The sequence below is a fragment of the Pteronotus mesoamericanus genome, unplaced genomic scaffold (genome assembly GCF_021234165.1).
Source record: "Pteronotus mesoamericanus isolate MK-2021 breed Mesoamerican mustached bat unplaced genomic scaffold, CSHL_Meso_final contig_101, whole genome shotgun sequence".
Lineage (NCBI taxonomy): Eukaryota > Metazoa > Chordata > Mammalia > Chiroptera > Mormoopidae > Pteronotus > Pteronotus mesoamericanus.
In genome coordinates this window covers 12623654-12912011 of record NW_026555001.1, presented here as the reverse complement: position 1 = coordinate 12912011, position 288358 = coordinate 12623654, and the positions used below count along the sequence as shown (strand labels likewise).

At 42.2% G+C, this 288358-nt stretch overlaps 1 protein-coding gene and 1 pseudogene across 3 annotated transcripts; one reads left to right on the top strand and one right to left on the bottom strand.

The window, feature by feature from the left end:
* The first annotated feature begins 78829 nt into the window (after nucleotides 1-78829).
* Nucleotides 78830-231222, top strand: LCLAT1 (lysocardiolipin acyltransferase 1). 3 transcript variants are annotated; one of them, XM_054568255.1, is made up of 6 exons: nucleotides 78830-78983; nucleotides 135219-135387; nucleotides 145405-145603; nucleotides 166620-166766; nucleotides 171862-171978; nucleotides 227367-231222. In XM_054568255.1, the coding sequence occupies exons 2-6, from the start codon at nucleotides 135223-135225 to the stop codon at nucleotides 227867-227869; spliced, it is 1131 nt and encodes a 376-aa protein (XP_054424230.1). In that variant the 5' UTR covers nucleotides 78830-78983; nucleotides 135219-135222; the 3' UTR covers nucleotides 227870-231222. The 3 variants fall into 3 exon arrangements, with proteins under 3 accessions (XP_054424230.1, XP_054424240.1, XP_054424248.1); XM_054568265.1 differs by lacking the exon at nucleotides 78830-78983 and adding an exon at nucleotides 79054-79181; XM_054568273.1 differs by lacking the exon at nucleotides 78830-78983 and adding an exon at nucleotides 127186-127227.
* LOC129064521 (60S ribosomal protein L39-like) lies at nucleotides 100503-100720 on the bottom strand (annotated as a pseudogene).
* Nucleotides 231223-288358: the final 57136 nt, after the last annotated feature.

Sequence of the window (288358 nt, the reverse complement as noted above, 5' to 3'; positions counted from 1 at the left end):
AAAGTGATATCATACTGAACTTGAATCCCAGCACCACTACTTACTAGCTGTGGGTCTTGGGCAAAATTAGTAAGCCTCCCTGAGCCTATCACGCAGGGTGGCTGAAAGGCTTAAATAAGAATGTTCATCAGGAGCCAATAATCAAGAAGAGGGATAAATTGTTATCCTCCTTCCCTCTCTCTTTCTTAGCTTCCAGCATAGGGCTGGGTCTGGGAGGCCAGGGTGCTGTGGTCCTAACCCACAGTCTACATACAAGGAGGGATCTTAGAGCCCAAATATAGGTCTTGCTGACTCACAAAGGATTTATTTTACCATACGAGCAAAATCATGTGTAGGCTTTAATGTGATTCAGCGGCAGAAACATTTATTCAGGAACACAAAGGTGAATACGATGAGACTTACACCCTCACAGTAGCTGCACATGACGCACACACGTTCTATGGCAGTTGGCAGAGCCCACGCCCAGGACAACGAAATGTGGCAATGCCAGCACTGGGGCTTCACTGGCCAACGAGGACCCCTTGTCCAGGGTCAGAAAGGACTGTGTCACCTGACTTCTGCCAGACTGTGCTGTGCTGCCCCTCGTGGGCCACGAGCACAGCTGACTGTAATCTCTGGAGGGGGGCCATAGTCTCTCAGCCCTTCTGATGCCCTGAAAGAAAGGTTCACTAGAATGTACTAGAGAAGAGAAGGCATGTGAAGACCCATAAAACAGATACTAGTGCCATCGGGCTGGGAGGAAAGAGGTGTGAGGGAAGCACACAGCAATGCAAGTAAAGGAGGGGGCTGGCGAAGAGGCGGTGCCAGCCTACAGAGGGGTAGGCTGGAATCGCAGACCTTTATCATTAATGACGACTGGTGTATATTTTGCTCTGTCATGGTCTAGGTCTTAGCACTCTATGCTTTCTTTGCACAGTCTTATTTAATCCTCAGACAATCCTATGGTGCAGATAATATTATCTAAACTATACAGATGAGAGAACTAATGCTGAGTGGTGGGGCGAGGTTCCTAACCCAGGTCTCTATGAGTCTAGAGCCCCAGAGTCTCCATTTCTACACAGCTAATATTAAAGCAGAGTTAAAAGCCTTAGATACATGCTCTGGACTTAACATGTGGTTGTTGAACCAGTAGCATCGACATCACCTGGGAGCTTGTAAGAAGTGCAGAGTCTCGGGCCCGCCCCAGATCTGCTGAATTAGAATCTGCATTTTAACAAGAGCCCGTGGTATTTTGTATGCACCTTCACGTCTGAGAAGCCCAGCTCTGAATTAGACCATCCCTTCTTGTGCGTGTTTCTCCAATCAGCGGTGCTCCAGCACGTTAATAGGAATTAACAGTTTTCATCAAATGGGTTTAAGAAAAAGTGAGTTGGACAAAGCCAAACTGGCTTCTTTGTTACTGGATCTCTCAACACCTTTAACAAGCTGATATATATATTACGACGTGCTAATTGGGGGTGGAGTTTACAGCATTCCTCAAACTTATCTGACCTTAGAGAACTTTTTTTTTCCTTTTTCTTTTAGAAGCAGCTTGCAAAACTAGTGTACCAAATAATTAGCTTTGGGGAACAGTTGATTTAGACCAGCTGCCTCATAGCACAACTGTGTAAATGAGGTTGAGAGCAGTCCTCATGTTGCCCAAGGTGGCACTCAGCTGGTGGCTGTGCGGGACTGCACGTCAGGCTTGCAGACTTTGTATGGCATGCGCCTTCCAAGGTCTGGGGCCAGGAGGCCCAGTTACTTAACTTTGATCCTGACCCATCACGTCCTCAGCTTTTTCTCCAGTTATGAGGAAGTAACCATGCCCTGTTATCAGGCTCGACAGGAGGAGGTTGGAGTCAAGCAGGTTAATGAGCTCTCATCCAGAGGCAAAAGCCCAGGCCTGAGATCACAGAGCTAACAGGTGACCAAGCAAAGGAGGGAACACAGGCGTGTCTGGTCCCAGGGCTTGGGCTCCCTCCCCGGAGGCAGAGATCCTTCTAGCTGGGCAGCCACACCAGCCAGAGCTGAGCCCAGAGAAGATATGAAGGTTGAGTCCTGAAGAAGGAGCCAGACCTCCTCCTGGCCAAGCCCGCAACCACAGAATCACAAAAATCAGTGAGTCACAGTCCAACCCTTGGGAGATATAAAGGCCAGTGTATGTGTGCACGCGTGCGTGTGTATGTGTGTTGGGGGGGTGGCATCAGAAGAGCTTTGCTGGACTTCTGAAAGCAGACAGGAATTGAGAAGGTGCCTACCAACTGAGGCCCCAACACGTGAAGGGCCTTCTCTGGGTCTCAACAAGGCAGCTCTTCCAGTTTATGCCAGAGGTTGGGTGGTTGGGCAGGGCAAGGCAATTTCCCTGTGGCAAAACAAGCCCTGCCTTGGGACATCCCAGGGAGGGGGCGGTGAGGACCAGTGAGGTCATAGAGGCAGCACCCCCAGCAACCAAAAAAACCCCACAAATAGTTCACGGCCTCTGCGTGTTGTCTGCCTGCCTTCCCTCTGGTCTTTCTCCTGGTTTCCCTTTATTTGGACATCCAAGACTCTTCAGTGCGATCCCTGACCCCAAACCTTGTAGGTACAGAGGGAGCTTCCTTGGAGGGAGAAGGAGAGGAGACAGGGATGTGTCCTCCGAGTGCCAGGCACCGAGCTCGGTGCTTCGCTCATGCTACCTCACCCTCCCAAGAGAAAAACAGGCAGGTGTTTTTTTTCTTCTCATTTTATAGGTTAGGAAACAGAGGCACGGAGAGGGTAAGTAGTGCGCCTGAGGTCAGCAAGTGAAAGAACTGAGGTGTGAACCACCAGGTTCTGCACTCTGCTATGGTCTTAGAAAAATGTTTAGTCTGAGGAAGCAGACCTAGGGAGCAGAAATAACCTGGGAGTTAGCAACCCTCATACTTCCGCGAGGGGCAGTCCAGCTCCGGCCCTCCCACCCTTGGGCCCCTCGGACCCACCACAGAACCATAGAAGGCAAGACACTCAGACCACATCTTGACCTATTAAATCTGAATCCCCAGGTGGACCCAATGCATCAGTTTGTTAAAAGTTGTCCAGTGATTCCAATGCAGTCAAGGTTGAGAACCAACCTCTTGGCTTTATAGAAGGAGACACTGAGCCGAGGGAGGTGGAGCAACTTTCCAAGGGTGTGAAAACCATTACCACCAGTAAGGACTTCAGTCAAGGGTCTAATTCTCCATCAGCCAGGGCTGGCTTTTAGGGCCACCTTTCCTGCTGACTAACTGTGTAGCCTTGTATGAGTCATTTAACCTCATGATGAAAGATTGAAATGTATTTAAATTCTTTCAATGTATAAGTGTTCAAGAAACATGTCATCTCCCTTCACATCCCCCATTCCAAATTCAGCCCATTTTCCAAATACTACGTACTGATGGACGGAATAGATTGTGAACAAGGCTGCGATTGAGAATCTGACTATCCTTGAGCCTTAAGGACAAGGCAGGACTTGGGGCACCTGGGCATATTGCCTGTCCAGAGGGGTCCTGGGGAAGGACCCAGATGCCATCCAGTGACTAGAGCGAGGTGGCTGGGGGAGGGAGTGGGGAAGGAGGACACAGGGATGAGATTGCTGCTATTGACTAGAAGCACAGCCCAGAACTGGGCAAGTCCATTCTACCAGGAAATGCAAGTAGAGCCATCATGCAGACAGTGCTGCTTCGTCTTAAAGAACGCTGACAAGGTGCCCTCCAGATAGGGACGCTAAAAAGCAAGCTAAAGCACATGCCTCTCCTCCCGCACATGCCTTTGCTATATAAATAAACGATTGATTAAAACCCTCGTATAAATATCCTAAACCGTTAACAGTGTTTATTTCCAGCACAGTGGAATTACAGGGGGGATTTTCACTTTCTTGGTCATCTGTTTCTTTGATATTTAGCTTTTTCCTAACAACCATTGTACTACTTCTGTCATAAGAAATAATGAATTTTAAAATGCTAGTATAAATATTTGCAGAATACCATTTATCTATGCTTTCAAATGGGATTTCAGGGAAAATCAGTCATTGGGAGGAAGACTTTCAGATTATTGCAGCCGAGGCACAATCTGGTGCACTCTCTCTTAGCCGCTTTAAATGACAGCTTCCTTGATCCTGGGGTTAACCTTCGCCCTCCCAACAGGAAGAAATTTAGGCCTGATCAGCTCTTCTGCCCCTTCTGTTGCTTTGCCATCAAAAGCAGCGCTGCCTTCCGCCCCATGCCGTGCCCTGGTGCTCTCAGCCCCAGTCACACCAGAGAGTCTCGCCCCTCGGTCCCCAAGAGCAAGAAGATCACTTACCCCTCAGCAAATGGCAACTCCCAATGCAGGAGAAGGTATAGGGAAGGAGAAGGTAGATGGAAGAGGCTCTAGAAGATGATTGTGCTAAAGAAACGTCATTGTTTTGTACTGAAGAGCAGCCCCAAGACTGACTGTGCCCAGATGTCATGTAATGAGGTGACAGCAGCAAGCACATTTCAACATGAGAAATTCTGAACGACAATGCGGAGGTGGCCTGGCGCACAGGATACGCCCCTGCGGGTGGTGTTCACTGTGATCCCGCTGCTTTACCCAGCCTGACACACCTGGGCACAGAAATGCTTAGCAAAACACGGGCAATGACATCTCGTTAGCTTAGGGACAACTGTGGGAGCAGCAGTCCTGCCATCCAGTGGGTGAGCAGGAGCCGGAAGATGTGGGTCTGCCTGAGTCATGGGTGAGTTTGAATCTAGTGCTTAAAGTACACACTTTTCATACAACATGATCCCTCAGTGTAAGACAGACGCCTCACTGCATGCTCACCCAAAGTCATAGCATCTGTTCCTATGCTGGTGGGAACACCAGCTGGTGAGACTTAATGAGAGACAGTTTGTTACTTTCCAACATAGTACCTTCTCAAGGAAGAGTCAAGGTGACTTGGACCATGCACGCTTTTTCCTTGTGCACTGGTTTTGGAGAATAACCTTGGATCAGATGTCACTTCCGTAAGCATGGGATCCCAGCTCCTGCTTCATTGGCTGCCGCCTTTCCTTTGTTCTCTTCCCATCCAGCTCCAGACTTTTGTCCCTAGCTTTTGACACCGCCCAGGCCTTTGCCTGGGATGGAAAGCCAAGTGCTCCTTCACATGGGATACCTGGAGTATCTGAGTGAGACAGGGGCCACCAGAATTGGAAACGATTCTCCTAATTCTGTAATTGCCAAAAGGATTGAGGGCCTGGTATGTAGTGAAAAAGGCATCAGCTTTCTCATGGAACTCAGCTGGGAGGACCCATGCTCGAGGATGCCAGCCCCTTCCTAGTTAGAGGAATCTGAGCTATGAAGACCCTGGACAGGAGACAAGGCCCTGGGCTCCGAGACAGAGAAGTGTTTCTCTGGAAAGGAATCTTGGCCACTTGCAGACCTGGGAAGTGCCAGGGCTTAGCTCCTGAGCGAAGATGGCTGGTGCCGACAGCTGGGGTCAGGGCTCTGGCAGCTCTGCGCAGGCCAGTGGTCCTGGCGTGGGGGGAGCGCTTCCAACGGTGGGGCTCTGGTTCTGCAGATACCCCCAGGCTGGCCCCTCGGAGGCTCCTGTGGTGTCAGAGCCATTTCACAAGCACTTGCCTCAGTTATCAGCTCGGGCTGAGTGTTTCTGGAGTGTGGAGAGAGGGCGGAGGGAGAGAAGCAGCTGTGGGCTTCCTCCCAGGCATCCCGGCGGCCCAGAGGAGCTTGGAGAGTCATGGGACACTGTCATCACAGAGCTGTCTCTGGCCTGCTGGTTCAGAGCACACACTTGGGGTCTGGAAGGCTGAGATGCCAATCCCATTCCTGCCAGATATGGGCTGAGTGCTGTGGACAACTCCCACTTGACTTCTCTGAGCCTCAGTCTTCTCACCTGTCAAGTAGAGATAATAAGACCATTGTCACGAGGCTGTGGCAAGGCTACATGAGAAAAGGGACAAAAGGTACAAAAGCCTGTCGTAGAGAGTGAGCCTGCTGGGAAAGGCTGAGCCACTTGGTGGTGGGGGCAGAGATGGACACGAGAGGATCCCAGACAAGGAAAAGTCTCTTTGCATCCCCAAGGATGTCTTCTGTTTGCTTTGTTTTTAATGAAGGCTTTGAGGAGAGGAGAGGAGCTCCCTGGGAGGAGAGGAAGGGGTCTAGGACTCAGGGTGCTAGTGCAGGGAGGGAAGCCAGATTTAGCAGCGAACCCTCCTCTTGGGTGGCCATGGGGTCTGCCTACAAATTTTTGGATGTCTCACATATCAGGCAAAGGCTCCTATTAACTAAAATGAACTGTTTCCCTATTTACAAAATGAAGAGATTGGATGGGCTGAGCCTCAAGCTCAGTCCAACTGCAATTTGGTGTCTCTTGATATACTGAGAAACCATCCTACACATGCACACTTACATGTTCACATGCATGTCTGCACTCATAGGGAGTCACCATTGCTCACACTGATGTACATTCTGGTCCCTGGGGTCAAGTTGAATAAGCTGGCCTTTGTGGAAACCCATGGGCTTGAGCTCCGGGCTTGGGCACACCTGTGCTGCTACTGTTAGGCCTTCCCCCAAGTGAGAGGAGAACCAAGACCGGGGGCCACTCTCCAGTCTGGTCTCTCCATATTATCCCAGCGGCAGTGGGGAGGGGGACAATCAGGCCAAGGACAATGCAATAAAGGAGGATGGGGATCCACCAAGGCAAGCCAGAAGGCAGCAGTGCAGGGACTTGGCTTTCCCACACTCCCTGATGTCCCTTAGAGAGGGCAGAATGCCAGGCTTAGCCCAGGAAGGCTCTAGAAGACCAACCAGTGCACAGTTCACACCTTCATGCTTGGAGTAAAAGAGGGGGACTCAGGGGTGACATTTACAGTCATCGTTCACAGCTCTCCTGATGCAGGACAAAGCAGGGTGGCTCCTGAGGTAGCAGCAATGAATCATTAAGTGATTCAGCCATTCACCTAATGCCTTTCTGAAGCAGATCTAGATCCTGCTTTGGAGGAACTCAGAGCTCTATCCCCTGGTGTTTGCTGCACTGCTGATTTCCCAGAAAGATAAAGGATGCCTTCTCCCGGCCTTTGAGCATGATGTGAGTAGGCCTCTGTAGCCATGTCCAGTGGAGGGCTGAGGGTACAGCCTCTGGGTTTTGAGTCTCCTTCCAAGCCTTGGAGTGGAGAAGACCTCCTTCGCCCTTTGCGCCCTGCACCTTGTCTCCACTCTGTGCCTTCTCAGGCTGATGCCAGGCTAGATCCCAACACTCCAGCCTGGAGTGTCAGCACACTTCCCAGCATACATTGCATAGGTCGGAACCAGACAGAAGCTTCGGCACAGGTGTTAAGGAACAGCCCCACTGAAGAAACACGGAAGGAAGAGGTACTTGTGGCTTGGGGAAGCAAGGAAAGCTCCATAGGAAGGAAAAAGGACTAGCCCTGAGAGAAGGCTAGAATATTGACAGAAGCCTGAGGGAATGTTACCAGCAAAGACTTGGAGGCGAGAACAAATGAGGGCAGAATACTTTTGGTAGAGACCTCAAATGGCTCCCTGGCTCAGGGGCTATCACTTATGGGTTTGGGAATCTATAAGAGCTGATCACATACTAAATATGTGAACTTAGGGAAAGCATTTAAACTCTTTTAGCATTGATTTTCTCTTCTGAAAAATGGGGATATTGCTACCTCCATTAGCCATCTCACAGGGTTGTTGGAGCTTCAAATGTATTATCATATAAAGCAACTCATCTGTGCCTACGCAGCACAAAAGTGATGTCTTCTCCCTTTTCACCTTCCCTGCAATGCCAGGAAGGTGCTCTGTCCCCACCTCAACACCACCCTTCTCAGGAGACTGGTGGATCACTGAGATAGCCCCCTTCCGCAGAAGCAAGCAGCATGGAGGGGGAGACCTGGCCTTGGGTTAGGTGGGGATCAAATGAACACAGGATTTCTCCAATAAAAGCCTTCAAACTACATCAGGAGCTGCAGCTGCCGTGGAGAGCTAAGGGTAGAGCTAGGAACCAGCAGGGAGAGGGAGGAAAGGGAGAGAAGAGGGAGGGTCAATTTGTTTTTCATTTGCGCAACTTCCAGCTCTTTAATTGCTATTGGCATAACAAAGCCAAACATCTTGGCTTGGGCTTGATTTTTTTTCCATTCTTTTTTTAAATCCAAAATTGAAGAATGTATCTCCTTTAGAACTGTGTCTGTCAACCCATTTCTTTCTGTTCATGAGGGTCTAGCTGGAGCTAGTCCCATTTGCCAAGGTCAAGGGCTGCGTACATTGGCTCCGGCAGTGCAGCCTTAGGGCAAGGCAGTGGGATGCTGCAGAAAGCCAGGCCAGGAGCGTTTCTTCTGGTGGAAAGCAAACCTTCTAGATGCTTTTTCTTTCACTCTCTTACCCTCCTTTGCGCTCCTGTGTATGTACGTGCCTGCTGCGTGTCCGCTGAAGGGCCGCATTCTTAATGGAGAAGCATTTCTACGTCCGTCTAAAGCTAGCACTGCAAGAATCAAGTAAAATGGAGATAGATATTAGGCAATTATTCTAGTTCTTCAAGTTTTAAACTACTTCTACCTAAAATAACCAGATAAGTGAGGTTGGAGTAGGTGGCCCATTCTGCTTGAATTACCCATATAATTACCTTGATTTTCCCATTCACTTTGTGTGTATAAGACAATATATATTATTAATATCACCCAGATCAAAGAACAAGAAGTATTAAATAAGTCTTGCAAATAAAGATAGAAGTTCCCAGCCCATTCTCATCACAGGTGGCATGTTTAGTCATTTATTCAACAACTATTTTTGACAACAAATATTCATTTTGGCAGACACTGTGCTAGGTGTTGGAGATACAATGATGAGTAAGCCCAGATAAAGCATATATTTTGGTAAAAATATTAAAAACTGATTATTGAAAATTATAGTAAAGGTCAGAAAGAGTAAAAACTTTTCTGTGCTTATTGTAAACAATTTTTGGTAACTGTCCACAAAAATAATGAACACACGCGTGTGAAGTCAGATTGCCTGTGATCATACCAGGTTATTTGTCTAGTCACCACCACTAGGCTCTTCCAAGGTCAAGGGCTCACCTCAAGGCTGTTAAATTAACAGGTTTGCAGGGGAAACCATTGGCTCTGGCCTGAGAAGCCCCGAGCCCGCAGTCTCTAACGGATAGATGAATGACCTTGAACAAGTCACTTTAGTTTCTCTTTTCTAATCCATAAAGTGGGCATCACATCTACGCTACCAAACCACAGCGTTCTTGTGAGGACCAAGAAAGTGCTCGGCAAACCTAAAACTCTAGATAAAAGAAGCAGTGTTGGTAAAGTTTCTCCAACACAGAAGTTTAGTAAATCCAAGAAGGAAGGGAAGGGGAAAAGAAGGCAGAGGGAAGAGGAGGGATGGAGAAGAGGGAAAAGGGAAGGGAGGCGTGATGATGATTGTACTATCGTTGTCATGTTTAACCCCCAGAACAACTCTATAGAGATATCTGCAGATGAGTAAACTGAGGCACAGAGAGCTTGAGGAAGCCATATTGCTAATCTGTTGGGAGCTGGGGTTTGATCTGCCCACTTCCAAAGCTCTACTCTACCATAAAGTCATAGCTAGGCCAGTGGAGAGAAGATACCAGTCTCTCCCTCTCTCTCTCGCTCTCTCTCTCCCCCCCCCCCCCCGTCCTTTTACACTTTGAGAACCAAATTGGGCTTGCTGGAGAAATGCCACAGGTGATTCTTTTCAAAGGAAGAATGTGACAAAAAAAACATAACTTCAGGGAATCATGGAGATTACTGACCAACCCTGTTTTTATGGATTGAAAAGAAAAGGCTCTACAAAGGGTAGGTGGCTTGTCTAAAGCCGCCACATAACTGATTAGTAACAGTATCAAAGTCGAAAGAAAAGATAGACTGATTGTTTTTCAAACTGTGGATGCTTCTCACTAGTGGGTCATTAAATTCATTAGTGAGTTATAACCAGGAGTTTTTAAAAATGAAATAAAATAGGCTAGAAAATAGAATACCTATAAAAGAAAGCACTGCTTCCCGATACTCTTCAGTTCTGCGCGTACAGAGCCTGAAAGCAAAATCCCTGTGGGTCATAGTCAGAACCTCTGAACGTCCCAGACAGGAGGGTGAGCACGAAGGAGGAGGAGACCCATGGGACTGACAGGGCACTTGAGCCAAATCCAAGATCTGCTCCTCCGATTCAAGCAAAACAGCTCTAAAATAACCACAGGGCCTATTTTTAGCACCTTCCAAAATTACCTTTCCTTCATCTCGGCAGTGACCAGGAGGGCTCCTCCACAGCACACTGCTCCTAGGGAGGTGACGGCCCAGAAACGCCGCCATGCAGGAAGGAGGCCAGGGGCCAGGCTTTTATGTAAACCCCAAGCTGTTTCCCCTGCCTTACTTCCTCCGCCTGCCTGGGGATTAGAGCAGGGCCTCGGAAACGGGGAACAGCATCCTTCACAACAGGATGTAGCAGGGGGACCACACACTGCTCTCTGAGTCAGGCCACCAGTGAGCCGGGCTCTGGCCCCGCTTAGTCATTGCAGGACACCTTAACCCTTCAGAGAACAGGAGCAGACACAGCTGAGGGTGTGAAGGAAGGAAGCAGGGGACCCTTCTGACCTGTGATCCTGGGGAAAGGCCTTCCACAGCCTTGGGGCCCACATTCCTGCTCCTGCACCTGGAGCCCACCCAGCACCCAAAGCTTGAGGGTAGAGAATAGATGGTGTATCAAGGATTCCTCCCATGTCAAAAGGCACGCTCGGGCATGTGTGCATGTGTGCATGTGTGCACGTGTAGTGGGGGGTAGGTGTGGGTGCAGAAGAAACTAGAGTAACCAGGAACCTCACCCCTGGACCACGGGAGGCGTTGGTGGGGGCCTCCACTGTTGGTGAGCAGAAGGGCCAACCTCTATCTTTTCATATGGGTGGGGATCAGTGTGTATGTGGGTGTGAGGAGAGGAAGTACAGTGAGAATAAAACTATTCATGACACCAAGGACAATTTCAACCCTGATAATGGATTTTCACTAAAGAGCCAACCAAGTAAGAATAGAAAAAGTAAAAATTGAACACTACAGTCAATTTCATGAGCCGTTCAACATTTAGGTCTAATTTCCATATAGATCAGTAGTGATTATGCTTGTCATTAAATCTCACGTGAGACTGACTTTGTTGCAGGTTTGTCTGATTACATTAAGCTCTGCTCGTGGGTGGTCAACCTTCATTGAGTGTTGCACCTGAGATAGGACTGCTGGGCTCCCAACTTAGAGCATTCCAAAGGGAATCCTGAGAGCCAGTTCCAATTATTGCCCAGAACGAGGCTTCTTGGGAGAAAGTGCCTGCTTGGAGAACGTGGCCAGTGAGAGGTAAAGCCAAGGGCCTGAGTGTTCTGACGCCCAACCCCTAATCTGCAAGGCTGGGCTGCTCACAGTCCCCCTGTCTATAACCCAGATTCTGGTGCGAAGAGCTCATAGGAAAGAGGTTCCTGGGAGAGCCATGCGGGGCGGCTCTGTAGCATGGCTAGGACTGCCTTGCAGCTGGACATACACAGAACCTCCCTTCAAGGCCACAGCACCCAATGAGTGAGGCGCACCTGGCTTCTAACCCCAGCTTCTTTTTTTAAAAGCTGTGTCACCTTGGCCACGTCACTTAATCCTTCTGAGCTTCATTTTTCTCATCTGTAAGAAGGAGATAATAGTACCTGTCTACTGAACTTTGAGGCTTCATTGAGAACAGTTAGCAAAAGCTCCCAGTCTGAGGCTAGCAGTAATCTCAACACTGGTTGAGGTTGGCATTGATTTAGAGCTGATCCTCAGGGCAGAGAGGCCCAGAGTTCTCAGTGTGCAGGGTGGTCTCCTGGCAGCTCGTGCTCCTAACTCATTGAGGCCTAAGACTTCTCTTCCTTCTAGCACAGCCCAGGAGGAGCTCACAGGCCCCCACAGGCAGAGAGCCGCTGCCATGGCTCCAAAGCAGTTGTGGCTTGGAAAGAATCTCTGGCATGTGTCATGTGTCCTCCACAAGCCATGATCCATGGTGTGTTGGAGAAGTGCTTTGTTCCGGGGGCCAAGAGGTCAGTTCGTGGGAGGGTCGCCCATAAGTCTGCATGCTAGGCAGCTCCCCGCCCCAGGGCCATCTGCTATGGGTCACAGACCCAGCCAGGGAGGCTGGGTGGCTTGGGCCTGAGCTCACAGAGGGCTGCTCATGAGCCGCGGCTGGGAGGGCAAGGCTGGGGGCTGGAGAGGAGGAGCCATGCAGTGATGCGCCCACCTGGGCGGACCAGTTAAGGACAAGAGCTGGTTTGGAGCAGGGTGGTGGGAAAAGCTCAAGAACCAACTACATTGAGACCCCATGCGAGTCATGTCCTTTCCTTGGGCCCCAGTTTCCTTACTGGTGAAATGAGGGGGTTAGACAGTCTCAAAGTTCTCGTCTAGCTTTGGCATATTTAGGCCATAGTTTTCTGGGTTTCTTAAAAGACCCACAGTTCTCCTGTGAGCAGGGGCCACAGTTCAGTGAGTTGAAGTGGACGGGATGGGGTGCAGTGTGGGAAAGCGGGCATTGAAGGTGAGAAGTATATGCAGAGAGTGTGAATTTCCCGGTTGGATGACTGGTATGTACAGTGTCATTTTCTTTATTTTTTCAGAAATTGAATTTATTTTGTATTTCAAGCCCTTCTGTTGGCTGATACAGAAAAACTAGTGTAGTTGCTTTCAGGTAAATGAGTCACTTAAGTCATTTTCTCAATCATTTTAGTACTCGGCTCTGCTAAACTCAGGATTTTCATGCTCGTTGCCCTCCCTGGAGCCGATGCTAACTGCAGGATCCGCCGCTTCCGTGGGGAGAGGGGGGCCGTGCCTCTGTTCAATCTGCCTCGAGTTCTCCTTTGAGAGGTTATGTGTCCCTGTCTGGTCTTCATACATGCCCACCACGCTCTGGCCTGCCCAGTGCTCCATGCTGCCACGGGCTCTCTGCACCGTGCCCTTGTTCCTACCCAGGCCCCTTTGCAGGCCTGCAGCTACCCCATGGTCACCCTCTCTAGTCTCATTTCCTCTCCCCCGGGAAGAGCCATGAGAAACTTGGGGTGGCGTGGGAGGGGCCCAGGGAGAGGTGTTCTTTGCCTAGACATGCCACCTGCCACTTCTAGTCTGTAGCACACCGTGGTGGCCAGGGGGACACCCTGAGGCTTACCCAAGGTTCCCATGCCCGTCCTCGTAGCAGCGTGCTGTCATCTCCCCCACCCAGGACCCAGGAGGACACAGGGTCCAGGGCTCCATAAAGCCCTGAAGGTGCATCTAACTCTCCAAAACGTCCTCTTCTTTTCCAGCTCAGTGTGTTAGGGATGGAGGAGAGTGTTAAAAAAAAATGATTTACATATCTCATCTTTTCTTCATCTTTCCTGCCTCACTCCTGGATGGAGTCCTCGGGCCTCAAAAGCCAAGCACTTAGTGTCTTTGCTCTGTTGTTCTTTTAAGAACTACACCAGCCCTGCCCTCACAGAGCTTGAAAAGAGGTACAGGCAATGAACCAAGGAACAGTGAAGTGCGATGGATATCGTGACCCACCCAGGAAGCATGTGGGTGTCTAGGGGCACTTGGTGAGGCAGGGGCTGTTAGCGTTGGTCAGGGAAGACTTCCTGGGAAAGGTGACAGTTAAGCGGAAAGTGGTGTTTTAAGCCAAGAAAACAGCAGATATGAATAAGTCACCAGAGAGAAGATATCACCTGCTAGGAACTGAGAGATGTTGAAGTCTGGAGCACCAACAGGATAGAGGAAGATGAGGCATGAGAGGTAAGAGGGTACAATAGGTGAATGAGTGCACCTGGTTTGATGGCGTTGACTAAGTACTTCCTCCCTCCCTCCCTCTGATCTTTTTCATGGCTTCTGTAGTATCTAGCATAGGGCTGTGCATACAGTAAGTGCTCAATTAATACTTGTGGAGTAGTTAACCCAAGATAGGGGTAAAAGAAAAGCTAGGGACCTAGTTCTACATACAGACCCTTAGAAAAATTTTGCATCCACTTCCAACCACATGATCTGTAAGTTTATGGCCCTGTAGTTGCGATTTTAAAACCAAAACAAAATACTCGTTAAAAACTAATAGGAATGTGTAAAATCAGCACTGGCAAGTCTCAATTGGCAGGCAGGAAAACCTGGCTTCTTGAAGGCTGCCTGGCTCCATTGTTGAAACATGCCTCGGGGGGAGATCCAGAGGTGAAAAGTCATCTGCTTCTGCGAGCAAGAAACTAACTCAAACCCAAAGTAGCAGATTTCCGCTCTCTAGGTACAGATTGCCAGCTCACAGACACATCCACTGCGATGGGCATTCAGAAGAAGCAGCCAGTCCTAGCTGGAGTCTCTGCGGGGAAGGTGTAGGATACCAGCTTGTGTTGTGGCTGGACCTTGGCCAGGTCAGAGGAGCCCAGGACCTCCCGACTCTGTCCCTTGGAAGCCCACTGGCCTCCCAAGTCTTGTCCCTTGCAGCTACCCTCTCCTGCCTGGGCCCCACCAGCCATCTGTCTATGCCTTCTCAGCCTGCCTTTGCTCTTGCACAGGCCACCTCCAAGCCAAACACTCGCTCCCATACCAAACACCTTGGACAGCTGATTTCTCAACAATCTAGAAATGCTAAATGCGGAAAGTCTTGTTTCCTGGTTAGACAACATCCTCAGATATTTTCTTTTCTCGCCCCAGGTCTCCACTCCAGGCCTCTCTCCTCTGCCCTCAGGCCCTCCATTGTTTGATTTAGGAGTTGAATGAGTTTTCTAGAAACACACCATAGAAATAAATTCCTCAGAGGCAATATAGTAAATTATCTGAGATATGCATGAGTGATGGAGGCCTTTGGTAGGAGACACTAAAGAATGCTAATGGGGAAAAACAAAATCCAAGGGGCCACATTTGGCAGGGAGCAATTAGTAGTAAGTGAGAACATGTCAGAGGAACTGGGGCCTTGGAAACTGGCTGCCACTGCCTCCTTTTGTAAGTTGGGTTTGCTAAGTGGAACATAATGATACGGCACCAAAACACTGGAAGACTGTTTCTTTGCTAAGGAGACCCAGCCAACAAACACAGTGGAAAAATAGGAGAGATACCTTTCACTTGGGGAGTCTCTTTATTTTTCAATCTTCCCCAGGCATTAGAGGACAGAACCTAGAGCCTTGAAAACTACTGGTCAAAAGAATCAGTGGGAAAAGTTCTTTGACTCTCCTGAGCTGGGTGCAGATAAAAATACCACTTTTAAAGAAAGACAAACCTTAATTGTTTGGTTAGATGATTGTCTTTGCGAACCTTCTGTCCCGTGTTAAGAAAGGGATTTTTCTTTTTAAATAAAAATCTGTGTTGTCATCTAAATGATTGGCTGGTTCGTGCCCTCATGGGGAGTCTAAAGAGAAAACTATTTGGGGTTACAAAATGGGAAAAATTAGTCACCAGTGATTCACAGAGACTATAAATATGTGGCTATATTGTTCTCTTATTTACGATCCAGCTGGGATGAGCTGTTTGGGAGGAAGCAGGAAGATGCACCAGCAGTGCCAAAAGGGAGCGAACGCCCTGCTCCAGGTTCCTTGGAGTGAGCTCACCTCCCACCCCTGCCCCGACCCTCGGAGCCTCACTCTCAGAACTCAGTCCTGGTTGCAGAGCACCAGCCCCTCAAAGGAACTCCTGAAACTTCTGCAGGAAAAGAGAACGGATGAGCACCATCCCGCTTGCCCTTGACCGTGCTGCCACAAGGTTAATGAGCCTGTTCTGGGGGGTATTATGGGCTTTGCCATTTCCTGTGCTAGGGACAAAAGGAAGGATTAAGGGAGCTTTCAGCTGGTGGAGTTCTACTGCCTTTCTCTCAGAATTCCAGAAATTTTGCTTACATACATACACTTCATTCATCCATCCATCCATCCACTCACCCATTCATCCATCCATCTTCCTAAGTGTGCTGAGCCTCAGTGTGTGAAGTGTTGGGAAATGGTGGTGAGAAAGACAACCCAAGTCCTGCCCTGGTGGAGCTTTCAGGCCATTGGAGAGAAGAAGGTTGCCTCAGCTTTGGGGGCTCTTGGTCCCGGTGTTGCTCTGATCTGGACCCACTGTCTGTCGGATTCATGTTGCCTCTCTAGGCGAGGGCTCAGGATCCCAGGAGCAATCTCAGGGTTGGCAAATGGTAACGATGACCTGGATGATTCTGTTGAGTTGATCTCCTAGTCTCAGTCCTACCTTACGGACTCATCCCCCCTGCCAGCCACCATCTGGATCTGCTTGAGTTCCTGTGTGCCTGTCTTCCTGCGCCAGCCCATCTTGGTATCAGCTGAGTGCTAAATAAAGATTTCCTGAGGCCTTCAAGACTGCCAAAGAGTGAAAAGGTTGAGAAAAAACACATCTAGAAGATAGAAGATAGAAGATGAGTGCATAGTTTGTATATTTACTTCTCCATTCTTCAGAGGGTTCCCTGAGGAGCCCTTGGGAAGATTACTATTGATATCTTGTTTTTATCATATTGGGGCAATTCTCCCTTCCTTTCTGAGCATTTCTGGACCGATTCATACCCTAGAACTTCAAAGAGATGAAGCAACACTTTCTGCATCTGTTTTACCTGCTGTCTAAACCTGCTTTCTCTGTACCTTTAAGTTTGCCCTGCCTCACCCGATCTTAGCTTTCCCGCACATGGGTCAGCTTAAACTTCCCTTGCTCTGGGAAACCTTTCCTGACCTGTAACAGGATTGGGTGCACCTACTATGTGTTTCTACGTCAGCAGACTTTCCCATCTTCACTCTTGTCATTCTCCATCATGAGCACTGGGCAAATACCCTTCTTCTCCACTAGGCTGAAAGTGAGGCTCTAGCCTACACTTGCTAATAGAATTAAGACTTGAATTCAACATTTGACTATTTATGCTATAAGGCTAAAGACAAAAAGAACTGTATACAGATATTGTACTCTAACTAGTACATGAGTTGTATTTATTTCTCACAAAGGTACGGGATAGCAATTCTGAAACTACCCTGTAGGTATACTAGAGGTGAGGAAATGTAAGCGCATTGCAGGTAATAAGAAATAGGTCCTTCCCTGTTTGAGAAAAGAGTTACAAATAGAAAAAGGGGAAGGTTTTACACACACACACACACACACACACACACACACATCAGATTTTGTTTGTTCATCTGTCGAATGATACTTGGGTTGTTCCTACCTTTTGACTGTTGTCAATAATGATGCTATGAACATTGGTGTACAAATACCTGAAAATAGAAATCTTGTCATCAATGACTTCCCAAGGTGAGGAACAGTATAGGTGCATAATAGGTGCTCAACTAAATATTTGCTTTGTGCATCTTTACCTATGTACATGCCATTCCCTTTGCCTAGCAACCCTCCTCCTTATTTTTAAGCTTCTGGGCACACATTTCACCTTCCCCTGAAGCCTTTTCTGACAGCCCTTTACCGTACACAGGACACCACGCATAGACCACATACCATACACACTACACACAGAGTTAGTCACCCTCTTCCCAGTGCTCTCACTATGGTCCATAGAAGCTTCTGAAAAAGGTCTTAATTGCGGCTATGCACTGCTGTCATTCATTTGATTATATTTCTGTCTTCTCTGTTAGGCTGTGCATCACTTGAGGGTAGGAATGATATCCTGGTCATCTCTGTGGCACTCAAGCCTAGAACAGTGCCTGGAACAGGGCAGATAGTGTTTGATGAATGAGTGAGTAAATGAATAAGTGAATTAATCTCTTACAACTTCCATAGTCTTTGTTAGATATCCAATCGCACTAGTTAACACTTTAGCTACACTTCTCCTCAGTTGTTTTAATCCCTCTGGAGCTTGTTACCATGAACATGAAAGGGAGAAGATTTATGGGCCCAGATCAGACAGATATCCAGAGAGATGGCATGACTATATACTCTATGTGCTTGGACAGTGCCTGTTTATACCTGTTGTCCCAGCATCCATTTTAATAGTGTCCCCTTTCACTGTAGAAGTGTCCTGGTTTGAATAATAAATTACATGGCCACCATACAGAGAGGACAAACTTAACTCTCCTGGGCCCACAGGCTGGGAAATGATACCCTCAACCCAGGGGTAGCAGGGCCCACCCTCTGGCCTTACCAGGTCAGCGTGCTCCTCCAGGTTGCCTGCTGCCAGGAGCTGCCTCTGTTTACTTGAGGAGTTTTTCAAAAGCCACAGAAAGCTGTTCTGGTTGAGTTGCACCGTACTGGTAATGTCGAAGACCCACGTCTCCCAGAGGCAGCCCTCAACCAGGAACTGAAGGGGAACCGTGTGTAATGCAGCCCAGCACCCTCACCCCTACAGTGGGGGAGAGCCCAGGCTTTACACCATTTCCCAGGATTTCCCCACAGAACTCTGCTCTGGTCACCCACAGCAGTGGCTGCTTAATATCAGCCCTTTATTAGCTGCCACGTCCCCGCTCCCACCTCCTCGCTCCCCTGCCAGCATTCCCTGCACTTGCCATATAAACTGCTTGCCCTCAAGCCCTGGCCTTGGGGTTTCCTTCTGGGGAAACCCAAGCTGAGACACTAAGCTACAGTTTTTTCCTCCTCCAGGTCTAACATGCCTTGCTGTTTATGAACTTCCTTTGCACCTCTTTCCACGTACCACATACTCAGCCAATCCTGTTCCCACAAACCTCAGCCCTTCACCTGCCTACACAGTTCTTCTGGCCAGAGCCCTCCCTTCCTCCCCAGCAGAGCCCGGGCAGGACTGCGTCACCAGTCGTCTGGAGTGGACCTGGGTCCAGGGGGCTGAGACTTCCTGTTGGTCATGCCCTCACCCTTTGCCAATCAGGTGCTGCTTTGTCCAGTTCCAAAAGCAATTCAGGCACCCAGGTGACCCGGGCCTGGATCTGACACACCTTCGTCCATTCCCCAAGGAACAGAGCCCACAGGACAGTCAGGGCTGGCAGAGGAAGAGCGCCGCCATATCTGGGACAGCCAATTAGTATGTTCTAGGCTCTAGGTAGGTGTGGCCTTACATCAATCATTAGCAAGTAAATGAGATTTTCATCAGATTTTTAAAACTAAACATTTTATCCACAATAAAAGAAATAATCTTGATAGAAATTTCAGAAAAGATGGAAAAAAAGAAAGAAAAACATCCCCCATGTTTGTACCACCCAGAAACCACCTTTGATATAAGTTTTCCTTCTCCTGGCCCTTTATCCTTGGTGTCCAGGAATCACACTGGCTTCCTTTTTCACTCAGTATTATAATGGGGATATTTCTCCCATGTTACTTCACACTCTGCAAACATTAGGACAGAACGCTGGTCTCTTGTTTGTTCTATCTGGCGGAGAAAGAACACCCGCTCCTTCCCTGAGGGACGGGCGCTTTGGGGAAGGATTCTCCCAGCACTGCTGATGGGTGAAATAAAGGAAAGAGGCAGAGTGGGATCTTGTCTCTTTCTGTTCTCTTTTTTTCTGAGTTTTAAAATCATGAAGTAACAATAAAATTATATTATTTAGATAAATATTTTTAAAAAATAACAAAATAATTAGCTAACAGAGTTGAAAGCAATTGCCTCTGGAAAGGGAACTGAGAATGAATGGGGGAACTGTCGCTATTCCTAGCAAGTCTTTATCGACTCAATCCTTGTGTAACTTTGATGGAAATGCAACAACTTCAGTGAGGGAGATGAGGCATGATTTATTGACCTAAGAGTAAAAACAGATTTTGTTATAAATGTAAACATCTTTTTCCCCCCATCTTTTTGTTTTATTCCATTTGCTCCAAGAGCAAAATCAATAATAACAGAGATCACAACTATTATTTTGATTGGCTCACAAGCCTGACCAGTAAAACCAGAAAAACGGAACATGTTACACAAGTTGCAAAGAAGGCACTCCTGGAGTTCCCGGACATGAGAGCAAGTGGAAATAATGTAAGTGCAACAGGTGTTAGCATTTAGAACAGCATTTGTAACCTGCTCCTTTCTAGACAATTCTGACACCCTGCGGCAAACCCTTCGTGTATCACTGCCGATTTCCTTTGACAGGAACTAGGATGTTACACAACTCTTCCTAGGCCTCACTCTTGCTGCATTTGAGTGGTTCTTGTTCCTGAGGCGCAAATGTACGCTGTCAGGGCCTCCGCTCTCTGTTTAGTTTCTAGAGTCATCTGGGCTTCCTTCAGCCGCCCTGTGCCGCCCATCTGGACCCCCCTTTCCGCTGATTGACAGACTTTGCTGCCAGCTCCAGATCACCACGCTCAATGCAATAGGAGGCCTATGACAGTCATTTAAATGCGTTCATATCCTCAGGGCAGAGCTCCCTGGTGGCTGCAGTTGCTGAGGCAGAAACAGGAGCAGGGACTGCAAGTAGGAGAGGGGAGTATTCGTATAAGCTAGTTCTGTTTCCTCAGTCATTGCTACCCTTCGGGCCAGTTTTTGGACTGCATAACCTCAAATTTACACATACACACAAAAGCTTTACACACACAGTTGCTCACCATAATAGGATCTAAATACAGTTTGGAAGCAAATCACATGTACAATAATGGGGAAATAGATAAATAAATTTTAGTATAGCCACACAATGAGATAATATGGAGCCGTTAAAAGTGATATTTATGCAGTGCCCCTCCCCCAACACAAGATTAGGGGATGCCCCTACTTGGCTGGTTCCTGGCCTAGAGTGATAAGGCTGGGGACAGTTGGCTCCACTTCTGAGAGCTCCATATAGGAGGTAGTTGGCAGGTTGGGGCGCTGGATTGGTTGGTTTATCTATGAAAGGCACACTCGCAGTGGATCATTTGCTACCACTAGGCATTAGCCAGCCCTGGGTGGTCCCTCTCCGGGATCAGCAGGGCCCCATAAGCCAGAACATCAAGAATAGAGAAAATAAGAAAACATAGTTAATATGCTCATGTACTAAACTGAACTGCCTTGTGCCTCTTTTCCTGGCTGGAATGATTACCTTTATCATCAGAACCATCAGAACCATAAGAACAATGTTCCATTTTGTCCAAGTGTTAAGTCCATGAGGGCAGGGACTCCGTAGCACCCAGCACACAGTAGCCCTCAGGGAAGATTAGTGGAATGAGGGAATGAGGGAATGGTCTCAGGCCTGCTGGGCCTAGAGTTTCATCCATTGTGAAGGACACACCGGTGTAGGTGCTCAATAAATACATCATTTTCTTCAGGTAAGCAAGAGGGAAGGAAGCCCGTAGCAACCCTAGCAGCCAGGATCCAGAACTGTGCTTGTGAAGAGCATTTCTTAGAGGAACCTATGTAGTTTTCAGAGTTTCTCAGTGAAGCTCTCATGAATGTCACTAGGACTCCTGATTTTGTCTTCAGAAAATACATGCCGACTCCTTACCCGATGAGTAATCTGATTTTAATCCTCTCTCTCCAGGCCCAAATGCTTGCCTTATTCAGGCTGTCAGTCACCTGAAGAACGCAATCAGGACATTCTGGCTATTTTTCATCCTCACATTGCTGCCCTCAGCACCAAAGTCATCCCAAGCATCTTTAGTCATTTACATTTATGTATACACTTAAGAGTGTTTATTGTGCACAATGATTTGGATCGGTCTAGTTCATAGTCTACAACTGTCTTCCAGGAGAACCTGTACAAAAGAGGAGAGGCCTATTTAATACATTTCAAACGTGTGTCAGAATTCGGGATTCTGGCAGCTGACAGGTGGAGAGCTGAACACAGCCTTTGGGTAGGCATTCGGGGCCCTGGGAATACCTGTGCTGCTGTATCGCACAAGCTACACTGACCTAGAGTGTAGAGTGCTCTGGGGTTGTGTGGGGGCCTAAAGAAAGGACTGTCTGCCTCCAAGGAGTTTACAAAGACTAAAAAGCAATAGAGACAAAAAGATCCACAGCATTAAATATTGCCAACATGAAGTGACCAATGTATTTTCACTGACAAAGGAAACAGGCAAACAGCAAAGTAATAGAGCAAACGTTAGATGCTGAGCTACTCTGTTCTCTAGAAGTTCCCAAGGCTCACTCAAGCAGCTTGGCCTCCCATCCTCTCTCCTCATGCCAGTGGATGTCCGACCCTACTCTCTAGCTCCTCCCCCAGTCAGGCCCATAGCAAAGATACTAACTCTAGAAGATATGTTTTCAGAGAAAACAAGAATCAATGTCTATGCAAAATTAGATGGGCCAGAAAGTAGGAGAGAGAGAGGAGGCTTCAACTCGGGGGAGGAGCAGAAAGGCTCACCCCTTATCCAGAGGCTGTCATGTCAACTTTCTTTACCAGCCCCAGTCCAAAGCCATCTCTCTACAGTTATTCAGGGATGCCTGTTGCCATGGCTACCGGGTGACAGATGCTTTTTGAATATGGTATGTGAAGAGCTCTTCCAATTTGGAATTCGACCTGGAACAGGTGGCTATTTTTAGCCACATGCTGCTAATACATGCTTTTGAAAAGTCAGTTCTTTGCCTTGTACTTAAACATGACCTTTTCCCACACTCCCCCATTTCACTGCCCAAGTGGTTTGATCATTGACAGGGATTTTTACTTACTGTTACTACAATGCAAAAGATACAGCCAAGACCCCAAGATTTGGGCTATACATTCTCTGTTTCAGACTCGAGACACTCATCAGGAAGCCGACGCTAGTCCTGGGCAGCCTGGGGGTGCAGCTTTCGCTCAGAGGCGAAGCGCTCCTCTCTCCAGGGCAGCTGTGAGTGTCCATGCCCAGCTGGTGCTCAGAGGGCTGCCCCCGACTTGTCCAAGGACTCTTGTGCTTGCCTCATCCTCCATTTGGTCAAGTTCTCCATTTCACATGCCCAAATCTGTGTTATTATTTGCAAAATGATACTTCAGATTTTGTGTTTACCTCATGCATGTGTGAAGGCAGCCTGGACCAAGGATATGAGATACAGACTTCCCCCACCTCCAAAATAGTTTGGCACTGAAGTCTTTACATGATATGGCCTGAAGTTACCTTTCTAAACTTCTCAAATCTTACAGACCCCAAGCATGAAATCCCCAGGATGTTCTCTAAACATGATTTTCAGTGCCTGTATTAAACCCCTTGTGCCCAAGAATTTCTACCTCTACCATTTCTTCTTACCTCCTAGCAAAAAGCATTCAAGCATTCTTTCCTTCCTCTAGGCCCTCATATTTCATGAGTAAGTGTTTTAGAGCTTCAATCATTGCACATAGCATCTGCTACTGTTATTTGACCCTTTCCTAATTTCCTCTTAACCACTGCAAACTTCATGAAACGAGAGAGGCTTTTCTCCATCGTGTATCTCTAAAGGCTGATTCAGTGCTTTGCTGATAGTAGAGACTCAAGAAGTATTAGCAGAATTGAATTGCTCTGTAAACATCTTCAGAACATGTTTCTAGTATCACCTTTGTCACTGACCTTGAACATAACTTTTCCAGATCTCAGTTCCTGTATCTGTAAAAAATAAGTGAATATACATATTCATATATTCATAATATATAATTTCACTTCTCTCACAACCTCATCCTTAGAGCCAAACTAGCATTGCCTTGTAAATGGTACCTTCTATGATAAAAACACATGTCCACCAGAAATAACCCCCTAAAAGTGGGGAAATAGTATAGGAATACTAGAGCTTCTCAAACTGGATGCTAGAGCTTTAGGAAACCTCAGAGCAATTCAATCTGGTTACCCAAGAAGAAAAATAAAGAAAAGTGGGGTTAAAGTGAAGGACAAGGAAAAGGATGAGGTGGGAAGGGAAGCAGGAGATCGATTCCAGAGGGTAATGTGGTCACAAACCATAGACAGTTCAGTGGGGGGAGGGGGGCGCAGAAGGCAGCAGAACAGAAATGGTCACTGATAGGAATGCGGTGTGGGGTCTTGGAAAGGAAGAGCTCAGACCTACTTTCTCAGTGCTGGCCAGGGCTTTGCTAGAGACAGAGGCTTCCCAGTCCAGAAGAAGGGCCCCAGGTCAAAGCAGAAGAGTCAATCAGAAATGGAACCCAGAAATCTAAATGTTAGTGATGACCACAGAGGATTTTGATTTAGATAGATTCCGGGCCATTTTTTTTGAGAAACACTAAGCCAGATAAGACAGATTAACAGTAAGAAGCATATTGGTTAACTATTGCTTGAACAAAAGACCTAGAAGTAGGAAGTGGCAATAGAACTAAAACATCATAGGAAGCCTGATAAGTAAGAAAGAAACAAACAGTACAATAAAAGAGAAAACAAAGAGACCTGAGGGAGAAAACATATTAACACAATATTAGTAAAGCAAGATGGAAAACAGATACACGTGGAACAAATAGCATAAATATGCAGAAAGGTAAAAAAAGGATGCGGGTTGATTTTTGCTTTCCAAACCTGAGGGTGAACCGAGAAATTCACTGTTTTTCAAGGAGCTGTGTTTACTCCTGGACTCAAGGTTAGCAAGCATGTAGGGAAAAGTTTTTATGGAGCTTATGTGGAACTCTGGACCCATAGACACTGCTGATCCTGAGACCTGTTGAAATGATAATCAAGAAGAGATATAGAAACAACACAAGACAGAATAATCGGTGAGATTCAAAAGAATAAAAATTGTAATAGTGGCCAAGTAATGAACAAGTCCAATGGGCAAGAGTCCTGGGGGTCAGTGTGGGCTCAGGACAAGTGATCTCAGCACCATGGAGAGCTCTGTGCCTGCTCCATGTCTGGGATACGTGGGGCCTATTAACACAGTGATACCTTCAGTGGTAGTATTGCATGGGTCCCATTTTGGATATGGTCTAAGTCTTTAGATCTGGGGAATAGTTGTTATCTATCTGGTGGCCTTGATAACTCTATTCAGAGGTGGAATTGGATGGTAGAAAGAAAGTACTGGACTCGGAGTCAAGAGACTTAGGTTTCACTCCTAGCATTGCCACTTGCTAAATGTGTGATTCAGTGAAGTCAAACTTGGTGAAGCTCAGTTTTCTCTTCTGTAAAATGGGTTTCATAAGGTTTTCTTCTACTTTCTGTAAAGACCTACTGGCAAAGTCAAATAAGATTATGCATGTGAAAGCAACTTAAACTGTAAAACCCTATGAAGAATGTGCAGTTGTTGGAATCAGGCTCCTACAGAATGAAGAAAGGGGTTCCATAGAAACTCTGCAGGGTCAGGACACAGTGGTGACAGGCCAAAGATGTGTTGGAGCCCAGCATCTCCAAAAGTAGAAGTAGGGCACTGAGAGGAATCTGGATTTTCAAAAGCTATGGAAAGGTGAGTGAATGTGAAAGAGAAAGGAAAAGAATAAAAGGAAAAGGGAAAATAAAAGAACAGACTTGCAGATGTTAATGACTTCCCTCCAAAAAAAGGGAAGGAAAGGTTATCTTATGCCAATTTATGGATAATATCTGAAACAAGTTAGAATATCAAATAGGTGAAATAAATTTCTGAGAAATTCAAACCCATTTCAATAATATCAAACTTCTTTGGCAAAATTGGATTTCCTTTTTATTATTTTTTAAAGCCTTAGTTTTAATCTTATCACAAAAGTAATATATGATCATTATAGAAAAAATCAGAAGAAATAAAAAAGCCAAAAAGATAATGTTTAAAAATATTCTTAACACTATGAACCCAAAGATAATTTTCAACTATTCCTCAAACTCTTTTGAGCATGTGGAAGGAACTGGGTTCACTCACCTTTTTAAAAAATAGATATGGGATCATCATAATACCATTTTGCAATATGTCTTTTTACATAACTTATATGTCAGGAATATTTTGTCATATAGGTAACAATAAATACATTTGGGTAATACAGTTTTAATGGTTAGATGTAACATTCTGTATAGATGTGTCATATTTATTCAACCATTCCTTTATTGTGGGATAGTTATCTCTAATAGTTCTTTATTGCATACTGTGCTATAGAAGTTTGTGTAGTAAACTTATATGAACCAGTGACAATCTAACTTCAGTTCCCAGATTTCCTGCATTTTGACTGTATATCTTTGGGAAGTTAATCTCTTTAGGGTTCAGTTTTTTCATTTATGGAATGAGTGTAAATATTATCAATACCAAAACCCATTGTTAGAATTCAGTAAAATAATACATTTAAAACACTTTATGCAATGCTTGGCACATCATAGGTCCTTAGTAATAATGTTCATAATTAAGAACCCTTATAGCTAATTTAGGTACTCATCCTTAACTGTTTCTGTAACATAAATTTCCAGAATGAGAATTTTTTAATCAAAGGAAAGACATACACAATTTAGCACAATGCCGTATTTTCAATGTAGAGGGAAGGATTCAGTTGTCATGAAGAGAAAGGGTAGAGCTAAATGTTAAAAATAATAAGTAGCATATGGGCACAAAGATGTAGGGCTCATTGCTATCCAACTAAGAATGAGCATATCCTAGAAACAATAATTCTATCTCTAAGAAAATACAGGGTCTGGCAGAAGTAAGGCCTGCTTGAGTGTGGTTGGTAGGGTAATAATATGAGTATAATAATTTATAGTTTTAATTTGGATGTTTCACCTAAAATGTTATATGGTGTGCTTGAGTGTGACATTGTTATGTTATAGAATTACATGCTTATGATTTTGTAATGAAAGATTTTGTAATAAAAAGGGGTACTGTTTGTGCCAGACCCTGTATATTAAATAAAATTTGCATGAATACATATATACACACACACAAACACATTCATTGCAGTATTATTTATGATAGCAAAAAAATAAAAGTAACCTAATCATCTCATTGATATGAAAATGATTAGATATATTATGGTACATCCATACAGTTGAATATTATGCAGCCATTAAAAAGAATAACTAAAGTTACACATGTTAATTTTGCAATGAGTTCCTGATGTAATATTATGGGGGAAAGTGAAGTGACAGAAAGCAAGCTTGATCATACATTGATGTATCAATTTTTAAGGATGCTGGATTCATGGCTTATTAGTTACATGTGCTAGCAATAGAACAAAGCTAGATGTTGCATATGAAAGTTACCTGAAAACTGTAAAGTGCTATACAAACTTCATTATCTCAATCATCTGACAAAACTTACTGAAAAAAAAGTGAGAGAGAAATAGGCTAATAAAAAGAACAGGATGTGCATGAAATAAAGGTTAGTACAAAATAAAAGCCAACTTTTCTGATCTTATAAGTCCAGGTGTTAAAGCACTAAAGATGCTGAGAAATTGTCTCATCTATCACTTTGCCTTTTGGTGAGGTATGTTTATCCTTGTGAGTGAAAGAAGAGAGATGCACAGAGTGATTGGCCTAAAGTCACATGGCTCATAAAAATGTAATGAGTAATGGTGGAGATTCTCGCACCTGATCAAAATGGAATTCTCAAAATCCTAGAAACCTGAAAAGATCAAATAGAGAATATGCAAATTTCTATTGGATATGAAGAAATTAGAACTATAAAAGTGATCATTAAGGAGAGAGAAGACACTTTTTTCAAGATGCCACAAAGAAGTAGGACATGTTAAAAATACACACACACAAATGCTCAAGGGAGACAGCAAATCAAGGTCTTTAAATAACAGAATAGCTCTCCCTTTGCTCAGGAATGATCAATGCAGAGTATTTTTTTTTTCCTCCTGTAAAGGTGAAGAAAATGGAGCAGAAATAGCAAAAATTGAAGAACAAGTGAGGGAAGTGTTCATAACCAAGGTCTTGGAGAAGAGTGAAGATAGAGGAGGTTAATCAAGGCAAAGGACAATACCTATAGGTATCTCAGGGGACAGGGAGAAGGATGGAGCATGGCACATAGGAAGAAGAGGTCCAGAATGTAGTCTGCCTCCCAAGAGCCACTCACCAGACAGCCCTGCAAAAGGTCACACAGACGTCACTGCTCAAGGAAGTAGCACCATCAGGCTGATGACAGGGATGTGCTCCTGAGTATGTAACCTCATTGCTGAAGACCACACGATTTCCTACAAATGTAGCAAGGTGTAGAGAAATGGTAAAATGACCTCCAGGTGCACTGAGGTGGTGTTAATTTAAAATGATGTAGGACAGGAAATGGTGTTTGGAAAGAAATCAATGGTTCAAGGAGGGAGAGTTGGTCAAAACTGGAGATGGACGCAGAATCTCTGCAGTCTTTCTATCCTTTGAATTTCCATTTCTCTGCTCCACCTCACTGGCTTCTCCCTCCTTCTTTACCTGGGAGGGTCGGGAGCAGCACTGTGACTGTCTTTAGAACATGGTTTTTTCTCTTTGTGAAGAGAGACACAATTGATATTTTTCAAATGGGACCTACAAATAAGACCAAGAATATTTGGGAAAATATTCCCCAAGTACTCAAAAATACAGTAATTATCAAAATAGATCCCTAAGGCTTGGATTGGTGTGGCTTCCACAGCTTAATGAGTATGCAATAGCCTAGTGTCATCCACAACTCAACTCAACTTCATCTGGTCCAATTTTTCTGAACTACGTTCAGGAGTTGGTCGGTCCCATGATTGCTCTGCTGGTCCATTGTTCTACATTTGTTTCTCGGGCCTGTTCTCACAAAGGGTAACACTGGCCATCTTCCAAGGAGAATGTTGTCCTCAAATTAACTCCTGCAGGAGAGACAAACTTCTCGTCTTCTAAAACCAACAGATTCTGGTTGAATAGAATGTTCCTAATCCCAAAATCACCTAAATTCTTCACTGCTCAAATAGTCAACTCCTTGTCCACCCCTAAGTGCTTCAAGGGAGACTGTTCTTAGGACATAGTTATTAACTTTTAAAAAATTATAATATCCCTGCTCTTATGCAATGAGTATAATCAATTGCAAAATAAAAGTTCAGGAGATTGGTTGCACGAACCTGTGACTATAATTAACACTACTGAATTAAGGAGGGGGGTGGGGAGGAGGTAACTCCACAACACCTATCTTTGTGCCTCTAATTGTCCTCAGGTCATGAAAGAATTTAAAGACAGTTGGTTAATCTAACGCAAGAGGAGGAGAAGGTAAAGGGGCAGCCCTGGGTTAAAAAAACAAACCTTTTTCTGAAGGTAAGTGGGAAAGGAAACAAAGGATTACAATCTTGGAGATGTAGGTTGGAAAGCAGAATCACAAAACAAAAACAAAAACAAAAACAAAAGCAAAACACCCCTGTAATTATGGTGTTAAGGGAACTGGCCAGAGGAGTAAAGCCTGCTTTAAAAAAGACGGAAAAAAAGGTCAAAGGAATTTTTTCTTTTTGCATGCGCTGCATTTATAAGGAAGTGATAGACGATGTTTGTAGGAAAATATGTGAGTTGGATAGGAAAAATTATAAACACATTTAACATTTTGCTAATTTTTAAACAATTTTAAATGCTAGGGGATCCAAAGAGATAATGCATGGGAAATGCTTAAATTATAGAGTGTTATACAAAAGTAGAGTGGTGCTTATTCTTATATGAGTGTACTTAGAGTAAAAGGAGAAAGAAAAGCCAGGCCAATGGGCTGAACTGATGCTCTCCTGGGCTCTGCAGTGGCTCTCCCTGCTCAGGTCTTGCCCCGAGGCTCCTCTTTATCTTTTTGAATTACAGCTCCTCTCCAGCTTTGGGACTGAGTGCTGATGTGGGGCAGCTGTTCAACAGCTGGCCCACGTTTACCCCAGGTGGTGGTATTTGAGGAATCAGTTGAGCAATTGCTCTGCTATGTGTTGTTTGGGATCTGCAAAATCCCAACACAATACTGAAACACTAAGTCATCTCTGAGGACTCCTCGAAGTTACCACCCTGTGTTGGAGAAGTGGGTTCCACAAGCGGAGGAGGAGACGAGAGGATACCTGGGGCCTAGGCTGGAGGAGCGGCCCTACAGCTGCAGGGAATGCACCCTCTCCTTCGCTGAGGGGTTTCTAAAAGATTCAATATGCTGGGTGGCCTTACTGTTTTTCAGGTATCACTGGTCATACGCTTTTTTGTTCTCTTTCCTCATCTCTTTTTCCCTCTTTTCCTTTCCTTCCTTCACATTCTCCTTTGCTTTTCATTATCCCCGTTCTTACTCTGCTTCTCTGTTTCTCTTCTTTCTCTTTTCCTTTGGCCAATTGCCATTTTCAGAGTAGAAACGTGGGGCTGAGAGATGGGCTAAGATGTGGGATTTTTCGAAAGATGAACTCCCCTCGTGTCAGACGCCACCCAAAGACAGCTGCTCCTGCCACCTTGAGGGTCAGGCAGTGGATCGGGGGCCAGGGTTGCAGAAGGGTATTTGCAGGGGCCTTTCAGTGATCGCTGCCTTAAAACAAAAGCCATTGGTCTCCCTCCAGGAGAGCCTTCTGGGAGCCCCGCATGGGGAGTTTCAGCATTGTACTGTTTCCTGCTCAGTCTAACCTAATGTCTTCAAACGGCTCCCTCCTGGTTCCAGGATCCACTCTATTCTTAGAGAGGTGAATCCTTCTGGGGACTGAATGTTTAAAGGAGTGATTCCCAATATTTTTGCCTCCAAGTGCCTCTCTCTAAACATTTGCTTTGGAAAGCTTTGGTCTCCAAGCAATCAAAAGATTTTTTTATTAATGATCCATTAAGATGACTTTGTTTCTCCATGTTCTAATTAATCATGGACGAGTGTGTTTGCCAGTCAGGCTCCTGGTGAGCACAAGGCACTCAGCGTCCCCACATGAGCAGGTACAATTGAGCCTGGTACAATGCCAGTTGACATTTCTGTTGACCTTTGAGGTCCGATGGCAGATAAATGTGCTTCTCCCTTGGCTTCCCAGAACGTTTGAACACCCTTGGAGACCCCAGACATCCAATCTACCTTCCTGGGGAACATTGCTTTGAGGTGCAGAAGAGGACAATTAAAGTGACTGATGAAGGGGACACTCAGAACCAAGGAACCTGGCATTTAAAGGGGCACTTAAGAAAGAACAGATAGCCTCAGGGAAAGGGGGAAGAGCAGTCATGCCTGTCAGAGAGAGAGAGGGAGATATTCTGGAGAGGGCGGGAGCAGGTTTGGTAAGTCTTGAAGCTTATGCCATTTGGGGGGTCCTCTCTAAGGGGAAGGTCACAAAATTCAAATGCAAAATCAGGTACAAGGCCTTGAGGGGTCCGGCAGCTTTAGGTTCAACTAGACAATCTGCTCTGGCTGTGTCATCTTCTCCTTTTGAGGGGGCCCAGGGCAAAAGCCTCCAAGCCTCCAAAGTGTCAACCTGTGGCCATAGCAGAGGAACCAATGACTTGAAAACCACTTTTTGTGAATCCCAGCCTATGCCATAGCTTCCCTCTGAGGGGTTTCCCAAGAGGGAGAGAAATTCAGAACTTAAGTTCAGAAACTTTTCTAGAACAGCTCCCATGTTACGCTTTGCTCTCTGAGGCAACTAAGGCAGGAGAAGAGCTACGAGCAGAAGGACTCTAGACTCATACTGACTTGCACTAACACCTCCAGCTCTGCCACTCACTGGCCGGGTGACTTTGAACTCAGTTACTTCATCTGATTCTCCCCTACAGGAAGGATCTAGTGAAGGTTACATAATAAAATCCATGTCCAGGGCTGGGCTAATGAATGAATATAGATCCCCTTTTCCCCTAATCCTGAGTGCAGCAGATGTGGCACTGGTCCCCACAAACACACCTGGAGTGGATTTTATGAAGGGCAATTTAGTATGTTTGAGTTGGACTTTTGTAGAATTTTTGAAATCACCATTGCCCAAGTATCTACTCTCTCGAAGCACTGCTTGTATTTAGAGATTACTTGTGATAACTCTGAATATGATTTATTAATACAAGATTTTGCTTTTGTTTAAAATAAAATGCGTTTATACAGTCTTTAAAACATGGATTATTGGACAATACTGCTAAATCTCCCCACCCTGGCACTGCTTTGGACTGTATAAGCGGGGAATATTTGGATGAGCATCCATGCAGGTCCTGACAATGAAACAGTTTAGAACATGGCCAGTCCAGACACTAGAGTTAAGGACATCATGGCAAATCCTGACTATCTTGAAGCCATTCTTAATTTAGCAGATATTAAGGCTGCATACTAATTATAGTTTTTAAGCATATAGTGAAAATATGCTACATATTAAGCCATTTGCTAGTTGTAATTTTTTAAGAAAAAAAGTATGAATGTAACTTTAAAAAAACCATCGAATCATGCACTTTAAATGAGTGAATTGTATGGTGTATGGAAAATAGCTCAGCAAAATTGTGATTTTAAAAAAGAAAGATTATTTGTGGAGGCCAGTTTTCCACAACCAAATTACTTGGCGGCAAGGAACCAATGAGGATGACATGTAATTACAGATTGACATATCAATCTTTGTGCTTTTCTCTTCTACATTTTCTCAGTCTTAATTCTCCTTAAGACAGCCATGTCATTTTGGGGATAATAAGGGTTGTTCAAACAGGAATGCAAAGGGGAAGAAAAGGCAATGTTTACTTTTTTTTACTTCCAAATTTTAAAATGCTGAAAACTAATTTTTAAAAATTGATACAAGGAGGGTTTTATTGAAAGAAGAAAAGGCTCATGACATCAACAGGGGCAGCTCTGAAAACACAAGATAGAGAGCTCTGGGCGGGGAGCTCAGTTGGTTAGAGTGCTGTCTCTATACGCCATGGTTGCAGGTGGAAAAACAAATCAATGTTTCTCTCTCTCCTCCTCCCTTCTCTCTCTCTAAAATCAATAAATAAAAAATCGCTTTAAAAAACATTGACTGGGAAGAGCATGGGGAGACCAGATCACCCCACTTTAGACCCTTCTCCCAGAGAACCCAGAGAAGGTCCCCTGCTTTGAGAGCTGGGTGGAGGCAGGATGGAGCAGGATCCTGGAAAGATCAGTGAACTGGAGGGAAATGGTATGGGGGTAAAGAGGTGGTCCAGGGAGAAAGTGAAGTCAGCAGAGACTCTGTGAGTCTTCTCCATTGACCTGGGCTACACGCTCCCGAAGACCATGCTTGCAGGCTCCTGTCACCACTCGAGTGCCTACAGCCTGTGGGATGTGCTGAAGAATAGTATGGACGGAAGTCACTGTCCTATGAGGGCCTTTTCTCCCTAGTTGCATGCTTGACACTGGTTGATGTGATAAGTGACATTTGTCCATACCCTAAGATTTTGCTGAGCCCAATCCCAGCTGCCCCAGTAGCCCAATGTCATCACTCTCTTTCTCAGTGGCCCTACCACAGAGAGGGGAGTTTTGTAAACTCTGAGCCCATCATGTAGGCAGAGAGCCCTGCCCTGCCTGGCTTCCAGCAGCAACTAAAGATCCACAGCCTTGCATGGGTCTCCACTGAGTGCTTTTCCTAAGTACTTTTGTATAGGGGTACTTAGCTATGGTTGGGTTCTTTTTATCTTTTTGCTCAGCTCCTGCTGCGTCCAATTCTTGCATCAGCCACTGCTCTGCTCCCTGGCACTAAATGTGAAGCACGAAGAACCCATTCAGCTCACTTTCTGAATCATTTGATGTTTTCCAGATTCTCTAGCCTAAGGGTAGCCAAGAGGAGGAGGAGACATGGGAATGTGACCCATATATGATTTGTCACCTATGACTTGACTTTGTCAGGAAAGTTTCCAGCTCAAAGAGTGGGAGAGTTGAAAGGGAGGACAGGGAAGGATAAGATTCTTGTCCAAAAAGAAGAAAGCAGAATGCCTGGGGGCAGGAAAGATGAAGTCACTCAGCCTCTCCAGAAGTCCCTGTGCTGAGGAGTGCCCTCTCCCAAAAAGCCTTCACAAGAGGGTGTTAAGATTAAGATCAGGGGAAGATAAACAACTCAGCAGGATCCAGGCTGAGCTGAGTTGGGCTGGCATTGATGTCCAAGTCCAAGTTAGACCCTGGCTTACTGAGCCCAGCCAAACTTTGAATTTTAAAATTATGGTGAGGCTTTGTTGTGATTATTTCCAGAGGAAGAGAAAGATGAAGAGAGGCAAGATTGTTTTAAGTGTTCTTTTTTCATCTCAGAAAATGTCCCCTGAAGTTGGAAAGGGACAGAACTAAAAGCAAACTCTTGAATATACAACACCTCAACTGAGAAAGGATGAGGACCATATGCCTTAATGACAATTCAGGTGCAGAAGTTCTAACGGTCTACCTGACTGCCCAGCAGCTGTGTTGAAGCTTCAGAAGGTCATGTGCATTCAGGCTAGGGCTTTCATTAAAGGACAGGACCAGGAATATGGAGATCGTCCCTTTATGTCCCTCACTGGTTGGACCATGTCTGAAGTGCTGGGCTGACCTTTGACAGAGAGGAGGTCTTCCAGGTGGCAGACACCCTCAACTCATTGCTCTTCCCATTGCTCAGCCCCAGGCCTGGTGTCCCTAAATCCAGAGCTAATCTGAAGTAAGCCAGAGTGGTGGACACTTCCCATCCACGCTTCCCCAGAATCTCAGTTCCCTCCCTCCTCCTCTGCCTTTCATGATTAGGGGTCCACTTCTGAGCTCTGGAAATATGTACATGACCCAATTCTGGGACTTATTATTAGGATTCTTAGGAAACATAAGCTCATTTTTCAGCTGAATATGAAGCTGGGAGGAAGTGAACCAAAGCTCCTAGAAACTTCCCCTTGGAAATATTTGCCTGAGAGGAACATCAGCGTAGTCACTTGGGACCAACAGTTCCTGAAGCAGGAGCCGCCCTCAGCCCCAGTACCTAGGAGTTATATGAGCCAATGAATTTCCTTCGGGCAGGTTGGGCATCTGCCCTTCAAGGCAGAGGAATCCTGAAAATACAGACAAGGGGATAGGTCAACATTCTGTTGAAGCTTAGAATCAAATAACAATTTTTTTCAAATTTTGGATCTATTTTTATTTTATGTTTACAGTAGTATTTTTATATTGACCTCAACTGTCAAAAACATTCAAAATAAAAGAGCATAAGTGGGGGAAAGGGCACGAGTCCTCAGAACAGCTGAGACTGGGATTATAATATTCAGGTTTTCATTCAGTGAGAGCCTCGGGCCCACGGCAGCCCATGGTCACTGTGTTTATCCCAGTTCACTTTTCCTTCACTAAGATTTTATTTTATTTTTTTACTGATGTGCAGCTGACATACAGTACCCTGTTTGTTTCAGGTGCACAAATCTAGTGATTTGCCATTTACATACATCACAAAACAATCCCCCAAATAATTCTTGACTTAGACTGCTTCTCCAGCCTCTTCCCTGAGCCTCCTCCTCGTCACTCTTATTATCCAGGACCCATACCCCAAAGCATGAGGCTTAGGAATTTGAGTTGCCTTCCATTACAATGGCCTCTCCCTCCTGACCCAGTCAACATCTCTGTACTTGGTCTGAGATTCTGACTCTGTGGCCTAGCCCCCCAGATTGCAATGGATTCTGGTCTGGAGCTCTGTCTGGCTACCCCTGAAGTGCGTCCCTTCATCCTGGGAACAAGGGTCTCAAGCCAGGCAGTCTGAGATCTACCACTAAAGATGCTTCTAAACTCCAGGGTGATTCAGGCACACCCAAATGGGAACCTCAAAGGGGACCAACCAGGATGACAAGGAGCCTGGAAACCATGTCCTTAAAGTCAGACTCAATGGAGTAGGGTAGCATTTGGCATGGAAAAAAAAAAAGGAGGTTAAAGAATGGACATGATGTCTTTCTGTAAATATTTATAGGACTATCATATAGGACTAGAGTCAATGGGTCCATGCCCCAGGGGCATGAATTGGGTCAATAGAAAAAGGAACTACTTTGGGTTGTTTTCATGCACTTGAGAATTGCCCTTGACTTTAGCTGGAACATCTCTAACATCCTTGTCTGCTCTCAAACGCCTCTCCCTGGTCAGGCTGGCAAATTCTTGTGGGTGGATTCCTGGGAATGGCCCCTGGGAGGAGCCTGAGGAGACTGGAATGAGCTTGGAGTGACTTCCATGGAGAACACCCACAGCCCAGAGCTGGAGCAAACTGCTGTACTTCAGGAATCTGGGGGTAAGAATCATTGCCCATAAGCCAAGCTCAGTGTGAGAGACAAAAAGAGAGCCCCCTGTGCTCAATCGAGAGGCAGCCATTTTTATAGGGCTGGTGGGAAATGGGGGCCCAAGTTTAATAATGTTAAATCTATCAAAACCAAACGGACATAGCTCACATCCTGTGGGCAATAAACATCCACAGGTGAAATTTTATGAGGTTTTAAAGAGAACTTTATGAGTTTTGAGGGAACCTTTGTATAAACTGAAACCAGCCGTGGAAAAAACAATATAATGTGAACTGTGGAAAGCAATATCTGAAAATTCTGTCACTGTTACCAAACCAAAGAAACTGTTCAGGAGAAGAAGAAAGATATGCTAGACTTTATGTCTCCCCCATGATTTCTGGCGAGGTAGACTGTTCTACCAGCAACATTTTTAGCTCTTTGAGAGCAAAGGCTATTAAAGGTCTCCTGTTTCCCACACAGCTACTCATACAATGGAGGTGCATATGTGGGCGTAGAAATGCATGAAATATGTCGAAAAGATGCAGAATATTTGTGAGCACTTCCACGGGGAGTCCCCACTATTCTGGGGCTTTTCCTATCACAGGTAGGAAACTGGAATCTGAATGCTAAGAAGTTTTCCCAAGGTCACATAGTTAATAATAGCTGAATCCTAATCTGAACCCCCATCTGTCTGTTCCCAGAGTCCATGCACTTTTAACCACATCTATGGCTACCAGACTTTTGAATTTCATCAACCAATACAATTTCAAAAACACTTGAGAGGACCCTGATTAGGTTGCCAACATTGTATTGAAAGGACATTGTTCAAAATTGAGAAAGTTGTGCTAACAACAGCCCAGAAAGACAGGACATGATCTCAGAATAAAGAAAATAAATTTATGAAATACTCCATTCCTCAATGCACATGTGTGTACCTGTAAAACTATTGTCATTGACAGGCACCAGGCTAGCTCTCAGAACGGCTGCTCTCTGCCACACTTATCCCCGATCCCTTGTAGCACCTAACACAACGCCCTGCACAAAGTAGATGCTTAAGGCTTGAATGACTAATGTTATTTGCTCTCTCCGTTTGATCCTCTAAAAGGACCTCAATGATGCATGGTCTCAGTCATGTCACAGACCTAGATGACTTGCTCGTCTTGCCGAACTTCGTATTTATGGCTTAGTGAAAGCTGAACTTTGGCACCACGTCTTCCCCCTCTTGGCAGACTCTATCCATACAGCTTCATTGCGGCCCCTCTGACCTGGAATCTCACCCCCAGAGGTTCTACAAGGAATGAGCTACAAGGGGGGCTGTGCAACCCTAAGAGGTGGGTGGGCACCTTGGCCTAGGGGTTCTGTGGTTCAGGAGTCCCATTCTCTTGTCCCACCTCTTCTACAGGGGGACCTTAGGAAATTTTCTCTTCTTTTTGGATCTCAGGGTTTTTTTTAATTTATGTACAAAATGAGGAAGATTAGGCCAAAACATCTGAAAGGGTCCTCCTAGTCTTAGTGACTTCCATGTCTCTCCCATCTAGCTGCTTGCAGTTCCTTCCACATCAGGGCTCCTTTTGTTTGAGAAAATCTGGAATTCGGGGATGGAATCCATGACAAGTTGGCTCTTGAGGAAGATTCTGTAATATGACTGTGCAGCTGTTTAGTGATTCTACATGAGTGTAAGATCGCTTCAGGGTGGAACGTCAAAGTTTACCAGACATTCTCTTGGGCCAATTCTCCTTTTTCCATGAGACCAAGTCATTGTCCTCAAAAGCATTACTAATTGGGCACATCCGTGAGATGCTGGAAGGCCCCGGCTGGGAAGCAGAGGACCCACGCTGGGGGGCATCCACCTTGCTCGGGTTTCTCTTTGGCTGCACTTACCCTGGAGGGCCTGGCAAGTAGCCAGACTTTGCCCTGGAATAAATGACTTGTCAAACAACCAGCCCCAGGAGGTGCTCTCACACTCACTTGGCCTTTCATTCATCTTAAAGCAAGGAAACTAGGATAGCAGATAGGCTACCCTAGAAAGCCTACCTCACTGAGAGGGGAAGGTTACACTACAGGGCCCATGTTTCAAAACACTTTTTTGAAAAGATGTCGTTGCTCTTTAATTTTAGAATAGTTACTCTCTGGCACCCACCCGAAGAGGGCTATTTGGATGTTATCTAGAAACAGAGGATAAAGAGAGAGCTAGTCGACTGGGCTGCCTGAAGGATTGATTTTGGTTACTCTTTCACATACAGATCAAAAGCCTCCTGAGCAGTTAACCCTCAGTCAGGGAGCGACTCCTACAAATAGAGAGGATCTAGCAGAAGCGAGAGAGCACTGCGTGCAAATGCATCACATTAATCAGTGCCGGAGCTTTCCCGTCACCTCTGTAAAAATATCCTGAAGATGAGTTTTGGCTCCACTCTGCCAACAGCCCTGGGGTCTATTAGTTTTCTTAACCTGCAGAGACTAAGTTTCCACAGACCCTTGGAGTGTGCATGATGACCCTTTCTTAAACAAGATAGCTGGGGAGAGCAGAGTTGGGGTGGGGTGTCCAGGTGTGAAAAAATCTTTGTCCTTGGTGATACCTTTCCATGTTATCTCTGGCCATTAGTATAAGAATTCGAGTAAAAGTAGAAAATTAGAGTCTTGGAGAAGGAGCGAGGCCAAGAAGGCAGAGATACAAAGAGTCATGTGCTCAAGCAAGAACTATTAGGAATGAGTAGATTCAGCAAAGGCCTTCAGAGAGTGGCCACAAGAAGAGTCTGGAGAGCAAGCAGGAGCAGAGAGAGGCCCCGAGAAACGGACTTGGGGCAGGGAGGCCCCAGACTAGCAACATACCTCTGAGGAAATACCTGTGAGTGGGAGGCTGGGGAAGAACGCTGCTCGGGTGGCATGGGGACGTTCTGAAGTCAGGTCACACCTGACCTCTAATGAGGGCCCAGAGAACCTGGAAGAAGGGCTCCCAATCACTCTGCAGCCAGGGAAGGTTGGGTGGGGGGTGGCACAATCTACGGAAAGAAGAGGAAAGAGGGGAGGAGATCTGAGAAGGAGGCATTAGGTGGAATTTAATGGGGCTCTAACCACTAAAGTGGAGTCCAGGCACCCTAAGAAAAAGCACTCTGACTCGTTAAAAGGGTTATGGAGAAAGAGTCAGCAGACTGAAAGGGCAGAGGGAAGCCTTCTCTTCAGGGTATACTGGGACCATCCCGCCACCAACCTGAGGGGCCACAGAGGTTGTTCTTCTCTTTCTGTTGAGAGATCCCCTCTACAGCTCTGAGTACAAAAGTGTGTTGTGTCAGCTTCACAGAATTAGAGACCCAACCTGCCTCCTTATTTTACCAGAGAAGATACTGCAGGTCACCTCAAGAGCTGAGGGCAGAGCCCCAGTGGGAGCTCTCCTCCTGCCCTGGTCCCAAGTCTCCCCTCTCCTCCATCGACTTCTGGCCTCAGAGAGTATGCGAGTCTCTGGCCCCAGTTTTGGAATCTGAGAGTCTCCCGTGGTGTCTGCCCATCTCTCTGCCCTAAAGGTCTCAGCCTCTCGCCTACCTGGCTTGTGTCTTCTCCTGCGGTACGTAGCATATCTGGGTCCCCTGGGCTCACAGTGTGCGTCGGCCTCTGCTGGCTAGTGCGGGCCAGCCTGTGGCCATCTTTCACTCGGGAGCCTCTCCTGGCCCCCTCAGGGGTGTACGCTTTTGGTCTCAGGCCCACATATTCCTCTTCTCATTTCAGGACAGGCATGTGTGCAATTCTGAGGAAAAGCGGGGGGTGTGCGGATGCACAGGGAGCAGGAGAGCATGTGGGCAGCTGCTCTGACCCATCTCCAGCCTCCTCGAGCACTTCCAGACACACAGATGGGAGAGATGATCGCATGTGGGTCTATGGGTAACACATGTGTGAGTGCAGCTTACGTTCTATTCTAGTCCTACAATGAACAATGAAACTCTTTTGGAACTGAGAAATGTGAATTTCCTAGGCGTCTGATTATGGTTTTACTGATTAAGCCCCCCAAAATCTGTCATTTTACTTGAGAACCAGATAAAGGTTAAGAGGATCTGTTCAACCGAAAGTCAAATAGGTCATTTAAAACAGGTTCCGTTAAACAAAGACCCCATACAAATCCAGGCAGAAAAATAGAAATGAGAATTAGAAATGAGAAGAAAGGCTTCACAGGAGGAGCTGGTTTCTGTCGGGGGGGCGGGGGGATGAACTGTCAACTCCTTTGCTCTGAAGAATCACGGGCCCCCAAGTGGCCTTGAGCTGGGATGGACTCAAGGCTGAAGGACAGGCTATAAGAAATGATCTTTCTCAAGGCCTAGCATGTGGGCTTTGCCCAAATCTCTAGATACCAGAAGCCCCACCCTTTGTTCTTTCAAAGATAAATGACCCTAGTTCTCCCATTGAGACCTTGTAGGTGCTATCTATTTCTTTTAAACAAAATCAAACAAACAAACAAACAAACAAAAAATCTCACTAAATACCTATTCTGAGCCAGGCACCATGGTTGGGGCTCATGGGGATGCAAAGGTAAGCTGAACAGGGTCCTTGGCCTCCCAGAACTTAGAGCAAGGTCAAAAGAAGTTAAACGTTCTCTGCTTTGGGAAGTGTTAAAGTATTTCCCAAAGTGCTTCCCCTACATTGCTGAGAAGTCTACTCCCCAGCAAGTCTGATTGCAGGTGGCATTAGACCTACTCTCCGATGGAAGCAGGTGGCTATTCAACCATCTGTCTGAGCCTCTTTCACTTTTCTTCCTGCAGTCAATCCCTGAGCGGCTACCAGAGCCAGGTGCAGAGCTGAGGCGGGCCCCCGGCCCTGGGGGCATTGCTGGCCTGGGGGGCTGGCGCTCCGGGCCTCTTTTGGTGAGTTCGAGTGGGGACCTGTCTGTGCCTCAGCACATCCTTAGCATCCCCTGGGGAGGCCCAGGATGCATCGCTCCATTTCTGTCTACAGCTTCCCTTAAGGTCTATGGATAGGGGTATTGAATGGACCCCCAGGGAGGGTTTAAAAATTGAAAGCCAATCCTGACCCAGGCCCCCACCGGATGGTGAGAGAGGATGGGAGGAAACAAAAGTGCTTGTGTTAACAGAATGTCATTTCCCAACATGATTCAGGCCCCGACGCTCAGGCAGGAAAAAGAGAACGAATGCCTTGCCATTCATCACCTCGGACACAGTTATTTTTAGAACGCACACCAGCCCAACGCTGGGCTCCAGGGCTCTGCCGTGGAAGGAAACGAGGCTGGGCCGATAGAGTCAGTCAAGAGGGGAGATCTTGCGGGCATGTGAGTGTATGTGAAAAAGGGGAGGAGGGGGCAGTGGCCTTCCTCCCAACTGCAGGCACTGAACCTGGCACCCTATGTGAGCAAGAGGAGGGAGACTGAGCACGGGGTGGTCACTGGGGGTGATCATCAGGGGGATTCTTCAGGGAGAAAAGAGGGCCTGGAATTCTAGTGGGTCCAGGCTCAGGAAGCACTCCCTGCCGTCACCATGGAGGCCTGACCTGCCTTTCCAGGTGCACACAGGAAGTCCTCCTGGGTTGAGGTTAACGCGGCCTCTGTCCTAAATATGGTAGGATGTCCCATCACAGCCTTGAAAACATGTGGCTAATACAAAGGGCTCCGTGGCCAGATGAAAACAGACCGACCATCTGGACCTCCTGAGCTGTCGTCAGGAAATAACTTCTGTCCCAATCACACCCAAACACCCATTTTTATAAAAGACAAAGTCTTACCTGGGCATGAGAAGAGACCCCCTTTTTGCAACACAGAGGTTTCCCTTCATTTTCACCTGTGGATGGCTCCCTCCGCTCTCTAGTGACTGAAGGGAGAGGGAGGCAGGCGGTGGAACTCATCCCTGTGGCAAGATCGGGCCCAGGGTTGGCCCCAGTCACTTTCTCTCCTTTCATCTCAAATATGCTACCCTCCTGATGTCTATGCCCAGGGGTCTCTGGGCCCTGAAAAAAGATGGGTAAACCACCATCCAGATCCCACCTCTAGTAAACAGCCCAGGAAGAGGCTAACTCTCGCTTCCTCCTTTTCCACAAGGCTTTCTAGATGTGCTACAAGGTCTATGGCAATGTTTTCTCTACTGCATGGGGTTTCCAGGGCCTCAGACTGATTTACTTTCTGTTAATAGCCCAGCTGTCCCTGAGGTTCTGGCCAATGTTGAACATGCTCATTGGCAGAGAGGGGTTAAATGACCCTACCCAGCCATGGGAGAGCCTCCCACAGACAGAGCCTCTCACAGCGCTAAGTCCATGCTACTGCCTCTGCCCAGGCAGCAGGCAAAGCTCACACAGAAGCTTGAGAGCTCCACCAGCACACTGCGAGCGGAAGTCTCTCTGCGGCCTCCGTTAGCACCCAAGAGATGGCTTATCTGCTTTGCGCCATGATAGGGGTGGTAAAAAGAGAGGAGAGGAATAAGGAGGGAAGACCTCCAGTCCATTTACATTATCTGTATCTTTTCTTCAGAAGAGTCATCACTAAGAAGTGCCATCACTAAGAAGTGCCATCACTAAGAAGTGCCACCCAGCTGTCAATCTGGCAGCAAAAATGCATTTGACTATGTTCAAGGAATAATATCAAGATCGTCGCACACAGGCAGCAGGTGATGGGGGCTGCCTAGGAAGCCAGCGTCCCCGTCTCCTCTCTGCCACCAGTTTACATCCTTCGTGACCTTGAATCTATCGTTCCCCTATCTGGACTGAAAAAGGAATAGCTTCGACTAAATATTCTTGGTACCTTTCCAAAATACCTCAGAACAAATATAACTAGGGAGGTGGGACTTCTAGAAAATACACTCCCTGGAGAAGTGAGTCCTCATGCTGCTGGTGGGAGCTAAGAGATAGTAAAAAAATTATGGCTAAAAGTTCATTGACCTACCAAATGCCAGGTACCATACACATGTCTCCGCCCATCCTTACATCCAAACTCTGCATGGCAGGTACTGTTCTCTATTGTATAGACCAAAAAGCCCCCCTGAGAATCAAAGATGTTAAAGCGATTGCTCAAGACACCAAGTGGCAAAGACAGGACATCTTTCTGATGCCAAACCCATGTGCTTTCTCTCACACCACATGTCTCTTGATGGATCAAGGAGAACAACGTTCGTTCATTTGTTTTTCTTATATTGAATATCTTTTTAATGTCTGTCCCTTCTCTGTACTTCATTTTTTTTTCTGTCCATAAAATTACTTATTGTAAAAGAATGCAATTCTATCCATCTCAAGCTGTGCTGAGAAAAGTAAAAAATAATGTGGATAAAGCTTCTGGCCCCCTGTGCTGCCAAATTAGAGTCTTTTACCGGTGACGGTCAGACAACCCCATCTGCAAGCTTCTGTAAGTGCTGGGCGCTTGGAGCAGAGGAGGGTGAGTCAGATGCCAGCCCACTTCTTTTCCGAGGACCTGAAACCAGTGGACTTCCTGCTTTTCTTTCCTTTGAAACTCCGCGTTGGTCATGCTTGAATGTCCCTGGGAGGATTAGGCTATTTGTCCTGATCCATCACAGGCATGGGACAGTCAGCACAGGTGTCCCTGTGTGCCACGTTCTCTCTGTGAGACCTTCTCTGCTTTTCTTTTTGGCTCACCCTGTTACTTTCAAAATGCACCACCTGCCTCTCTGTTAGTGTCGTCTCAGTCTTTCTTTTCTCCTCTCCAGTCGCTCTTCTTCTCCCTCTGACCTCTGCGCCATTCTTTCTTCTCCTTGACAATCGGGTGGCTGACAACTGGAGAGACACACAGCATTATACATACAAAGCAGGTTGAAACCACCTTTCTACGGACTGCAGCAATCTTCATGGTACTGCAGATCCAGTGTGGGGGGCCTGGGGGCGGGGGGACAAAGGAGATGTTCCACTTGACACTCAGTATGGTCAGAGCTGAAAGAAATTGACTCACAACAGGAGAGGTCTTGGAGAAGAGCCCTCAGCCTGCAGGAGGCGATGGTGGGAGTTCACATTTCTGCTCTTTCTCTCTCTTCCTCATGATACCTGAGTTAACCAGGGAGGTTTTTGGCCATAAGAGCCACGAAGGAGTCCCAGAGACACAGGCCGTTGGCAACATTCTGGAATAACTTGGCGCTCTTCTCTTTCTTCCATTCACAGCAAGGTTTACTTTCAGAGGAAATTTACAAATAAACTCAAGCTTTAAAGACTGGTACCAATTTCCTCTGAGCCCGCGAATCTCTTCAGGTTGAAAAACCAGTGAAATTGGCCTGCTCCACTTAATGCTCAGCCCAAACAACTCCTTGTTCTTGGTAGGAGAGTGAAAGGCAAGCAGAAAGGATTGTGGAACTAAGTAGAGGCCAGCCGTATCTAGATACATTGATCTGTGTTCCACCTCTGACTCTCTCTGTGACCCTAAACATTGTTTTCTTTTTCTGTGTCTTGGTTTCCATATTTATAGATAGGCTTGTACCAAGAAGAAAACGATACATAATTAGAGAAAAGAAAATGCTATGTAAATAATATTAGAGATTCCCCTGCTGTTTGCTTGACAGCAGTTCACTTAGAAGATTCAAGATCCTTTTGATCTGAGATGAGAGGGACCAGCTGCTGAGGGATGGAGTCTGATTTAATCCAGCGTTAACCTTCCAGAAAATCTTTGTGGGTAATTTGTGATGCTTCTTTGTAGTCTAAATCCAGGACAAAGGTGGAGAATATGATTTGTGGAACTGGTAATAACCATAAGCTGTAATTTCCGATCAAACCAATTTTTTGTATTTGTCTCATTTACATTTCTCACATAGGTCTTTCTATGCAGACTCAAGGAGCCGGTCCCCCTGGACAGGTACTCCTGGCCTCATGAAAACCATTTAACCTGTATATTTAAGTACAAGTAAGAAATGATACCCCACCTATCAGGAACTATACAAAATTTAGAAGGAAAAGTACTTCCAGCAATTTTCACTTCCTACTTGGAGGGGGCGCTTGATAATGTGGCTCCCTATTGCCAATATGGAGAGGGGCTAGTTCTCCATATTGGCGGGGGTGGTGGGGCGGGGGTCACACAACGTACTTACTGGACTACATACAACTGTCTCCCAGCAATCCTCCCTCACGTCTCCAGGGCCAGATTGGAGCAGCCTGTGGAAAAAATTCCTGTCTATTTTCAGAAACAGATAAAAGCATTCAGATTATGCAGTGCAACTCTCAGCCTGAAAGCAGCTGGAAAAATCTGTTCCTTGCCACTGTCACTGACCCCCTGACCTCTCCAAGTAATGACATTCAGGCCGGCTTCCCCTCCTCTGTCCTCACTCCTACCAGTACAGACTGACCCTCCACTGCACATCTGGTCCTTGTCTGCGCTGTCAGAGTGTTCATTCCTTGGAGAACTGGAGACAATGGAATAGAAGTTGATTTAAAAAATTATCAACTGGTTCAAGGAGAAGTCAGTGTTAAATCCATGTTTCTTTTTATGTGGATTTTTGGGCAGCAGATTTACAATGCTGCCCGTTCCTCAACTCCCTACCCAGGGGTCACAGGGCAGCAGACCCCGACGCCAGCAGGCGCACAGACCGCATTTGCCAACGGGACCCGCCCTGGTGCGGACAAATCTATCCTGAGCAGAGAGCTGCTGCCTGAGACCAGATGTCTGTCTCCCTGTCCTGATCTCCCCTAAGCAGATGAGGTTCGGGAACACTGAATATTTCATCAGACTGGATCTCTGGGGCAGGGGATTATTCCTGGCTTTAGGGAAAAGCCTGTTCAGAGACGCCTCCACTGTCCAGTGCGCTCATGTTTGCAATAGATCAGTCATGCTCTGAAGATACGAAAATGTAAACACAATAAACCAGGCTTATGCTTCGTGCATCAGGGAGCAAATATCAGTCAAACACACTCTGGAGGACCACTCTGTTAGCTTTATCCTCTGGGAGGCACTGGGGGGCTCCGCGCTCTGTGCTGAAAACGCCATGTCTTCCAGAATGCTGTGTACTTAGCACTCCTCACTGAATAATTCATTAAGCAGAAAACTCCTCCTAGAAGAGCACTTGTTTTAAGCGCCTGTTTTTCTCCCTCCACTGGAGGCAATGGGTTCACAATCCAAATAGAAGCCCAACAAAACAAGCTGCCCAAGGAGCCGGACTGGATGACTCTTCCTGGGGAAAAAGGATGAGCCTCTCATTCCCGCCTCCCTGTGGGAGGGCAGGGCTAGAGTGAAGGGGCCACCGTCGAGCAAGAGGCTGTTGAAGAGGGAAGCAGGGTCTGTCCATCTGGCAGATAGAACCGGTCGTTGCTACAAAGATGGGTTCCCAGGTAGGAGAAACAGGGCAGGGGCAGAGCTGCGGGCCCAAGAGGGTCCAGGCGCTCCCACAGCCCCAGGCACGATGTGGACAGAACAAGGGAACCTGGGCAACCTCGCTAAACCCCACCAAGGCTCAAGACCCGCGTTTCTGTTTCTTTCCTTTTAGATCAAAAGCCCGTTGTCTATGAGGTGAGGACCAAGGAGCAAAGTGGAAATGGTTGTGATAGTTAATGCAAAGCCGTGGCAGAACACTAGAGAGAAACCATAGCTCGGATCCTACCCCAAGGTATATCTCTGAATGCTTTGTACGTCTCCAGGCCTTTGCTCAAGTTGGTCCCTCTGTCTGTAGTGCATGCTCTTCTCCACTCCTCAAACTCCTACTCATCCTTACAATCTCTTTTACAATGTTTCCTCTTCTAGAAGGCTCTCCAACACTCCTTCCCTCAGAATAAACCACCCCTGCTCTTTGTACTGCAGCAGAACCATCTCTCACTATTGTGAGGCTTACTCTCTTCTGGAATGTGTTCCAGTTAGTGAAATATGTGTCTGTATCCTCCAAAAAAGTGGGCAGCCTAAAGACAGAGCCTGTGTTTTATTTCCAGCCCATTCCCAGAACCTAGCACCAAAAAGTTCTTGTCAAATTGAATCATATCACTTATGGGTCACAGTGGAGTCCCAAATGCCAGCTCAACTGTAGTACAGTGATGTGTCTAGGACCCTTCTCATTCTTTTTTTTTTTTTTTTTGAGAGAAAATTCATGACTTTAATCATTTTAAAGCGTAAAGTTTGGTGGTTTTTAGTATGAGTATATTCACAATGCTGTGCAACTATCACCAATAATTCTAAATATTTTATCTCCCCATAAAGAGATTCTATACTTATTAAATAGTCATTCCACATTATCTCCTCCCCCAGCCCTAGGGAACTACTAATCTTCTGTCTGTCTCTCTGAATTTGCCTATTCTGGACATTTCCTATAAATGGAATTATACAATATGTGACCTTTTGTATCTGGCTTCTTTTATAACAATGCTTTCAAGTTTCATCTTCATTGCAGCATGTGTCAGTGCTATTTCATTGTATGGATAGACCACATTTTGTTCATTCATTCATTCATCCATTGCTGTCATGAATATTTGTTTATATGTTTTTATGTGGACATATATTTTTAATTCTCTTGCATGTATATTCATAGGAATAGAATTGGTGGATCCTATGGTAACTATACTTATTTAACATTTTAAGGAACTAACAGACTTTTCCAAAGCAGCTGCACCATTTTTGCATTCCCTCAAGCACCATATGAGGACCTCAATTTCTTCATGTTCTTGCCTATACTTGTTATTTTGTTCTTTTGTTGTTTTGCTTTTGTTTTTTATGATAGCTATCCTAATGGATATGGAGTAGTATCTCACTGTATTTTTGAGTTTCATTTTCTCTAATGACTAATGAGAGTGAGCATTTTTTCACATGCTTATTAGTTATTTGTGTATCTTCTTTAACAAAATATCTATTCAAGTCCTTTGCCCATTCTTAAATTGAGTTGTTTGCCTTTTTGTTATTGAGTTGTAAGAGTTCTTTATATATTCTGTACATTAGACTCTTATTTGCTCCCATTTTGTGGATTGTCTTTTCACTTTCTTAGAAGTGACCACCAATGAACAAAAGCTATTGATTTTGATGAAGTCCAATTTATCTATTTTTCCATTTGTTACTTGAACTCTTGGTGTCATATGTAAGAAACCATTGCCTAATTTAGGGTCCTGAAGATTTATACCTATGTTTCCTTCTAAAAGTTTACAGTTTTAGCTCTTATATTTAGGCATTTGATTTAGTTTGAGCTAATTATTTATGAGGTATAAGGTTGCATGTGTTCCAGCACCATTCATTGAAAAGGCTATTCTTTCCCCATGGTCTTCACACACTTCTTGGAAATCAATTCCTCACCCATATTTTATACTGTTACTTTTTTTTAAATTCATCCCTGGAAATAAGGTCATTAGGATATGAAAAGCTTGATAATACCAACGTTTTTTAAATATAGCGATTCATAACCTGACTTCCTCTACATGCCTCAAAATCCATTGCGGGAAAAGTTAACAATGTCCAACGCTGCACATTTCCACAAATGGAAATTGCTTGGACTTTTAACCTGCAGTGTAAAACAAAGATAGTCAGAAGGTTCGTTCCTGGGTTGTTTTTGGTAAGAAGAGCATGTGAACAGATGCGAGAAACAGAGGTGGGTCCTTTAGCAGAGCCCTCCACGAATGGGTGCATTTCGTTAGAATGTGTCTTAAGCAAAAATGAGAGTCGTTCCTTGGCTGTTGAGGCTCTTGGCACTGACAATGGGAACAGCTTCACAAAGAATTCTTTACCCTCCCTATCCCTGCCCCCACCCAGGTACAGACGAGAGGCTGAAGAGTGGTGGGAAAGCTGTGGGAAGGTTAAATGCGCGGTTAGGGAGGACGGAGGTAGCAAAGGCCAGCACTCAGGGAGAAGTGAGAAGAGCAATGACAGAAGTGCTAGACAACAGGAGTGGAAAAACGGACCAAGAACTGGGGTCTCCCAGTGTGACGTTTGAGGGAGGGCCTTCCCTAGTATAACTGGATGATTAAAAGGAATGGATCCTGGACACTAAAATAACCAAATAACTAAAATAATCAGGGAGCTGAAAGGTCATTCTTATCCCCGCTGTCTTGCTGTCTTTCAGGCTGGTGTTGGCTGATAGCCCCTCTGTCTCAGGCACCTTCCATCTCATTGTCCCCCAATCTGCTGGCTCCCCGCTCAGCCTTCTTTCTCTAGCTAACCCCCAACTGGGCCATCTCTGAACTTCCAGCACCCTCTCTGTGTTTCCCAGAGCGTGCTGCCAGATGTCAGATTTAAAACATCACATTTATACAGGGAGAAGTTTTTGGTTTGGCGTCCCTTTTCCCACTGGACAGCGAGCTCCTTGAGGCCAGGGACCATGTCTTTGAAAGCCATGGGCTTGGCACGGTATACGGCGCTAAAAAAGGGTGAACTGAATTACAGGTGAAAGTAGGGTCAACCTGCAGAAAAGAACAGTGATTCCAGGGTTGGCCCTAAGAAGGGAGTTAGAAAATAAAAGGGGAGAAGAATGAAGGGGAGGACAGAATTCCCTCTGATATTCTCTTTCAGTCTGTTCCAAGCTAATTGCGTATGCTCAGACTGTGTACTTGTAATCAGCAAGTCTGATCTTTCTTCTCACCATAGAGCAACGGCAGAGCTCATGACAAGGAGTGGATGTGTGCACTGTTCTCAGTGGGCACTGTGGGGCCAAGAGGGATGCTGTGCTCGAATAAAAAGGGGAAACCTGGGAGCTGTGAAAAACATCCTTCCTTGTCTTCTGCTGCAATAGTGGTGGCACAGAAAGCGAAATCAGAAAGCCATCAGGGAGCCAAGTATTTGCAGTTTGCCCTGTAGTAGAGTCAGGGATAGACAATGGGGGAATCTGTCCACAAGCCACTGATTATAGTAGAAGTTGCAAGAGCTAAGGTAGTTCAAATTAGCATGGGAGGTTTTCCCTTCTTTTTAATATTTCTATCCACATCAATAATCAATATAACAAAATTAAGATTTTTTTTATTTAGGAAATCACCATCTTAATAGTCTAGTACCAATATTTTCATACTTTCCCATCCTTTCTTCTTCATTATAATTGTTATCTTGATACAATATTGAATAGTATGTTCTCGTTTTTGTTATTTCATCATAAACATTTTCTATATATAAATCCTTTAGCCCTGGCTGTTGTGGCTCAGTGGATTGAGTGCTGGCCTGTGAACCAAAGGGTGGCCAGGTCAATTCCCAGTCAGGGCACCTGCCTGGGTTGCAATCCAGGTCCCCAGTAGGGGGAACGCAAGAGACAACCACTCATTGGTGTTTCCCTTTCTCTCTTTCTCCCTCCCTTCTCCTCTGCCTAAAAATAAATAAATGAAAAATCCTTTAAAAAAAAAGAAGATGAAAAATGTGTTAAAAGGTCCTTTAGTATAATTATTTTAATTGTTTCATGAACATAATATTTCTCTGTACTGTGTCCTTTTTGTTGAGCATTTAATTTATTATCAGTTTTTTATTATTATACAAAACAGAAACTTTAGTCATATACCTTTTTTGTACTGATTTCTTTCTTTAGGATAAACTGCTAGAAGAGCAATATCTAGCTCAAAGGGTGTGAATATTTTCATGGGTTCTGATATGCATTGTCATATCACTTCCCAAATGGTCTATAGCAATTCAGATTGCCACCAGCGATGTATGAATTTCCAGTGTCACCCACAACCTGACCACAACTAGATGCCACATTTTATTTTAACTTCTGAACTAACCATGTAAATGGGTACTTCAACGTAGCTTTGATCTACATTTATTATAAAGATGAACTTTATCCATTGAGGCTATAGGCAGTCAGTCTATTGTTCCTCTTTTGTAAGTTACTTTTCTTCTTGCTTTTTCATTCACATATTAAGATCTTAATGTTTCATTTATGTTTTTAATGAAGAACTTATGAAGTATCAGTATATACTCTTTGCTATGCTTGACAAAAATATTTCCCCAGCTTTCTGTTGACCTATAATAATAGTAACCATTATTCATTAGTTTAAAAGTTTAAAATATTTCTTCGTGCCTGTCAGTCTGGATGATTTCTTTTATTGCTTCAAAATTGAGAAAGCTATTTCTCCACTGATCTGGAAATGACTTTATGCTGATTTTTAGTTTTGTCTTATAATATATCTATTTATATATAACTCTTAGTCAAACTGGGGTTTCCTTTATGATATGCTATACAGTAGCAATCAAAATCAATCATTTTCTAAATGTATGACTACATAAATCTTACTCTCTTATCACCTATTAAATAGTGAGATTAAGTTCTGGATTTCTTTTCTGCTGTATTGATCCATTTTCTTTATTTTGTGATAAAAATCACCATTTTAATTATTTCTATTTTTTTTCCTTGGTATCTTTGGTGTCAACTAGATTGATTTACATGCAGTATGTGTTCAATTAATCTTTACTGACTTGTATTAAATTGACGGTACATACTAACAGCCTCCTAAGTTTCAATCGAGAGTATTTTTTTAATTAAAAAAATCAACTTTTATTTCCTGGCTGACTGAGTCATACCTAGGAGTCTTTTTCTCTATTATCTCCAGAGTATCTCAATTCCTTCCCTTCTTTATTTCTTGCCTCCCTTTTTTGAGAGGTGCTAGAAGTTGAAATAATGGAAAAGGAGAGTAGGGATGTTTCCACGCTGCCTTCACACGTGCACGATCCCTTTTGGTCCTCGCAGCACCCCCGTGAGGCAGGTGTTCTCTTCACCTGGGGAAAGAGGAAGCTCAGAGTTTCACCCACTAGCCCAGGGTCACACAGCCTGGAACTGTGGCTCAAATCTAGACCACCGGGTTCTAAGTCTGGTATTGTTCCACACCCCTGATTTTCTAGATCCTAAAGTTTTGTGCCTTAGTTATCTAGGTCATCCAGCTTGTGAGCCAGCCCATATTTCCAGCCCAAAGGCTGACATGATGGAACGTTTAGAAGGAGGATTCTGGCATATCACCCACAATATGATTTGTGAGACACAGCACAACTCCCCACCCAGAACTAATTCTAACCACAACACACGCTGTGGGTAGGATGCATAGCAGGGTTGAGGGAACCTAACCCCTAATCTGATACATGGCATACGAAGGGGGTGGGAAGGGCACCCGGGTGCACTCACTGAGTTTCAGGTCGCGGGCTGCTGAAGGAAAGCCACAGTCGTGGGCTTGCACTTGGGCATAGAACACCTCTTTTTAAACACAAACTTTAAGCTTGACCACAAAGCTCACAGGCAGAATGGCACTCAGAGATGGGACTATAAATAATAGCAGCTGCGGCTGGAAGGCAAAAGACAGGCCTGACCAGTGCAGAGTATAGAAAGGACCTCAGGCAAAGCATCAGTCTTGCTCGGGTGCTCCCGCCCACTGCATCGAGCACCCCTCCCAGAGCCAGCAACTTCCCCTCGGGCAGACAGAGACTGCACAGTGTCAGAGGGAGAGCGGCAAGCCTGAAGAGATTTCTCCATTGCAGTCTCGGGAGTTAAAACAACATGGCAAGTCAGCCTCGGATTTAGGGACAATGCTCCTCTGGGCCTGTCTCCCAGGGCCAGGAGCTGATCCTTTATTTATGCTGGGTTGTCTGTCTTTGTTCAGTTCTGTCTGCTTTGCCAGATTGGAAATGGTTTGCTGGAAAAAATTATGGTGCTGTCTAACATGATGTAACAAGATGTCATCTTCTAACTCCAATGCATAAAATGGATTTACAGGAAGGAGGAGGGGGAAAAAAAACAAAGCCCCAGGGAGCACTTGACTCAGATAAAAACCACTGGGTTTTGTTTGTGAATGTCAAAAAGCTGCATGTTATTTTACTTAAAAGAACATGAGAACAGACTGGCATTTCAGGGGAAAGCACAAGATATATGCTCCACAGCCCAAAGGAAAAGTTTGCTGAGAAAACTTAAACTAATATTCATTTCATATTGCACACATGCAAACATGCCGTAAACTCTATGCACAAATCACAAACACAAAACGTGCCGCAAATACTGCACACACACAAAACATGCCACAATTACCACGCGCGTGCACACACACACAATCGACTGCCCCATCTAAACCTCACCCAGACACAACACATGTTCGCCACCCACACACATCAGCACATACCTTCCACATCATCCCAACAATGTTGCCACAAAGGCAAACACACATCCTTTGTCATTAAGCATTCTGTAATTCCTACAGCACTGAGCCACGGGACTGAGCATTTACACGGGGCCTAACGCTTCGTGATGAACGTCTGCAAGTCTACCATGAGCTTTACACAGCTCTCATTTATGAGGAAGCGTAATGGAAAAGACAAAGTAGGAAAGGGGTCAAAGGCATTGTGGTTCTTTTTAAATATACACTACTCCTTGAAAGGCACATTCCAACCCAGTTCTGATATGGTGCAAGGAGGTAACATGCATAGGAAAGGGTATGATAGGGTTCCTTGGTCATCTGTGTTTCCTAGAACACCATCGCCTTATTTCTGCATTCGAAGCTAGTGCTGGTGTGGCCTCTGGAGATGTCCAGTGTCCCCTTCCACCTCCACATACATTGACCTAGAAGGAAAGAGACCCATAGTGAACCCCATAGTGTTGTTTTTTCCTTTTAGTCCTTCCATACTCAACAGTAAGCTGAAGGTAAAATGTCATGTATCAAGAAATGAAATTTTTTAAAAAAGAAATGAAATGAAAATAATTGGCCCTGGCTGGTGTGGTTCAGTGGGTTGAGCACCAGACTGTGAACCAAAAGGTCGCCGTTTTGATTCCTGGTCAGGGTACATGCATGGGTTGCAGGTCAGGTCCTCGCTTGGGGGTATGTGAGAGGCAACCGATCAACGTTTCTCTCACACATTGATGTTTCTCTCCCTCTTTCTCCCTCCCTTCTCCTCTAATAAAATTTTTAAAAAAGAAATAAAAATAATTGAATTGGTTTTATGCAACATTTCCACTATCCTAGAAAAGCTAAGTAGGTATGTAAGTAGGAGCTATGAAATACTCATTATGTAATTTCATGATTGAGAGAAATGTTATATTTAAAACTGGCCTTGTAAAATATAAAGATGAATGGTAAAATTCATGCTGATTATTTTTAAACTATAATTTTTCTTAGAATGACATTAAATAGTAAATTGAAAATGACATGACAAGTTCAGAGGGGGACTACAGGAAAAAAGGAAAAACTTTATATTTTAGTACCCTTAACTACACTTCTTCCCGACTATTTGAGTGAGAGGCCCACACCCCTGTTTCGCACTGGGCCTCTCAAATTATGTAGACAGAGCTGATTGTCTGTCTCCTGGCTGGAATGTAAGCTCTCCCTGGGCAGAATTTTATCTGTTTCAATCACTGATGTCCTAAGCTCTCATACAGTGCCTGAAACATAGTTGACTTTTAAGAAGCATTTGTTGAATAAATAAATGAATAAGTGAATGTAAGCCCAAGATGCTGCACCTAGTCATCTGGAAGCAGAATTAGCTAGAATGCCTGGCACCTACAATGCATTTCATTCTAGAACCAAACTACTTATTCAACCTCATCTCCAATGATGTCCTCATTCATTTGTTTATTCAACGCACACTTATTGAGCATGTTTTATTTGCCAGGCAATGACAGATAAGCCATAGTCCTCAGCTTTAAGATCAGTCTCCAGCAATGTGGAACACAGATATAAAGGTATAAAAGCAACGAAGTATCAGAGCAGCTTGAGTGAAGCTTGTGCGGAGCACATTGGCAGCGCTGCTCAGCAACACTTCGAGGGCTCTGGGAAGATGCGGGAAGGAAGTAACCCTGGCTTCCCCAACAGGAGCCCTTGGCTCCGCTAACCATTCTTCTTACTGGCCAGGCTGTGTCACAGAGGTTTAACCTCCCTCCCTCTCCTCATCCTCACTGCCACCTCCATGTCTTTGTACCTGTTGTCATTGCAGGAAGGGCCTCTGCCTTCTCTAAATTTCCTTCATCCTGCAAGAACTTTTCAGTCCAAATCGAACTCTTCTATTTCAGAATGACTGTAGAGGAATTTAGCCCTTCATCCTACATTGGCTTGAATTCTTCCATCATCACTTTGTGTTGATAAATTGTCCCACTGTCCGCCCAGCATCACACACACACACACCAGCCCGGGGGGGAAGCCCCTGAAGAGCAGCACCTGTATTACATCTGTGTCTCATGCAGGGCGTGCCTGGATGAAATCATCTGAGCCAGAGCAAGGGACACATGTGGGCCTCCACGCCCCAAAATCGTAGGCTATAAAAGCCTGTAGTCTGAAGCCCGCTCCTTTAGGGAAGAATAAGTCAGCCCTTGAGTCAGCCAAAACAGATGGGAGATTCTCTTCTTCTAAATAAAGGTCCCAGCCAGACAGGATTGGACCTGAGCTAAGAGGCCCAATGACCTGAAGCACTACCTATGAAATGTGAAGGAGTGAATCCAGGCTCCCAGGCCCCTGTGTTCAAGCCAATGAGCTAAAACAGAACCATCTGATGCAGATGAAAAGCTATTAATTAGCTAACCAAAAGCTGTTTCCTTTCTGACTTGCCTGGGCAGATGTTCCTTCTGGATTCAGCTTTTCCACAACAATCACTAAGAGTGCCAAGACACCAAGTCAAGCTGGCAGCCTGCTAGCATCTGAGCTTTAGCATCTGCCCTCCCGCTTTGGGTAAAGTACTTAATTGCCACTAATGAGAATTTACCTTTTGCTTCTTCCCTCACTGGGTCACAGTGGGCCAGGGCTTAAGGCTTGAAAAGTGTTACCTCATACAACACAAGGTTGGCCAGCTGATTGAAGGACATGAACCAATGGAAGAAGGGTCCACAACAACACCCTGAAAATCAGGATCCATGCAGTCAGTGGTTCGTAATGCAACTATGAACACCATTGAGCTCAGGGCTCATTGTTTCAATTAAATTGACCATTCATTTAGCGTCCACTATATGCCTAGCCCAAACCTGTAGGGGAATTCATAACAGGTTTTTTTTTTTTGGCTAGGAAAGATTTCAAGATGATAAATAAAAGAAGGTTATGAGAAGGAGTGTAGCCTAACGGATAAGGTGCAGGCCAGAACTGCCACTCGCCTGATGCTTTGCATTGGGCAAACTAAACCTCAGTTTCCTCATCTGTACAATGGGAACAATAATAGTGTTTTCTTTATTGTATCAAGATGATGATTGTGTGATGTGTTAAATATAAAGCTCTTAGCCCAGTGGAGCTGCAGGTGCTCAATATCCGTTGAGATGATGATGATGATGGTGGTATTTGTGATAAAAGGAGGAGATCCTTGATTTTCTGTGGAACATGGAAGGAATATCTGCTTGCAAGTATATCCCTTTCCCAAACTTATTTTTTTTTTCCTATCTCAAGGTGCAGACAGGAAGGCCTTGTACCTTGTGGTCACCCAGTAAATACTCATTGGTGATGGAGATGCTGAATTGATGATCGTGGGATGGGACACCAATGGCCAAGAGCAGAATCTGGAAAGCGGGATTGGAAACATGGGGTCCGGGGCCCGTGGAGGGCAGTTGTGACCACTGTCTAGCCAGAGGCTCCGCGAAGACCTGAACAAAGAGAAGACGATGATCAGACAAGGCGGGTGTATACAGAGCTCAAGTCTGCACGAAATCTCACATGTTCAATTTCCAGAGATTAAATAGCCAACTTTTAATTTGTTCTGCAGAGATTGATCAACCAATTCCTCAGTGTCCTCACATGAGAACTGCAAAGCGTAGGGACCTCAGAAGCTGCAGTCCTCTGGTGCATTCAGCAGGGCTGCCACTGGGTCCTCTGGTCCACCTCTGGCCTCTGCGGCCCTGCGTGTATTCACAGATGCAGCAGTCAAGGGCAATAGGGTTCTTTTCTGGGAAAGGACCCACACCCCCGAATGCTTTCAATTTTCCAAGTCTCACGAAACGTTCTTGTTCCTTGACCAAACTCCCCATTCTAACCCCTGTCTTTCCTCACTCCGCTGTGTGTGACTGGGTTTCCGATTTGGTTCACACACTGTCTCCTTACCCCAGTCACAGTGGTCTCCACCATTGCCTTGCATTGCACCGCCTCTGCCTTTGCCAACCCTAATAGCTACATAAAATAAATCTTTATTTTCCAATTTGATTGTTTTGTCCTTGATTATTACTTTGTCTTTTTGCTACTGCATGGTCAAAAAACTTAGATATGACACTTTGGCTGTCAGCATCCTAAAGTAATAAAATGCTCCCCTAACTCTTTTTGGCAGTTCGTCACCATTTCTTCCTACCTTGAAATGTTTAGTTTTATTCCTCCTCTTTGTTTCCTGCCCTTAGGCCAGTCCATGTTCTGCTGGTGCCAGTTTTCCTTTTGCCCTTCAGACCTGACCTTAGAGGCCATTGTCATCTCAGACCCTGATATGTGAGTCACATGGTTATTGCTTTACTGAGTCCTGTCTGCATTCTGGCAGAAACCCCCAATGAACGGCAATATTTTGCTTGCAATTTCCCCCCTGTCCCCGCCAGCGTTTATCTTGATGGCCAAGCCCAGGCAATAACTACTCTGTCTTCTTTATCTAGATCCAGAGCTATCTCTCTTATGACGTGAACACTCCTACACATGCTATCTGAGTCCTCTATCTCTTCATCACTCGTAGAATTGCTTTTATGTTCAGTGCCCTGTTTCGTGTTCAAATTCTCTCTGGTAGGATTTTTTGGTTTTATTTTTGTATGCTTCAAAGTCTGACTAATCAGGAAAGAGTTCTTTGGTTTTTCTACTTATCAGTGGATATGACGAGAAAGGATGGAGAAATTCCATAGCTTGCCGTCACTCACCTCGTCTCCCTGATTTGATTTTCAGAAGCAATGCTTAATGCTTTTGTTTTTATACCTGAAATCTGTGAGAGTCTCAGCCTACCTCTTGCTATGTACTCTTTTTAATCTGAAGCCATCTCTTAGGTCTCAAGGACTAACCACCAGACAGTATCTGCAAAGTAATTGTATCATGTCAGAACTCGAAGTTCCAGTTCTGTCTTCCTGTCCCCATAAAGGTGTTCTGACACAGATTGGAACTTTCCACTTCCCTAAATCCAACTGAAGTAATGGTAAATTTTGGCAGCCCCCAAACACGCTGTTACCTTCCTGGATTTCTGTGTTGTTGGGGCACGGGGTGTACTTCCTGTGTACCAGTAACCTTGAGGAGCAATATTGTGCTCACATGTTTAAACCTACTCCATGGAGAACTCGTTCTCAATATGAAGAGTTTGTTTCCAGGGCTCCCTGGAGGTTAATCTCCTTGTCTTCTTTGGAGAAGTCACCCTGGAGTGCAGGAGGTGATTCATGGAGGTCAAATGAAACCAGGAAATGATTTTCAGGGTTATGTATTTTGGAAGGCTTTGGAAGGCAGAATGACGACCTCTGAAATTGCACATAGACTTCATCAGCAAGGAGAAAGATTTGCTCTACAAGCTCTCTCCCTATCCCAATCGAAAATAGTGTTATTGATTTTGATGTCGCCAAAGCAAACAAGAAAGAAAAGAAACCACAACCCAGCATCGCAGGTCCCCAGCGAAGAGCCCCCTTTGCAGGCAATGCAGGCAAGGCAGGGCTAGGGGCCGGTCTAGAGGTTCTTTTAAAGCTTTTTTTCTCCTCTCAATCCTTGTATTCCTTCCACCAGTTATCTCATCTAAGAAAATCTGGCCCTGGCTGGTGCGGCTCAGTGGATTGAGCACTGGCCTGCAAATCGAAAGGTCGCTGGTTCAGTTCCCGGTCAGAGCACATCCCTTGGTTGTGGGCCAGGTCCCAGGTTGGGGAGGTGCTAGAGGCAACTGATCCATGTATCTCTTGCACATTGATGTTTCTCTCCCTCTCTTTCTCCCTCCTTTCCCCTCTCTCTAAAAGTAAATAAATAAAATCTAAAAAATATATTTAAAAAAAAGAAAATCTGGAGCAAGCCAGAGGGATGCATATATTGGGTGAGATTCTACCCTAATAAAGTTTAACTTTGAGTGATTACAATGAGACTAATACACATGGAGTCTGGTCTTAAAATTATAAAATCATGTAAAGTGAGTCTAGGTCTACCAATTGCTAGCTGTGTGATTTGGAGAAAGACATTTAACCTCTCTAATTCTCAGTTTGTCTAACCCTGAATGGAAATTATAAAAGTACAAGGTTGGTAGGGTTTTATAAGATTTCAATTAAATAATCTATAGTCCTTGGTACATGGCGTAAGTTTTTACAAAAAGCTATCTTTTGATACAACTACATTACAAAAATATTAGAAAATAAAGAAAACACTCCCAACAGAATACAACACTGAGTCAGTGCTCTGCAATATCTCCTGCCATAAATCTCCCATACGCCCCTATATTTTTTATATAATCATATAATTTGGTACCCTACATTTTTCCATTTAACATTGTATGGTACAAATTTTTCAAGTTGCTACATAAAATTAGTAACGTATAGTTGGATTGTGGGACACAAGCCGACTAAACACAGACCATTTTAACCCTACAATGCTTCCCCATCAGCCCATGAGGCAAGGGCACCTGTCTGACCCCACAGCTGGAGGCAGATTAACAGCACCCCGGGCAGCTGCACAGCTCAGCCCCATCTCCTCCCAGAAGAGCAGCCTTGACCTTGCCGTGTGTCCATCCACTCTAACATTTACAGAGTAGGGTGTTAGACGCTAAGCATTAAAAAACAAACAAACAGATGCCACCCTTGCCCTCAGGGAGCATATGATCTCCTTGAAAAGGAAACAAAAGGTGAAATCCAGGATGTCTGGCACTCTACCAGGAATGCTCACAGGAGGCTGTGAACCCAGGTAGAGGCTCACCTAGCTCAGAGTGGAGAAAATTGGGCAAGTTTCTTGGAGGAACAACACTTCTGACTTCGTATTCATCTCTTAGGCACCTAAATCCCTTCCTTGTTATCTTTTGACTGTTCTTTCATTGTTCTTCACTTCATTCCATCCCTTTGACCTCTGGCCCTGCGCTCCGCATGCTTTCCCTGACTCTGGTTTCCAGTGTTGTCTCTCCATCATTCCCCCTCCTTAGTTGGTCAGGCCCCATCAGGTACAGGCTTGGCAGGAGATCACCTGGACACGTGAGCAGCCAATCCATTTTATTCAGCTAATGTTTTCTGAGTTCTTCTAAAGTCAAGACTCTGTGCAAAGAGCTCACAGATGTGGAGGGATACAGAGATCATGGGATGAAATGGTTTCCTGCTTGGGAGGGTCATTTGCTTCTTGGGGGGTGGGGATGGGAAGTTGCATAGATGCAGCTGAAAACTGTTTAGCAGCCAGCCAGACTGTGACCACGTTTTGGTGGATATATAAACAAGAGGTAATGGGAACACAAAACAGAAACTAATTAACGAGCCTGGTTGGGGTAGGATAGGTGGACAGTAAGTTTACAAAGGAGAGAGGGAGGAGAGTGTTATGTATCTGGGCCTTGGAGAAGGAGTAGGATTTTGTAGAGTGAAGAGAGGGAAAGCATTCCAGAAATGCATGGAAACACCTGGAAGTGGGTGATGTCAGGGAAGAGTCCATTGACATGACTGGAATATAAAACACATCTGGAAATGATGGGAGATGGGATGCCTGTCAGCGCCAGATGTTCACCTCCAGGCTCTATCTGAAAGAATCCTCTTCAGACCTAGAGAACAGCCCCAGAAAAACCCACAAATTGATCACTGGGCATCGCACGGCATTAGTGACATGACTGGCTCCTTGCCCCATCAAAAAAAGGCAATCTCTCCACTCCTTAACCCCGACCATCCCTTGGAGTGTCCAATAGCTTTTTACTGCCTCCCTCATAAATATGGGCAGATAAATATGGTGATTGAACCAACAATCATCTGACATTTGAAGAAAGCACCAACATAAAAAAAAAAAGACCAACTAAACACACAGAAAAAGGGACTCAGAAGAAAAGGAGGTAACTCATGGAATAGAGGGAAAAAACTCTAAAAGGAGATATGAAAAGATAGTTTATCTATAAAACAAGAATAAGAGTCAATTAAATGAGATCACAGAACAAGAAACAATTCTTGAAATTCAAAAGATGCAGAAGAAAATTTCATAGAAAGTTGGGAAACAAAGTTAATGAAATCTTCAGAAAGTTGAAAAAATAGTTAAGAAGAAAATGACATATGAGTGGAAAAAAAATGAGCTTCATCCCAGAAGGTCTGATAAGAAGAATCTCATATTAGCAATTGATAATAAGAATTTCAGTAAATAAATGGACCAAACTTAGCGCATAAAAATACAGAATTCCCATTTATTTGAAAATTTCAAAATTTTAGATAAAAAATTATCTAGGGTAAGTATATCCAATTATTGCATGGAACATATTTATACTGAAGAATATTACACAGCATATATTTATAATGAAAATGTATTTGTTGATTATCTGAAATTCAAATTTAACTGTGAATCCTGTATTTTATCTGACAGCTCTACTGGTAAAGATAGAACAAATAAAGTTTTTAAAAAGAAGTTATTAACCAAATAATTCAATAAGTTTTTTTCAGAACTGAATAACATAAATGCCCAGATTTTAAAATCCCATCAAGTATGAAGAAAAATGAATTTTAAAGGATCCACAGAATGACATTGGATTTCTCAAGAGCAGCTGGGGAAATTAGAATACAATAGATAAATTTTATAAAATTTGGCAAGAAAAAATTGTTTTCACCCTAGAATTCTATAACTACGCAATCTACTATTCAAGTGTTAGGGCAGAATCAAGATAGATTCAGAAGTGCAAAACTTCAGAAGACATGCCCTTGGTGGAAAGTTACTATAGATGTGCTTCAATTAATGTGCTTCAGCTTAATGGATAAACCAAGAAAAAGTAGAACACAAGATCCAGGCAATATCCAGTCCCCTTCAGAAGAACAGCCCGGAGGAAAGGCAGGGTGATAGAGAATTGGTGGGGAGTAGAAGCAAGTGACATGTTTTCCCGTATAGGTCTTTCAGTTCTGTTTGATTTTTAAATAATGTGCAGATAATATTTGTTTTTCATAACTATTAGAAGAGAACATTTTAAACAAGAAAGTATAATGTTAGGTTATAAAATTCACGCTGGTGGCATTTTGGTGACTGGACCGTGGAGAATGGCATCAGGAAACAAGGGAGCTCAGCTCAGAGGCTGCTGTGATAACCTAGCTGAGGATGAAACTAGAGGCTATCTGAACGTAATCTCCCCGTGTTTTTGAGGTGCGACGCAAGCGATCCCTCCAGGCTTCTCTCTCCCTCCGAGCCCTGTCACTCCGCAGCGAGCCCCCCCACCCCGTGCCGTCCCCTCTGCCAGCCATCAGGCGCCCCACTCTGCGGCACAGCGTTTGTAGCGATCATGAGGTGACCTGAGGTGTTCATATGTGGGCGCTTGGCAGAGGAGCCTTGTAAGATCAGGGACCAGTCCCCAAGGCGGGGAAGGGCCGGGTAGGGCCTCCCCCAGAGGCTGTTAGCCAGTTACATCAGGGCCAGAATGCGGCCTGGGTTCATTCTTTACACAAACATGTGCTACATGGCTGCTACCCTACCCACTTCAGGGAAGGCCGGTGCCTGCAACCCAATTTCAGGACACCGATGCGGGAAGCCAGAGCCTGCTGGTCATTTTCGTAGTTTTTGCCAGTTACCCATAGTCTCTCTTAATCATATTCTTGCCTTCTTTTGAATTCCTACATTCCTTTCTTGCCTGTGCTGTTGACTCTGGCTATGGCAATGGAATTTTCCAGTTTCATAGAAACTGTAGCAGTTTTAAGGCTATGGCTGCTTAGTGAACTTTGCTTCTATTCCAGCCTTAGCCCTGGAGCTCTTGATGAAACAAACATTTTTATAGGATGTAGGATTTCTCCCTGGGCAGATGCCACTGGTCAAAGCACAGATTACCAGTCCATCTGTTAGCTAGTAAAGCTCTCCATTGCAGAGTGACATGGGCTGTTCTGACTAATGTTGCTCATTGTGTAAAGAACTGTAAGCAACTAATGACAACAGAAGCAGACACTTGAGCGTGGGGATAATAATAGGGCAAGATGACCGTTCAAGGGAGCGAGGCATTGTCAAGTGAACAAAGCAGGTTATGAATTACCGCGTACAAGTTGGCCCCATTTTTCTAAACTTACATCTATGCGTGTGTGCCCGTGCATGGGCATGCATGCACAAAACTAGGAACATTAGACAGGGATTCTCTGAGACTGGGGGGTTTATGACAGATTTATACTTTTTATTTTTGCTTGCTTGATTTTTCCAATTATTTTCAAGTTAACATGTGTTATTTTGTAATAATAAGAAAAATAAGTTATTTAAAAACATAAATAAAAACAGCAAGATGCTAGGCAAAAACACCATATGTTTTTGAATTCCAAATACCCTACATGAAAGGCCAAGGGCTGCCTGGCTGGTGGGGGGCCCAAATAACTGTGGGTGGTAGAGAGGGAATATTTCCCAGGTGGGTGCAGGGGACATCCAAACGGAGGAGCCAGCAGTCCACAACCATCGATGGGTGGCCAGAGCGCTGACAAAACAAAAGAGACAAAGGCGTAGATTAAAGTTGCTCCAGGGCCAGGCACATGCATTCGTTCATCCACTGAGCGCCCACTTTGGGCCAGCGCTGTGCTGGAAACTAGGGCCGTGCGAGTCAAGGGCAAGCAGGGTGGCCCTGGGCAGGGCCCACTGTTCAGTTTTGCCGACAGAGCAAGAATGCATGTCAGCCTGCATGGCTTCAACATCCCCAGGAAGAGGCGCCATGCTGGGCTCTACCCAGATGGAAGAGGGACAGTACTGTGGCATTGGGACCCCCCAATAGAACCCCCCATCCAAACTACACAAAGCAATTCCCTCACTAATCCATGTTTCCAGCTTTGTTAGAAAAACCAGGTGGCTAGGATGACTGTTATATTTCTAAAAATTTCTTAAAACTATAATGTACCAATAGGCAAAGCACTTTTACATACATTATCTTCACAATAATGTGAATGGAATAAAGCATATACTGTTATCACAAGAGAGTAAGTGGAGGCTCAGAGAAAATAATTGCCCATGTTTGGATAGTGGTTGGATCAGGGCTGGTCTGATATGTTTTTTTCAACACCTCAATTCTCGTACACCTGGAGATAGCACCCGATCCCACAGATCTCACAAGGCTTCCCGCATTTTAGATGTCGATCATCAATGGCAAGTCCAGGGTGCTACCTTTACTTCTGACCTACTGGCTATAAATCGAAGGTTCCCACGACCCACCCCTTCCTTGGATTCGATTAATTTGCTGGAGTTGTTCACAGACCTCAGACAAACATTCTACTTTCTAGATTATTATAAAAGTGTGTAATTCTGCAATAGCCAGATGGAAAAGAAGGATAGGGCAAGATGCTTGGGAAGGAGCCTGAAACTTCCGTGGCCTCAGTGTGTGCTGTTCTTCCCACATCTCTGCGTCCTCATCAGTGGGGAAGCACTCTGGACCCTGTCCTTTAGTGTCTTCATGGAGGCTCCATTACATGGGCGTACTTGATTCAATCATTGGCATTTGGTAATTGAGGTCAATCCTAACTTCTCTTCCTTCCTCTAAGGGGCAGGACTAAAGATTCCAACCCTCTATTCACAGGGTATTTCCTCTGGCCACCAGCCCTCATCCTTAGGTTTCCTAGGGGCTTTCCAAGAGACCACCTCATGAATATAAAAAAAGATTCCAAGGGTTTTAGGAGCTGTGTATCAGGTACAAGAAGACTAAATATACATTTCTTATTATAAATCAAAATATCACAGTTGAGAACATGATTTTCAGGCCTTTAGTCCAATACTCTTTCCACTGTACTGTCTCATACTTGTTTTTTTCATTCATCCATTTATTTCCTGGACAAACATTTACTGAGTACCTACTACATGGGAGGTACCATGCTAAGTACCAGGGATTCAGACACACTTTCAACTCTCCTGTGTTCAGATAATCAATTATGAGTCCTGATAGCTACATTCTAGTCTCTGACCTAGGTCGATGATTCTCAATCTTGCAGGCACTTAGAATTGCTTGGGGAGTTTTCAAAAACATCAGTGCCTAGACCCCGTCCCAAACCAATACAGTTAGGATCTCTGTTATTTTAAAAGCTCCTCAGGCTACTGTAATGGGTAGCCAAAGTTTAGAACCAAGGTTCTTGAGAGTAAGCACAAAGCATGACTGTTTTAGCTGCTTCAGTGAAGCAGCAGAAGCTGAAAATATCTGTGAACCACTTAATTCTAATAAGACTGTTCTGAACACCAGTTTTGCCATAAGATACTCTCTGAGTGGTGGAAATTGAGTTGAGAGTGGTGGTTGATGACTTTGAAATAGGAGAGTCCAGGAATGAGAGTGTTCTGGGCCGCAGCCAGAGGCCCTGATCTATGCCTCAGCCTCACGCTAGAGAGACCCTGCTCTAGGTATAAGGGCTTCCTTGGCCCTCCATTGCCATTACTATTTTCTGAGTTTTTATGATGCAAGTAGAGATATTTGGGTAGAAGAAGGAAGTGAGAAGAACTAGGGGAGACTTAAAGAGGATCTTATGCTTTTACTAGCTAGGAAATTGAATCCCAGAGAGAGGAAATGACTTGAAACAATTAGAGAACAGTGCAAAACAGGACATGATTCAGTGCCAAAATATGGCTGCAGGCCAAAGCGGCCCCAGTCTTAGTGCTTTGGAGGACTAATGGTTCGCTACGGGTCATAGGGTAGTAGCACTTTCCTTCTAGGTTGATTGACATTCACATTTTCATCTCCCCAGGGGCATTTAGCTGGCGCAAATTCATAAGCTAAATTAGATAAAGGTGGACAGGAGAGGAAGAAGGGAGGAGAAAGCAATTTCCATCTGCTAAGCATTTACCAAATGCAGTGCCTAACGGCAACTCCGCAGGCAGAAATTCTTTATTACTCTCATTTTACAGATGAGAAAACTGAGGCTCAGAGAAGTTAAACTAATTTGCTTCAAATCAGAGTTGATGAGTAGCAATGGAACTCAAATGTGTCTGTCTCTTTCTGCTGTATTTACCATGGAGGAAACCATGGCCATAAGTCTTAAATTCACTTTATATTGGTAGCTCACCTGCCGGTCTGTGAACTAGAGAGTATTTTACGGTGACAAACTGAGGATTGCAGCATCTGCTGTTCTTTCCCATCATACTTTTGATTGATTTATTTCTATTTCCCTAATTTGATTGATGTGACCTACATAAACTGGATGAGATCACCTAACGTGATTGGCCTGGGGCCGAAAAGGTAGACAGAGAGATCAAGAAATGGAAGTTAATCCGAGGTGAACTCGACAGCCCGGGTCAGGAGCCTGAGGCCATCGGGGTGGGGCCACCCCAGGTGACAGTGTCCCATACAGAAAATGGGAACGTGGGCATTTTCTTAAGACATTTTCAATTTATCTAGGAACAGAAGATACTATCTTTTAAATACATAAACACATAAATGATGGCAAAATGGGTGCCTTTCCTTCTCTTGAGGAAACCCTGGAAAAAGGTTTGGGCCTCTTGGACAGGTGCATTGTTGTGCTTTAGTTTGCCAATATGAGCCAAGCCTGGTACCTCATCAGTCAAAAGGGCTTTGTGACCTCGGGTACAACAATCAATGTTTATATCGTTGTTTGTAATAATGGGAAAGCTTCCCCACGCTTGTCTCTTTTCTTTTCTTTCTTTCTTTTTTTTTTTTTTTTTTTGCCTTTTTTTGTTATCTGGCCTTTATTTGCTTGCCTATTCTTATTGGTTCATGGGCATCATCTCTCAACACCAGTCAAAAGAATGAACCAGCTTGGATTTCTGAGAAACCTGAATAACCCACTTATGTCTGACCCTGCATTTTGGTTTGTATTTTAGAGATTGGGACACTTATGGCTGAGATTCCTTGAAGACGAGGCCTATTTACTAGCTTGTTGGCTCCATTTGGCATTTTTCTCAGATGTCTCTTTCTTCTTCCCTGGTGAAGAAAGTGGTGATTTTCAGGTTCTATAAAACAGAATATACTCTGGGATACTCAGAAACCTTGGCTTGTCAGGAAGCCTAAAAGGGGGCAAGGCAAGGAAGTGACCATTTATTGAGCATCTAACCATACGCTCCCAGCCCTAAGGGACAAGTGTTATCATCCCAAATATAGAGAAGAGAGGGTAAAGGAAACGGCACTTTATCACAGACACAGCTTTCAGCATCAGATGAACTGACCTGGGTGTGCACCTTGGCTGCCCAGTCTCTGAGTATCAGGGTTTCTTCTAATTTAACTTAACAGCTTTATTAAGGGATAACCATATAACATATGAATGCATCGCCGCTTATTTAAAGCATGCACTTTGATACTTTTTGATGTATGTGTCTACCCATGAAACCATCACCCAGTCAAGATCCTCACAATCATCACCCCCAAAGTTTTCTCCTGCTCCTTGGCAGGCCCTCCCTTTACTCCTCTTCACCAGTGTCCCCAGCAACACGGAGTGGCTCTCTGCTTGCCTGCAGTAGACAGAAATAATAGGGCCCCCAAAGATGTCCATGTCCTAATTCCCAGAACCTGTGAGTGTTACCTTATATGAAAGAACAGACTTTGCAGATGAGGTTTTCCTGGGCTCCTGTATTCACAAGGGTGCCTCTAGGGAGGAGAGAGGGAGGCAGGATGGTCAGGGTCAGAGGAAATGTGCTGCTGGCTGCAGCGGCCGGGCCGGAGTCACTGAGGGGTTTGCAGACGAAGGAAGGAGCAGAGGCCGTGAATTCAGGGGGTCTTTAGGAACTGGAAGAGGCAAGGGGGTGTGCTCGTCCTCTCAGGAGCACGCCCAGCCTTTCCCTCTCCCCTCTTCTTCTTCCTAAGCTGTGGCCTTTGATTCTCTCTCCCCTAAGCTCCAAGGGCTCCACCTCAGCCCTGTAACTTGCTTCCTGAGCCTGCGCAGTCCAGCTGGCTCACTGCTACTATCTCTGCAATGTTCTAAATGAACTTTCTCTTGTAATTAGGAAAAAAAAAAAAAAGGAAGAAACAGGAAGAGGCAGAGGAATGAATTGTCCCCCAGAACTTCCAGAGGAATGCAGGCTTTGCAGCTTGCGGAGGTGCTGATCCCATGAGTTCAGCTCAGTGAAACCCCGTGCGATAGGCCGAATCATGGTCCTCAAAAGCACCCTGGTCCTCATTCCTGTAACCTTTCACTGTTACCTTACATGGAAAAAAGGCACTTTTCGGTTATAACTAAATGAGGAATTTTGGGATGGGAAGGTTATTCTGGATTACTTGGGTGGGCCTTAAATGTAATCACAAATGTCCTTATCAGAGGGAAGTGGAGGGAGATTTTACTAGGGTAAAGGAGGTAATGAGATGTTGGAAGCAGAGATTAGAGTGGTGTATTTAAAGACAGAGAAAAGGGTTGTATACCAAGTAATTGGGGTGGCCACTAGAAGCAAAAAAGGCAAGAAAGTGGATTCTTCCCTCATAGCTTCCAGAAGGGACCAGCGCAGCCAACACTGTGACCCTAGCCCAGCAAAGCTGATTCTGGATTTCTGATCTCTAGACCTCTAAGAGAATGAATTTGTTGTTTTGTTTTTGTTTTTTTTTTAAAGATTTGATTTATTTATTTTGAGAGAGGAGAAAGGAGGGAGAAAGAGAGGGAGAGGAACATCCATATGTGGGAGATATATTGATCTGTTGCCTGTCATATGCCCCCAGTTTGGGACCTGGCCTGCAACCCAGGCATGTACCCTGACTAGGAAACGAACCAGTGGCCTTTCGATTTGCAGGACAGCACTCAATCCACTGAGCCACACAAGCCAGGGCTAATTTCTATTCTTTTAAGTCACAAAGCTTGTGGTAATTTGTTACAGCAGTAGGGAACTCATACATTGAGCCTCCGTTTTACATCTGTAAAATTAGAACAATAAATCATGTTTAGGGTTATAGTAAAATTAAATAATTTAGTTTGTAGCAGATAGAGTTCTTTTCCTAGAATGTCCCTTATTTTCCTTTCTCTTCAACCCTGAAGTGTGTGGTCTTTGTCATAACTTAAGTCCTACTAACAGAGGTGGGCAATATGAGCAGGGAGATTTGCTTGTTTTGTAGGAACTCTGGGGACATATGAGCTCATTCTAGGGAGGGACAGTAAGACCTGACCAATTGTAGTCCAGGACCTACAACAGTACAGAGCTGGCCCCTGGCTAGAGAGGGCAAAAAGAGAAAACCACCAAAGTAAGTAGGTTACGGAGAAGAGTTTGGTTTTACAATATAAGTTTTATTATTGTTCAGGCAAGGTGAGGCCAGCAGATTAGAAGATTGCTGTCGAAAAGGTAGCATGTTGCAGTTCCCGAGAGGAAGAAGCACCCTCCTGAAGGCTGGGGAGCCCCCAGGGGAATCCCAGGGTCAGTCAAGAGGCAGGGGACTGCGAAAGCCTTTATTGTGGTGTCCAGGGAAAGGACCAGATGAGCCAGAGTAAGCAGATTTAGGATTGGTTGGTGTGGATAATTTCAGCAGGCTCAGTGTGTAGCAGCTGTCTCCAGTTATCAGGTACCTGGCCTTGGGGTGATTCGGCAGGGAAAATTGGCCTGCGGTACAAAAAGCCAGATAGGAGAGTGTGTGTGCATGCCTGAGTGTCTCTCCATGTCTGTGTGTCTCTGTGTGTCTCTGTGTGTGGTGAGCTCTGGATAGGTTAGTCTGCATAAGAAAGGCACATTCCCAGGCAATTGTTTGCTGTCTCTTGGGAATGAGAACCCCGGTGTCACAGAATCAGTAATACAGAAAATAAGAAAATATAGTTAATGCATTTTTCTGGATGGTGGCCATCCCAGACAGATTATGTGGATATCAGGGCTGATCCAGTAGTGGTCATAAATAGATACTGAATTGAGCCTTAAAGTTCATTTATATTCAGAATAACAACAGGGAAGAGGTAACAGACATTTTTTTTAATGGAGTAATATCTTTATTTATTTTATTTATTTTCTCCTTTTCTTTTGTCTTAATTTATTGGAGGGAGAGAGAGAGAGAGAAAGAAGCGACAGAGAGAAAGAGAGCGAGAAAGAGAGACATTGATTTGTTGTTCCACTTAATGATACATTCATTGGTTGATTCTTGTATGTGACCTGACTGGGGATCGAACCTACAGCTTTGGCATATCTAGATGATGCTCTAACCAAATAGGCTACCTGGCCAGGGCTATTTTTTCCTTTTCATATTTTTTATTTTTTATTGAATGTATTGCTCAGACATTGGTTAATACGTTTATATAAGTTTCACGTGTATAATTCTATCATATACCATCTGCATATTGTATTGTGTGTTCACCTCAATCAAGTCTCCTTCCATCACCATTTATCCCCTCTTTACCCTTTCCAACCTCCCCTGCCCCCCTTTCCCTCTGATAATCACCACACAGTTTTCTACGAGTTTTTTTCTTAATACCGTCACCTTTTTCACCCAGCCCCCTAACCCCCTCCTCTCTGACAGCTGGCAGTCTAACAGACATTTGTTATTGGAAGACAGCATAAATAACGTCTCCAAGAGAGACAATTGGCCCAAGGGTGCACCTGCATTATAGGATGTGAGAGACACGGTTGGTTACTCAATTTCTATTTCTATTCCTTATTAATATTATTATTATTATTATTATTATTATTATTATTATTTTTGCCACCTCCACCTATAGAGTCTAGAAATTCTAGATGCTTGCTTTCTCATACTCCTTACAAATAAAGATGACCATGTGACTATGTTCTAGCCAATGGGACAATGAGGGACATTTGTTGGGGGAATTTCTGGGAAAAATTTTTCTTCCTGGAAAAAACAATAAAACCTCAAAAGGAGAATAGCTTTTCCTCAGTTTACTGTTTTCTGCCTTTGGATAAAACTGTGATACCTGGAGTTGTGGCAATGAGCTTGTGGCTGTGAAGCAACAAACATGAATATTTGAAGTCAATATGCTACAGAAGGCAGAGTAGAAGGATGGAAAGAGCCTGTATCATCCCTGTATCATCCTTGAGTTATAGAAAAAATTCTGATGCTACCTACCTCTGTACTTTGAGTTTGTAATAATAAACATCCTTGTGGTTTAAGCCATGGGAAGCTGAGTTTGTTGTTTCTTTTAGCTGAAAGTATTCCATACTGACGGAGAGGTTTTGTGTTAGCTAGGATTAGGAGAAATGTATATGTTGATGTTGGATGAGTTGCTCGTCACCAGAGCTCTAAATTTACTTTCTGGCATTTTTGTCTTTTTGGCCTGAGTGAAATTTGGGTCCATCAATGTATCAGTCAGGGTTTTGGCAAGAAACAAATGGAACATTCAGAAATGATGACTAAATGGGCTATTACAGTGGGGTAGGCAGGGTTAAGGGAAGTTAACAGAGGCTGATGAAGCACTCCAGGGCTAGATGTAATAAATTAGGCTACCGCAGGGTGGGCCCTGCTCGGAGGGACAAGGGGAGGGAGTGGGTCCTAGTGCTCAGTGTGAGCTGAGCAGTGGGAGAGCAGCAGTGGCCTCAGGTGAAGCAGAAAGCCACCCTACAGCCCTGGGGGTAGGGAGGAACAGCAGGGTAACAAAAACCTTGTCCCTTTCTCAGACCACTCTGCAGACTCCTGCTTGTGCCCCACATTGACTGAGCCCTGCCAAAGTGTCAGGGAGCCAGGAGATGGGAGCCGGACAGGTCAGAAGAGAGAGAGAGAGACAGAGAGACAGAGAGAGAGAGAGAGAGAGAGTGTGTGTGTGTGTGTGTGTGTGTGTGTGTGTGTGTAGGGGTGGGGATGTGTGATGGGGGACGAGGGGCCAAAGAGAATATCAGAATTAGATGCCACCACCGGTTCTTGTTAACATAAATTTGTCACATCTTCTAAGCCGCTCATTCTAGCACTAAGACCCTCATTCTAGCGCTAAGACGCCTGAACTACTGAAGGCAAGACTGCCTCTCAGGAAAGCAAAACCTTTTATTTCAAATGCCTTTTGGATTCCAGAATATCTCTGGGTAACTAAGAGTATGCTGTCTCAGTCACAGGAATTTTCGCAAACAGGGAAAATGGGGGCGGTAAGAACAGTGCCCTGGGCCTCCGCTTCGATGTCTGGTGAGGTGTCCGAGGCCTCTGCCAGCGCTGGGCTGCGTGCTCCTTCCACTCGTTGCCATTCAAGAGAGTTGTTCCGATTGTTTTGGCAGCGCTTCCTTGGCTCTTTTCTGAGATCTGTCATTAAGGACATATTTTACCTTATTACTATCACATTGTGAAGAGGAGGAAGTGAGGACATGGGCAGAGAAAGTATTCCAGTAATTAGAAAAGTACAATAAGAACAAGGACTTGGGGTTTCCTGTTTGTCACCGCGTCTCCCTGAGCACTGCAGAGAGTGCCCTATTAAATGTGACTATTAAATCAATGGGTCATGAAGTGGAACAATTCGTGGGAGTCTGGAGGTTCAGAATCGTGTAGGGAATTACCCTCCTGGGCAGCAGAGCAGGTTAACACCATATCTGAAGCTCATTGGCATATCAAAGAAGCTTTTAATTTTTTTCTCCCCCAAATTAAAACAGTAATACCTACATCGGGTGAAAATTTGGACAGTACAGAAGGAAATACATTCATGTGGCAGTTTACTGTTGTCCAATTTTTCTTCCCAAAAGCAGCTACTGCGATGGTTTCCATGCTGCATAGTCTTCACAGGTGTTCTAGGCATGTGCAATCATAGTCCTAGTCTTTGAAAAAATGAAGATTTACTAGCACTTATACTGTGTCTGGAGTAGATGCTGTTGGTGCCCCTCCCAGGTCGGGGCCCATCCCTCTGATGCTGTAGCATTTGTAGTTAATGGTGCAGAGCTCCCTCCCCAACTCATTCTCCAAGGATCCCCCTCAGCCAAACAGGAGCTGCTTTGGCCCACTCATTATGCATGCCTACTCTCAGGCAGCCTGCAGCCAACAACTGACTGATTAGGAGGAATGCAAGAGGCTGGCTCCCTTGTCCCAAGTGGTATAATTCACATTTCAGAGCTTCCCGCGAGATCAGGCTGAAGTTAACTTCCAGCTGACACCATATCCTAATCTAATTTCTCTCTCCTGCCACGCATCCTGCTTCTATCACTCCTCTCCTTTTGAGAGCACTTCCTCAAAAAATTCACCTGCACCAGAGTCCCTGCTTCTGTTGCTGCTTCTGGGAAACAGGCTCCAAAGGTGGCATTCTGAAGGAAAATCATTTGATGGCAGGAGGGCCATGAGGATCCATCCCACTGCCAGTAAGGAGGAACATTGATTGCTCCTGATATGCTGTGGCAGATCACTCCTGGTGAGCTAGGAATGGATGCAGATCAAAGAGGATGCACTCGCTGGTGCAGCCTCTGGTGTTTGAGAGGTATGGGGGAAATCAGTATTTATAAAGATTGTGGAATTGGGTGACATGCTAAGGAAGCCATGAGTGAGAGTCAGAAGGCTTCTTTGGCAGCATTTAAAGAGATTCTCACCTGCAGGCAGAGGGCAGCCAGAGCTGAAGACCAGACCTAGAGCTCAGCTATAAGAGTGGCGGAACCTCAGAGAAAGCCAAACTCTCAGGCTGGGTAAATCTCCCATCCCAGAGTCATGGCCTTGATAGGGAAGAACTAGGATTCTGAGAAGACAAGAGATAGCAAGTTTTGGTGAGGCTGTGAAGAAAAAGAACTCTCGTGTTCTGTTGGTAGGAATGTTATTTTTGTTTTGTTTTTGTTTTATTTATTTACTTTTTTTTTGGTGGAAATGGGAATTGGTACAGCCACTATGGAAACTAGTATTGAGGCTTCTCAAAAAATTAAAGTGAGAACTACCATATAATCCAGCAATCCCACTTCTAGTTACGTTTCCAAAGGAAATGAGAACACTGCCTTGAAGATATATCTGTACTCCCATGTTTACTGTAGCATTATTTACAATCGCCAAGACATGTAAACAACCCAAGTGTCTATTGATGGATAAATGGGTTTAAAAATGTGGTATATGCACATTTGCACATAACATGTGGAGTGTTATTCAGGGAAATCCTGCCGTTTGTGACAATGTGGATGATCCTTGAGGGCATTATGCTAAGTAAACTATGTCAGAGGAAGAAAAAGACAAATTCTGCATGATCTAACTTATACATGGAATCTAAGAAACTGAAATCACAGAAACAGGGAGTAGACTGGTGGTTGCCAAGGGCCGAAGGAGGGGTGGAGGTGGAAGAAATAGATGAAGGTAGTGAAATGGCATGAACTTCCAGTTATAAGATAAATAAGTTCTGGAGATCTGATGTATAGTATGGTGACTACAGTTACAATACTATACTGTATACATGGAAGTTGATAAGAGAGTAAATCTTTAAAGTTTTCTCTGCACATATACACATAGCTATGTGAGATGATGGATGTTTTAAGTAACCTTATTGTGATAATCATTTCACAACATAGCCATATATCAAATCATCATTCCACAATAAATTGTTATATCAAATCATCACTTCGTACACCTTAAACTTTCACAGTGTTACATGTCAATTATATCTCAATAAAACTAGGAGTGGAAGAAACTTGAGGCTTGGGTTGGGATGTCTGAGTAGATGGACTTGAGCACTTTGAACCCTCGGATTCCCCTGGACTATCTGGGCCTGCAGAAGTGGGCCCCTCTGCCCGTTGGAAGACACAGGCTCAAGACAAAGACATGCATGGACACTGTCAGTAGCAAATGGCTGAGATGGCTGCTGAGGGGTCTGGAAGGAGCAAGCTTAAAAGACTGGATGCAAGAAAGCTTGGGGCAGAGGCCTAAGGGAGTGAGCAGAAATTGGGAGGATTTTTGTATTACATGCTAATAATCCCCGAATAGTATTCAATACAGCCTGAGAGAAGTGTGATGAATAAGGGCTTTGGCGTTGGAGACACCTGCATTCAAATATCTGACTCCGCCCTTCACTGGCTGTGAGACTCTGGGCGCAGGTGCTCGACCTTCCTAAGTGTCATCATCCCCACCCATGAAAAGGAAGTTTTGAGAATTCAATGATGTACACGAAGGACTACATGGTACTTGACACACTGTCAGTACTCGGTAAATGGTAGGTAGTCGTTATTTCATTCAATATGCTCAACAGTCCTAAGAGGTAGGCACAAATAGCCGAGAGTTTCGAATAAGAAACTGAGGCCCAAGAGAATTAAGTGACTTAACCATATTTTCAGTTTATCAAGTTTCAGAAATGGGATTCAAGTTAAGATGTGTTTGGCTTCCAAGTCCATGTATGGCTTTAACACTCTGCCTCAGAATAATTGCATAGAAGTGAGGTAAAGACCGGGGCTTGCTACATAGGGTCAATTCTCTTCCCTTCACAATTCTGAAGGGTTGAAGGAAAAGAAGGTCTATGATCTGACAAGCTCAGTGATTGAAAGTGACCTGACAGCCTGATCTGATTACAGATTCCTAATAGGGCAGGTTAAGATCACAGATTCTTAGTAAGGCAGGTTAAGGCAAGTAGTCAGCCCCAGGCCTATAACTCCCCGGACAGGGTTTTCCTTTGCCTCAACTAAGCCCTATCTATTGTAGGTTAACACACCTTTGAAATGCCAGAGTAATCCTCTTCTTTTAGATTCCTAGCAAGGCTTAACCACCATCAAGGGAGCACATAATCAATTCCAAAGGTGTGAAAGGCAATGCAAAACTCTTCATTCATTCTCTGGAGCATTTGAGATTTCTCTTCCTCCTCAAAGAAACTCATAAAAATCCACTCCAGGTTTGGACGCTCTTATATCATGATACAAAGGAAAGATTGTTCTCCCATTTTATAGATGAAAGAACTTGAGTATCAGAGCTATTACAAGGCCTGTCTAAAGCCTTGTTGAAAAAGGTGGGATCTGAGCTACTTTCTCTGTGCTACTTAAATGTCCTTTTACTAGGAGCAGGACTGGTAATGGGATTCATTTTAGGAAAATTCTATAGGGGAAAAATCCTAAGAAACTATCATTCCATTGTTGACATGAGAACATCTAAACCTGTACAGAATTTTAATGAGTTTATTTGAGCCAAAACTGATGATCACAAGTCCTCCAGAGAATGACAGTTTTGCAGTTTATTTTATGCATTTGATATCAGGGAGGGCATGTAAGGAAGATTACATGAAGGTGGAAGAAGGTGAGGTGGAAACTGGATCACAGGATAGTTGACAATGTAATGTGCTCTCTTGAAGCTTATTTCAAAGGTACGTTAACCTAGATGTCCAAAAACAATAGACAGGGCTTGCTTAAAGCAAAGATAAACATTTTACTACAAAAACTATATGCCTGGGGTGTGACTATCCACCATGACCTGCCAAGTTAGGGATTTATGATCAGATCACCCTTTGAGGTGACTTTCCATAGCACCCCCTTTTCATCCACACCATCAGGGACAGGAGGTTGAGAACAGTTTTAGCCTCCTTAATGCAAAGGACCTTCTTTACCAACCATCAGAAGTTATCTATAGAGTTATAGCCTGGCATGGGACAAATGTGTTTTCTATACAATTTGAACTCTTTTGCTTCCTTGGTATTTACCTAACTTGTCAAGTTTATGATCAGAGAGGTCCATGACCCAACTGTATTATAAATTAATGTATTACTATTATTATTACTTTAATCTTCATCCTAGGATATGTTTACTGATTTAAGAGAGAGAAGAAGGGAGAGAGAGAGAGAGAGAGAGAGAGAAACATCGATCAGTTGCTTCCCATACTTACCCTGACGGGCAATGAAACCTGCAACCTAGGTATGTGCCCTGAGTGGGAATTGAACCCATAAGTTTTTGGTATATGAGAAGGACACTCCAACCAACTGGGAAATCCGGCCATGTCATAAGTTCATAGTAGGTTAAGCACACAGTACAAGTGGCCAACGTGGGAAATCCCAGCAGATACACATTATAGGAAATGTTCAGAAGGTCAGTTGTGCACTGTGGGAGTGCACTTTTTTTTTTATAGGGGACTACCCCCCACCCCCCGAATCTTCTGGATGACTTTAGCATAAATTTATCTAAATTACAGCAAGATGGTTTGGGCCTCTAATTTGTCATACCCTTAATGGGACCTAGCTGGGGTGCTTTAATCTTTAAAGCCATATTCCTTGGACTTGTCCTGCAGTTTTTCCCCGTGTACCCTCTGTAATATTGTGATATAATAAGAGAGATATATTTGGTCTTTGTCCCCATTCCTAGCACAGAGCTTCTGGAAACCTTGCATTTTGTTGAGGGATGAGGGATCTGCTGTTTTTCATAACAAGCCCTTTTTAACTTGAATTTATGCTAATAACTCTTTGAGGGTAGATGCTGCTTGCCTGAGGAACCAAAATCTATGATTAGAGGGTTTAAACTTTTAACCTCACAGTTAGACTTGCAGAGGACTCAAGGTTGAGTTCATCAATAATGGCCAATGATATAATGAAATTCCCAGGAAAAAACCCTAACCAATGGATTTTGAGAGCTTCTGGGTTGCTGAACACATTGAGGTTCTGGGAGGGTGGCACACTGGGAGCGGTATGGAGCTCCTCATTCCCTCCCACCCACCATACCTCACCCTCTGCATCTCTTCCATTTTGCTGTTCCAAAATCATATTCTTAAAAAAAAAATCATATTTTTTATAATAGCAATAAAAGTAAGTAAAGTGTTTTCCTGAGTTCAGTGAGTTGTTCTAGCAAATTAGAAACCATGCAGGGTGTCTTGGGAATCGCCAATTTATAGTGAATTGGTCAGAAGTATTAGAGGCCTGGACTTTGGATTAGTGTCTGAAGTGGTGGGCACGACTGAGTCTTAACCTGTGGGGTCTGAATTATTTGAGTAGTCAGTGGCAGAATTGAATTGCATTGTAGGATGCCCAGTTGGTGTCCTTAGAGAACTGGAGAATTGCTTGGTATAGAAAACTCACACATGTGGTGGATGTCAGTAGTATTTGGGATACAAAAAAGAGCTAATATCCTTGGACTCCATGGTCTTCATCCTTTCCTTTGGGTTCCACCACTTCACCCAAAGAAAGACGGAAGGCTAAAAGGTGAAGTGAAGAAATTAGGATAATTCATTCAAATCAGTTAACCTTTATTCGACATCTACTATATTCAAATGCGTAGAGTTCTTTTTCTCAGTTGGCAGGTCTGTTCAGTTACAGAGATGCAGAGATAAGCTATTACATGATTTCTGATTTCAAAACCTATCTCCAGTCAGTTACAGAGATGCAGAGATTAGCTATTACATGATACCTGATTTCAAAACCTATCTCCAGTGCCTTCAGGGTTTTTCCCCTGGCCTCTTACATTAAGAAACATAAAGCTTGTAGGAGTGGGGGAAGGAAAATTTAGAGACCTTTTATGCCTACAGTCTCACTTTAAAGATAAAAATGTGGTTTAAGTTCACAGAGGTAATCAATTGGCTTTTGTATTGGCATTTCCCTCTGTTAATGTTTATCTTTTTTCTAATGCAATTTTAGGACATCTGAAATATTTCAATATTTCTGAACAAAATTGTAGAATTTATGAAGCTGACTTAGGAGAGAAGCACAGGAACTTGCTTCACAGAGGATTTGGGGATGTAATTTAGCTATGTTGAAGCTATGCATCCCTAACCTAGATATTCATTATTGTTACCTCATAAATTGTTAGGACAGAAACGTTGTACTTAAAACAACAACAACAACAACAACAAACCCTCGCCCTGCGACTTGTTCAACAATAAACGAAACATAACATGAATGACTGAGAGGCTATGTGTGTGATGTGTGGCTATGATTCACTAGTTTTAAGATTTTAATTCAGCGAATCTTTGTTGAAGGTCAGCCAAAGGAAGACTTTGTGTTGGAAATGAAGAGGTTTAACCAGTTTCCACCATTACGAAGATTTAAAGCCTAGCAGGTTAGGGACCAACATGCCACGGTAGAAAGTGATGACTACCCTTTAGCAGGGGTCTGCTCAAAGGGCTATAGGTGCTCCGAGAAGGGAACTTTCCCAGCCCTGGGAAATACTGCATGTGCTAGGGAGAGCTTGGCGCTGCGTATTGGCAATCTGTGTTCTAGAACTGGTTCTCCCTCTGATTTGCCCCGTGACTCGGTGCTAGTAAATCAGGCTTGTAAATTAAACCTCCCGGATTTGTTTTCCAATCTAATACTCTAGGAGTTAGACGAGCCGTCAGTTCTCTGGGACAACGGCCTCTGTGAAATTTCCTCTATCGTTTCTCGCCCCTACAAGCCTCGCTCACTCAGTCCCTCCTGGCCCGGAGGCCAGACGAGGAAATGAGCGCGGACCCTTTAAGGACGCCCTCCACGACGGGAGACCCGGGTGCCCCGCGCCCGGGAGCAGGGGCGGGGCACTGGGGACCTGGGCTTCCCACGCAGCCGGGGACGCCGTCGCGTCACCGCGCTCGCAGCCAATCAGTCTGAAGCCTGTTGGGACGCATTACTACGGCGACGGGCCGGACGCCTCCAGCTTCTGGATGAATTAGCGGCGGGTTCTGCCCGGAGGTTGTGACCCCCGACGGATTCCCCAGCACGCGCACGTGCCCCCACGGTGTCGCACGTGGTCCCCTGATGGTCACAGGTGGGAGACTGGAATTGTCAGGTGGGGGTTACGGCGTGGGGAAAATGGCGGCGGCGGCCGAGGGATCCCCGAGTTGGAGGGGGAGCGGCACTACGGGCTCTTCCCCCTGAGCTGCGGGCCTCTCGGGCTGCTGCCCGGGTAACGGGCACTTGACCGGGAATTGGGATCGCGACACAGCTGGCGGTGTCGCTGGCTCAGGTAAGAGGAGGCACGGGGAAGGGATTCCCGGAGACAGGCGGAGGCGTTGAGGGCCGGGGGGCCGCGCGGGCCGGGTCGCGAGGGCGAGGTGGCCGTGGGATGTGGAGGACCTGGTGTCGCGTCTCTGTTTGCAGATAAGCATCTACACTTTACTGCGCCAGACCTGGGTGGGTCTGGGAGCCGCACCACCGCGAACACAGCCTGAGCGCTACGGTTGTTAAATCACATGTGCAGAGCATCCCAAGAGGCCGCCAGGTGCAAGTCTAGGACGCGAGCTGTCCAGGGCAGGGCTGGAGCTGCCTTATCTGTATATTCTACAGGTATCAGACATCTACCTGTAGGTGCCAGAGTAGCAGTGGCAGAAAAGGAAGGCCTTACTCAGGGGCTGATGGCAAGTGTGATCATTAAGGTGTATCCAAACTTCTGCTTGCCCATTTGAAGAAGGAAAAAGGTGTCGTTTTCGTGGTGTTTGCTTCCTTGTATTTACCTGGTTCCGGTGGATTCATCAGGAGCATTGCATCTGCCTTTGAAACTCATTAACCACCTTGCACATGCACGTGGCAGTAATTAAGACTGAGGCTTGGGATTCAGATTAAGCCCAGGAAAGTGTTGAAAATTAGTTACTGGTAAAGGGTTAATGGAGATGAAATACTGTCTTTACATGTCAGCCACTTATTTGGGCAAAGATATTTTGGGTTAGTTTTCAAAATACTTGAAAACTTGCCTTGGAAGTCCTTTTTGCAAAACATATTTTTGAGGGTAAAAGAAGATAACTCATTAAAAACCTTTTTCCTTTTTTAAGTTTATATGGCCACATTGTACTTCGATGTGACAGATAAGCATAACATTAAGGGCCTTGTCTTTTTGGTAGCAGGCTTGATTCTGTGGAGTGCCTCGTTCTGTTGTTGAGAAAGCACAGTGGCACTTTGTGTTTCGGTCATCAGTAGCTGTTGTCTTTGGAGTGCCTGCTCTGTGTCAGAGGCTTCTCCTTACCGTCTACTCTGAGCAAATGGGGTAGTTCATCAGTTGCCACCAAGTTTTTAGGATGGCTATTGCTGACAAACAAGAGGAAACAGTGTGGAAAACCCAAAAGGATCTTTCTTCCAAACTGGATTGGTGGAGGTTTGCTCAGCTTGGCCAGGGGTTAGGTATCGTTTCCAGTTCAAACTCTGCCACTTAAAATAGCTTAGGAAAATAAGCCTCTCTGTTAGCACCTTACCTCTGAAATGGGCATAGCATGTTTGTCCAATCTCATTATACTGTTGTGAGAAAAAGGAAAAAAGGCTGTATGTGAACAGTTGACATCTATCATGGCACATTTACTCTGCCAGGGACTGTTCCGAGGGCTTCGTATTTGCTAACTTGGTCACCCAGAAACATTGTGAAGTGGGCACTTTTATCATCCTTGTTTTACAGGTAGGGAAACTGAGGCACATTAAAATTTAGGTTATTGGTCTGAAGTCACACAATTAGCATTGTGATTCCAGCTTATGTTCTCAACCACCATGCAGCTGTGTTACTTGTTAAGGGGATATATATGAACAAATTTTCAGTGATTTTGTTTGTGATCTTTTAGTTGTATAAATAACTATGATTCATTCTATTGGCATCCAATAGGGATTTATAGGGTGATGACTACAGTTACTTTAGTTAAGTGGTATTATTCATTCTGTCTTTGATATCCATTATTTTAAAAGGTATTTTAAAACAAAGAGCTGTGACTAATTTCTAACAGGAAGCACCCATCAATAATTAAGGGAGATTTTAGTTTCTGTTACACTCTTTAAAATAATAATTTGCTGGGTGACTTTTAAAAGAGAAGTTAGGTGTATTGCTTTGACATAGCTTTACTAATCTTTTTAGTTTCTACTTACAGAAAAAAAGATGGCATGAATCAAAGTGGCTGGGGCATTCATTTTTTTTTTTTCATTGAACCTTTATGGAATTATCCTACCAAGTCCCTGGAATGTAAAGATTAAATCTTGACCTTGTCCTTGAGGCGTCCAGGGAGGTGCCCTGGGCCTAGAAGCCTGTAAACTAGTGAATGAGATGAACAAATAAATGATCGATGCAGTGTGATGTAGTTGTGGCAGGTGCAGAAGGCTGTGGGACACACACAAGGAAATAGTTGCTTTTGCTGGGGTGGCTCTGCCCAGGAAAGTAAGGGAGCTGACTGCAGATGGGGTAATTCTGCCGTCAGCTCCCTTACTTTCTCCATAAATGGAGAGAGGGCTCCTGGCAAAGGTGGAGGCAATGCAGAGTCAGGGCAAGTGAGAGTGCACGGGTGTCTAGGGGTCAAACTAGAGTTTTGCAGGAGTTGCTGGGAAAGAATCCAGGAAAGGTTAGGGCCAGGCTGGGAATTCTCAGCTAAGAGAAGGACTTTATCCCATAGGCAGTGGGACCTACAGAAGAATCTTAGTCAGATAAATCACTTGGTCAACTTCATGTTCTGGAGAGGTGACTTGGGTAGAAGACAATGTAAGGAAACCACTTAAGGAGGACGGTTTTTGTACTTCAGGCAAGAGATGATAAGGGGGTGAACCAGGGTGTTGGCAGTGTTCAGAGTCCACCACACACATTTTGAATGGATGATTGAGTGGAGAATAATAAGGTGGAGGAGGGGACACCTGCTGACAGTAAAAAGGAATAAAGTGAGTGTTTTGTTTTTTGATATCTATATGGTTAGAGGTTGGTGATATTAACTCATTTAGGAAAAAGGATAGAGCAGGCAGTTCTTTATTACTGGGTTTTGGGAGAATTATAAACCCTTTAAGGTTGTTGGGTCAAATAATATGTAACAAAACCAGGCTTTTAACTTCCTCTAGTTCTCTGATTTCTGAGACTGTAGAAAACTTAACTATATCATCAAAAGTCAACAGTGTCTAGTGTAAAGTTGGCTTCATTCGAGATTGGAGGAAAGCCACACAAAAGGGGTAGGAAGAATTAACTGTCATGGTTGGAGTAAAATGCAAGAATAATGGGTATTAGAGTTTTTCCTTTTTTACATTAAGTTTTTAATACATTTATGCAGAGGCCATTATCATATAGAACTAGCCACAAATGAATTCCCTAGTTATAAAGCTGATGTCCACTGAAACACTCATACCACTGGAGTCGTTGAACACCCCACAATATAAAATGAATGCATTCCCAACCGACTGCCAGGTGGAATGGCACACCTTGCAGAGGAGCAGGATTTCATGAATTCAGAGCAAGATGGAGAACTGCTCAGAAAAAAAGCACTATATGATTCCATTTAATTGAAGTTCAAAAACAGAGCAGCGGTTCCCGTCGGCGGTGGTGGTGGTGATGACTAGGAAGGAGTCCTCTGAGGTGTTGGAAATGTTCTGTATCTCGAGATGAGTGGTGGTTACAGGGGTGTATGCTCATGTGAGAACTCAAGTTGCACACCTAAGGTTTGTGTACTTTACTGTTGTAAAGAGGCCCTAGGGAGAGTTTGGCAATGTTAGGCCAGTTACCTTTTTGATGAGGAAAACCAGCAGGGTGATGATTAGAGAAGTGCTCTTAACATTTTTTTTTTAGAAGTTGTATGAGAGACTCCAGGGGAATAAATTATGAAAGGTACCTCTTTTTTCAAAAGTGACTCTTATTCTATTTTTATTTTTTAATTTTACAAGTTTTATTTTTGTTTACAGAAGCAGAGTCTACTACATTGTTGTGGGTAAAAAATGACATATAATTGTCTTGCAAAAGGCAAATGTGAAGTCAAGTTTGTCATATTATGCTGTTTTACAGTTTGTTCACAAAATTATGTCCCAAGTTCTACCGGTTGATTTGTCTTTTTAGTTTCTTGTCCTAAGAATTTGTGCATAGTTGCAAGTGTAATCTAAACTTTGGTAAATACAAGATGCATCATGAAAATAAATTAAAATTTGTTTCTTTTTTTTGGGAGAACTAATCAGATCTCTTTCTCATCATTATGAAATGGGGTCCCTGTTTAAGAGAAGTCACTGTGTGGCCTTTTCCCCTACTATACCGGTTGCTTTTGGGTAATGAGGACTCGCTATAATTTCTTTGACCGCAAGGTTTCAGATGGTACAATAGAGCTAAGAAAAGCGGTTGGTGGGTTCCCTGTAGCGATGAGATAAAGCTCAAAGCAGGCCTGGGCGGGCTTCAGTCTGATGTGACAGAAAGTGTCCGTCGCATCTCTCTCCCTGGTCCCTGCCATCTGGCGTAGGGTGTCTCCCGGCGATCCTGGGGAGGCAGAGGGAAGGGGACAACCCTGAGTGCGATGATAACCCGCAGTCCTCGGCCGAGGCTTCTGAAAACGTTCATCATTCACTTTCTCCGAGGAAGGAGATTGCTGTTGTAGGGACGATGAGGGGGAGATTTAGGCCACCCTTAGTCTTCCATCTCAAATTGGAGACTGTCCCCATTTTATGTTTATTCAGTATATAGTTAGCCCCCTTGGGAGAACTTGCAGAGCAGGGAGGTAGCGTGTTGGTGAGCTGGTATCCAGTGGTGTCACAAAGCCAATGATGGAGAAAAGATGGGGATAAGGGAATAACGAGGGAAGGGCAGTGAGTGGTGGCGCCCATTCTTACGGCTGTGTGGCTCGACTGTGGAGCGAAAGGGTGGTTTTTAGCCCTGACAGTGACTCTTCCCCCACAGGAATGATTAGGTGTCTTGGGGAAGGTGCCTTTTTCTGTGGCCCCTACTGTTTCTGCTGTCCTCTTGTTGTAATATGAATACTTTCTTAGAATTATTTTTTCTTTATATCATACAGCCTTTAAATAAAAATTTGCCTGTTTGGCCTTAGGAAGGAAAGTGATGGTAAGCAGGAGGGGCTTAACGTTTTTAAGTGTTTATTTCCTTAACGCAAACATTTTGGACACTTATGATGAACTTGGTATTTACAACAGAGTTGAATAAGACATGGTTCCTGACGTTGAGCTTACTACTGTCTGGGAGTAGGGGGGAGGGATATAAACGAGCAATGCCTTTAATACAGAGATCACTGAAATTTTGTCACCTCTCGGTTTTCTATGACGGAAGGTAAGCATGGCAGTTGTGAAATTATTATGAGGTCCGTATGTAGTAACAGTGACCCTCTATTTTAATAGATAATAATAATAAAAGCAGCCAGAATTTATTGAGCATCTACTAGATACCAGATTCAGTTCTAAGTGCCTTAAGTTTTTAACCCTTTAACCTTTATAACTTCTCCCATGAGGTAAATCTTTATCTGTGAGGAAACAGAGGCCCAGAGAGGTTAGGTTATGTGGATTTGAACCTAGGTATTTTAGTTCCAGAGTCTGTACTATAATGCTTTTTTGAATCCGCTTTAAATTTAAAATATACTGTACTGATGTGGCTTTAAGTGTAAGAGATTAATTATTTGAATAGAGTATGCTTTGTATTACAAGTTATGTCCAAAATTTCTGAATATCCGTGTTGAATGTAATTTCCTATAGCTGCTTAGGGTGAGTCTGTCTATAATGGAGTTTTAAATGAGACATCCTTTTTGCCCTTTTCAACTTTAATGTGTTACATGGTTGTTTTGGCACTATTTTAATACTCTTGCATGTCCTGTTATAACATTCTGAAATTCATTAAAAGTATGTTTCTGGGTTTTCAGTGTTTCTGTTATGAACATATATATACTGATATTGCATGATGTATTCAAACTGGAGAGTTTGTGAATTAATGGAATAATGTTAATGTGAAGAACTACATGTTGAAACTTAAGTTGTATTTTTAGCAGGTCTGTTCATTACCAATTAATTAAAGGAAGAATTATGTTTGCTTTGATCTCTGTAAGAATGGGAGAGAGTATAGAAGCTGATTGAAATAGAGTGGTCTAGAGAGTGCTAATGAGTTTACTTGTGGTAGTAATGAAACCAGCATGGTTTAGACTTTGTTTTCTGCAGGTGAGAAATGCATTAGAAGTCAGGGTTAATCAAGATGGAGTCTTTGCTAGAGCTGCTGTCTATTGAGTTGGCTAATCTTTGGTGAACTGAGTCTATGTTGGATATGATTGTTGCCAAAGTCATATTTTTTTTCTCTTTCTATCCAGATTTCTTTGACCCTCCAATCTTAGGGGTGCTGTATATTCTTATTTTGAATTGAGAACTCTAAAATTGTATCTGGTTTTCTTTTTTGCATTGTACTTGAGACATCTCATGGGGCTTTCCATGCATATTTGTTAGCTATTTACAGCATTTCAGGAGATGGGTAAGAGTTTGTATTAGTTTCTTGTGGCTGCTGTAACAAACTACCACCCTCTTGGTGGCTTACTATACCAGAAATGAAATTTTTCACAGTTCTGGATGCCAGAAGTCTAAAATCAGGATCAGTGGGCAGAGATCAAAGTGTAGGTGGGTGGTTCCACATTCAGAGGGTCTAGCAGGGAGTCTGCTCCTTGCCTCTTATAGCTTCTGGTGGTTACCTGCATTCCTTGGTTTGTGGTAAATCGCTCCGGTCCCTGCCTCTGTGGTCACTGTGTCTTCTCTTTATCTGTGGTCAAATTTCCCTTCAGCTCCTCCTTAAAAGGATATATATAATATTTATATAACCTAAATATAATATATCATATTTATAATATAATTATATATTATATAAATATATTATAATGTTTATATGTTACATACATATAATGTACCATATTATAATACTTATATATTATATAAATATAATATATATTATTTATATTTAGGGCCCACACTGATAATCCAGGTTAACCTCCCATTTCAAAACAATTTAGTCATATCTACAAAGGTGTCCCTCCCCTGCTGCTCCCCCGCACATGAAGTAACAGTTACAGGTTTCAGGGTATCTTTTGAGAAGGTCATTATTCATCTGTGATATTTGTTAAGCTATGTTTTACAGGTGAAGAGATTAGATTAATTATTTAAAGATAAGAAGTTATAATCAATCTCCCGTTCTCTCCCTTGGTATCTGTGTTTTCCTGCTAGCTACCTCCTTTTGGAAAAAAGTATTGGGTTGGCCAAAAAGCTCATTTTGTCTTTTCCGTACAGTGGCTCTAGTAGGGCTTAGTTGTCTTTAACTTCATTTGTAACAATTTTGTCAGATTGTGTTGTGACAGCTGTTATATCAGCATGCACTTAAGAAAAACTTACCAAAATTAGTAAATTTTTGTTTCATCATTTTAATATTAAAGATGAAAGAAAATAAGTAACAATTTTGGATATAATGCTTTATTATTTCAAGAAAGGTAAAAACACAATTGAAATGCAAAACAAGATTAGTGCAGTGTGGAGAAGGTGCTGTGACTGACTAAATATGTCAAAAGTGGTTTGCGAAGTTTTGTACTAGAGATTTCTCGCTGGATGGTGCTCCACAGTCAGTAGACCAGTTGCAGTTCATAACTATCCAATTGAAACATTAATTAAGAACAGTCACTGTGGTACCACACAGGAGATAGCCGACATACTCAAAATATCCAAATCAATAAAGTTACTGGTGAAAGTGAAAAATGTGTCTCTTATTTTATGGAAAAAACCATACAGACTTTTTAGCCAACCCAGTAATAGTCTATGTTTATGTAGATTTGTTATACAGCAGGGTTTAGGGATTCCTTTTTAAAAAAATTACTCTGTTTTGAGATAATTCTATAGTCACACGCAGTTCTAAGAAATAACAGAGATCCCATGTACTCTTTACCCAGTTTTCCCCAGTGGTAACATTTTGCCAAACTATAGTACAGTATTACAACCAGAATATTGACAGTGATACTGAAGATACATATCAGTTTCAACATAAGGATTTCTTCTATAGCCTTTTCACAGCCACACACTCCCTTCCCTGACCTCTGACAACCGTTTCTATAATTCTGTCATTGCAAGAATGTTATATAAATGAATTATACAGTGTGTAACCTTTGGGGATTGTCTTTTTTCATTTATCATAAAATTCCCCTGACAGTCATCAAAGTTGTTGCATGTGTCCATAGTTTGTTTCTTTTTTCTGCTCTTTACTGTCCTTAGTATTCTTTGGTATGGATGTACCCACTGAAGGACATCTTGGGTTATCTATGAAGGACATCTAGTTTTTGGCTATAATAAATAAAGCTGCTATGAACATTCATGAACAGGTTTTTATGTGAACATTTCACTGGGATAAATGCCCAGGAGTCCAGCTGCTGGGTCAAGTGGTAGTTGTATAGGCCAGCGATTTTCAGCTAGTCTGCTGCAAGAATTTTTAAAATATGCAATACCTGACTATTTAGTCAGGGGCACTGATCTCTTTTTCCCTTAGATTGTATGAATGAATCAAAATTATACCTATTCTTTGTCGGAACAGCAAAATACATTCTTTGGGGTGCCAGAATTTTAGTAGTTTATGTGTGCCGTGAGATGAAAAAGGTTGGAAATCGCTGGTATAGGCACATGGGTTTATTTTTGAATTATCAGTTCTACTCCACTGAGCTGTATGCCTGTCCTTAGGCGAGTACCCTTCTGTCTTAATTGCTGTTGCTTCGTGGTAAGTTCTGAAAAGAGGAAGTATGAGCCTTCCTACTTTGTTCTTTTTCAAGATTGTGTTGTCTATTTTGGGTTCCTTGCGAGTCCATATGAATTTTAGAATCAGCTTGTCAGTTTCAACAAAGAAGTCAACCGTGGATCTCAGTGATTTTTAAAATATTCATTGAGTATACAAGCATCACCACAATTAATTGTAGAACATTTTCATTTACTTAAAAAGAAGTTTTGTATCCATTCGTAGTGATACCTCATTCTCTTTCCCCTCTCTTCCTTTGCCCTAGGCAACTACTTTACTACTCTACTCTCTGTCTCTATAGATTTGCCTATTCTGGGCGTTTCATATAAGTGGAGTCAAATAATACATGGTCTTTTGTTTCTGGCTTCTTTCACCTAGCATAATGTTTCCAAGGTTACATGTGGTAGCATATAACAGTACTTAATACCTTTTTATGGTTGTATAACATTCCATTGTATGGATAGGCCACTTTTTTAAAATTTATTTTTATTGATTTATTTTTAGAGAGGGTAAGGGAGTTAGAAAGAGATGGAGGGAAACATTGATGTGAGAGAGAAACATTGATCGGTCACTTGTTGTACACACCCTGATAGTAGGCCAAACCTGCAACCCAGGCTTGTGCCCTGACCGGGAATTGAACTGACTACCTTTTGCTTTGCAGGATGATACCCAGCCAACTGAGAGCTACACTGGTCAGGGAAGCTAGGCCACATTTTATTTATCTACTCATCAACTGATGGACATTCGGGTTGTTCCCACTTCTTGGTTTTAATGTATAATGCTGCTATCAACATTCGTGTACAAGTTTTTTGTAAATGTATGTTTTCATTTTTCTTTGATATATACCTAGTAGTTGAATTTCTGGGTCATATGATAACTATATGTTTAACTTCTGAGGAACTGCCAGACTGTTTTCCAGGTTATATCAGCAAGGAACTGAGGGTTTCCATTTTTCCACACCCTCACCAACACTTGTTATCTGTCTTTTTGATTATACCACCCTAGAGAAGTTGTATTGGGTTGGCCAAAGAGTCTGTTTAGTTTTTTCAGTGGAATAAAAGACACATTTTTTATTTTTACCAATAACTTGATTGATTTGGATATTTTGAGTATGTTAGCTATCTCCTGCTGTTGGTGTCTAGTGGGTAGAGGCCAGGGCTGCTACTAACCATCTCCCAATGCATAAGACAGCTCACAGCAAAGAATTATTAGCCAAAACATTAATAGTACCAAGAAACTTCACAAACGACTTTTGACACATTCGATCAATCACAGCACCTTCACCATACACTGCACAAACTGTTTTTTGCGTTTCAGTTGTGTTTTTACCTTTTTTGAAATAGTAGAGCATAATACGCCAAAAATATTGCTTGTTTTCTTCCATCTTCAATATTAAAATAGCTGCACAAAAATGCATCAATTTTGATTTTTTAAAAAATTTTATTTTTTTATTTTTTAGAGAGAGGGGAAAGGAGGGAGAAAGAGCAGGAGAGAAGCATAAACGTGTGGTTGGCCCTTACACACTGCCTGCTGGGGACCTGTCCCACAACCCAGGTGTGTGCCCTGACTGGGAATCCAACCAGCAACCCCTTGCTTTGCAGGCCAGCACTCAATCCACTGAGCCACACCAGCCAGGGCTAATTTTGATGTTTTCTTAGGAATGTACGCTGATATGACAGCTGTCACAATGCAGTCTAACAAAATTGTTTCAAAAGACGTTAAAGACAGCTAAGCACTGCTAGAGCCGCCTTACGGAAAGATGAAATGAACTTTTTGGTCAACCCAATATCATAACATCCTGTTGGGTGTGAAGTTGTATCTCATTGTGGTTTTTAATTTGTATTTCTCTGATGGCAAATGATGTCAAGCATCTTTTTCTGTGCTTATTGGGCATTTGTTTACTTTCTTTGGAGAAATCTATTCAGGTCTCTTGCCCATTTTTTAATTGGGTTATTTGCCTTTTCTTGTTTTATTAAATTTATTGGGGTGACAGTGGTAAATAAGATTATATAGGTTTCAAGGGTACAATTCTGTGATATAACATCTGTAAATTGCATCGTATGCCCACCACCCAAAATCAAATTTCCTTCCGTCATTACATAGTTGGTCCCTTTTACCTGTTACTATGTCCACCCCCTCCCCTCTGATCACCACTATACTGTTGTCTGTGTTTATGAGTGTTTTTCTAATTTGTTCATTTGTTGCTTTCGATTTTATGTTCCATCAATGAGTGAAATCATATGGTTTTTAACTTTTCCCGTCTGACTTCTCTTAGCATGACATTCTCAAGATCTATCCATGTTGTTGCAAATGGCAATATTTAATCTTTTCTTATGGCTGAACTGTGTTCCATTTTTATATATGTACCACATCTTTATTATCCAGTTATCTATTGAAGGACACTTGGATTGTTTCCATGTCTTGGCCACCGTGAATAATGCTGCAGTGAACATCGGGGGGCATATGTCTCTGCGAATAAATGTTTGCAAACTTTTTGGATGGATACCCAGAGGAGGGGTTGCTGGGTCATATGGTAACTCTCTTCTTAATTTTTTGAGGAGCCTCCCTACTGGTTTCCATCCTGGCTGTACTATTTTGCATTCCCACCAGCAGTGAATGAGGGTTCCTTTTTCTCCACAGCCTCTTCAGCACTTGTGATTGTCTTGTTGATGATAGCCATTCTGACAGGTGTGAGGTGGTATCTCATGGTAGTTTTGACTTGCATTTCTCTAATAGCTAGTGAATTTGAGCATCTTTTCATATATCTGTTGGTCATTTGTATGTTTTATTACTGAGTTGTAGACGTTCTTTATGTATTGTAGATGCAGATCACTTACTATATATATGATTTGCAGAAGTTTCCTCTTATTCTGTAAGATGTCTTTTCACTTGGTACAGGGTTGCTTTTTTTTCTTCTTCATGTTTTATCTGCAACTTTGCTGAACTCACTTATTATTTAGTTCTAGGGGGTTTGGGGGTAGGGATCATGGGATTTTCTATGTAAATGGTCATGTCATCTGAAAATAGGAACAGTTTTTTCCCCTTTTCTATATGGATTTTATTTCCTTTCTTGCCTTTTTGCATCACTGGAACTTTCAGTACTATGTTGAATGAGAATACAAATAGTACGAGTGGCCACCCTTGTCTGTTCCTCATAACAGGGGCTGTGCATTATGCATTTTGTCTTGTACCATGGTGTGCAATAATAGTCACTCTAGTTTTTTTTTGTAGATATTCTTTATCTAATCGAGGAAGTTCCCCTTTATTCCTATTTTTCTTTTTTCCTGAGAGTTTTTCTCAGGAACAGATTTTGAGTTTTACCAGATAGTTTTTCTGTATAGATGCATATGTTCACATAAATACTTTTTCAGTTTGTTAATATCGTGGATTATATTGATTTCTTGAATATTGATAAACTTGCATCCCTGGATTAAATTCAGATTTTTGTATATTGCTGAATTATGTTTGCTATTATGTTAAGGAGTGTGGTGTCTATATGTATTGGGCTGTAGTTTTCTTTTTTGGTACTCCCTTTCTCTTGATTTTTGCATCAGGGTAATGCTAGCTTCATAAAGTGAATTGAGAAGTGCTCCTTATTATTGTGTTATCTGGAGGAGATTGTGTTAATTCTTTAAACAGTTGGTAGAATTCTCTAATGAAACAATGTGGGCCAGGCGATTTCTTTTCTAGGAAGTTTTTAATTACAAGTTCAGTTTCCTTAATTGTTACGGGGCTATTCAGATTATGTATTTCCATTTTGAGTACGTTGTGAGTTTTCAAGGAATTGGCCCATTGACACACAGAGTGGGACTCCTCGTGGCTGCTAGGCCAGGGCGGAAGTCTCAGCTCCATGCTCGTCCTCGTCTGACACTACCTCGCTGCCGCGCTGCCCTCCACTCGGCATCTGCTGACACCACTGGGAGGTGGCGAAAGTCCTGACTCTACTAGGCCTTGTCTCACCCCACCCCCATGGGGCTAAGAAGGGTTTCCTGGTTACCTTCCAGGGGTGCGGTTCTGCCTTTCCAGGTGGTCTCCGTAGACACTGTGTGGCAGGGGAAGTGGGCCTTAACTACCTACCACCTGGCCGGGAAGAAGCTCTGGCCTTTGATACTACCCCTGCAGGGGGCGGGGTTTGGGGTGGGTCCTGTTGAGGCACAACTTTACAGCCTGGTGAGAATGAAAGTTTAGGATCCCTCCTTGGCCTTTGCTGTCATGGGTGGGGGCAGACCGCAGCTCTTTCTCTTGTGTGTTTTTCTTTTTTCCCCCGGAAGTGCAGTGGTTATTATACAGACGTTTTCTGTTTTGCTGTGCTGCTCCTTTCTTGGTTCTTTGAAAGAGCAGGGGCTTTTTTTCTTACTGGCCCCTTTTCGCATTTCTGTGTGACTGGCTTCTTCAGCTCCGTGTCCATGTGGTATATGATGCGAAGGAATCCCCAGGGAATTCACCCAAGACCCTGAGCTTGTTTGCCTTCTCTCCGCCTTGACAGTCTTCTTTTGTTTGTTTTGTACATAAAATGACCAAGATTTTGGGTTGCACCTAGGTGGAGTGGGTAGGGAAAAATACATTTACTTGATTTTTTTGGAGGTGTAAATTAGATTGGTATTTCTTTTGTTGACCTTAAACAAATAATCAGCCATATATTCCTTCAGTAAAATGGATTCATTTGGGAACAACAAAGAATTGCAATCTGGAATATGCAACTGTGGCGGGCTGTTTGTAAGTCTGCTAAAATAAAGCAGAGGAAATTCTTTTATAGAGGGGAAAAGGAACCTGGGAGGGCTGTTCAGAGAGTGCATCCTGTTGTTGTTTACTATCGAGGTAGGGCGAGAGCTCCCGCTTTTGGTGTCTCTTTCATTTTAAATGCGGTTTTTGCTCACTAATTCTTCACACTTTCTTATGGAAGAAAACAGTGGAGATTAAGATGCATACATTGGCCATTAAGACACTAACAAAGTTAATTTGGGGGTCAGTTAACTATGTCTTTGTTTCTCCAGAGAGTAATTCTGTGGGTACATTGTAAAACCAAACACTTATTTGTTTTAAGACTCTTAGGAAGCTTGACTATCCAATGAATTAATTTATTTCTAAATTCATTTACAAATTCATAGAAAGCCTAAATTTCTGGCTTAGTGTGTGATAAGAGAAAAATTTAACTTAGTGAAAGATCAGTTTTATGGAGGGGACTAACTGTTTTTCTTGTGATTGTCAGAGATCTTGAAGCTTGGTAATCTTTTCTAAACAAAGGAATAGGCATTGTGCATAGTGATTAAGAGCTATCCAAGGAGAGTTTATGAAAATCTGTGAAATGTACTAAAAGGATTCCTGGGTGTCTTCTCTGGAAACTAGATGATGATGTCTAGAGCGCTTTTCCTGGAGGTCTGATCAATAGTGTCTGTGGCTTTTACTGTTTCTAAATTTTCTTTTTCAATTTTATAAGTGGTGAATAACTGACAGTATTGCAAATGATTCTTATACTTAGGCATGCAAATGAATTTTGTTAGTTGGAGATACACTTGATTTCCTCTTTTATGGAAGAAGCTCATTTTGGATCTATTAAATAAGCAAACCCATATCATCATTCCCTATTGCTTCTATATTTGTCCTTTTTGGATTAACTTTTGAACAAGATGGAACATCTTATTTGTTTTATAATTAATTAATCAGTTAGGTGTTCATTTTATATTTGTATGGGAGACTCGCTGTTACCTTTTTGCTTGTTTAAATTATTCTTTAAGAACTTGAATTCTGAACTTAGCCAGATGGGCTTGAATCCCAGTGTAGCAGGGATTGTGATGTGGAGCAGGGAATTTTATTTTTTAACCTAAGTCTGTTTACCTGCTATGAAAAGGGGGTCGCAGTGCCGGTTTTCTGCTGCGGTTGCTGTGAGGATTAAAAGAGATATTGCAAGTAACACACTTCTCACAGGACCTCAGACATCTTAAGAACTCTGTTGTTGTTGTGAGCAACTCATTTTATCTTCTGCATCTTAACTTCTTCATCTGTGTGTGTGGGGGGGGGGGGGGGAAGGTGAGGGAACTTTTTACTTAGTTGTTAGGTTGTAGTTTCCCTGACAATACTCCGAAACGGAATAGCCTGTGGAGGATAGATGGTTTTTAACCTGCAAGTGACCTTGCTGTTCTGGGAAAGGGAAACGTAGAGCGAGATCTGGTGAGCAATTAGTTAGAACAGCAGCCTGCGAATCAGTTCAGTACACGCTGATTGAGAAGACCCTGCCCCGCCTTCCTTTGTACTAGGGAGAAGCTTTAGGGCTGGAAATGTGGCTCAACAGGGTAACAGAATTACCTTTTTGCCTTAAAAAAAATTCGGAGGGTGGGTCCTGTTAGATGCCAGGCCTTAAAGAGCTGAGCACCTTGATGGTTGTGGGCCTGCTCACCAGGGATGTGGACTGGACAGGGCTGGTTTTGCTTAACCTAGATGAGGCAGGAGATAGTCGGGAAGCAGGAACCTCCAGAGGTGCCCCAGGGCCAAGATAAAGAACATGGATAAGGGGCGGAGACCCTGTTCTAGGACTGGTAGTTTCTGCATCTGGAAAAGCATTAAATCCTAGTTAATCAGGAATGCACCCGCCAGAAGATGCTACCTGACCCCTGCTTCATTATAATATCGTTATAATAAATTAGCATTGTGGGGGGATCCATGCTAGAGGAATAAAAGTCCTCTAGCCCCTGAGTTTGGGGCTGCTTGCTGCTGCTGTTAGGTTCTTCTGCTCCACTCTGCTCAGAGTTGGTCTGCTCCCATGTTCTGTGTGGCTTACTAAATCTGCTTTTTCTCATTTTCTATAAACTCTGTGTGTTCGGTTCAGTTTTTTGTCTGTGATCACCAAGAACCTGGTTACGTGTGCCCACCTGTGACATAGGGATAACCATTGGGAGTTTCGAGGACAGTTTTTAGGGGAGTAGGGATGTGGGGTGATTGAAGAAGAGTGAGGAACAGGAAAAATGACTCAAGGGTACCTTACTTAAATCGATCATTCCCTGACTCTTAGTATTTACAAATGTTTTTACTCAAGGGTTTTTTGGAGGGTTTGAGGTTGAGAGTGGACATGCTACAGAACCCCGCCAACGCTGTTCCGGAACAGCCATGGGGTCCGACTGCCTGCCAAGGAGAATAACTCCCAGTGTAAAAGCTTGGCGAAAAAGGAAAGGGATTGTTTATTTAAAGGCTGTACAGATTTAGAGTAATGGCAGATTCCTGCCATTAGGTCCCATTCCCTGTAAAACACCACAAAACTCATAATCCTGCCTCCCTTTGCCAAACCAGGCCAGATTCAGAATACGCCAGTCAGAGGTACCACCTTTCAGGAAAGCAGGAGGGCAGCTCAGCATGCCCGGTCGCAGGTCAGCTCCAAGCGGCCCTCGCCAGTGCGCTCGCGGCTTGGCGGACCCCCACACATCTCCATCAGCTCTGCGCCGCCTTCCCCAGGCCGGCTTCCCAGGGGCCTCCTCTTTCTTACTCCAGACCTCATGGTGTGCTCTTACTCCAAACCATGTGGCTTCCCTGTTACACACCAGATCTCCCGGCGGACTCCCTTCTCATTCAGCCCTTCCTCCTTTAAAAGCTCTCCGGGAACAACTTCTGTGACCTCATATCATCCCCTCCTATGATATGTTAGTGTCTGCCACTTTTGCCAGTTCCACTGTATCTTTTATCTTCTTTTGGCTGCCATTTTTGGTTGGGGCAAAAGTTCGCAGCGAGGCAGGAACGTTCTGGGTGGGCATCTGCCTCCCCTGACTATGTCAAGAGTCACTGGTGCTCTTCTCCTCACGTACCCCTTTCGCCCTGGGCAGCAGTCCTCTTCCCTTCAGGAAATGGCTATTAACTTGCCATTGTTATGCAAAGTATCTTAAACACCTTGTCATCACTTCCCCTTTCCCCCAGTCACTGGTTGTGGGGGCTGAGCTGCTATTTTCAGGGCACCCCTGCTCTGCACTCTGTTACAGACAGAGCAGGGTAGAATTGGTGAATTGGTTGAGTTAGAAGAGGGAATCCTCAGAGGCTGAGAGAATTTAAGCTCCTCAGGAATTAGCAGTGATTTGGGGGCAGACGTTGGCCTTCTGTGGGTTATGTCTTAATTGGAACAGGTTGGGGGATGGTTCAATCCAAGGGCATCCTCAGCTACTGTCAGTTCAGGATACTGAAAATAAGCGTCAATGGGAAATGTCTGCTTGGTAAACACAAGGAGTTTATACATAAGTAGATAATCTATGGTTATAACTGATCAAACTAAGTACTACTATAAACAAAAGCAGCAGTTTGCCTAATGCAAACATACTTGAAAGTTTTATGGAAAATAAAATGGGCCTTGTCATTTGGCTTTAGAATCAGAGTACATTAGAATCATGGCTGCTTTCTTTAGTTAGGAATGTCTTTGAGCTCCTGTGGGCCATCTTTGGAACTGGACTACCCCGGGTGTTGCGGAGCGTGGTGAGGGGAGCTGCCCTTACTCCTTTTCTTCTGGAGAGTGGCATCTCTGCTCGGATTTTGCCCTCGCTGCCCATAATCTGGTGGGGGTATTGCTGTGAGGGCAAAGCTGAAGCTCCAGGGACCTGGCCAGTTTTAACATTGCTGGCTCCTGCTCACCCTGGAGTGATGGGGAAGGGGAGGGAGATGGGAATCGGGGGTGGGGGGGATGGACGGGGTGCATACCGGGCTCTCACTGCACTCTTCCCGCCTTCCCTGCCTAAGCATTTCCTTCTGGCTTCCTGAGTTAATAAGCCTATTCATTAATCCAGTCAGTACTTGAATGTCTCAGTCATTTCCATGGGCCCATGACAGCCTTTTTACACTGTGAATCATCTGACTAGTCCAGTATGCTATCCCCAAACTCTGCTTTCCCTTTCTCTCCCATTTGTCACCTTCACTGGCTGAAAGACAGGGTTGGGACCCTTCCTGGGAATCTGGCAACAAAAGGATGAGACAATGTGTGCATTGAGGGGAAAAATGAATTGTGATGCTTCTGAACCATGGACAATTAACAAGGCAGTTTCTGGTTATTGAATATACTTTCTAAGAGCTTTGACAAAGTCTTTGTGCTGGTTCCTATGCCTCAAGTGTTTATTCTGCTTCATAACTGAGTAGGAAGCTTCCGGGAATTGATCATCCACGGTCCTGTTTACATTGTTGTGTTGTTAAAATGTTCTATGGTTGTTTCGTAAACTTTGAAAAATAAACATTTCTGTTAGAGAGATGCAGTGTAAGTTTCCTGTTGATAAAAAATAAAGTGGTACATTTCTGGCAAAGAACAAAACCTGGCATTTCTGTTTGGCATCCGATCCTGTGATTCTTTTTTGAACCTTGATGTTAAAAATAAGGTACCATTTTGTTTAGACTCCAAAATATTAAATGGAGCATGTTCTAGAGTTCAGCTCTTACATTTGATGTTGCGTATGGCACCTTGTTTTTACTTAACTCAGATGGGTGCTTGTGCGACACTATTAGCTGGTGTCTTCTGAGCAGTGAGGGCTTTTGTGCGGGGAGTGGGGCACCTTAACTCTGCAGGTAACTCTGACAACTGATTCTGGCCATGTCTTCTCCCATCTCTAGGTTCATCTTCTCCATGTCTGTCCAGTGTCTGAAATCCCAGGTCATTGCCTTTGGTCTCAGCTGGGCTAGCACTAAATTCATTCTCAATCCCATTTTCATTTTCTGCCTGGATATATCTGTTTCTGTCAGTTAGTTATCAAGATATTCAGTAAGACCACTGTTCCGTTTTTTTCCCTACAGCTTCTTCTTTCATGATACTTTCCTCAGCGTTATGCTCGTGTTATTTTGATAGCTTACTGCTTGTTTTCTAAAATAACAGCTTCCATTTACTGTGTATGTGATATTATAAAAAATGTATCTGGTCATTGACCCTGTCTCCAGATACAGAGCTTCAAAACCCTTTGGCATATCCTGAGTGGGAGGAGTATCCTTTGTTACTCATAATGAGACCTTTTAAACCATACCTGAACTTATGCTACTAACATGACTTGGGATGGGCTCTACAGTAGTTTCCGGGTTGGGGGCTAGTCACACCAGAAAGACTTAGCTCTCCACTAGCACGTTGGAATTTGACTGCCCTCATATCCCTGGGCTGGGAGAGGGACTTGAGATTGAGTTTGCTCATGTGGCTAGTGATTTAACTAATCATGCCTATGTAATAAAACCCCTATGTAAACTCTGGGACAATGGAGTTTCGGGTTGGTCAATTCATCCATCGATCTGCTGGGAGGGTGACACCTAAATTTCTCGGAGCGGTCCCCTCATCCTCTGCTCCTAGACCTTGCTCTACACGTCTTTCACTTGGCTGTTATTGAGTTGTGTCCTTTGTAATAAAACTGCAATTATTGATGTATAGTGTTTTCGATGAGTCCTATGAATCATTCTAGCAAGTTACTGCAATTGAAGGAGGGTTGTGGGAAGGCCAAATTTATAGCCAATTTGGATAGAAATTCTGATAGTTTGTGGACCTCTGAAGCCAGGGCAGTCTTGTTAGGTACTTTGTCCTTTAATTTGTGGGATCTGATGTTAATCCAGGTAGTGTCTGTCAGAGCTGGATTGTAGGACACCCAGTTGGTGTCAGAATGCACTGTGCTTACCCTTTGTCAGGCATTGAGGGCTTTTAAAAAAATGTAGTACTCAGCACAGCGAGGTAGGTAGGTTCTGGGTTTATCATCTTTGTTTTAAGATAAAGAAAATGAAGTTCTTAAGAAGACATGTAACTCAGAGGCACAGAGCTAGAAGTGGTGGGGAACCCAGTGCTTTCTGACTTTACAGCCCTCACTTAACCCTGTACGCTGGGCCCACTGCCCTCCTTGCTCTGCGTGTTACTCCCACCGCCCACTGGCAGCTGCGGACCAAGGGCTGCTTTTTCCGAAACATGCTTAGTTTTTCCTCACATCATTTTTGAACTCAAGAACTTTCAGTTCTCCATCACTACAGGATAAAACCCATACTTCTTAGGCAGCCATTCAAGGCTTGCCATAGTCCATCGGGTCCAAACTAATAATACTGTTCCAGTCCTTATACTGAAGAAAACAAATATCTGTTGTGTTTTCTTGAGTGAACGATTCAATGTGTATCTCCAGTGAAGTGCATTGGAGACGGAAGGTATATCTTCCAGTTCATTGTAAGCTGTAATTGGAAAGTCAGAATATATTAAAAGGACGTCAGCATGGAAATAGCACATGCTAACCTAGTGAGCTGTACAGAAATCAAAATGCTTCTGAAGTTCAAAAGAAGAACGGCTTCACGGAGCAGGTGTATTTTGGGCCAGGTCTTGAGGAAATGGTAGGATTGCATAACTGTCATGGCTGGGGAGAGGGCCGCTCTAGGCAGGAAGCCCCTGAGTAAAACGGAATGGAGGGGGTTGCTGGGCAGGAGTTGAAAGGTGGCGTTGTAAACAGAATCAAGTATTACCTTTTTAATGTGTCACCCAAGCTGACCAAAGGACATTTCAAACTTTAAAATTTTTGCCAACTTACGGGAACTAGTCTCAACTTTGAGAACAGAAGAAATTTTTCGGTGGCAGTGATTTTTTGCACTTAGTGCTTACATGGTCAAGAACATACAGAAAGCCTTTATGGGGAAGGGGAAAATGGAGGCAAGACCTTCAGGCCTCTCCGAAGACTTGCAGCTGATGGCCGTATCTACTGCCAAGGCTTCGCTTTTTGTTATTGGCTTGTGAAAAGAAAAAGTCCGCTCAGATTGTGCCCTTTTAAAATTTAATACATTTTCATGTTTTAGTTTCTTTCTTGATTTGAAAGAAGTGTTCATAAAGTCATTTTCTTTTTCTGAGGCCTACACAGGAGGAAAGGGTCATGGACCAATGGCTGCATTGCAAGTTGCTCAGAAAAATGGAAACCTGGTTTCTTTTCTTGCAAAAAGGGAAGTGCCCCTAGAGTCAGAATGCATACTGTTCTTACAGCTGGTAAACTGTCTTATTATTTGTCTTCTTTATGAGCAGTATAATGATAGTCAGATAGGTTTTATATAAAATATTTTTGATCAGCCAGGTCTTAGAAATATTTTTTGCTGAGAGGCAGGCTACTGTGTCCTTTCATACTCATTTCTGATATTTTTAGCTTTCCTAAATATTTTTTGGGGAAAAAAACACAAAGCCCTATTAGAATAAATTTGCTTCTTTAAGTCTTGCCAGCCTTCTCTCCACTCCCATCTTGTAATGGAATCTTTTGTGTCCTATTTAGCTAATGCATTAAAGGGGAGTTTTAAGTCACAGAGATGAGAAGAGATTAGCTGTGGATCGCTGTGTTGCCTAAAACTGTTTTTGTATTAAACAAAATATAATTATGCCTCTCTCAACATTCTCTCTGGAGTTTAAAAAAACTGTGAAATGATTTCTTATATCCGAATATAGTTGTTATTTGTGTGCGGTATATCCATGGCCTCACCAGTCAGTGGAGAACAGGTGTTTTCTCTTGGAAAATAGTTTGCCTGGCTCTATCTATCTATCTATCTATCTATCTATCTATCTATCTATCTATCTATCGTGTGTGTGTACACATACATATTTTATGACCCTTTTTATTTTACTTAATGTCTTTGGGATAAAAGAGCGGTATATGGAGAAGAAGCTGGGGGACTTAAAAGCCACCCAGTTCTGATTTGGGTCACTTGTTCCTGGAACATCTTTGACTTTGTTATCAATATGTTTCTCATCCCTTTACATAAATTATTCTTTTTTTTTAAAAATGGCCTCACATTTATTAATGAACCAACCTACTACTGCAGAAAAAAAATCAACAGAGAAAAATCATTTTTCCAGTAATTTCCCAATTAAAACGCCAAACTGTCCAGATGGTAGTGATCTTTTCAGTGATTTCAAGAGGCAGACAACCTGGATAGAGCCGAGATAAGCGAGCCGTCTCTGATGTGCCCTGCCTTGTAGACCGGTTTGGTTCTTCTCCAGTGTCTCCGCCTGGAGTTGTGCCTGATTTTATTACCAGTTTTCATCTGAATCCAGTGCGGAATGGGCCGATTCTGCTTTAGTTTCTTGGCCAGGAACCCCTCAGTCCTGTAAGAGTCTTGTGAGAGGACATGGCGAAGAAGAATCAACCTCCCGGACCACAGTGGCGGAGAAAGAGACCTTCACATAAATTATTCTCGATAATTCATGAAACTAAACAAAGACTTTTGTGTTGATTTCTTCTGAAGTGACGCGAAAACTTACCTCCTTTTAGGGATGGGTAGAGGAATGTGGACACATTGAAAGTGCTGGCAGACTTCGAAAACCTTCAGCAGGCTGCCGAACTTAGTTGTCTTCTCACATGAATTCTGCTTCTGGATTGACCAGTGTACTTAGTTGTTCGAATTTTTTCAAAGGGATCATTAAGCCGATAGTGGAGGCGAATGGGCCATGCCTTGGGGTTGCTGTTCCTTGGCTTCACCGTTAATCCAGTCTGCACTCAGCCTCACCGGTCCTGAAACCTGACTCCTGAGCTTCATCCGTGCTCACGACTTCATTCATGCCCAGGAAATTCAGAGGGCTTGGTATTTACAGAAGCCAGAGGTCTGTTTATTAATTTATGTGAAGAGATGGACCTTCCCAGTTCAATTCTTATTCACTGTTTGGAGTCTCTTTTTGTGTTGATCATCTAAGCACAGCGATGTCTCACCAATAGTAAGAAAGTTGATGAGTGTGCCAAGAGATAATATAATGGCATACAGATATAAAGATAAACATGCTTTAAGGATTTTATTTAATTCATAATTGATGAGGGAATCAGGCAAATGTTCTAAGTGGTTCAGAGGAAACGTTAAAAAAATCCCTCCACAAATTCATATGAAGTAAAGGAATGTTGAAATGGATTGCAAATGGAGGCGGAAGCGGTGTGTGGGCCGGGAAGCCAGGGAGCAGCGAGAGAAGTTGATTGAAACCTCTGCTAACAGCCTAGGATCTGCCTGTCTGTTTCCTACACTAGAGAGCGGCATAGTCTCACGAAGAATCGCAATGTGATATGGTGAAAGGGTGCGCTACACGCAGTGCCTAGTTTTCCATGTTTTTCCTGTGCATGCCAGCGTGAGTTACGAGCGTAGTTAGGGGACATTTGAGGACCGTTTGTGTGGACCCTCTTGGAGCCTGATGGACCTTTACAGTTGTACCATCGCTTTGTTAAGAGTGCAGACATTTTAACATAATTTGGTTTTAACTAGGTAATTTAAATAATTGGTTATACACAGATCCAGGTTTGGATTTTCTTATGTAACTTGATAATTCTGTTTTTGCCACTGGGTGTTTTTAGGAAAAGCTGGTGGTGACTTGTGGTATACTGTAAGGGGCAATGATAAATGTAATCTGGTTTTTTATGCTTTGCTTTTATAAATATGTAATTATTAGAGTTGCTTAAAATTATTGGGAGGCCTTAATGTAGGGTTGGAAAGAGCTTGATGATAGTCTGAATCACCTTATATACAAGAACATGTAAGTAATTACGATTTTATAACCTAATCTACTTTTAATTCTTTCTGAACATTTTAATGTATGTTTAAACAGAATAATTTTTAAATTAACATACATGTTTTATACAACTGGATGCAATATTTCTGTTAGCCAGAATAAATGTTAAACGATTCTTTCCTTTTCCTGATTCATTCTGATAGATGGTTTTTCCTAATATTGCGATGCCCTCTAGTGAATTCAGCCTTCAGATAAGACGTTGATGAGAGGCAGTGATCAGTATAAGATCATCAAAAGGAACATCTAAGTAATTAGAACTGTTCCTATATGCATTGTAGGGATGGCGACTCTCTGTCCCTGGAAATAATCTCTCATGAGTCTTATTATTGAATTAAGTGTAATTGTTCCAGAGGACTTCTAAAATTTCTTTCAGCTTCAACGTTCTAGATTCATATGAGCCAATAGTAATCAGTCTGAGGGCCTTGAAGATTTCAAAGGTAGTGTTGAGTCATGGATGTGACTTTAAGTAACTTGTGTTCATCAGTAGCTAACCTTTATCAGCAGCTGCTCAAAACAGTTTACCTTTATGTCATTTAATCCTCCCAAAATCATGAAGTAGGTACCATCTTTAATTCTATCTTACCAGCAGTTGAGACCCAGAGAGGTTAAACAGTTTGCCCCAGGTCATATAGTGAGAGGCAGAACCAGGACCAGCTTCTATCAAATAGTGGAGAGGTTAAGGTCATTTTTAATTGTTGGCAGCTCTGATAGGACATTTAGTTGTCTGTATCAAGCTGTAATAATTACTTTTGGGTACATTATCTTTACATTGCTGCAGTGTGTATTTCTTGTGAGCTTCAATCACAGCTGTGGTAGTTTTTTTAATACTTTGTACCTAATTCTTTTAGTTTGTGTAAGATTTTCGGCCCAAAAGGTACTTCAAAGACTTACTTGACAGACAGAATGCTAACAGTCCTACCTTCCTAGTTTACTTTCTGGAAAACATCCATTCTTTAAAGTTTAGAGAATCTACTGCTCATTTCTGTGTTAGCGACTTCTTTTGAGGGCATTTATGACTTCGGTTTCTTTTAGCTTTCAGAGTCATTTATTATCTTCATTAGATGTTAAGGCTAGGTTTTCATTACCTAGACTAGGTAGAAATTGATTTCTCCATTTGTTGGTAAGTTAAGTTTATCAGACCAGGAGCTGGTTTTTTGATACCTTGAAGTTCTCCCTATTTGTACTCAGGTCAGTGTTAGTTGTACAGAGACAATAAAGGATACATCTTCAGTCGATTTATTAGAAAGATAAAGTAAGCTACAAGCACAAAGGAATGTTATATTGAGAGATATAAGGTAGGTTTTTTTTTTTAAAATTTCTGGAAACTTGTCTGGCGTTAATTTATGAAACCATTTCTTTGTTCCAAAGCATTTTTATATAGTTCCTAATTTGCATATAGTAAGTTACCTATTAATTGGTAACCTTAATGGCCTGATTACTCCTTAGGCTTCATCTCTCCCTTATTTCAGTTCGGTGTGTGCCCAAAGGCTTTATGTTATCAACGTGCCCATTTATCTTTCCATTTAGGGTCCAAATGAGAAATGAGAAAGGATGTGAAATGGAATGAAATAGCAAACTTTCCTAGTGGGAGAGGAGATAACTTGGAAGTACCTAGCGTAGGATTTTGAAAAAGCATAGAAGAATGTTTCAATGAAAGTAGGAGCTTAGAAAAATTCCATCTGACTTCTTGTGTCTTTTGATAAAAACAATACTTTTTAGGATTTCTTGAGATTTTTGTGATTTTTTTTTTGTCCATATTTCTTTTTGTCTTTCTCTTTGTTTTTCTTATTTCTCTTTGTCCTCCCAAAGGTTTTCTAGCAGTGAAAATCTCAAAGGATTATTTAAGGGATGGAATTATGGGATAAGTTGTGGTCTGAATTCTGTGGCCCAGAATCTGGGAACATAAAATGAAGGGTATTGGTGAGAGATGAAAATATAGGCGTAAGCTGGTTACAGTGTATTTGGAAGAAAAGACAAGGACATTGGAATGGGGTCTCCCGCAGTTTATGAGAGTTAATATAAGAGATTGGGGTATTAAGACATAGTTTATAAGTCATTATTTCTAGTTAGGTTTTTATACATAGTGGTTAAGGCTATGTTGTTATTAGTAGTGCAATTTTCAGGTACATTTGGTGAAGTTGACTTTTGTAGGCTTATCTGAAAACCTTATCCCTATATATCATATAATTCCTATGAGAAAATGCCTCTGAATTCCAAACAGCTAACTTTAATGCAAAATTTTGGAATGCTACCTGCTTATAATTTGGGACTGTTGTTTCTGTTCATATTTTGATAGAATTTCCAATGTGGGACATTTCTAATTTGGGAAGCAAATTTCTGTTTGACAGTAAACTATTCCTTTATGGAATAATGATATGTATGAAAATCAATGATCTCTATCCCAAACATTGTATTCTCATTGAATGATATAAGTAAGGGAAAATTACATTTATTTTAAAAGCTTTTTAATGAAGTAACTGTGGTAATCAGAAAGTACAATGTATTTGGCATAGTATTTGTAACTGAAAACTTGCTTTTGCATTATGCAAGCATTAAAAAAAAATCTTTAAGGTTTAGATGGACTTCTGACTGCTGTTTCACATAGTAATGGGAAAATGTGGTGTTCTGGGATCTAGTTGGGTTGCCTAATTGCTGTGTTGGTTTGACTAAGTCATTTCTCCTTTCTGGTTCTTAGCTTCTTTATCTACAAAGTACAAATATGTGTAACAACATTATTCATATTAGCTAAAACCTGAAATGCTCAAATGTCTAACAGCAGAATAAGTAAATTTTGGTACGTTTATATATAATGAAATACTATACAGCAATGAAAAAGAACGGGCCATTGCCATGCTTATTATTATGGATGAGTCTTCTGAACACAATTTTGAATTAAAGAAACCAGAAACAGAAAAGTATATACTTGTCCATCCCATTTAAATAAAGTTAAAAAACAGGTAACTGTGGTCTCAGGAGTCAGATTAGTGGTCACCATTTGGGGTAGTTGATGATTGGGAGGCAGCATGAATGAAGGAGGCTTCTGGGTTGGAAGTAATGTTCTATCTTGATCTGGGTATAATAACTTTGTAAAAATTCGTCAAGCTACACATGTAAGATTTGTACACTTTATTCTATCCTTTAGTTTTAAAAAGGCTGAAAATACGCACCTAAACAAAACACAAAATAGAAGAAGTAAAAGAAACAAGGCTGACTGGATTGGGATCCAGAAGAACTGGGTTCAAGCCTCATCTATACCTCTAAAAAACTATTTTAGGCAATTCATTGTCCTCTGTGAACCTCAGTGGTTGCATCTGTAAAATGGTAATAGTGCCTGCCTTCAGCATTGCAGTTGAGGTAAACACGTGAAGCACACCGTAGATTAGAAAATGCTCTCTGAAGCATTATTTTTATTATACTACTCTTATATTTGTTGCATTGTTACTCTCACATAGAATGGACCCCATGTAAATCTAAATGTGGTAAAAGGATCAATAATCAAAAGACATTTTGATAAACTGAAACATTTTTGTTTATACCTGCTTTTGAATTCTTGAAAAAATATAAAGTGGTAGAGCAATTTAGTTGACCTTTCTCCTTTTGAATAGTAAACCATTCAACAAGTAGTAATCAAGTTCTTTCCAAGTGTGCTGGGACTTAAATTGAGGTTCTGCTAGTGACCAATACCAGCATGGCCCCTACAGCTGTAGAGCTATGGAACTAAGCTTCTAGAGGGAGTGACAGGCCAAAAACAAGAAAACAGGCAAACAATAAAGTGACTGCAAGTTGTAATGAGAGCCATAAAGGAAGCAATCACTTAATGTGTCTGAGGAGGCTAAAAACCCATTCAATAAGCTTGGGGGTTTGCATCATCCTTAAATGGCTGCAGGAAGTTGGCGCTGGCCTTTGTGTCCAAATGTGTTTTCTTTAGTTAGCATTTGGTTGTTAATTTAAAATGGTTCTGAGTTTCATAGGTGAGTTGTCATTTAGAGTAAAATCTAATGTTCAGTCTGTGTTAACTTGTGAAGTTAGTATTATATTAAGTTGAAACGTGGAGTGTTTACCTTTTCAGGAAAGTAATTACAAGCCTTGAAAATCATGCAAGGACTGTTTCATTTTGAAACACTTAAAAATTCATTTTGGTTTTTTGTAATTACAGTGTTTCAGTGAGAGAGACATCTAAACAGGGGTTACATTTGGCAGCTATGTGCATGTTCTTGTTCTAAACTAAGCACTGTTTCTGTGGTTTAGATTTTTCCTTTATAAATAGAATTTTAATCAGTGTAGGTTAAACTTTTTCCCAGGCATGTTATAATTAGCACTGGCTACAACTTAATCCTAAAATATGTATAATAAATTTAATATTTTATAGGCACTCCTGTCACTAAATGAAAGCAAATAGGAATTATTTGGATATTTAAAAAATTCTCTAGTTTGTTTTTCCATAAGAGTGTGGGAAGGATGGCTACTTAAAGAGAATTTAATACATTGCCTGTTTGGTCCTGTCTCTGGGAATGATGTCACTTATACTTTGGAGTCACATGGCCTTAATATACCATGACAGCTCATTCATATGTTCTTTTGAGTATACTGTGTATTAATGCAGTTACTGGGAAGGAAAGTATTACTGAAGGGTCTGCTTTCCAAATGTGATTAGGCTGTCAATTCAGGAGACCTACCTTTCAGTCCTTAGTTTGGCTCTAAAGAGTTAGGTAATTTGGGACAATTTCTTTCACCTCTTAGAAACTTAGTTTTCTCATTGGCAAAATGAGAATTGGATTGAATAATATTTTGTTGTAAAGTTGATTTACATTGACATCCAACTGAGAGATGTGCTGGGAGCAGTCTCTTTGGGAGGTTTTCCCTTTCCAGGGTTGCCTCACAAGAAAATTGTCATTGCCTATGTTTACATCTCATTTTTGACCAAGTTATATCACTCTGCTTGCTGATCCGTCATATTCTCACAGAGCACTGCCCGTGTGACTTTTTAATTGCTTCTAAATTCAAATTCGCTTTCCAAGTTTAAGGTTCATTACCATTCACAGAGGGTAATTAATAGAATGTGCTTGCTAAAAGTTCTGGAGGGGTTTTCCAAAGGAATTTTAAAATATTACAAACATTGACAGCATTGTTGGAGTAAATATTGTAGCCTCCCAAGTCAGTCTTCTTGAAGCCTACAGGCCTCACTTGGAAATAATGACTTCTGGTATTTTTTTCTTTTAAGTTGATTTAATTTATAGGACTCTCCATTGTACTGTGACCTAGAATTGAGACTCTTATTTTAAAGTTGTAGTATTTTCTCAGTATCATGTAACTCATAGCTTTGCCATTAGCCAATATTATTTTATTGTAATTTTAAGATAATAGCACTAGAAGGGCAGATCTCGTTTCTGTTTCTTTGTCCAGAACTTAGGGAAAAGCTAAAGCTTGTCCATACGTTTAATAAATCTTAGCCACCCATTTTAATATGATTAAAACTGGTAGGATCAGAGTGTTTAATATGTACGTTTGCCTAAGGCTGTAACGTTTAGTAACATATTTGCCAGACATTTTAAAAGAAGTGGCTCATTTTTAAATAATTAAATTGAATTATTCATCAGATACTGTTTCACTTTTCAAATGTGTGGTAAATTGGATTTCAGTGAACTGAAATTCTATTTGTTGGAATAACTTCGCAGATTTTTTACCGTGGTAATAGCATGCTGTGTGTTAAAATTTTATAAAGCAGTAACTCTCAGTTAAGCAGAAAGTCCTTTAGAGCCCAACTAATTGCATTATCTAAACATTAGCAGACTGCTATGTGGTAGTAGTTTTTGATAATAATTCCATTTAACTTAGGCTGATCTCTCACCAAGGAATACTTGCGTATTTTCCATGGAAAGCACTGTGACAGGAGATGTATGCTACTATTGAAAATTATTAACTTTAGAAACTATCAGCAGGTAAGTTTTCCTTGCATGGTTGCTTTCCTTTGGTGCGGTCGTCCCATAGCTGAATAAGCCTAAGCTGCCTGGGAAGATGCGTGGCTACCCTTCACATGAATGTTTGGAGCTTACTAAGCCTATGCCAGGTTTCCAATAAATGGAGTGTGTACCATTTAAATGTCTCTGACAGCTCTTTCTCTCTCCCCATTTTTAAGGAGGTATGCTGTGCACCGTCTTCTTTTTCAACCCTTGCCATTAGAAGTCTATAGGGGAAGAGGTAGAGAAAGTCATTTTTATAAAGCCTTGTTTGGTGTTAGTAGAGGCTAGGAATTAGCTTTCTGTCTTTAATAAGCACATATTTCCATTGGTCATCATAGTTTCTAACTGTTCACTTCTTTAGTGTTTAAATTTAACACTTCTTTATTCCAAATAAAATTCTTATTTTTATTTCAGAGTTGAATGGTGACATTTGAATTTTTCTAGTAAAAACATTTTACTTTATTGCTATTTTCAGTGGTAATTAACATTCCCTCCATCTGTGTTAAATAATTGGAATAAAATATTATACCATTTTTAGATTAAAAGTAGTTATTCAGAAAAAATTTGGGGTTAATGCAATAGCAGATTGTTTTTTAGTTTGCTATTTTTTTCTTAAATTCCTCTTTTGAGTTTAATACTTCTTATGTATGTTACATGTTTTATCTAAGGGTTTGAACTTTGGTACAAAAGAGCTGGGTTTCTTTTTTTTTCAATCTTTTGGGCATGTATTTTGAGCATAGTGTACATTTGTTAAACTTCCTGCTCAATTTCATGTAACTCCTGTTTCTTATATTTTAACCCTGATGACTGTTTAGGACTGTTAAGTCTGTTCTAGTTTCCAAAGCAATACAAATATGTCAGAAAATGTTAAAGCATTAAGAATATACCAAAAAAATCTGGAAAGTGAAAGTAAACCCCCACTGCTTACAGCACAAAGACTGAGTCTGTTATATTAAGGAAAGGGCATTTATTTTAGAACCGCCCACAGCCTTAACTGCCATGTTTAAAAACATTTTCTATTGTAAAAATTGAATTATAAAATTCTAATTTTATGATATCACATTGTAAGTTACAGAAAATTGAATTATAAGTATAAAATAATAAAATTAATTTAGCATTCTTAACAAGTTATCAACTTGTATTTGTTTTTCTCACTTCATTATAGACTGATAGAAACTCTGACATCCATTGGGATTGGTTTTTCGTTTATCCTGGGGGAACCGTTGACCTAACCAACTTCATCTTCTCTCACTACTCTTCAGAATATTGCCAGAATAAGCAGATCTAAGAATTCTGCTTAGTTTTGACTTGCTTGTTTTCATTCACGTGGTCCTCTCCCTCCTGGTTACATTCTACCCATCCTTCCTGGTACATTTCAAATCCCCCTGGTGGCAGAGACTACGAGCTGCCCACCAAAAGTTGTTCTCTTCTTCCTGAACCCGGAGGTAGCTCTTGTTTCCCATGTGACAGAGTTCTAGCCCCTGCAACGCAGGTGGAAGTGGCAGGTTGTGCTGGTCTGTGTTGTTTTCTCTTCTGGTGGCTGGGCGGGCACCACAGTGTGGAACATGGGGGATGCGGAGTCACAATGAAGCAACCCAGATTCCCGAAGAACTATGTTGACGAGAGTTGTCCACCGACCTGGAGCTTCCTCCCTTCCCCTCTACCATTACACATGCAAGACAGAAACCATTGTGTTAAGTAGGGTTCTGAAATTTGTTACCTCAGTTTACCTACTTTAATAATACTATTCAATACTTCTAGGAGGCAGTTTCTAACTATTCCGGTTCACTTAGATTATTATTTTTCCTCCAAAATTCTATTAGGTATTTGGTAAAATTCTATTAGGTACTTATTAGGTATTTGCTATTCACATTTAAAAAAAAAATCAAAAACAAAAACAGGGAAAAAAAAAAGGCAGCACACATTTAGTTTGTGCATGTCTTGAGTGACTTTGGTATGTCTTTTGTATTCTCTTTGGTACACTGTTTAGGCACTCAGCAAAGACCATAGGAATAAAACGGGAACAAATCTTTAAAATAAGCCATCGACCCTGGTGTCTACAGTGGTGTTAAATTTGGTTAACTTCATTTATTTTAGTTTTCTCTGGGTAGGTTTTCTAGAGGAGAAACATGTTATAGAAAACCCATATTTTAATAAATGAGAACAAAGATCTTACATACTAGTGAAATTTGTAGCAGTGAAGCCAATTCCTTGTCTCAGTTCTCTCTCTCCCTTTTTTCCCTTCTTACAAACATTTAACTTTTACAACATGTCATGTTCTAGGCCCTGGGGGTGCAGCAGTAAATAAAACAGACAAAAATTGCCCTCTTGGAATTTACAGACAATGAGCAAGTAAAACATTTGGAATGCTAAATGTGATCGGTATCTGGAAAAAATAAAGTGGGGGATTGAGGGGGGCAGGCAGTTGGCTGACACTTGGAGTGTGTGCTTACCTGGGGTGGGTGTGACTGCTTGAAACTGGGTGGTCAGAGAAGGCCTCTCTGAGCGAGTGGGTGACTGGGCTAAACCTGAATCAGGCAAATAGAAATATGTGGCTTACTGGAAAAAGCTATTAAATAGAGGAGACCGCAAGTGCTCTTCAGCCAGAGGTGAGAGTGATAAAAATGGACTAAAACCGATTGTGGTGATTGTTGTGCTGCTCTGTGAATATGCTAAAAACCACTGAAATGTAAACTTTAAATGCATGAAGTTTATGGTTTGTGAATTGTATCTCAGCGAAATTGATACAAACAAAACCATCAAAAGCTTTAAAGGTCTGCAGCATCAACCTAGGAAAAACCTTTTTTCCCTAATGCTCTCCTTAGAAGTGTTTGGTGGTGTAGTCATAATTTTTACAGCAAATCAAATTACTTATGTCCAGTTAGACTCAGATACGGTGAAGCGCAACAATCACCGTGAATATTAGTAAATTTATATCCGATTACTTTGGCTGAAAGTAAAAATGCCAACACTAAAATCTGATCATGTATATGCAGTTTTCATCTCTTGCTGCTTAAGTAATACTATTACCCACTTATAACTTGGGGGAAAAAGGTGGTGTTGGCTTCACGTTCGATACACACACAGTCTCAGCCCCCAAGACTGCAGCTGCGTGGCTTAACAACATGGCGGTTGCTCGAGAGCATTGCTCTTGGAGCCATTGCTTGCCTTCTGTTTCCTTCTAATGGTTTATGTTCAGAGCCGCTCGGCTCTCTTAGGCTGTCTCCCTGGCTCCTGATTTTCCTGGCTCTTAGGTATTATCTTTCATTTTTTTCCCCTCTGGGAACAATCTTGAACTCTCAGTGAGTGTGTCTTTTGTACCACATGTCTGCCTGGATCCCACCCACCTAGGCCGTGCGGACTTAGAGTTCTCTTGCTAGATACTTAGAACTTTAGAGCTAGAAAGGGTTTTAGGGTTCAGCATTACATATCAGATTCTCAGCAGAATTATATAACTAGTCACTGCCTCGCTTGTATTACGTTTTCAACATCCTGAATTCTGTCCTCAGTGTCTTTTTCTAATTCTATTACTGTATTTTCATAAGGAACTAAATAATACACATTAAAGGCAGTGTCACAATGACCCGAAGGAGATTGTTTACACTCTATTGCAGTGTTTGAAATTATTGATTCTAAATATGTATTTTATTAACTAAACCATGAAATCATTTTGTCTCACTCTGTAGTTACTCTCTGCCACATGACCAGCTTTCCCTTGCATTGGTAAACTATCAAATGAATTCATTGTCGTCTGGAGTTGAGAACACTTGCCTTTTCAGTTGTAGACCTAGCTCTGCCACTAACTGATTCTGTGACCTTGGTGAGTGTCTTAGTCTGATTAAAGACAAATTTTGTACTTCAGAAGTAGATCTGATAAGCTAGATTTTTTTCTCCTTCCAAGTGAATGGATTTTATGCAGAGAATATAACTCACAAAGTATGAGTAAAATAAGAGCAAATGTAATGTTTCTTCTTTATCTCCCTAAGACCCAGTGAGGAGGAAAGGAGTGGGTTTCCACTCCATAAACAAAGCAGAGCTTCACAGCTTCTTACCGTGGAGGCAGGGTGCCACGGGGAAGGAATCGCTCTGTGTCATCAGGTCAAGGAAGAACAGGTGATTCTGCCTCGAGGTCATTTCAGCCAGTGTCCTGTGGCCTCCTCCTGGCCTGAAGAGAGCCACCTGCCTTTGTACAAGACTCTTAAAACATTGCGAAAAGCTGGCCACACTCTTATCTTTCAGATGAAGCATTTGGATCTAAATTCATGTGATGAGTCTTAATCTAGCTATAGCAGTTTACTTTTAATAACAATAATAACAGCCAGTGTTTGCTAAGTTTGTGCTATGTACCAACTGGTTGCTCCCTCAGACACGTTACATGTAACTTATCGGATTTTTACAACTCTTGACCTTTATCGCTGTTACCCCTATTTTAACAATGGAGGCAGTAGCAGGTTGGAAATTTCACAATTATTAAGTGGCACATCTGAGATTCACGCCCAGGTGGTCAGGGTTTGACTAATTTGTGGGTGAGCTTGCTGTTTCGTTCTAGGTGGCCTGGGAGTCATACAGGAGATTTTCCTGGGAGCTCCTTTACTGATATTCCAAGTTACTTGACTTTTTTGTTTTTTTATCTATAAAATAGAGTTTCAAGAAACTAGGACCTTGAAGTGCTTCCTGTTGAACAAGACTAAAATTTTGAACTCACAAATTTTAATACCTGTATTATTCTTGTTATTTTTCTTTTTTTAAAATTTATTTATTTTTTAAGATTTGATTTATTTTTAGAGAGAGGGGAAGGGAAGGAGAAAGACAGCGTAGAGAAACATCATGTTTGGTTGTCTCTTGCACGCCCCCTACTGGGGACCTGGCCAGTAACCCAGGCATGTGCCCTGACTGGGAAATGAACCTGTGACCCTTTGGTTCACCAGCCAGGGCTATTCTTGTTACTTTTCAACAAATTTATTTTAACGCAGCATGAAAATATTTTTATAGATTTAATCTTACCTCACAGTCATCAGTATGCACGATACACTTCTGTGTGCCAAAGTGAATTAAGCTGTGCTGTCCAAGATGGTATCTACTATGTACATATGGCATTGAGCACTTGCAGTGCAGTCTGGTGCAAATTGAGAAGTGTGGTATATTTCACAAATGTAGTATTTGAAAAAATTGAATGTAAAGTAGTTTACTAATAATGTACTTTAAATTGATTATATATTGAAATACTAGATATATTGGGTTAACATATTAAAATTACTTTTATTTGCTTTTCTTCACAAATTACATGTGTGGCTCACATTATATTTTTGTTGGACAATATTGTTGTTGAGAGTCCTAAATGAGAGAGAAAGGTGTGGTTCCAATGGGTAGGAATGTACCTCTATGGCCAAAGGATAACCAATAAACTTTTTATAATTCAAGTGAGTGGTATCAAAAGGAAATACAGAATTTGCGTTGGATTTTCTTTGCTGAGAGGTTATCATTTAGTCATTAGCTGCAGGAACCAGGAACGGCAGCCTGTTCTATAAGTTTTCATTCTGAAAGGGAAACTAATACAATGTGTAGGTCAAACATACATTGGACTTTTATATTACATACGTAAATATACTTAAGAACCACCCTAAATTAGTTTGTAACTTGAAATTAAGAAATATGTGTATTTTCTGGCTACCAATAGGTGTGAGATGCTGTGATTCATACAAGAATAGATGTCATAGGTCTCTATCCTGTAGAAATAATACACACATGAAAAAATGAAATAATTATCAGTTTGATTCAATAACTTTATCTCATGAATGGACTAATAAGCCTTATGGGAGTTCAGAGGAAAGGAAGAAACTGTTTTGAACTAGTAGTTTGGGAAGGGTGACTGGAGAAGGAGAGAATTGAGCTGGCCATGTCGGATGGAGTGAATTTCCTTAAGTGGAGTGAGGAGGAAATCTGAGCAGAAACTTAGACATGAGGAGATGCACGTTGAGTGTAGTGAACAGGAAGAATTCAGCTGTGGATGGAGTGGAGTGTTAAGAAGCTGAGTAGTTGGGGAAATTTGGACCAGATTGTAGAAGACCTTGAGTTCCAGGTGTAGGAATTCGGATTCCTTAAGAAGTTTAGAGTTGAGGGGAGAAGAAGCAGCTTTGGGTTTGTGACACTTCATCCTTGAGTCACTGCTTTTGTGGTGGATATCACTCGTAACTTACGCTCTTGACTTAAAATGCTAGATATTTTTAGTTGTTGGTAACAAGAAATACTGGAGAGCTTGGTTTTTCTTTCTTTTCTTTTCTTTTTTTTTAATTAGTCAAATCCAATACATGAAATTGGCTTGTTAGCATCATCTCAGACTTCCTGGTTGGAAGAATTTTATATAACATAGCAAAGGCTTGACACGTGTCTATTTTTAGAGATGAGAAGTCAGTATTTTGTGCTGACTATTAATTTCATTGATAAAATTACACATACTCTGAATTTAATCCCTTACATGGCACACTAAAACTTGCTCTTATTTTTTAACACTCTGGTTTGCCTGACTCCACTATCTCATTAGCCTAGGAACTGTGGACTATGTTGTTTAACCCATTGAGTCTCATTTTCTTGCTTTACAAAATTGGAAAAATATCTCCCTCCTAGGGGCGAAGAGATTGTCCAGTGAGAAGACAATTTCAAAAGTCCACAGTCATGTTTGGCGCATTGTAGAGGAAGGTACTCAGTAATTTTTTCTTACTCCTTCCTGATTTTAAAATGGTTGTCAGTAGAAACTTCTTATAACTTAGTTTATATACAGAGTTTCATATAGTAGAACTTATAAAGAAATTTGGAAGGCATTTACTTTTATAAAGTCTTTATTCGTTATAATAACTTGATTTTTTAAAATGTTGACATATCAAGAGAAATTTATGACTTACAAAAAGATAAATTTGTAGTCGTTTCATGGGAAGAAGTGAACTTTCAAAGGACTAAAGTGTTTCTTTCTATGGAGCTACTGTATTTCATGAAGTAAAAGCATCTGACTGTGGCACCGAAAGGAAATGAAGTCTGGGAGAAATATCGCGCACCCACCCTTTTCTGTATCGTGCTGTTAAGGAAATACAGGTTTTAATTGCCTTTTTTCCTATTGGTGTACATCTGTGAATGTTAAAATATGTATAGGTTTTTGTAATCCCCACCACAGTTAGGGTACAGAAGAGTCCCATTACTCACTCCACAGCACTCCCTTGCGCTCGCCTCTCCCCAGCCCCTAGTGACCACAGGTCTCTTCTCCTTTTCTTGCCTTATGTTGGATTCATGGAGGCCATCAAAAGATAAATATCTTACCAAATATGTTAACTAAGATAAAATATGAGAAATAGCAAATAAGATAATGTAGGTGAAAGTACTTAGCATATAGAGGCACCAGGTATTTTATACAAAATAGTCTCACACATAAAATTACGTAAGTGGGTAAAGCTTAACTGGATTCTCTTATACAGTCAACTTCGTGTAATCTTTGGTAACTTTTTTTCTCCTGACTTAGAGTTTTAGGCTTATTTTTGAAAGGCTTTTGTTCCACAGGGTCCTGATTACTGGAAATCTCTTGTGTTATTTAATGCCTTTTAACCTCACGTTCTTCATGAGAAAAAGTGGACAATCAAATCTACCTTGATGCGTTCTTAGGGCAATCAAATGAGATGATATATAAAAATATAAATACACCTGCACATTTGTGTGTTTCTCGGCACATGGGTGCATAGCATGGCCCATAGTAGATATTCTATCAATTTTTTAAAAAATGTATTTAATAAAAATTAGGGCTTCCAGGAAGTTTTGCAGTAGCATGGTAAATGAGTGTCATGTCCTCTTGACGCCTGGATCTTCTCCTCCGTCCCTCCGACCCCCGCGCTCCCAGGAGTGCCAAGGTTGGTCCTTACAGCATCACTTTTCTGTTTTAATAATTTTTGATCAATGTCATTCGAAATGTGTCACAATTTCTCTGTTTTGGGTTGGAAGGGAATGCACCGAATCTGTGTAACTTTATCTTGATATTTAAGGATTCATTTCACATGACACTCATTACATAAAATATTTTTTAAATCGATAATTGGGGCATAAGGACTGAATCTTCACCAACTTCAGGGCTTCCCTTTTTTTTTTTTTTTTTTTTTTTAAATCCTCACCCAAGGACATATTTATTGATTTTAGAGAGAGAGGAAGGGAGAGAGAAAGAAACATTGATGTGAGAGAGAAGCATCGATGGTTGCCTCCCACACAAGGCCTGTCTGGGCGTCGAGCCCACAGTGTAGGCATGTGCCTTGACTGGGGATCGAACCTCAACCTTTTGGTGTAGGGGATGACATTCCAACCACACTAGCCACCTGGCCAAGGCAGGACTTCCTTTTGAACTTGTATCCCTAAGTGGTTTTTTTAACCTTTTTTTCTTTTTCTTAAAAGCAAAAGTACACAGTATTTTTTTTACCTTTTTCTCTTAAAAGTAAATAGTGACTTTTTAACCTTTTTTTCTTTTTCTTAATAGTAAAGTACACAGTATTCCAATAAATAACATCCTAGGTGATGGAATAGAATTGCTATTCTACAAATTTAATTATTTAATCAAGTGCAGAGGCAGATTTAGTATTTTTTGTTCTCGCCCACAAATCATCATGTACACTGTCTTTGTCATTCATTATTAGTGTTCAGAATATTAATAGAATCAGTAAATTATAGGACTGGAAAGAACCTTTAAGATCTTCTAGTCAATTAATTATTAATTCTATCTAACCCAAAGCTCCCTTTTCATAATAAATATTTTGTGATATTCTCTTTAGTGTCCTGGAATTAAATTCGCAGTTAGTGAATTTTTTACCCACATAATTAAAATAATTCAATATAATTCCCAAACTGTAATATAAAGGAAAAACAAAAGGAAAATAAAATGCAATATGAGGTATGGGTATGCTAGAAGACAAAAAAAAAAATTTCTAAATTGCTTATAGGGGAATGCTGTTCTGTGGACAGCCATGATCTAGGCCCAGCCTTCCCATTTCATGGGGGAAGAAGTAAGGGGTGGGACAGAAAGGCAGAGGAGGGGGTGTCGGATGACCAGACTTGGTATTATGACCTTCTCAGAATTACAGAAGCGTGGTTAGTAGAAGAGTTGGAACAGGGAACCCAGGTTTCAAGATCTGCTGTGCTGCCCTTGCTTGTGCTTCTGAAGCCACCCCTTACGGGAGGGGAAGGAACCCTGGGGCGATGAATCCAGGGGTACTGCAGACGCAGTCAGTAGGTACAAAACTTAACTCGTTTCAGGGTTTTTCTAAAGAACTCTATGAAACCATTTTTCATTTTTAAATGAAGTAGTTAGCTGGGTGTTACTCTTGACTTGCTACTTGCTGTGGAATACAAATTATATATTGGGCCTACTCTTTCTGAATTAATCTGTTGGCTAAGGGAAGCTCTGTGATGTAGTGACAGCACCTCTGTATCTCTAACCTTCGGCACACAGAGGCCTCCCAGGTAGTACACGAAGTTACCTGGGGTCTTTCTGTTGGATAGCGTGTAGGTGGCAGATACATGGCCACATGTAATAACTCTGGAGGACACCTTGTAAGTTCATAGCCACCTTCAACGCCCTTGGGTTCTGGCTTTATTGACCTTGGGCATAAACTCATTCCTTCATCTGTAAAATTCCTGCATTTTCTCTCGAACAGGTTGCCACAGGGTCAAATGAGGGAATGTAAGCAAAGCGGTGTATTGTGTGATATGCAAATTCAGTGGATTTGTGTTAACATCCTCCCTCTCCAAGATTATAAAGAGAATGCGGTCCTATTTTAATACTCTGCAGTTTGTATATGATTATTATTATTATGTATTTTAAATTTACTTTTCAATTACAGTTGATATTTCAGGTGTACAACACGGTCATTAGCCATTTAGATAAATTATGATCCGATCACCCTGATAAGTCTAGAACGCATCTGACATCATAGTTATGTTCTATACGTCGGTACGTTGTTATAATGAAAACTCTAATTTGAATCTTCATTTCCTGAACTGCACCTCCCTGCCTTGGGGACATGGGATGGCACACATTGTCCCCTCCCCAGCTCCTGCCTCCCGTCTGCTCAGCCCCATCTCCACGGGCCCATCCCCAAGTAAATACACAACCAAAAAGCCAAAACCAATACCGCGGTGTTCTAGTTAGCTTCATTACTTCACTTAGTCAAGGAAGACTTGTCTGGCCTTTTTAGAAGAGCACACAGCGTTTATTATTTTCTTTCATAGCCTCTATTATAGCTGTTTACATATTTGAGTGTTGGAGTCCCCTGCTGGATTATAGGTTCCATGAGAATTTTATAACCTACCATATGTGCTTGTATTGAAGGTAAAAATACTATTTCCAGAACACCGTAGAGTTGACTCAGGGGAAATGCACTGTGTTTATCCTGCCATCTCAACCCTCCCTCGTGTTCTGGGGTTTCCACAGGTGCTTGGGGAGGAACACGATACGAAGCGCCCCGACACCAGGTCAGGTTTCTCTACACGTGCATCATGTAATTTCTTTAGTTGTCCCCTATGTTGCTTTTGAAGTTTATGTGGAATTCTGTAATAACTTAACTTTGATACTTTCGACTTTAGCATATACATTGAATCCTTTTTTCATCAACATTCCAGGTAATCAAGGTCAGTGATGTTTTAGAGAAAAACTGAAATTTTGTTTATTTAAATGGTAGATTTCGCACTAAGAACTAATACTTTTGTGGTGTTTTGTTAAATGAAAAACGAAAGACATTTCTTGGTAAATAGTTTATTTTAAAGAAGAGTATAATTTAAATAAAAATTTTTAAGAAGAGTGTAGTTTACTCTTTTCTGGAGCCTTCTGACTCTAATTTTTTTTTTCTTTTTGGACTTTTTGCTTTTGCTTAAATGCAACAATTCCTTTTCTCATTACCAATTTCCTGAATATGTACTTATGAAACTTTCTGTACATTCAGCAGCTATGCCTCATTAATTTAAACATGGCTTTGCTTTGTGGGCCTTATGATTACTTTGTTTCTTTTTTTTCCTTACTGTATTGGCAGCCAGACTCTTTATAACCCCATTTCAGTGCTGCTAATTAACTTAGGGTGCTCGTGTGAGTAGGGTGCTAACGACTTTGATACAATTTTGGGTTTTCCTCTGCCTGGATCATGGAGTCCCACTTTCTCTTTTAGTCTGACATTTGTGCTACCCAAACATAATGTGTTTTATTGGAAAGAGTACAAGCTTTGGAGGCAAATGGATGCCAGTTTGAATCCTAGCTTTGCCACAGCTTTGCCAGTTTTATAGCCTGGGCATGTTTGAAAGTTTCCGAGCTCACTTTATCCAACTGTAAAATGGGTATACTTTTACCTACTTCCAGAGGTTTGAGATTAGGAATATTTTATGTAAGCCCTTCATATTGTATTTTTCACTCTCCTGTATCTGTTAACAACCTCTGAAAAACAGAGGCAGCATGGACTAAACTGATAGAAGTCCTGGCCTGCCCTAAGGCCCCTTTTATCTCAAAAATATTGTGAATTTGCGATTAATTTTATGTGAGGATCATCTGAGGAGCCAACAAACTCCCAGGCAGTCTAGACACGTAATTCTCTTAGCAGTGAGGGAAGTGAATCTCGACCCCTGTTGCATCATCTGGGATATGAAGAGTTTGCCTGGGCTCCTGGTTCCATTTGACGCTCTTGAATGCCCCTGAGGGAGGGGAGAGAGGTCCGGGTCACGGTGGGGAGTCAGGTCTGGGGGCGGAGGACCGCTGTGAGCCGAGCTGCTCCGCTCCTGTTTTATGTATGGGACTTCTTGGTAAGAACTGTTTTTTGGCTGCATGATGTTGTTACTATAAATATAAAGTAAAAACGAACAAAAACTAGCCAGTCAGAATACATCAAATGATCGCCTGTGTACGTCCAAGACAGGGCAGCCTGCATGCTGTCCTTCAGAGTGTGGGCACCAGTATCTCGGTGAGATTTTTGAATCAAGAGTTTGAATGTCAAAAAGATAAGCAAACCAATTGAACAAGTTATCTCTAAAGCCCTCTTCAATCGACTTTCCATTACAGATGAGTTTATAGGCAGTGTCATTTTAGAATAAAGTTTTAGAGATAGCTTTTGTAATTTACACATTATACTGTTCTGAAAACAACCTCCTTTTGTTCATCTACTAATTACATTTGTAAGTTCTATAGAAATTTTTTTAAAAATCCTATAAACATCGTTGCTATTCTTAAGTCCTCATGAGCTTTTGTTACCAAATGAAATATTTTTATTGGCATTCATATTTCTCCACCTGCGTTTTTATTTATTAATGGTAACAACATGCTACCTGAAACACCTTAAAACACATGGGGAGAGTTCTGGAGTCATCCTCCACCTGTTATTTATTTTGACTTTTGCAAGTTTAGGGAAGAAAAAGGTCACAGAAGTAATGTTTTAATAACAAAGGAGATGTTCCAGATAAAAACCTTGTTATTATTTGTACAAAATATACTTTTACACATGAACCAAAACCCAGTGATTGTTTTTCAGAATAAGGCAGAAAAAACTGTTTTATACATTGGTAGCACTCACCCAGAATTCCATGCTGTAGAATACCAGCAATATTAATGCATTCAATCTGAAACAATTTGAATAAAAATTATTTGATTTCATTCATATGTGAGATATTAAATAATAGACATCTCAAATATTTTTAAAACAAAGCCTAGTTAAAATAAATACAAATAAAATTATATTATGATTTATAATATTTCTGCCTTTGCTTACAATACTTTGTGGGTTTTTTCACTTCCCAGCTTAAAGACTTTTTCCAGAATAGTGACTATATATGATTTATCCTTGGTTCTGCCTCATTGCCCAGATACTTCATAAATGTATTTATAAATAAAAATTACATAATATAATTTCTTGAGAGTTAAGGACATTTTCAGAATTCCTTTACAACAGAAGACCATTTTAGGCTGTATAGTTGTTTTTCTAAAGCAGCAATGTCTTAACTTTCTTTGAGTTACAAAATCCTTGATAAAAGTTAGTGACCCTCTCTGCAGAAAAACACATATATATAAATTAATATGTATTTTTATATATGTATAGCATACAAATATATGTAGCATACAATTTTAGTGGGTTTACCCGTGAATACATTCCATGAATCATCTATGGGTAAACTACGCTTTGCTGTGTGAAGACTAGATTGTAGAAAGAAACTGATTTACATATTTTCTTCATTTTGCTTGTACCCATTATTAAGACAAAGTACTATAAATGATAGTTGCCTTTATGTGACAAAATGATAGTGGTTGCATTCAGTTTATATTAATTTGTAACTTTAAAAAGTCCTATTGAAGGTAATAGGATTATTTCTAGAATCTAGAAATAATATGATCAATTTGTGTTGTTTTGACAAACTGTAATATGAAACAGGAAGAAAAAATTGTATTCCTTGTCCAGTCAGATTACTTGTTGGATGCCCCCTTAAATGGGTATTTTATGCCTTCCAGTGAATACCTACTGTTAATTTATATTAGGAAAAAAATTACTGATGTCAGACTATTAACTCTTAGATATGAAAAACATTGTACCAGTGTATTTATATTGTATAATTCACATTTTATGCTTCTCATTATTGGTTTATTCCACCCCCATTGGTAACATTTTGATGTGTTTCTCTCTAGCCTCTTTTCTGTTCAGTGATTTCATTCTGTCTAGTTTTTGGCCCCCTTTTCTTCTCTGGCTTTACTTGTATATATGTTCTTTTCTAATTTCTGAAGTGGCAGTTTTCTTTATAATTTGTTTTTCATCAGCATTCATAACCACCAGGGTAGAGTTGCTTAGTTATTCATGTCTTCATGGTCTCCCAGCTAGTTAATTGATTTTGTTTTGAGCTGTAATCACATAGCATACACTTCACCCAATTCAAGTGCAGAAGGCAGTGGGTTTTTGACCGTTTACTGTTGTGCAGCCATTACCGCTATCTAGGTTTATGTAGATGAGAAAGGAACCACATACTAAACCTGACAAGCTCAGGGGAGGCCTATGTTGCCACATAGGATAGTGAACATAGAAGTCCCTAACTAAAAGCAGGTCATGGTGGGTAGGCATGTCCTGGCCAGTAGCTTCCTTGACAGAGGTCAGTCTCTAAGTGAGCCTCTCTATTGTCTTTTTGCATCTAAGACATGCCTTTGGAATATCAGTGTAATCCCCTTTTTTCCAGATCCCTCAGAGCACGACCTCCGTCAGAGCAAGAGACCACAGAACCCCTCGTTGCTATCTTGCTGCCCACGTACCCTCTCGACATGCTGTACTGTTCACTGTCTTGTACCCACCAATGTAAAAGAAGCATCTCTTTGTTTTACTCTTTACCCAAGCCAAAGATTTCCCTGTTTTGCTTTCTCCCACCTCCCTATTCTACCACCAGTGGATCCCGTGTAACCCTCCTTAGGTCTCCTTTGATTACAGTGTATAAAATAAGCTGCAAAACTGCCATTCTCCTAAACATTTTCTTAATCTGTTGAAAATTTGCTTCCCAGCAATTGTCAGTTTGGTTCAAATAAACTCTTCTAAGGTTATTCTTAGGCTGTTCCTTCATCAACATTTAGAAGTTTTTTTTTTTTTTTTAACCTTCAAAACAAAGAAAACTCATTAGCAGTCATCCCCATTCCACCTGCCTCCAGCCCTAGGGAACCACTAATCTACTTTCTGTATCAACAGATTTGCCTGTTTTGGACATTGCATGTAAATGAAATCATACAACATGTGGACTTTTGTGACTGGCTTCTTTTACTTAACGTAGTGTTTTCAGAGTTCATCTGTGTTGTAGCATGTATCAAGTACTTTGTTCTTTTTTTTGTTGAATGATATCCACTGATGGCTGTACCACTTTTTAAATTAATTTTTAAAATGAAGGATACTTGGGTTGTTTCCACTTTCTGAATATCATGAATTGTGCTGCTGAGAACATTTCATGTGTATGTTTTGGTGTGGACGTACATTTTCGTTTCATTTAGGTGTGTGTGTGTATATATTTAATCTATCTATATTTAATTTATCTATATAAAATCTATCTGTCTAGGAGTGGAATTGCTGGGTTATATGGCATACTTAACACTTGGAGGACCATAATAAGTAATTCGAACAAGAAAGGTAGTCTTGAATAACAGGTAGGAGGTGTAATAGAGTTATACTAACCAGTCTTTCTGAAATGGTTTCATGTAGTAATGTTCCACTTAGTGTGGGTGTATGTGGTTTTAACTTTTACATCTTACAAGGAAACCTAGTGTAATAACAGGAAATAGGTGAAATATAGTGAATGTGCTTGCCATTTTCACAGAAAAAAAATGGTGACTTTTCATTAAAAAAATGCTTACTGTTAATTCATTTGTTGGAAACAGTTTGGAAGAAACAGAAGCCAACAGAAATCCTGAGACTAATCAATGACCACACAGTGTGCACTGTAAAGAGTAAATAGCGTCAAGAGATCGGCCTCTCTGTCTTTCTCTTTTGTTTTAGCCTGACTGAGTGCTGTTCTTTCTCCAGGCCCAGGCCTTGTTTGCTTCGTCATTCCTCTGAATGTTTTAGTTGATCGTCTCCGTCATCTACGGTCCCTCCCTCCTGGAAAGAACAGGAGCTGGCACCTGGAGGGGGGAGGCCTTAGCCCTGCTGTGTCCCCGCTGGCTGGGCCGCCAAGAGCCCCGGTCAGGCCCCTTGGCTTTCCTGTTCCCTGCTTTCTTTATTGGTGTAATGAGACAGTCATCTGTGTCTGTGTTAAACCAAAAGATGTTTAAGGCACGGTGATCTTTTTTAAAAATATTTTTTTAATTTTTCAGTTACAGTCGACATACAATTAGTTTCAGGTGTACAACCCAGTGATTACACATTTATATAACTTAGAGAGTGATCACCCTGATAATACATAATTAATACAATATTATTGACTATATTCCCTATGCTTTACGTCCCCATGACTGTTCTGTAACTACCAATTTGTACTTCATAATTCCTTTACCCTTTTCACCCATTCTTCCAATCCCCCTTCCATTTGACAACTGTCAAAATGTTCTCTGTATCTATGAGGCTGTTTCTGTGATCTTAAGTCTAGCTCTAGACTTCTAAGATTTTACAAATTGATTGTCACACATTCTGATTTTTCATGAATGTGGCATTTAATATACACTTTTTTTGTATTGTTTCCCTCTTTCCCTCATTGCTTTTCAAATTTCTTCTTCTCTCTCCACCCATGTGATATGCCCTAGGAGGGTAAAGACTCATACTATTATTTGTAGTACTTCACCTGAAGATGGTTAGTATTGAGTTTTTAGTGACTGTGGAATGACTCTAACTGGTAGTTATTTTCTGTTTCAGTGAAATGATTGAAATAACTTGGTAAATTTAGGCAGATATTTTAAGTTTTCCCCTTTTTCTCTCTTTATGAGAATGCTTTTGACTAAAGTAGACATGGGTAAAGTTCAAAATAAACATTCTCTTTCTGTTAACTTTTAAAGTAACTTTTATCGCCCTGAACTGGTGTGGCTCAGTTGACTGGGTGTCATCCCACAAAGTGAAAGGTCGCTGGTTTGATTCCTGGCCTGGGGTGCAGTTTCGGTCCCGGAACAGGGTGCATACAAGAGGCAACCGATTGATGTCTCCCGTATCAATCTCTCTCTCCCTCTCTTTCTCCCTTTCTTCCCCCTCTCTAAAAGTAAATATAACCTTTAAAAAATAAAATAACTTTTATCTTTTTTGCTAGAACTTATTTATCATGTGAGATTAAATACAGTATATTCCCGTGGGGTTGTCTTATGCGTCTCATGAAGAGAAAGCAAACCTTGAGCTTAAACTTCAAGTTAGCAGAGATAAGTGCACTGAAGTAAATTGAGTGATGGTTTTAAGTGACTGTTTTTTAGGCCAAGGGTCTGTGGAGATGCTGGTGTGCTTTCGTTTCCCTAGGGTACTTGATCATTCCTAACTCAGTTTATGGTTTTATGCTTTTAATTTGTAAAAATTTACTTTGAGTTTAAAGTATGACAAACAGTAATTTTCCCACAAGGTATGGGTTATTTCCACCTCAACATTTAATCATTCTGTCTTTGATCATGGGGTCACAGGAAAATAGGCCTAACTGGCATTATTGGCAAGCTGATCTGTTTTGGCTCTGCTTAAGCTGCATTTTCCCTCCTCTTCTCTCTCCCTTGGTCCCTCCCTTCTTTTCTTTTTACTATTTAAGTATCAAATGAAATGGTCTCTTTTTAAAACATTACAGAAAGGCCTGTGCCTCTTTAACCACCATCCTTAGTCCCAGCTCTTCCATCTCCGTAGAGGTGGCCATAGTAACATTGGTGTGAATCCTTCTACACAGACTTTTGTGTATTCACAGTTATCTGTATAGACCATATAGCACAGGGCTTTTTTGGTGAGGGGAGGGGATGTGGTTCTCCCCTCCCAAAAATGGTGGTATACTCTTTTTGCTTAGCAATGTAACTTGGAGAGCTGTTCACGTTAGAAAATGTACCTTGACCTTAATCTTTTTCCAGTGTTTCTTAAGACGCATAAATGCAGCGTTTATGCAGTGTTGCTGCATAGCGTTTCATAATGTTGAATGTACCGGTTCATTTAGCTGTTCCCCTATGAAGAGACATTTGTGTTTCTGACTTTTTTTGTTACAGGCAACACTGAAAGGAAACCTCTTTATACTTGCAGTTGAGTGTTTCTCTAGGGTGGATGCTGCGACGGAATGCATGATGGCAGGCATGCTCGCAGTTCTCACAGCTTCTCATCGGCTGGCCCTCTGAACGTTCTGCTGCATCCAGCTGTGAAGGCACAGACACCAGCGAGCGACTTCCAGCCTATCAGAGACACACTGGAGGCTTTTCTTTGCCAGTCTGTGAGGGAAAAACTGGTGTTTTGTTGTTTTAATTTACACTTTCTGAAAATACTGAGGCTGAAGATTTATTGACCCTTTGTATTTTCTTCCTGTAGACTGCATATATGAAATTGGATTACTTATATAGTACCCAGTCTAAATTATTATATATAACTTGTTTTGAAACATAACATACATATAAAAAAGTACATAAAGCATACAAGTGTAAGTGTGCAGCTCGGTAAATTTTCATAAAGTAAATATACCATGTATAACCATCACCCAAATCTACATAGAACATTACCCAAACCCTTGAAGCCCCCGGTACCCCTTCCAATCAGTACCCCTGTTCCATCCCTCATGGGATGACCGTTATCCTTACTTCTAACTTATAAATTAGTTTCTGTTTTTGAACTTTAGATCAATAGAATCATACAGGACATACTCTCATCTTTTATATGTTAACTTTTGAATACATTTTAAGAATTACATTGCAGTTTAGAGAACTATGACTATTGACATAGATAATTTCTTCCCTCACTAAACTTCAAGAGATTAGTGTCATTATATTGGACTGACCAAAAAGTTTTTTTAGCTTTTTTCTATACATGGCTCTAGCAGTGCTTAGTTGTCTTTAACTTCATTTGAAATAATTTTGTTGTATTGTGACAGCTGTCATATCAATGTGCATTTAAAAGAAGCTTAACAAATTGGTGAATTTTTGTGTGGCCATTTTAATATTGAAGATGGAAGAAACTATGCAGAGTAAACTTTATTTCAAAGAAGGTAAAAATGCAACTGAAACACAAAAAAGATTAGTGCAGCGTATGGAGATAGTGCTGTGACTGCTTGAATGTGTCAAAAGTGGCTTGCAAAGTTTCTTGGTATATTGATATTTTGGCCAAATAGTTCTTCGCTGTGGGACTCTCTTATGCATTGGAAGATATTCAGCAGCCCCACTAGAAGCCAGTAGCTGGAGACAGTCAACATACTTGAAATATCCAAATCAACGAAGTTATTGGTGAAAATGAAAAATGTATCTTTTAATTTTATGGAAAAAACTAAACGGACTTTTTGGCCAACCCAGTATAACCATTGATGTCCTAATACAGTTCCAAAGACTGTCAGCGCACACTCCCCCTCCTCCCCCTGGCAGTTAGCAAACTTGTTTACCGAAACCCAGTTAATTGCCGAAAGTCCTTGCTTAATTTTGGATGGATCTGAGGTTTGATCTCATTCTGCTCTTTAACTGTCTTGTGTTTTATCAAAACGGGTAAACTGTGGTTTTATTTTGTCTAGTGCTCTCTAACTAGAATGCCTACTTACCTTGTACATTCTTTTTGCATTTGGGAAAATAGTATTCTCTGTGCTGCTTCAGGAAGTATCAGATTGTCTAGTTTGTCCCTTTCCTGTTACTGTTTGTGTCATTTTCCCACACAGGTAAAGGTGCCAGAGCAAACTTTATACATTAGCATTTCAGCTTCCCCTGCCTGTCTTATGAATTCTTAATGGATACAGAAAAGTGTCTTAAGTTATTTTTGTTTTTTTATTTCTTTTAATGATTTGCTTATTAAAGGAGTGTACCGTTTTGTCTTCAAAATATCTTTTACATAAATTCCAAAAAAAAAATTTTTAGTGATTTTTCTGGCACTATGTTTTAGGAAAGACTTTAAAAAAAATATAGTAAAATAAGTAAAGGTGAATAAAACTACTAATGGTGGCATTCTTTTAAATTTGTTTTTAATTAATACTCTGCTTCCTGAAAGAATTTCAAGTGATTTACAATGAAAGACGTATGCGATAATGCCAATTAGAATACAAATAAAAGATTGCAAGAGGAGAAAGATAATAATAACCATAATCTTTGCTTCTGGAATCGAATGCTAAATTTATCTGTGAGCCACTGTCTTTTGCGACTTGAAAACTAATTCAGTGCTCTTTGGGAAATAAAGCATACCGTTTCATCAGGCGAGACAGATGTGTTTATGTTACTAAATTCTGAAAAATGCAGAAATGCTCATCAGAATCAGATCAGGCGAATTAACATGCATTTGGGGATTTAAAAATGTATTGAATTTGAAAGAGATTAATCAGCTCATAAATATTTCATTAATGTTTGTGTAAAAACTAAATCAGTATTATTGTGTCTGAGTGTGAAGTATTCATCTAGCTTATAAGAGTAGTGCATAAATAACATTATTTAAATAACGAACACAGTTAAGTTTGTTCGCATTGTGTAATAATCTCAATAATCAGGGTATAATTGTTTTAGCTGTTTGTTAAAACATTTTTACTTTCATTGCTAAGTGACCATTTTGCAATAATTATTACATATACAGGTGTGGCGGTGTGGCTGGCTTATTTGGTTGGAGCATTGTCCTGTAAACCAAAAGGTCATGGGCTTGTTGATTTCCAGTCAGGGCACATGCCCAGGCTGTGGGTTTGGTCTCTGGGTTTGGGTGCATATGAGACGCAACTGATCAGTGTTTCTCTTTCACATCTGTATTTCTTTCCTTCTCTCTCTCCCTTCTTTCTCCTCTCACTAAAATCAATAAGCATGTCCTTGGGTGAGGATAAATAATAATGATAAGCATTATTATTATTATTACATGTGTATATATGGAATAATTGACATTAGTTTTCACACTTACATATATTTGCTTTTGGCATTTGAATCAAGATCAACATGTTGCTTGTTTATTTTGGAGTCGTCTTGGAAAAATTATAAACTTGTCTCATACATTTGTCTCAACTGATTGCCAAGGATTGTTTTTTATGGCAGAGTATTTAATTAGGCATTAAAACAAAGACAGGTAATTCTCACTTGGGTTAATCATTGTGTTCTTAAGAACTTTGTAATTAAAACATTTTAATTATAAAGTAATACATGTTTATTCTGTATAAAAATTAAATTATAAAAAAGTAATACTAGAACATGAATTAAAAAGTAAAAGCTCTTTTTCTTTCCTCTTTCCACCAAGAATGGTAATCACTAAAAATATTTTTGTTGTTGCTAATGCATCATATAATTAGAACAGCATATGGTACATGGTATGAGTGAAGATTGGCAAAAATGTCATATGCCATTGATAGAATGTTTTAAAAGTGATTGCTGGTGAACACATAAGTATTCACTATCCTTAAGAAAGAGAGTATTTCTAGTACCTTAGAAGCCTCCTGTGTCTTCCCGCCATGATGAGTACTGTTCTTTTGTTACTCATTATTTGTTTTTAAAAGACTTGTTTGTGTCATTTTCGCAAACAGATATGTGTATCCCTAAGCAATATATTTATAATTGTTCTTGAAAACTTGAGAAGTAAGCATAACCTAACATTGCCACTATTAGATGAAGACTCTTACCAGCACAGAGTTTCTGAGTGATAGTCTGACCTCAGCTTCCCAGAGGGTTGGCCAGATCCTTTTCTGGGGAAGGTGGTGGGCAAGTTCATGCAGAAGTGACTCCTGGGAACCCACAGTCAGGGTGTCTGGTGGGACTCTGCAGATGTTGGTGAGATCCTTTTAAAAGCTCAAATTTACAAATCTGTGGCATATCACTCGCCCCCCACCCCCACTCCCACCCCGCCGAGTGCATATAAGGTAAGTAGCACAGAATAAAGGCCCATTGAATTCAGATACTGGACAGCTGGCCAGATTATTACTACCTAATGATTTGTTTGTTAGAAGGCAGCTGTGCTCTCCACTCTTCCACCAGCACAAACATGATTTGTTTTTTGACCCCAGCTTGGCAGTGTTCAACTTTCAACTTTGAGTTTCAGCAGAATTACAGATAACTCACAAGTCATGGACCTTTGGGTTGTTCACGAGTAGTTGGCCTTTTAGGTGTTAAATGAATAGATATCAGGAGCCTTCCATAATGTGCCTAGTATTTAAATAGCAGGTGCTTAAAAGGTAGTCAAAAAGTAGGCCTTTGAGAGTGTTTTTCCCAACTCCCTCATCTGTAGGCACCCAGCCCACGTGACGGCGCGATCACTGGGCTGCTGAGTGGCAGAGCTGGAGCAGATGATCGCGCCTCACGACCTCCCTGTTACCGCGTCTGGCAGTGCTGGGCTTCCGATCACGTGCCCCACGCTCTGTCTGAAAGGGCAGAGAAGCTCTTTGCTCTTAAGGCTCTCATTAAAACCAGTTTGTATGCTGATTGGGTCCATGTGTACTGTATTACTTTTACCATTTATCCTCAAAACATGAGTCAAATGCCTTCCCACTCTGTCGCAGCCTGGGTGTGTGCACTTTGTCCCTAGGACTTGTGTCCTTGTGATTTCTAGCAGCTCCATGGTGTGTACCCTATACCTCATATCTAATGAGTTAGAGTTCCCTGCTTAAACCATGCTGTTTCAAATTTCTCTGACTCTGCATGTGTTACAGCCTAAAATAATCTTTCTCCTCTCGCAAACGCGTGTCCTCCAAGAGCCTAATGCCTTTAATCTCTTTTAGCAGAGTTCACCTGGCCGTACTTTGATCTACTCTTATAGCCATTGCATACTTCTGTTATACCTCTATTATAGCATGTGTCACATTGAATTACAATATTTTCTTAGCACACTTAGCTTCGGTATTAGACTCTGAGAGCAACACTGGTTAACATTGGAATTGTTATGTGAATAAAATAACTAAGGAGGTTTTATGAAGTAAAATGCGTTTCCTTGCTGAGCAAAGAACTGTATGTAGGTACTCCCGATGGATTCCATTAATCCTTGTCAGGGAGTATCCTCCTACATTGTCATGCCTCAGGAATAATATGTGCAACTGAATAAGGAGTCCAGGTGGGCTGTTTTGGTTCCCGAACTCTATTTTGCCTTGGTTTGGTATTGTGATTGTTTGAACGCTAGATGGCCAGAGAGCATGGGCAAGCATCAGAATCAGAATCACGTTGTGAGCTAGGAAGTTAGTAGGGTAAGAGATCTGTGCAACTCACTGACGGGCCAGCAGTGTTGTGGGGCGCAGTCCTCAGGTCACACTGAAGCGCAGGCATAGCTTTTCAAGATGACTGACAGTTTTGTGTTCTGTATCTCTTGTTGGCAATAAAATGGGTGTGCCATTTTAAAACTATGATTATTTCTTATCCAAATTTTTTTATGAGAATTCCATCAGTACAGTATTACACAAAGAATACATAATAATATGAGGTAGCAGTAACCGTAATTATTTCAGTGATATAGCCTTTTTTTTTATTTTTAAAGGATTTTAAAAGATTAGACGTTTAATTTACCAGTTATAGAAGCAGGCTTCTTTCCCAGCAGAAGCTGGCAACCCCTCTCTTTAGCCCTCCCCAGTTTTTTTGTGTGCTGCACATTGTGTCAGGTACCAGGGAATGTTAAGGTAAGAAGGGCATTAGGTTTCTTCACTAAGTTCCTGTGAGCTTCTAAAGTTTGAAATACTTTTTGCACAAGGTATTAAAAATTTGGTTTAGAATTGTGGTACCTTTGTTTTATAGACCAATTGTTTTTAAAGTGTGCGGGTTTAATTACAGAAGGGATCTACTCTTGAAAAAGAAGCATAGCGTAGCATTTTAGATTGAGCATGGACTTGGATACCAAATTCCCTGGATTCGGATCCCAGCTCTGCCATTTGTTGTACTAGCTATATTAATCTTGAGATGCTACTTAATCACTTTGTGCCTCAATGACCTTATACGTAAAAGGTGGGGCAATGAAAATACATATAGCATGGGATTATTGTGAGTGTTAAACAAGTTCACGCATGTAAAATACATGAAATATGAAACAGTGCCTAGCATATGGTAAAGGGTTACATAGCATTTTAAAACTTTTAAAAATCTACGTACAGTAAAAAAAAAAAAATCACTTTTTAATTGTATATCCTGTGAGTTACAACAAATGCATAGTCTTGTACCGTCTCCGTGATCAGGAAACAGAGCAGTTTCCTCAACCCCCAAGCTCCCCTTGTGCTGCCCCTTCGTACTCACACCTCTCCTCGCCCCTGACCTTTGGCAGCCACTGGTCTGTTTCTCCCCGTATAGTTTTGCCTTTTCTGGAATGTCATATGGATGAAATCATGCAGTAAAAAAAGAAGTCATACCGATTGAGCCTGACCTCCTTCACTCAGCCTAATGCATTTGAGATTTACTCACGCTATTGCATGTATCAGTAGTTTGTCTTTATTGCTAAGTAGTAGTCTGTTCCATAGATTTACTACGATTTGTTAATCTATTCGCCCTGGTTAACATTTGGGTTGTTTCCATTTTTTGGCAATTGTGAATAATACAGCTGCAAACAATTGTGTACAGGTTTTTTGTTCAACATCAGTTTTCATTTGTCCTGGATATTCAGCAGTGGAATTGCTGGGGAAATGTACAGTTAACATTTTGAGAAACTGCCTAATCTGTTTTCCAGAGCGGCCACACCATTTTGCATTCCCCCCAGCAATGTATATGTGAGTTCTGATTGCCCTGCATCCTAGCCAGCACTTGATATTGCCAGTTTTTGAGAAAATTTTAGGTATTTTCAATAAGTGTGTAGCATTATTCTTAACCATGTTTGTCTACCAAACCCTTGAGACGTGGGAGAAATCATGGAACAGGGCTGATTTAGATGCAGAGCCAGGGAGGTGTTCACAAGGAGGGAATGAAGAGACCATCAGATCTGTGAGAGGTTGGCGTGTCTGTGATAGTCACTATTGTGTCCCGAAATGACTAGCACAGTACTTGGCACACAGTGGGTGTGTTTATTTGCATGTTTTTTGAATCATGAACGAACAATTGAGAGGTTAGGGAAGAAATAGGAATAGGATGGAACATAATTTTAGATTAGAGTTCATCTGAGTAATCCCAGTGTATCAATGTGACACATCCCTTTAAGTCTATGTTTAAATATATATGTTTCAAGTTGACTCCATTCTCTGACTCCCAGCTCCTTTGCAGGAAAAAGTGCAAGGCAGAAAAGACTTGATGCTACTCACTGGTTATGTGGATTTAGGAAAGTCATCTTCTGGTGCTCAGCTTCATTACTGTAAAATGAAAAGGTTTTATTAGATTGTATCTCAGCACCTTTATATATATTTGTTGTGATTCACATCAAATGGAAAATAGTTTAGTAGGTGAGGAAGAAGCATGCCAGAGCCTTTGATGGGAGCCGGGGGCGGGGGGAGAGTTATCTATGAATACATTGTAGAGTGCATGTTACATCTCACAGGGCGTTCAGGGGTATCTAAACATAGAACTAGCTAATGGGCAGTTGGCAGAAATGAACAGTAGATAGAAAAAGGTAGTTACAGGTTTTCAAACATAGTAGCAGCAGTGCAGGAATTTTTTTTTTTTTTTTGAGAGTATAAAAGTAATTAGGGTTTAAAGCTTTTTTTCCCTATTAAGAAAAGCTTTAACCCTGGCTGGTGTGGCTCAGTGGATTGAGCACCGGACTGCAAACCAGAGTTGCTGGTTTGATTCGCGGTCAGGGCACATGCCTGTGTTACAGGCCAGGTCCCCAGTGGGGGACACATGAGAGGCAACCACGCATTGATGTTTCTCTCCCTCTATTTCACTACTAATAAATAAATAAAATCTTTAAAAGAAAAGGAAAGCGTTAAGTGACATTAAAGACTGAGGAGAAGCTGCCTATAATGCGTTTCAACGCAGAGCGGAGGGCCTGCGCCCAGCAGAGGGCGGCTGCGGGTGTGTGGGGACCCGGGCCGCGCTGGGCCTCCCTGTGTGAGCCGCCGTTGCTCCGCCGCGTCCCAGGGGTCTCTCTCCGCCTCCACTTTCTCCCCTCAACTTTTTAGCTCAGAGATAGGAAAAAAGTTCTTGTGAGATATTTATTCTCTTTGGACCTTGAATGATTTTGTAGAGATGCTGTTAAGTATTGGTAGAGATTTGATAATATACTTATTACCCAGATAAACTTGATTCTGTGTTGTGAAGGGATTTGACCTATTTTGTTGTTTGACATTTTTAAAAGCACCATAACATTTGAAATTTTATTTGTTTCCTTTTGTGATTCTTTATAAATATTCAGAGGTCTTGATTGCTGGCATATCTTTTTTAACATTCACCTTTTCAGGCCATTACTGTTTTCTTTCTTTTTCTTTGTGATGAGAATTCTTAGGATTTATTCTCTTAATCATTATTGTTTTCATAGTTTAATATTTCCAATAGTTTAATTATCTTGAGGTAAGCCAAATTTTTGCTCTAAGATAGTTTAGGTTGTAAAATCAAGTGTTTGGTGATTAATTTTAGACTCTGTTTCCAGTAGTTAATTTTAAAACATCAATATTTTGTTCTTCTGGTTATGAGGATCCACAAATACACAGTTGTCCCTCAGTATCCATGGGTATTAGTCCCCACTAATCTGAGGATACTCAAGTCCCTTAGATAAAAATCGCATAGTATTTACATGTAATCTGCATACATCCTCCTACATATGTTAAATCATCTCTAGATTATGATACCTAATGCAATGTAAATGCTATGTCAATAGTTATTAACGCTGAATTGTTAAGGGAATAATGACAAGAAAAAAGTGTGCATGTTTGATACAGATATGACCATCACAGGCCTAACTATATTGTGTACTTCAGCAACAGAAGAACACTTCCCTCCTCCCCACCCCGAACATTTTCTGTCCACGGTTGAATTCACAGATGTAGGACCCGTAGATATGGAGGGCTGACTCTTAATCATTTGGCAAATAGTTTAGGAAAGAGAGTGAGGAGTCTGACTTCTGTTTAATCTTTCAGCTCATAAAGAGTCAGTTTAAGGCTAATTGACCAAAGATACTTTCAGATTCTCATGTAAATAATTAACATTTCTAGATTAAAAACCTTTTTTTTAGTGAGCTGTAAAATCGTCATCGCTTTTAGGCATAGTCACCCTTAGGAAGATGCTCTGCAGCTTTTAGTCCATGAAGTCTGTTTGCTATAGTAGGATATAAAAAAACACTTTGGGATACTTTAAGATTTTGTATTGGATAATATCTTGGAAAAGAAAATATACAGGTCTATGTTAATACTAATAAACAGATTAAAAAAAAAAGGCTGACTAAACTAGACAGCTTTCTTTTTGGAGGTCAGATATTTACTCTTTTGAAAGCATGAATTTCGAATGTACTAACAACTTGTTAGACCAGTAGGTCATGTAAGAGGGTCACCTCTGTGGTATTCAAGCTCTTATATCATTTATCAGAGCCTGTTCTGTAGCCCTATAATTAAAGATTATTTAAGCATCATTCTGAAATTGAATTTGGGCAGTTATATGTTTAGTAACAAAATATACCCTTTTTTTTTTATATCTTTCAGAATCATGGTGTCATGGAAAGGGATTTACTTCATACTCACTCTGTTTTGGGGAAGCTTTTTTGGAAGCATTTTTATGCTGGGTCCTTTTTTACCTTTGATGTTTATAAACCCATCTTGGTATCGCTGGATCAACAACCGTCTTGTGGCAACCTGGCTCACGCTTCCTGTGGTAAGTTACACACCAAAGGAGGAGACTGTTCCAAAGTGGCCTAACCTATTGATTTTTACTTTGTTAGAGGCTGGTTTAGTCAAATATTAGATTTAAGTCTTCCATGTTCCCTAAGAGGTGTATTAGATTTCAATGGGGAAATACAAAAACCAGAGAGAAATAAAAATAATTTATGTCCTTTGAAGTAAAATACCTAAGAGACTTTTAAAAATAGTTTCTTTTATATTGTTGTGAATTTTTCAAATTTTTTCATTGAGCTATGCTTTATGTATAGCAAAATATACAAATCTAAAGATACAGATTGAAGAATTTTTTTTGCATCATTCATTTTTTTTGCACTTCCATTTATTTTATAAAACAATGACAAAAAATAAGATTTAGGTAACTTTTAAAAACTTGTGGTAGTGTTGTGATTGATTTAGTTCTTCCCAGTAAGCACAGAATTAAGAAATAAGTGGTTTCCTACTTGTCGGCTAGGTTAACACCATCTGCAAGGTAAAGTATATGTGAAATGTATGGTAGATTTTTAGAACTGCCATGTGTTCTCTGCAGGGTCAGTGCATACTGCTGGGAGCGCATGCCCTGTGATCTCGAGCTGGGACATCCAGGAGGATTCTGGGTAGACTCCTCTCTTGCCTGGGAGCTCAGAGGCTTCCATCTTTCTCCCTTGCTGCCGATCAGCAGTGCCTCTTCTAAAAATGCGGGGACGTGTATGCAGCTGCCATTACCTTGAACAGGTGTATTTCCTGAGTGTGGTATTCCTTCTTTTTCCTGAGCAACACCTAGAATGTAGTGTTACTGGTTTATTGACTTATTATAGTGGAGGTTATACCTGAAAAAAAAAACAAAAAACTAGAACGACATCCTCTTCGTTCAGTTGCTGAAGGATCTTCTTTACCCGTTTCTTTTGAATTGTGTTGTGTATTTCTCCTCAAGCAGACTGCCATTGTTGTGTCTGTAGAGAGGAGAGCGTGGTGCTAATGGTGTTGACTCCTCAGGTAGAGACTGACTGGGAAATATTTCCAGAGGCAGGGGTGGGTATACTTACCTTGATGGAGTAGATATTTGTTAAAAGTTTCCTGTTAGTTGAGTTTTAATAAATCATTTACAGTGTGCCCTTATTTTCGTATTTAAAAAGGAATCCTGTGGTGAATAATTTAGAAATTACATTTGTTCCTGTTTATAAGATTAATTTGTTTTAAATTTTTATTCAGAAATACCTGTTTTATGAAATGTGATACTGTCAAAAAAAAGTAGCCCCCTGCCTCTCTCTGCCCTTCCTTCCTCTTCCCTCTCGTCTGTGTTTGCACCTAAAGCTGTCTCTTCTACAAGTACAAGGAGAGGGACAGCATATTGGTAGATAATAAATAATTGCGATATGGTTGCATATTTAATTCAGATAGAAGGAGAAGAATTAGAAGATTTTCTTAAAAGGAAAAATCAAAGTAAAAACTCAAGGGTGATGATGATCGTAGCTGTTGACCCTTGTGTGGCAGATACTGTGCTTTAGGGGGCTGGCTTCGTTTCATGCGTGGCCATTGTCCTTATTTTACAGAAGAGGAAATAGAAGCTTTGAGAAATTAATTTGCCCAAGGTCACACATAGAAGTGAATTATTGAAGCAGCTGAGATTAAACCCAGGTTGTCTGCTGCCATTAGAGCTGTAAGTGATAGGACTGGTCAGAGTCACATGGAGCCTTAACCATTCCCCAGTGGTAAGAAGTTCACTGGTACCTCTTTGTTGTTTCAAAAGGAGGTTTGCAGTTCTTTTGAGCCAGGGGATGCCTGACTAGAGAAAAATTATCTGAGCAACATACTAGTAATAAAATCAGTCTCAATAATGTACGATTCCCTCCCAGTAGAAGAGGAAAAGTTGGCAAGAGAGCCTTCTCTTTTGGTAGAGAAGCCAAAGGCGCAGGTTGCTGGAATACTTGGAGCAAGGTACATATTATGAATATTGGTTGGATGAGTAGGCAAACTTGAAGGAGTTTCAAGGTCACACTGCCCAAACTTCAGTATCAGAATTAGGCTGGCTTCACGAAATGAGTTGTGTGGTGTTCTCTATTTTTGAAATAAAATTATATCTATATACAGTGGTACCTCAGTATGTGCTGTTAATTCTTTTCGGAACTCATGACTAGTGCCAAAACCAGCAAGTACCAAAGGAATTTTTCAAGTGACGAGTGATGAAGCATTTCTCTTGAGGGGCGGTGTTGTGACTCATACAAGTTCTAGTAACTGCAGTGAGTCCTGAGCAAGTGCCAAGTGCTGAAACATTTTTTTTTTTCTTCTTCAAAATGCAACGAGTACAGGGTTTGACAAGTTCTGAAGCTGACGAGTACAGGGTATGAATGTAATTTTTTTAGTCATGGTTTAGGGATCACCTGATGCAACCTTAGAGTTAATATTTACTGCACAATGTAAAATGTAAGAATCTTGTAACTGTGAAGTACATTTATTCTTATATTCTTCGTGCGGCATTATCTTTTTACATCTATACTTAACATAATTATCTCCATAATGTGTTACAATTTACATTTTTTTTTTTGCTTTAAATAGTCATGTATTTTAAAGAAACGAGAAGAAAAAATATATAGTTTCTTGTATTTATTTAAATATTTTCCTTTCTAGTGTTCTCTATTCTCCCTGTATATTAAGAGTTTCCATCTGGTGTCATTTCAGCCTAAAGAACCCTCTTTAGCTTTTCTGGTAGTGAGGGCTCCTGTAGCTGAATTGTTTTCGTTTAATTGTGATTTTCCTTCTTTTGCCTTCATTTTTGAAGGATAGTGTTGCTGGCTATAAGGTTTTTATTTTTTCTTTTCATACTTTAAAGTTCTACTGTCTTACGGTTTCCATTATTTTTGATGAAAAGTTAGCCATCATATTGTTGCTTCCCTTTATGTAATGTGTCATTTTTCTTTGACTGCTTTCAAGATTTCTTTGTTTTTTAGCAGTTTGATCATGACAGAGCTAAATGTAGTTTTCTTTATGTTTAATTTGTCGTGTTAATTGGGCTTCTTAGATCTGTAGCTTGGTTTGTTTCCTCCAAATTGGGCCATTAATTCTTCATATTTTTTTTTTTTCTGTTTAATTCTTTCTCTTCTCTCCTTTTGGGACTGCAGTTATATGTATGTTAGATTTCTTATATTGGAATAGTATCACACCATGATAACAAGTTCACTGACCTTTTCTCCTGTTTTCTTCATCTAATGGATTCCTGTTTAAAATGCTGTATTTTTAAATTCTAGAATGTATTGTTCTTTGTTGGTATCATTGCTCCTTGAGGCTCTTCCTCTGTTTACTCATTATGACCACATGCTCCCTAAAGTCAGCTGGGCGGTGAGTCAGCACCGTGCACTCTGCCAGGCTGGAGGCAGCAGTCACACGCCTTGCCTTTCATTTTGTTTTCCTTTCCTTTCCTGTAGGAAATACTTTTGCATTGAATATTTGTATTATTCCTACATTATTGGTATGGATCTTTCTCATTCTTTCAGGCAAAATTTATTTTTCTTTTCTTAATAGGAGGATGTTTTGTTGTAACTTTTGTTTATTGCAAAAGTAGGTAGCAGGATCCCTGAAGATTCACCCAACAACTATTAAGTGTCTGCCATGTGCCAAACATTTTGTTAGGATGTAATGACAAACAGGACAGATAGGACCTCTGTCCTTGTGGAGGTAATAGTCCCTCTACTTAAAATATCTTTTCAAATTGCAGATTTACACAGCTTGACTAGCTTCTTTTCTGGCTTACTTATATTTGGCTGAAAAACTGCTCCCTTTGTTAGAGGATAGAAGCAGGCTTTCTGGGCCATGAATTCTTAGAGATGGAACTTTAAATCAGCTTTAAAATTTTGAAGTCCATTGTTTCATAGCAGCTGTCAAACATACCATGTAATGTAAAATATTCATTTTGTGGCACTGCCTAGCCACTATCACTTGCTTATTTACAAAGTGAGTATTTCTCCATAAAATAATTTATATTAAGTAAAACAAGCATAGTTTCAGTTCACATATAATAAACTATCAGGTGTAGTTCTTCTAAAAAGTCACCTACTGACTGTCTAAATGTTCAGTAATGCCAATTACGGTCATTAATAAAACCATAGACATTTCACTTTGAAAATGTTTAATTCTTTTCAAGTCATTTACATAACGCTTTACTAGGTTTCATCATCTGTAAAATAAGGAAGTTAGAGTAGATAACCTCTGAGATCCATTGCAAGTTCAGCATTACATTTAGGTTTCTAAAACAAACACTTAGAGGTAAATGATTTTTTTGGTAACAGTCATATTTTGCTCATACACTACATTTTCTTTAATGTCATCAGCTTTCCATGATATATAACCTTTTGATTATGAATCTCATGTTTTTGGCTGAACCTCTCTACCAAAACCTTAAGAGATTTGAGAATTTTCTTGTAGTTACTACATCGGTAGAATTCATTGCAATTGTAGTGATTTAGAGCGTCCAATCTGATTTCCTTGGAGAGCCAATATAATCAGTGCTTATTGGCACAGACGTTTGGTTTCACTATTGGCCTTAACGCTTTCTAGTTATTTAAACTTGGCTAAGCTACTTAGCCTGTCTAAACTTCTCTTTTTTCATCTCTAAGAAAGGGAGTACTCATACTATCTACAAACCTCAGAGAGTTATTGTGACAACTAAATGAGGTGATAATAAAGCCTTTGTAAAGTATGCAGCAAATGTTTGCTCCTATATCCATTTTTAAGGGGCAGGCTCAACTGTACTGTCAAAGAAGACCTATAATACATTGGCCTGAGTAAGGTAGAACTTTCCTTATCCTCAGGTCCGGGTTGGCAGGGTAGCTCTGCTCCCTGATGTCATTTAAGGACTGAGATTCCTTCTACCCAGCCTGGCATCATACCCTCTTCTACGTGGTCAGGGCCGGGCACAATTTCTTTGTCCCATTCTGCAGCCCGTGGGGAGGGGAGAAATCCAGGGCACGCTTCTTTTAGACTAGCGAATTACACGGTCCGCATGTCTCTCTTGCTCACCCATTGGTGAGAACAGCTAAAAGCTGTAATAGAATCTGGGAAATGCAGTCTTTTTTTTTTTTTTTTTTCCTTGAGCAGTCATGCACACGATTTAAATGTATTTGTTCTGGAAGAAATGCTGGATTTTACTGGAGAAATTCTGCCATAGGTGCTGCTACTCCTGGTACCATTGTTATTACCGCAGAATTATATTATGCATCTGTTCAACTGATAACTTCAATTACATACACTAGGTTGGGTGAGGGAAGAGTGGCAAGGTAAGAATATAGGTTTCCTCCCAAACCTCCACTTCACGTGAAGTGAAATGGGAAATGTGAGTGGTCCTATGCTGAGTATGATTCCTATATTTAAAACAACAAGCAACCAGCCACTTCATCTGGTGGTCAGCTGGAGGACTTAGGTCCAACATTCAGAAAAAAATGGCTGATCTGGACTCATTGATAGTGTGCTGGTCTCTTGTGAGGCACCTTCCTAGGAGATCTGCAAAGATAATGCCTTCGGTTCCTCACTTTTGCCTTATTACCTGATAGAAGAACTTAACACATAGGCAAGATTCAACCACCATCTTAGTATTATATTGGTATATATTTGAAAAAAACTTCTATTACCTAGCTGTTTAACTCAGCGCCTTGCTTGCTTTTAATTGCGTATCAGGCGGGGAGTCTTTCAGTTAAGAAATTTATTGACATCAAACCTATAGCTAGGTTACAGAAAGTTGATGTTAGGGTTTTGAGATAGTGAACATCTCTGTTCAAAGAAAGGGAGGGAAACTGTCAGGATATCTTTTATGACTGCTTATTTTATACTTTTATAAGCTACTAAAGGAATTTTTATTTTCATCAAATAGGTCATTTTTTTAAATTTAGAAGATATTTAGTCATTTTCCCCTTTAGTAGGTGTACTTTATTTTAAGCAGTTTCAAACAGTGGAAAAAAACCATTTTCACTACAAATAAATTAGGGTAAATGCACTTAGACTGTTGTTCACAGACATAATCACAAAATGATTGCTTTTTGTAAGTTTCTTTTATGCATTACAATGATTTTATTGGCAAGATTTTTCTTGCTGTACTGTTTTCAAAGAGCACATTTTCTGTATTAAATGCGGTACCACAGTAAAATCTCTTAGAATCTTAGCTGAAACTTAGAAGTCACTGAGCCTAACCGACCTGTGTGTACAAGAGCCCTTTCCAGAACAGCCTGTGGAGTTAGCCTTTCAGTCTCTCTTGGAACATTTCTGTGAGAAGTTGTGCATGTCTTTGCTTATTTCATTTTTGGACAGGTCCGGTCACCATAATACTGTCAGGGTCAAACTTTGCATGTGTCCAGAGCAGTTTTTGCTTTTCAAAAATGAGTCTGTTCAACAGTTCGATTGTTAATTACCTGGGATTATGAAAATTTGAGTTCTGTCCTTTCATCATAAATCATGGCTTAGCAATTGAAAGGTCATTTGCTAACTAACTCCCCACCTAGGGTATGAGTCTCTTACACAGCCTGCTGATTTCATTCCAGTCCTGGGATGAACCGGGGTTCAACAGACACAGACTAGTGGATATAACTTCTGTCTAGACTGCTTCTCTTCAGAAAGGGGGTGCTTAGTGTTCGATAGATGACTTGGGATTTCAAGGCCTTAAATAGCTAAGAATTTGAGGAGCCAGGCCAAAGCCAAGTCTGAAAAGACAAAGCAGATGAGGAACATGGTTGTTCTTACCGGAGATTTAGCGAAGATTCATCGGAGTGAAAAATGAGCACTCAGGGCATGATGGAAAGACCCGTTCTCTGATCATGAGGGGATGCCTGGAGGTGGTAAATAGTGGCACATAAAAGCTCCTCAGAAATTGCCTCTATATTTCTAATTCTAGCAGAAATATTTGCCCAAGTAGGTAAAAGTCACAAGAGTGGTAGCTCTTAGTTAAGCAGAAGAAATAAAGCATTATAAAATTTTACAAGGTTAGGTTCTTATTGCTGAAAGTAGCTTCTGTATTAGAAATGGTACAGATATGAGAAATATGAGAATAGTGTCCTTTTTTTAGCTTTTAATCTGGATTATTTGAATCCTGGAGTTCTTTGTAGACATTACAACTTTATCTCTGTGTGGTGTATTTGTTATCCTGCCTTGCTGGAGCTGTAAATAATGTTGACTAGATATGTCTTGTCTGGTATTAAAAATGATTAGTGTGAGCTTGAGATCTAGGCTGCCCAAAAGGTTATATATAACTTTCAGGCACATTCTGATAGAATGCTAGATGGTAAGGGAGAAAATGTCATATGATATGCTCCTGGTAAAACAGTCTGGGATTTTTTATTTTGACATTTTCCATAATGAAAAGCAAGTGATTGTTTTGGGGATCCATAGAAAATATGTACTAGAAATTGCATGTAAAAGGTTAGAGTTGAGGTTTTAGGTTTATATGGGCTTAAGAAACTCCTTTCTGTAGTACAACACAATTGATAATCAACTCCTTTCTGCCAGTTAAGGGAAGGGTATCCTGCCTTTCAGTTCTTAGCAAGTCTGGAAAGTGTATCATATTTGTTAAGCAGAGCAGAGATTACCGTATTTTGCCCTGTATAATGTGCACTTTTTTTGGTCTAAATTTTGGAGGGAAAAATAAGGATGAGCATGATACATGGGTAGAACTAATTCCATGTCTATATAAATGTTTTAAATTCTTTTATTTATGCTAATACATTAAGAGTTAACTCTAGGAAGCAATAAGGATATCCATATGCAAAATAATACACTAGAATATGATAATCGGTTTTGTTTCTAAGTAATCGAAGTCTGTGAAAATTAAATCATTTGAAACTTAACTGTTACTGTTATATGATTTTACTGTTCCCGTGCAAGTATCATTAAAAAAACTTTCATAATTTCCTCTTAAGACAAAGATTCTGAAAAGTGACACTAACCAACTGAGGAGAAAAGGACAGCATGGGAAATAAGAGTAAGTGTCAAAAGGGCCGTCAGATTAAGAACGTTTAAGCGAGCTATTAAAAAATATTTAACATAAAGGTTGAAGAAAAATTAAAATGAAAGATTTTTATCCTGAAAGTTTGGGCCAAAAATCTGGGCGCGCATTAAACACAGGAGCACATGATACACGGCAGAATATGGTCACCTTGGTCGGTGACGTCACACCTGTCCTCATGGCCAAGACATGAAAACTGAGCAATCCATTTTGGTAGTTGATGGTCTTTCATGCTTGTAAGTCGAAAAAGAGATATTTCTTACTGCGGGTCCAAGCCTAGCAGTCTCTGCCATGATTCTCTCCATCGTGAAGTCTTCTACATCGGGAGTTATCTTCCCAGGGATTTTGGAGTAGGGGTTATAATTATTTCAGTATTTATGGACCCTTTTGAAAATCTGATTAAAAAACTATATGCGTTTTGCCTAGCAGTGTGCCATGTATAATTTCAAGAAGGCGCATGTCTATGGACCTCTTGAAGGCCGTTCTTCTAGGGCTTAATAAGTGCCAGGTTAAATGCCCAGGCACTGAAGTGACTCTCAGCCAAGGCAAAGTCACGTAGCGCGGACCCACGGGATGCCCATAGCTGCGTTGGCCCGGATGAACCCTTTGTATTCTGTGAAGTTCTTCACACTCTTGACTCGATACTTCTTTGAACATAAAACATTTCTAATTTCTTTTTCCCCTTAGCTAACATTCCTTTTAACCTTTTTACTTTTTTTTGATCCTGTTTATTCTTATGTTGTTGAGGTCCTGTTTTGCTTTTGTATTATATTCTTTAAAAATAGCTTTTTGTGTGTGAAATATATTAAACATACTGAAAAATTAATAAAACATAAGCACACACTTTAATCAATAATTCAAAGTGTAACTACCAACCAGGTCAGGAAAGGAACATTACCAGCCCACCCTCCTGCAAGCTACCTCGCTCCCAGTCACAACACCCTGTGTTTGAAGGAAGTAGCCACTAGCCTGACTTGTAAGGTAGTTATTTCCTTGATGTTTATAATTTTACTCCCCATCTAGTTACCACTAAAGTATCTTAGCTACTCTCTGTTTTAGAAACTTTTATGTATAGATACTTATTGTATGTATGTTTTTTTTGTTTGCTTTGCTTCTGTTTCTCAACATTACGCTTGTGTGTTATCCATATTGTTGCAGATACCTGAACTCCATTTTTTTAATGTTGTATCATATTCCATTGTATAACTGTACCACAGGTTATTTGCTACAAATTGATCGTTTTCATGATATTGCCAAGGAAATTTTAATTTACTTTTTATTTTATCTATTTTTAATTGGTCTTGGGCTAGTTTTCTCTCCATTGAATAGTGAGGTCAGATATTAACTAGTAAATTTATTACATGTATTGTAAATTATTTGAAAATTTAATTGGGGATTGAAATCAGTAATCAAGTTTTCTTAGTATCTGTTATTTCTCTTTCAAGAACTCCAGGCTATAATACACTTTTAAAAAAAATATTTCATACATAGTAATAATACATGCTGGCCATTAGAAAAGTTAATTCAGATATTCAGCAAATATTTGAGCATTTTCTGTGCCAGGCACTGCTGTAGGTCCCAAGGCCAGTCAAAATCATTTTTTTTATTCTTTATGTATTGTTAAAATAAACAGAAGTGTATTTGCTTTTAAAAAGATCATAATATAGAAGGTATGAAATAAAAAGTTTGACTTTCTTTACCCTTTAAAAAAAATTACACTATGCCTTTCCTATGGTATTTTTTTCTATGCCTTTTGGAATAGAAAGGCACATAATTTTCTCTGCCTTTTTCTTTTTAACATAGTATCCTCAAGATTTCAATTAAAGTTAGCATTTTTTAATTAGGAAACTGCCAGAAACTTAAGTTATTAGAATTAAAAATAGAAATAGTGCCTTCACATTCTCATTCTTCCAGATTAACTTCTTTTTCCTGATTTATTATTGAAGATTTATGGGAGACACTATGCTTTTGACTTATTTACATATGGGAAATGATAACTTTAATTTTTTATATACCTATTTTGTTTTGCTTTAGGCATTGCTGGAGACCATGTTTGGTGTAAAAGTGATTATAACAGGTGATGCATTTGTTCCTGGAGAAAGAAGTGTCATTATCATGAACCATCGGACAAGAATGGACTGGATGTTCCTGTGGAATTGTCTGATGAGATACAGCTACCTCCGACTGGAGAAAGTTTGTCTCAAAGCCAGTCTCAAAAGTGTTCCTGGATTTGGTAGGTTATTCACAAATTAAATTGTTTATTCATTTTATATGTGATGTAACAACCTAAAAAAGAATAATTTACTAAACTCCACTGAAGTGTAAAAGTCATTACCATTTTTTCTTTACTGGCCTACAAATAATCACCAATTTCACTTTTTTCTGAGTAGATCATAACAGATTACTTTATTTGAATCTCTTTTAAACATTTAACTTTGAAAGAGAGAATAAACTATTTACATTAAGTCTTTAAACCATTTTGAATTTATTCTTGCATATGGTGTAAGGAAGTGTACTAGTTTTCCTACCACCATCTATTGAAGAGCTTATCGTTACCCCTTTGAATATTTTTGCCTTTTTTTAATCCATTAATTGACAGTTTAGTTTACTCCTGGGCTCTCTATTCTGTTCCATTGACCTATGTATCTGTTTTTATGCCAGTACTATGCTGTTTTCATTACTAAAGCCTTGTAATATAGTTTGCCATCAGGTAGCATGATACCTCCAACATTGTTCTTCTTTCTCAAGGTTGCTTTGGCTATTTGGGTTCTTTTGTGGTTCCATATAATTTTTGGATTATTTGTCTGATTTGTGAAAAATGCCATTAGTATTTTTGCAGTGATTGCACTGACTCTGTAGATTGCTTTGGATAGTACATTTTAATTATGTTAATTCTTATCCATGAGCACTGTATATGCGTATGCTTCCATTTTTTTTTTTATCTTTTTCAGTTTCTTTCTTTACTGTCTTACAGTTTTCTGAGTACAGATCTTTTACCTCCTTGGTTAAATTTATTTCTAGGTATTTTATTCTTTTTGATGCAATTGTAAATGAGGTTGTTTTCTTAATTTTTCTGATATTTTATTATTGGTGTATAAAAATGCAACTGATTTCTGAATATATATTTTGTTTACTGCTACTTTACTGAGTCATTTATTCTAATAGTTTTTGGTGGAATCTTTAGGGTTCTCTCTCTATAGTATGTTACCTGCAAATAATGACAGTTCTAATTATTTCTTTCCAATTCAAAGAACTTTTAAAAAAAGTCATATGCCATGATCAGTTAGTATGTAAGGATAGTTCAAATCAATCAATGTGATACACCACATAAACAAAGTGAGAGAGAAAAATCATGTGATCATTTCAATAGATGCAGAAAAAACATTTGGCAGTATTCAACATCCATTTATTATAAAAACTTTCAATGATGTGGGTGTAGAGGGAATACCTCAGCATGATAAAAGCCAAATGACAAGCCCACAGCTAACATCATGCTCAGTGGTGAAAAGCTGAAAGCTTCTTTTGTAAGATCAGGAACAAGACAAGGATGCCCACTCTTGTCACTCTTATTCAACAAAGTATTAAAAGTCTCCACCAGAGCAGTTAGACAAGAAAACAAACAAAAGGCATCCAAAATGGAAAATAAGTAGAACTGTTCAGTAGTTACAGATCACATTATATATAGAAAATTCTATACTCCACCAAAAAACTTACAACTAATAAATGAATTCAGTGAAGCTATAAGATGCAAAATTGATATGCAAAAATATGTTGTGTGTCTATACACTAACAATGAACTTTTAGGAAGAGAAATGAAGAAAACAGTCTCATTCACAGTTTCATCAAAAAGAACAAAATACCTTAGAAATAAATTTAACCAAAGAGGTGAAAGATCTGTACACTGAAAATTATATGATATTAATAAAATAAATTGAAGAAGACACACATAAGTGGAAATATATTCTATGTTGAGGGATTGGAAGAATTAACATGGTTAAAATATTCAGACTATCAAAAGCAGTCTATAGATTGAATGAAATTTCTACCAAAATTCCAATGGCAATTTTTTTTACAGAAGTAATACAAACAATCTAAAATTTTTATAAAAACACAGAAGACCCTGACTAGCCAAAGCAATCTTGAGAAAGAAAAACAAAACTGGAGGTATAATTCTTCCTGATTTCAAACTGTATTACAAAGCTACAGTAATCAAAATAGTGTGGTATTGGCATAACTACAGACACACAGATCAATGGAACAAAATAGAGAGGCCAGAAGTAAACCTATACATAGTGTATGCTCAATTACAACAAAGGAGTTAAGAATATTTAATGGAAAAATGGAAGTCTCTTCAATAAATGATGTTGGGAAAAGTGGACAGCCACATGCAAAATAATGAAACTGGACACATTTTCTTATACCAAACACAAAAATTAACTATAAACAATAAACAACTTGAATGTAAGACCTGAAACCATAAGACTCATAGAAGAAAACAATACCTTAACATTGGTATTGGTGACCATTTTTTGGATCTGACACGATAAGCAAAAATAAGCAAGTGGAACTACATCAAACTAAGAAGTTTCTGCACAGCAAAGGAACCTATCAAGAAAATGAAAAGGCAGCCTACAGAATGAGAAAAGATATTTGCAAATCATATGTGACAAGGTGTTAATATCCAAAAAAATATAAAGAATGAAGATAACTCAATAGCAACAAACAAAATCTGATTAATAAATGGGCAGAGCATCTAAATACACATTCTTCCAAAGAAGACATACAGGTGGCCAACATGTACATGAAGAGACGCCTAACCTCACTACTTATCAGGGAAATGCAAATCAGAACCACAATGTGAAATATTACCTCTTGCCTTTCAGAAGGGCTGTTTTCAAACACTTGAGAAATAACACCGTATTTTGCCGTGTATATTGTGCTTGCCTTATACACGAGATTATTATACCTATGGTATGTATTCCTTATGCCTGTGTATAATGCACATCCTTAGTTTTCCCTAAAAAATTTGGGCAAAAAGTGCATTTTATACATGGCAAAATATGGTAAATGATGACAAGGATGTGGAGAAATGGGAATCCCTATGTACTATTGGTAGGAATATAAATTGCTCCAGCTACTGTGGAAAAAAGTATGGATGAAAACAATTTTTTTTCAAAATACTAAAAACAGAACTAGCATTTGATCCAGCAATTCCACTTCTAGGTACCACAAAAAGATTTTTACACTCCCTTATTCTTTCCAGCATTATTTACAATAGCCAAGACATGGAAACAACCTAATATTCATTGATAGATGAATCGATAGATGAAAGTGGTATATGTATCTGTACACACAATAGAGAATATTATTTAGCCATAAAAATATAGGACACCTAGCCACTTGTGACAACATGGATGGACATTGAGGGCCTTAAGTCAGACAGAGAAAAAAAAATACACACATGATCTCACTTATATATGGAATTAAAACACACAAAACCGAACTCATAGATTCAGAGAACAGGTTGATGGTTTGCCAGAAGCCGGGGGTTATGGGTTGGGCGAAATGGGTAAAAGTGGTCAAAAAACACAAACTTCTAGTCATAAAATAAATGCCATGGGAATAACGTACAGCCTGGTGACTAATACAGCATAGTTAATAATGCTGAGTATATATTTGAAAGTTACTGAGAGAGTAGGTCATAAAAATTTTCATAAAAAATTTTTGTAACTGTGGTGATAGATGTTAACTAGACATATTGTGGTGAGCATTTCACTATATATCAGTGATTTGCAATTGGTGTGCCACAGGAATTTTTAAAACATGCAATACCTGACTATTTAGTCGGGGGCACTGACCTCTTTTCTCTTGGATTGTCAAGTAAAAAAATGACAACAGCCAACACTTGTCAGGTGTGAATGAATCAAAATTATGCCTTCTTTTTTTTTTTTTTTTGTCCGATTAGCAAAAAATACTTTTCTTGTGCTGCAGAATTTTAGTAATTAGTTTATGTGTGCCGTGAGATGAAAAAGGTTGACAAGTCATTGCTATGTACACATGTGGGGTTGGCAAAAGTAATTCTACAGTTGTGAGTACGTGAAACAAAATACTGTTTTGTTTGTGATTTAAAAAGTGGCCACATCATGTATTAAACTAAAAATCTCCCTGGCAAAAATAAATTGTTGTGCTCAATTGTAAAACTGCAACACAATGTAATGGTGAAAGCTAGGAAAATCATCCATTGTGGAATATATCTAGATTGTTTGGAATGAGTTTATTCTCGTATTATTTTTCACACAAACATCTATAAACCTTCCTTTGCCCACTAGTATATGGAATCGTTTTGTTATACCTGAAATTAATAATATTCTACATCAAATTACCTCTCAATTTTTAAAAAGTAGTATTGCTTATTGGATGGTTGTGAGGATTAAAATAAATGCCAATAGGACATTATTACTTGCTGCTGCTTTTGATTTCTGTAGTTCCATTTAGAACCTCCACCTTTTGCCTTGTGGAGACCTACGTCAGACCTCAGGCTCTTCGATTGTCTCACAGGCCCATATTCTCTGTGATCACCTCACCTTTATTTCCACCCACTGCACAATATTGCCATTTTTATCATTGCAGACCTGTCCCTTCTCTCACCTTGTGTTTCTTTGTAAGTATGCCATTTTTAGCTTTTCCATTTGCCTATTTTCTTTTCTGACACGAGTTATAAAGCTCCTCAGAGTGTCTTACATATTGTAGGCTCTTAAATATTTGCAGACTTGATAGGATTTCATGAAATTACAAACCATTAATGAGAACAGATTTTGGATTGGAGGAAAAAAAAAAAAGACTTTAGTATCTCTATAGTGAATAAATGCTAAGTAAATTAAGCAAGGCAAAAAGTGTGGGCAGCAAAAAACAAACCCAAACCAGAGTTCATTTGCAAATGAGAGTGTGACAGTTGGAATTTGCAGGCGGAAATGAAAGAAAGGGAAAAGAGTGGATGCGTCCCAGCGGTCACGGCTGTGTCGGGCTTCAGATTGTGCTAGACTTAGCTTGTTGACAATTTGGCATGACTTTGGGGAGTATTTAATACTGCTGTTTATAATTATTTTTAAATAAAATTTTGCTTACCAGATATTTGGAATATAATGACTAAAGAAAAATAGTATTTTATATCTATAGTGCCAGGTTGGGGAATGGATGAGACCTGGGAATTTGAAAGTTCTTTTCTTAAAATGTACAAGTAACAGATTTATGTAGCAGGCTAGGAAGGGAATCATTAAAAGTGTTTAGATACCAGGTCAGGTTACAAAGAGTTTTGGTAAGCTAAGGAAGAGATATGCAATTAGATGTTAAGAAAAACATGTCCTCTGGTTAGATATCAGCTGTTTCTAATGGTTGTGTACACATAGATTCTTACTTTTAACCAACTTTGTAACCACTTAGCAAAATCTAATGAAATGAAATATTAAACCCAAAGTTGTCATAAAAAGTCCATTTGCCTGTTCTGTTTGTGCTAGGAAATGCATATGCCATTTGTGCCCACCCAGTTCACAGCTTTTGGTTTTTCTGGATCATTAAGTAATCACACTAGAGTAGCAGAAGAATTTGAGGCCTTAGAAAGCATAATGTAGTAAAATTAAAGGGATTGTGATTTAAAAAGTGGCCACATCATGTGTTAAACTAAAAATCTCCCTAACAAAATAAATAGTTGTAATAGCTCAATTCTAAAACTGCAACACAATGTAATGGTGAAAGCTAGGAAAATCATCCATTGTGAAATATATCTAGATTGTTTGGAATGAGTCAGAGAGAAATCAGAAGTAGCAGGTTGATTGTCTGTGACTGTTTATTAAAGGTGTCCAGAGCCTGTGGGCGTATGTGTGTTCAGAAGGTCCTGTGGTGTCTGTGTTAGCAGGGTATTTGAAACTGGGTAGGAGGCTGTTCATAAATTCAGTCTCCCAGAGCATCATCTGTCTGCCAAAATATTAAAAATGTTTTGGTCAAACTTGATTTACTGAAATAACTGGAATTTTATTTCAAATGTCTTTGGTCTTTTATAAGCATTTCTCTCTTTAAAGATAATGATTAAAAAACCAGCCGGAAAAAAAAAAAAACAACCCAGCCGATTCATATTTGTTGTATACCTCGCCAGAGCACTTAGATAGACAATGATAGCGCATGTTGCAATTAAACATGAAATTGTTGCAACATAGGACCATATGTTGACTGGAAAGATAATCCACTTTGTGTGGTCAGATTTGCAGTTTTTTACTGTATTTCATGAATGTATTTAGAAGTGTTAGTAAGGTATGAATTTACTGAAAAATGTTGCTCAGTTTTAATAGTAAATTTATTGGTCACTTAATTTTATTATCTGTCATATATTAAGCATAAAGAATGAATGTTTCTCTATTTAAGATACTTACAGTTTATAATACCAGACTTTATCTAGTGAGAAGGAATACTCTCCCTCTTCTATCCAGCTTCCTCCTGCTTAAAATGGATATTCACTAAAACTGGAACCATCTGTAAGCCAGGAAGGTCTTTGACACCATCCAATTTGATGGACCCTTTTTTTATTTAACAAAATTTTATGCTGCTCTTCTGTTTCACAACTCAGAAAAATAAGACCAGTGCATTTTCAGAATTGGAGAAAACCTTCCACAAGACTCAGTAACACTTCACCCCTGTTAGTTTCTTTGGTGCAACCAAGGTATCCTTTTTTTGGTCACTTAACATTAAGTAAGTAATCCTCATCACCAAACTAACAACTGCTTGGGCCTTTTTGGAAGGACTCCTTACAGCGAGCATATTTGAATGTTTTACTAAGCTTAACAGTGAATTTCTGATACATCCCAAAATGAGGATGAAAATACCTAGTACTGCCTTTCTCAGCCTCTGGTTGGCTAGTCTCACCAAAGGGACTTAATGCAGAGAGCCTGTCAGAAGGCAGATTTTCCTCCTCAGCAGGAGGAAAGGTTGATTGGAGGGCTGATGTGCTCCTTCCCTACTTTGGGGCCTTATTGTGAGAGCACATTGGACTTGGAACTGCTGCAACCATCTTGAGCACAAGAGGATGGCAGAGTAGAAAGTGAGGACCTGGCGTCTGAACCAGCCTCAGGCCCAGACTTCATTTCATGTGAGAAACGTAAGCCCAGGGTGTTTGTGAGTTTCAGATGGTATTCTGTTATTTATAGCCAAGGCATCCTGCTATAACTTGCATTCCTGCATTTCACCAGTCTATGAAGAAAAGTATCTAATGATTGATTTACTCATTCTGGAAATTGTACTGAATGCTTATGAATCAAGATTTTAATGAAAACTCTCAAATGAAATAGAGTAGACAGAGTATATTAAGCACATTTTAGGTTCTGTGGCTAGAGATCCATACACACCTCTGTATTTTCAGATACATAACACAGATCAGTTTCATCTTAGCAAGTCTACTGCTAGGTGAAAAATAAGTGCTTGTAATTGTTGATTTTGCAGTTTCAGTTGCCAGAGTTGCTTGGCTGAGATGAGTTTGAAAATTTTTTTTCTCCTTTCAGGGGTGGAAACACATCAGGAACAAAGGTTCAATTCAGCTAAATCATGTGCCAGGCAGTATACCAGGATTATACTTCTTTCTAGGATTACATTGAGAACTAAGTAATTTGTAGGATTGCATTGATATCTAAGTAATTTAAATGAAGCTTTTGTTTTGCATGTGTTAGCTGACTTTTTGACAAATCTCGAGCCCTGAGCTGTGTGGAAGTTGACAGTTTCTTTGGCTGAGAGAAATGGCTCTGGGTTTTAAGGTTTTCCAATCATTCACTTACTGAAGTTAGTACAATTGGTTACCTAAGTTTGCTATCACATTGATGTGTACTGTCTCTAATACTTCAGTCCGATTTGCATTGCTTTAGGCTGCTAGACATCCCAGATGTGAACTATGAAACATGTTTTGACTTGAGGCCTTTCCATACCCTCAGGTCTACTGTAAATTAAGGAATTCCTTTGCCTAAATTAATAAGTAGATTCTAAAAATTACCTAAAAAGAATGCTTTTATAACAGGGTGATTTTAGGAGAAAGCAGTAAAAGAATTTAGAGGGAGCTTTAGAGTTTTTTGTATGCTTTGCATTTAGTGGAGAAGTACAAATAAATCTCACAGTGATCAGCTTGAGCCAACTTTGAAAAGGATCTTTACGGTAATAGTAAAAAGATAGGTGAGATGGACCTAATGTACCTTATAGTTTGTTTTTTCACCTTAATTTCAATTGATAATTTGACTCCAGTACCTTCAGTTGTCTTATGGCTAAGTAAGGTACCTCTAAATTGTAATGACAATTTTTTTTTTAAGATTTTATTTATTTTTAGAGGGAGGGGAAGGGAGGGAAGAAAGAGAGGGAGAGAAACATCAATGTTGTGTCTCGCGTGCCCCCCTACTGGGGACCTGGCCTGCAACCCAGGCATGTGCCCTGACTGGGAATCGAACCAGAGACCCTTTGGTTTGCAGGTCGGCCCTCAATCCACTGAGCCACACCACTCAGGGCTCAATTGTAATGACATTTTAAAAAAGAAAGCAACATTGCAATACTAGGGAAAACTGAGCTAGCTGTTGTATTTATTATACACGTCATTATTAGGGGAATTTTAAAAGCCCATGTGGCTTATCATAAATCTTATAGAAAATATTTTCCATATGCTTAAAGCAGATATATCTGAGTGTTACACCATTGTATAACAAATACCTGGCAGGGCCATATTATGTGGCTAAGAACTTAAAGTGTTCTTCCACAATAAAAATAGTGGCAAACTATATCTTAAAGATTACCAGTAACAACATTTCTAATACAATAAAAAAAATGGTACAGTAAGTAAATCCTAAGTAAGAATATTTAGGTCTTTGATTTTAGAATGTAAAGTGTTCATTATTCATGTATTTTTTAATCAAGCAGAAGTTTGCATCAACAAATAGATGTTCTTAAATACATTTTTATATAGAATAATTTTCGACTTAACAGGAAACTTGCAAAAATAGTATAGGAAAATTCCTATTTGCTTCCCCAGCTTCCCCTCATCTCATCCTCTTATATAGCTGTGGGGTGGGTGTGTGTCAAAATAAGAGACTAATTTAAGAGGTTAATGGGTATACAACTATTAACTAAACTCCATTCTTGACTCAGATTTCACCAGTGTTTCCACTAATTCCCTTTTTCTGTTTCAGGATCCAGTTGAGGATCCTATGTTTCTTTCAGTCACCATGTCTCCTGAGTCTTCCTCCATTCTGTGGCAGTCCACCCTGTTTGGGTGTTTTTGAATAATATTGGGTCGATATTTTGCAGAATGTCCCTCAGTTTGAGTTGGTACGGTGTGTTCTCATGACTAGATGGGGGTTGGGGGAGAAGCACCACAGAAGTGAAATGCCCTGCTCACCTCCTCAGGAGGGCTGTGGTATCAATGCGGCTTATCCCTGGTGATGTTACTAGTAATCGTTGGGTTAGAGTGGCCAGTTGGGTTGTCAGGTTTATCCCTACAAAGTTATTGTGTTCTCCTTTCTATATACAGGGGTGAGCGAAAGGAAAGTTGTATTGCAAATAAATAATACAATAATTAATAAATATTAATACAAAAATAAACTGTGTTTCTTGTACTCACAACTATAAACCCCTGTGTATTTTATTTACTAAGGACTACCTGCGTACAAGGGCTGGGTGAGGTGAGAATTAAGCTTTACCTCCTGGAATGGGGAGTGTCTATAATATTGTATTCGCATTCTGTATAGGAGATTTGTCCCTTCTCATTTATTGATTAAATTAATTATGCCAATATAAACTTGTCAATATTAATTTTATTCTTTGGGTTATAATTCAGGACTATCATGTATTTTGTTGCTGAAACTGTTTTAAATTTGGCCATTGGGAGTTCTTGCAAGTTGGCTTTTGTGTTCTTTGGGCCCCCATCTTTTTTCCCTTTGTGCTACTTCCCATTTTCTCTTGGTACAAGAATCCTGTACTTTCCCTGCCCCGTTCCTAGGCTGAGCATTCCTCTAAGGAACCCTAGTTCCTTTTCTTAAAGAATGGTATTAGGGGGGCTTCCAGTCAAGATGGCAAATTAGGTAAATGCTGTGCTAGCCTCCTTTCACACCCACATCAGAATTATAACCAGATTATTAACATCCACCATTGAGAACCACACAGAGAACTAGCAGAATAGAAATCCTGTAACTAAGGATATAAAGAAGACTCCATGTTAAGATGGGTAGGAGGGACAGAGACGTGGAACAGGAAGGCCCCACAGCCATGGGGGGCAATTAAGAATCAGGAGGGATATCTTGGCTGCAGAAGTCCCATCAAAGAACAAGGGGTCCCAGCCTGACATGAGGCACCCCAGCCCAGGGCTCCAGTGTCAGGAAGATGGTTCTTTATAGCATCTTGTTGTGAAAACCAGCAGGGGTTATGTCCCAGTGAGATGGATGGCTTCTGGAGACCTAGGAAGTTCTTTTGAGGGGCCACACATGGACTCACCTGCTCAGAAACTCATTTGCTCTAACCCCCAGGCTGGGGGCACCAACTCAGAAAGCACCAGGGACATATGGGCAGGAATTAAATTGACTAGGTTTAGGGCGAGGGCTGGGGGACAGCTTTCTCCCAGACAGAGGTGCTGGCAGAGGCCATTGCTCCCTTACTGAACCTTCTTCCTCTCCAGCCTGCCAATGAGAAGCTAGTGCCAAATCTGAGCTTTCCAATAATGAGCTATTAGGAAGAGAAATTGAGAAAACAATTCCATTTAAAATTGCATCAACAAGAGTAAAATATCTGGGAATAAATTTAACTAAGGAGGTAAAAGACCTGTAGTCGGAAAATATTAAGACGTTGAAGAAGATACAAGTAAATGGAAGGATATACCATGCTCATGGATAGAAAGCATTAACATTGTTAAAATGTCTGTACTACATTAGGTAAGCTATAGATTTTTTAAAATTTTTATTTATTTATTTTTAGAGGAAAAGGAGAAGGAAAGGAGAAATAGAGGGAGAGAAACATCAGTGGGTGGTTGTGCACCCCCTACCGGGGACCTGGCCTGCAACCTAGGCATGTGACCTGACTGAGAGTCAAACCAGCGACCCTTTGGTTCACAGGCCAGCACACAGCCCGCTGAGCCACACCAGCCACGGCAGCAAGCTATAGATTTAAAGGCATTTTTCACGGAAGTAGAACAAATAATCTTTATATTTATATGGAACCACAAAGACCCTGAATAGCCAAAGTAACCTTGAGAAAGAATAACAAAGTTGGAAGTATCATGCTACCTGATTTGAAATTATACTACAAGGCTTTAGTAATGAAAACAGCATGGTACTGGTATAAAAATAGACACATAAATCAATGGGACAGAAGGGAGAGTCCAGAAATAAACCCATGCGTATATGGTGTTGGGAAAACTGGATCACTCTCTTACACCATATACCAGAGTAAGCTCAAAATGGATGAAATGCAAGTCCTGAAACCATAAAACTCCCAGAAGAAAACAGATTGTAAACTCTCTTACATTGGTCATAGAATGTTTTTTAAATATGTCTCCTCAGGTAAGGGAAACAAAAAAATAAATAAATGGGACTATATCAAACTAAAAAGGTTTTGTACAGCCGAGGAAATGATTGACAAAATGAAAAGATGACTTACTGAATAGAAGAAGATATTTGCCAATGACACATCCTGTAAGGGGTTAATATCCAAAAAAATAAGGATGTTACAACTTAACACCAAACAAACAATTGGATTAAAAAATGGGCAGAGGACCTGAACAGACATTTCTCCTACAGATGGCCAATAGACATACAGAGAGATGCCCATCCTCCCTAGTCATCAGGAAAATGCACATTAAAACCACAATGAGGTATTACCTCACTCTTGTCAGAATGGCTACCATCAATAAATCAACAAACAAGTGTTGGAGAGGTTGTAGAGAAAATGGAACTATCATGCACTGTTGGTGGGATTGTAAATTGGTCTAGCCACTAAGGAAGAGTACGGAGGTTCCCCAAAAATTTAAAAATAGACTACCATGTGACCCAGCAATTCCACTGCTCCATATTCATACAAAGAATTCCAACGCTCCTAAAAAAATATGCACCTGTATGTTCATTGCAGCATTATTTTCAATACCAAGATATGGAAGCAGCCTAAGTGTCCATCCATAGACAAATGGATAAAGAAGAGGTGGTACATATGAGTTTACACAATGGGATATCACTCAGCCAGAAAAAAAGAATGATATCTTGCCATTTGTGACAACATGAATGGACCTAGAGGCTATTATGCTAAGTGAAATAAGTCAGAGAAAGACAAATACCATATGATTTCACTTATATGTGGAATCTAAAAAGTAAATGCACAACAGTACAGAAACAAACTCAGACACAGAGACCAAATGGATGGTTGCCAGATGGGAGGGGCTGGGGGGATGGGTGTCAAGGGGAAGGGACTAGGGAGTACACATTGGCAGTTCAGTGCGGCATAGGGAACCTAGTCAGTAATATTGTAATAACTATGTGTGGTGTTAAGTGTGTACTGAGCTTACTGGGGTGATTACTTTGTGAGTAAAATAAATCAGCTAATCACTGTGCTGGACACCTGAAGCTAATGTACTAATGTATGCCAAGTGAAAATTGAAAATAAAAATAAAAATTGTTAACTAATATAGTGCAAATTAAAGTTTTGGAATGTTGAAACAAACAAAAAAAGCAATAATGGAAGCAACAGCATCAACTTCTAGAAAAAAATAGTGCTGGAAACTAAGGTCGGGGCTCTGATTATGCTCTGTATCACTTCCCTGTTACTGCTTGTACCGTGAATGGAGTGGTTTCAATAACACACATTTATTGTCTCACTGTGCTGGAAATCAGAATTCTGATATGGGTCTCATTGGGCTAAAACCAAGGCATGGGCAGAACTGGATTCTGCCTGTAGGCTCTGTGTATTGATAGAACCTGCTTCCTTGACTTTTCCAGCTTTGAATGGATGCCCACCTTCCTTGGCTCTTGGCTCCCCTCCTCCATCTTCAAAACCGGCAAGGACCAGTTGAGTCCTCATGTCCCATCACTCTGACACTGAGTCTTTTCTGCCTTCCTCCTCCACTTTTGAGGGCTCTTGTGATTACGCGGGGCCTACCAGGATAACCTCCCTACCTTAAATTTAGTTTTAACATACAGGAATTAGGAGGATGTGGATGTCTGCTTACCACTTCCTAGTTGTTACTGGCCCTCTCAGTGCACAGAGCTAGTAACGTGCTTAGTTTAGGAATCGATTTTATAGTAGGAATAGCGGTATCTCAAGATGGCAGTGCATCTGGGGAAGTGAGTACATGGCAAATCTCACACAGGATGAAAGACTGGTTTTCATCCCCTAATACTGTGAACCTCAAACTTGTGATCATAACCAAGGCGCCTCATCTGGTCAGCCCAGACCCACCAGTAAGCAGGTATTTCTTCAGTGTCAAGCAAGACTTCCTGCTGTCTGCACGTAGGTACGGCCGTCTCTCCGGACTGTACTGACATTGGCAGTTAGGGTGGTTTTATCCATGTTTCTCCATTCTTTAGTTTTTCAAATTTGAAATTACATTTAGGATTAAGTTTACTTTAGAATATTATTTAATTGCCTGCTCATATTTGATACGTTGATTTCTGTCCTGTATTTTCAGCACAGAGACATTTGAAACCTAATGATACAGGCATACTGCAGCAGGGTTATTGCAGGGAAACGTTATTAAGTTAATTTTCTGCCTCTTCTCAATGTTTTTAAAAGCCAGAGCCTTCGTGGAAGTTAAATCATCTTAGAAGGAGGATGTAGAGAGCATTGCCCTAATTTAAAATGTGAGTTCAGGAAAGATAGAACTTTCCTAACTTTGTATAGCATTTAGTACCCTGACAGAGGTTGAACTGAGAAATAGAATAGATTTATTTGTGTAACTATTTTTTTAAAAGGTTTTATTTATTTATTTTTAGAGAGAGGGCAAGGGAAGGAGAAAAAGAGGGAGAAAAACAGGGATGTGGGAGAGAAACAGCAATCGGTTGCCTCTCCCATGCCCCCAACCGAGGACCTGCCCATAACCGAGGCATATGCCCTGGCAGGGAATTGAACCAGCAATGCTTCGATTTGCAGGATGATGCCCAATCCACTGAGCCCCACCAGTCAGGGCTATCTGTGTGATTATTGTTATACATGCTCAGTAAATATAATGTTTGATCATGATTGTTATGAGCTTATATAAAATTTGTATCTGTTAATATCATCACTCATTTTCGTTTAATAGAGGCCTCGTGTGTAGCATTGCCTTGGTTGCAGCCACACCCAGTGTTCAGGATTGAAAATACATTGAAGAGAACTGTTTGTCTGGCTTCTACATTGTTTTCTGTTTCTAGTATTGCACTCATAGTCCCATAGTACAATAGATACTACAATGAATTAATCTATATGTGGACAACAGCAGTAAATCAGATTAATCCATCTTTGAAGTTCAGCTTTTACGGCACTAGGTGAGCAGTGCAGATATTTTTATGATTCCCTTAACTATGTTCGTCTACACTATAATGAAAAAGGATAAAAATGGTTTACTTTTTATTGAGAAAGGATGAATTTTAAAAGTATACTGAAGTAAATAGGTTTGCCTTTTTTCCCTAGTCACCTCTAGAACTTGATAAAAGCGAATTAAAGCCAGGAAGAACCAGGTTCCAAAATGTGGAGTAGAGTTAAACAATAGAGTGTGCTCAGGGATTTCTCCTGTCTGCTTTGAGACAGCAAGGCTGATAACGTCAGTGGGGTTTTAGAAAGAAGATAATGGTAGCAGTTCCATGCCAGCATGCGCAGAATCCGTCTTTATCAGCCTGCCAGACTCCCAGCCCTTGTCTGAGAAATTGAGGTTATAAACGGGGTGTCCTCCGATGGAAAAGTAGGAAAACGACAGGTAATGTAGCCTAATTTCAAATGACATGATCACTTGCGTTGTCATTTATCAGTTCATAGACATATGAAATAAAAGTCATAAAAATGTACATTTGAGGATTTTAAGAATGTTAAGAGAAATCTGGGTATTTCTTTAAACAGGAATAAAATGTGCTTTGTTGGCAATGAAATGGGGGAAAACCTCACAGGGTGTTCCTGTGATTTTTATGAAAGGGAGAAAAATGTTTAAGCTAAAAGCAGTAAAAAATTGAAAAGCACTCGTGATATATAAATGGGACATGACAAGGCAGAGGCACAAAGGGGAAGAATCATCGTATTTTCAAAGGGGAGGTCCAAGAGCCTGACTGCTGCAGCCTCTTCCTGAGATTTCTGAAACATGCAGAACATGAGAAAAGTTTGATGGGACAGCTGCTCAGGTCTCACTGCTCTGCCTCCCCCAAGGGAGCAACCGCCATTCTCACTTGGACCAGAGAAGTACGTTCCGCCTGCAAGTGGTGTTCAGTGTAGAACATCCTTTACAAATACGAAGACAGCTCAGAACTAACATTTTAGGAAAATGCACCACTTTAGAGATAGCCTAGTACTAACAAATGCAAAGCCTAGCCTCTCAGGAATAGATAATTCTCTGAGGAGAACCTAAATTATGCTTAACTAATAAATACCCTTGGAGAGATTCGGGTATATGTTGCAGAGAGGATGTTTAGTACACTGGTTGAAAACATCAGCTTTGGGGCCAGACTGCCTAATTTGAAACCTGGTTTTACTTGCTAGTTCTTTGAATCTCAGTGTGCCTCAGTTTCCATAAAAAAGGGATAATTTACCTAATTCGTAAGGTTGTCTTGAGAACTAGTTGAATTAACAAAAAATGATTAGAACAGTACCAGGCACATAGTAATCATTCAGTAAATATTTTAATGAAAATTATTACTGTTGTATTTGTCATAACTTTTATTATTATTTATTCATAAATTCTGGCTGCTATGAAAAAGAACAAGTTGTAAATCTTGAAAATAAAAGAGATGTTTGCCTAAATAAGCTCAATTAGTAGACCATACACAGCTGAAGATCAAATTAGTGAGCTGGACAATCAAGCTAAGGGATTTTCCTTGGACACATTGTAAAATGAAAGGAGATGAAAGGTATGAGAGAACAGATTTAGAAGGTTAACATCTAATAAAAGCTCCAGACAGAAAGGTGGAGAGAATGGAGAAAAATATATTAAATAATGGAAGGAATATTCCCAGTGTTAAAGACTGACTCACATTGGAACAACATGCCAACTGCTGAATAGAATTAATGAAGATGTTCTATAGCAAAAGTCAAACTGGTGAAATTCCATAAAATCAAGCATCATTAAAGCTTCTAGAGGGAAGGAATTAGGTTATCTACATATATCAGTTTAATATCAGACTTCTTTTGAGCTGTATTAGATGATAGGAGACAATGGAAAAATAGCTTTGAAATTCAGGTGGGGAAATGATTTGGAATCTCTAATTCTGTTTTTAACTTTAGTAGCCTCCAAAATAGAACAAATACATTTCAGAAAGGCAAAGACTCAAACAGTTTTTGAAAGAAATTCCTTCAGGAGGACTAATAGAAGAGCATAGGATACAAGAAGCGCTGATAAGCAAAGAAGCCAACATGGTTAGGGTTGACTCTGAAAAATTTAAAATGTTTCTGTGAAGCATAAGCAATGTGTTAGTAATAATAATAACAGTAACTTTGAGAAACTATTGATACTGCTATAAACCTTGGAAGAGGGACAAGGGGAAAGCATACATTTTTGTTGGGGGTGGGCAGGCTTTCTTAAAGGGCTAGGTAGTACTTCGCTCGGGCTTTGTGGGTGGTACTGTCCCGTTGCGCCTGCCCCTTTGCCACCACAGCACAGAAGCAGCCAGAGGTCACACACATAAACAAATGAGTGTGGCTAGGTTTCATCAAACTTTGTCTATAAACAATAAAACTTGAATTTCATATAACTTTCACATAGTACAAAATATTCATCTTAGCTTTTGGGCCAAAGATACTGAATAGAAAATGTGCTGGATTTGGTCCATACTTTGCTGACCTCTGTGTTACAGAACAAAGGAAGGAGGTAAAGAAAATATTAATAAAAAAACAGAAGGGGAGGAAAGTGGAACAAGTATAGAAGTATAAAGAAGTATAACAAACAGGAAACAAAAGAAGTCAGTAAAAGAAAAAGAAAAACACTTCTGGTAAATGTGAATGGAGTAAACTTTTTCACTAAAGCCAAATTCTCAGGTTGGATAGATGGCAGGTAATAATAGGGTACTAGATCATGGTCTATCTGTGTGATGAAACAGCGCTTCTTAAAATGTGATTTATGCAACAGTGCCAGTAAGCAGACTGTTACTGGTTCACCACAGAACTAGAGTAGTTGGAAATTTTTGTAGTATTGTGACATTGTCATAACTTCATGTGTGATCACCTTCCTAGTAATTTATTTTAGTTTACAAAACTGTCAACCAATAATGGTTTGGAAATTAAAAACAGAAAACAGGTTTGAGAAGCACTCTTAGAGAATACAACTAAGGCATTAAAAAAATGAAGTAGATCCATATCTATAGACATGTTAAATGAGAAAAAGCAAGTAATAGAACAGTATAAAGGTATGAGTCAATGTATTTTTTTAAAAACACCAATCATGTATGTAATGAATTTTTAAAATATGGAACAACTCACATCAAGTTGTGAACCATGATTACAAAAAAGAGATTATGATTGGTAGGATAGGGTTAAAGGACGGGGTAATAAAAGAGTATATGTTTTAGTCTATATACTTTTGTATTTGACTTTTTTTTTTACAGCAGTATGTTTTCATTTATTGTGTAATGTAATGTCTTATTTAATAATTTCTTGGTCTTTTTGATAAATGGTACTTGTCAATTGAATATCCATATGGAAAACAAGGACCTTTACCTACCTTACACAATATACAGAAATTAATTTGAGATGATCATAAACCAAAATATGTAAATTAAAACAGTAAAGCTTCTAGAAGAATACTTGGGATAATGTCCTTACGAATTTAGAGTAGACAAAGATTTCTTAAATAGAATATAAAAAGGACCAAGCACAATGGAAAAGATTTATAAACTCGGTTTCATTAACACTGGATGTTAGGTTCATAACAATATACCATTAAGGGAAAGAAAATACAAGCTACAGATTGAAGAACATACTTAATATATCCAATATATGTGAAACCTAAAATTACATGTATTTTCTGTGTATTTATCTAATGAAGAACTTTATATCCTACAAGTTAATGAAAGACAATTCCATTAAAATTGGGCAAAAAGTTTGAAGAGGCACTTCAAAAAGAAGATAGCCAGATGGCCAATTTGCATGTGAACATGGCCAATTTGCATATGAAAATGTTCTCAACATCATTAATCATAGGGGAAATGCAAATGAAAACTACTGTACCTGGATCAGAATGGCTAAAATTAACAGGACTCAGAAGACTTAGTGTTGGTGAGGCTATCAGAAGAGCAATTAGAAGTCTCATACATTGCTGGTGGGAGTGTCAATTAGTATAGTTACTTTGGAAAATGTATTGTCTACTGAGGCTGGACATGCAGGAATTTTATGATGCAGTAGCTAGTTCTCCTGAGTATTCACTATATACAACAGAGTGCTTGAATTCAACGAAAGAGTGTTATGAGAATATCCATGTAAACTCTGTTCTTAATACCCAAGAAATCTCTCCATCAAGAGTATAAGTAAGTTGTGATGTATTCATATAATTAAGTACTACACAGCAGTGTGGAGAAGGAAATACTGCTACACATAACGATGTGGATGAATCTCATTGACATAGTAATGAGCCAAAGACAAAAGAATGTCTGCTATATGATTTCATTTTTATGATTTATGGTGAAAGAAGAGAATAATGGTTTCGTTTGCTCGGGCAGGGGGTACTGATTGGCAGAGGGGCACATAGCAGCTTTCTGGGATGCTGAAAAGGTTCTAATCTGGATAGTGGCCACATAGATACATGCAACAATTCATGAAGCTTTGCACCTACACACTTGGTATCTGCATGGTTTACTGTTACACCTCAATAAAAATGTGAAAAAAGCCCCAGCCTAACCAGCTTATTCTTTACCCTCTGATTTGAAATCTGTCATTATCTTATACCACATTTCTCATATATTCAAGGGCCTTTTTCTAGGTCTTGTGTTCTTTTTTCTGTGTCTATTTTTGCAGATAAACACTGTTCTGACTTAATCATTGTTGCTTCAGAATACATTGAATGAATACATTTAATGCTGTGAATCTTTTCCTACTAGTCTTCTACTCTAAAATTATCTTGGCTTTTCTCACCTCTTTATTATTTCAGATAATCTTTAGGATTAGCCAAGTCCTCCCACACCCTCATGCCACAGGAATTTGATTGCAGTTTCATGAAACTAATAAATTCTAAATTTGGAGATCATTGGCATGTGGATTGGGATCAGAAACGTTGTATGTCTCACTGTTTCCTCCCAGTTGTGTAGTTGTCTTAATGTAATGTGCACAGGTTTGGTTTTGGTTTTTTTTTCACATTTCTATTTTGCGATTGTGAATGGGATCTTACAGTTTTATGTGTCTTCATATAATATCTCTTGTATTATTGGAACTTAAGCATAAGAATAATCACTATTATTTATTGAATACTCTGTGCTAAATAATCTTATTTACTTCGTATAATAGACTCTCTTAAGTAAATACTGTTAGCAACATTATGCTAATTTTTACATTTGGGGTCAATGAGGGACAAAGACTTAAGGCTAAAGAGCGGGTTTGTGGTGGAGCTATGATTCCAACCCAGGCAATCTCACTCCAGAGCCACGTTGCCTGCAGACACCGCTCTGTTGGCCTCGGTGTCCTCGGGTGAGGGAGGAGAGATGTGTGGGAGGGTCAGTGTAGTGTGGGATCAAGTGCAGTGCTGATGGGTATGACTGATAGGACAGAGGGTGAGTAGTAATTGGGCGCATAACAGCAAGAACTATACTAAAGTGGGTTTTTTTTGGTATATGCTTATTTATATTTGTAGAAAACAGTATTCTCGTTTGAACTTATTCAAACCAAATAAAGTTCTATAGTTTAATCATTAAGAAATGTTTTAATAATTTCTTATATTCACAGATACTATATTTACCAAATGATGATAGCTATTGTTTTCATTGTGTTCTTTGTTTGTAGGGAACTATCACTCCTCCCCACTAGCTGCAATATTGAAAGTATATTGTAAAGATACACAGCATATTAAGGGAGATGGACTCTTAGCAGTATCTGAGAGGTGGTTCCACAGACTGGCCAGTGCTTGTGGAGACTAAAACTGTCCTTTGTTCCCAATCAAAATCAGTTTTAGGCACCCCAGCTGCTAGGTGTTTTTTTTTTTTAAGATACTCACTACAGTGCGCTATATGTTGCCTCAGCTACTACTGTCTCTGTTGTATGCTTTTTTGTCCATCCATTTGCATGTATATATATTACTAACTTGTTTTCTCCATGGTCCCAGGTAAAAGTTCGAGAACATTTAACTGGCTAATATAGTTACTGTGTTTGGGCCAAGCACTTCATGCTCCATAGACTATGGACTAGACTTTAGATTGGCTGCCTTAAGATAGGTGTTTGCCACAGCAGTTCTAGTCATTCTGGCTGGGGAGTGATGGATAAAACATGGCTTTTTAAGGGGTACCTCTTTAGTAACAAGATTGATTTGCCCTAGAGAAGGGGAATGTGATCACAAGGTATACTCTGATTAACATGTTTATAGCCATTGCACATTTTCCCTTTACTTGTAAAATCTAAAGAAGTGGCTAGAATTGAAAACAGCAGTTGGATTTAGAGATTGAGTAGTACAGAAGGGAAATATTAAAGTGTGCTTATATTCATGGCTTGAGAATAGTTCTTTGCTTACTGCTTTATAGGCCTGACAACACATAGCTGTCTGTCTCTTGTAGGTAGCTTGGTTAAAGTGCCTGTTTAATCAGGATTGTTAAAACCTTGGATGAGTGACTGATAAATAGTAGGGAGTTTTTTCTTTGATATTTTTATAGCTAGGTTTGGCTTGAGAGAGTCTTTTGAGAATTTTGTGAACCCCAGCAAACTCCTTTAAGAATATTCTCTGGTGTATGTTTTTAACCCAAATCAGTGCTGAATTTAAGATATATCATGAAATTTTTATTATGATAGTAAATCATTTGTAGTAAGATGAAAACACTGAATTATTAATATTCAATAATACGGATATTGGCAGTAAAACTGTATGTAAATACTTGTTAAATTGATCCTAGGTTGGGCCATGCAAGCTGCTGCCTATATCTTCATTCACAGGAAATGGAAGGATGACAAGAGCCACTTCGAAGACATGATTGATTATTTCTGTGACATCCGTGAACCACTTCAACTCCTCATATTCCCAGAAGGGACTGATCTCACAGGTAAGGTAGCCTGGGTCTGGATCATAGAATCTTTTAAAATGAAGGAACTTAGAAATCATCTAGTCTAGATGTATTATTTCTTAGATGAAGTGACTGAATACCAACAAGATTTATGTCCCACCCCCAAAGCCACTCAGTTCCTCAGTAGCCATTAGAACCCAATACTCCTGGTCTCCAGCCCGCAGAGTCTATGCTGGGCAACCCCGAGAGATCATTATTATTTATACTTACCATCCTAGGCCTTTGTATTTTGTCAGTATGTATTTTAAATAATCAGCCTTCTATATAGTTTATAAGGAACCACAAAAGCTCTGAATAGCCACAGCAGTCTTGAGAAAGAAGAACCCCCTTCCTGTTCTCTTCCAAGACACATATTTACCCATTAGACCTTTTTTTCCTCAAGTTCTTTCTTATTAGACAAGCCTCTGATAGTAACCAGTTTCATTTATTGTTGATTTAAGTTAAAATGTTGCCTTTCTCCTGGTATTTTAAAGCCTTATCCCTAATATAAGCAAGAAGGACTTTGTCCTGTCTCAGGAAAACTCAGCCATAATTGAGTTGTGGAAGGGACATAGAAGGACATAAGATTTTCAACCTTCCCAGATATTAAACTACATAGGCCAAGAATGCCATTGGATTTCAAGGCATTCTTTAGAAGATTAAAAACAAAATACAGCCTTTCATCTTTGCTAAATCAGTACTTTTTACATGTTTTTAAACCATGGGTGATTTTTATAGATGAAGCCTTCAATTGCAGTTTAGGATTAAAGGCAGATTGAAGAACTGCTGTGGTTGAGCATGGGTGGCAGTGGGGGAGTAAGCTTGGACAAGAAATTCTATAGGATTCTTTGGTTCAAAAAGCAAAATTTAAAAACTTCAAGAAAGATAGCACAGAATTTGAGAAGGATCTCATTGGTGAAGGCCTGCTGTATGAGGGAGGCAGATGGAAGAGGCACAGACGTGAAATCTAATCACACAGTGTGAGAGATGGACCGTGAACTTTTCTTCCACATCCTCAATACCAGATCGGGGCAACTTAGAGCTACTAAGAGCAACACCTCTTAGAGCTTAAGAGAGGAAAATATGTAAACGAATATACTAATTCACTCTTTGGACATAGCGATGTATGGAAGCAGTACCAAAAAGAGAGTTTAATGAAAATACTAATTCACAACTATTGAAGTAAGTGAATAGGTGACTAAGCCATAATGTGTCAACAAAGGAAATTAAAGTGTTTTGGGAAACATTGATAGCAAGGAAGAGATTTTTTGACTTATTTATTGTAGCTGGAAATGAGCCAAATGAACCATGGCAATTTTAATGTATTGTATACTGAACTATGTGCATACTGTATACCATATATTTGATTTTTATAGTTAAAATTCTAAAAGTAGGTGATCACTGAGGATAATACTGTCTGCATGTTGTTTAAGCTTGGAAATAGAAGTTGATGGGTTACCAGAGCTAAACTGTCACTGGGAAATTATAATGGACAGAGCCACATTTAAATTCTACAATACTTAGAAAGTATAATACTTAAATTTGGGTATTAAAATAGCAGCTATATTAGTGTGTCATTTACTGAAATGATAGATTAATTTATATTTGTGAATGCTGTAATGCACACTAAAGAATGGCAACTTTGGAAGTTATTTAGTAATTAGAAGGCAATGGAGTAAAAGCTCATGGTTTGCTGCTACTTTAGTACATCATTGTTAGAATTTTCATACATTAGACCTTCAGAGCCTACACATACATATTTAAAACTTTTTTCACTCTATGTTTTTTCTCAAGTCTTTTTTAGGTGATGAACTTAATTACCATCTAGTTGCATATTTTCAGGGTCCAGAGTACTCACCATTACATGATGTAGTTGCATATTTTTTAAGTTAAAATGGCATATACAGTCTATTTGCCAGGTTGAGAAAACAGACCGGTCTTGAAACTTTAAAAAGCTTTTTAAAAAACAGTATTATACAGATAGTATAAAGATGGGATAAATTTTTTAAAAATAGGCTACCAACACTTTTAATTTTGAAAATCTATTTGAAGGTGTTTTTTAATTTTTAATTTTTTTATTTTTTAAAGATTTTATTTATTTTTAGAGATGGGGGAAGGGAGGGAGAAGAGAGGAAGAGAAACATCAATGTGAGAGAGAAAAACTATCAGTTGCCTCTCATACACACCCCAGTGGGGGACAGAGCCTGCATCCCAGCCCTGTGCCCTGACCGGGAATTGAACCAGTGACCTTTCGCTTTGCAGGACAATGCACAACTAACTGAAGCCACATTGATCAGGGCCAAAGGTGTTTTTAGTTAACCACAGTTAACTCTAAATTTGGTTTTTTAAGCCCAAAGACAATGTTTTGTAATCCTCTAAGTTCTGAATCCAGCTTGCTTACACATTTTCAAATAAGTATATTTAAATGTAATTTTACATATATTCCATCTTCATATATTATTGCTAGTTATAACTTTTTTCTTGCTCATGGAAGTAATTTATGTTAATTTGGGGAAATTTAAAAATAAGGGAGTACAAGAATTAGTCTAATCCTACTCCCCATAAAGAAACCTATTCTAACTTTTACTCTGTTGCTTTTGTGTTATTTGGTCACACATACATGCACACATGTATACACACACATATATAGGCATACGAATGGGCATATAAACACAAATTTTTTAAACAAGAGTGGAAAATTAGAATTATAGTTTTTCTTGTATTTATATTGTAATCTCTCACGTATTCTTTGAAAACATGTTTTAAAGATTGGGTAGTGTTTTGTTTTTTTTTTTAATTATATTGTTTATTAGTTAGGGTTGTCCTGAAAAACAGAACCAAAAGGGTGTGTGTGTGGGTAGAAGGATGGGGGGAGGGAGGGAGGGAGGGAGGGAGGGAGGTGAGGCCTACTCACATTATGGAGGATAATCTGCTTTACTCAGAGTCTGCTGATTGCAGTTTTAATCTCATCAAAAATACCTTCACAGAAATATCTGGAATAATGTTTAGCCAATTTGACACATAATAGTAGCCGTCACAATTGGTATAACATAATTTTGGGCTCTGTCCCTCTGGTTTGGAAAAGAAAGATTTTCTAGGTTTTAACAATTATCATATTAAATGCAGTTAAACACCCTTGTACATAAAACTTCTTCATTTAATAATTGAACTTCACATACAAAACAAAGTCCCTACTTTAATGAGGCTTAAATTCTATGAGGAAAATAGATAAAAATAAGTTAATAAAAATATGCCAGGCATTCATAAATGCTGTGCGCAAAAATAACGGTAAGGAGAAAACAACAGTAAAAGCATAGGGTGCTATTTTATATAAGGTGGTTAGAGAAAGCCCCTGTTTAGAGTGTTTCCATTTAAGCAGAGACTAAATGAACAAAGTAGAAAACCATGCAGATACTTGGGCGGAAGGCATTCTGGGTAGAGGGAAAAATGAATGCACAGACCCTTAGGTGGGACATGCCTGTCTGGTGTGAGAGCAGCAAAGTGGCCGGTCTGCCTGTTGGAGCGGGAATGCTGGCCTCGCAGTGCCGTAGGGAGTGAGCTGACAAGACAGGAGACTGTGGTCAGCAAGTGGGATGCTTGTGCAGTTACCAGTGACCACAGAGTCTGGGGGTGGGTAAGTGAAGTGGGCATGGAGGGAAAGTCTGCATCTCTCATCTCTCTGGCTCCCATCATTTCTACCTTCCCACATCGTGACTGGGTTTTAGAAATGCTTAGACTTGTACACCCATTCTACAGCGGAGTTCAGTTTGGTCTTCAGTTCCCTAAAGTCTGTGATGAGCTAGAAGAGCAAATGGAAGAGTAGTTAATTACTCATCTTGTCAGAGTCGCTGGGCTTCCCCATCCCATGTGAGGCCCTGTCAGCTGTCGATAAAATGCTGTTTTGCACTCCTGTGTCCAGGATATTCTCCCAAATGAACGGGAAGAATGAGCTTATTACTTTTTATGTTTAGGGCCTTTCCTTTTGACTTGCTGGGGATCTGTGGGTATTTAGTTCTCTGACTCAATTCCTCGCTTGTAACAATAATAAAAAAGTAACCCCTTTTATAGGAGTGTTCTTTGAATATTTTGAATCCGTCTGTGGTCTTTTGAGGTTTTGAGCATTCCATGGTCTTAAATTTATTCCCAGGAAAGCTGTGTTTGTGTGTGTATGTGTGTGCGCACATACACACATATATATGTATTTTTGTGACTTAGAATAGTCTATAAATTTCAGGAGGCAGCTGAGGATTGCATGTTTTAACATCTGCTGTCATCAGAAGCTATTTCATGATCTCCCTCAGGGGCGGAGGCCAGATTTCTGAACACTACTTTTTCCAAATGTATTTGCTGAGTAATGGGTTTGGTTCTTCTTGGAACTTATAAAGTTACCTCATGGAATGGAAAAAGAAGTTTTTGCCAAAATTTGGAACATATACTTGACTGTGTAACTATACGCAGCCAAACCATGGTCAGATGTTTGTACATGGTGTGCTGATCATGTGCCCATTCTGCCGTGGGGTGGTTTGGGTTGGGGACATTAGCTGGCTCTGTGCCTGAGCCAGGAAGATTTTCACTCTGCATTGAAACCCTACATTATTGGGTTAAAAAAAAAGTTGATCTGATATATTTGGCAAATTGCTAGTTATTTCTTCTGGATGTATAAATCTCCTTATGTTTTATTACTATTTTAGTTTTATTTTATTGGCATCTTATATTTAGTATTTCAGTTTTTATTATGTAAAGATTATTTTATGAAAATTTTAGTTTATTAGGATTTTATTTGTATTTTAGTTTTCACTGTATATTGACTTTTATGAAATCTCTTAAAGAATTTTAAAGATTTGAGTATGAATTTGTAAACTATTATAAAAAGTCCTTTAATACCTTATAAAATTTTCAAAATCCCAATAACTACATACTCTAAGATCTTTGTTAGGGATTTACATAACTTTATATCTTCTTATTTGACTCAGCATACTATACTCAGTAATTATAGAAAAATTAACTGCCATTTTCAACAAAGAAATTCTGTAGTATTTTCTTACCTCACATTATCTTTATTTTATTGCTTCTCATTTTCTATTATTTTGTTTAGAAAACAGCAAGGCTCGAAGTAATGACTTTGCTGAAAAGAATGGACTTCAGAAATATGAGTATGTCTTACATCCAAGAACTACAGGCTTTACTTTTGTAGTAGACCGTCTAAGAGAAGGTAAGCACCCATCTCAAAGTATACTTTTTTATGAGTGGAAAAATTGCTAAACTTTTATATATATATTACATATATAAAATATATACAGCCCTTTAGAATTTACAAAGCTCTTTTTTGTATTTTATCTCAAGAGATGAGATACTAAGTTTTTATACTAGGTTGACCTCCTGCACTAAAATGTTCTATTATGTAGTCTTTAAAAATAGAAAAGATCTTTATAAAAACAACAATTTTCCCTCTTTTGGAATAGGCAAAATGATATATACAGTTCAACTGTCACTCCATTTTTAAATGTTTCTCAAAGCACTAAAATTGTCTTGAAAGTATCTTATTACTTCTACTATAGTTCTTTATAGCTTAAGTATAGTTTTACATTATTATTCTATTCACTCCAACAGATGATTCTGGTTGGTAGGAAGGCAGTAATGCCACCTTCATTTTATAGTTAAATAGAACCGGCATCTAGGGTGGTTAGTAAATTTTTGTAGGTCAGGGACAGAACCTCATTCTGCTTCCTAGTTTGTGTCTCATACTACTACCTCCCTCACACTTACTTCTTCTAGAACCTTGCCAGTTGAAGAGCCTATGGGGACAAGGTGATTCCATTGACAATATTACACCCACCACCCATTTAAATGTTTATGTCTTGATATTTTTATGTAAAAAAACCCCAAATTTTACATTTTATTATAGCTGCAGATTTATATATGTATATACTCATACACTCATGCACATACAAATAAATAGCACACACATTAATATATTTGAAAAGGGAACATGCTAAAGTGTTATTAATTTTACAAGAATAATTCAAAGCCCAGAGTCACCTAGCAGAAGAAAAATCTCGTGACATCTGTGACAAATTATCACCGTCATCTGGTAAATGCTTCTTTGTCACAAAACTGCTCGTTCCTAACATTAAAGGCCTTGAAACATTATGTAAATATAAAGTTCTTTCTTCTTCCCCTAAATAGCATTATTATTTTATTAGGGTTTAGTGTGCTTTAAGATACTAAGTACAGCATAGCCTTAGTTAATAAACCTTGCCAAGATAAAGCATCTTTATAACGAAGTACCCATGATTTTAAAGAAATATATGATCAGCCCAAAATTGCAAACTGAAAATGTTGTCCTTGTTAGTTTGGCTTGCTTTTGGAATTCTGTGTTTATAGTTAATATGACATGGACTCAAGGGCTTAATGGTTGCATTGTGTATGAATAGTGAGTACCCATCTGTACCCCTGGAAGCACATGGCGAATTCAGTTCTCTGTGCCCATGAAAGTCATAGGGAGGCACAAAGACATTAAGGCAGTGAGGCTTTTTTTTTTCCTATTTCTTTCTTTTTAAAAAAAAATATTTAGTTTTAGAGAAGGGTGGGAGAGAAACATCGATGTGTGGTTGCCTCTCATGCACCCCTCTCTGGGGACCTGGCCCACAACCCAGACATGTGCCCCAACCAGAAATCAAACCAGCAACCCTTTGGTTCACAGGCTGGTGCTCAGTCCACTGAGCCACACCAGCCAGGGCACTTTTTTTTTTTTAATGTGGTACCACTTAACTGTGGCTTCCCATTCAGAATCACTCTTTTCATTTGACAATATTTTTTTATTTCCTCACATAATCTAATATTTTATAGTATTTCATGATTTTATTAAAGGTATTTCTGACATCATGGAACACATTCATCTACTGGATTTATCTGTCAGCACAAGTATGCTGTTGGAACACATCTTTTGCTAATAAAAATCTTTCTAAATGTAGGCAGGATAATTGAGAGATCATTTTATAGTGGATAAGGATATATCTGTAGTTCTGAAATCTGGAAAATATTTTAGCAGCAAACTGATGTATAACTTTGGAGAGTGGGTATTACTTAATTATCACTAGATGTACTAGACAACAACCACAGTATGCAATTTTTCCTGCCAGAACTGGCAACTGATTCCCGCGCATTCCCCACCTCGCCATTTCAGTGAAAAGAGAAACACAGTTAGATGATTCCATTTGCTTTAGTTAGAAAGGTATAATGGGGCCAATATACTATAAAAGATGTAAGAAATATGATAATATTATAGTAACAGTTAATATTTATTGTTTGCTAAATATCAGGCATTATGTTAAGTGTTTTGTCAATTAATCCTCATAATAATCCTACATGATAGTTCCTACTATTAATATTTAACTTATAGGGCAAAATCAAAGCAGAAATTGAGATGAGGACGCTTGTCAAAGTTACTGGAATATGATTTGTCTGACTGAGTAGCCATGCTCTTTTTACTGTAACTTGGGGCCTTTTGTATTTGCAGTATGATTTTAGTTAATAAAGTACCTTTGTGATAATAGTGATCTGGATGGTTTTCTTCAAGATTTTTAAAAAGAAAAAAAAGATGGCAGTCACAAGGGAAGTGGTTCTGAAAGCTGCCTGAGAGGCCAAGGGGAGCAGGCGCAGTCCAAGGGACGTCAGGTGGAGGAGAGAGGAGGGCTGCTCTGCCTCAGGCGGGGCCTTGGGGCAGGCGTGATGTCAGGTGAACAGGAAGAACAAACTTCCTTGAGAGACAGGGGCAAAGAGGATCTTAGAGGTCATGTAGGCCAGAGTATCCTTTTAGAAAAGGAATCTGACTCAGAAAGGGCCCAGCACAACTTTCTGATCTTTAGGCCCCTGAGATCTAATCAATTTGAAACAATGATATACCCGAAACCTATAATTTTATTAACTGATGCCACCTCAATAAATTCAATAAACATTTTTTTAAAAAGAAGAAAAGAAGCTTGCTCTTAAATAACTGTTAGAAATAAATATACTTAATGGAGTCTGGCAGACCACATACTAAAACCAGTTATCATTAAGTAACATTTTTACTGCCCACACGTATAACCGAATTTAGTGGTGCTGACTTCCAGTAGCACGAGTGTGGAAATGAGAAATGTATGACATCAAGAAGTTAAGGATAAAAGGTCTTACTAGGAAGCATTGAATAAGAAGAAATGCAAAACAAAGAAAGTAGTTCCTCTTCCTCTGTTTAGAATATATTTATTGAGATGAAGAACATTTAGAAAATACATACTTATCCTGAAATTCAAAACTCTTTATAACTTTGTACAGGTATGTTGTTCCTGGAATAATAACTGCAAAGAGTTTATACCCCACCCCCAGTACTTTGATTTCCATCATTAGTGTACTTGCTTTATACTCTTACTAGATTGTAACCACCCAAAGGTTATGGAATGCCCTGCATATAATAGGGACTCAACCAGTATTAGTTGAGTTGAATATTATTTTCTTTTATCTAAAAAGTAAGACAAGTATAGTGTCCTCCTAGATCTATATTTGTCATGGGTGGTTTATTTCATATGTACCTCAAATCATAGGGCATTTCAGTATGTGATTATACAGGTTTTTTTTTCAGTAGTAGATTAACCCAAACCCAAAAGGAAGTTGCTAACTTAGCCAAAAGAGACTTTTATGAAAGAAAGTTTTTGTTTTTTATTACATATTTAATAATAATCTTTTAACTTATTACACTAAAAGTTAGTTTATTTCACCCCTGGTGCTTCGTAATTTTTAGCAATGAGAGCATTATTCTTCCTTGATTTCATAGAAATAATGATTTGGTTTAATCATTATTTGGTTTTGCTGTTTTTTATGAGCCAGTTAATTGTAACCATGCAATAATTACTTTCACCATTAGGCGGCACAAGTGTGCACATCTGAAACATCTTGAACTTAGGTTCAAGTAGTTGGGGGTAAGGATAAAACATGTAATATTTGTTTGAAGGGATGTCTTGTTTAAGATGGACTTTGCCTTCAAGACATTTACCATCTTCATGAACTGATAATACACATGGAAAAAATCTAAAAAATAATATAAGACAATATAATTATGCACTAACTTATATGGTATATAGTATACAAATATGATGCCGAATAATTACAGCAGTATTTGGTAAAGAGAGATCATATAGTGTTGCAATGCTCAGATAAGACTTTTTCAAGAAGTTCAATTTTCCTTAGACCTTAGAGACTATGTGATTGGACAGGCAGAAAAAACGAGCATGGTTGAGGGCAGAAAAAGAAGAGTTTATGAAAGGGCACAGCATGGAGCTGAGCAGTCAGCGAGGCGAAACCACCCTCACTGAGCTGGAGACTCGTGCTGCAGAGTAACAGACAATATTTAAGAAGATTGTGTGGAGACATTCTTGTTGAAAAATTTAATTCCTGCCCCCCAAAGAGTCATGTTTTTAGTTTATCCCTTTCCAGATCAAGTCAGTCAAGAAAATCAGCTCATGTGTTAAGACTTTAAAACATCATATGCATCTGTTTATGTTTTGGGTTTGAAATAAGTAAAATGTTTTTGGATTTAAAGTGGAACATTCCATATTTCAATCCATGTTTAATTCATATGCCTACATTCTAAATATGAAGGAACGAAGGACACTGTCTTTCTACTAATCTAGTGATAAAGGGTTAAATGGCTAGAGAAAAAATAAATTCCTGCTAGGTAATTTGGGTCAGCACATCTGATCAAAATTCTTCAGTCTACATCAAGGGAAAAAGAACTGCTGACTTGACACACCCAGATCTGATCGTCCAGTCTTTGGCTCCCTCATTTTGGTCTGCACTGGTTCTCACCTGCTCTGAAAAAGCTGGCAGTCACATAAGACAGAAATGCAGCATACTGATGACAGACAGCTCGGTCTTCAGCAGTGTGGTTAGACCATTTAATTTCTTGAACTTTTTGCATTGAATACAAGCCCTTATGGATAATTCAGTATGTCTCTTGCCTATAGTAGCTATATATAGTGGGGAGTAAAGACCGCCAGCAGCCACCACTCTGTGGCTCACACTGCACTTATCTTAGTTGGTGAGCCTCCCCAATTGCATTTCAACAATCCTCTTTAACAGCCAGCATGTTCTAGGAGGCCAGGAAGAAAGGCAGACAAACTATTGAATTATTGGGTGCACTAAATGCCATGTACTCTGACCTTTTCATGTGACTTTTTATTGCTAGAAACTATTTATGAAGTAGGATAAGACCTTTCCTTTATGTTAAAAAATGTAATTGTACAGTAGATCTTTGACATTTACTAGAATGTTTTAAATATTTTCTGAGACCTTTCACATTTCCCCAAATTTGCAGATATATCTGTAGCATAAGTTGACCCTCTTTTGAGGCCATTTTACAAAGAATGAAGCTTTTCTCTTTTTATGGTGATGAACAGAATACAACAAAACCTAAATGAAACTTGGATACTGATTAGTGGGAAAGCATACAGATCAACTAAGTGACTTGGTCCTATGCATCATGAAGCAGAAATGATTCAAATATGCTTCAGCAAAATTATGCACAACCACATGTCAAAGACCTTTGGGGTCACTTATATTGAATTTTTAAATGCCATGGTACTGTTTTGGACCATAAATGGCATTTATATTGTTTTGTTGTTGTTGTTCATTTTAGTTCATTCTCCACCCCCCTTATCTCTAGCAAAAAAGTCTGAGGTACTCAGGGCAGATCTTGTCACTGTGTTTAATAAAAAAATTCATGACAGCCTTAAGGAAAAGTGACAGAAGCCCTCTATTCTGTACATAAAGCCCATACGCTAACACTTACCAGGTTGTGTTTAAGATGGACCTTGCCTTCAAGATGTCTACCATCTTCATGAATTGATAATAATACACATGGAAAAAAATCATTTTTCCTTAAGGCTGTCATGGTTTTTTTTATCCTTACATGTTTTATCCTTTCCCCCAACTACTTGAACTTAAGTTCAAGATGTTTCAAATGTGCACACTGTGCCAGGCACTGAGTTCACACGTTTCGTTTCCCTCTGCACACAGGAAAGTCTTTACCTTGGAAACTTCTATTAACACTAATACTCAGGACCAGTCTCAGACCTGCTGAACCACAGTTTCGTGGTGGGGTCCTGGGCTCACAGCCACCCCAACAGCCACTTTCATACAGATCACCTAGTTCTTGTAATTGTGCTAGGTGGTGGTTTGCGTGGTGCTGCACCCGCGGAGACTGATGCACTTTAGCAACCTGCCCAGGGCCATACGGCTGCTAAGTAGAGGCACCATGACTTAAACCCGGGTCTGTTTGATGCCAAAACCCATAGCTTTTCACACTGTGTAATAAGTTAACTGTTTTTCTATTCCAAATGCTACAGGAATGTCATCTCTGTAGGGTTTTTTTTTCTCTCTCTCTCTCTTTCCAAGATTTCTCCCTGGTATCCTTGGCTATACTGTGCATTTTGTTTAAATGGACGATTACATCAAGGATATCCTTTTGTAAGCGTCTCTTTCATTTTTCTGGATCCTATATGTGCCAGCTTCTCCTCCATTTCTCTAATCTTTAAAATAAAATTTAAGAAAAAACAAACATGATTCTCAAACTATCTGTCCTTTCACATTTTGGTTCTATTTTTTTTTTTTTGCCTACCAACTCGTAGGGAAAAAATAGCCTCACAACTTGATTTTCTTACACTAGCTCACTTTCTACAAAAAATGGATACTTAATGTTTATTATAAAAATAACATTTATTGTAAAGTCATTGGAAAATTGATGATGAGGAAGAAAAAGACATTTATAGCCTTTTCAGTCACTTCTCAGAAAAATCCAGTGCCTGTCTTGTGACATATAGTCTTCCTGTGTTTTTCCACATTTCTATATAGATCAAACAAAATTAGGGTCAAATTATATATTTTGTTTTATAAAGTTTTCATAATTTACTATAATGTACACATTTTCTCACTCTTCTTACCCAATTTTATAAATATAGTGTTAATATATGTAGTCTGTCAGATAGACTGCTGTTTATTTTATTAATCCTCTATTGTTCAAAATGAAAATTTTTTCCAGTTTTCCAACCTTATAAATAATATCAAAGTATGCATGAATCTCTGTAATTATTTCCTTAGGATACAATTCCAGGTCTGATTACTGGGTTAAGGGGTATACTTTGTTAGTCTTGTGCCCCGCCCCATTTCATTCAATCACCGAATTCTATTGATACTGCCTTGGAAGCATCTCTTAGAGACATCCCGCCTTCCAATACGTCTACCGTGCCACGTAGGTGGGATCTCATTACTTTTCACTCTCCCTGGCTTTTCTACTGGTCTGCCTCTGCCTTCTCCTTTGCTAATCTGTACTGCACACAGTTGCCAGTCTTGAGTTGCATAAGATTGAGGAAACATAATTATATGCAAAGTCATAAGAGATATGAATAGAAAGCAACTTGAGGACATAAAGAAAGGTTAGTTCATCTTTACCTAAATTGACACTTAACAGGTAGCATGTAAGCAGAGAATTAAAGAGTAATTAGGTGTTTTCCAGGGAGGAAAGGCATTTACATATTTGCATTACTTCCATATTCCTTGGCCAAGACTTTCTATAATGATGGTTCCTGTCTACTGTTTAAATTTTACCACTCAGAACCCCACTTCATGCAGTGGGAACCAACCTATTTGAATTAATTGACTTTTCCTGACTGTGCCTTATGCTTACTGAATTTTGCCTCTGGTTGTGTCTGTGAAGTTCAAAACCTGCAGTGCTTTGATGTTTTCTTTAAACTCCAAACACTCTTCATCTTTTCATGATCTTCTTTTAAGAGGTCAGTTCTCTTTCCCCTGGCTGGCAGTTATCTGGACCGAATATCTTTTTCCTCTCTAATAGGCCTTAGCAGAGTAGACCTTACATTAATAGCTGTTTTAATACATGTTGCATTTTACCTTCCTACTAGGACAGCAACGGCCATGTCGCCTGGACCATTAAAGGCAAGGATTTTATTTCTAAATCCCATTAATACCTTTCCATCCTTATCTTATTCCCCTCTTAGCAATATTTGATACTGTTCGTTCTTTTTGAAATATACTCTCCCTGTAGCTTCTCATTTTTCCTCCTACTTCTCTGGTCACTTCTCAAGACTCTTGCAGGTTCTTTATACTTGTCTGTCTCTCAAACATCTGTGTTCCTCAGAGGGCTCCCTAGGTTCCTTGTTCCCTCACTCCATACCTTCCCCCTGGGCCATGCCATTCAGGTTGGTGGCTTACATGATCATCCACATGCTCATGACTCCGCAGTTTAAATCCTTAGGCCAAAGCCCTTGCTTAGTTCAGAGCCATAAATGTGACCGTTGCCATTTGGAGGTTCTGTAGGTACTTCAACTTCCATATGCTCAAAATTGAACTTGTCATTCCACGTCTGAGTCTATAATCCCTACACCACGGGGTGGTGGTGGTAATGATGATACTAATTGAGTGTTTATTTACTAGTGTTATTCCAACAGCTTCACATGAATTAGTTTACTTAATTCTTAGAGGTGGTATTTTCATCATCTCCATTGTATGCATGAGGAAACTGAGGCACAGAGAAGTTAACTAATAGTCCAAGATTCCCACCTTTTAAATGGCAGAGCTGGGGGTCTGGTTATAGAGCCTTTGTTTTAACTGCCATGTTATATTAATGTATCATTATCTCAGTTGCTCGAGCCACACACCTGGGAGTCACCCTTGCTTCACCCCTCTTCCTTTCTCACGTACACTGAAATCCCAAACAAGGCCTTTTGTTGTCTCTTCAGTAGCTCTCAAATTAATCTTTTTCTTTTTATTCTCACTGTCATCTTTATCTCCCTTGAATTATCATACACCTGCTCAGCTGGTCTTCCTAGTACTGGTCTCTTCTTAACCAGTACTTTCTGGACCTTGTAGCTGGAACGTCAACCCTTTCTCTCCATGAGGTTGGCAGCGCACTAAGGCACACACTTAGGCTCTGGAGTCAAAGGACCTAAGTTTGAAATCTGGCTTCACTAAGATTAGCAGTGTGACTGGTCTGATGACTTTCCATCAGTAAACCTCCTTTTCATCACTTGTGAAAGGAATAGTAATAGTGCTTATCTTACATGATTTTGTAGGGCCCTTGTGAGGACTCATCGCAGTCATATGCATAAAGCGTTCAGCACAGTGCCTAGAAAATAGCAGGCACTCAGTGAATATTCCAGTGCAAATATGGTGGGGTCAGCCCCCGGCTGAACTGCTGCGTTTCAGGTGCTCCAAGGTTAAAGTTACTTCCCTTAACACGACTTCCCTGGCCCTTGCTTTACTCCCTGGCCTTATGTCCCACCTCTTTATCTGCACCCTTTGTCCCGTCTGACCAAACTGCGGCCCTTTCCCAGAGAGCACAGCTCTCCGAGCCCTCTCCGCTGTGGCGTAGCTCCTCGCACTCAGGCTCTCGGTCGCAGCTCAGATAGCAGTTCACTCGGGAAGCCTCCCAGCTATCTTAGACTTCAGTGTTCCTCGCCCTCTGTGAATGTTTTCCCTGCAGTATTGTCACTTGTTTAATTGTCTGTTTCATCCATTCTCAGTTCCCAGAGCATCAAGTCTGTCCCACTGACAGATTTTATCCCCAGCCCTCACCACAGGCCTGGCATATATATACCCTTTAAATTTTTTGAACCAATGAGCCATTTGGTTGATGTAATTTTATATCCTGCTATGTCCCAATAAAGATTGAAAGTTTGAATAACGATTTAAACATAAACATGTATGCTACAATAACAGCAGCACCATAACTGAAGTTCAGTAAAATAAGGGTGTGAGGTTAGTACATAAAATATGTAAGGTTAGTATATATGTTATAAGGTTAGTGTACCTGTTATAAGGTTCGTATGCAAAGTATATGTTACAAGGTTCTAGATTCCTATAAAACATGGGTCCAAAAATTGGCCCTGAGCTTTTTGGCACCTTCTGTAGAGGGAAACCAAATGGTATCTTTGATAAGGTCCATAAAATTAAAGCAAACCACATACTCAGAAAAAGCATGATCATTTCTGAAGGGCGTGAGAGGAGGATCTCCCATAGCTCCTCACACTGCACTGTTGTGAGCGGCATCCTCACAGCATCTTTCAGGTCTCGAATTAAGTGTTCCACGTAGCCTCAGAGTTCTCGTCCACGTTGGCTGATGTCAGAATGAGCAAAAGCAAGCAGTTCAGTAAAAGCAGTCTCATAAGAAGCTGAAACATTGGACTGTGTATGGGTTTAGAGTAACTCAGTTCTAAAGGTAATGGAGAGACCTCATGGGTGAGAATTGATTATTCTTCTTAAAGCACCTGTTAAACAGGATATTTGTATCACAAGTGGCAGGGGCTTTACTGTGGGTGGAGCTGGGAGCAGGATTCTTTTAGGGGAGTTGCAGAGTCTAGTGAGATTTTGCACATGAATTGAAGGTCTCCTTACCTCTGACTGAGGTTGGCCAATGCACTCCTCAGAAAACAGTTGGGATTTACATGCTTTTGTGTGCCTTGCAATGCTTAACAGAATGGGGCCTTGGACATAGCAGGCCATTGCCCAGAGCTCGGTCCCTGTCTGTGTGGGCCTTCTGGTCTTGTTTCTTGCTGTGACTCCACGCCCTTTCTTCATCCCACTAGGTGGAGTGTACTTTCTTATACTATTTCTTTGCATAAACTCTTCCCAGCCATCTTGGTAGGTCCTGTTGGTCCTTCAAGACAGTTCGCATGCCTTTTCCACTGAAAACAGCCTCCTGCCCTCTCCAGGCTACCGGGCTTCCCTCTTACTCATCTCACTCTGTGCATTTGTCTTAGTCACTTCTTTCATATATTTTTATAGTCAATGATTTTTTTTTTTCCTCTCTCCCTTGGACTCAGAGCTCCTTTAGGGTAGATACTGTGTCTTGTTTGCTTATATATCTGAGGCTCTAGTACCGTAAATATTAGACCATGGTACATAGTACAATATTCATAGTACTAGACCATGAATATTCATGACACTAGAATATTATATTACTCAGTACTCAGAATAGGTTTGAACAAGTTTTTGTAGCTCTGTTTTTCTCAGCATCTCCCGTCCCACATATATGTGTATATTGATTAGTAATGCTCCCTATCACCTTCAGCCTAGACATTAGACATGTGGCAGATATGAACCCACTTGGACTCCTGTATCTCACAGAGGTTAGAGTTATGTCAGTGCTAGAAGGCCCCGTAAGGAAGGTGCTCACGTGATAAAAAAAATGGTGTCTTAAGACAGTCTCCTCTTTTTAACTACTGAAGGACAAAGGCTGATTTTTTGGTTTGTATTTTAGATTATTTGTACTAGTAAAAGAGACATACAGCCCTGCCTGGTGTGGCTCAGTGGACTGAGCACCGGCCTGCAAACCAAAGGGTCGCCGTTTGATTCCCAGTCAGGGCACATGCCTGGGTTGCAGGCCAGGTCCCCCCAGTAGGGGGTGCATGAGAGGCAACCACACACTGGTGTTTCTCTCCTTTTCCCTCCCTTTTCCCCCTCTGAGATGATAGATAGATAGATAGATAGATAGATAGATAGATAGATAGATAGATAGATAGATAAAATCTTTTTGAAAAAGAGAGATGTACAGAAGTATGGTATTTGTCACTTAAATGAACAGGGATTTGTCATTTGACCATGTAAAAATCAATATGGAATTGCGGTTCTTAAATATTTCCCTGGATCATTAGTATTTCTACTCAGCGAGTTTTCGATTCTGAGATAGTGCCGATGAGACAGGCATCGCCTCCCGAACCCCCCTGGACCCCTTGCCCTCAGTGGGAGAAAAACCCTCTCCCGAAGCTGTCGGCTGCTGCCGCCACATTGGTCAGCGGCGGTGCCTGCCTGCCCGCGTGAGAGGCGGCCTGCGCAGTACTGAGCGTGGTCTTGTGGCGCCGTTAATATGAAACTCTCAGAATATACATTCTTCTACTGGTTAAAAGGTTGTCATTTTCACAGATGAGTGGAAAATATATACATGTATTTTACTCATTTGAAAGAGTTGTCTGTGCTTAATTATTGATGCTCTGTTATAATGTTTATATATTTTCTTGAGTAACATGCTGAAAAATACTGATAACTGACACAACGCCTGTTTATTTTAAAATCTCAGAATTGTGGAAGAAGCTTTGTAAGTAAGATTTGTGGAGTTGCTTTTGAGTGATAGCTGTCTGTAGATTGTGTACCGACTAGAAAGCATATTGTTACATACATTAAAAGGCTCTGTCCGTTTGCCCTCTGAAGAGGAAGGGGAGAGAGAGGAGGCAGCAGAGGATGCTGGTAGCTCTGCCATCACCGTGTGGCCTCCCTGCCTGACAGCTCCGCGCCAAACCTCTGTCCTTGTAATGCTGCTTCGGAGCAAAATACAAAAGTTTCAGTGTGTATGCAAAAATGTATGTAACAATATACTCTAGCTTCCTGTTCATGTGAAAATCAAAATTTATTCTCACTGAAGTTGAGATGTTGGCCTGAATCTAAACCCTGTGGATCCTTGAATATAGATATTCATCTTAACAGGAACTTATGCTTGCCTTTTGGTTTTATCTAGTACACAATTTCACTGTGGATATGTTATGTTTCTTTTTTGGGTTTGTCCAAAAAAGCATTACCTTGTTTCTCCTGTATTCTGGGCATGTGTCCATTTCATTATTTATTAAAGTTGTGCCTTTTCTCTTTTGGAATACCTTTTCTGTACTTTTTCCAGTTGCTAGGACCTCTTCTCATTTCAAAAATTAAATAAATCAATGTTTGTTTTATGTATTGCAAGGGTATTGTCAAAGCGATACTGACCTTGCTGGGAGTGTGTGTGTGTGTGTGTGCACGTGCAAGCCAAGTTCATATGTCTTTACTTTTAAAAAATATATTCTGATCAAAAATCAGTCCCACGAGAATATGAATCTAAATACAGACGTTGAAAATAGTCTGAACAGCTTTCTAAAATGAATTGTTTTCTCTATTTTCTTCTGCATAATATTTTCCATATATTATAAAATAAAATAATAATATAAAATTATTATGTGGTTATATGTATATAGAACATGTTGTTATATATATTTTATAACATAGGTGCCTTACACTTACCCTCTGATTGCAAAAAGCACCCAAACTCACTTTGTCACAGAACCTGGGCTGAGCAAAACAAGTCCTGGTACAGTCATCCCTATGCTGGCTGCTCGGTACTGCATGAAGCACAAGATACTGACGGTATGTTAGTGACTTTCCATTCACCTGCTTTCTCCTAATGAAGTTAGGTAGGAGAAGAAAGCGTACATGTCTCCAGTGACTTTCATTCTCTGCCCCAAAAGTATTCCATTTGCCCACATAGAACAAATTCCAAGTATTCTTGTGCTTGGTAAGATTGTTGACTAGGAGAAGCTGGCAGAGCAGGCATAAACACACAGTGTGCCTATCTCAGTGTGTTTATTTTGTGACAGTTATTACTTAATGCAGATACTTTTCATTGTGGCTTAGTCATCTTTTTCATAAGAAATGAAAATTGAAAGAGAAATTAAAGTAATATAACCACAAACTTACATTTATTTCTCAATCTTTGTTTCATAAAGCACTTTTTCCAGTTAAGAGTCTCATGTGAATGTAATGAACTAACAGTAATCTACCATGTGTTGGATTCTTTTCTTTCTAGTATTTTAAGTGGAAAAATCACTGTCTTAACTCTGAAAACGTGTCATGTTTGTGTTCTTTGTCTTTTTTATTCTGTATTGTTCATGTTACATGTCTGTTCGTGGTGACTAAAATACTTTTCTAACAAATACTCTTCTAACAAATATTTGTGATTTAAAAAAATCACAGCTGTCTGTGATTCCTTTTTATTATATATAACACATTTTAGAAGACTATAGAACAGGAGGAATTTTAGTCTTTTAAACAACCAGCCTTTGATACTGTGAGGGTGCTACACAATTTCTTAGATGTTAAATGTGAGAAGTTTGTGTCAAGTAGATTAATAGTTGCTTTCTTTGAAGTAATAGATTTTATCTGTCAAAACTGTCGATTCTTTGGATTAATTTTGTGTTGTATAAATGTAGCCTGAAAGTAGTTGGGGGCTCCATGTGAGACCTTGACAGAACTTTTGAGAATGTTTTACCAAAGTTTAAAAGTCCTGTATTCATAGTTTATTTATGATTTACATCTTCCCTGTTTCCTCATAGATTTGAAATGGCCTTTAGCAGAAGATAAAATAAGGAAAACATGGCTCACAGAGCCCAAGTCAGGTATTAGTATGTGTGTATAGGGCTTTATTACCCAAGCTAAGAACAGCTGCTGTAGTCATCCATGAGCCTTAGCAGTGACCTTCTCAGAAGTCACAGTCTGCCTATATTTTACTCATTGCATTTAGTTCTTGGTGATTTACAATGGTAATGAGCTAATTTCTAGGGAAAGAGAAAGTATTAGTTAATGCCTTTCCCAGGCACAATGATTGGTGCTCTTCGGTAGCAGATCTGATTTGAGTCTGGTTAACAAGCATTCCTCAAACCTGAACAAACTATTCCGATTTTTGCAGACAGCTCTTAGATGTCATTCTTTTAAAAGATCTACCACTTGACCATGATATGCTTCCACTCAGGAGAGGAACTTGACACTGTTGGTTTGAATACATTGAAAGTAAAGGAAGTCCTCAGTTAACATTGCCTAGAGATTCTTGGGAGTGTGGCAGATTGATATATAACAAGCCAATTCTACCATAGGCTAATGATATAAACAAGGCTTACGTTCTCATAGCCTATTATCAATGTCATAACAAAATGATAAACAAAATAACATTATTTGAGGACATGCTGTACTTTGAACATTCTTTTCTGGGCCGTAAGAGTGAACTTTCATCTAGAACAGAATTTTAGCAACCGCAATAGGTTCATAAAAGTAAACCCAAGCAAAGTTTTCAAATAGTTTACCAATTAGTTTTTGTTAAAGAAATTATTACTAAATAACCTTTCTGATCAGTAAAAACATCATTAATATGTTGGTTCCAATACTAGTTCCTTTAGTAATTCAAGTAGACTGTAGCCACCTCTTTGTTTACTAAATCATAATGAAGGCTTACATTTCCATACAGGTGCTCCTTGACTTCTGAGGGGTTATGTCCTGATAAACCCATTGTAAGTTGAAAATACTGTAAGTTGAAAATGTATTAACATCTAACCTACTGAACATCATAGCTTAGCCTAGCCTACCATAAACATGCTCAGAACACTTAGATTAGCCAGTAGTTGGGCAAACTCATCTAATACAAGGCCTATTTTAAGTGTTGAATATCCTATGTAATTCATTGTGTATTACTTTTGCGCTATTGTAAAGTCAAAAAGTTGTAGGTTGAACCACCTCAGGGATGGACATTGTTAAGAACTGAAATGAGAAAAGACTTGATAGGAAACACTGACTTTTCATTAGACCTCACAGATGAACAGAATTTACACAGAGGGAAAAAATTTGTCCTATACATATTATCATTAAAATTATGCTTATTAAAGGTGTTTATATTTTAAATATTCTAAAGAAAATGTCTTTTTTATAAATGCATATAATCTGAATCTTAGGTGAGGTCCGTGTTTTATGGTTAACACTATGCAATCGAGGCATGCTGGCAGCAGCATCAGGATGAAGGGTTATGATGAACCCATCACTGGGCCCACGTTGGTCTAGTACCACAGAAACAACATGCAGGTGCGTAGTAGAGAAGGGTTGTAGTGAGCAGCAAAATAAGGGGGAGAGTGCAGGGAACTGAACCTTGAATTAGATCTTGAGGAATAGTAGGATTTGATTTGGTTAAAAAAAAAAACATTGGAAGAGTATACAGTCAGCGTTGGAGACCCATTAGTGGAGACTGCCCTGGTTGGAGCCCAGAGCTCACCTTTTTAAGTGGTAAGGCCTACAGTTAGAGCGGTAGTCTTTGTGGGAGTTGTGAAGATAGTGTTTATGAGTTTATAAATACTCTAAGACTGGTGAATAATTGTTCTCTTCTTAGAATTCTAAGAGCTGATTATCTTCCGAAGCAGTTTACTACTTTGTTCTCAGATAAAATAAGCTCTATTGGCTTTATCATCAGCATAGTCATCCCAAAATAGTTTTCTTTTCTTGAGATTTCTGCATTAATTATGTTCAGGTCAAAGGAAGACTCAGTAAAATAATTGCATCTCATTTTTTTTATATCTCTTAATCCACAAGTGAGATATTTACAGACTGTATAATGGCATATAGTAGGAAAAAGTATGATTCATCCGAATTACAAAGCTTTTTCCTAAGAAAGAACCCTTGGAAAAATACCTTATTTCTGTTTTTAAAAATGGCTCTAAGACTGTAAAAAAATTCTAACTTTCCTTTGTATGGCTGTAAATGGTCATAATTTTATATTTGTAAATTTTGATTTGATATGAATTAATCTCTTTCAGCAGTACTGGCCTGTTGGAAGGTCAGACACTCGTGAACTTTTCAGATTCATTTATGAAAACATCAGCAATGTGCCTGGAATTCTAGGTGCTGATAGAGTCTTTGGACATAAAGTCTGAGAAGAGTCACTGGGTACAGCAACTGGGATGCATTTGCTGACCTTACAGAGAACAGGTCCGCAGGGATGGGGGTGCCAGAAGCCAGATTTGAGTGGAGTGAAGACTGAGGTAAGTGGAGGTAGAAAGTGTAGATGGTTCTTTCAGGGAGTTCGCTGGTAACAGACAGGAGAAAGTTCAGCAGTTACTAGAAGGAAGCTGCCTCAGGGATGACTAGGGAAGGTATTTTTAGAGGCTGAGAAAATTCAATAGAGGAAAAGCTGAAAGTGAAATGGATTGATGATGGAGCAGATTTTGTGAGAAATAAGGAGGAATTACAAAGCTGAGGGAATTCCTCATCTTCTAAGGCAAGGCTGAAGAAGACGAATTAACATATTTTGGTTTGGGAAGGAGGTTCATGAGAAGTGGGGCATTATTTGATTGGAAAGCTGTTCTCTCTGTCAGAACAGAGGTTACATAACCGGATGATGACGGTGGTGGGGAGAGGACAGGTTGAGCCCTGCGAGTTTGGGATAGCTGCTGTGGAAACGAGAAAGAAGGCTGATGAAAACAAGTAAAAGCATTGCTGGGCCCTCTGACTCAGGTGCCAGCCCAGGCTGACTTCCCACCAGCTGTCGTCAGCTCCATCCGAAGCGGTGACTCAGGTCGCCTGCACTGGCCTGCCCCTCTTCACCGCTGACAACACTCCTGCGCACTCCCGCTCCTTCTGCCTTGGATCGAATCTGCCTGGTCTTTTATGTGCAGCTCAGGTGCATTGTTTCCTGATCTGTTCAGCTGGAAGTGCTGTGAGTGCCCCCTCCAGTCTTCTGCAGCAATTGAACCCCTGTTAAGAATCACGTCATTTGCAAATATATTGTATCTTCCTTCCTAAATTGTAATTCCCTTCGGGGGAAGAATCATGGCTTTGTTAGTGTCTGCTTCTCTCTCTTTCTCTGATTAGGACAGTGCTGCTATATTGTTCGATAAATACTGAATGAATAAATTAACGAACAAAGCGAATCCACTAAAACCAAATTGTATAAGAGCAATGGACCTCTATAGGAAGGTAAAGTTTGTCAGAATTTTTTATGAGGTTAATAACCCACAGGCATCAATTTAAGAATACGATTTTGTATACATATTTAACTTCCTCCACAATAGGAGTGAGATATATTGTGTTTAGAGATGATCACTGTAACTTGACGGCTCATGTTTTTTAGTTTTTGGCTTATTTGTAGTCTCCTAGGCATGAAGAGCACACACTAAGCACAACCTCTGTTGTGTCTGACTTTTTCTATTATGCAGCTTTCATGTTGGCTTTTCTAATGATAAAGATACTGATGCCAGTAATGTACCATACACTCAAAGATTAGACTTCCTTTTAAAATCCCTTTTTAATTTCTTACTTAGTGACTCATTGTGCTGTGCTGAAGGAACTTTGTGTACCAACATGAGCATCTTATGCTGCTGGCCCTACAACGTTTTGGCCACGACAGGAAACTCATGATGAAAACAACTAAAAGGCAGCAATTACAGAAAATGGCAATGTCGGACCCAGCGAAATGTGATGGAGCATGCCTGAGAATTCTTAGCTTTATGAAGCCTTGATTCCCATTGTCAGGGAGCTCATAACATTTCCATAAATTGAAGACTGCTGTTCTCTCTTGTAAAGGTCATCCTCTTTTATAGCACTTCAGAATTTTTAATAATTCAGATGTGTACTGCTCACCATTTTTCTGACTGAAGAACCAGTTCGTTTTATTTATTCTCTAATTATTTCTCTGGTGTTTTTATCGAAAGTGTTGGCCCCACACAAATTTAAGATATAGCTAAATTAGCCAACAGAAATAACTACCTATTTCTTGAGTATCAATTAAAAGAACATTATCATGGCTTATTGTTAAAAAAAGAACCGAGTATTTAGATCTTATTTGGCATTACAGAACTTTATTTGGCGTTATTCATTTGAGGAGCTTAAACCGGAAGTTTCTCAGAGGCTTCCAAACGCCTCTTTGCCAGTTTGGTTACAGAGATACAGATAGCAGTCATAACTCAGATTCCGTTTCTGTGAACTCCAAGATCACAGGCTTCCTTGCGTCACTGAAGGGCAGTAAAGCAGAGTTCTCTGCATCAGCACAACAGTAGCAGCCTTGTCCTGGGACTGCCATTGCCCCTCCCAAGGCCTGAAGAGCACTTACTTGAATACTCTCCTTGTGCCGGGGAGACCGTCCATCCACTTACACCCAGGTTATCCCTCCTCAACCCCAGCACAGTCTCTGGGAAGATGCTATGGAAACAGACTCTCACTTTGGGAAGGGTGTTCAGGACAGATAAAACCCTTAAATTCTAAGTGCATCTGCTGAAGTTGCCCAGAGCAGGGCTGTGTATTCTCAATTGGATTGGTAGGGCTGTGTGTCATCAGTTGGAGTGAACAAAATGCAGAGAAAAGAGGGAAAAGCGTCCTGCCAAGCAAGCCGCCCGCGCTTCTGTGGCAGTTTCTGCCTGTGCTGTTACACTTTCGCTCACTGCCTTTTTCCCATTCCTCTGTGTTGGTAGATGGGAAATAATTTCACTAGGAAAAAATTCCAACCGAAACAATGATAAAATCCTGCCTCATTTTTCAAACAAAACACCCTATGTGTACGGATATTTGAAATGGGCAAAAAGTTGAGAGAGAAAGAGCAACCGATTACTAGTTGTAGCCATTTTCTCCATGAAGCTCCCTGATGCCGTCCACTAGAAGTAGTCTCTCCATTCCCAACATTCCTATAGCAGGTTAGCTGTGCTTCTGTTGAGACACCTCAGTTGGTGTTGTCGTTGCATACACTGACCTCACTTTGCTACACTATTAGGCTGTTGGCCACCTTGCTCTTGCTTCTTTCCCAGCTCTCAACACACATAGCCAAACATAGTTTTGTCATTGCAGTTGTTGTTAATTATTCTGCTTTGCCAATTCGTACAAAGCATGGCTTTGGTAATATTAAAGAGGACTTCTTGGTGATTTTAGTGAATTCATTCAAAATGTGTTTTGTAGCTATAGATGGCACAGTCTTTTTTTTTTTTTTTTAAATCTCACCTGAGGACATTTCCTTCAGAGAGAGACAAAGGGAGAGAGAGAAACGTCTGATACAAAAGAGAAGCATTGATTGGCTGCCTCTTATCTGTGCTTGGACCATTGTGCCCACACCTGGACTGGGGGTCAAACCTGCAATCTAGGCATGTGCCCTGACTGGGAATCGAACCTGCAGCTTTTTGGTTATGGGAGGATGCTCCAGACAGTTGAGCTATACTGGCCAGAGCTAGATGCCACAGTCTTAAAGAAAGTTAAAGAAGATCACTGCTTTGTATAGTTTACAGGTCAATATCATATAGCCGTACAGACTCTGACAGTATTTGGAAGGTTCTCTGGATTTCTTGTTGTACTTTTCTAGGTTATTGTCTGTAATTGGACAGTGACTTTTCCAATTAGCAGAATTTGGTCAAAGTTGTTCATGCAGCTAAGAAAAAAAAAATCTTCCCATGATGATAGTCTGACTTTTTTCTATTTTAGTGTCATTAGACCTCTGTAATGATTAGAATTCATTAGAACTGGCTATAAAGGTCTCTTGACTTCAGCAATGTCCTTTGCTGCTCAGGCACATCATGAAGCATCTGTGATCTTCCCAACAATGTTATTTGGTACCCATGAACCGGGGGCTGGGAAATGAAGAACCAATCGCTGTCCTGACTAAGGAACCAATGTCACTGTATTTATAAAACTCTAGGCTTCCTTAAAGGACATGAATAGCAGAGTGACTTTGTAATAGCCAAGTTACAACATCTGTAGAAGAAATAGGGGGTAAAATAAGAATCTCAGTCAGCAGGGGATGAGTCAGTCCTCAAACAGCCGCCCCTGTGTTGGCCATCCTGTCGGCCTCATTGCCTTTATTAAGACAGCCATCTCCTGATCCCTTGCTCCTTCCCTGTTGTCCTTAAGTGAAAGCTGTTTATTGTTATGTCTTATTTACCTTTTGACCTTCTTAGTGCACTTCTAACTTACACACTTTGGAGTTGAAAAAGAATCCTGATTTCTTTGAGGGTTTCGCATCTAATAACCGCGCCTCCGCTCCTCGCAGATGTCAGTCGGCCCTTCTCCCCGCCCTCGGCCTCGGCCCTGGCCGTCATTCCAGTAGAGCGAGGAGCCGGCCCTGGGCGCAGCCTTTCCTTCCATCGCTGGCTCACCCGTCCTCTTTGGTCACTTCCCCACCTACCTGACAACGCGTTTAGCCCAGTCCCCTGATCTCCCCATTATCCACACTACTTCATAATTTGAATTCTGTCTTCTGGAACTGATCTACCTGTTAAAATTTAAACATCTCATTCTTTGACCACAGTCAGCTGTCAGTCAGTTGTTCCCCTTCTAGCTGTTCTTTACCCTTACTAAGATCTCTCTTCCCTTAGTGCCTTTATCCTTTTCCTCCAATCCTGATCATCCTCCTGCCTGCCCTCTTTTCTCCCACCTCAGTTACACTCTGTGGCTCGTGCTTTAAAACCATACTCTTGTTGGTGTCCTATTGCCCACACCTGCTAGAGATCCTGGATCTTGCCAGATGCTGCCTTCACTGCACTTGTGCTGGCTTTGAGCTCTGCTGGAGAAAAGTCCCCAAGTGATGCAGGTCACTGCCAAAGTCAGTCCTTGGTTGCTAAATTAGTTATCTAGGGCCTCTGGAACAAATGACCACAAACGGGGGTGGCTTAAAACAATAGAAATTTATTCTTTCACGGTCTGGAATTTAGAAGCCTGAGATCAAGGTGTCTGTTAGTAGCCACACTCCCCCTGACGTCCCTGAGGGTGAGTCCTTCCCCTACACTCCTGGCTTCCAGGGGTTGCCAACAACCCTGGGCAGTCTTTGGATTGTGGTAATGTAACTCCGCTCTCCATGCCTGCGTCTTCACATGGCTTTCTTCCCTGTGTCTCTCCTCTTCTCGTAAAGATACCACTCACACTGCATTTAGGGCCCACCCTAATCTAGTGCAACCTCTCCATAACTAATTACACCTGCAGATGTCCTATTTACGAATAAGATCACATTCTGAGGTTCCAGTGGACATGAATTTGGGGGGCGAAGAGGTGACACACTTTTCACTCCAGTACAGTTACTGAGCTCAAAAGGACCCTCAGTGCTGACTAATTTTAAGCCTCCCCGCCCATCCTTAGCACTTCAGTCCTCCCTCCACCTGTTTCTTTACAAAGAAGTCAGACACCATCAAACCAGAACCCCCTTTTCTTTCTTCAGACCTGCAGATTACCTGAGTCTACATTCATTGTTTCTTCCTGTTATAATGAAAGAGATCATCGTCCTGTCAAAAATGTACTTTTTTCCCCGCCTCCACACCGACTCCTAAACCCCCATGCCCTCCCAGGAAACCTCACTCTAAACTTTGTGCCCCCCCTTTTTTACTGTGCCCCACCTTTTTTTACTGTATCTTTAAGCTCTAACTTACTAACAGTTACTTGTCCTCAGCACTTAATGTCATTCAAATATCTTTAGTCTTTAAAAAGGAAAGACAAAAAACTGTACAACTACACAGAAATATTTTTTCTGATCTCCACCCCTACTCCTGCTTTCCTTCCACCTCTTCCTTCCCCGCAGACGCCAGCTCCTCAGAAGAGCTGTCGACTCCCCCCCCTCCTGCCTTTGGCACATCCTTACGCCCTGAGAGCTTCTCAACACTTTGTATGCCGCCCTCTGCCCACTGTATTCCACAGAAGCTGAACCTCCTGGTTGTAAATTTCCTTCTTGCCCTTTTACTGTTACTTGACCCTGATGGACAGTCCCTTCCTGTAGTAATTTCCCCTGCCTTGAGGGGAATTTGGGGGAGAATTGGGAAGAGAATAAACTAGATAGAACTAGGAGACTTCTGAGATCTCTTCTAAGATTGAACGATTTTTCTGAGATTTCAGGAATTTCAGTTCTCTTTCTGTGTAAAACATTTAGGCAATGTGTGGTTATTTAAACATGGTAGTGCTTTAAAAAAATGTTGAAACTACAAAATGCACCATCTTTCTCATACGGTTACTGTAATTTCAAAGGGATTATTTTTAGTAACTGTATTTGTTATTATAAAGTTTCTCAGAAACAGAAAAAACACTAGGGAAACTTTAAATAGAAACTAGCTGTACTGAATTTAAAATTCTGAGATCTGAAGATACCGACTTTGATGTGTAAAGTTACCTTCTTAAATTCTGAAGTCTGAAAAATTCTCTTGTAAGATTTAAAAATTTTTTAATTTTATTTATTTACTTTTAGAGAGAGGGTAAGGGAGGAAGAAAGAGTGAGAGAAACATCAATGTGTGATAGATTTGGTTGCCTCTCTTACGCCCCCATCCAGGGACCTGGCCTGCAACCCATGCATATGCCCTGACTGGGAATCAAACCTGCAGCCTCTTGGTTCTCAGGCTGGCCAGTCCACTTAGCCACACGAACCAGGGCTAATACAAGATTTTTGTATTTATAAAAAGCCTTATTATTCAATTTCATTTTTCATAAAAGGTTGGATGACAAAGTAATTATATAAAAGGAAATAGAAAATAAATGGTATAAAAATAAAATGGTAAACTTGAATAGTTTACAGTTTCCCCCCTTTCCTAAAAATATTTGTTGTATGAAGAATACAGTTGTTTATGGTAAACACTTTTGTCCCCCAGACAGCTCTCCTTTTAGATAAATAGTGTACCTCTGTTAGAAATAGAGCAATTTGATTTTACTCAAGAACAATGTTTCAGAGATAACTGGCTAGCCTTTAAGTTGCTGTAGCCATTCCAAATGTCCCCAAGTCTTTCTAAGCCTAAAAATGCAGATGAGGTGGTATTAATACCAAAAGAGTCCTGACTCGGAGCCCCCTCCAGCCTGGCTGCTGAACTTCAGCATCTTTTTCCAACTGTCCATCAATAATTTCCAAATATTTCTATCTCCCTGGTCTGACCTTCTGGTAGAAGTCTGCTCTGGAATCCATGCAGGAAAGCCACCTTGACCACGTCACTTCATGGCTGGCTCGGGCCATGAGACCCCACTTCACTGCATGGCTTCACGTGCCCCCGCCCCCCACCCCCTGGCTGCCACCTGCCCTGCCAAGGGCTAGGTGGCATTGTACTTCTCTGTCCTGGTGGAAGTCCCTCCTGGAAAGAGTTCCTTCAGCTTTTAATTAGAGTCTTCTCTCTCCCTGGGACTCAGACCTACTCCTTGGGGAAAGACACCTGAGCCCCAGACATGCTCAGAGGCCTCTTTGCGCTGCCATGTTATTCATGCGCACCAGTGGGGGTGGGGAGGAAGTCAGAGAGCGGATGAAAAGTTACGACAGCGCTCAGTACTGCTGTCTGCAAAGCCAGAGTGCCGGGATCCTGAGGCCTCAGACTCCCCTGTCTTTTAGTCCCTCTGCCCACTTCAGTTTTTTTGAGCTGTAGCAAATTAATAAAACACCCGTGAAATCCAGTACAATAAAACTTCAAAAGTCTTCAAAGGTTGTTACAAAAATCTCTCCTTTCCAACATGAATTGCTACGAACTTGACAGTTAAACAAGATTTTGGTCAACAGTACATTTTGTAAATTCTGCAAATTGGTTATTTGGCATTTGGATCCTTTAGCAAATTGGCCTGCTTTCCAGTTCATCAGATATTAAATCTCAGGTTCACTTGGGACTTCCTACTGCCATAGCTCTTTCATGACAGTGAGCTGCGGAACACTTCTAAAATATTATGTAATGTCTTCCAGTTGACATGATTGTTCCACATTTAGTTTTATGGAGAACAAAATGTTGTCATTGTCCTGGGGTTTGTAATCAGTATATGCAACACAATTACAATAGTGTTGCATACACTGATTTTAGGATATAGTGTCAGAGCACTCTCCAGCATAGCTGGATGCTAACCTTTAGTTTATTTTTAATTGGTTGAATTGAGGAAAGGGTGCTAACTGGAATATGTATTTATCCTAAGCCTGGAGAATAACCAAGGAATGCTATGTTAAGGAGAAAAAACACAGATACAACTATAAATAAAAGCTGTTTATCCTTGTTATTCAGAGCATGTTCAAGGATCCTACTGTGAAGGGTGAACTTTTATCCCGTAATTGTGCAGTGCCCTTCGGGTCTGCTGTGGCTGCTACAAGTTTCTGTGTCCCTTTTGTTGTCTTTGACAAATACTTGGTAAAAAACCAGGATTCTTATTGCTGCTCATCCAGCATTTGAAAAGGGTCCCTTGTAATAAAACCCTGCATCCAAGATGTGATTCAGACTAAGCGTTCCGCCTTCTGTATGACATTTTCAATTTTATTTTATTGAATTGTTTGTTTTGAAACAGGTAATAATCATGTTTCCTCATGAGCAAGAAGAGTTCAAGGGCATGTGCCTTCAGTGCTGCCCTTCTGATGCATTTGATTTCACTTACATAATCCTTCCACTCTTAGACTTTATCTAGAGAAGAAGTTTGGAACCTGCTGTGTCTGTATGAGTTCTGGAATCTTCAGCATAGGAAGGGCCTTCATCCAAACTCCTAGTGATTCTAGATTTGTGGGTGAAGAAACTTAAAAATAGTTTTTGCCAGCTATTTACTTTAAACTTCCAACATTGACATTATAATACTCTGCAATGATTGACAGATTGCCTTTCAGACAGGAAAAAAGCTGCTTAGTTACTGTTTTGCTAAAGCTAAATTTATAGGTGGCAAAAGAATCACTTAATTTCTTAAAAGAAGTGAAGACTGCATTACAAAGAATAAGAGATTTGATACTCCCTACCAAGAGTCAATATTTTATTACCCATTCTTACGTGAAGGTAGGCCTATTACATATTCTAGGAGTGATGAGGCATGGCTCATACATAAAAGAGGCAAATTAATAAGCAAATTACAAATTTACTTGAGAATGGAAACTTGACATTAAAACAAATCATCTTACATTTCACTGTTTGAAACTCAGTAAGAGTTTCAGGAACTAATTATCTAGCAGCAGGTAGTGACATGGAAATATATTAAATATACATAGAAAACTCAGATACTCAAGGGCAAGGTTAGTTTGGTTTTATACAAATAAAACAAGGTTCAAGAGTACTAAATACCATTTAAAATAAGAACATATAGTACGTACTAATAAACCATCAAGGATATGCCTGGCCAAAGCTAATTACTGCACCATCCATTACTTGTTTAGATATCGCAAATGAAATACACCGTAGGATTTGTGACATCAATGCTGTGATGTTAGAAGTTTAATGTGTAAAATTTTCCCTTCTGTTTAGTCCTTCAACTTAGAGGTAAAATTGGATAACTGATACGCAATTCGCTTTCCATTTATCAGTCAGCAGATAGAAGGGTCCTAATTTCCATCACATCTGTAAAATGAGGATACCTGCCTCATAGGATTATCATCGGAAACAATTGATATAATCTGTGCAAAGGGTTTAAGCTCAGTATCTGGACCATACTTAGTGTTCCATAAATACATTATCACATATTACTAATTATGTTTTCAAGTACAGATTTCAGTTGCTGAGCTTTGAGTTTAGCATTGAACTTAAGTAAAATTTTATATTGCATTCTTTAAGGTCATCAAATGAAAGTTCTTTCAGAACTTTTTATTGCATTAAGTAAATAATGTATCGTATTAATTTTTAAATTTAGGTTATCATCTGCAAACGTGACAAAACAAGTGTTACATTTGGAATGCTAGGATAACTAATAGAGGAAATAATCAATTCTACAAAAGTTTTATTGAGCGCCTGCTATAACCAGGCCCTGGAAACTACAATTAGTTAATAAAACATAGACCTGTCTTTCTTAAAGCCTACTGGTAATTAATGGGAGATAAACATGGGAATAATTAATAACAGACTACGCCATTTCATCTTTCTTTTTCTTTTCTCTTTACCTTAAATACCCCAATTAGCATGGAGATGTTACCTATATACCTGAAAACTGAGCGTGGCTTTTACTCTTCATAGAAATTTATCTTCCTTTCCCCCATCACTATAGTTATTCCTTCCTTCCTTTGAATGTTTCTGTATCTTCTACATTCTTATATTGATAGCATAGTAATGTGTTTATTTGCATGCCTATCTCTCCTACCACACTGTTAATGTTATGAGAGTTATCATTCATCTTTGTGATCCTAACTGCTGGCACAGGACTTAGTACCAAGCACTTCATAAATGCGGATGAATGGATACTGTCCATTCTTCTTCCCTCTCCAATCCCCTTCCCATATTCCAACATGCACGTTGAAAAGAAGTGATGGAACATCAAAGAAACGAACCAGAACTCATTAATAGAAAGGAATAGTAAATAATCAAATTGATTAATAAGAAAACATTATTTTTTCTTACCTTACTAGTTATATTCGTGTATAGTGAAGTCTTACTAAACTGACATTCTTAATTAGAATGAATTATATTGTTTATAGAACTGACTGAAATATATCATTATTTCTTATATGAAGAAGGGACTTGCAGGGAACAGTGTGCATAAAACTGCCAGAATATTGTTTAATCCATTTCATATATTTTAATAGCATCTATTTAAATATATTCAGTTAGTTAATTGATTACAAATGATATTAAGAGTCATCTATTTATTAAAGTACATCCAATAGGGAACCCAAGATGGAGGAGGGGTAAGTGGAAGCTACACTAACTTCCTCCCAGGACCAATCAAGAATTAGAACTAAACTGTAGAGAAATCATCCCGAATAACAAATTGAACACTAGCTGGAGACAGACAGAAGAAACCACTTCACCACAACGTGACTACTAGGGAGTATGGAGGTGTGAGAGGGCTGGCAAGGCTCCCACAGGTGGTGGCTGAAGTGCCAGATGGATATTTCAGTGGCCAGCGAGAAGTGTGGGATCTAAATCCCAAGCTGGGCTCCCCAGCCTACAGCACCAGAGCAGGAAAGGAACTAAAATAACATCCAGCTGTGAAAAGCAGCAGGGTTTCTGCCCTCCAGGGAAAGACAGCTGGAGACACAGTGAGCCTCTTAAAGGGCCAGTGCACAAATGCAGCCACTTACCCTGGGCTTCAGCAGAGGGAAGGCAGAGTGGACTAGAGACGCTTGGGGAGAGTCCAGGGTTGGTGGCTCTGGGTGGAAAACTGAAGAAACAACTGGCAGGATCCCTGTGCTGAATCATCCCCCATACTGCAGAAGCCATCTTTCTCAGGCACAGCTCTACCCTCCAAGTGGCATCAGCCTGAGGGGTAGCAATAGTCCCACCCTGTGGAGCTTAAACTGGGCTGCTGCATACAGCTTGAGACTATATCACTGATTACTTTAACAACTAAGGCAGATCTCTGGGAGCTCTGAAACTTTAGCTGACCTTCCCCCAGGCATGGTGCTGATAAAAGCCATCCTTGATGCACAGCCTGGTTATTCCTGCACACAAACAGGCCCAGCAGAGGGAGCCACACACTGTGGATCACTGATAGCCCCAAACAGGTTGATCAGGGCCTGTCACAAGCAGTGTCTGACAAAGGCCTACACCAGAGTCTGCAGATCTACCTAATACATAGAAACAAAGAAGCAGCCAAAATGGGAAGACAATGAAACAGACCCCAAATGAAAGAACAAGAGAATTCTCCAGAAGAAGAACTAGATGAAATGGAGGCAAGCAATTTATCAGATAGAAAATTTAGAGTAATGATTATAAGGATACTCAACAGCATGAAAAAAAGACATAGAAACTGTAAAAAAGGACCAGTCAGAAATAAAGAATGCAGTATCTGAAATAAATAATACACTGAAAGGAATAAACAATAGGTTAGATGAAGCAAAGGACTGAATAAGTGATTTGGAAGACAAAGTAGGAAGAAACATATTGGACAGCATGAAGCAGAACAACATTCGCATCTGGGGAATACCAGAAGGAGAAGGCAATAGACAAGGGGATTGATATCCTATTTGAAGAAATAATGACTGAAAACTTCCCTAATCTGGTGAAGGAAAAAGACACACAAGTCCAGGAAGCTCAGAGAGTCCCAAACAAATTAGACTCAAAGAGGCCCACACCGAGACACTATAATTAAAATGATAGGACTTAAAGACAGGCAGAGAACCCTAAAAGCTGCAAGAGAAAAGCAGATAATTATGCACCAGGGAGCATACTGTCATTTGATTTCTCCACAGAGACATTTCAGGCAAGATGGGAGTGGTGTGAAATATTCAAGGTAATAAAAAGCAAGGACCTACAAACAAGACTTACTTTACCCAGCAAGTCTATCATTTAAAATTGATGGAAAAATAAGGAGCTGCCCAGACAAGAAAAAGCTAAAGGAGTTTGTTAACACCAAACCAGTACTACAACAAATGTTAAAGGGCTTGCTTTAAGGAGAAAGGAAAAAAAAGAGGAAAACAGTCTAAGAATAAAATGACACTAAATATGTATCTATCAATAATTACCATAAATGTAAATAGTTCAAATGCTCCAACCAAAAGACATAGGGTAGCTGAATGGATAGGAAAACAAGACCCATGTGCAGGGTCTGGCACAAATGACGTCTCTTTTTTATGAGCTGGTAATCTATACCAAATCTTTTATTGAAAAATCATAAGCATGTAATTCTGTAACATAACAGTATCACACTCACACAGTATGACATTTTAGGTGAAATGTTCAAATTGCTGTCCATCTAGTGTGAGACATTCACATATCCTACCAAACACACTCAGTGACGTTACTTTTGCTGGACCCTGTATATGCTGCTTCCAAAAGAGCAATCTCAAATTGAAAGATACACACAGACTAAAAGGGATGGAATAAGATACTTCATCCAAATGGAAAGGAAAAAAAAAAAGCTGGGGTAGTAGTACTTAACTCCAACAAAATAGACTTGGAAACCAAAGCTGTAGTAAGAGACAAAGAAGGACAGTATATAACAGTAAAGGGAACAATTTAACAAGAGGATATAACCCTAGTAAACATTTGTACACCCAACATAGGAGCATCTAAATATGTAAAGCAAATCTTGATGAACATAAAGGGAGAGAGCCACAGAAATACAGTCATAGTCAGGAATGTTAAAACCCATTGACTTCAACAGATAGATCTTCTGGACAGAAAATCAACAAGGAGTCAGTGGCCTTAAGCAACACACTAGATCAAAAGGATTTAATTCCTATCTTCAGAGCATTTCACCCCAAAGCAGCAGAATATACATACCTTTCAAGTGCATATGGAATGTTTTCTAGGATAGACATGTTAGGATACAAAATAAGTCTCAGTAAATTTAAGAAGATTGAAATCATATCAAGCATCTTCCCTGACCACAATGCTGTGAAGCTAGAAATCAATCACAAGAAGAACATTGAAAAACATGCAAAGATATGGAAGCTAAATAACATGTTATTAAACAATGAATGGATCAACAGTGAGATCAAGGAAGAAATCAAAAGATACCTTGAAACCTATAGTAATCCATCAAAAAGATCATACACCATGATCAAGTGGGATTTATTCTGGGAATGCAAGGTTGGTACAATATTCAAAAATCAATAAATGTGATTTACATAAACTAAGTGAAGTATAAAAACCACATGATCATATCAACAGATGCAGAAAAAGCATTTGATAAAATCCAGCACCAATTTATGATAAAAACTCTCAGCAAAGTGGGATTAGAAGGAACATATCTAAACATAATACAGGACATACCCACTGCCAGCATCATACTCAACAAGCAAAAACTACAAAGCGTTCCCTTTAAGATCATAATCAAGACAGGGATGTCTGCTTTCACCTCTCTTACCCAACATAGTACTGGAAATCCTAGCCACTGCAATCAGACAAGAAGAAATAAAAAGCATCTAAATTGGAAAGGAAGAAGTGAAACTACATTTGCAAATGACATGATACTGTATATAGAGAACCTCAAAGGTTGCACTAAGAAACCACTACACCTGATAAATGAATTCAGCAAAGTAGCAGCATATGAAATTAATATACAGAAATTAGGTGCATTTTTATATGACAATAACAAACTAACAGAAATGGAAATTTCCATTCTGTTCCATTCACAATTGCTTCAAAAAGAATAAAACCTAGAAATAAACCTAACCAAGGATGTAGAAGATCTATACTCAGAAAATTGTAAGACACTGAAGAAAGATACACATAAGTGGAAGCACATACAGTGTTCATGGATAGGAAGAGTTAACATCATTAAAATGTCCATACTACCCAAAGCAATCTATAGATTCAATGCAAGTCTATCAAGATTCCAATGATTTGTTGCACAGAACTAGAGTAGATATTTCAAAAATGTTTATGGGACTACAGAAGGCCCTGCCTAACAACAGCAGTCCTGACAAAGAAGAACATAGCTGGAGGAATCACACTACCTAATATCAAACTATATTGTTGTAAGGCCATAGTAATCAAAACAGCATGGTACTGGTATAATAATAGATACACAGATCAATGGAACAGAATAGAAAGCCCAGAAACAAACCCTCAGCAAGCACATGCAAAGGGCTAAAGGTGGTTTATTTGATAAATGGTATTGGGAAAATTGGACAGATACAAGCAGAAAAATGAAAGTAGACCACCTTCTTACACCACACACAAGAATAAATTCAAAATGGATCAAAGACTTAAATGTTAGATCTGAAACCATAAAAATCATAGAAGAAGACATAGGTAGCAAAATCTCAGACATTGCTTGTAGCAATATTGTAGCAGTATCTCTCTCCAAGCAAGGGAAACAAAAGAAAAAAATAAACAAATCGGACTACATTAAGCTAAAAAGTTTATGCACAGCAAAGGAAAACATCAACAAAATAAAAAGACACCCCACAGAATGGGAGAACATATTCACTGATACATCTTAGAAGGGGTTAATGTACAAAATTTATAAAGAACTTAGAAAACTCAACACCAAAAGGACAAAGAACCCAATTAAAAATGAGCAAAGGACCTGAATAGACCCTTCTCCAAAGAGGACATACAGATGCCCAGTAGACATATGAAAATATGCTCAATGTTACTAACCATCAGAGAAATGCAAATCAAAACCACAATGAGGTATCTCACACCTGTCAGAATGGCTATCATCAATAAATTAACAAACAAGTGCTGGTGAGGATGTGGAGAAAGGGGAACTCTTTGGCATTTTTGGTGAGAATGCAGATTGGTGCAGCCACTGTGGAAAACAATATGGAGATACCTCAAAGAATTAAAAATGGATCTTTCATTTTGACCCAGCAATCCCACTTCTAGGAATGTATCTGAAGGAACCCAAAACATTAATTCAAAAGAACATAAGCACCCCTATGTTCATTGCAGTGTTATTTACAATCTCCAAGATAATGGTAGCAGCCCAAGTGTCCATCAGTAGATGAGTGGATAAAACACCGACAGGACATTTACACAATGGAATACTACTCAGCCATAAAAAAGAAAATATTACCCTTTCCAACAGTATGGATGGAACTGGAGAACATTATGCTAAGTGAAATAAGCCAGTTAGACAAAGACAAATAGTATGATTTCACTCATATGTGGAACCTAATGAACAAACTGAACTAACAAGGAAGATAGAGACAAGACACGTAGATGGAGAGCAGGATGACAACTAGGTGGGGGGATTTGGGAGTGGAGGGATTGAGCAAAAAGGATTCATGGACATGGACAACAGTTGGGGGTAATTGTGGGAGGAAGAGGGTTTAAGGGGACTAAATGGTAATGGAAAAATACAATTAAAAAAATTTTAATAACCAAAAGAAGACTCTAAGATAGATAGATAGATAGATAGATAGATAGATAGCATAAGTACACCCAACCTGCTACTAGCAGCCTCCTTTAACAAAATACACTTGAAGCAATGAAAATACCCTTCTTGAAGAAATCTGAAGTGGAAAATACTTCCATTATTCCACTTAATCTAAAGTAAAGAGCTCTTGAACTTCCTGCCCTCAGTGATGAATGGCTATAAAATAAAGGTTTAGTGGAAGGACTTTCTTAATTTACAGTCAAATCCAATATATCAATATATTCTGGCATATGGATCATAGATTCCATATATCCCTTCATAACCAATATTCATGACATTCACTGGTAGTTAATTTTATAAGGATTATAGTAAATGTATCTCATAAAACTTATTCAAGAATTATTCTCAACATTTGAAAACTTTCCTTTTGTGAGATGAAACTGATTAATGATCTAGATCTCAGTTTCTTTAGGGAAGAGAATTACTTTTACCACTAATGCTCATTTTTATTTAATGCTACCTGATTTGACCTTTCTGTGATTCTCTATAACAAAATTAAATACTTTAGGGTAATGTTCCCTGTCTCCAAGAAGTTTTTCTTGTTCAAACATACTTATTTGAAAACTAAGGTATATTTTACAATTATATTAAAAGGAGGTGTGTTTTGTTTAACAAAGTTGGAGTAGATTAACAAAGAAAAAGGTTGTAGAGCTGCCATCTATTTTGTATCTCCTGGACTCTGGTGTTGTCTAACTTCATATCAGTCTACTTGCTTGCCCATCATCGCTTCTTCCACTTTTCTATCTTTAACTCTTTCAGTTCACGTAAGTATGTAGCCAAGAAATCCAGTGCTATTTCCAGTTGTCTAAATTATTCAAGGAAAATGAAATGAGGAAGTTTTAAACTTTATTAAGAGAATGCCAGCACTGTTAAGAGAATATTATATTGAAACTTCAGTTAAATATCAGATTGATTATATTTTGTTTTTTCAAAGTCACATTCAAGAAAATATTTTCCTGTCCTTGGTAAATTGTTCATTTCAATCATTGGCAGAACAAATTAATTAGAATTTAATATCACTTTTTAAAAAGAGTGTCCCTGGAAAGCTAGTAAAGAATTTGATCATACTACTTAAATCTTAGTATGTCTTCAAATTTTATGAAAAAATTTTTTAAATTCTGGCAAAATGTTATATCGCCCTTATATTTTGCTTGGGTTTGATCCAAGCATCTATCAAGTTGGAGAATAGAAAATTTTGCCTGAAACAAATTTCAAGGAAATTTAATGTAGCCCTCCTCATGTAGTATTTCATTCAGGTTGGTCTTTTAATCAGTTGGTTGGACAATGATATAAATTTTTAAATCTCAATAATTAAATTGTTTTGACTTCTGAATCAGCTGAGCTTTCTCACTCTTTCTCTTGCCTAAGGTATAAGCAACATCACTTAGAATCCCTGGCCTAAGGTCCCTGTGTTTCACTGGGATTTCTTCATCCTACTCCAGTTACGTGCAGAAGACATTTCTGTGACATCATTTTAGAACACAAGTTTGTGTTTTATCAGAACATGTAAAATTCTAATTCTATAATTTTGTTATGCCATGACTGTCCAATTTGTTTTATTTCCCCCTACATTCATTAAAACACACACACACACACACACACACACACACACACACACAGAGGAATAGGTTTTATATTTTAATAAAGTTGTAATAATTTCACCCTGTGTTTTTAGGACCTGAAAACTCAGGATATCGTAGGAGCCTGCAGTTTTTCATTATAAGCTTTATTGTGTTATTTGATTTTTTTAATCTATATGTATGTTATTCTAATAAAACTTAAGGGAAAAAACCCAAACATGTCATAAACTTGTTTATGACAGATACATGTTTTTCTCTGTATTCAAATAGTCCTGCCAGTTTACCTAATTTTTCCCCCAACATTTTAGTATGAAAAATTTTAAACATACAGAAAAGTTCAAAGAAATTTACAACGAACCCTCTTTACTTACCATCTAGATTATATCCTAAATATTTTACTCTTCTTGATCACATATATGTTCAATAATTGATTAGCGGAGCATAATCCCTGACTAGATCTCTTTTATGAATTCCTTTTTTGGATTAGTTTTCTTAATTTACATCAAGTTGGAGTGCTGTTTCATTTCATCTGCTTTACTCAGATTCCCTTAATCATGTGTGTGTGCATGTATGTCGGTGCACACACACATTTTCAGAATCAGAGTTCCCAGGCATTTACACCAAAGCGGCCAGTTACTTTTAAGGTCTCTTTCTTCTTGGCGCAATGTATAACAGTGTGATCTCCTTTCTAATTTCTACTCATGTCAGTAATTCCGTTTTGGTTGATATGAAACTGTAATGTAATTCTTCTCCAGGAAAATAAATGAAGCAAATTTTATTGGATATTTTTTAAGGTGCCTCTACAAGGTTTATGCTGTATTGGAATCTTGTTCTATAAGTCTCAAATATTATAATCAAGTATAAAATAAGCATTATATACCTAAATATTCCCCCATAACTCATGAACCTAACCTTGATTGTGCTATTTTTCAAAAATGGTTGACTATAGATTTTATTGGTTTGTCTTCGACCTTTTTCCATCTCTTTTATGTTCTTTAAAGATCAGTTTTAATTATAGTCTTTTTGTGACAAGAGGCTTATTACATATCTTCTATTCTCTGAAACTTAAAAGAGAATCAGTTTTCATCTTGTTGTCTGGTATACGCCCAGTTCTCACCACTGAACTTCCCTCATCTTTTATCTCCTTTCCCTCTAGGCCCTCCTCTGTGATACATTATTGCTGGGTGTGCACAGCAGCCTCCTCGCCTTTTCCCTGCTGTGTGGTTTCCCATTCCTTGTCCCTTGTTAGGTCCATCCTCTTTCTGACTTTCTGAGTAGACTCAGTGTTAGCCATTCATTCAGATCAGTAGTGTACTGAGTGCAGTCGTGTGCCGGCACTAACTGGAGCTGCACAGAGATGCCTCTGTGTTGTCTGCACTCTCTTATCTCCACTGTTCTCAGTGCCTCCTGGAAACATTGTGCCCCTTCCCAACTGCAGCATTACCCCTTTTTTGCAATACCTTTCTCATCCGTCCTCCCTGTTTCATTCTTAACTAGCATCCCTCAGCACCCAGCTACTTTAAGCTTTTACTGACCTTAATAGGTACATTAAAAAATAGTGTATGCCAAGTGAAGTAAACCAGAGGAGGACCAATACCATATAATTTCACTCGTGTGTGGAATCTAATGAACAAAATAAACTAACACACAAAGTAGAAACAGACTCACAGACACAGAGAACAGAGTGACAGCTGTCAGAGGGAAGAGGGTAGCAGGGCTGGGTGAAAAAAGTGAAGGGATTAAGCAGAGAAAGAAAAAACCTCATGGACAAAGGCAGCAGCACGGTGATTAGCGGAGGAAAAGCGGGGGAGGGCAGGCAGCAGAGGGAAAAGGGGGAGAACGGTGATGGAAGGGGACTGGACCTGGGTGGTGACCACACCGTGCGGTATGCAGATGATGTGTTGCAGAACTGTGCACCTGAACCCTATGTAATTTTATTAACCAGTGTCACCCCAATAAATTCAATAAATATAAAATAAAAACTAAAACTAATGTTAGAAAGCTTTATTTATTAATATCAATGTGATATTTATACCAAGAGTTTTAAATAATAGGTCTGCATAGTTTTCCAGACGTGAGCCTGAATTTTGGGATTCTAAATTTGAATGTGGTATGTTATCACTTTTCAAATATTTTTACTGCATGCCAAGAACTGTTGTAATATTTCTGGGCAATTTTTCAACCCTGAGTTGCTCAGTGAGTGAAGATCATTACTGAAGTGGTAAAACAACCAAAGCAGAACACTAACTTTACTTCAGTATATTATTTCTTTTGGTTAAAGACCAATAAGACCAAGATGGTGGGTTTAATCCCATGTGGGCCAGTTCACTTCCCACCAAGAAATACTTTCCATATTCACATGAATACGACTAGTTGAGCACAGACCCATTTATCATGGTCAGTGGTACAAGCTTCATATCCCAAGGTTAGCAAATGCAGAAAATAATACATTTTGGTGAAAGCATTTAAGTTATTTGGCAAGGTCTCCGTTGTTTTTCTAATGCGGTGCCAGAGACATACCAACAGTGATATAAACGTTGCGTGTAAGTTCTTTGTAAGTAGTATAATTCCATTGGTACAGCATGTAAAATGATTGGCAAACTCTATGAATTTCAAAAATGCAGGAGAAAGAAATAGCATAAAGTTTAGAACAAGGCATATTTGGGGCCAACTTCAACAGCAAGCCATTAGGGCGCGTGTGAGTGACGAGGGCAGGGGCAGCTGCCAGACCGCTCGCATCAGGTCGCAGGGAGCGGTTCGTTGTTACCCACCCAGCCTCTTCCGCAAAAGGGTTTCTGTTGCCACAGCAGTTAGGTTCAAACAGACAGATGGAATACCTGTGGGGTTTTCACCAGGAAATATGGGCTGACACGTGTGTTTGAGAGGGATTATCCTCGCAGCTGTGTTAACAGTACAGTAAAGTGGACTGCTGAGCTCCTAAAGCCTTGAACACTTCTCTGCTACTGTGGATCTTACCGGATCTTCCTGGCCACTTGGAAGGTGCCCCTCAGAAGAGTCTATAGTTCCTTCCTTCTGCACCAGACAACCAGGTCCAAAGTATCTCAGCTCCAAAGTTAAACAGAACTTTGAGAAGTTCTTCGTGATGCCAGTCATTGTTGGTAAAACGGTTAGAGAGGTGAGGTGTGTTTCAGAGCTCCCCACCCACCCTTTCAGTACTCCCGGCCCTTGACTGAGGTTAAACACCAAATGCACTGGGGATCGCTCTATGCCCTGGACTTACCCGAAATCATCCGATTGTGTGTCTCATTTCTTTAAGGGCCTTTCACAGCACAATTAATCCAATTCATTGTTTCTCCCAAATGCCTTTCTTTTTCTTCCTTGCTATGTATTATGCACGTTCTAAGGGTGGAAAGTGTAAGCATCACGGCTGCCTCGTAGGGAGGCTGTGCTAGCACCCTGACCTCTGCGTGGTGCTCTTCCGGTCACGCTAACTCCCCAGCAAGAGATCGGTCCTGGTCTCGCACCCCTTGTCTTTTGATTTGATCATGTATAAGTTTTTAATTTTTATTGTTGTTTATTTATTTGAGAGAGAGAAACAGAGAGAACCATCAATGTGAGGGAGAAACATCAGCCCGTTGCCTCCCATATGCACCCTAACCAAGGATCGAACCTGCAACCTTTTGGTATGCGGGATGGTACTCCAATCAACTGATCCACCGACCAGGGCTGATCACGTATAAATTTAAGAGAAAGATAAGATCATTAGAAGTGGAGACTGTACAGTTTTCTATCAGAGACAACAAAACATAGTGCAGAACATTTCAATTAGGAAAGAGTTGAACTAGAGTCCTAATTCCATGTCTTCCTAGCTCTGTGACCTTGGTGATATATTCATCACTTCATTGATAAATGAGGACAATAAAGACCTACCTAACACTTAATTGTGTTGCCTTAGTGAAATAAAATACATATAAGAACTTAGCACTAATGTAGAATGCAAACTATATAAGAAACAAAATATATAAGAAACAGTAGCTGGCACAGAGTAAACTCAAAAAAATTATTTTTTTGACACTGAAGTTCCAGTCTTTGTCACAGAGAATAGATTATCAAAGAAATTATTCAAGAAATGATCCCAATTTTTTAAAAAATGAATGTCTAGATGGAGAAAATCCCAGTGAGTACATAATGCAATGAAAGAAAAAAAAAACTACCACAGATCATAATCATTATTAAATTTCAGAACACCTGAAACAAAACAAAGATCCTAAAAGCTTCCAAAGAGGGGAAATAACATTCCAAATATCAGAAATTAGAACAGGATCACATTGTCCAAAGCAAAACTGGTAGAAAAGGTGGAGGAAGTCCTTCAATTCTGGGAAGAAAAATGGTTTCCAACTAAGAATCCTGAATATACTTGACTTCTCAACCAACCGTGAGGACAGAACAGGCATTTTCAAACATTCATGATCTCAAAACTCACCTCTTGTGCACCTGCCTTTGGGAGCTACTGGAGGATGAGTTCTAACAATAGAAGTGAACCCAAAAAAGATGAAGATAGAAGACACAGGAAACAAAGAGAACAACACACGAAGGGGATCTTCAGGCATGTGATAGAGGAGCCAGGAAAATGACTGTCCCACAGGCCTTGATGGCCATCGTCCTGATCAGAGCAGGAGCAGGGAGGGCTCCCAGAAGAACATTTCCATGATGCCAAAACGGATAGACTGTCTGATGTGTATGAATGTCCTCGAAGGAGACTCGCCCTTCGAGCTGAATTTGGGGATTAACTAGTAGCAAGTCTCTAGAAAATGAAGCAGGGAGAAAAATGAGATCATTATTAACTCCAGGGAAAAGTAATAGCACTGAAAAACTGCTACACAAGTGTATTGTTAATATTGCCTCAATATATAATGTAAACGCCAAATACTGACCTGACCAACAACTGTGGTATAACTAATTTGAGACTATGGAGGAAAGGGGATAAGGGAAGAAATGTAAGAGCAAAATCTTTTTTTTTTTTTTTTTTTTTTTTTGTAGTAGGAAGTTGATAACAGGAAAAGTGAAAAAAAATTAAGACATGTCAGCATATTATTTAGCTATATGGAGGTTAATATGATAATAAACAGTTTAAAATGTTGGAAATTGTTATCTTCGGGAAGTGGCATTACAGATTAAGGAAAAATTGGCCAGGTGGTTGCTTCTTTAAAGATTTTGTTGATTCTTAGAGAGGGGTAAGGGAGGGAGAAAGAGAGAGAGAAACATGGCTCCGTTGCCTCTCGCACACACCCCTACCGAGGACCTGGCCCACAACCCAGGCACGTGCCCTGAGTGGGAATTGACCCAGCAGCCTTTTGCTTTGGGGGACAATGCCCAACCAACTGAGAATGATTACCTCTTGTATTGATTAGAAGCCACAGCAAACATTACTAATGCTTATCTTCTCTCATTCCTGGGCAAATGGAAGCTTATTGTTTCCAAGCACCCTTCCAGCTAGTCAGGGCCATATGACCCGCTCTGGCCTAGGCAGAGCAGAAGTGATGCATGTCGTTTCAGGGCTACAACAGTGTGACCCATCCACACCTTCTTCCTATGCCTCAGCAACCTACAAGGCACAAGGACAGACTGCAGTGCATCCAGGAGTCTGGAAGTCTCTCCTGTGTTCTTTAGAACTCTGACTTCTTAGCTTAAAGAAGAGAAGATTCGGCCAACTTTTCTAAATATTCCAGGCTGTGCAGGCCATATGGCTACTTTTGCAACTGCTTAATTCCATAGTTGTAGAGCAAATGCGTGAGTGGGCCTGTGTTCCAATAAGACTTTATTTATGGACACCAAAACCTGAATCTTATAGAACTTTCACATGCCATAAAATATATTTTTCCTTTTTTTTCAATCATCTAAAAATGACACACACACTAAAAAACATTATTAGCTCACAAGATGCACAAACACAGGCAGAATTGGCCCCTGGACCTTAGTATGCTGACCCTGCTTTAAATATTTGAAGGATTGGTATGCATAGAAGCTAAAGGTATCATGTTTGTTTTTAGAGGACAAAACCAAAACTAAAGAATGGGAGTTGGGGGGACTAGTTTCAGCCTCAAATGTCCTCACATAATGAGGGTGTTTCTACAAATTAGAGCTGCCTGTGATGCAAAGGCTGCCTCAAGGTGTCCCTGTGCTTGAAATGGTCACATAGAGGAGGGAGGTTGCACCAGATGACCTCACAGCTCCCTTTTAATTCTTACCTTTCATCGTCCTGTAACACAACCTAAAAGGATCGTTCTGATAAAGCTGTTTTAATGTTCCCCACGGTACTGTCACTTCCCGTTGGTTTCTGGACAGTCAGAAAAAGTTAGATGTGTGTGTATTGCCTTAAGTATTTTAAATTAAGCATTTGTGGTGCCAAGGTTTGCAAAGAGAACTTGCTAGCCTAAACATGTTTGCACACAGCAGTGTTTTCTAATTTAAATTCAATCATAATCTCCCAACATCCCTACCCTAGACTAGCTGAAGGTATAGACTTCATTTTCATCTCATTAGACCACCTGGAAGCTGAAATCAGTAAGTAGTCTTGATGTAATAGTCTGTGTGCTTCATTAAAATGTTAATTTCATGGATTTAATTTCCATTGTAAAGTGTGCCGCTCACTGCAGGACACTATATGCAGATTTATTCTAAAGAAGACCAAATTGCATGTCACATTTTAGTGTATTTATTTCTCCAGGTTTCTGTGTATTGCTATTCCTAGGAATTGCTTTTGTGTTTCTAAGTGTTCAAATATCTAAAATCTTTAGATATTTAAGGCAATTTCAGCCTAGTAAAATAAGTTTTAAAAGTAATTCTGAAAGCAATTTTCCTTATCAGTGACATAACTCCCACTTTTTTCTCCCTATAGCTCTGAAGCTCCACCTTTAAAAAAAAGAAAGACTCAATTGCAGTTTCAGTGAACGATCAGAACAAATCTAGGTAGTGCCAGGTAGAAAAACATGGATGAGCAGAATCTTTTATGTCCTTCCTGTGCTGTCCTCTAAATTACTTTATGTTTCGAAAGTGCCAATTTAAATACCAAGTTCACATTTTTTCTCCCCAAATCTTGAATTCTGACTCATCTCCCAAAAGGAAACCACAGGAAATGACCAAGAGGCTGCCGCTGCCCCACCAAAGCAGAGCCTCTCCCAGTCTGGGCCCGAAACCGGTGAGCAGAATGATGGCGCTGCAGGAAGTGCAGATAAAAATGCTCTCACGTGCTAGACCCGGGGGTAGCTTGGACTTTTTCTTTAATGTATTTGCCAGTCCCTTTACATCTTGCTGGTTTTCCTCAAAACTGTTCTCTCCTCTTAATTCTCCTTTGCTGGTTTCCTTTCCTTGTCTGGTCTCCTCCAAGCTTGTGACTACCACTGTTCTCTGTCTCCTGAGGGCTGTCTGACCTGTGTTTCCAGTAAGTGGGTTGGATAATTTCATTTGTGTCTGTCACCCCAAATGTATCTAATCTCAAACTCCTCACTCTCTTCCCAATTTCTCCATTTATACACTCACTCAGTGCCACCATCCTTATGTACTTGCAAGCTAGAAATGTAGGAGGTGGTCCACAAAGATTGAATGTAGAAGATCAAATCTGCTCTTTTTGATGAATGTCAGCTATTTATCTTGTACTAGGCCAATTGAAGAGTTAAGTTCTTCTCAGTCCAAGCATAGCCATAAGAGTCTATTCCAATTAATAATGACCCAGAAATTATTGTGAGTCTTCGGTCATGTCACTTTATAACTTCCACCACAGCACCATACAGACATTTATGTTTCTTGTCATTAGGCATGGGGGTGGAGGCATTAACTTGGTCAAGAGTTTGCAAATCATTTGAAGTTTTTATTAAAATGAACATAATTACTCTGTTCTCAGGCTTTATAAGATAATGGTTGACCCAAGTCATCACCCAAGGGCCATTGGCTACAAATAGACCCTCCCTAGTTCCTTCTTAAAATAGTTTAAGAAATGACATTTCACTGTTTCTTGGATGAGTTGCTCATGCAACTTTTCCTCAGGTATATGACTGAGGTTCAAAATACAACAGGGCTAATAATTCAGATGCAATTTAAAAAATGAGCACCCAATTTTCTGACCAATCTGATGCCATTGTCACTAGAGTTTAAAGACATGTTTAAATTTGCTATTTTAAGGCAGACTTTAATATATCTTACTGACATTTCAATGAAAATGAATGTTGACAAGGCTGAGACATTTTTATTCAGCCAGTTATGACAGTTATCTATATATTCAGCAAATGTTTATTGATTGCCTAAAATGAGACAGCATTGAACCAAGTACCGTTGTACATACAAAAGTATCATAAAATACCCATTACTCTTGGGAAACCTATACAGTCTTACAAAATTCTTGTTTGAGTTGATGAGTTTTCAAAAGCAATGAAAAAAAAGGTATGAGATTTAAAGCTTCCTGCTTCTGTATGCTTCAGTGATGAATTCTTAAGGTCTGTGACAATTTTTGGGTCTCAAGTGTTGATTTTCATTTATATTCTCCTATTTCCATAGGATTCTAAGCTGATGCTGTGACTACTTTTAAGGCATCGTAAACACTAATAGGATCAAGGACGATGTCTTCTCAGGAAACCCATCCCACTGCCAGAGCACGGACAGCTTAGTTTGACTTTGAAACTGACTTTGACCTTGGTGCTTAGAGCTGGATTACTCTCTCTCTCTCTCAAGTTGTGGCACAACAGTCTATGAGACAAATTAGCCTTACAATGACTAAGCTGTTTTCTAGACTGAAAGATATACAAGAATAAGTTTAGCCTGCATTTTAAATATACAAGCTAGTGTTTCTGAGAGAGTTTTATTGAATTTACTTTTGCTATCAAGTTGCCTTTCCTAACTTTCTCAGCGTGGGCAGTATTCATATTTTTATGGCAATAGTTAAGAAAGGGAGGCTACATCTAGAGAGACTTTAAAGATAGACAAGCCAGAGAGACTGGAAGTCATATTGTGACGCTAGCTGAGCCAGCTATGACAGAGTATTTCTATTTCCGTAGAGAGAAAAGGAAATATTGCCCCAGGAGTCACTGATGGATTTTCATAAGAATGATGGATAGGAGCAGCACCATAAAGAAAAACTATAGGCAGAAATAAATGAACCACAAGAGACTATTCATTTATATGGACATTCTATCACTTACAAACCTTTAGTCTTCTCTGTCAGACTGGATATAAAAGATACTTAGTAAAAGAAAGTTTATTCATATTATTAAGAAGAAAATTTACTCTAAGCAACGTAAATTCACTGGAATAGAAGATAACCTAGTTCAACCTAGGAATGTGATAGATCATAGCAGTTCTCACTTTTTTACAGGTCAATGAAGGATCCATTTAAAAATTCACATGTGAGCCATAATTCTTTCAAATAGAATTAGGTTTTCATAGCCATACCTAGAAGAGTAATGGAAAATATTCCATTTCAGAACCATATGCACAAAAACATACTATAATTCAGTCCTTTTCCATTGGACACATTCTCAATTAGAACAGTGTGTTTCTTCTGCTGTGGGCAAATGTTGATTAATTGATGTTTTGTTTGTAATACGTTTCAGAAATGGAAAGAATTTCAGTTATATTTGCAGTGTAATTAAATTAAGATATTTAAGTTTGTCTAAAAGGCTTTTGCTGCCAAACTTAACATATTGAGAGACTACTAAAAAGATAATGTAAAGACCAATTGTATTCTTCCAGATTTTAACTTAAAAAATTGTGCTTATTGAGAATGCCAAATTACAATTTGGGGAGCCTTTGCTCCAGTTCCTTGATGCAATGGAAAGAGCTAACTAAAACTTAGGCAGGGAAACTGGCTTCTAAATTTAGTCCTTTTATTCAGCCAACTCTAAGCCTCTTTGAAAAATTACTTAATCTCTCTGATCTTCAGTTTACCAAACTGAAAATGAGAAATGCTGAACTGTCTCCCAATATTAAATTCTGGAACCTAACGCCAGGGCTGTCGAATCAGGTTGACCTAGGTTAGAACCATCCCTTGCCCCTTAATGGCTTTGTAATCTCAGACAAATTACTCAACTTGGATCTCAAGATCCACTTCATGGGGTTATTGTAGTGAATAAAATAGTATGAAAAAGTACCCACATACTTTTAGGCATTCAGTTTGTTTCTCTCTTTTTCCCCTTAGTCTTCATAATACAGAGGAATCGTTTCTCTAACAGATATTTCTGTGAATAGTATGCTCATAGCCATGTGGAGAATACAAAGATGAGAAAAACATGCAGCTTGCCCTTGAGGAATTTATAATCTAATCCAAGAGATAGGATTTTGACATAAACACTTAGTAAAAAGTAGAAAAATGTAAGTGCTGTAAGAGAAGTTCACATAAGAGTTGTGGGATTTAGGGAAGGAAGACCACATGTATATTACCATCAAATCCCGGAGTTCAGATGACTGGGGGAAAACAAAACAGAACCTCAGAATGCTATGGGATGTTGTAACCATGTAATTATTTACACTAACCATGATACTGTGTGCATAACAAGTGACTGTTTCCCCTCCCATGTTGCATCAGCTTGTATTGAAAAGATAGTAGGTCCTGATGGACTCACTGAGAGCACATCATCACTTCTGAAGTACTCATGCCAAAATGCCTAACATGGATTTTAACTATGAGGACATATCAGAGAAGCCAGCTTGAGAAACAGCCCACAAAATACCTATCAGTGTTAGTTCCTGGGTTGATCCTGAACACCCCCACCAAAAAAAAAAAAAAAAAAAAGGATAGTAGTGGAACAATTGGCAAAATTTGAATAAAATTTGATGTGTAGATTAGCCAATAACAAGGTATCAACATTAATCTCTTTTTGTTTAAGTGTACTACTATGTTTGTATAAGACGCTAACATTTGGGGAAGTCAGGTGAAGTTTACTGAAAGTCATTTTAGTACTTTGCGACATTTGCCACTCTCACTGCCCGAAATTATTTCAAAGTTAAAGAAAAGAAAGATAATAGAGTCTCATGTAGTATAAATTCTTTGAAGATTAAGGTAGCTGAAGTAAAGATCTGTTTTAGATTTACATGTGAGAATAAAGGAAAGCTAAGTGGTCACTGCAAAGCTGTTCCTAAATGATAAAATATTTTGACAGGTTTCACTTGACTCACAACTCAGAACTAAAATGATGCACATAAATACCAAAGAGATCTAAATAACCTTGTCCCTGGAGCCTGTGGCGCTCCGGTTGAGAGTAGGTTTCACTGGCCGAGACAAACCATCCCCCCCACCCATCGCGGAATGTATTTTATTAACATGTTGTCCTCATGGCAGTGGCCATTGACCTGGGAATTTTGCTTTGAAAAATTTTTCTTGGGTCTTCCTTTCTAAATATGCTATTATTTTCAATAGCTAATACAGAGTAGTTAATTTAGATTAAAGGGGTTTTCGTGGGGGACTGCTATTTTAAACAGCCTGATTTGAGTTTTCTAGTGTTCATTAATTATATAAGAATGTTTTATTACTTAATGAAGACCTCAGATTCAGAGGATTGAGTTAATCATACTCCTCGGTTTACAGGACATTATCATCGGTCTTGGGCAAAGCTTCCCTTTTATTGCTTCTTCACTTACCTCACTCTGTCCCTGTACCCTAATGCTCCCATTTCTTCCTCCTTCCATTGGCAGTCGTTCTGATATATTTAAAGTGCATCTTTTTGCTTCTATGTGTTCCTGTAAAATTTTTGCTTTGTAGTCCTATGGTTTTAAGTTTATATAACTAGGACTGTTATATATCTTGTTCTACTTCTTGCTTTCTCACTTAGCATTTTGCTTTTAAAATATATTCATGTTGTTGCGCATATGTCTGATCCTTGGCATCTGACCACTGCCTTCTCCACGCTGCACCCTTTCCACAGTTCAGTTGTTGCAGCGCCCAGAGACACCCGGGGAGCCTCCCACTCTCACCGCCGCGGAAGCCCTGGCAGTAAATATCTCACAGGTGCTCTCTGTGCCTGGGTGATCATTCCCTCAGGATATATGCTCAGGAGTGGGACTGCTGAGTCATAGGATCAGGTCACCTTAATATGACTGGCTCCAAACTACTGTACAAAGTGGTTACCCCCTGAATTCACATGAGCAGTCCTTGAGGGTACTTTGATCCCCTCTCTCCTACCAACATTTGGTATTATTCAGTTCTCGTTTTTGCCAGTGGAATATGTGTGAAGTAATGCCTTGTTGTTTTAATTTGCTTTTGTCTGATTACCAAGGATTTTCATGTGCCTGTTAGGTTTCCAGCTTTCCTCTTCTACGTTTATACAGGGTGTAGCAAAAGTAGGTGTACAGTTGTTAGTATGTGAAACAGTTTATTCTTTATTGTTTATTAATTATTGTATTATTTTCCAAATGAACAACTGTACACCTACTTTGCCCCACCCTTCATCTTCCATTTTTTAATTGAGATTATTGATTTGCACTAGTTCTTTTGTATTCTGGATATTAATCCCTTGTTTAGAGTTACACATTGTAAATATGTTCTCTTACTCTATTACATATTCATTGAACAGAAAGTCTTAATGTAATCATAATTGTACATTATTTTGCCTTACAATTTACACTCTTGAAGTTTTGTTTTTATTTTTTATTTCTTCACTTTTTAGTAAGGGGGTAAGAGAAACATCAATGTGCAAAAGATACATCTGTTGGTTGCCTCTCGCACACCCCTAACTGGGGAACCTGGCCCGCAACCCAGGCATGTGCCCTAATTGGGAATCGAACCCACAATCCTTTGGTTTGTAGGCCGGCACTCAGTCCACTGAGCCTCACCAGCCAGGGCTTTTGTTTTTTTAAGAAAATCTTTCTTGCCACTTGATCACGAAATAGCCTCCATTTTCTTCTGTTAATTATGTAAGTACATTTTACATTTAAGTTTTTATCCATATGAAATACTCCTTTAAATGTGTTTGTTGCCCTGGCTGGTGTAGCTTAGTGGGTTGAGCAGCAGCCTGTGAACTGAAGGGCTGCTGGTTCAGTTCCCAGCAGGGCACATGTTGGATTGAGGGCCAGGTCCCCAGTTGGGGGGCCTGTGAGAAGCAGCCTATCTGTGTATCTCTTGCACGTTGATGTTTCTCTCCCTCTCTTTCTGCCTGCTTTCCCCTCTTTCTAAAAATAAATAAAATAAGTAAATGTGTTTGTTGTTGGTGAGAACCCAGTTTTTCCTCCAGCACCATGTATTAACAGTCTCTTTTCCCCCCATCGATTTGTGATGTCACCCTTGTTGTCTCTTAAGTTTCTATATGCCCATCAGAATGACTTTGAACTCTATTCTGTTGCATTAGTTTGTTTTTTTAAAGATATGCTTATATGTTTGTTTTCCCATAACTACTTGATTTTTTTAGAATTTACTTACAATGTTGAAGACCCCGTTTCTTCTAAATTTCAAAGAACTAGTTTATGCCTGTGTTACACCGGAATAATGACCTTCTTGCTTTGAGAACTGTTGGGCATTTCAACCCACAGTGATCTTGTCCTTCCCTGCACTCACAGCACCCATTTTCTGTTACACTCACTCTCCTCCTCTTAAAATTTCATATTAACTTGTATTCATTTCATGTTTATTACTTAATTTTTCCTATGTTTAGATCTTGTATTTGAATTAGATTATAAACTTCCGAAGCCCAGGGATTTCTTCCACGTCTTTGGCCCTCCCATAGTAGCTGCAGCTGGCACCGGATCTGCCGTCAGCACCCTAACCACGGCTCAGTGAGCACTCACCGGGCTTTTTGGCAGTGCCTTTGATTTGCTGGATTGAAAGCTCAAAACAGACTTGTGAGCACTTAAGGGCAGCCGCTGACCTATGAAGGATGTAGCGGGACAAATGCACAGTTTCTCCTTCATTAATTGACCACAGCCGTATCTTCTGCAGCAGGGCTGTTTTTTAATGATCATACTTTTGTTACATCTGAATTTCTCCATATTAAAAAAGTTTTAATTTACCAGTTCTTTTTTCCTTCCCCTGTTTATTTTTAGTAATTGCATTTTATTTCGTTTTCCGTAATGAACCGAGTGAAAATTGGTTGTGGTAAATAAATCATGTGCAGGGGAAAGTAATACATTATCATTAGGGTTCCATTATCATTTAATTAGGCATTCCATTATTGAATTGGTGTCTCTGGCTTCTCCTGTTCTCTGACTAATCCTGAAACAAATCCTTCTTTGTGGACAAATATTAGCCTGTAATAATTAGAGTAGTCATCTAAGCTGAGGCTTTTCATTAAATCTCTTTCTGATGATTAAGATAGCTCCCCAAGTACAGACTGATTTAATTTCATATGATTTATCCACTTTTGTATTAAAGTCTGGCGGAAATTGTTCTTACCATCAGAGGATTAGGAATATTAAGATCATATTTACAGTCACAGATCTCTCCAGTACTGAAGACCTTGCGTTTTGAATGGCTCTGTAACCCTAGGACCGATACCACTCTGCTAAATTTAAGAGCAATGTAGATGCTGTAACCGGCTGCCATTGAAAACCATACGCTGCTTCTGTTTTACAATAAAATATTGAGCTTAGAGTTAGTACATGTTTGTGTTCCTTGGGTTTGGAAATCAGTTTTTGTTCCAAATACTTCAACATATTAAATGGGCCTTTTCTGTTTTATCAGAAGTTCAGTATCACCAGAGACAAGCAAAGCGTAGGTAAATGTTTTGAATTAAGGGCCTCCATGGGCATGAATGTTGTCTTTTTTTTTTTTTTAAACTCCTTGGACTTGACCTCTATTGCCTCCTCCTCCCTCACCTTCCTTCTGCTTCTGTTTTTCCGTGATGGACGCTGAATTTTGTTCAGGGTCTTTTTACTTCTCTCTTCATCCGTTTCCCCCAACATTTCCCCTTCTTTTATGTAGCCCGGCCTCACCACTTGCTCTCACACTTTTTATACTTTGTTTTTTTCTTCTGACCTTTGTGTCCAGGTTTTTGTTTTTACTGTTTATCCTTTTAGTCTTTACCCCTTCCCCACCACATGTGCATGAGAAAGTTTCCATTACTCTGCATGTGAACAACTGAGGCTACGTGAGTTAATCCTATGAAGCCAAAGAACATATTCTAATTTGCCACAGCCAAAATATCTTCAAAATATTTTTTGTGCGACATCAGGAAAGTCCATTTTGAAGAGAGAGAATGAACACACATTCTCAGCTGAAGGAGCGCGGGAAAGGCGCCCCAGCCCCCCGAACTTCCCGAGGTCCCCATTTCCGGTTTTATTCCTTGAGGCACCAGGCTCCTGTGAAGTTGTGCCTTCCCTTCCTCTCCCGCTCGCTCTCTTCTGTCCCAGATGAAATGGTCGCTTTTGAAGGCAGTGGTATGATAGGAACCTGAGTCAGCAGCAGGGCACAGGCTGGTAGAAGGTGTTTGGGAGTCAGGACTGGGAGCTGAGGATCTCAGAACAAGTCAGGCTAAGATTTCTAGCAGGTCTGGGCAGGGCTGGAGGGGCCCTGAGCAGTGAAGGGCCGCCTCCTCTGGTCAGGTCCACAGAGGGCAGCTGTTGATGGACCGGTGGGGAGGCCGCAGGGACTGATGAACTGCCGCGGTGGTTTGTGGGGGAGGGCCACCCCTCCCTCCCCCGGCACCCAGAGCAGGAGGGTTATGGCAGTAAGTCGGCACCTCCTGAGGGCGGAGAACTCCGCGCTGATGGAAAGGCCAGCCCCGAGAGGCTTCTTCAAGCTAATGGGAACCCCGTGATTCCCATGGACAGAAAGGAAAAAATAGCACAGTGGAGAATTACAAGGTTTTCTTTGAGGAACTGGTAGTTCTATTTAAAGACAGATTTTTGAGAATTGATTAAGAAACAAATGCCTCTATGGTAATACCTGATGAATTCACGAAGGCTGCATTCCAGCATGCATAATGTAGTGCCTTTTGTCATCAGAGAGAAATGATAGAGAAAGTATTCGGTATCGCATTCCAGAATTTCAGTTTAAAAATCGCATTATATACTTAACATTGTCAAATCTGCTGTAAACTAGAAAATGTTCAGGCACTTCTGTAAGGATTTTATAGTCCTTGTCCCAGTTAATCATCACAGAACCCTGTGAGCGTAGGTATTGTTATTCCCGTGTACAGAGGAGGCTTTGAGTGAGCATGTCAAGATCATAGCTGATGAGAGGCAGGACCAGGAGCTGTCTGACTCTCCCTTTTGTTCCATAAGCGTACAACTTGTACAGGAGGAAAAATGAATAATGTTCTGAGTAGGAAACAGTAGTAGTTTCTCTAACAAAGAAAATAGTACTGTACTTAAAATAGTACTTATAATAGCAATTGATTTCAAGTGGTTCATGCATGCCCTTTTATTTTGAAGCTGAAAGGTGTCTTATTCATTGGTATTTTTAGTCTATTTCCAGATCTGTTCATTCAAAACTGTTCCTCAAAGTGTACTGAACAGTGCCGATTTGTCACGCTTATCATAGCTATGTCCTATTATTATATGTCAGTGTCAAAGTGTCACAATGAATAATCTTTTAGTTACTAAATCCAACTTTTATCCAATTGGGGTAATTTTCTTTTTAAATCTTAGAAACAGCACACAAATTTGAAAAACATGCTAGCCTCTTGCCTGAGGCTTCTGCATTTTCCTTTCACATAAGCGTCTTTGATGACAAGCTACTTTATCTAAAACTCTCTAATATATTAATATGTAGTTAGAGTTATGGATTTAGATTTGGCTAATAGAAAATAAGTTTAGAATTAATTTTTTAAGCTGGTATTTAAAATGAGATCCAAAATAAATTATGTTTGTATATTCAGCATACATTTAATTTTGGAATGGGGAAAAAGAAAAATTTCAGTTGTTGTCAAAGCTTGTAGATCACTTTGGGCTAAAAGTAAATTTAAAAGCTTATATTTCTTTTATTCTGCCACTGAACTATATAATTTGACCTGATCTTTAGCAGCCATGGCCAAATCAGGATTTCTTTACTCAGTTCTTTCATTCTGAACATATAAGTGTGTGAATCTTCGGCTCTCTCCCATTCCCAGTGGGCTTTTCATATCAGTAGGACTTTTCTAATAATCATGGGCCCAACTTGATATGTTTGGAGTCACACCCTCCTCTAATGACATTTGTAAATTTCAGTCATATCTTTTAAACTTCTGTTGGTTAATGAAACATGACTAAGGTATTCAGTATTCCCTCAGCTTCAGTCTGGGACTAAAAATTAAGATTTGAAATACACGTATTAAGCAAGTGCTTGTTTTGTTCTTCCAGTAAAAAAAGAAAAGCCTGTGGGCCCAGGTGAGCATGGTGGTTCCAACAGAATGGTGGCTTTACCAATAATTGTAAAATAGGGAACTTTGCAGTAGATGCCATATCAGAAGCAGGACAGATCCATTTTCAAGCCCCAGATAAGCAGGTGACAGAATGTCCAGACAGCATCTAGATTTGTAATTTAAACTACCTTTTAAAGTGGATTTTATTGAGGGCAGCCACTTCCTTAGCATGCGTAAGTCTTATTTTCATACTATAAGATCTAAAGACAGTATAAAACCTTTGCAGTTGCAGGAACTTCTCTTTTCTTAATCTATTACTGCCTTATTTTAGTTCCATCCTATATTGGTAAATGAAATAAAGACACATCTCCCCTTTTGAACATCCCTTTCATTATCCTCACTTAAATATGAAGCCCTACAAGCCCTTCCCTGCTAAGCTCCTCAGAGGAGACCCACCTGTCTGGTGGTGGTAGCTCCGTGGGCTGAGGTCACGGGGCCAGGAGGTTGTTGTGGGACGATAGGAAAAGTCAGCTCCCTTGCTCGCAGTGAAGAGTTCCCTGTGGCTTTGTGTGGTCTGGAGACCTTCATTTACTTCATGAGAAATTTGAAAGTTACCAAGACAGTTGACCAACTCCCTCCATGTGTGAAAACCTTTCTCCATTCCCTCCTCTGCCACTGGCATCTAATGCATTTCTGAGTTTCTGTGAAGCTTTCAAGACCCAGTGCAGCTCAGGGAAAGGACGACAGGGTAAAACCTCTTCTCTCTCCCTCTCTCAGCTCTCCCTTTGTCCCGGGGCCTTTTTTAGTATCTAGCATTACAGTGTTCCTCTTGTTTATCGTATAAATAGATGGACACCTTCAGGGCTCAGGCAGGCCGTGGAAAGTGGGAGAGAGGGGGCATTCAAATGCAGTCCCCTCCCCCCCCCCCCCCCCACAGGTACTGGCACCAGTGGCGTAACAGGAGCTAAAGCAGAGAGGACAGGTTAGAGCCTGACGTGCTAACATTACGGTTCAGTAGTAACCCCAGCAGCCAGTAACATTTATTGAGCACTTACTATGCATCAGACCCTGCTTTATGTGTTTTTACTTATACTATCTGGTTTAATCCTCGCAGCCCTATGAGGTGGGTTATACATACAGGAACTAAGTAAGCTACAGAGAGATTAAGAACTCATTCAGTCAGTAGGAAGCAGAGCCAGGACTTGAACCCAGGCAGCCTGCTTCCATGGCCCCCCATGCTCTGCACTATATTGAATCTAGAATTTTTCATTTAGGAACATTTCTGTATGTGGTACCATCTCTGTCTCAAAAGTTGCTATTTATATATTGAACATCTACACATGTGTGCACATGTATAGACAAACATTACCCTGTCCTTCAGGTTGTCAAGGAGGAAGCAGAAAGCAAGGGCCCGTTTTGTCCTACTGTTACAGTATATACCATTTTGATGCCGATTTGTGATGATATATGACTGTGTTTGCTCAGTGAGCACTGAGGACGACCTGCAGGCGACAGGCTAGGATATGCCAGCAACACATTAAGGGGAGCTGTGAGAAGCGGTGTAAAATGACGGAGTAGGTGGATGGGGGGAGCTGCGTGGGAAAGGAGGCGCCCAAGCCTGTGAACAAGTCAGGCTGAGGAGACCAGTAGCCCTCACAGGGGAGGGGAAGAAGGGTCTGGGCTGAGGAGGAAGCAGAAACATTGACTGCAGAGGAGTTTTGAAAGTAAGTGAAATAATGAACTCAATTCTGAATGAGGGGCTACATGGCATGAGAAGTGACAAGAGACGAAGATACCTATTTCCTCATTGAGAGAGAAAGTGGGGAGGGGTGGAGGGAGGCAGCCAGAACAAGGATTATGGCCGAGGTCAGAGGGCACGAATGAAGGGGCCCTGAGGTCTGCGGGGGCACGGTGCACTAAAATGTTAAGTAGCTTGCGGAGTCAAGGAGAAGTTTGACGCGTTATGGAATAAGACAGTGGAGGTCAATGCTAAATAGACAAAAGGTTGCTTGATTTTTGATGCAGGCAAGTTCACAGGTAAGACATATTAGTGTCCCAGTTGATGGATCATGCTCAATGTACCAGTGAAAGGAGGTCTTCTGTGTTTGGATGTTTAATCAGACAAACCACCTTCCGGTGTGCAAATTCCTGCTCCAACTAACCAGGCAGGTGGTCAGCCAGTCTCCTCAAATGGTGAATATATTGCCTCTTGACAGCTGTTACAAAGCTTTTCCTGTGGCTCCTAACTACCGAACCCACCCCTCCCCTCTGGAGCCAGTCTTTCTTCGAGGCATTCAGACACGACTCCCTCAGGCCTTCTCCTGTTAGCGTTCCATTGCCCTCCTCTCCCCTCAGCTGGGCAGCACTCAGCACACCCAAGGGGTAGCCCCTCCGGTTTTTAGTCTAAGCCTTGTTTATGTAGTTATTTTTATTCTTTATAACAAAGCCCTCATTAAGGTCTGATTATATTTACAAGACAGTCATGAAACCAAATCGAAACCTGGTTCTTGCTCTTAAGTAAATCAGACTAAAGGAGATTGACAGAAAACATTGACAGAAGACTTACGGAATCATTAAACTAAAATGAGCGCAGCCTGACAGGTTCAGTAGAAAGGCTAAACACGGTGCGGTAAGGCGGGGAGTTGCTACGTATCTATTACTGTTAATATTAAGGTAAAATTTAAATAGAGTGAAATGCACAGGTTTTAAATATACAATTTGATGTAATCCATACCCTAATCAAGATATGTAGAGTCCAGCACAAATAGCGCCCCTTTTTTTATTACAAAATCTTATTACAAAAAATCATAAGCATGTAATTCTGTAACGTAATATCACACTCAAGAACACCATATGACATTTTAGGTGAAATGTTCAAATTAAAACTATAAATTATTACACCCATATTATTACCCTACCGACCATATTCAAGCAGGCGTTACTTCTGCCAGACCCTGTAGAATGTTTCTGCCACTCACCAAATTTCCTCCTGCTCCCTTCCGGTCACATTTCCATGCCTATAGCCAACCACAGAACCACAGAGTGATTTTGCCTCATCATGTGGTTCTTTAATGAATCAAAGTCCACATCAAAAGTCTGTCACTGAAGATAACATGGTACAGAAGAAAACATTTAGACACTATCCGCCAACAAACTGTACTCTTGGGCAAAAAACTTAACCTCTCTGGGCCTTGTGTACAGTGTGATTAGATGATCATCATGATTCTTTAAAGATCTTACACTCTGCTCACATTTCTAAGCTCAAAGACCCCACCATCCACGCAGTTCCCTGGGCCAGAAACAAACCTGGGCTCCTTCCACCTTATCCTCCCAGATCCAGCTGACCACCTGTGACATCAGTTCTTTCTTATAACTTTGTTGGACATGTGTCACTTCCTTTGGCCCCTACCTTCTCCTCATTTCTTGACTTCCCGGCCTTGTAATAACCATCAGATTACTCTACCTACCTCTCTTGTCCTTGGTCCTCTCTAAACCAGTCTTGTCATTGCCCCCAAGGTAATTGTTGCTAAAATAAAACCATCTGATCCCTTTTCTGTGAACAGTCCTGAAATGGTTCTCCACCTTTGAGGTGCTCCTCTACCACCTACAGGACTGAGTTCATTCTCAGCGAGGGCCGTTACTGTATGCCTCCAGCCTGCCGTTCGTGCCCTCAGCCCTGCTGTGCCCCACCCCCGACCCCCATCTCTCAGCCCCAGGAGGCTTACTCTGCCCCCTGCAGCTTGCACCCCCCTCCTTTCCTACCCCTTACAGATCCCTCTGGTCTGTTTAGGGCACTGTGCATGCCTGTCTCCCTGGTTCTGTCCCAGACTCCTGAGTGAGGCTAGGGCGCATCTCCTTATCTCCATCATCTAGCTTATGGCTTTGCCGAAAACACGTATCTCCAAAGTAATTAACCATGAGAGCACTAAGGGTGATGATAATACCAGGTCAGGGTCTCAACTCGGACTTCACATTGAGATGTTTTTAACAATTAAAAAAATCACATGACGTTTCCATGGGTTTCTGACCACTTTATCAAGTTGGAGTCTGAGTTTTTCTTCCCATTAGCCACCATGTCAGTATTGGGTTGAAAGGGAGAAAGTGTGTGTTTCATTTGGAGAGAAGGGTGTATGATCAGCAGCCTCAAAGCAGTGAATCCTGCTGGCGTAGCCGGGCTGGTCCTGTGCTGGTTCAGTCCCCTCTCAAATCCGACTTGTGTGCGCATGTATTTAGTTCTAGAATGCAGATCGCTGTCTCCACAAATGAAGATGACTTGTTCCTAAAGGTCTCTGTGGTAATTAGCAAGCAGATGAAAAACCAGAAGTAACTGGTAAATAGTGACCCAAGTACCCAGGAACACCAGTATTTATAGCCCTGTCTGTTCATCACGGTTCACTCTGCTCCGATTTCTCTCCTGGTTTTGGGTCTGCCTTGCAGTGAATCAGCGCTGTGCCCACACTACTCAATACTCCGTCTGTGTTTTTATCTTTCCCCAACTTAGGCAAGAACCTTGACGCGGTCCATGACATCACGGTGGCCTACCCTCACAACATCCCTCAGACAGAGAGGCACCTCCTCCACGGGGACTTCCCCAAAGAGATCCACTTCCACGTCCACCGTTACCCCATAGACACCCTGCCTGCATCCAAGGAGGACCTGCAGCTCTGGTGCCACAAGCGGTGGGAGGAGAAGGAGGCAAGGCTGCGCTCCTTCTATCGGGGGGAGAGGGACTTTTACTTTACCGGACAGACTGTGATTCCACCTTGCAAGTCTGAGCTCAGGGTCCTTGTGGTCAAACTTCTCTCTATACTTTATTGGACCCTGTTCAGCCCTGCAATGTGCCTACTCATCTATTTGTACAGTTTTGTTCGGTGGTATTTTATAATCATCATTGTCATCTTTGTACTGCAAGAGAGAATATTTGGTGGACTGGAGATCATCGAACTTGCATGTTACCGTTTTTTACACAAACAGTCACATTTAAATGCAAAGAAAGATGAGTAAGAGAAGGTGACAACCTAGGGAATATTTGGGAAATGTTGTAAGCCTTTGTAAACTGATAGGCGTTTTTGCATGACTACGTCAAATATTTCTTACTACCATCATTATTTGTTCAAGATATTTTGCACTTAGTTTTGTGGAGAAATATTGCTACACACACTTTTTTTCCCCTCCAATCTCTGAATGTAATTTCAATACTCATAGCAGGGAGCAATCGCTATGAAATAACTCGGGCCGAGTATTCTTAAACAATCAGCAGGCTGTTCACAGGCAAGGTACACACAAGATTTTCCCAAAGGCTCGATCCTATTTCCTAACCAGCGCCCAGCCCAGAGGCAGATCTGGGCTCCTGAGCACCAGGCAGCTCAAGTGCTGGTGCTTGGCTATCGGGGTGAGGGCCCGTCCTCCTGGCTCCTTCCCTCTGAACTCCTTTCTGTGCCAATCAAACCACTACATCCTTCCTTAACACTAGAAAACAGACATCTCTCGTCCTTAACCTGACCAAACACTGATTGCAAGACCACCTGTGCCCTTCTCACCTGGAAAATAAGGCCTGGACACGTCTCAGGGCAGCCACAGGCTCCCACCTGGCAACCTTGGTTTGAACTTCTAAAGATAAGAATTAGTACAATTTAGTTCTTCGCGTCTAACCCAACCTCGCATGCTTAGTGCTGGTGTCTTTACGAGGTGTCAGCAGGTGTAGCCTCTTCTGTGTCAAAAACACTAAAAATCACTTTTTAAAAGGAAAGTGTAGAACATTCTGTTATTGCAGTCAGAAACGCTCCTTTGAAGTTGTGTCTTTTGAAAAAGCTCTTTAAAACCTGCCCAAAAAAGGAAGGTTGGTGTATTTTCTGCATGGGCGTGGGTCTCTCACTTCTGCCATTAAAACAGCAACAATGAAGCACCACTTGCAGACAGGCTGTAAGGGTTTATCCTAAGTTAATCAACCCTTGTACCTATGGCAGATTTTACTTTCAAAACCAAACCATCACAAAAGTGAATCTTTTAATAACAAGGGAAGGAATCTCTCTCATTTTTCGTCCCAAGCTTCCTCTTTACGTAGTAAAATTTAAACACGTTTTTGGCCAATTTGTTCACCTACATATTCCTGTCACTTGGAGTCAATGGAAGATCCAGCAAACCAACAGCACCGACAGCCTTCTGAGGCACCAAAACTGCGTGGTCCTTTCCACTCTGCTGAAGCCCGGCACTGCTTTTTTATTTTTGTGATGAAAGGAGGGTGCTGGTCAGAGCAGCAGAAAATCCGAGGCAATTAAAAGTCTTTAGCTGTTAGCAAACCTGTCATCTTTACTCCTGCCTTGAACCAGCCTCAGAGCCATTTATTGTTTCATGCACTGTTTTGGCATGAACGCCGTCCCCTTCATCACATCTCACTTTTGCTCGACAGTGACTTTTACCCCACAACTGAAACGTGCGCTGCCGTGACAGGTAAGCACTTCACAAGCTGAACTTACCGAGCCGCTGCTTTTGGAAAGTGCTGTTCTCGGCAGACGCTGGCAGACCGGGCAGACACTGTTGACACAGGGTCCCTGTTGGAAGCGAACTAACTCTTGCCTCTGCCCAGACCCACCAGCTTCTATGTAGCTGCGCCCTCGAGGCTGTTTTTAATCCTCCCGAGCTGTTAATTAGATACTATGTACATCTGCTGCAAACGCAGCTGTAAAACTATACTTTTTTTAGGGTGTATTTTTTTAAAATTTTTTTTCTTAATAAAAGAGGTTTGTAATTTAGGTTTCTCTCAGACTTCCTTTGGTTATATCTGGAAACACAGAAGCAGTCTTAACAATGGGGATTGCATCTGCCCTGAGCACAGGGGGAAAAGGGGTTTTCTGCCCCGCAGGTGTTGACGTTGCTGCCGTCCACCCATCCCTGCAGCCTCTCAGCTCATTGTTCAAGGCCTACGTCCCCTTTAACTGTCCTCTCTAACTGTTGGGACTTGTAAAAGGGAAAATCTTGTCTTTCTTTTTTAAAAACATTTTTAGACCATAACATGTTTAAGATAAAATGCAAACTTACTTTCTACCTACCCAAAATTCATAAGCACTAAAACTGGGGAATAGAGACAGTGTACTTCCTGTAAGAATTAGAAATAACGTCAAAAAGAAAAAAGTTGTTTATGTGTTAACCTACACATCTGTATTCTTCTTATTTTAAAAAAATTTAAATAATACCGTTAATGATGTGGGACGTAAAGCTCTCTAAGATTAATAAGGAAATGTCAAGCAGGAATTAATTTAGTTTCCGGGTTGTGATTGGCCTCAGCAAATCAAAATCAAAAGCCCCCCCCACCCCCCACACCTTCCCACGCTGTCCCTGCGACTCAGCAACCACTAAACACACACGACTCCCTTCAGGCTTTGAAGGTCCACTCATTGCTATACGTCCAACTGTTAACTCTTTACCATTCAGGAACGTTTTAAATCCAGCGAGTGTGGTGTATGTAGGACATGAACCGTTATTCTTAACTAGGAACCCACAAGGAAGGGCGCGGATCAGGTCTCCCATTCTCCCACCGACACCTTTGATGGAACAAGCCAAAAGGAATTGTGAGATCCTGTAGAACATGGTAAAAGACTGAAAGAAAAACAAACGTTAGACAGAGCCCCTAATTTAAAACTCCTAAGAAAATCCTTCCCTGTGTGTTACACTATTAAAGCACAGATTGGGGGAAATAACAGCCTCCACTTGAGTCCCTTGGAAGGCAGCTCCTTCCGCAGCACCACGTCAGAAACCGAGCGCGGGAGCCCAGGCTGAATCCCGCCGGGACGCCGCTCTCTCTTCGCCCGGACTTCAGGCTCTGGCCGCGACCACCCCCAGGCCCCGAGCGCTTCTACAAGAGCCTGGTGGAGGGAGCCTGTCGGTATTAAACTGTTTACATTTCTTTATATAAATAATGTGCTTTCAGTGCCTTAGTTACAGGTCCCTTTCTTTTCCTTGTTCCAAGAATTCTGCAGTGTGTTCCTTAGGTGAAAGTCTCCTCACTGCCCACCGGGAGTGGTGTGTAAGCCACCGGGCACCGTGGTATAAACACCGCTCCCGATGCCGTCCGGAGCGGAGAGCGAGGCGCCGGCCGCGGTTGCCCTGGTGCCAACGTGTGTGCCACAGAGAACACAAAGGGTCTCGTGGGGTGGGGGGCGTCGGATGGGATATGGCCCTAACGTGGTCTTGGACCAACTTTAAATTTTTATTTCTGAAGAGAATCTTGATTTTGGTAATTTGTTTTTTAAAGGATCATTATGTGGAAAACAAATTTTAAAAATAACTCACAGAATGGCCTTAGTTTTTGATGTCCACTGGTATGTTTGTGAGTTGTGTTATCTGTAATGTAAACCCCAGAATAAAGAGTGAAGTAAATAGAGTTTACACGTGTGTTACATTTCTGTCTTCGCAGGAATGAGTGGGTGCTACTTTGTTTCTACACGTTGTTCTAGCCTTATAATGTGTAGTAGTTGAAAAGCTCGTCAGTTAGAACCCTTTCAAAGATGTTTTTTAAAAAAATACCTAAGCAAGCAGGGAATATATTGCTTCCCTAATTGTGAGTCCAGAGTCCATGGTTGAATTCGTTGTTAGTGAACGTCATCAGAGCCTGACTGCCTTCCCTCTCAGTTCAGTCCAGAGGGCAAGATCCTGGTTCCCCAAGTGTGAGGCTCTTAAGGTAATTATCAGCGCCACCAGCTGTATGAGGTAAATGGGACCCTATGTACCCCCCACCCCCTGCTATCGGGGGCTTTATCTACAAAAGCAAATCTTGAACCCAAACCTGAAAAATGTATAAAAATGTACTTAGCAAACAGACATGCGCACACACACGAAAACCATGGAAATGCAGGGTAGCAGAACATGCCCCCCCAAACTGTAGGAGCTCAGGACACACCGCTCCAAAATATGCCACTTTGGTATATTATTTTGAGCTGTAGGTACTTGAGAAACAGGAAATAGTGGGAGAAGCTTTCACTGCTGAGCTCAGCTTATCTGCCTAAATTAGACGGACCCTCCAAAAGGAGCTCAGTTGTTACCAATCCCCTCCCGGTGCGTCATCAACCAGGGAAGACTGACTCTGGTCACCGGAGGGGAGACCAGGAGTCGACACCACCCCCAGACAAACTCGGGCACAAACCCTCAGCCCTCCCATCTCTTCCAAGGGCCCGTTCACTTTTCCTAAAAGTCACTCTCCCCTAAGAGTCTACCCTTTCCTTATTGAGATGGTATTTAATCCTGAACTTGAAGTCACCTTGGGGAGTTACTCATTCTTTCCCGGGCTTCTCCCTTGTATACCTGAGGGGTACATGTTAATAGACTTCTGTTTATTTTTCTCTTGGTAATCTGTCTTTTATCACAGGGGTTTTGAGTCCAAAAACCCAGAAAGGCAGAGGGACAATCATTTTCCTCCCCTACATAACCTATTCTAAGCTCTGCAATGCTCCGCCATCTTCCGGTTCTGCAACAAGCCCTTGGCTTGAAAGTCACTCTCTGCAGAACCAACAGAGTCCTTCTCTGGCAAAGGGACACGTGGGACCAGAAGAGCACAGACCTCTAGAGCCAGTGTAAGGACTGGCCCGTCGGACTGGTGGGATTTCTCGTTCTGTTTGCACAAGGGGAGAGAGGAGAGCATAGCCTGACAGCCCCTCACGCGCCTTCCGTGTTCCTCATTTCACTGATGTTAGACACAGGGCTTCAGTGACTCCCTGGGGAGGGTGGATTTATGATGAGGATACTTTGAACGCCAGTTAGGAGCCCTGGGATGTGCACAGATGTTAATCTATACACAGGCAATGCATCCCTCACATGGAAACGGTTTTAAAGTAAGTTACTAAGAGACAGCTCGTGTGCACCTGGCTGTGCCGACATGATTGGCAGGATCCACGTGGGGGCCTGGTGCCTGCAGCCACCTCAGCCCTCCGTCCTCCCAGGTTCAAGTCCAGTGGGAAAGAGCCAGGAAGGCCGCTTCCCAAGTGGCTCACCAGAAATCCTAACCTGGGTTTCAGTGCTCATTCCTGAACCGCTTACTTGCCCAGAAATACAATGGGGGTGACTCGCTGCCTCCCCACCGCAGCCAGGAGTGATGTGCAGGAGAGGGATGGATTTCAAGAAGACTGTTAGGATCACTTTAAGAGAATAGCATGAAATGATGCCGATGGCCAGGTGGCCACCTCAGCTATGGAACTTCCCAGCCCGCAGTGGAGCGGGGAGAAAATCAGCGTGGCTTCCAGAGAGTATCCCTGACCCCTGCAGTGCCCCACAAAGCAGCTCAGCACCTTCTCCATCAGCAACAGGCCTGTGCGCAGTTCCTCTCATCCACAATCGGTCGTCTGAGTTCTTCAGCCATCATTTCCAGCCAGCTCACTCAGACTTAAACAATACAGAACCGTTTTTCTTTCCATGGGAGATCTGCTAAAGCACAAACACTGCAGCTCTAATGCCTCTCCCTGTCGGCTGCGGCAGCACAGAATCTTGCCGTATCACCCGTTCCTCCCTCGCCTGCCTGGGCAGCCAAGGTGTCCTCCTCTGTGCCCTCCTCTGCAGGGGCAGCTCTTCCTTCCTGTTGCATTAGTGCTGGCAGGTCTGCGCACCTCCTGCCAGCCCTCTCCGCTCCCAGCCCTCCCCGCTCCCAGCCCTCCACGCGCCATTCTCGGTACACAGGCCTCAGCCGGTCTCGCCACAGCCCCAGTTTAATCAAGGGACCCCTCTTCTCACACGCAGTGGCTTCCTGCTGACCATCAGAAAGCCCAGACCCCACCTATCACACTCCCCTCCAACCCAGCCCAGCCTCAGGCCCAGGATTTGCCCGGGTGTGGTGACCCTTTCTGTATCAACACAGCTGGCTGTGCAAATCTCATTGGCGCCCAAGCCTGATATAACCCACGCCCTGTCCCGGCTTCGCTCACATCCCTCACCTGTGAAAGGTGCCGCCTTCACCAACTCAAGTCTAGTCAAATCCCACTATTTCTCTGAAGCTTTTCCTGATCAGTCCAGCTTGAAATGTCCTCCGGTTGTGGTGATATTTCTCGGCAGCTCCTGCTGGTCTGTGTTATACACTATCTTGTATTACAGTTATTTTTCAGTCTTATCGCCTCAGCTGGATTATAAGGTTCTGGAAAGCGGAGATAAGGATGTCTCTTATTTCTCTTATCCCAAACAGTGTTCAGCCCAGCATCTCAGTCATTCTTTTTGCACAATAAATTCTTAGTAGTGATTCCCTGGAGGTCATTCAGAAAGGATCCTGTTCAAATCTACAGCTGGGTGCAGAAATTTACAAATTTAAAATAACGACAACAACAAAAATAAAAATGGAGATACAAATCCTTCCACCCCTGGAAAAGAATTACTTTTTTTTTTTTTTTTTTTACAAGAATCAAATCATGTTTGACTAATGATATGATTTATCAAAATATATTAGTATATGAACTTTTAACAGTAAAAACTTGGCTCAGAAGGTGCTTTATTCTTTGCCCTTCCTGCTCACATACACTCTTTCCTTCTTTAAAACAAACAAAACAAAAAAAACACCACTGAGGAAGCACCACCTTCTAGGTCTGAGGCCAACCAGACAGAAACAAAGAAGGTAAACAAGAGTGGATGCCCTGTCCTGTCCAAGGCAGAGGCCTGTGTCTGGCGCCACAGCATGGGTGCCCTAGGGCTGGAGGCTCCCAGAACCCAGCTGGCCAGCAGAGGGCATGTGCCCTGTGGCTGCTTTTCCCACTGCACATGGCTTAAGTAGAAGTTGCTGACAGTAGCTGGTGGTGCAAGCTCCAAAAACCATTGTAAAACAACAACGACCACGCCCACCCTGGAATTTTCCTCCCGTGGGCTGGCAGGAGACAGGGCCTAAGAGAGAATACACAATTGTTGTGAATGTGAGTCACTAGGGCTTGGGAAGTTTGTTACATAGCAGGAGGAAACCCAAATACTGTCTTTAGTTATAGTAAGAACTAAAAAAGCTAATTCACAGACCACATGCAGCACAGCATGCCCCATAATGTAGCTGTGATTTTTATTGTGGACATTTGATAACTGTAACAAGCCACGGAATAGTAACCCTTCTTGCTGTCCCAACACAGGTACTGATGAACAACAGGCAGATAGTTTGCAGTTAGCAAAGCACTTTCTCAGACTTTATCCACATTGTGACACCATGGACCCAAAAGAGTTAGGGGCCATGCCCACGATGACTCAGCCCCTGAGCTGCTGGAGCAGGCTTCAAACTCACAACCCCACATTCCAAGTGCACTGCCATTTAACTCCAAACACATCCACACAGGCAACAACGACTAGTCTCGGAGAGAATGCAACAGTGGAGAAGTAGTGGTGCCCCATTTAAAGCTGAATTGGGGTACCTTCCTTAGGATGCCCACAGCCCCGCTTCCTCCCCTCACAAAATGCTATGAGATTGAAGGCAGAGATTGGGTGGAAGGGGTGAAGAGTTTTCAGCAATTGTCGGTAAATTTCTTTGACAGAGTCTGGCCTCTTCCCATCCCCACAGTGGGCATGTATCCTGCACAGGACAGAGCATGCAATAGGCCTGTATGCCATACCCTCTGATCAAGTACAGTCTGGGGACATCTGACCCCTGGTGGTGACCAGGCAATGGGTGCCATTGGCCTCAATCACTGACCAACCCTGATTCTGGCCCCGGACCTTGAGTAGGGGAGTGGTGGGCAGAAGCTGCCCATTGTTCTGCCTAACAACAGCCCCACTTGGACATTTGCAGGCCCCACTCACAGCTCCTACCCTTGACCTTTGTTTCTTCCAGCTAAGAAAGATGACACACTAACCCAGCCTCTCCCACCACTGATATTTTCCTTCCCAGCCTCAATAGGAAGATTGTGGGGTTATTTCCTAAAAAGTGAATGGGAAGGATGTGGCTTAGTTGAATGACATTCTCCTACAGTGGAAAAACTGATGACATTTCAGGCCTCCGCATAGCTGAGTAAAGACAGGAAGGGAATGAATGAACAAATCTTAGGGCTCTCTGGGGAACAGGCATCTCGGCAGAAGGAACCACAGGGCAAAGAATGTTGAGGCGGGAGTGTACACTTTACCCAGATCCCCCAGGCCTTACCGTCGTGCATAACCAGGGTGCAGCCAGCAAACCCAAGAAATGAATGTGGATGCTGCAATATGAACTAATTTAGAGAGCATACTCCAATTTTGCAGGTACAGGAGAAGGTGTTCAACATCATTAGTCTTCAGGGAAATGTCAATGAAAACCACAAGAAGGTATCATTCCACAGGTGGCAGAGTGGCTATTATCAAAACAACAAGAGATAACAAGTGTTGATGAGAATGTGGAAAAAAGGGAACTCTTGAGCTCTGCTTGTGGGCGTATAAATTGATTCAGCCACTACAGAAAACAACAGTATGGAGGTTCCTCAAAAAATTAAAAATAGAACTACCACACGACCCAGCAATTTCACTTATGAAAACGCTAACTCAGCTGCACTTTCATGTTCATTGCAGCGTTATTCACAGGAGCTGAGATGTGGAAACAACTGAGTGTCCATCAAGGTGTGAGTGGGTAAAGATGTGAGATGCACACACAGACACAGACACAATGAAATATTTTTCAGCCATAAAAAGAAGGAAATTCTGCCTTTTGTGACAATATGCATGGTCATTATGCTAAGTGAAACAAGTCAGATAAAGTCAAATATCATATGATTCCACTTATATGTGGAACCTAAAAAAGCCAAACTCATTCAGATAGAGAGTAGAATAGTGGTTGCCAGAGGCTGGGAGACTGGGGAAATGGGAAGCTATTGGTCAAAGGGCACAAAATCCCAGCTATAAGAAAAATAAAATCTGGGAATTAATGTACAGCATGGTGACTGTAATTAACAATATTGCATTATATACTTGAAAGTAGTTAAGAGAACATATTTCAAATGTTATCACCACATGCACACACACACACACACACATATTGGAATTATGTGAAAGGATGAAAATATTAATTGGCCTTAGTAATCATTTTGCAATATGTACATGTATATCTAATGCCATGTTTTACACCTTAAATTTACATATGCTATATGTCAATAATATCTCAATGAAGCTGCAAAAGAAAAGATCACAGGACAGACAAGATCCGATCAGCAGCTCAGATCTACTGGCTCACTCACTCAACCAGCATTTATTGAGTCTCCAGAGAACCGAGGTGTGAATGGGGTCAGCGAGGGGCAGTGGCTCTACTGCAAAGCTACTGAGTTGCAGAGGGAGCAGGAAAAGAGAGGCAGGGCCAGTCCATGCAGGTCCTTGCAGGTTACAGCATAAAATGTACATGGCATGGTGTTTGCATATCGGAGAGTTGGCACATGGAGTAACGATCTGGTTTATATTACAAATAAAGAGGTCACCCTACAAGCTGTATGAAGGATGAGTTGCAGCGGTCAAAAGTGAAACTGGGAAGACCAGCTTATCAGTTCAGGGGGAGGGCATGGAGCTGAGGCATCTACTTTCCACATATAAGGAGCACCAGCATCTCATGCTCCCCCAACCTTTGCCAAACCTGCTCTACAAATCTCTCTTAGATTCCTTATTCTTTGGCCTGGTGATTTCACACATCCTCCTAGCCATCCAACTCCCTGCTCCATGTCAAAAGTCTGCTACATGCAGACCCAGGCAAAGGCACGTGTTGTCGACAGGGCTCTCGGGCCCCAGCCCCCATCCTTGGACCCACGCCTGGTCTCCACCCCACTCACTGATGGTAGAAGTCCTGGGGGACAGAATGCTGTGACTAGCATCTCTGAAATTCTGGGCAGTCTTGGGATACTAAACGGGAAAGACATGTTCACATTTGCAAAGTGTTCAGGGAGGCCATGGGGTACCACAGAGCTGTCTTCAAGGCTGGCTTCTTTCCTGGCTTCATGCTCAAGCCACTAACGACAGGGGAAGAGTCCTAATGCTCAACGATTAACAGCATGTGATGAACTAATCCTGGCTCTGCTTCTCTGCCCTCATTTGCACCTTTGACTATTCACAACAGCTTGCCCTCTGGTGACTAACACCTCTGTCCTGCCAGGTCAATAAAGCTTAAGCTAGAGCTACCAGTCTTCAGCAGAGACTCAAGGACCTTCTGGTCTGTGAGTGAGACTTTGAACTTTGCCGAAGGCAGCCAGGTGCTGTGGGGATGGCACATGCTCTGGTCACAGGCCACCCCAGGTTTAACCCCAATGTCATCATGGGCCTACTGTTTGAGCTTGGGTGAAGCTCAAGGCGGCCTTATGTTCCTGAGCCTCAGTTCCCCCAACTGGAAAATAGAGATGATGATACCAAGCTCAGGGCCATCATAAGAATGATAAAATGATAAATGTAAAATAGGTGATGAGAAAATGTCACTCCCTGCCACTACCTTTTGGTAGTTCATGTGGGTTCTGGATTTACCATCTTGCAATTTAGATTTAGTGCTACAATCAGAACTTAGACTGGATGCATTGTAGAGGTTAGTTTGAATTGAACATATATAATATCTTTCTCCCTAGCCCCTGGCACCATTTCTTCTTTCCTACACACTTTATTGTGTTCTCTTCCTTTCCTTTTTGTCTTCTTTATTAGGGAAAGCCAGAGCTGATGCTAAAACTGGCACCCAAACAGGGCAGATGACTTGTCCAAGGACACACAGCAGCAACCCTTACTGAGCTCCTTTGTGTGCCAGGTATCTTGTCCCTTAGTCATTCTGTTCCACCTCCTGCTGGGACAATGCTCAGACATCTCACAGACAGGATACAGGGAGACCTTCGAAGGCCACTAGGGATGCTGACTGTGTGTACTCACAGAAAATTTCCAATTGGTGCCTTCTAAACTGGATAGGTTAGGACCATAATGATAAGAGGAAAAAGGACAATGGGTAAGGGGAAAAAAAAAATCATGAAAGGTGCGGTTGGATAGCATTGTGAATGTGTTCACGAGAGCCTGAAAAGGAGAGAGGAAGAGACAAGACTCCGTTCCGTGATGACATTTTGGAGCCCGTTTGTTGTGCTGTCTGGTCAACCAAGCTTCCAGAGAGTGGATGTCAGCTCTCTGTGAAAAGAATGAGGGACGGCTCCTTTTATCTGAGGCCCCCAAGTGGTTTGTCAATTATGTTTTGGTATCATTACAGCCCAGGGTTGCAATTCTATTAATTTATGGTCCTGGTTCAACTGAATATAGTACAGCCCAGGCCCTGAAAAAGGGCACCTGCCAAGAATATGTAAATGGCAGAAAGTTGGGCCTGATCATATGCATGACTCCTTTGGCTCATGCAATGATCATGGGCAGCGTCCTGGCCCTCCCAAAATCTTCGTCACACACAACTCTTTATGGGGTACACGCCCAAGTCAGTGTCCTTCTCTTCCCTGAGGGTGCAGGGGATCGTTCTGAAAAGCACTTGGTCTCCCTCTGATATGCATGTTCCATGGGGTTAATCATTCCTACTGTTATGCAAAAGTATGCAGTCAATCACAAAAGCAGCTAATTGAGATCTAGAACATTCTTGAAGTAAGTGGTCTGCATGGAACACAGGCCTCCTGTGATCCAAAAGCTGTGGTCCTGCATGAGTTAGTTCAGGACTCACAAGTCTTCTCTTTGGGTAAAGCTTTTATTAGTAGAGCTGGGAGCTTATTAAGTAAAAGAACATGAAGGTTGTTTAAATCATGAAGTTGTTCTTCATCAGATGTGTGGCCTTGGGTCAAAGTTGAGCCTGATCTGCCAAATTGCCCAAGAGGTCTAGCATGAGGTGAGGGGCAGGAAATTGGAAGGAGAGCTGAATTTGTATAAACCTGCTAGGCCTTGGGGGAACTCTTAGGAAGGAGTCTTTGAAGCAATAGCTAAACCCTCTAATGCTAGGATTAAAGATCCCCTCTCAACCCCAACAGAAATCAGCTCTTCAACGTCTAGAGAAGAACTTCAGAGAGGACAAATTCACCATGAGGGAAAGAGGGGTGGAAGAGTGGAGAGTGGGAGGTAGTTGGCCACTTGTGTTTTACCTTGTTCAAGGTGATGATTTCTAATTAGCAAGGAGAAATTGGATAAATTCTTGCTCTGTACCAAGTGCCTTGATGTTGAGTAGAAGGGATCTTGAAACAACCCAGGTAGATGCCTAGCGTCCCACCCAGAGACATGACCGTTTATGAGATTATAGAGGCTCTGACTATGGAGACCAGATGATTATTTCCTTGGGAGGAGAATCTCCTTTGTCTTGGCAATGTCAAGGCCAAAGTTACAGAGGAGGAACCTCGCAACTGACCTTCCCCTGAAGTAGAAGATGCAGGGACTAACTTTGACCCTCGGGTTCACACTCTAGTCCCAAGGGGCCAGCACAGTCGGAATCCCAATGCAGATATTGTTAATGAGATCCAAGTCCTTCATTTGTCAATGACTAGGTTGTGATTCCATGTCAGCAATAAAACATCTTCTTGGCCCAAAAAGAGAAGACCCCATTTTCATCAGCCAGCTCCTCCACTGACCACCAGCTCCTGTCTGTGACCATTCAGGAACTCCCACGAACTCACAAAGTCACAAAGTTGAGGGCCAGGTGAACGAGAATAGGCAGCCTTCTCAGGCCTTCCTCACACGCTCCTGTCCTGCCCCCCGCCTTTCCCCCAGCGCCACCCCCTGCCATTCTGTACTCTGCTGACATCCCTCCCCAGTACCTGCAAACAAGGCTCAGGCTCCTTGTCTGCCATCCTCATGGGTTCTCCCCCTCCCTCCCTGAGCCCCTTTGTCACGGCTGTAGCACCTGAAGCAACATGTGTTTCTTCTCCTCCAGTGGACTGGAAGCACCTCATGCCTAGGACTCCTGGCTGGTGCCTTTGTGTCCTGCAGTGCTTAGTACGATGCTCTGCACGCAGGAGATGCTTAGAAAGAGCTTGCTAAAGGGAAGATCTGAATACAGACTTGGAATAAGAGCACTTGCTATGGGTGCTGGTCCCTTAGCAGGTTATCTTTCTCTCCTGGGTAACTCCCCCGTCTGCGAGTGCAGCCATGAATTAGTGCCCCCAGCGGCTCTTGGAGGCTTTCGCTTGGAGCTCAGGACAACCCTCCTCATTGAAATGTGAGCCAAGCACAGCGGTGAAAGGAGAATTACCCTGGTGGGCAGCTCTGGGTCCTAGATGCTCACATCTAAATGGCCCATGTGACTGTGCCAGCGCCAGGACCCAGCAGCTGCCCACGGCACTGGGGCCGTGAGAACAGGGCTCTGTGCGAAGACATGATCAGAGCCACCCCCTCCTGAGGGCTCCTCTGGTTCCCACAGGGAGGCCGCTAATAGCTTGGCTTCAGTCTTCAGGAGACGGCTCAGACACGCATCTGGAGGCCATTTCGCATCCAGCTCACGCCTCCTGGAAAATCAGCCCACCTTCCCCTGTGTTCCTGGTCCTTCCTGGGCTGCTGGGGCCCATGTTCCCGCTCCTCGGGGTCACATCGAGGAGCAGGCTTGTGGACTCACATGAACTCGTTTGCTCTCCGCGTTCCCCAGCACCTGCTTCCTCCTGGGCCGAGAAGCCAGCCGTTTCCACAGCAAACAGTCATAAAGAGCAGGAAGGAGCCCAGGACTTCAGGTGCAGGGGGAGGGTGGGGAGTGAGTGCAAACACTCTGCCAAGGCCCATTTTCATACAGATGTTTTTAGCTATAGACTGGGGTGGGGGAGCTGCAAAGCACAAAGCTGGCCAGGTTGCTAACGACGAGGCCTGTGAAGAGCATCAGGCAAAGCTCGGATGGTGACTCAGAGCTTCCGCAGGTGCTGATCTCCACACTGGCAGCCAGGGTGGGGCCATGGGCTGCAGGCCTGGGGGAGCCTGGGGGAGGCAGGCCCAGGGCGTGTGATGGGTTTGGGACCCCAGCCTCCCAAATTCCCAAGCCCACGCTGTGCGGTGTGTGAGTTCACCTTCCTCGGCTCTAATGAGCACGATTGCTGAACTGCCTGTGGAGTGCCTACCATGTTCTCAAATAAGGCACAGAGTCTGTACCTGAGAGTCTCCCACTGTCTGAGGGGGACAGACCGACACACAGCTGGTAACACAGGCCGGACTGTGTCTCGTACCAGGACAGAGGTGCAACCTGCAGGGGAAGCATGAAGCAGAGAAGGTCAGAGAACCTGGACGTGGGGCTAAGACAGGGTGGCTCGGTGACCCTCTCTTGGTTGAAGGTAATGCACCAGGTGGTGCGAGGAGCAGTAGCAGCAAGAGCAGGGAAGTGTGACAGAAGTGACCCATCGCCTAGCATCCCAGAGTGTGGCATGACTTGGGTCATACGCAAGGAAGGCTGCGCTGAGGTGATGGTGCTGGAACGTAGGTGAGATTCAGTCAGAGGACGTTCCGAAATGCTGGGCCAAGGAAAACTGTCAGAGCGTCTCCGATGCGAGTTCGTTTCCAACTTTTATAAAGTAGGAGGTTTCATAAACCAAGCCAAGTTCTCAGGGAATTCTGGGAGGTCCAGCAAGTTGGGACCTTGGCTCCCTTGTGGCTACGCTTAGCTGTGGCTGGGTGGTGGCTGTCCCCAAGCAGGACAAGCATTCTCTGGTCTTCCCCAGTTCCCACCGCTCCCTATTGCAGCCCTGTATCTTTTCAGCCTTAGCCTGCTTCCCTCCTTTCTGTCACCTGCCTGCCCTCCGTGGATTTGCGAGTTTGTGGTTTTTGCCACAGACCCTTAGGAGATGTCAGTGAAGACTAGGGAATTGCCACCAAGACATACTTAGGAAACTATGTCAAGGCTACTGAGTGGGGCTCCCGTGGAGGACAGCGCATGAGAGAAGGCCGAGGCGAAGGAATGGAAGGAAGGGGAAGACTGGGACGACAGGAGTGAGGGCACGGGAGGAGTGGAAGTGAACCCCAGGAGTTCAAGGCCAGGGCTCAGGGCAGCAGGGGGAGCCATTCAAGGAGGAGTTGCAGGGGGCAGCGCCGGGCTCCGGCAGCGGGTGGTGAGCTGGGCTCAGGTGTGCGGACTTGGAGGCGCTGGGGCAGGGGCAGCCCCGCGCAAACCCATGCACACACCAGCCTGGGCCCTGGTGTGCAGGGCACCAGAGAGGCCGCGCGGGGACTCTTGGCAGAAAGGTCAGGGAGCACCCTGCAGAGGCAGGAGGTGGAATTGAACCCTCACTTCTCCCCTGGCAAGCTCAGCTGCTGCCTGAGAAATGAATCGCCTAATCACAGCTCACATTCTGAGGACACCTGCCAGGAAGGGACCATCACTTCTTCAGCACATCCCTGAAAAGATGTGTCACTCGGAGGCCAGTTCGGTGCCCACCAGTTTTTCAGGCAGGGAGGGAGCAGGGGGCGTGGGCTGGACCAGACTGCACCTCTCTCTGCCTGAGTCACGGGGAGTGATTTTGTCTCCAGTTCCTCTGAAGCACTCGGCGGGGGAGGGGGCACGGGCGGCCGGGGCGGCAGGGCTCTGAGTCACGGCAGCCGGTAGGCAGATGAGGGCGGTGACTCAGGGCTCCGCTCCTGATCAGAAGTGCGTTAGAAAACAGGTCTGGGGCGCCCAGCTCGCTGGTGACTGTCACATATAGTTCCTCACCAGACCCCAATTTTGGATTCTACCTTCATTTGTGCGATACTTTGGTAGGTGCTGGACTCTGCAACAGCAGGGACTGTCTAGTCCCCTTAAAGTGAACCAATGAACAAATGCCTCCATTTGGGGTTAAGATTCAGTATCTTGTGTGGATGTGTACATGTAACCTATTTATATACCTATACAGGGTGGGGCAAAAGTAGGGCGGAGTGAGGTCCGAGTCTAGTGTAGAGAGTGGTGGCAGAGGGGGCGGGGTGGTCCCCGTGAGCTCTGGTGTCTTCCTCTATCGCCAGGGTGCTGGCTGATCCTGGTGGGCAGGGCAGGGGTTACCATGAAGGGATACCTCCGTGCCTGGCTGCACCTTTTGGTCTCCTGGGACAATGATGGATGATTTATTTCACTGGCTCTACCAATCCAGAGCCACTCTCTCCTGCCAATCTTCCCTCTTGTGGTTTATTGTATGTCAATTACATCTCAACAAAGCTTTAAAAAACAAAATTAAGTTAAATTAAAAAGCAATGTACGTATAGATATATAAACCAATTTAGCTCTGATAGAAATGAATCTGAACATATCAATGATCTTGCTAAATTTGAAAGGGTTGCCCTTGTTTGTTTTAATATAAATGGTTCACTTGGTTGGAAGAGAGACATAATATATTCTGTTGACAAGAAATATATTAAAGAAACATAAATGATCCAAAGAAACATACTTAAAAGAGTAAGGACTCCACAGGACAAAAGTGAAAGGATAGAAGAATGTATACCGGTGAAACACTCGCAAAGAGAAATCTTATATAACTGTAGTCCTTCCAGAAAAATAGCCTGAGAGCATCTGAAAGAGCAACTGACAAGCCCATAATCACAGCCAGTCATGTTAGCACTTTCCTATCACAATTGTTAGGCCATAAAGATAAGCCACCAGTAAGGACAGAGAGGATCTGCACAGCCTCAGTAACAAACATGATTTAAAAGTAGAATTCGCCACTTACTAATTAGAGAATACATGTTCTTCTCAAATGTATTTAAAACAAATTATACTGTTCACCGTTCTTTCTTTCTTTCTTTCTTTCTCTCATCATCTATTCATCTATCCATCTATCCATCCATCTATCTTTCAATATAGGATGTTTACAAAAATTGGCTAAGTGTGAACCAATCAAGTCTCAACTACTTTCAAAGGATCAGTATCATACAGACCATAAGTTAGAAACCAGAGATGAAACATAACATATATATCTGGAAATAAACATACATGTACATGCATATCCTTCTAAATAAGTCATGGGTAAAAGAATCAAAACTAGAAAACTATTATGACTTAACTATAGTAAAAAAATATTACATCAAAAACTTGTGAAATGCAGCTAAGCTAGAAATTACAGTGGAATCTAGTATTTATATTAGAAAATTGGAGGACTGAAGATGTAAAGCTTAAGAGCAATACAACAAATTTAAATAGAGAAGAGAATGATAGCATTAAGAGCAGCAATTAATACAATAGAACATAAATGTATGGTAGGGAGAATCAATCAAGCCCATATCTGGTTCTTTGAACAGATAAATAAGAAAATCTCTAGTAAGATTTATCAAGGAAAAAAAACGAGGCAAGCACAAATATACAGTATTAGAAAAAAAGTTTAAAAATGAGTATTACAAATAATTTTATTTGAATAATTTAAAATTATAGACAAGATAGACAATATCCTAGAAAAAATATTTAGTATTGTTTAATGAGAAATATAAAACCTGAATTTTCATTTAAATAAATTAAATTGATTAAATAATGATTAAAAAAATAAAAGAAACCCTTAGATGGCTTAAGGCTAGTCCCTCCCCACCTCACACACATAAAATTCCAGGGCTAGATATACCCTTTGTTAAGATACAAATTGTTCTAAAACTGAGATGATCTCCTTAATGAAGCTGGTAAAACCTGCCATCGCAACAAGGAAACAAGAAAAGAGAATGGAAAATATAATTCAATATCACTTATGAACATGGGTGTGAAACTCTTCAACAAAATAGTAGATTAAAAAATTAAAAAATAAATTTAAAAAATTCATTAATGTATAAAAGAAATTAAACTTCGTGACCAAGTTTAACCCAGGATTTTAAAGATAAGTTAGTATTAGATAAGTATTAATATAATTTATTACACAAAAATATGAATGAGAGAAAGCATGTTGTTATTTCAATAGATGCAGAAAAAGCACTTGCTATGATTCACCGCCCATTCATAATAAAAACTATCGGCTACCTCGGAGAAAGGAAACAAACCTAACCAAAGTTGTGCAATACCTCATAGGTGAGAAAAGTTCATATACTAACAATGTTATTTATCTCCTAATTTATCTATATTTTGAATATAATCCTAATAACCCCCACCTTTCTTTTTCATGGAAACTGACAATAGACTGCAGAATCTAATTGGATGAACAAAGGACCCAAAACTGCAAAGGTACTTGGAAGAGGAATAGATGCACCCTTTTGGCCAGATGTCAAGACTTATGAAGTTATAGGAATTACACAGTGCAGTACTGGCGCATGGATAGATCAATAATCAAGTGGAAACTAGAGATATTTCAGAAGTGTCATCATAAATTAGTGGCAAAATGATAAAAACATTTGGTTATCTGAATGGAAAAAAATAATATTTACTTCCTGCTATACTAAGAAATAATTTCCAGATGGATTAAAAGATCCAAATGTGAAAAGCAGGACTTTAAAAGTGCTATAAATCTTATATTACATTGACACAGGAAAGAATTTTTTAAACCAGTCATAGAGAGCACAAACTTTAAGGACTGAGAATTCTGACTCTATTAAAATTAACTATTTCTGTTGCTCAAAAAACATAAAATTAAGGCAAATACAAGTTACATATTAGGCGGGGGGATATTTACAACCCTTACACTGAGAACGAATTAATATCCACAATAAAGAACTTCCACAAATCAAGAAAAAATAATGTAATTTCCCAAATGAGCAAAAAAGGAAACCTAAATTACCATTAAATATATAAAAAACACACAGCCTATTTGTGTTCAGACAAATGCAACTTGAGACCACAAGATATTCAATTTGCATTAGATTAGCAAAAATATAAATTCTACCAATTCCATGTGTGGGTGAGGATGTGAAGGAAACACAACTCAAAAACCCTAATGGTGGAAGTATAAATTGATAAGAAGAATTTGGAGAACAATGTGGCATTATTTTATAAAATCAGAGCTGCATTTCCTCATGCCCTGACCCAGCAATTCAGTTCCTAGGTGTAGATCCCAAAGGAACTTTGTGCATAGGCACGAGGAGGCAGGGACAAGAATTCCCCAGCAGCAGTATTGGGGAAAAAACAAAACAAAACAAAACAAAACAAAAAGAGCGAACCTAAATGTTCATCACCAGGAGAATGGATAAATTAACTGTAATAGCTCGTTTACAGCTGTAAAACCAAATCAAGCACCCCACTGCTTAACATGGATGAAGCTTGAAAACACATTGCTGAGTGACAGAGGCAGGTGACAGAAGCATCCTGTTTCAACATCAGTCTATCATTAGCTCATTCCTGTGTGCCCGCCTCCTGACCTGCAACCCTTAGTGTGGATAATGGGGTCAGTTACTCAGTGGCAAGAGCACCCGGGGCTGCAGAGCCTGGCTCTGCTACTGACTGACTGATAGATAATAATACCCCTCAGAGATTCGGTGTGAGGATGAAATGAATTTGTGTTTAAAAAGAGGCCGTGAGCAAAAAACTGTAATCACAGTGAAAGGTTGATGAGAGAAAGAGGGAATAGGTGCTGGATGGGTCCAGCAGAGAGTCACTGGGCAGACTCAGGGATACATCACCTGACCCACCCTCTCAATACACAGAGCGGCCAAGAGAGGCCTCACACTCCTGCCCAATGTGGTACAACAAGCCGGGCTGAGGCCAGGACCTCGGCTTTGCACATAGTGAGTGAATTCTAATGGTTTGCTATTATTACCATCCCCTTGAATAAGCCATCTCACCTCTCTGAGCCTCAGTTTCTTGCCTATGAGTCTGTAGCATCCCACAGTGGGAATTGGAGGGTTAGTTGAGATAGTCCGTAGAAAGCACACAGTGAGTGCTGGGTGAACAGCAGTCCCTTCCATTCCCCTCTGCCGTTGTCCTTTCGGAAGGCCATGCCTTGTAGCCACAAGGTTAGATTAGGTGAGTGGGAGCTGTTGTCCCTGGAAGGCACTGGGCTAGGCAGGCCAGAGTAAAGGCCGGAGCACAAGGATCAAGAACAGTCTTTGTCAGGAACCAACAGGGGAAAGAATATGATGGCTCTTTAGTGCTGCCCTCCATGCGGGATGAATCCTGGGCAGGGAGGCACGAGGCTTGGGTTCTGGCCCCAGCTCAGCCTGTGAACCATTGATCAAGATTGGACAGGAGGCTGAGGCCTCTCTCAGCTACACTGTGTATTGAGAGAGGTGGGCCAGATGACTCCCACTGGACCCATCCAGGGCACGCCCATTCCCCCTCTTTCTCGTTCTAGCCTACTCTCTCTTGTCAACCTCTCATTTTGATTATAGTTTTTTTGCTCATGGTCTCCAGAGTGTGTTATTCTCTGGCACAGCTCAGGATATTCATTCCTCCCAGATGCACTTCTCTGCTCTGCCTGGAGAATGGTGATGAAGTGACATCTCCATGGAAACAGATGTTGATCCCACAGTTGCTTAGCGATGTGCTGCAGGATGATGTAAGCCATTCTCTGGTTTCCTGAGGGGTTTGGCATCCTTTGATGTGTCTGCACTACTGGGCTGGGATGAGTAGGAGGTTCCTTCACTTGCTTCTATCCTTTTCATGAAAAGTGAAAAGCAAGAAAAACGGGAGGAATGCTATTGGAAGGAGAGCAAGGTGTTGGGGGTCGGAGTTTAAATCGGAAGTAAGACGATGAAGGTGACGTGTTCCTCTGCAGGCCCACGGGGTGGAGTGGGGGAGCCTTGGAAGCTGTCCAGAGGGGGAAGCTGCTGGCCAGAGAGCTGCACGCAGCTTCGCGCCCTGCTAAGAGTGCTGTAGCACAGATCGCCGTGGCCATCAGGGCTCCCGCCACAGCCGCCCCCACGTTTGCAGGACTTGGGGCAAGGGCGCACATGGAGGCCATGCACCGTCTCTCTAAGTACTTCAGATGATAAACCAAGTCAGCAGATTGTTCAATCAAGCACACTCTGTCCTCTGACTTTGGCAACTGTAGAAAGAATAGTGCCTCATCCCCTATCAAAGATGTCCAAGTCTTGATCTCAGACACTTGTGAATATGTTATAGTACATTAAGGCTGTAGGCAGAATTAAGGTTGCTAATGAACTGACTTTAGGATGGAGAGGTTATGTCATAAATTGTCAGTGTGGGCCCAATGTAATCACTAGGGTCCTTAAAAATGGAAGAGGGAGGCAGAAGACAAGGTCAGAGTGATGCCATGGAAGAAATTCTAGCTTTGAGGATGGGGGAGGCCACAGTCAAGGAATGCCAACATCCTCTAGAAGCTGGAAAAGGCAAGAAAATGGATTCTTCCTAAGAGCCTCCGGAATGGAATGCGGTCCTGTTGGCACCCCTGAGACTTCTGCCCTACGAACTCTAAGATTATAAATTTGTGTCAATTTAAGCCACTAGGGTCATGGTAACTTGCTCTAGCAACAATAGGAAACTAATACAACAATCATGTCATGATCGCCTGTGGAGGCCACCGTGGGTCCTCCCGACTGGCGTGGCCCGGGGAGGGGGCCTTCTTGCCAGGAACGAAGGGAGAACCAGTTCTACCCCTGAAGAAAAAGAAAAAGAGTCATCTCATCCCCTCTCCCTCCGTCAGTAGCCTTTTCAAAACAAAACAAACCCAAGAAAAAACCTATACAAAGAAAGAGCCAAAACCTTCACCTTAAAATCCAAATCGATGCTCCCCTTAGCAGGAGAAAGGAAGGCAGCTCTTTTGTGTGAGGTAAAACCATGGGGACTTGGGGCCTCCTTGACTGAGGCCCCCTTGCATCTCTGACTCTGCTGCTAACAAGCCTAGCCTCACTGCGCCTTGGGCTTTCACCTGTGAGATGGAATTCAGCGAGTACACCAGGCAAGGATGAATTAATTCCCTTTTCCTTCCCTTGGCTGTCTTGCAGTTTAGTTGTCTTGCTTAGCTGTGAGGGGTATGTTTGGAGCAGTCAGGAGTCCCAAAGGTATCATTGATAAATGTCCTCTTTCTACTCTGTCATCCTATGTTGTGCAGATTCAGGGCACATCCTACCTCCTCCAGGAAGCCCTCCCTGACCTCTGCTGCCTGTGCTCATCTGCAGCATTGTCTGGCTGTGGCCTTTTTACAGTTTCACTTTCTTTTCTGTGGACAGTGATACATTATGCATGTTTAGTACGCACTCATCTGTTCAGCGACTGTTTCATGCCTACTCAAGGCCCCAGACAGCTTGTCCCATGCAAGTCAAAGCCTGAAATAACTTTAAACACTCAGACTCACCCTCTCTGTTGAGTGCAATGGCCTGTTCGGCTCCCTACTTTTAGAGCCTCGTGGACTCCTTCCCTGGGACCTTCATGTAGCTCATCCCTGCTGTGGCCCCGAGGTAGACTCCTAAGTTGGGGAGAGTTTAAAGTTCAGTGGCTCGGGGCATTTGTCCTTGAGCCAGCCTGGCTAGGGTCCTTCTCTGGCTGTGATCTCAGGCCTAACAGGCTCTATTCTGGTGGCCAAGTGGTGCCTTCAGCTCCTGTTCCAGTCATTATCTGGATCCTCTGGGCCTTGACACCTGGTCCACATTCTGTTTCCTCTATGACTCACCCTGTTTGGGGTCTAAAGTCCTGCTCCTAGGGCCTGTGTCCCCTGTATGACCTTCATATGACCCTGGGACATCTCTTGACCTACCTGCCAGGATACCCACTCCCTACCTTGGCCAGGCTGCCCTGTCGGAGCCTCCCTCCTGTCCCACCGCATCTGTACATATCAGGGCTCCCAAAAGGCTAGGCTTTATCCTCCTGCCCGCTCTGGGTCTGCCCCTCAAAGCTCACCTTACCTGATGCATGTAGTCTCCACGTGCCAACTCCTCTTAACTTGGCTCTCGCTTATATCTTTATTCTTTCCTTCATTTAGTCTTCTACTTTGCCTCTCATTCATTCAGCAAACATGTGCTGAAGGCCCACGTAGTAGCAGGCGGCATGCAGGAGCCTGGGCTGTGTGCTCCGAGCCTACGCCAGACTCCGATCCCCAAGGCTCCATGTAGTGCCTCTCCCCAGGGCTCTGTGTGGGAAAACGATCTTGAATGGGGATTTGATTGTAGCCACCTGTAGGGCAGTTTATAACAAGTAAATTTGTTTCACAAGGCAGAATAACATAGATTAGATTGCAATTCTAACCTTGATGAAATTCTATGGTATAAGCAGCACTGGAATAAACAAATGAACACATAAAAGCTACATTTAATTTTTAGTTATTTAATATAATATGTGCCATGAATTTTTCAAGAAGTCCTGGTTGAGACTTCTTTATATCCAGGAGTTGTTAGTTGGTTATAGTTCAAGAAAAAGGGAAGCCCTTTAGCCTGGACGACATTGCCTTCACAAGGAGCCTGCGTTGGCAGTGACCCCAGAAATGTGCGCGTCTTCGAGTGTTATAAATGCGCATCACGCTGAGACGGGGGAGCCATCTCGCAGAAGACGTTGCTGAGACATTGGTCCTGCACTAGGAGGTCAACCTGAAAACCTGGCTGTTAAACGTTCTAATAACAGAAGTGCAGCACTACTGTCACATTTAAAATAAAAGTTTGGATTCCTGATCGTATTCCAAAGGACATCTATGATGGCAATATTTACCTCCAGCTTGGTGTTGAATGCTTGGCCATTCTACTCCAGGCCAATGTGAGTATCGGGTGTGTCTCTAAAAGGAGCCTATTGTGTTTCTTCTTTGATGGATATTTTATCGCAGTTAAAAATACAGCCTCACACACGAGGCGAAAGCAGGTTTCTTTAATCACTTCCTCCCGCTGGTTCTCAGCCTCCCCCTGAATTGCCATCATGGAGCCCTGCCAAGAAGTGCCACGCTTCCTGGGGGGAACGGTCAGGGGGCACCCGCCCCACTGGCGTGGAGCCAGCCCGAACCAGCTGGATGCAGCTGCCCCTTCCAGAACCACCTCCCAGCCTTCCTCCAGCAGAGGAATGACCGCAGCTTTTGTCCTGGTTGAAGGAAGCCGCTGGGTCACCATTTAGCTACAGCCCGTCAACACCTGAGCCCCCAGCGCCACTGTGTCCCGTGCAGAGCTTTGAACTCTGATGAAATGGTCCATGCAGCGTATAAAGGAGGAAGAGGAGGAAGCAGAGGCAACAACCCAGGGGGATGGCCAACGTCAGCTGGAAGATGCCAACATCCCCTCAAAAGCGTGGTGAATGGGTGATTCCTATTTTCAAACGACTCTGGATTCCAAATGTCCGGTGCCGCCGGCCTGACGTGAACCAGACCATTTCTCCATCTGGGAATCAGAAAAAGTCCCGGCAGCCTGTAGAGCCACCTGGCTGAGTAAGGACACAGGTCCCTGAGCCACTGGAAGTGTTGCTGAGGCATCGCCCACCCTGCGGGTAATAATGCCATCAAGTACGCTCTCTCCACTCTGGGAACGTCCCAAAGGAACGTGCACGTGTACCCCGGCCCGTCCGCATTCAGCCACACGCACAGTCCCACGTCTTCGGGGTAACTTCCCTCGCCCCACATTTTAGAGGGCCCTTGGCTGGGTTTGCCTGACCCGTGCGCCACCGTGGTTATAGTTTATAAATAAGTTCTTTCTAGGATTTTAAGACTTTCTTCAAGATTGCATGTGGCATTTTCCACACAGTTTGCCTTTTCCGGGGGAGTGTTCTAGGGCATGAGTAACTCTCGCTCTCCCAGATGGTCTTCCTTTCAACCACTTTTCCTATTTTAAGGGTCCTTTATTCTTATATATATTTTTAAAGTGGTATGTTTGATTGGAGGCCTTTGGCTAAAACCCAGTTTTTTGCTACAGATTCCTTCCCTTATGCCATCCTGTCCTCTCACAAGCCACCTGCATGAAACCTGCCGGTCAGCGGAGGTCATCGGGGTGCTGTTTCTCAAAGGAGGGGGGTCTGCAACCAGCCTGCTTCCTAAAAGCACACACTGCTGGGCCCGCTTGCGAACACATGGACCGGCCATTTTGGTGGGGCAAGAGGGGACCCTGGAACTGGCATTTTCCGCAAGTGTGGCAGGTGGCACTTGGCGAGTTTGGGAACCACCGTCCCAGGCGCCCTCCAAGGCTGCTTTTCCCCACACATCTCCTTACCCCACACAGTGAGAAAGTCCCCGAGGCCAGTTCCTCATGCCTGTCCTAGTAGCTTTCAGTAACTTCCATATCATACAGGCTCTTCATGGCCATTCTTTTTTTTTTTTTTTAAGCTTTTATGCTAATTTTTTAGAGAGAGGGGATGGGAGGGAGAAAGAGAAGGAGAGAAACATCATTTGGTTGGCTTTTGCACGCCCCCAACTGGGGACCTGGCCTGCAACCCAGGCATGTGCCCTGACGGGGAATCAAATCAGCAACCTTTCCATTGGCAGGCCGGTGCTCAATCCACGGAGCCACACCGGCCAGGGCGACGACCCTTCTTGAAGGCAAGCTGCCCTATTGCAGTTGGGCTCCGTGAAGACGAGCCTGACCGCAGGGCCTAGGACGGGTCTGAGTGGGCAGAAGGGGACACTTGGGAGATCGGTGCATCCCCAAATTTCTCATATGGATGTAACATAAAAAATGATGACATTTGAATTGCACACCGAGATGAACAAACAAGGCTTTCTAAGGCTGCAAAATGGCAGTCTGGAGGCTCTAGTCCGCCCCCCCCCCCCCAGCCTGGCCTGGTCACCAGGAGGCGAAGCAGCTGGAACTCTCAGCACACCTACACCTATTTGTTTGGAAGCCCTGTGTTAATTAGACATCTGTCGCTCTTGGGCAGAGAAGGAAAGGACGTCGGCCTGCAGAAATGGGCGGGGGACGGACGGACACAGCAGCAGCTACTGAGATGGAAACTTTAGACTTACAGCTGATCAGATGTGGGGAAAATGGAAGAGGAGGCGTCAGGGGCTGTGGGGTCTGAGCCCAGCAGGGATGGGGAGCAGGGACAGAAATTACGACAGAGCCTGGCCTTGTTGCTGTTCATTTACGTCTGACCTCTATCCCCCGTGCCCTGGCTGAAACCACATTCTGTTCCCTCTGCTCGTCTGTTCCAGGGGCTAGTCCTCGCCGTCCGAGGCTGTGGAAGCTGGAGGACTATGCTGGCTGCTTTCTCCCCCTCAGGCCTGTGCTCCTGACCCTGGTGGCGAGGGGAGTATTTTGTGTTTCCCCCATTTTATTCCTCAGCCAAGGAAGGCACACACGGGCTGTGTACCTTGTTCCGAGACTTGCCAGGGGTTGAGGGAGGGAATTTATCTCTGGATTTTTCCTCCCTAAACCAGTGTTTTATGTGTTTTTGCAATCACCACCGATGATATCATCTCAACATGTTGACAGATAACCTGTTTGTTCTTTTTATCAACCTCAGGCTGTGAGCAGATCAGGTTTCTTAATTGCACTTTATTTTGTATTATTATTATAGTTGGCATGCCATATTAGTTTCAGGTGTACAACGGAGTACGTTGACATTCATTTCCTTTACAATGTGCTCACCAACTAAGTCTAGTAACCAAATGTCACCGTGCAAGTTTACTGCACTATTACTGACTATATTCCCTTCACCTTCTTGTCCATCTCTCCATCCTCTCCCTGCTGGCAACCATCGGCTTGCTCTTTGTTTCTATGTATCTGCTTTTGTTTTGTTTTGTTTTGAATTTTAAAAAATCCCACATGTAAGTAAAATCATGTGGTATTTATCCTTTTGTGTCTGGCTTGGTTCACTGAGCATAATATGCTCTAGGTTCGTCCCTGTTGCAAATGGCAAGATTTCATTCCCTTTTAAGGCCAAGTAATATTTTGTCATATATAGGTATTGCTCCTTCTTTATCCATTCCTCTATCAATGAACACCTAGGTTGCTTCCACATTTTGGCTGTTGTAAATAATGCTGCAGTGAGCATAGGGGCGTATATATCTTTTGAAGGAGTGTTTTCATTTTACGGTCACGGACTCCCAGGCTGTTATGTGGCTGCACCCAAGCCTCCCTGCCAGCAGGTGGCAGAGCAGGAAACTCTAACTCTCTGAGGACCCCAAGTCCCAGGCTCCGTTCTGCTCCAACAAACCACCAAATTCTTTAGCCTACATTGCAGCCTCCCTCTATGACTTGCACCCCCAAATCTATCTGCCAGTTCTAAATTGGCAATAATAGGCAGGGTGAGTTTCTAGGCAGGGTGAGTTTCTAGGCAGAGCTAACGCAAGAGCCTACTATGGTTTTAAGTCCTGGAGGTTGGATTAGATAGTGTGGAGTTTATACAAATCCGGAGCGCATCTTTCGGACAAAAGATGCAAACTTATCCTGTTTTCGCAAATTTCAGAGAGAACACGGGGCTGTGCGAGGGAGGGGCCCTACAGATTCTGCTCCCTGGCTTTCTGATAATCCGCCTCTGCCTAAACGTGCTGAGGACTCTGGCGGGCATGAAAAACCTCGGGTCGCTGTTCCCTGCTGCTGGCATCTTGCCCGGCACAGGTGCAGAATTACTGAATCCTTGCATTTGAAAACAGCACTGTCACCTCAAGGCCCTCGAGGCCCTTTATAAATGTCAGGCTAATTATTAGATGATTAGATAATAGCTACAGGGTGTGCTGTCTGGGTGAGCTGCTGCTGCTGCTGGTACCAAAACACCCCATGAACGCCAAGTGACATGTTTGGAAAGATGGGGAGGACTAAGTGTTTCAGGCCTGGGCGGTGAAAGCCAGGTCCCAGGTGACCTGAGTCAGGGAGATGCCTCAGAGGCTGAGTATGCGGGGGAGGGAAGGAGGGGTGGAGGAGGCTGGGCAGGTGCCCACCTCTTCCCCAAAGGATCAGGTTGCTGGAGGAATTTACTGAGCCAGCTAAGCTCTTTACATGCCATCAGTTGCTAAAGCCAAACAACCTTCTCAGGTGGGGGCTGCTATTATTACAAATGAACAGATGAAAACTGAGTCCACACAGCTGGTAAATGGTGGAACCGGTATTTGAACCCAAAGCTCATAGTGAAGAGTGTCCTGGGCTAGAATACCCTCTCTCTTGTGGTTTATTTCCAGCACACACGGGAAGCCTCACCTTGAGCCTAAAACTGATACCTCGCAGACCGCAGACCCAGACCAGACGGCAGTCAGGGCTTCCCCGGGCAGGGAAGGATAGGAAGGTGAGAGCTTCGCAATGCTCCTCTGGCCCCTGGAAAGGGGTCGCGCTAGGCTGCTGATTCACAGATGTGCTCTGTTGAAACTTCGAAGTCCATGGAGCTTCCCTGGGAAGGTGGGAAGGGGAGGGAGGCATCTGCTGGGGAGGGGTGCTGCTGGGGGTAAGGAAGCTCTAAGAAACCCGAGCTGTCAAATCCAGCCAGAGCAGCGTCCCTTTCCTGCGATGGCCTGGGTGGCCTGGTACACTTTTGTTTGCATAAAGGATGTTTGCAGGAGCACATAGTCTTCCCAGCCCCACACCCAGCACTCTGGCTGGTTGGTTGGGCCGGAGCGCGATGCCAGGGGATGCAGGAAAGTGGATCCTTAATGTCATGAAGGCAATTTGGAGTCGCGATGAACCCCTCCGCAGAGCAATATGCTTAAATGCGTAAAAGAGGATACATAGGATTGCAAAGGACAGGAATTACATCGAAATGCAATTACCAATATGTTGTTTAAACTCTCAGATATGTCATATTGTATCCCATGTGCTTTGTTAACACATTCAGCAAGATCTATTAACAGGTCTAGCAACCACCAATAATTCCAAAGTTGTGATGAGTTTAAACAATAATTTAAGTTATCTGCAACCAGCGCACTGTGATATGAACAAGTGTCTGTGATTTCTACTGGTGACAAATCACAGACGCTGCTAAAATGTCTGAGGTCCGTTGCCTACATTCTTAATAGCAGGAAATGCTAAATTGTGGCTGAACATTAATGAAAACATAGCTATGAAATTTTTTCCCATCCAAGTTCACAGACCTTGAATTCTGGCCCCATGGACTGTAATGTAACTTCACCAGTGCGGTACATCTCAGCCATTCGAGGTCTCATCCCTAATTATTGTCTTTCTGGAGCAGCAGGCATGTTGGTCTGGCTCCTCCAAGCTCCTCAGTGCCCATTCTCTACTCGAAGTTCTGGTGACCAGTGAGGGGGAAACGCTTCTTCATATTCTTCTCACTGAACGTCCCTTAATCTGTCCCTTCACAAGGGAAAGCTGCAAAAGGAAGTTGGCAGTGTTCCACCCTGGGTCCGTGGGACTCGATCCATTGCTCCAAGACCACACACTCACCCCTGCCCCAGCCAGTCCTCATGTGCATGCTGCAAGCCCCTCAGGTGGCCTGCTGGGCTCTGTCACAATAACAGAACTCTGTTGCAGAGGCATGGGATTAGGCAGCCACAGAGCTTCAGAGAGCTATTTTGGGACAGTGGCTTGTTGTTCCTCCCTCTGATGGTTTGTTTTCAGAGTCACTCATGAGGGCCACGGAGGCCTTGGAGCTGAAGGGAGGGCAGCACTTTCTCCCTGTGCCAACAGAGAGCAGGGTAGGGCACAGGGTTCAGCACACGGCGCGCCCCACCTCCCCTCCTCAGGCAGGAAATGGCCGTTGTCTGCCATTTCTCCGAAGCCCCACAGAGGTGCCCAGCCGCCTCTCAGGTGGCCCACGCTTTGGCGGGCTCTTGGTTCCGGCCAAGATGAGAAGGGCAGGGGAGGGCCTGGGTGAGCCCAGACAGAGCCAAGAATGTCAGAGTCCCGAGGGTCCCCAGAGGGCACGCAGCCCACCGTCCTCATTGCCCAGAGAAGGGGCCCAAAGCCGGGTCCCAGGGGATCATGGGTGGAGCCAACACCAGCAGCCTTTGTCCCCTTTCCTCGGGCTTGACCCAGTCCCATTCTCGGGTGCCCCCCGCCCTCCCAAAGAGGGCTCTGAACCTTCTGGGCTGTGTAGGAGCTCCTGCCTCTGAGTCCCTGAACAAGGGGACCACAGAGGTCCCGCCTGCAGGCTCTTGCCTGTCAGCCGCCCGCGCCCCCGCCCCCACTGGAGTGAGAGCGCCCTGCAGTGGTGTCGGAGGCCCTCCTCACCTCTGTCCCCCACCGCCCAGAGCCAGCACACAGATATAGGCCACCCCTGGGGGCGACTTTGTCTGAGGTTTATGGGTAGGAGTTGTTTTGAAGTGACTAGCACCGGCCTCTCTGTCCTGTGTTTTTCTGCAGATCGCGCTGACCGTTGCTCCCATTTTCTTTTCCACGCGATGCTCCTTCTCCAACCTTCAACAAGCCACCTGCGAGTGTCCGCGAGTCTGCTCTCTGCACCTCCTTGAAGACAGAGCACACTGCCCGCTGGGACGCAGCCCCAGCGGGCACCTCTGGGCGTCTCTCCTGCCCTCTCTGTGCTCCTAGGTCTCATTGCTCTCATTGGGAAGAAACAGTAAATGTCTTTTCTCCCAACTTCCCCAAATCTGATATCCTGTGTCCGGTTCCTGTCCACACCCTTCCACACTGAGGCCTAAATCACTGGGGTCTGGGGCCGCAGGCAGGCGGTCGGGTCTCCCCCTCTCCAGGCCTGAGGCTCCTGGTGCACCAGGGATTGTTTGGGGCCCTTGTCTCCCTCCTTATGGACCTTCTCCCCATGGGCAGCCCCCACCCCCGGCCTTGGGGGCCAGTGTCTTCAACACCTCCCATTCCCTGGCCTCTTACAAAAGCATTTAAAGCTCCTTCACTCAAAGTAAACGAGGCCAGCTCAGCTGGGAACTCTTCCAGCTCTGGGGCATTGCCAGGGCTCTGAGTCTGAAGCGGGAAGAACACCAGCCCCCACCCCAGGGAGCAAGGAAGGGGTTGGGAGCCATGGACTCACCCAGCTGTGGGGAGGGGGGGGGGTCCACTGGCCTAGAAGCAGGCTTTCCACACAGAGCTGTGAGGACAACTGGGTGGGAGCCCCCTTCTAGAACCACGTGAAGCCTCTTGTTCAAACCTGGACACCCAGTGGCTTCACAAGGCAGCTAGTGAAGCCTTGGTCAGGGGGAGGTATGGGCCTCTCTATGAATAAAACCCAGACCTCAGAGCCTCTGGGTGTAGCCTGCGTCCTTCTCACTGGAGAGGGGAAAGGGCTGAGAGATGCCTCCTCAGCTGTCCTCCGGTTCCCTTCCTACCCTTGCGCTGGAGATGGGTGGAGAAAAGGGCACCCCAAGTGGACCCCGAGGGTGGGAAAACCACAGAGGCAGGACTGACCACAAACTTTTCCTGCCCAGAGCCTCGGTGGCCCACCCCCTACCCAGCACCGCCCCTTCCATTCCCACCTGAGTCAGCCCGTAACGGCCCAGTGAGCACACCCTGAACATCAGGCTCTTGTCAGGCTCCTGCAGGCCCCTGGGCCTTTGCACATGCTCCTCCTCTGTTGACTCTCTTCCTCACCTCATCTACCTCAAATGACCCAGCCATCCCCGAGCCCAGTCCAAACCCCGGCCACTCTGTGATGCTCCCTCCATGAGGGTGGGACCATGTCTTGCTCTTTGAACCCTCAGAGCCCTCCACAGAGCTGGGCTCAAAGTACGTGTTCAGAGAATATTTACTGAATGACTTGTTAGGCACCAGGTGTGCACCATGCGCTATGTGCCGTTCCCTTTGGGCTTGGCTCTTAGTCTTTGGCAACTTTATAAGCCAAGGAAAAATATACCAACCTGCTTGCAGGAGAAGCATTCGCTGAACTGAACATATGAAGAACCAAGATTCGAGAAAACAGAAGAGCAATGAATGCAAGTGTATTTTTTAGTACCAGAGGCCTCAAAGTGGGGGGGCATGCCCACCCACTCATTGGTTCCAATGCAGGATCAAACTACTGGTCTTCTATTTATGTTTATTTATAGCCTTGTGCCTTACTATTTTTATGTTTTTGAAAGTTTCAATGTGTATAGTGTATCTATGTGGTAATTCATGCCATACAATTTAAAAATAAATATGCCTTTATCGAAGAGCATGCTGACAGATGTTTGAATTAAAATGGGTTTAGCCCTGGCTGGTGCGGCTCAGTGGATTGAGTGCCGGCCTGCAAACCAAAGGGCTGCCAGTTTGATCATCATTCAGGGCACGTGCCTGGGCTGCGGGCCAGGTCCCCAGTAGGAGGCGAGTGAGAGGCAACCACACCCTGACATTTCTCTCCCTCTCTTTCTCCCTCCATTCCCCTCTCTCTAAAAATAAATAAGCAAAATCTTTAAAAAAAAAATAAAATGGGTTTAAACTGTGCAGGTGGGAGCCTTCCAATAGAGGGAGTACCAGCAGGGGGTCTGGTCCCCTCCCTGCCCTGTGCCTCCCCCATTAAAGACTCAGCCCCTGCAGCGCTGTGACCTCTTTCCCAGATGGGGACTTCCTGCCTGTGCTCCTGGACTAGCCACCTGCAGCTCCAGCCCCTGTCACCTGGAGCCGTCACCCTCCCAGATCTGGGCAGGGTGCGGGAGCAACTGCTCTGGGGCTCAGGCTGCCCTGCCCCCTGGCGGAGGACCTCACCTCAGCCCCCAGCGGGGCTGCGGGCGGGCCGGAGCCTCAGCCCAGCCGACCTGGGAGAGAGCGACTGCGATGTGGCAAACACAGATGGAATGATTCTCTGTTCAGCTTTCCCAACAAGAATCACTTGGAATTTATGTCCCTGAACATACCGTTCCATGTTTTTGCTCAAAAACACTGCTGCCTAGAAGCCTTTGAGTTTGCAAACAGCCGTGTCCCGGCATCTGGGAGGTCAGAGCCGTCCATCACCACTGGCGCCTTGTTTCAACACGGATTCGGTAAGTCCCCACGGAGGGCCAGGTCTGGGGACAGGCACCGGCCACCCCAGAGAAAGCAACTCGGAAGGGGAGAAACCACCTTTTCATGGCCCTGTTTTCAACTTCGGGCTAGGGGTGGGCGGGGCACTGCATAGCAAACAAAATTTGCTCTTTCAGCAACCTGTGAGGTCCAGCTCATCATCCCTAGTTTACAGGTGAGGACGCTGAGGAGTGGTAGGTTGAATAATGCTCCCCCCAAAGATATCCAAGCCTTAATCCCCCAAAACAGGTTCCCATGCATGACAAAGGGGCTTTGCATATGTAAGGATTTGGGGATGGCGGGTTATCCTGGGTTATCCTGGGTTATCCAGGTGGACCAGTGTAATCTCAGGAGTCCTTACAAGAGGGAGGCAGGAGGGCCAGAGTCAGAGAAAGGGGTGCAGTGATGGAAGTAGGCATCTAAGTGGTGTGAGGCCACAGGCCAAGGAACGCAGGGAAAGGCAAGCACACGGACTCTCCCTGGAGCCAGGAGGAGCACAGCCCTGCAGACGCCTGCACGTGAGTCCCGGGAGACCGATTCTGGCATCTTTCCTCCAGAACTATGAGATGATAAATTGTGTTGTTTACGGCATTGTGTTCATGGTAGTTTGTTTCAGCAGCAATAGAAAGCTAGTACAGAGGTCATCGATTTTCCCAGGGCTACAAAGGTGGGGAGAGGCAGAGGTAGGATTTGAAACCAGGTCTGTCCGACTCCACAGGTCTAGAAGATGTCAAGAAACTTTTCACCAGAGCTCGGAGCCCATGAGCCGAAGGTGCTAGTGCTTAGCCAGGTGAGGGGTGGGGGCGCCCAGGCCTGCAGTGGAGTTGGAGGGACAGATGCTTGGGGCACTGGAGGGGGGGTCCAGGCTGAGGTAAAGGTGAGAGAAGTGTGAGACTTGGAGGACCTCACAGCTGCTTCCTCCTAGGGGACCTGTGATGATCTGACTCCTCTGTTCCCACAAGAATTAGGACCAGGGGGTGCCCGTCAGTGACCACAGCTAACCAGGCCTTCTCCTGACAGGCGGGGTTGAACTGGGGCGTCTGCAGAGCTTCCCCCTTCTTCTCATGGGGTAGCTGCAAGGCAAGGGGACTTTCCCTGACAGCCCCGGAAGAGGCGGAGCCCGGCTCTACCACGACCACCTGCGGGACCCTGGGTAAATCACCAAGTTGCTCCTGCTCTCCGTCCCCCCAATGGAAAACTATGTCACAGGGCTGCTGCAAGGATCAACTGCGTGTGGGTCTAAGGGGAGCTGAGCCTCAGCTGGTAGGAACTGCTGTGGCCACCACACTTCCCCTTTGTCCAGGCCGAGTCCATGTTCTGGCCAGCAGATGCCTGTGCCATGCTGGTGGCCACATGATTTTAATGGCACCCTTGGGTCCAGGTCACGTGTTGTTAGCTCCAGGGACCTGCTCCAGCCACCGCACCTGGTGAATACGCCTCTTTGGGGCTGCCCTCCTGTGCTGAGCTCTCACTCCCCGTCACAGAGAGAAGTGACTTCTGGGGCTCTTCCCTGGGGGTGGGGAACTTCTGGTGACCTGGACCTTCTGGCTGGCAGCCCTGTAAGGAGCCCTGTTGCTCCTGCTGCTCCTCGGCTTTGCCAGACCGCTGGGGAGGAGAGCACCGAACCCCCGCCCTTGCTCTTCCTCCTGACCACTGTCCGGGAACACGGGGGACAGGAGAGCCAGCAGGGCCTGTCTCTTGAAGTGGCTCTCCCCAGGTTTGTTTTGAAAGTACTGTTCAGCCACATGTCTACTCACATTGCTATCTTTATCTGTGAGAGAGGCAGGATATTTTGGAACAGATGTCATTTCTGGCTCTTTCATTCCAAGAAAAGAATTTCTCGTTTCTATTCATTTCTTCCTGCCTCTGCTTCTGCCATAAACACATGCATGCACACACACGCACCCACGCGTGCACACACACACGGGCACGCAGGAGGGCAGACCTTGGTTCAGCAACACCCAAGACTCTTTGTGGTTGACTCAGGCCTAGATAGCAAGTTGGACAGACAGACAGAAGGGTGGATAGACAGATGGAATAGAGAGAAAAGCACTGAGGAAACTGTGGGTTTGGTCATATATTGATGGTTAACTTCCGACTTCACTGAACACTCACTCTGCGAGGAACGCTGGGCAGGGCGGGAGAGCAGGCTATTCATGTTCCTTTGCCTTTCCATATCAGCATTACCACTAGCGTGTCGGTTTCCATTAAAAATTTCGCAGGGAGTTTTACTGCAGTTGCACTAAATGTATGTATCAATTTGGGGTGACCTGACATCTTAATCAGCCCTCATTTTAGGGCCCCCTTTGCGCCTGTATCTTAGAGAAAACGTGTCTTCATGCTCTTGATCTCCCCCTAGCGATAGGTAGCTGGTAGCGCTGTTCAGCACTGGTTAGCCTGGGCTTGGGTGGAGGTGGGGGCATTCATCTTCCTTCTCAGGCAGCTGCTGTGTCCCTGAGTCTTGGAGGGGGCATGTTATAGTGACCCCCCTCCCCCTCCCCCTGCAGGAGACCCACTCTCTGGAGGTATTTTTCATTCCCCCAGGGGCAGAGGGTTTTACTCTTCTCCTGCCCCAGTTGTACCGTGTCTTCTCCTGGGCCCTAAGAACAGCAAGCCTCGCTGCTCTTTTCCCAAAGGCTTATTTATTTTTTCCACAAGGGATATAGGGAGAAGGATCCCTGTGGAACTTCATGCATTTCCTGAAGCACTGGTCTCTGCTAACCCCTTGGACCTGAACCAAGAGAGGTTTTCCTCAGGCTTCTCCCCCTCCCCACAGCCTTCCCTGTGAGCGTCCAGCGTGGTCCATGGAGCAGAGAGCGAGTGGGTGTGGATTTCCCTCGTGTCTTAAGCTCCCAAGGGGTCTATACATTCATGCAGGTCTTCACTTGGCCTTTAATATTCATTAAACATAGTGATTCATTAAAAAGTTTGGTAGAGTTCTTCTTCCCAGCTGTAACAGGTAAGAAACTACCTGCGACCCATCCTGCTTGGTCTAAAGGCTTCAGTCTCTGATGATGAGTTCAAGGAAAGGAGTCATTTTGTAGATTACTTGCCTTTTTTTTTTTTTAAGGGTAAGAGCAATGTTCTTTGCAGAGTTCTACACTCCAGGAGTTCTAGAACTTTTTGAGCTTAGAAGTCTAAGCTTACTGATTACTTATTACTTACTGAGCAATATTAGAAAATATTTAAAAATAGAATTTGCCTCTTGACTTTGGGCTCTTTAAGGGTACAATTCACTCTACGTACAGTTAAAGCAAGAGACTAAGACAAGTCTTAGTTTTATCTCATGCAACTGTTTTCTGTGAGTTCCTTGTTCTTATTTTTTAATTTAAGTTTTGAATAGGATATACTATCATATAGTTCAAAACTCAAAGGGGCATATAATAAAAGGCTTTTCTCCATCCCTTTTCCCTTACCACCTCATTCTCTACAGAAAGCCAGAGTTAAAGTTACTTGTTATACTTTCAGAAATACTTCATGCACTTACAGGAAAATACCTCTATATTCTTCCCACACTTTTTTTCACACAACAGTAGCATACTTTGCACACTGTTCTGTTACTTTGCCTCTTTCAGCTAGCAACATGTGAGAAAAGAGAAAAATTCTGAGATATCCTAAATTAAATTACAGCTGGCTGGAGAGTGAGAGAAAGAGATAAGGTAGCTAACCAGTTAATAACTGGGGAACAACTCACTGTAGCCTGCTCACGTTCCTAAAGGTGTGTTGGGGGCTTTGGATCAACCTCTGTAGCAACCACAAGGGGACACTGCATCCCACGTACGTACAAAATTCCAAGATTGCTGCCTGCATCCAATCAAAAATAGTAACTATGTCTTCCTTACAGACGGTACACCTACCTCACCTTTTCCCGCCCTCCCCCTTACCTGCAGCCAATGTATATTCTTTAAAAACACATACATCTTTCCTCTCCAAAACATAATACATAATGAAGAAGCCCATTCACTCCAGGATGGGCTCCAGGACATTTTTGTCCTTTCTCTGTCACTGCTGCTAGTGGTCAGACGGCGTGTCTCAGCGGCTGGCCTTTTTCAGGCTAGTATTTGACTTAGAAAACCCTTTTCAGAAAACCATTTGGCTGTGAAAGGTTTTTCTGCTTATTTTTGTTTTTGTTTAACATGTGTTTAGGAGATCTTTCCCTGATCAACGTAAAAAATGTCCTCATTTTAGTGGCTCTGAAATGTTCTCTTGCATGGGAGTACCATTTAGTTAACCCTCTGCTGAGTTTGTTCACAAACAACGCTCAAGGTCACTTTCCTTGTGCAGAGATTAGCTGCAGCATAAATTCCTGCCCGTGGAACTTCCGGGTCTCGGGCTACATGTGCCTATATTACAGATATGGCCGAATTGCCCTCGCAGGTGTTGCATCCGTTGAGACTCTCACCTACAACGCATAGAGGGCCTGTTTCCTACACCTTTGCCAAAACAGAGTGTTCCCAACCTTTTGGGTCTTTGCCAATCTGATGGAGCAAAAGAGGAACTCTGTGCAGTTTTACCTGGCATTTATCTTACTGAGAGTTAAGCTGAATGTCCTGACGTTGGTTAAACAGACATTTTAGATTTCCATCCTGTTCTCCAGGGCCCTGGGTGCCTGAGATCCCTATGAGTTGTGTTGGGGTTCGGGGGAGCGTGGTGGAATCTGAGCTCAGCATTAAGAGCCCCTTCTCTCTGCCTCCTCCAGACACAGCCGAGCAGTTCTGGTTTTACTGTTTTATAGGCACTGGGGTTCCTGCATGAAGTTTGATTGTCAGCAAAATGTTTCTGTTACATGAAAAAAGTTAGAAAATGATCAACTGAATGCCGTGTATTTTTGAGTCCGAGAGAGGAGTGAGGTTTCAGACACTGTCAGTGAGATGCTCCTGCGAGGAGGGCGAAGCCCCTGGCCTGGGTATCTAACCTGCGAGCTGCTCGGACGCTGGCGCCGGTTCCGCTGCTGGGCTGCGGCAGAGGCCAGCCTCCGCATTGGCTGGAGTCAGATGGGCAGGGGTCTTTCTAGGAGGAGGCAGGTCCTCGGGGGCAAAGGTCATGCTCCTGTGCCCTGGGCAAGGCATGACCCCCAGGGAAGGCCTAGAACCCTCTACTCCAAAGAGTGAGAAAGAGTTGTTTTTATTTTTTGCTTTTCAGTACAGCATGGGCACAGAGAAAGGAAACAGGATCTGGGATGAGGCCAGCACCTGGGAGGGGACAAGGGACCAGCTACAAGCCTGGAGCAGGAGGTCAGCGTGTGAGCATGTCTGCAGGAGGGAGGAGAACTCCCACAAGGAAGCTGAGCCAACCTGAGCTCCTTCTTAGGGGCAGAGGGCCTGCTGGCTTGTGGGCTACAAAAGGCCCAGCAACGGGGCCTCACTGGTTAAATAATTCGGCCCTGGTCACAGAGCTGCCACCTGCAGCATCCCTGCGTCCTCCCCGCTTGCTGGCTGGGCTGGCCTCTTCTTGCCTGGGATTCGGGGTAGGGGCCGCCTCTCCCCAGACTGCCCGCCTCCCTGACCCTGTATTGCCACTCAGTAGCTGAGCCCCAAACCTGACCACGCACCGTCCCAGAGCCACAGGTCCGCAGGCCTGTCTGCAGCCAGAGCTGCTGATGCCCAGCGGCTCCCAGCCCTGCACGCCCACGGTGGGCTCCCTGCCTCAGGGGCCCCCTCAGCCTCTGTGAGGAGCTGCTGTGCCTCGGGGTCCTCACCTCCAGAGAGGGGAGAGAGGAGGGGCCTGGTAGCCATGGAGGGCTGGGGTAGGGTGGGGGGACGGGGAGGGGCAGGTAGATCCTCTAGTTTAACTATTAGCTTCCAGACTCTGATTTCAATTCATTTGCTATCTCACCTTAGTCCGTCCTCATCAACATCCCCATGTGGAGAGGAAACTGAGGCCCTAATGTCTCACAAGGGTGTCCCTCTGAGGGCCATTCAGGGTGGAGGGCTGGGGCCACTTGTGTTCCTCAGTTGCTGTCAAGTGACACTCCCAGTGGGGAGAAAAGGAGGTAGACGCTGAGGGACACGCTGGTGGTCTCAGGCCTCTGGCTCAGACCTGCAGGCTGAGGGGCCCCAGCAGGACACACATCTGCACGTGTGCCTTCCCAGGAACATTTGCGTCCAAAGGGATTTCAAGCCACCAGGCCGAGAATACTTTGCTAAAGGAGCTCGTTCAAGAGCCTTAGCTGGGATTTGGAGGAAGTTTCCCACAAATCACTGTGTGCCAGGGGCAAAGTCACTTGGGGCTTTGAAGAGGTCCTATCAGGTGAGACAGAGATAAGGAGACGGAGGTGCTGGGGTTCTCAGCCTCCCACAGAGAGCTCAGCCTGGGCTCCGTGGCACTGGGGACACTGGCTGGCGAGACACTACCTGGAGGCCAGGCCGTGTGGGCAAGGGCACCTTCCTGGGGGCTGGGACCCTCACTGTCCTCCTCTGCCAAGTGCAGATCCCAGAGCCCACCAGGAGGCCTCCTGGCTCAGTGAGCCAGCACCCGGGCCCCGGCAGAAGGGACTGGCTCTGAGTCCTGGCTCTGCCCCATTAGCTCTCCTCCTGCCAGAGCACATTTTCCTCCCCATACAGGGTGGATAGCTGTACCTCCCTCCTTAGGTCCTTACAAATTGTTTATTAAGTGCTCTCTGTGCAGCGCATGGGGTAAGAGCTCAACCAACAGCCCTGAGGTCATTGTCATCCAAAGACCGAAGTGCTCTGCAAGGCAACAGCGCAAAGAGGAAGAGGGCTCTGGTTCCACGGTCCCATGCTGCCACCTGGTGGTCAGAGGGAAGGAACTGAAACTGATTGAAGACTGGAAAAAAATGATGAGGATGATGAAAATAGCTATTAGATGTGGAGTTTTCACTAAGGCACTGTCCTAATGCTTCACAGGGATTATTTCATTTAAGGATGAGATACCCAATATATTAAATAAAGTGGACAACATACTGCTGTTATGTGGTCAGAAACATTACTTGGCTCATTTTATCTCATCATTACTGCCACCACGTTAGGTAGAGATTTATTCTTTCTGCCAAATAGAGGGCAGGAAGGTTCAGAGATGCTAAATAACTTCCCAAGGTTGCACAGCAAGGAAGTGGCAGAGCAGGATCAGAGCCATTTCTGTTTGGAGCCAAGCTCACGCTCCTCCCAGGGATGCTCTGCGTCCTCTCTTGGGGGCGGGGTCTGGACAGGAGGACAGGAGAACCATTGAGGGGGCTCAGGGGGAGTCAGGAAGCAACCACTTTTGTTCCTGATCGGCTCTGGACGGATGTTGAGGACAGGGTCACAGCCCTGAATTGTTCTTGCAAGTTATCCAAGCACTTTCCAAGCTAAGATCCTGTTCCCACGAAGGTGGGCACAGAAATGTGGATCCAAACAGCAGAGCCTGGGAGGAAAGGCACTGTGTCTGGGAAGTGTGATTAAGGAAACCTTCTCATTTGCATCTTTATGCTTGGAACGTGTGTGTGTTTTACATTTCCCCCAGGGTATTTAAACTGCCTTGTATGAAAAATAACATCCCAGTTCCAACCAAGAGAGAGGCGTAGGAAGACATGCTTCACTGCCTCACACAACTCTAAGAAGGTTCACAACTAACCTCAAAACAAAATACAACCAGAACTGCCAGAAAATTGAACTGTATGGAAGTCTGACAACCAAGGATTTAAAGAATATCCATCCAGATGAGGTAGAGGGGCAGAGATGAGGAGCCGGGGCGGGTGGGAGGAGAGGACGTGGTAGAGTGGTGGCGAGGTGCTGGCGACAAGGCAGCAGCAGTGACAGCAGGAAGAACAGGTGGTCCCACATTCACGTGTGGCAGATCAAAACCAAGAGGGACACCTGAGGAGTGAGCCATCCCAGCCCCAGGCCAGGCTGCACACAGGCCAGGCCAGGGCAGCGTTCCAGTGCTGGGAAATAAAGCCTCATAACTTCCAGCTGTAAAAACCAGCAGCGGTTGGGGTGGTGGAAGAAACTGCCGGTCTCTCAAGAGAGGCTGTTTAAAGGACCACCATGGCCTAGAATGTACGCAAACCCACCCGCTCTGGGATTTGGCACCAGGGCAGCAGCTGGAAGGGTGCCAGTTGCATACGGGAAGTGGGAGAAGTGGGGGAAGTCACTGGAAATGAGGCAAGAGCAGAGCAAGCAGCACTGTTCCTTCTCTAACCCCTCCTCTACATGCAGCGCCACAAAGCAGCAAAGGTATTACTTAGGTATTACTGGTAAATACCTAAGGCTCCACCCTTTACAACATAGCAGGTGAGCCAAGATGGAGTCAAAGCAGCTCTGCCAAACATGCAGGAACAAACACAGGGAGCTGCCAAATTGAGGAGGCCCAAATATGGCCCAAATGAAAGAACGGATCAAAACTCCAGAAAAAGAACTAAACAAAATGGAGATAGCCCACCTATCAGATTCCAAGTTGAAAACACTGATGATAAGGATGCTGAGAGATCTCATCGAGTACAGCAAACACATAAGGGAAGAAATGAAGGCTACACTAAGTGAAATAAAGAAAAATCCACAGGGAACCAACAGTGAAGGGAAGGAAGCCAGGTTTCAAATCAACTATTTGGAAGAAATAAACAGTCAACCAGTATAGAATAAAGAAACAAGAATTCAAAGAAATGAGGAGAGAATAAGAAGACTCTGGGGCATCTCCAAACATGCCAACATCTGCATCATAGGGATGCCAGAAGGAGAAGAGGAAGAGCAAGAAATTGAGAACTTATCTGAAAAAATAATGAAAGAGAACTTCCCTAATTTGGTGAAGTAAATAGACATACAAGTCCAGGAAGCACAGAGAGCCCCAAACAAATTGGACCCAAAGAGGACCACATGAAGACACATCATAATTAAAATGCCAAAAGTTAAAGATAAAGAGAGAAAATTAAAAGACACCAGAGAAAAACAGAGAGTTACCTGAAAAGGAATTCCCATAAGAGTATCAGCTAATTTCTCAAAAGAAACTTTGAAGGGACTGGCAAGAAGTATTCAAAGTCATAAAAGGCAAGGCCCTACATCTGAGATTACTCTATCCAGCAAAGCTATCATTTAGAATGGAAGGGCAGATAAAATGCTTCCCAGAAAAGGTCAATTTAAAGGAATTCATCATCACCAAGCCCTTATTATATGAAATGTTAAAGGAACTTATTAGAGAAAAATAAGATCAAAACTATAAACAGTAAAATGACAACGAATTCACAACTATCAACAACTGAACCTAAAAAACAAAAACAAACTAAGCAAACAACTAGAACAGGAACAGAATCACAGAAATGGAGATCACATGGAGGGTTATCAGTGGGGAGGGGGAGTGGGGAGAATGAGGGAAAAGGTACAGGGAATAAGAAGCATAAATGATAGGTACAAAATAGACAGGGGGATGTTACAAACAATATAGGAAATAGAGAAGCCAAAGAACTTATATGCATGAACCATGGACATGAACTAAGAAGGGTAATGCTGGAGGGAGGGAGAGGTTACTGGGTAGAGGGGAGCAAAGGGAAAAAATTGGGACAACTGTAATAGCATAATCAATAAAATATACTTAAAAAAAAACAAAAAAAAAAGAAGAAAAACAATATCCCAGCAGGAAGGACCTTAGAGATTGTCCAGCTCATAGTTGGCACTCAGCAGTGTGTTCAGTGAGAGGAGGAAGGAAGGACTCTGGTCTGGGGAACACTGAGGCACAGAAAGTGGGAGAGGTAGTCCCAAGGTCCCCCAGCTACCACAGAGCTGGGTCTAAACCTTGGGTCGCTAGACACACACGTTCTCTTTTTCTGCTCCACTGAATGACGTGCACGCAGAGTGGCTGCAGAGGTGAGCGAGTGGGGACGGCTGCGGGGTGGGCAGATCTGTGCGCCAGGCAACGGCAGTGGGGAGCAAGCAAGGGCTGGGAGTGAGGAGCAGCCAGCCAGATGTGTGCTGCTGCCAGAGAGCCCAGTCCTTTCCGTTCCTTCTTCTGGCCGTGAGAAGGCCTGTCTGGAGAGAACTGACTTCACCATCCCTAGACCTGGGCCTGTACTGATTATAGTCAGCCCTGGGCCATAGTTGCTGTCCTTTCTGCTGCTGTACGGACAAGGAACTTGGCCCAGTCTGCTCTTGTACCTGCCCCACACCCGAGGGCTCCCTGAGGGACAGGAGGCGGCGATGGAGTTGAGATCGCACTACTTCTGCAGCCTGGGCCTTCTGGTTCTGCGCCATGCTTTCGAGGGGACACCCCCCTCATGTGCCTTCTGAGACCCCGCTGTGTGCCCACACGGGGCTAGGCCCTTTGACGCCATTATCCTGTTTAATTCTCACAACAACCTTAAGAGCCAGTGATATTTTTCCCCCCTCTTTCAAATAAACTAGTTTTTTAGAGCAATTTTAGGGTCACAGAAAACTTGAGCAGAGAGCAGAGATTGCCCATATGCCCCGTCCCACGCATGCGCAGCCTTCCCCACCAGCGACATCCTGCCCCCGAGGGATGCATTTGCTACAACTGCAGAACTACATTGACACATCATCATCCCCCAGAGTCCCAGCTTGTATTACGGTTCACTCTTGGTGTTTTATGTACACACTATGGGTTTGGATGAGACGCGGTATCTTTAAGTGCTTGTTTACAGAGGAGGGCAGCCAGCCCCAGAGGGTTTAGGACCCCGGCTGCACAGCCAAGAGGTGGCACGGGCCTGAGCCTGGACATTCCTGACTCTACCAGGCCATGCATTCCGCTACTGGTGGCCTGCCATGTGACAGGCGCGAGCTGGCCGCTGGAGAGAAACCTGAGCAGGCAGGGCTGGGGGGCGGTTACAGATGCCCCTCAGCTGGTTTCTGCTTTGCAGTCACAAGGCCCAAGTCCACCACACTGAGTTCCCTCACATCTGGCATTGACTGGGCCTTGTCACATGGAAGTGCTAAGCTGTTCTCACCCTTTTGTAGGATTAAACAGGCTGGCACTTGGAACGTTTCTGAATTTCCCCCTTCCTGGATGGAATTTTATAGGAGGCCATTTCTGCAGTGACTCAGGAGAACGGATCAGATACTGTAACCTCACGGGGGCCCCCGTTACTGGTGAACTGGATGACTGGTTTATGAAAAGCCCACATTCCTGCCTTCCACTCAACCTCTGTCGCCTTATTTCTGGGTGCTGGGTGGGCTCAGCATCCCCTTCTCTCCACTGAGGCACTGCTGGGGCCTCCCAGCCCAAGTCCTGGGCCTCCTGGTCCAAGTGCCGAGCCAGCCTCCCAGGACAGCAAACGGTCAGCCCCCCAGGCTACCAGCCTGGCCCTCCCCCTGCAGGGGCCCTGAACCAGGAGCTGGCTCCTCCCCCAGGCCATGTGGGCCATGCAGTGAGGCCCACCAGCACCTGAGTTCCCACTCTGCCCCCTGGATCTGTGAGGCCTTGAGCAACACCCTCAGTTTTCTCATCTGAGAGTTCATCTTTGCAAGAGGTTTTAGGGATTGGAGACCATGGAACGCAGTTTCTGGCACATGGCAGGCCCTCAGAAGCTGGTGAGCCAGAAGGGATGACCTTTAACACACTCTAGCTCCGAAGTACCTCCTGTCCAAAGGGTTTGCCTAAAGAGGCTGCCAGGCAAGGAGGCCAAGAATCCCAGAGCCCATCCTCCAATTCCTCGGCTGACAAATAGGAATCAATGTTGCCTCTGTTAGAGTGATTACAACTTCATCACCCATAAAGCAGATCCATGTACCCTGTTTGATTTTCATTTCAGAAGCCAGGTACCATCAATACTGACCTTTCCACGGGGCGCTGGGGCTGAGAGGAGCTTGTTAGCGTGAAGTTCCCCCTCCCCCGCCACCGGCCAGCAGGGTCCTCCCTTGCCACTTCTAGCCCAGGGAGGCTGCCGCTCCTCTCCTGGGTGCACTGGGAGTTCTGGGGAGTTTGTTAAGTGCAGAGCCCAGCCCCCTCTCCTCAGTCTACTAAATTGGAATCTGCAGAGCTAAGCCCAGAAGTCTATTTTTGCCAAGCTCTCCCAGTAATGCCAGTTTGAGGGGTCCCTTCCTGAGAGCACCCACGGGGGCACTGGCCTCCCTGTGAGTCTGCCCAAGGAGAAGACCAAGAGGTGATGCCGCTGGAGGAGAAAAGCAAACTCTCACTGTCTCTGATCCTCTACTCAGAGAGGTGCTGCTAGCTTGGCGCAGGAACCCGAACACTGGAGGCGCACGCACACACCCCTCAAGCTAAACACCGGCTCGGCTGCGTGTATTACCTGCGTATCCTTCTCAGGCTGCTTCTCCCAGCTCTTGGCGTCTTCTCAGTATTAAAATGGAAACTCTTATTATTATCTATGGCAATAAATATTGCTTGAGATTATCTGAGATCCATGAGGGAGATGCATAATACAGGGCCAGGCACAGAGCAGGTGTGCCTGCTATCAGTGTGATGCCTCTGAGTGCCAAATCCTCCCTCTCTTGCCTGGCCTGGTCATACTGGAGCTGGGCGCCCTAAAGAGCGCTCTGTTGCAGGTTGGTGTAATGCTAGGCTTGGTCAGTAGAGGGTGCTAGAGGGATACTGCCCTGTGCACTGAGGAAGAGCACCCCCTCCTGGCTTCAGTGTGCCTTTTTCCTTCCTATGGCTCTCTGGGGGAGCTCCCTGCTGCCCTCTCCCCACCCCCTTCTCCAGCAGTCCCCAACAAAGGGCCTCGTGTACTCCAGCTCCATCTACTGGAACCCTAGTAAACTCTACCATCCAATGGTCTGCAAACTCAAGATCTCTCCAAGGTGGTCTGAATCTCACCAAATTTCTTTGCTCCTTTGAGTAATCTCCTCCATCCCTAGAGACACCAGCTGCTTCCAGCATTTTCTATACCTGTATCCCTTAGAGTCCTATATTGCCCCTTTAAGAAATTATCTACCTTGCTCCAGTGATAATTCTTAGGGGGGGATTGAATGTGGAAGGTGGGGGATGGGTAGGGCAGGGAAGAGTAATGGGGACAACTGTAACTAAACAATAACAAAAGGAGAAAAAAAAGAAACACCATGGGAATACCCCCCCCAAAAAATCAAATCAGTACATTAAAATAAAAAAAATAGTTTCCCTATTCAAACTGTTGGTATAATTTTTGTCTCTTGACTAGATCGTGACTAATACATGTGTTTTAAAATGATAGTTCGCCTGCTCTCCAACTCCAAAAAAGTATTTTTACATCCACCATTCGATGATGAGGGAAAAAATGACCACACAGCACCAGAAGCTGTGGCTACTCTGGAATTTACATCCTCAACCTGAACGAACGACTTCCTTCTCCGAGGATCTCCGGGGCCCCCACTGTCTGTGTATTTCTCAGGGAGGCCTGGGGAAGTCATGGGTAGTAAAAATCACCTGAACAGCCTCATCCAGCATTTTTGCAGTTTGCGTATTGGAAAACACCAAGATCTTCTGTGGGAATCAGGCAACACTCAAAGGTTATACTTTGAGAAAGATTAACAAATGCAGACCAAAAGTTAGTGATAAAGGCCGTGGTTCAAGCAGCAGGAAACCCAGCTCTTCCAGGGTAAGACTCATGTGGGACTCAGGAGAGACCCACAGACTCAGGCTCCATGTGCTCAGTCACGCTAACATAGGGTGAACGTCTGGGCCCTGCAGGGAGGCTCTGAAGCCTCCGCACACAACCTCTTTCTGCTCTCTGTGTTAAAAGAACCCACCTGCATTGTCCTTTAGGGAACAATGGACCCTAGGGACCCTACCAACAGGGCAAGATTCTGGTACCCAGAGTGGGTTATACCAGATGAACACAAAGCTACTCAACAGGGCTTCCTTCTGGCTGGTTCTGTTACTTTTCTCTTTTGCAGACTCTGGCAGCTGGGATGGAGGTAGGCCTTGGCCTGGAGTACCTGCAGCCGGTGAGGCTGTGTGGTCCCGTCTCACGGCCATGCGGAGGCAAATGCGTGGCAGGACTATACACCCTAGAAAAGCCCATGTGAACTCTGTGTTGCGCTTCCTGGCAGGGATATCTGCCTGCCACGTTGGCCCAGGATCCCTGACTATTCACCATAAACCACGGCAGAGCCACAAAGAACAGGCGATTGCAAGGGAAGGACGTAAGGGCCCAACTGCTGTTTGAAGAAACTAAGGTCAGACAGAGAGGCAGTTGCAAGACTGAGACTACAGCCCAGGGCCCTGCATTGTTCATTCCTCACACTATGGGTTAATGATTCCCATTTGCCATGGGGAGCAGGGGAGACTGGCAAGTGCTGAGAGGCACTGTGATTAACGGAACGGCCACTAGGTGGCACTGTCTCACCACCATCTGCAGCTGCCCTGTGGCCTGATTCCACCTCCCCAAGGCAATGTTAATGTTAATCGCCAATTTGGGGTGAGTGAGGGGGCTTTGAAATTTCCATAGTCACCAACATTATAAAAGAATCAGCAACTTCCAGGCTGAGTGAGGGAGGAAATCACTGTCTGATTTATTTCCCCAGGAAGTGGGGCCTACTAAGAACTGCTGTTGCTAGCTACATCGCTAGCGGCGCCTTTCCTGGCTAATTGCTGCTCCTTGATGATGACTGTGGATTAGAATCTTTAGGAGCTTGCTCTCCAAGTTTGTGATGTGGCAGGAACCTTAGAGATCTTCACGTTCAGCTCCTTCATTTTAGTGAAAGAGAAGGCCATTCCCCAAAGCACGCACAGCAGGACGAGGCAGAACCTGGACCTGCCCGTGAGACTCCAGAGCCCTGGCCAGCGCCCCATGCACTTCACCGCGCCTCCTGCCTTTGTGCTCTTCACGTCCAGTCATTCATTCTCCTAACATTGGTTGAGCACAGACTATATGCTATTTTTTTTCTTTGTGGCTGAACACAATCAGAAACACTTAACAACATAAGATGACAGGGCACATCAATGACCACGTCAGGGTGGCACAGCTGGGGGTCAGTTTCTTTCCCCTCGGTCCAGAGTATTTGCCAGTGTCATCCACTCTTTATGCAAAACAACGGAAATTAGACCAGAATTCAGGCAGAGATGGAGTCAGACAGATGATGCAGCGATTCACAGAGATGGCAGCTCAGATGGCGAGTGCTCTGCGGGGGTGGCTGGAGGTTCCTACCTCGCAGCCCATTTTTGGATACTTGATGGGAAAGAACCATTATAGGTGGACACTTCAAAGATGCAACAATCGTGACCATCAGAGGGCAGTGTTTCATCACATCCTGCCTGGTCAAAGGGACTATATTCCTAGCAGTAAAGAAAGTAAGTCTTTTAAGGAACGGGGGTGTTTAAGATAACAGTCTAAGTGTGGGAAAGAAAAAGATCTATCAGTCTGGGCTTGAAATTGATCTCTCACAGGCAGTCATTTTATCTCCTCGCCCGTCTCTCCTCACATTCTAGCAGCCACATAGTTGACACAGCTGTAAACTTGGAAAATTATGTCTTTATGTCCAAGCCCCTTTCATGTGGCCCTTCTCTCCTGGTCCAGAGCTGTTCATAACCTCAGAAGCTCTCTCAAGGTATTTGATGATCTCAGGAAAAAAAACGTAGAATCTGGTTAGAGATTTCCCAGCCTGTGGAGCCTCCAGCCAATCCACCTTTCTGTAACGTGGGGCCCCGGGACACATTCTGCAGCCGCCTTCTCTGATGTAGCCATCGCCTGGTTTGTGGCAGCCCCGCGCTACTGCTGTGCTCATTATTGGCCATTCTGCTGGGATATTAAACACTTTTGGCTCGACTGGGAGATGGTTAATCAACCACCTTGTCAGAGTGATGGATTCTTCTAGGAATATTGCTTAATTAGCTTGTTTAGAGGTAAAAACCAGTGAGGGCATCAGTTCTCTGGGAACTGGAAGGAAGGGGAGGAGGGAGCTGGGAGCACATGGAAGAGATTGTGAAGGTGTCCCAGGCAGCGGTGTGGCTGGGCGTGGGGCGGGTGCGAGGCCTCAGACCATGGCAAGCCTTAAGCTAGAATTCATTAGGCACTCCATCCAGCACCGCCCAGGGTGCTACAGCCCAGAGCATTTCCAAGGCTCCGTGAAGTTACAGAAGCAGTGTGATCCCTGAGATATCACCTAAGGACCACAGGCATTACATGAAGAACTTTGAAAATGCAGACGCTAGGGCCTGGCTGCAGACTTTCGGGGTCAGAATCTCTGGAGCTTTTTTACAGACATTCGAGGCTATTTTTTATGCCCGGTGAAGTTTGAGAGTCACAGCCACAGGGCTGGTCAGCGTTACGCACATGAACACTCCCACGGGTGATGGGCTTCAGGCAGCCGCGCCCCACGGCCAGCGCGCCCATCCATGCTCTTAAACACCGGGCTTCTCCCGCCTGCTGTCATCTCCTGATTTCCATCCCGTCCTCTGTCCCTCCCACCTTGCTTCATCTACCTCACCCCCTGCCGTGCCTCGTTTGTCTGCCGCCAGCTCTTCATCTCCATCATCTTGTCTTTCCTCCCCTCCGCTTTTCTCTTTTCTCTGTGCCAACGACTATTGTCAGGTGGCACCTGATACCCGTACACCCCCTTCTAGGTTCTCTTCTGTCCATCAGGGGCTGGAAGCCTGAGAACTCCAGGAGAGTTCTAGACACCTTTAAGTCCCACCAGAGATGCATGTATGTGACACTGGAAGGCCGAGCGACTGCGTCTCCGGCAGGGTGGGCAGGCATGGAGGCTTCAACAGAGGCCAGGGGTGGTCCTGCAACCACCTGCCTTAGGGCTGCCAGCAGTTGTGACCGGCTCTGGCAGGTCCCTGCAGTGCCTGGCTAGGGTGGTGGCAGCAGCAGCTTCTTGGAGCTAAAAGCTCATGGTGAACCTGGGAGTTAGAGGTAACTTCTCTGGCCTTTGTTCCCTCCAGCCGATCCGACAGCTCTGTAAGCACCTCAGCCCCCTGCGTTAAGTCCTGTCTTGGAAAACCTTGAGTGGTTTCATCTTCCTGCCTGATGCTCTCTGTTTTTCCCTCCCACTTCCTCTTTTCCCCTAATCCACCCTCTCTTCCTTTTCCTACACACGCCCCACCCCACCATATCCATCTATCCACCTGCCAGCTGCCCATCATCATCCGTCCATTGTATGGATCTGAAGGTTTTCGATGTTTAGTTCTTGTTAAGTTATATTCTCTCCATTCTTTCTTTAAAACATAGGTGAGTTGAATATTTTATGTTGAAACCCCCCCACCCCCACCCCATTAAACTGAGTTGCCTCCGCAGGTTCTCCAGACCTAGGAGGCCAGGGCCCCTGATGGAGCAGAGGGGCTTGGCGGGGGGTGGGGGGCATGTGGGCAGGGAAATGGGCAAGCACAGGTATGACACGCCCCTGAGGGACTGAGGGAAATCCTGCCTCTGTCCCCCTGGGCCTGGAGCTGCCAAGAACCAAGTAAGCCAATGGGCCCACTTCTTTTTAGGAAGAAGCAAAACTGATATTACCCCTAAACTGCTGGGTATGCACATGGAGCAGCTTCCTGGGGCTCAGCCTCCCCGGTGCGTGTGTGCGAGTCCACGTGCTTACATTCAGAGGTTCACCTCAGGGAGGGAGCCCTCAGCTCTGGGGAGGCAGGCCTCCCCTCACCCGGGGCCAGCCTCACGTCCGGTTGCCGCAGAGGACATAGTCACTGGGCCGAGGGACGGGTTTCAGTCCAGCACCTGCCACTTCTGATGGGATAGCCACCTCTTCGCTGGGCCTCAAGGATCTCACCTGTAAAGTGGCAAGAAGGGCCCTCCTTGAGAGTCTCCACCTCCCACCACCCTGGTCTGGCACCCCCTGTACTGCTTGCCCTTATTTCTAGAGATGATACAACCTGCTCCAGGAGCCACAGATAAGAGGCTGTCCAGGCTGGGAGAGGGGGTGGGGGTGCTTTGAAAGCCTCACTGGGCCTCGGCTGAAGGATGTGGGGATCCCTGAGAAGCTACAGCCTAGGACAAGTGGGATGGTCTGCCCTGTACATGTGCTAAACAACCAGCCCTCCTCTCCTATGGGGGACATAGACCAGGACCACCCCAGCCCCACAGAGAAGCCAGGCCCCTCTGCCACAGCCACGCAGAGCCCCGCTGAGCTCTCTGGCCCCGGTGAAGCTGTGAGTCAGCTTTTCAAATCACTGAGTAACCGCTCCATTTACATCCTGTTTGTTTAAGGAGAAAATCAAGCTCTGGCTCCTCTGCACCTGTGGGGTCAGACGCTAGTCTGCACCCTGTGGACACCCATCCAGCTGGCGCAGAGGGGATGTGGGCACCCCTGGGCTGCTTCCTGCTGACCTAGGTCTGTAACATTCTGTCCTTCTTGTCTCCAGGGCCCAAGCAGGCCCCAAAGGAGCCTGGGGTGACATGTGATCGGGGCAGCAAAGTGTGCAGGTGTGTTGGGCTTTCTATCTGGACATTCAGGTGCTGATCATCTCCAAGTCTTGTTTCAAAAATGGTTTACTTGACCTCCTGGGTGTCCCCTCTTCTAGCAGAGATGGCATTATGTATGTGTTTTGTGCATAGAAACTCTCATGTAACGGGGTGTCTGACAGCTCAGCTCAGGACGCTGGGTCTTCTGGCTCTGTCTACCTCCAAAGTCCATGCTGATAACCATGGCCACCTCGCCTGGCTGACCAGCACAGGGCCAACATGCAAAGTGACCTGGCCTGAGCTTTGCTGTGTGTCTGATGCTGCTCTACTACTGAAATGACTGTGACGCTTTGCAACAGTCCCAGTGGGATGTGGGTTAGTGGACTGCGTGTTTGTCCCTTGTACAAGGATGTATCCCCTTCTGAACCTGACCTTGTTCCTGAGCATGGGGTTTTGTATAATGACACACCCCTCCTGACCCATTCCATCTGCCTTCTTATGGTGTCTAGTCAGAAAGGTCACACTCTGGAAGGTCCCCACCCTCCTGTCCTCTTGACACACAGAATTGCAAGGATTCTCCCACTGGGAGATGCTTTGGGAATGAGTTCTGTAACCACAGGTTCTCCCGAGCGGGGTCTGTCCTGGTCATTGGCCAGAGCCTCTTCTGTACTCTAGCGGGCTACGGTCTTTTGGAGAGACGTGACGACAGTTTGATGGATAAGGAGGGAGGGAGGTGCCTGCCTTGCTGGCTGGGTTTCTCCTTCCCAAAATGTATTTTTCATCCAGAACTAAGAGTCTACTTGTCATGGAGACCAAGACCTTTATGGGAACCATGCTTTATTTTGTCGTTTGGCTGTGAGATAATCAGGATTCAGACACAAGCAAGCATGATGATCCCGCAAACACACAGTGGGCCATTCCTGGGTCCCCCATAGCACCATGTGGGTAGGCAGGCTGGCTCATTCCAGCTTTTCCAAGAAATGGATTGGACTGGTGGGAGGGGACCCTTCTTTCCCTCAGGGGAACAAACATCTTCTGCTTCATTTTCCAGAAGACCCCAGGCTGGTGTCCCAAAGCTCTCAGGTGACCTGCTCTGTGACTTGCTCTGGTCTAGGCTCCTAGAAGGCTGTTTTTACTACATTTCCAGCAGGACAAATGTCATTTGGATCACAATCATGGGTGAGCACAGCCTGTTGGGATGAGAGCAGATTCTTGACTAATCACTGGGATCTTGTTCTAGAAAAAGACACAGATGCTCAAATGCAGAAGGCCCAGGGAGAGTACAGAAGCTTTTCCTTCCTTTGAGTGACTACGGAGACCCAGCCCCATTCCCATGAATACTGTTCAGACCGCAGATGGAGCACATGTGCCACCTGCTGGCCAAGCTGGACCAGCCCCATCATGCCTACGGCTCCCCAGTCGATGGGGATGTCTCCACCATCTCATTCTTCAAAATCCCTTAGGGGCGCCCTACCCACCTGCTCTGCCCTGAGTGCAGACCGCAGCCTACTGAGCACCGGAGTGCCCACAGCAAAGTGGAGAGAAAGTTGGGGAGCAGCTGTTCCTCTGACATGCTCCCCCCATGCCGCTCAGGGCAGGTTGGAAGGACTGAGAGCAGAGGCAGCTGTAACAGCAGCTCTGTCCTCTGTTGCAGCTGAGCTCGGCTCTGCTGGCTGCGGACTCTGGAGAAGAGTGGCTTTTTTCATGAGTACATTTCTTGGATGAAAATAACATTCTTGTAAAAACATTTTTTTTTCCAACTGTAATCAGTCAACTTTCCTGCCCACATGGTAGAGCAGCCTTGACTCTTCTCTCTCTCCTCTGGAGATTTTCTAGTTTGCTAATTTATTTTTCATAAAAATCCAGCCCCGGTATGTAATTTAAAAATTCAACTAGTATTACAAGGCATGAAGGAAAAATGGCCGTCCCCTGTTCCATTCCTGCCCTAAATTTCTCTCCGCAAACTTTTTCTTCTGACGCTGACCTCCACATTTCTAAATAATATGCCCCTGTGGTTAACCCTTGGCTTATGACTGTGAAATGCCTATTGACTTATGATGGAAGATGGGGCTGGGGTGCTCCTAACCCACCTTCATATTCTTCACTCTCTACATTCTCTTATAGATTTATGTCACATTTTTTGTTAAATCAATATTCAATTTTTATTTTATTACAATTATGTATGTACTGTTCACTGCTGAGTGGAGAAATCCTCTAGGATCGCCATTTCCTTTCTTCTATCATTCTTTGTTCTTCCAGAAATTAATAATTACCTCAGTTAAAAACTCTGCTTTGTCTATGTCATTAACCTAATATTTCTTCCAAACTCTCCGGCAGAATTTCAGAACCCTTCTGAACACCATTCCTCCCATGATTAAGCAATCCGATAAGACTCCTGGCCCCTCTTCCCCCCAGGCCACTTTTCCTGCTCCCACGGGGCCTCCTGCCTTCTTGTTGGGCTTCATAGCTCTGGCCCTTGCATGGCGAGGTCTCCTCTTGCCTGGGTTCCAGCTTGCTCTTTTGGGGTTTCTGTCCATGCCATTTCCCTAGTTGGATGCATTCCTCTTTCAAAGCCACCTCTGGGAGGCTGGGCACCCTGGGCTGGAACGGTGCCTGGTCATCAACCCGTATTCGGTTGCCAAAGGAGGTTGGGAGTTTTCACATCACCAGAGGCAAATACAGACTCCTAACTCTCAAGAATTTCTTTGATCTGAAGGTTGGAGAGATGGGTTTATTGGATGGACGCAACCTCAGTCTGGTGGGCCCGTGGCTGGGTTATTGGTTCATCAGTAGGATCAGGGTGACGGCTGCCCGCATTTCACCTTCATGCGGAGTAGGAGACGCCAGCCCATTCCTCCAGATACTTTACTTCTGTGTAGTGGGAAACTGCTATAAATACTGCCTTTGTTAAAATAAGACACTTTACTGCCACACTGACAGTAGAGCAACATGAGTGTGGATGACATTAGCTAGACAAACTCTCAGCAGGGTATGCCTTGGAGAGTATTAAAGCTCTAGACTGGAATCAATTACGGCCGTCATGGTCTCAGGTGTCCCAGGACCATATATCAATGCGCTGAGTGTTCATTTTTTAACGTATGAGCTTCATATCTTTTAAGATTTTTAACATAAACATTGCCCACAATGTGGCAACGGAGGTGCATGCTTTGTTAAAAAGAATCAGATAGGATGGGAGGGGAAGGAGAGGCCTTGTCTGGGTGCTTATTTCTTTATCCATGCTCACCGAGGCAGACGCGAGCAGACAGGTTGGGGAGGAGAGAAACAGAGTGCGCTCACAGCCGTGGGGCGCTGCAGCTTGCCTGGGGAGTCCGAGAGCAGGCAGAAGCTTGCTCTACAGTTTGTAGGAGGTGGCCTGGAGAGAAAGTAGACTGGGCAGGGGCTTCAGCCACCGTAGTCTCTGGACAGAAGCTCACGTAGCTCATCTGACAAGGCCTCCATGTGTCCCAGTGGCTGCTTTATTGCACAGAGGACCGCATGAGTGAGGAGAAGGAATTCTCCTCTCTACTGAATGTTGGCCAACAGTGAAAGTCTCTTTGCCAACTTGGGTATGATGAAAATCCTGCAACTTTGACCTTGTAGCAGCAAAGTAAAGGAATGCTGGATGGTGGTAAAATGTACCCTGAAGTTAGAAAAGCAGATTTCAAAGGGGCACGAAGATCCACAGGTCAGACAGTAGACTTTATGAAAGAATACTGATCGTGGTGTATTAGAGATTGTAACAAGATAATGTTAACTGTGTGCTTTCCAGTAATCCCAGTGGGAAGAAAATAGAGAAATGGCTGAAATTAGCAGGGAGACTTAGGTTTAAGACAATATTTACAAAAGTTGGGATGAGAACAAAACAAAGAAAGATGCAAATTTGAAGGGACAGTTTCATTCAGTCATTTGGGAAATTGTCATTGAATGGTTTCTCTGTGCCAGGCACTTTGCTGCATGCTAATGAGATAGTCACAGATAAGACCTACCTGGGCTCACAGTGCAGCAGGAAAGTAGTCAAAAGTGTGTTGACTCAGCAAACTACACATCGAGGGGAACTTCCTTAACTTGACTAATGATATCTACAAAAACCCCAAGACTATATTATACTTATTGGTAAAAGACGTGAGTATTTTCTCCCAAGATCAGGAATAATAGAATGTCTGCTTTCTTCACCTCAATTCAGCATTGCACTAGAAGTTCTGGCCAGGACATTAGACAAGAAAAATAGATAAAAACCATCCAGATGGGGATGAAAGAAATAAAACTCTCCATTTGCAGATGACATAATTTTGTATATACAAAATTATGTATATAATTCAGGGAATCCCCTGAAAACTATTAGAACTAAAAAATAAGTTCAGCAAGGTAGCTGAATATAAGATCAAAAATATACATCAACCAATTTTATTCATAATAGCATCATAAAGAACACAATACTTTAGGAATAAATTTAACAACAACAACAAAAAGGCACAGGATTTCTACACTATAAACAAACATTTTTGAAAGAAATTAAAGGAGATCTTAAAAAAAATTTTTTTTTAAGAACAGAGAGACATCTCATGTTCATGGATCAGAAAACCATATATTGCCTTTTGGGAAGATAGCAATACTCTCCAAAATGATCTGCAGATTAATACAACTGCTATCAAAATCCCAGCTGCCTTTTTTTAATGCAGAATTTATGAAGCTGATCCTAAAATTTTTATGCAAATTCAAGGAACCCAGAATCATCAAAACAATCTTGAAAAAGAAAACCAAGTTGGAAGACTCACACTTCCTGATTTCAGAATGTTGTACAAAACTATAGTAAGAAGTACATTACTGGCATAAGGGTAGGAATAGAATTTAAAATTAAAAAAAACTCCATATTATGATAAATTGATTTTTTGAAAGGGTGCCAAGACAAAATGGAGCAAAGACCAGCCTTTTGAACAAAAGTGGACACCTGGATATGCACAGGCAAAAGAATAAAATTTAGATCCCTAGATCATATCATAAACAAAAATTACATCAGAATGGATCCAGGTCTAAATGTTAAGAGTTAACTATAAAAATTTTAGGAAAAAAATAGAAGTAAATATTTATGATCTTGGGTTAGGCAATGTTTTCTTAGATACAATACCTACAGCATGAGTGACAAAAACACACAAATAATTCAGACTTTATCAAAATTAAAAACTCACGTTCTGTAAACAATGTCATCAAGAAACTTAAAAGATACCTGAAAAATGGGATAAAATGTTTGCAATCACATACATGATTAAGGGACTTGTACAAGAATACAGGGATGGGCAAAATTAGGTTTACAGTTTACTAATAAATAATGTGATAAATAATAACACAAGAAATAAACTCAATGTTTCACATACTCACAACTGCAAACTTACTTTTGCACACCTTGTATGTATGTCTTACAACTCAGTAACAAAAAGACAAATTACCCAATTTAAAAATGGACAAATGATCTAAATAGACGTTTCTTTAAAGAAGTTATATCAATGGCCAATAAGCACTGAAAAGATAATTAATATCACAAGCCGCCAGGGAACTGCAGATCAGAACCACAGTGAAATATCACTTCATCCCCTCTAGGATGGTTGTAATAAAAAAGGCAGACCACAGCTAGTGCTGGGCAGCGCGTGGAGAAATCGGAACTCTCGTTCTCTCTGGGTGGGAATGTAAGATGGCGGGGCTGCTTTAGAAAACAGTTTGGTATTTCCTCAGCATGTTACACGTAGAGTTACCATACAACCCGGAAATTCCCTTATACACCCAAACAAAATGAAAACATACATCTATGTAAAAACTTGTACACAGACATTCACAGCAGGATGATCCACAGTAGCCAAAAGAAAAGTAGAAACAACCTAAATGTCTATAAAATTATGAATGGATGAATAAAATATGGTGTATTGACAAAATAAAATATTACTTGGCACCAGAAGAAATGATGTCTTGATACATGCTACCACACGGATAAACTGTGAAAATATCATGCTCAGTGAAAGAAGTCAGTCACAAAAGACCACATATTATATGATTCCAATTGTGCACAATGTCAAGATTAGGCAAATCCATAGATTCGGAAAGTGACATAGAGGTGGCCTAGGATGTGACTCAGGCAGAAATAGGAAGAGACTGCCAATGGGCCTCGGGGTTTTTTTTGTAGTGATGAAAAATATTCTAAAATTACATTGTGGTGATGGTTGCATAGCTCTGGGACTATATTGAAAAGTGTTGAACTTTATGCCTTAAATGGGTGGACTGTACGGTGTGTAAATTATATCTCAGTAAAGCTCTAGAAAAAGAAAGGAGTTGACGACGACGACAACAACAACAACAACAACGTGTTTTGAATGTTATGATTGGGGAAGTGTGACGTGTGAGTAAATAATGTGGGAGCCCGATAGGGCTGAGACAGGAATGATCAGGGGTCAGGTAACTGACCCCAAGGTGCAGTAGACAGTAAGGACAAAGTGCTCTAGGTTGGGAAAAGAATAAAACATTAAAGAAGGAAATAAAGTTAATGCCAGAGGGGTGGGAGTAGAGCGCAGGGAAGAGGAGAGAAACAAGGTGTGGTTAGACGGCTGGGCTGGGCGAGACAGTGCAGACCGTGTTTAGAACTCACATTTTTCCTGAGTATCGATAGGAAGATGTTGAAGGATTTTAACCTGAGGAGTGCAGTGAATAGATCTGAATTTTTAAAAGTGTGCTCAGATTTCAGGAAACTGATTTGAGGGATATGAGTGGACACAGGAAAATCAGATAGCGAGCCAATGCAAAAGTCTGAGAAATCCAAATTCAAGTAATTCCAGGAGGAAGTGGGAGGTAAAGGTGTGGAGACAATTAGCTCTCTTGATGAAATTTTGCAGTAAAGGGAGGAGAGAGATGGAGTTGTGGCTGGAAGGGAATGTGAGATGGAGGACATTTAAAAGGTAAGTATGTTTATATGGGAATTAGAAGGCTCCAGAAGAGAGAAAGGGTTAGATCTCAGAAGCCAGAGGAGAGAATTCATCCAATCAAGCCCTTGCGAAGGTGGAAGGCAATTAGATCCAGGACCTCCTTGGAGGGATGTGCCCTTTAGCATAACAGGAGGGAGCTGGGAGATGATTACAGATGAAAGTGGGTTTGTAGATTTGGGGGCAGAGCTTATTCATCCTCCCGCCTCCAATCCTGCAAGGCAACCCATGAACCAAGAGTGCGTGGACATGCTTCAATAATGTGAGGGCAGAGGGCGGTGACTAATGAGGAAGTCGGGGGAGGCCCCTGGGGAGGACAGCAGGCATCTCTGAGACTGAAACATGCATAACCATGCTGCTTGGAGCATATTTCCTTCTGCAATAAGCTTAAGGAGCAGGAAGTGTGGAAAAATTAGTAATGAGGAAATTGAGTCCCTTTATAGGAGGAAGGATAATGGGAGTCCAGCTATTTCAAAAGTTCAAGCTTTAGGCCTAATATGCAAAATTAGCTTAAAGATACAATCGATGAATCATTCCTGATATTTGAAATCATGCAGACTGAAATAGGAATTAGGCAGATTGGAAACTGGAAAGGATCAAATGTTCTATTTTTAAAAAGGAACGAGAGGGGAATTCAAGAAAATATAGTTCAATCTAATTAGCTTGACTCTGCAATGTTTGTTAACTTGTGTTCATTAGGAGGCACTAAGCGTTCATCAGGAAATATTTATGCTAAAATATTACTTCTTTATGGAGACAGTGTCCGTGTCATGATTTCAAGGCACATGATTGGGAGATTAACTAAGTACTGCTTATGGAAATAATAGGACCCCAGAATGAGTTCACCACAGGACTGCTGCACTGGAGAACTGTCACTCCGAAGGGACGTTGGCATGTACAGGATGGCCACCGATAGGTCCTAGACGAGAACCACCAGGGCTCACTAAAGAAGAGAGGCTTTGGGTTGGTGGTAAAGCTATTCTCAAGTCTCTAAAGGCCTGGCATGCCCAGGTTTGTTTTCTGTTTTTTGGGTTTTTTTTTTTTTTGTCTACAGTGATTCAGAGAAGTAGACTTGTCTAGAGATAAAGAATACCTAATACCCGAAGATGTCCAACAATGGGAGCACAAAATATTGAGCTCCCCAGTCCTGGAAGATTGTAGTAAACTCTGCAGGGGCTTCTGCTACACTAGAGTGGGGTGTGGGCTATGTATGTGTAGGGTCTGTTCCATGAAAGGAAACATGTAGAAGAAATGTTGCATGAGCATGAACTCTTCCGCACACTCATGCCAGAGGTATAGATTTTGATGCCTATACACGCCTGTGATGTGTCCAAAGCTACACAGTGGGACAATGGAGGATATGGGGCTGGACCATTTTGATCATTTTGATTGAACCACTCATTCACCTTTCCTGTGATCAGTGATTACCTTTCCTCTTTGGAACTTCAATTAAGAATTCTAGAATAAAACTGGGCCCTGTTTTATACCACACTGAAAAATCAACTCAAAATAGATTAAATATAAGTGCTATAAGATTAAATAGATAAAATATAAGAGCTTAACCATAAAACTCCTAGAAGAAATAAGTATATGGGGTAATCTCCTTGACATAGGTCTTGACAATGAGTTGTGGGATTAGACACCAAAAGCAAAAGCAACAAAAGGGAAAATAAATAGGTGAGAATACATCAAACTAAAAAGCTTCTGTATATAGGCAAAAGAAATCAACAAAATGAAAAAGTAACCTACTGAATGGGAAAAAATATTTGCAAATCATATATCTGATAAGGGTTTAATACCCCAAGTATACAAAGAACTCATACAACTCAGTAGAAAAAACAAAAAATCTGATTTAAAAATGGGCAGAAAATCTGAATAGATTTTTTTTCCAAAGAAGATGTTCAGATGGCCAGTGGGTACATGAAAAGTTGCTCAACATCAGTAATCATCAAGGAAATGCAAATTAAAACCACAATAAGATATCACCTCACACCTGTTAGAATGGTTATTATAAAAAAGGCAAGAGATAAATATTGTGGAGAATGTGAAGAAAAGGGAACTGCTGTGTACTGTTGGTGGGAATGTAAATTGGTGCAGCCACTGCAGAAAACATTATGGAGTTTCCTCAAAAAACTAAAAATAGAATAGAACTACAATATGATTCAACAATTCTACTTCCAGGTTTCTATCTGAAGGAAACAAAAACAGTAACTTGAAAAGATATCTGCACCTCTGTGTTCATTGCAGCATTATTTATAATAGCCAGGACATGAAAACAACTTAAATGTCCATCAATGAATGAATGGATAAAGAAAATGCCATGTATATATACAATGGAATATTATCGAGCTATGAAAAAGAAGGTAGCCCTGCTATTTTTGACAACAGGGATAGACCCTGAGGACATTATGCTAAGTAAAATAAGTCAGACAGAGAAAGACAAATACCATATGATAACACTTATATATGGAAGCTAATCAGCCCCACCACCCAAACAAAAGAAAACTGAACTCATAGATACAGAGGTAGGGGTTGGGGAGTGGGCAAAATGGGTGAATTTGGTAATAAGGTACAAACTTCTAGTTCTAAGATAAAGAAGTCCTGGGTATGTACAGCATGGTGACTATAGTTATCAATAGTTTATTGCATATTTGAAAGGTGCTAAGAGAGTAAGTCATACAAGTTTTTACCATAAGAAAAAATTTGTAATTATGTGTGGTGATAGATGTTAAGTATACTTATTGTGGTGATCGTTTCACAATATATACATAGATCAAATCATTGTTATATACCTCATACCAATACAATGTTAGATATCAATTATATCTCAATAAAAATTAATTTTGAAAGAAGAATTCTAAATTCCTCATTCATGCCCTT

Coding starts and splice junctions, on each gene's coding strand:
- LCLAT1 (XM_054568255.1), top strand. CDS start 135,223: ATGGTGTCATGGAAAGGGATTTACTTCATACTCACTCTGTTTTGGGGA. Junction 135,388..145,404: donor CCTGGCTCACGCTTCCTGTG/GTAAGTTACACA, acceptor GTTTTGCTTTAG/GCATTGCTGGAGACCATGTT. Junction 145,604..166,619: donor CAAAAGTGTTCCTGGATTTG/GTAGGTTATTCA, acceptor AATTGATCCTAG/GTTGGGCCATGCAAGCTGCT.